The following is a 279,031-nucleotide window of genomic DNA, read 5'->3' as shown; positions in this document are numbered from 1 at the left end:
AAATCGAGGGAGGGTGAGAAAGTCCTCTTGGAATAGTTTTTTCCCCAGATATCAGAACCAAGCAAACAGGTTTGGGGCAAAGTCCGCTAAGTAAATATTTATCCTAAGATTCTGTCATTCTGAAGTCCCACATATTAAAATCAACACGTTTTCGAACTCATATTGCATTTATAAGACAAATCTACCCTTTTTTGTGAGTAGTATACATTTTGAAAAATTACTAGCTATCGAGGGGTTAACAGGTGAATCCAAACCCAGACCTAACCCAGTGTCAAAGTGTCTAACAATAACAATTTGCATTCAGAAGCATCAAACAACGTGAGAATTTGTTTTCGCTGTGGGTTCGCCGGCCGACGGTGATCTAACAGGTTTCCAAAAATCTGCCGTGGATGTTTTGATCGTCGATCGCGATCGTCGCCGCGAAATTGAAGCTTATTCGATGGAGGTAGTTCGAAGTTCGTAGACGGGGAACATTGTTTGCACTCGTCCCATGCACGGGATGATTCGCCCCGGAGAACATCGAATTACGTTTCTAATTAAGCGTGCTCTGAACCTACTCCGGCACCCTCGCGGCGCTCGATTTACATTTCGACGCGATATTCGCGTATCGTGCAGCCGACGATCCCGTTTGAATCGCAGCCCCGTTTATTATACATAATTCTGCTTGGGAAATGTTGCTCGTCCCGCACGCGAACGAGCCCGCGCGGCTTCAGTTTTTAATTACTGCGCGTCACGGGAACCTTCGAACGTCGATTGAAACTGCAACGAGCAAGATGCACGAGAGAAACACGAAATTATGCGAAAGTACGTGTACGAGGTAATTCGTTCGAGGCACACGTTTTTAGAATTCTCGTTTGTTTGTTCCTGGAATAAAGGCTGCGGTTTGATAGAGACTGTTTGAATACAACGGAATGGTAACGTAAAAAAAAGAATATTTTTTTTTTTACACGTACATCGAAATAAAATTTTTGATGTCTCGCGTACGAGTAAAAATATCAATGGCTCCACGGCTCGCACATTGTGTGCCCAGTTTTTGTTACACACGAGCTTTTATACGCCGCAAACAGCTCTTGACTGTTCCTTTATGCTGTATAAATATCATACTTTCATACGCGCATAACTTTGTTATAACGTGTACTTTTGTTTATCGAAGGTCCCTGAATGCGTTATTCTGTCCACGCTAAAAGGACCACACAATATTCCTATAGAAAACTTCTGACCGCATAAATGCATTGTGTCCGATCGCGTGCCGTGCCTTCGTTATTGTATCTGGTTTTTTGTTCTTGGACAAACTTCACGCGAAATGAAATATTTGTCGCGAGGGAGGAGCCATGAAATCTTTAATTTAACTCGCGTATCTCGTTCGTCGCAGCTTTCGATTGGGAAACGTCGAACATTTTCCGGATTCCACTGCGAGTAACCCGCCTCCGTGTTGCAAGGAGAATAAAAAATCAGTTCCCTTGTGTTTCGGATGAAAAGAAAATCGATCTTTTTTTTGCACTTAACGTTTAAGGATTCAAAAGTCTCTGAAATAGTAAGTCGAAATGCAAACACTCGACCGAGATACAAATCGTTGAGTATAAAGTAGCGCCCGAAACCTCATTGCATCTTTTCCTCGTAAACAAAGATCTTCCTTGAATTCCTATAATATTTATGATTTTGAAGGTACGTAGATTTCACTAAACATGTATAAGGGGGAAGATAGATTACGTTGCACAGTAATCTATAATAAATATATTTGTTTAAACAGAGTCCTCCGTAGCTGCGTGGCTTAGACGCTTGTCTTTGACTCTTGAGGTCTCGAGTTTCGATCCCCCGGAGCTTAAAAAAAAAAAATTGTCAACAGTAATGTAAAAATATTTTATATCAGTTTCACCCCCAAAAATCAGTATAAAAATTGCATTCTAGAGTTTAGAGAATATCCTTGATTATATTAAATTACAAATATTTGACACAGAATCGCCAAAGGGTTAAATTAAAAGAGAAGATGTCTGACCCCAACACGAAGGGGGAAACTCCTTTAAAAGGTCGAATCTTCCTTTCTGCGTGCAATATATAGGCGTCGAGCTTAGCCCCCATAAAACGGGGGGAGGAAATCGTTCGTAGAAGCCCCAAAAGTTCAACGATGCAGTTAAAAGTTCCCCCAAGAGGGAAGTAACACGGTCTGAGGGCTCCGTCTCGAGAGGAGCTTTTTCCTTTCTCCGAGCCCTCTGCGTGTCGGTTCTATTTGAATTTCTAAACTGTGCTCGATGAACCCCCGGTCTCGTCGTCGGCGAGGCCTGCCCCCCGCGTGTAACTTCGTGTTCGCCACGTTGTCCAGGAGAGGTCACGGAACGTGTTACGTCTCGTACAGAAAAAAGAAGACGTTGACGTCACGACGCCTTCGCCGCCATCCGTGAACTTTGAAGGTTGTCGTTGATACGCTCGGACCAGAAAGTCGCGAGATCGCCCGGAGCATCGCGAATACATCCTGCATTGCGGCACTTTAACGCGGAGTCTCGCTCGACGGATGCCGGGGTAAAAACTTCCCGACGCGTTTTATCGGTCCCGCGTCGTCGACGCCGCGACGCTCGAATTTCCAGACTCCGAGAAAAATTGTCGAAACGATAATTGAATTCTCTCTCTCGCTTTGAAACGGTTCCCTCGTGCGTCGTACGTGGTCCTCCCACGATTCAAGAAATTTATAACCCGAACTTTGGTCAGGATAACCAGAAAGGTGTTCATCGTGTATCTGGAAATGAATTTTGTTTTCTAGAGTCCATTAGCAAAGACGCGTATTCTAATTCGATCCTCTTGTTCCCTTTGATAGCGATTGTTTTCGCGTGTTCCCAGCATTCGTGAACTTTATGTCCCCCGCATTACAAATTTGACCCGCCAAGCTCCTGCCCCAGCGCGCGTGCGTGTATGCAGATTCTAATTTACGCTACGCAATTAGTTGCCTCGCTGGCGCTGTTAAGAGCAACTGCACAATAGTATCCCGTAACGTTTCAAATTTACGGCCAGTTACCGTTTTACGGAACGGGGGGATGGAATTAATTCGCGAGTACAGGAAGCACCCTCGAGGGAAAGATCTTGAATTCTCGAGCCGCGGATTAAAATTTCTCCTCGCGATCGCCAGGCCCTCGTTCGTTCCTGCTCAACGTAGGTTCTAAAATCAATCATTCCCATGTAAAATTCACTTTCATATTTATGAGCGTTCGATACCGCCAGTCACTTGGCAACACATTGTATGGAAACAGAAAGAGTGGTTTTAAACTGCATAACGCAAGGCTATCGCTGATATCAACAGAAAATTACTAGATATTAATCTGTACATCGGGCAAGATCGATTTTATGTCGATTATATCTGCATTCTTTTTAATTCGTCGATCAATTTTAAGATGCGTAAAAATAAATTGCAAACAGAAAAGGATAATATTCCAGAAAGTTTCTCAACGGAACCTTGTAGCCGCGAAGGCACGCTAAGATCGATACACAGTCACCGTGAGTCCCGGGGACATTATCTTCGCGTGACTTTTCTCATTGTCGCCGGTCCGTAATTTATGCCCAGCATCCGCGATAAACGAAAAATTAACGAAGCGTAACGGGGAGATTTCAGGCGGTGCTCGGGGGCTCGAGACCAACGGCGCAAGCTCGCCCGTGAATCATTCGAGTAATCGCGTGAGACGGAACGATAACAGCGAAACGCGGGACAACCTACTTCCTCGGTCATTTGGCAAATACGCATCGATCGGGGGGGGCCACGTGTCGATATCGCGCGCGAAATCGATTCCCCGGAAGTCGATGTTGCGTGTAAACTCTCGCGCGCAAACACCGTCCAAGGGAAAAGTATCGATCTGTCCTGGCGGCCTTAACCTTTCCCCTCTGTGCAGAAAAATTGCGACGTGGTGGGGGGGGGGCAAATTTCACTCGTCGCGAAAATCTTGGATCCATCCGTGGATCCGTTGGTCGGATTTTTCGAATGAAAGTGGATGATAAATAATCTCAATTTCTAGTCAAAAAACGGAAGGTTTATAGCGATGAAATCTTTTAAAAAATATATTTTTAAATGCAAGTTTGATGAATAAGAAGGATGCTGGACGTTCAATGTCGAAAGAATTATCGGGAAGCTAACGACGCCTCCCACGCGGTCTGGTGGCGTAAGTTTTGCTAACGCGATCGCGAGTAGGTGGGCCCCGGTTGTAACTAAAGCGAAACGTCGACGAAATGGCGCGGAAAGCCCGGCTAGAATGGGATAGGACTTAAACGGTTGGAAACCATTCTGCCGGGCTTGATTACACACTACAGAGAATTGCAAATTAAATCCGATCCGGAGACGGAGATTCGGCCGTGTATCCGTCGCGTCGACGAGATCTCGTGCGAATCGATCGACGATTGGTACAGGATGCACCGAACCACGCGATACGGATTAATTAAACAAAAAATACCTCGTCTAAAAAGCTTGTTTGAGGGCACGAGTTATTATCTCCGATATTGATTTCGTATTTGTTATTCGCAGCAAATTATTTCGATGCGTCTGTTGGGAGAAAACGGGGAAAATTCCAGCGTGCATCGGGGCTTCGTGCAATTGTCGAAGTGGCTGGTAAGCAAAGTAAGTCGTCGATGTCTTGCTATCGATCTGTTTTTGTCTCCGACACGACACTTGTTGATAACTATCCCTAGGTACGACTTGTCAACGTCCAACGATCGTGCAAATTGCCCCGCGAGTCTCGTGTGTATAGCGTGGAAAAAAATGATCGACGTTGTTTCGTGATCTCGAGGATTATGTGAATGTTTAATCGGGGGCTTCGTTGCGAAGTAACGCTAATTCAACGTTATCTTCCCTCGAGCGTGCGACGCGGGGGTAACAATTACGTTCCACCGCGACGCTGGCCCGTTAATCATCGCACAATCGCCAAAACCGGGCGGAATTCGCGATCTTCCGGTTGCATTTCCAACGGCCTGGCCGCGCTTCGAGCTTCCGTGAGATATCTCCCACGCTCGTAACGGCGAATCGAGCGTGAAAAAAGTACCGATCCGCTGAAACCATTCCTCTTCGACGCGTCGTTACCTTCTTTTCGTAATTACCGAACGAAATTAAATGATACACGTTTGGATCGTATTAACAAATTGTGCCCGCATTCGGAGCAATTTTCATCCCGTAATTTTTATCAACGACCTTTGCGACGATCTAGCCAATGCTAAACAGCTGCTTTATGCGAACGGCCTTAAACTATATCTTCGAGTTAACGACGCCGTGCATGTTAATATGCTCCAATCCGATCTCGATAAACTCGCGACATCGTGTGTGCAAACAGTGGTCTCGATCTTAACGTTTTCAAATGCCATGTAACAAGGATTGCTAGCAAGCTTACGTATACTCTTGCACACTCAATGACACACCATTAGAATCCATTAACCCTATCTTCGATCCAGATCTCATAAACCATGATAATAAAATTTCTTTTTCGCTCTACGTGTTAGAAACGACGTTGCGCCATTTTGTAAATCTTTCGGTCGTAACGCTGTGAGCGACGGAGGTAGGAAAACTCATAAATACTTTATACAATCTTTTATGGAAATTGCACCTTGCACCTCAAAATATCAACTTTGATATTGTAATTATTCTGAGAAACGTCACGTAGTAGCCCCGTTTGACTTCCAAAATGGAACCCGTAGGGAGAATAAGGCGATGAGTCGCTGCTCCAGAGGATATCCGAAACACGAGTCTAAAAATGAATCGAAAGCATAAAGGGGCATTGTTAATAGAACGCACTTGTCCCAAAACTTCAGAGACAATTCGTTCGTTTCGCGAGAGTCATCCCGTTGGAGCACGGCGTCCGCCCCGGGGCGGGTGTTCCAACCAAGACTTTAATTAGCCCGAAAACAATCGCTCGTTCTTGCCGGAACGCGTTCACGGTCTCGCGTCTTTTCATCGTCGCCGTGCGGAGCTAATCCCGGAGGGTCCTCGAAAAGATTCTTTTCAACCGGACCTCGTCACCCCGGGGACCTGCTTTCTTGCCCTCTCGCGAAAGAAGACCGCGATGGTTCAACCCATCTTTGATATTTTCACAGCAATTTTATCAGAATCGATAGTCAAAGCGATCTCCATCTGTGTCTACCGATTCTCAATGAAGAAAAATGGGCGGTTTTACTGCAAAAACACCTAGATGTTTCAAGATAGTCTCTGTCCAGAAGATCGACGTGTCTGGTTACGCGAGAAGAGATTTACTCTTTTTGATAAAATTGTGGGCGCGTTGGAAATATTTCGAAAAGTATTTAGCAGGTATTTACGAGATCAAGCGCGAGTGGAGGAGGGTCGAACCGCGGCGGAAGGTTCGGTATGGTGTCGCGTTTGGAAACTGTGTCACGAGGGTTGCTCGTTTGGTACCAGCTCCGGAGCGATCCGCGAAAGGGTTGAAACGTTGGAAATTCCTCGCGCGGTTATATCGCGGGCACGGCAGACACAAAGGCGTGCACGGAAAACGCGGAATCGATCTGTCCCACCTTCGTAATACCGGCAACCCTCTCATGCATAATCATGAGAATGTATGACATACGTATGCCCTGGTTTTCCCTGGCCTCCTGCACCTCCTCCTCGTTCCCCTCCCCTCCTCCTACGCCCCCTCTTAGCACCGAAAGGATCGTTAGCACGAAGTAATGCCAGTGAAGGATATCCGTTCGAAAAGGTCAAGAGTCCACGCGAGGTCGCCGTGCCTCGCGGTTGATTCTTTCATTGTAACCCGCGCCATATTTTTCTTTTTTTTTTTTTCTCTCTCTCTCTTCCTTTTCATCCCTCGCTCGACCTACGAAAAAAAGGGAAAAAACCGGAGAACGGAACCCGAGTGGCCGGGGGGACGAAAGGTCCGAGGGATCTCGCGGGAGCACGTATCCCCGTTTTACCTTTGAAATCTTCATCCCGTCTCCTCGAGGGCTCCGATGCGAATCGCTAATGGAACGCTTATCCCTCCAAGTCCTGTAATGCCCGCTAAAACGCGACGTCATCTCTCTTTTTCGACGAGACACGCTGTGAAATATCGGCCCTGTTCCCACGCTGCTCTTTTCGTTAATTAACCCCCCTTCAGGTACGATTCGAGTCACGATTCGTCAAAGTGTACTGTTTCATTTTTTGAACTCGTTCGAACTCTGTTCATCGAATCAAAACCACTGTAAACAGTCAAGATTTTTAGAGTTTTCCATGAGAAAAGGGAGTAGAATTTTTATCCCGAAGCGTTACAGTCGATGAAGAATGAAGGTTTTGTGTCGTATGCCTCGAACATACACTCTCAGCCATGTCAGAACTTGTTTTCCTTGATTTCTAAATGTGCTCAAACGCATTAGTGTGTTTATTGTGTCCTCCGATAACGTTCGCTGCGTCGGCGGTTCTAAGACGTGGAAATGGGTGTGTTTTCCCAGCGACCGACGAGTGGGAGTCGTTAGGTGTGTCTCGTGTTTGCCCGGAAGAGAAACGTCTCTGGTTTTCCACCTACGCTTTGTCCGGAGATTTTTGAAACCCAATCTGCCTCGAGTTCTTAAATCAAATCAGCCCCCCCATTTTAAAAAACTCTATTTCGAGTAACAGTTAACATCAGACAATATTACTCCAATTACTCGATAGTTTATTAGCACATAATTAATTTAACAGATTGTCGAGACGATGAATAGCGTCGTTTCTAAGACGAGGTACTCCAGATAAGGCTTATCGATGATTACGACAGGGGTTCCCCAAATCGTCGATCAAGTTTGGCAAATATTAACCCTTTGCACACTTATGTCAAATCCTACACGACACTTTTTCAAGTCCAAACCATGGAGATATCGTGCACTTGAAAATTAAAAAATACAACAATAATGTAAATAAAACAGATATTTAATAGAATTTGTTTAAATTTGCCCTGCTTTTTAGCTAACGTAAATTTCAAATAAAACACTTAAAAGCTGCTGGTAACAAAATTCAAATATAATTCGGAGCGCAAAGGGTTAAATACAGAAAACATAAAATATCCTCCTACGACGCCCATGGTCGACGCCACAAGATCATTTGCGTGATTTCTTAGAAACAGTCTATCTCGACGAATGTTGTTTGCGAAGTATAAGGGAAGCCAAACGGAAAACACGGCCGTCAAAGTAATTGGGAGTATCCGGTGCCCGTGGAACGAATCAAATATCGGGAGTAATGGGCAGATATCGTGTTCGGAATCTTGCTGACTGTCGGTAGATTCGATCGAACCGAACACGTTAGCGCCTTTGTTGCTCGCTTCTCTCGATAACCGATGTAATCTCGAGGCCTTCGTGTTATCGGCTCTTCCATCGTTCTCTTGTCGTTCTGGTTGACGTATTCGGGATACCCGGAGATATTCGACTCGACTGTGAGCCGATTACACATGGAGAATCAGGGACAACGCGCAGGAATTATCCGCGAAACGCTGATCTCGATCGTCACAAGATCAGAAGTTAGTTTATCACGAGTTGAAGGAATACAAGATGAAAATGGGTTGAAATCACGGCTGTTCGAAAGTCGAATCTTCCGTTACCTTGCTCCTGGCAGGACCAACAATTTTCCTTCGATTCCTCAATTAGCTGTATTGGAATTGGGTGAAAAAGCAGGAGGCTTTGTTAGTAAAGATGAAACTTTATTCTGTGGTTTGGAAGGACGTCTTTACTCTGTTAAAACTGAACTAAAAGAAAATCTTGCGTCCACTTAAAAAGGAGAGAAACCATTGCCTGCATCATGTTTATTTCCCTGGCCCTCGTATGCAGACAATGGACAGTGTTTCTCACTGTTAGATTCAGTTTTGTAATGATTATTTATTAATAATCCAACAAGCTGCTCCCTCGACAACTAATTCTCACACTTGTGCGAGTCGCAATTTTCCATCAATGTCCACAGTTCCATAAACCACGTTTTCTCAATAATGTTCTCAGCGATTTCCTTCTCACGAAATCTTACATCGACCCTTCGCTTCTGAAACGATTAAAAAGAAATATGTACTCGTGTCCTCGAAGTAGCCGATCCATTCTCTGCAGTTCTCGATTTAGGCCCTCGTAATCGTAAAAGATTAAACTTTTCCACGTCGCGGAATCGAACGGGAGAAAAATTGAAAAAATTCCACACGCGGTTTGTATTTTACCTAGCGCGTCCACGGTATCTGTATCGAGGCTCCGGGCACTGTTATCGGTTTTGGCCACACATTGTTACGGGAACGATTTATGGTACGCAAAATCGTCGAAGTTGATACGCGCGGATTGCATTCCGCGTTTCGCTGCAGCCGAACGTAGAATTCGACGCCACATTCTTCGACGCATTGTTCCTCTCGCCTTCGAAATCGCGATCGTTGAGTTTCATACACGCGAATTCTTAAAACGCAAGGGTTAACACGATTTTAAGGGTGTTTGTAGAATTTTCGTAAGATTTACGGGGCGCGTGTCGATTATGGAGCCCTGGATCGTGCATAGATTTCGTCATTCGCTTTTTATCGCGGGGCAATTGCCACGGTACACGGACCGCCGATAAATTCCGGGAAACGAGATGAGCGTGGAGAACACGGGTACGATAACCCCGAGTGGACTCTTGACCCGCTTTCGTGGGGGGTTAACGTTTAATTCATAGTAACGTATCGTCGTCGTTGATTAGATTGTCGGCCGCGCGTCGTATCGATCCGCGATCGTTTAATTGGCGTCGTTAATCGGCGGCCCGAAAGCAGGCGACACACGTAGAAACGTCGAAAACGGCCATCAATCTCCGGCGGCGGGGAACTGGCCGGATCTGGGTCAACGGGGGCAAAAGTAACACACCGGCTGAATATCGCTATCGTAACTTCCTACCCCCCCCTGGTTCTCTGTAACTTTAACCCGCCTCGATAAGCTTGATCCCTTAAACTTCGCGATACCGAAAGTCCTCGGAAAGTTTCCACTTTCCAGCCAACATGCGCTAAACCGAATTATTGTTCGCGCTTTGAACACCCCCGCGAACCCGGAAACCGGCACTACGTAGCCTCGTTGGATAAAATATCTCCCCTAAAATACCTATTTTGTAGGCTTTCCCTCTGGTAACGTTATCCCAATGCATTACGAACCACTTTCCTAATTGGAATACGCGTAAACGACTTGGATACTTGTTTTCGATACGTCGATCACTTCTGTAACTTCTGTGCAACGACATTACGAATCACGAACAGTGAATTCTCAAATATCTTTAATAAATACACGAGTATTGTGTAATGACAAGCTGTTAGCTCTGTTCTGTCTAACAATAGAAACGAATCCTGTAGGAAGCTTTATTCTTGGACATTTTAAATAGCAGCCTCCCCATTGGCGGAGTCGATAAAAAGACGAAATCGATCGCCCGCGAACAGAGTGACCCCAAAGTGACCTTCACTCTCGAAACATATAGTATTCCTTTCAACTTATGTGCTCGTGGAATGATTGCGATCTGGAGTACTAATATCGTAAGCCACTCGCGTTTATCGTCTATCGTGATTTATTAAAGTCGCCTCAGGGTCACCTTACAGGTTGTTAAATTCGTCTTTTTATCCGCATTACGGAAAGTAGAGGGGGGGCTACGGTTTAAAAAATTCAAGATCACTTTGATATCTCCGAAAATAGAACAGCACGAGGGAAACGCTTTCGCTGGTGAAGTGCTTCGTTCTTCGAGATTCTAATTTTTAAGAGTTTTCCAAACAGTCCAGTGTACGACAGAGATTGGGGGGGGAAAGATATTAAATATAAATAAGAGTTTTACATTTTATCGTTCGAGTAAAATTGCCTCGGTAAATAAAAATAAACGACGGGCATATTGCGGGAGGAACGAGAAAGTTACGAGGACTCCGTCGCGACGCAAATCTGATCGAGCAGGGTGATTCGTGGGCCACGTAAAACGGGTAGGTCTCCGGCTAACGACCAACCGATGGCAATAAAAGATAACACGGAAAGGAACTGTTCGTCGTTACGGAGAACGCGAACGAACAAGGTCGTCTTTTCGGCCCCGCGATTCCTCCGTGACCTCCCCAAGCTCTGTACGACCAATAATTGAAATTAATTACATTTCGTTAGCAGACACAATCCCCCCATTGTTCGTCACGGAAGTGTGATTAATGCTTCTCTCCGCGTTGCTGTAACCTGCCCTTTGTTTCCGTTCGTGCACGGCCGCGTCGACATTTCATAAAACAGCACCTGCACCTTTGTTCCCGATCGTCCCGCAGCGAGACGCGTTCCCCAACGTGACAACAATAATTCATCGATATTATCGAACACCGACCGCGGGTACACGCCTCCCCCTATGAATAATTTCTTCAATATCAACGCTTCGAATCCATAAAATGGGCGGAAGAATCGAAGTCTCGAGAGTCTTTTGGGAATAAAACGAAATATTTTCCAGTTTTGATCCAACATGAAATTTCAACGTGTCTCGCAACGGTTGCGTGGTCCTCGATCATTTATTTTTCTCACGCCCCAGCGTCGTCGTCGCGAAATGTTAATTCACCGTTTAGGAAAAGCTGCACGTATCGCGCGAATATCAATGGCTCCGTTCCTCGTTTCGTACGCGTGTCGAGCCGAAAACGAGGCGCGACCGCTTCCATTGTTCATCCCGCCGCGGTCCGCGTAGGATTTAGTCGGAGAAGGCGCCCCGTGTAATTTCATTTTTTCCGTGGACGAGGGGTTAAATCTGTTGATGTTTCGGCGAAAGACGGACCTCGTGACGAGCGAGCGATGCGACGGTGAACGGAAAATGGTTCGTTGATCGGGTAAAAAGTTGACCGAGCCAGGGACCGATCGTGGGAGGAATTATGCCGGACAAAAATCGAGGATGTCGGGATGGACAACGCGACAAAGATTTCTTTGCCGACGAGATATCGTCCATCGGCATGTCGCTGCGGCCCAGCGGCAGCGCCTCTTCCGGTAAGTAAACGCCACAGCGGACGGGCAATTAGCCTGATGATTAGCGATGTTTACGCACACTCGACTGATCGAACGAGTAATAAATACTTCCGGCGAGTAGCTAGACGAATATCAATCCCTTCCGTACGGACGAAGGAGCTGGCTGTTTCCGTGATTCGCGGCAGGATCGAAAAGACCGGAAGTACTGGCTTTACAACCCACGTTCAAATTGTCAGCTTTGCTAACCACCACCAAACGCATTTATTATTCATTTGCAAAGAGAAAATAATTAAAATAAATAGAGTTCAAGGTAATAACACGTGAGAGGAAATAAAAGACCCCGGGAACAGCTCGTTTACTTTGCGGTCAGACTTTGAATCTCTTGCTTTTCCAATGTTTTCCTACGGTCCCTTTCACGTACTTCCGCGGTATAATTTGTAATTTATGCTAATTACTCTCCTGCATATCCGGATTAATTACACTCCCTTTGCGCTAGACCTTCCAGCGGTTTGGACTTCGTCTTGGTTTCGAAACGGTACGACAAATTGAAATTAGAGGGAATAATTTTAGTTTGCGAATTAAAATATAATCCCCCGTTTCTCTTCTTTCGACTAATTGTGCGTTTAAAGAGGGCTTCGGTGAAAGGGGGTCGAAACACGTCGGCTAAAGAAATTACCGTCGATCGATGTGGACTTACCACGTGTCCATACCACAAGTTTGTATTCGTAGTCATTTTGATTAGCAGCGCCATGACCGCTTTTAACGTTACAACGTTCTGTGTTCTTTTCGATCCTTCCGACGAATCATTTTTATACGATTTTCGAACGAAATGCCGCTTGATAGAAGCTTTGATCTTAGCACCTGCCCAGTTGCAACACTCTTTGCACCCGTTTGTTTCGCAAGGATCAAAACAAGACACACCGTCTACACCATCAACGTTCAAACATATTTATTTTGAAACTCCCAACATCTTGTAGGAACATACACAATTTAGCGCGAGCCGGTAAATTAGAAATTATGTACAAACTCGGTTCTCAGACAACTGACTTGGCGCTACGCAAATATAGCAGGAGTTGTTTGATCATGTTTCCATTGGTGTTCGTCGTGTATTTCCGTGTCTCGTTATCTATGCATCTCGTTAAAAGATTCCTCATGTTCGCGCACTCCGCGGACACGGACAGTGGATAGGATACCGCAGTGCTCAGGCCCGTTCGTAGCTGGCTGAATAGATTCAGGATAACGCATTCTTTCATCAGGACCTCGGATTCGGCAACGACCGGGTCGTCCATGGCGCAGCGCCAAAGCAGCTTGTCCAACCACATCTCCTTCTCGCTGTGCTCGGTCTTGTAGCTCACGCCGTGATCCCGCATCCACAGAGTCAGCTGTAGGCAAATCGATAGGCTTAAACAGGCTCGCGCTGAGATCGATAACTCGATCGCGATACTTTGAACACGTCGAAACGTTCTTACTCGATGGAAAACCACCTCCAGACCTCCATTATCGACCAACGAGCAACGTAGCATTCCATTTAAGAAAAAACAATCATTTTTAGATGATTCTTACCTTTCCACGACACCTGAAAGTCAGGGGATTCCCAAAGAAGTACAGCTTATCGATGCCTCCTGGTAACCCGGTCGGTTCCAAGCATGTCAGACGGTTTTCTCTGACGTCGAGGCGCTTGAGGAGCGGCAGTTTGGCAAAAATCGCTGGCTGGAGCACGGTGATCCGATTGAAGGACAGATCCAGTTGCTCCAGATAGACCAGATCCTTGAACCATTCCACCTTCGTTTCCGTTATGTTGTCGAGGGGCAGGCTGAGCTTCCTCAAGTTGGACAGCTGCTCGAACGCGTCCGAGTTTATGTCACGCATCTCACACTTGTGAATGTTCAACGATTGCAAGCTTCTCGCGTACTTCGCGAACGCTCCCTTGGAGATGTATCGCAGATTCGAGTTGAAGATCATTATCGCCGACACGTCCGTCGACGTTTGATTCAGCACCTCGTTCATGGTGACGTTCGAGCATTGTATACGATCGCTGGGATCTGTGCATTTTTTAAATGTTTGAATTAGGATCAGTCTCGATATCAAAGTAATTGGAATCTACGGGTCTTCTGGCTCTAATGTCAAATTATTAGTTGGAATGGAACACTTCATTTTCTCCTTTGACTCACCGGTCGCACGAACGAACTCGAATAAATGTCACCTCACCTTTCTCGTGTTTGCTCACGGTGCATATCGCGAGCACGACACCGATGTACCTGGAAATACACAGCAGACCAAAAAACGACGCGCAGCGCATTCTGAGTGGCGTGTGTGGCAGCTCTCGACGGTTCGTCACGAATGACGACGCGACGAAAGCGGACGCGAAGAACCAGGATTTATCTGCAATACGCTTCCCGTTTTCTGTCACAGATACGCGTCGCTATCTGCTCGATTCCTATGAGCCAATTAATTAAAAAAAAAAAAAAGAAACGATAATTGCTCGTCTCGGTGGCGCGACGGAATTTCCCTAATAATTGCTTCCTCATAAAATTCTATTTCGATAGAAAATCCGATGTTTCAAAGCACTCTGTTCCCCGAGGTAGTTCGAAAGTTGTTAATTGCGCCACTGACAATCGGCGTTACCTCGCATGGATTCGTTGATTCGTTGTTGCGTTCGGTGATTGCGTGGGGAACGAGGGCAGAGAATCAAAAAACCATTGAAATTTTGCAGGGATTTCAACCCTCGCGAGCTGCGGCGAGGTCGAGGCGTTACCGGAACTGCCGCCGCAGGACGAGGAACGTTTGCAACGCGCCGCACGTTTGCTGCAACAGAGGCTCGTTTTGCGCCAGTGGCTGATAGATCATGACCTGCACAGCTATTACCAAAAGTGAGCAATTTATCCCAAAAATTTCGTTCACCGAACGTTACTCAATTACGTAAACAATGAAAACACCACCCAACAGTCGCTGATATTAAATTAACACATTGACTTTTCACCAAGGAGTTAAAACAATTAAATCTCAAGATGAGATGTCGAAGAAAATAAAGCTAGGTAGATACCTTGAATGTTAACGAGTCTACAAAAAATAAATTCCATGAGAAATTCTTGGTACGCTAGTTTGGAATTGTCTAAAAGCAAAATTTAATTTTAGGGATTTCGTTTGGCAGTCAACGTGTTAAATCGACGAGACCTTTTTTTAACGCTTACATTTTTCTGTCGAATTCTTATTTACCCGGAAATCGCGGTGGACGTGCATTTTTTGGGTAACAATAGGCAGAGCAAACAGCTCGGTTACGTCCGTAGCGTTTGTGTTTATTGACCAGAGCTGGCAGAGAAAAGACCGGGGGGATAGATCTGTTTTTGTTTCGTTAGACTGATGCAGATGGAAGTGATGTCTCTGGAGGACGTGTACTGGGTGGAGGATAATGCGGCACGGGCGGCTCTTGGCAAGGATCTACAGCGATGGATACAGGCCAGACAGACGCTGCCCACATCGAAGGAGGATTTAGAGACCCTCAAGGCCGATTTGTGGAGCGCCGTTGTAAAGAACAGTCAACACCAGGACGCCTGGACATGGGGTAACGTCGACTTCCAATATTCATAAGCCGTTCGTCTGAACGACTCGTTAGAACCGGGGGAAAAAAGAAAACATATTAATGAAACAGCGTTCGCTGTAGGGCTATAGAAGTGATATCTGTTTAATGCTATGCCCCGTCAGGTGGAATGTTAGTTGTTTCTGTGTCGGTGGCGGGGTTAGTGACCCTGGCTGCTATGACACAGCCGGCTCTAGCACCAGAGGCAAAACATTCCCTTCTGCAGTACGTGACTGGAAAGTATTTGCTACCGAGCAACTGTCGAGTTCACTTTGAATGGGACGAGCCGCAGCTCGTGGGAGAAACGATGACGTTCACCGTAAAGGTACTATTTCTTTCCCTCAAAATTTATCCGCGAGAACGAACAAACTACCCTCTTGTTGCTTGCAAGAATACTCTCAAATCCTAAAAAGGATCTTTCTGTTGACCGTGCTTGAGATGCACAGTACTGTCTCTCGAAACTTTTGCCCAACGTTGATTTCACGAGAGCGATTCACCGACAGTTTTACCAACGCAACGGGCAGCCGTATCCGATCTGCGACAAGGACAACTTAATAGTGGAGGTGACGGAAGGTTCGCGAAGGATAGCCACCCTGATAGAGCTTGGTGGCACTGATCCTTTGGCCGCGAACACCGCGGTGGTGAAGTTTACTGTCCGCCATGCTGGACAATATCGGATAGCCGTGCTTATCGGTTCGTGTCACGTTCACGGCAGCCCGTTTCTGAAGAACTTCCTCCCCGGTACGTGTTCGCGATATACAGCTCTATCGTCGAGCATCCTACAGCGTTGTTTGATCCACCAGGTCCTCCGGATCCGAACAAGACCGTCTTCGTGCGACAGAGTTCCACGGTGGTGTGCACCGCCGGGATCCCCCACAGTATGACGATAGAGCCACGGGACGAATATGACAATCTGTGTGTATTCTGGCCGGGGGACAAGCCCACGGAGGGCTACGAAGTGAATATTACTCAGGCAAGGATGGGACTCGAACGAACGATCGGACCTTGCTGCCCCTAATTTCTCAACGATCGTCTCCCTTTTTCTTTATTGCAGATCGGTAGCGTGTCGGACATGTCGGCTGTCACGAACTGTAGCATACAGCTGGACTACGATTATCCTAGTCAGAGGGTTTGTTTGAAAGTCAGCTTCCCCAAAGGTGGCTGCTATCACGCGACAGTCAGCTTGACTGGGCTGCAGCTGCACAACGGCGATTTCGACATCATTGTACTCGAGAGTACGAACCTAATCCCTTGCTAATGTTTGCTTCGAGTAAATTCGAACGATTTTAGTCTGATCTGTGCGTTAGAACGCACCTGGTGAAGGCTAAAAACGTTTTGATTTATTTTTATTCGACTTGAGCGTTTTTATGGGATGTTTTTACGATCGTTGCAAACTGTTGATCGCAGGTGATGTCGCGAGAATGGTGTACAGTAACGTCACTACGAAGGACCCAGATATATGTTACGCGGCGAAATTGTTGGGCATGCAGGGCGAGAAATTCTCGAAGCCGAAGAAAGTAGTCTGCTTCATTTCGCCGAAGCAGCTCACGATCAAAGAGTATTTGCTGAGAATTATACCGAAGAGGCTCGTTACTTTCAGGCTCTGCCCCTCGACCAAAGTGAGTCCGCGAGGCCTTAGGTTCGTCGCGGTGCAATAACTCGAATCGTGTAATTTACAGTTCCATTTCGATTGCTCGAACAACGAGTACAACGGTTACGACTCCTTTTCTATCGACGATGGATGTCAGCCGCCCGTTGAACTGATTTCCCTCTATCGAGACATAATAGCCGCCACGTTTACGTTGTTCCTTTTGAAGAACATAGGCGGTAGCGAAACGTTCGCGGATAAGCAGGATTTCTTTTATCACGAGGTGCGAAAGCATCATCAGAAGCACTATCACGAGAAGCTTTCGATGAAGGTGCAACGGGACAAACTGTTGGAATCGGTAAATCGCGAGAAAATTAAGCAAACCAGTTTCAGCGACGATCTATCTCAATATCTATTATGTTTCTTCTCTTTTTAAGTCCATGAAAACCACCAAAGGATTCTCTGTGAGCGACTGGTGCAGAAACTTCGAGATCACCTTCCAAGGCGAACAAGGTACAAAAGCGTCGCATTTTTGGTAATTTATCCGGGGGAGGCGAACACCGTAGCTTTTCTCGTGTTCTTTTGTTCATCTTTGATTCGCGATTTCAGGTCTCGATTGGGGCGGCGTGCGACGAGAATGGTTCGAATTGATCTGCGCCTCGTTGTTCGATCCGGGAAACGGATTGTTCGCCTGTTTCGGTGAATCGCCGCAGGCACTGGTGCATCCCAACAACAGACGGCCTACGCATCTCAAGCTGAAGCATTACGAGTTCGCGGGTCGCATCGTGGGCAAATGCCTCTACGAGTCCGCGCTGGGCGGTTTCTATCGACAATTAGTCCGCGCGAGGTTCACGAGATCCTTCCTCGCGCAGATCATAGGCCTCAGAGTGCATTACAAGGTAAAACAATTACTATGGAGCGAATCACTAAGAAACAGGAACTAAAAATAGCCACTTGGTCGAAGGATAGAACTTCGAATAACTTTCACGAGACAGAGTTTAGAAAACGCCGTAGTAATTTTCTGTTTCGAATTTCTATTCACCGCAAGCAGTACTTCGAACAGGACGACCCGGACTTGTATCTGAGTAAGATAAAGTACATTCTCGAGAACGACGTGGAGGAAATGGAATTGTATTTCGTCGAGGAGGAGTACGACAAAGACGGTCAATTATTAAAGGTACGTTACGATGTTCTCATCCCGAGAATCTGCTCGACTACGTGTGTTCTCCGTTGCAGGTAGCCGAATTAATTCCTGGCGGTAGCAAGGTTCGCGTTACCAACGACACCAAGTTACGTTATTTGGACGCTCTAGCGCAACACAGGCTCGCCAGTTCCATCAGAAACGAGGTGGAGCATTTTCTACGCGGGTTGAACGAGCTCATTCCCGACAACCTTTTGGGAATATTCGACGAGAACGAACTCGAGGTACGCAGACTGTGAATCGTGACTGTATTTATCAATTTGATGTCTTCGACCATGTGCTTGCATAGGAATTATTCGTTGCAGTTACTGTTGTGCGGTACCGGCGAGTACAGCGTGGCCGATTTACGCGCGCACCACATAGCCAACGGAAGTTCGCCGGAGTTTCTTCGAGTTCTGGATTGGTTCTGGACCGCGGTCAGTAACTTCACGCAGGAGGAGATGGCCCGATTACTGCAATTCACCACGGGCTGCTCGCAATTACCGCCCGGTGGATTTCAACAGCTGAGCCCGAAATTTCAGATCACAGCCGCACCGACTTTTGCTAACTTGCCAACAGCACACACTTGGTACGTCCCTGCATCGATCTAGACGCAAGATGTCTTCGACGATTAACGTTTACATTGACTCTTTGCAGCTTCAATCAACTCTGCTTGCCCGATTACGAGTGTTACGATCACTTCGAACGAGCATTATTGCTGGCGATCAGCGAAGGTACCGAGGGTTTTGGTATGATCTAAAAAGAAAGATTCAACGTCCAATCGTTTCTAGTCCTCAACCGTTATGGTATTGAACCAGTTATTTATTTATCGATTTTCGTTCGTCTTGACGACGTAGTTTTGTTTCGAGACCTCTCCCCATTTCACGGGATCAGAGAGAAAAAAACCAAATACGACACTTGTCGCACATTTTGATACGCGAACAGCCGGGATTTTTGAAAATTGTCCTTTTTTACGTTTACCGCCGAATGACTATCAATGAACAATCCACGATCCTTGAGAACGTAAACGAACTGTATATTGATATTTTTACTGGCTCGCGATAACGTTTTATACGAAACAGTGATACGGAAGAGCAATTTCACACGGAACATCTAAATTGCTCAATTTATCGCGTCGAGGTTCGTTGTAGTTTAAAAAGTAATGTAAATTTTCTTACGCGCGAACGGTGGACTTCGAGTACGCGCTAGTTTCCCCTTTTTGTAGTCGCTGAAGTAGACGGGAATAGCCGTGTTCAGATTCTTTTGATTCGTACGCAGATAAAGGAATATATACTCTTCGATCGTCGCGCTACGAAGGTGAACACCGAGGCAAGGAAAGTAACATGCATACTCGAGGACGTAACTCATTCTCTCATATCGACGCTACGCAATTCTTCGGTTCTCGCTACAAGTTATCCGATAAAGAAACGAAAAAATGAATACTCGTGCAATATATAATGAACCAAAGACGAAGGACGATAGCTTTAGGCTTCTCCGTAGACGTAATATCGTCCGAGAGATTTGTTGATTAGTGCGTATACGTAGTACGAAACCTCATGATACTTCGAATTAATAAACACCGCGTCGTTTTTCTTTTCTTATCTCTGATAGGGACAGCGAGTTTTTCTCAGTCTCGAAAATTAAAGAGCAATACGTTGGTCGCGATTGATAATACGCAATAAATGATACTTTAGGTCGACTAGTGAGAATTACATGCTACACTTAACGCGCTCGTGCACGAAACGATTTTGTGATAAACGAACAAACGAATCTTCCATTGAAAAAAAATTGATTATCTTCGAGCCAGGGGATGCCCGTGCCGCAATGGCGAAGTGTTTTGCGAAAGGCGTCACGCCGCAGGGACGACGACGATGTTGTTACCAAACGAAACGAGAAATCATAATTTTATCTGGTACTTAAGTACACAATAAAGAGAAATGTGATCAGACACGTCGTACTTGTGTCACACGTACGTGGGTTACTTAGGATTTAACCGGTCTATTGTAACGTGTTTTGAAAAAAATAATATACCGTGAGCATTTTTTTTTGTTAAATCCGTATACGTAATCGTTATGTAAAACACGCACTAACCACGATTGTGTGTACATATATACTTATCGATTATGCAAATGTATTTGTTATTCGCTTTGTAACGTATTGGATTATATAACGCCTAGGAATGCTGACGGTACCTTATTTTTGTCACTTTATCATGTTACACGGACAAACAAAGTGTAAAATATAGATTAAAAACGGCATACGATATCGATATTTATTTCGTCCGCAAGGAAATGTTGCACAGTTTCCAATCATTCCCAAGTTTCTCCGTTCCTCTCGATTCAATATATTATATATAATTAGTACAAAGTCTCGCGTAGTGACAGGTATATGAAATAAAAAAAAAAAAAATAAACAAAAATAAAGTATAATTTGAGAAATACAAAATGCCGGCAAATTTGCGAATGTTTCGAAACTGTTGTCCGTTTTTTCTCGACCTTCCTCGTTCCGAGTCTCAATGCAACTCTTCCTCCCTCGACTCGCGTCCAGCATTTCCGTTCCGAACGATCATTGTCATCAACCTCGAAGTTCCACTTCTCAAACAACATTAAAGTTTCATTTCAAAGAAAACTTTAAAACGTGGTGCAGTATTGCCCGAACAGCTGCACCTAATTAACATGCAAAGGTAATGAGAACGGTGTATAGGGGATGTCCAATGAGAACGATAGAATTTGCGATTGTCGCGGCCGCCATATTTGTTACTCGCTCGTTCGAGTCGAGTGGCATTTGTATTCAGTAGTACTTTACAAGTCATCGTGGAGAGGCACACAGTTGCTCAACGCGTTGAAATTATTAAAATTTATTAACAACGTTAGTGTTCAGCTCGAACTACGTTCCCAGCACTTTGATTCGTTTAGTGTACGCAGGATTATCTTGTTCCATTCAAAATTCTATCACTCTCATCGAAAAAACCGCTATAAACGTAGCGCCCTCTGTCGCTAAAGGGTTAGACTATTGCAACTACCTTAAGAAGTCAATGCTGGACTCGTGGTTGACAACAAAGTACGCAAAATAACCCCCGGTACGCGGGCAACGGTGCCAGCAATTTGCAACATTCTGCTACACCACCTGCTATCTTCGGATTGCCGTATCAGACGTTCCCTCAACTCGTTCACTTCCACTCTAAAATCATAGCCTCAAAATAACTATTTACGAGCCGCCATATCGTCTATTAACCACTTTGTTACAAAATAAACGTACTGTTGCGAATTGCATAGTTCCTCCATACGACACAAAGCTGTCTCGCGATCAGACAGTCGCGCCTCTAGGACCACTGCTCGTAAGTTTAAGGATTTTACCGTGTCCTCGCTCATTTTCAAGCGTTTTTCCAATTTTAACTTCTCGTCTTCCTTAGTTTTCACTTCCCTGCGAACGCAACGTTTGCATAAGACCCATATAGCCCAATCGATGATCGATACGATCCTAATATCACAGACGAGGTATACGAGTAGACAATTGGAAAACTTCAGGGAAACATTTCTAGCCTCACATTATATTTTCAGTAATGAATTTTTTTCTTGAAAATGGTTAGGATTACGGGGGTATGTCTATTAACCAAAAATGATTGAAATTGACCCCTGCGACCGAAAATATATTTTCCAGAACGATTTGAAAATTTTTAAATAGTCGAAAAATTTCCCAACTTCTCGAATTTTTTTCTCGAAAGTGTGTAGGATTTCGGGGGTATATATATTCACCAAAAATGATTGTAATTGACCCCTGCGACCGAAAATAATTTTTTCAGAACGATTTGAAAATTTTTTTTTCCTCCGAAAAATTTCACACATTCTCGAATTTTTTTCTCGAAAATGGTTAAGATTTTGGGGGTATGTCTATTCACCAAAAATGATTGCAATTGACCCCCGTACCCGAAAATAATTTTTCCAAAATGATTTGAAATTTTTTAAATTTATCGAAAAATTTCCCAACTTCTCGAATTTTTTTCTCGAAAGTGTGTAGGATTTCGGAGGTATGTCTATTCACCTAAAATAATTGTAATTGACCCCTGCGACCGAAAATATTTTTTTCAGAACGATTTGAAAAATTTTTTTTTCGCGTTTAAAAATGTAATTTTTATTTTTTAATTTCAGGTCGATAAGGCAGTCAGATTGGTCCACGATTGTCCATAAGGTGTAAGGTCTGCTCGTGTACCTCGTCTATGGTAATATTACTTGATGTATCGTTGAATCTGTTGCTGCGAGGACTCGTTGAGGGCGATCTGTTTAGCTAATCTCAATTGCAACTCTTCTATGGCCGAGTTCGCCTTCTCTGCTCTAGCCTCTTGTTCCGTGACCAACGTCTCGCAGATCGTCACCTGAGCGTACCATTAACATTTCAAACTTCTCCACCGAGTATCGCGAGCGCAATAATTATTCAAACACGAGCCACGAGAAAGCGAACGATCGATACTTCATTGGTCTATCAAGATCCATGTCACGAATAGTTCTATAGCGTGAACCTTTCGCGATAACGTTATAACAATTTTCGTGACTATTCCACGACGGTCGAGAGTTAATAGGTCGAGCGGTATCGATCCCCGTTTCTCGGTACGGAAGGAGTATTACACGTTATTGAGTCACCGATGAAGCAGAAAAGGCGTGACTCAACTTTGCACTGCAACCTTCGGTGCGTTGACCTACCTAGCACGAGCAGCAAGTGCATTAATTTCCGATTCGTATCCTTGGTCTATAGTTATTCGCCAAAACTTCGATCCCAAAGTTACAATTGCATTACTCCACGAATTATAATTACAAAATCATTTCGTTGCAATTAGGAATTACCAGATGAGAACTCAAAGTTAAATATTGCAAAGATTGATTTAGAGGATTGGGAAACAGGTCGATCCAAGGGATTAGCATCGTTTCTCTGAACTCGAAGGGCGATAGGGTGAGTCATTGTTTCGTAGAAGGCGATAGAAATTCGCTACGAGGGTTCACCCTCTTTGCAGACTCGTCTCCGGCGAGCACAACAATGACTCATTCTGTGTAATCAATTTTCGCATCGTCACGGAGTGGAAACTTGCGAGCAATGGCACGAGTTACGCTCCGTGGACGCAAACATCGATGACTATCACCTGGTTCGATCGCATTTGCCCGAGCTACGCGCCTGGACTTTCATCCTTAAACGGTTTTTGAGCAAACTCAGCAAAGGCAACAGCGAAAAAAATAAAGGGGCGACCCGGTACCAAAATTTGCAAAATCTTTGAATCGTGTACAAAGAGAACGAATCCTAGCCTTTTCCAGAAGCAATCTTTTGTCCTCTCGTAGCTTCAACAGCTTCTCCCGGTCCCTAGTGATCTGCTCGTCGAACCCACGGATCTGATTTTGCGCGGTTAGCAGCTCGTTTCGCACGTTCTCCGCCGCGACCAGCCTCTCTTCCGAGACAGCGCTCAGACGCGTCATCTCCTCCGCCATTTTCTCCTTTTCCTGCAACCGAACGGTAATCCAATTCGTGAGAATATATACCGCGTAGCGCGGTTCCGTAAACGCACGAAATTATCTAGAACAAGATCCGCCAGTTTTCTCTATTCCGATGCGCCAACGGTTGCCGGCGATACGATACAGTTTCTTCTTTCGTTTCACAATTAGCCACTGGACCAGTGCCAGCTCCGCGCGTGCGTGTACCGCGCACACGCTAATTAATGGCTCGGTACGACGCACTTTCATATATCGAGCGATCGGCGAAAGTTCAGTCCGCCTTGGGAAAATTCGTGTCGCGTTCTGACGAAAATTGCAAAACCGTCGCGTTAACGAAAGGAATTAAAACGATACAAAAAATGATAAAAAGGTTAGAATTTCGCTGAACGATTGCTTTCTGCGCGGGAGAAATACCACGGAATGGTGCCAAAATTATTGGAGGCCCCTGGCTCGATGATCCGAGGAACTCCAAAAATTCCATTCTTTCGGCTACCGAGTTATCGTATGGCCCCAAAACATGTGTCGCGAGCTCTTACGCTAGCGTCATCCCCCCAGATAGATACACGTCATTGAACTCTCGCGTTCACCGGCCAGAAGACGCTATAGGCACGTATAACTGACACTCGTCGTCTGTCCGTCGCACTACCGTTTCGTAACACGAGCAACAGGGGACCTGTTGTTTTTGGCAACATTGTAAATGTACAATGACTTGTAATTACGAATACACGAACGAAAATCAGACCAATAACAAATAAAGAAGCTCCTGAGAAGTACTAACGAACTAAAAAATTATAATGGGAGACTCTAGAGGCCAAAATAAGACGAAAATCAAGAATATCAATTTCTTGATTGAGGCTTCTTTAAAAAGCTATTAAAAAATTAAATTAAAAACTTTCAAATCGTTTTGAAAAAATTATTTTCGGTTGCGGGGGTCGATTACAATCATTTTTTGTCAACACACATACCCTCGATATCATACGCAGTTTCGAGAAAAAAATTCTTTACCGAAACGACTTTTTCAATGGCGTCTCAAAAGCTAGTTACGCGCCATATTGCAAAATTTACCGTCTTCAACGTGTTCTTTTCTTTCGTTGTTTCGTCATGTTGCTCCCTAACGTATTGAACCTCGTGTGTCAGTTTACCGACACGATTGTTCTCCGTGTCGATCAACCGACGCAGCACGAATATCTGCAGATGCAGGTGTTTGATTTCCTGGTCCAGATCGTCGATCGTATCGCGAAGATAGAGCACCTCGCTGCGTCTGCGCCTCCAGGCGTTCAGCACGAGCACGTGGAACACCAAGCTCGCCGCTTTTCTTGGGTTTTTGAAGAGCTGCGAGCCCCCCTCCTCGGACTCCGACGACGCGAAACCGTCCATCCAGGTTTTTATACCCGATCCTATACCACTGTCGTTTCCCGCGTAAATCTTGTGCCCCTCCTCCAGCCTCTCCAACGTTGAACTACTGTCCGACCTGTGACAACGACCACGACAAAATTACACGTTTAACTGTCTCGAAAAGGACGAACGAGAATCTCGGCGTTTATCGTAGATTCGCGTATCCGATGACGTTGGCGATTTTACCTAAGGTCAGCATTCTCTGCCTCCATTACCGACTGCGAGAGATCGATCAAGGATAAGCTCTTTTTGCAGGGGGGCGTACCGATCACGCGAAACATCGAACCGCACGTGGCATTTTCCGGGCAGCTTTTCGCCGTGTTTATCGAGGACGTGCAATTGATCGTCCCGAGGCCGGCCAGTCGGAAGGAGGTCCTCGGCGGACGGTAATACGGGCTAGGTCTCTGACATCTTACGGGAAGCTGGGAGTACGTGTGAAATTTATGTCGTACGCATCGTGGCAGCCTCTTTTCCACAAAAAAGCGGCAACGGTCCTCCCTGTAGCTGGTCGATGCGCCCCGGGAGCATGGACTTTTCGGCGTGATCGCAGTTTCTGGCATCGCTTGCGGCATTCTCGATTAAATGGTCTTTACAAAAGCAATGCACGGTTTGTTTGTCCTCGTCATGGAGACGAAACTGGCTGCCCCGTAGCGCGACAAAAGTGCATCGCCACTCGCCTTTCGTCGCTTTCCGTTCGGAAATGATACGCGACGACGGAAACGATCTTCTCTCGAGTTTCCATCGGGTTCATATTCGAATCTTTAGATTTATTTATTGCATTCAGAGGAACGTATACATTAGAAAAAAGCAAAGACTAAATTGCAATCCTTCGTACCAATTTATCCATGATCATTGTTATGGTTCGATACGCCATCTATGGAAAATGTCAGGTAATTTATCCTCATGAAATCCCGCGTTTAATTTCATCCTAACCACAAAACTGAGATTCTCGAGAACGATAACGCGTGTGAAAATGTTTCATTCCACTTCGTTGGTTTATTTTTTCAAGCATTCGGATTATCCCCCCTAATTAACTAATCCCGCCATAAGTTGAAGGGGGTTAGGTTTTTTCTTCCAGTAGATGGGAATGCAGAATTAATTTATAGGAATATTGGTTCATATTATCAATAAATTTGTAATAGAACATTGTACATCGAAATCAGTGTTAATATTTGTTCATATGCCATAACGTATGTCCGGTTATGCTCGTCGCTGTGAATGTGTTATCGTTCGAACATTTTCGTGTGCCTGTGTACGTTTCTCATCAACAACCTTGCGATGCCCGTTCGATAAGTTCAATTATTTCTAACAAGGCATGCGAACTGTCGCGCGACTACGTGCCCCGAACATACCGTTTCCTGGAATCGTATATATCAAATACACCTACGACACGGAAAACGATTAGAACTTATATAACGTATAGATCTGACTTTGAGTGTACCTTAAACTGTTAACAGTTGACTCGATTCACGCCGCGGAACGTTGGATAAACTTAAACTCGCGCAGAAATGCAATTCTATCAACGACAGACTGAAATATTTCCAAAGGGAACGATCCAAGTTTACCGAGAAACCGTAGCCTTCGATTTGATAGAAATTCTGCAAACTCTATGGACATTTATAATTCCTCATAATGTTTTATTACACACGAATCGAAGTGTTTTCTATATTCACGAGCAAATCTACGATTACCTAATCCCCTATGATTTCGCATGATAAAACAGAATCATGTGACGTGTCGGTATGAGTCATCGCGCGCCAAAGTACCTAGGTACCGAGGAACTTCAATACGTCCCTGAATTTTAATCTATACACAAGTAAATTCAACGAACCTTAGACAAATATTAAAATATTTAGCACGTCCTTGTCAGAGGATACTGAACCAACGATGGGCCGTGAAAATACTCGAATAAAGAAATTTAATACACGTGTAACGCGAGCAAGTTAAAATTGAAAGTTTCCTGGTCCATCGAGCCGAACGCCCAATGGACCTCGACCCAGACTTCGATAGCCCGACACATTGGGCAAAATTCTTATCTAGATCGGAATATCAAATAAGAAATAAAAGATAAAGAACTTGTTATTGGTTAATGGTTGAATATAATTTAAAATTTAAATTATAGACTATCTATATATCGTATCTCGCGTTGTACGAACAAAAACTTATCCGAGCGAACGTGGCAAATAAATCTCTGCGTGTTCGATTTTGTTCGTCGCCTCGGTTGCTTGCAAAATTAGGGAGATAATAAGAACGGGAGGACGCGGTATTTATAAAATTCTGCGGAAGATTCGACTTTCTAGAAATATACCGAAAAAAACCGTGTATGCACGTATTATGTGCTGCACGGTTCGCTTGTTCAAAACCGTTTGGCCGTGAGAACCGTAGATTCGCGTCGAGTTGTGCGCGTACTCGCGCGTATCCACGGAGCATATGTATATCGTTTTGCTCCTACATCGTCGGAAGCGACGAAAGAGCATGCCAGTACCGATGCAAAGTCCGGGCGAAATGTTGTGTCGCGTTAAGTCTCGTTTCTAGTCACGGTCGTGCACGCTTTTGTGTCGCGTGCGAGTCGTGTGGTGCGCAGCGGCGATCGCCTACGCGATCAAACACATTTGAATCGTTGACTCGATATATTTTTACGTGTTTTCTGTTCGTTTTAGCAAGACATCGCGGAAATTCAGCGATCCCCGCTCGACAAGAAAAAAAAAAAAACAATCGCCGTGTTTTTCTTTCGAGTCCGAAGAAAGTGACTTACTATGTCGATCGTGCTGCAGGCAAGTCTTTCTCGTCACATTGTCCTACGATAGTTTAATTATAGCTGCACGGCTTGTACAGACCTAGGCTCTCCCAAAATAATGATTGGATCAGCGTAGCATGCCTCCTCGTCCTCTGCTCTCTCTTTCTCTCTCTCTCTCTCTCTCTCTCTCTCTCTCTCTCTTTCTATCTCGTCGTTTCTCTTCCCTTGGGACACTTGTGTTGCAGTGCCTCTGGAAGTATACCTGTGAACAGCTGTCGTTTCGCTAAGAGTTCACGACACGGGTAACTTCCGTCGATGCTCGTTCAACTTCCACGCTCGATCCTCTCGCGCTGGTGCTAATAAAAGGAAATTACGCCTAACTCGGTTTGCGTTAATCGTCGCCCCGTATTGCGACATAAACACATTTTCCACGAATATGTTTGATACACAGTCTTGAATGCACAGTTTTCATTCGCACCGAATGAATCGATCGAGAAACTGATTCCTCTTCGCGCGATCGTCTCGTCTTCTTCTAGGTATCTATCGCTACCGTTTTGTATCTTTGTTCGTTTTAATAAAACGCGCGCGAAACTTTTTTCTGGCGCGATGCTGCGAGATGGGATTTCTGTGAAGCGAGTGTTCTCGGTTTTCCTGCTTCGATAAGTGTTCGCGATGCGTATTAATAAATAGAACGAACCTCTTCGATTCGTTTCGAGAAAATACAAGAAAAATTATTTTCCAGATGGCTACTGTTCAATGTACAAACCACTAATAGGCATGGAGCAATTCCATGGTTTGAGCGATGGAAATATAAATATAAGCGATGTCAGTAAGTATTGATAGGTTTGTTTGTGGTCTCGTGTTTGTTGCATTTTTTGAATTTTTCTTTTAACAATTTCATTGAACAGTTGAAGTCATCCAAACTACCGATCCTGGATTTGTGGAGTCTAGTGGAAGGGAGGATCAACAGCCAGTGGAGATGAATACCGACAGGCTATTGCCATACGTTGAAATAATCGAACAGCCAGCTAGCAAAGCTTTACGTTTTCGCTATGAGTGTGAAGGCAGATCTGCTGGTAGTATACCTGGTGTAAATAGTACACCGGAAAACAAAACATTTCCTAGCATAAGAGTGAGTACAGAAAGAATAAAAATATCTCTGAAAGATTGATTGTGTATAAAACCAAGTACTGTTCGGTGTAGATAGTGGGGTACAAAGGCCGTGCTGTAGTTGTAGTGTCGTGCGTGACAAAAGATCAACCGCACAGACCTCATCCTCACAACCTTGTTGGGAAGGAAGCTTGTAAACGTGGTGTTTGTACAGTAGAAGTTTCATCAGAAAATATGACAGTCACGTTTGCCAATCTTGGTATCCAATGTGTGAAGAAAAAGGACATTGAGGAGGCACTTAGAATACGAGAAGAAATTCGTGTAGATCCTTTTCGAAGTAGGTTGAAAATATGGTATATGTGATATATTTAACAAAGAGAGACAGTATAACAAGCAACTGTATATGATTCTTCAACAGCTGGCTTCGAACATAAGAGACAGCCCACTAGCATTGATTTAAATGCAGTGAGATTATGTTTTCAAGTTTTTCTACAAGGATCGCAGAAAGCAAAATTCAATGTACCGCTACCGCCAGTCGTGTCCGATCCTATATTTGATAAAAGTAAGGTTCCTTTAACCCCTTCCCGTACCATTTAGCTCGACGAAATCCGGGCCCAAACGGCAGGCGTCAACTAAACTGCTTTGCTGTGATTTGTTTCCGTTTGGGCCCAAATCTTTGTCACGAGTCGGACTCGTTAAAGTACGGGAAGGGGTTAACGATTATCCGTATGCAACTTTTGTTCAATTATCTGTCTGTATATGAAATATTTCAGAGGCAATGTCGGATCTTGTGATATGCAAGCTCAGTCACTGCAGCGCCTCGGTCGCTGGTGGTATGGAAATGATTTTATTGTGCGAGAAAGTTGCGAAGGAAGATATACAAGTACGATTTTTCGAGGAGAAGGACGGCCAAGTGATTTGGGAGGGATTTGGTGATTTTCAGCCTACTCATGTACATAAACAAGTATGTATCGTGTTTGCATTGTAAAATGATTTGTATCGTAACGATACGCTGAACGTAGGATCAATTTGTGTTAATAGACAGCAATCGCGTTCAGAACACCTACCTACCGTATTCAACAAGTAGAGCAGCCGGTACAAGTCTTCATTCAGCTTAGAAGACCATCGGATGGCGTAGCGAGCGAACCGCTACCGTTTGAGATGTTACCACTTGGCGCAGGTAGGCCTGCTTTCTGGTCATTGCGGAGAGCATTTGCCAGGAAAAAAACAGATTACAGCACGTTCGGTAAAATTTTAGCCACCGAATCGGCATTGCTATCGAACATTGCACCAAAATTTCCACGTAATATCGATGAGTTTAACAACAACAATAATAATAATTTTGATATAAAACAGTCTAACAATAAAATTTCCGCATTGCGCGCTTTAAATGACTTATACAACGTGAGAAATACATTAGACTCGTGCAACGGGAGTACCGAAATCAATCGAAATACCGCGCAAAGTGCAGATCACTTAAAGAACACTATAATAGATTACGAGAATAACGAAGTACCGATCCATACGGGAAAATGCACGGAAGACGAACAAATGAATAGAATATACAAAGTCGACGGTAACCCTGTAGACAAAGAAACAGTCAGCATTAATTCAGGAACTTTAACTCACGCTAAATCCGATACTGTCGCTATTAATGCAAACGTATTAAAAAACTCGCAACTTCCTAAAAATAAGTCCGACTGGTTCGATTACTCCGAAGTAGGTAAATGGGTACAAAAAGGTCAGTTGTGTCTCAAAGAGAAAAACAACGAGGCAGACTTTAAAACCGAGACGGAGGATTGCAATAAGTCGTTCAATGAATTGTTGACCCAAGTAGCCGAACTGGATCAGATTTATGCCGATACACACGCAAAGTTAGTGCAGGCGACCTTTGAGCAGAGTCCGACCGATCAGCCAATGGATATCGACGTTTGCGATAATCAGACTTACACTAGTCTGCAAATGGCTATGAAAAATCCTGTAGAGTTTATAGACGTACCGATCGAGAGAAAATACGAAGATGTGTCTATACCGAAAATAGATCTGCATCGTTCTTGTCCTTCGCCACCGGTAACTACCAAGAGAGATGGAACGCAAGAAACGGAGGAGAGATTGCCGCCATTGCCTCCTAAACGTATCCGAAAAATGCCTTCCATGCCTCTTCTACCTCGTCCCATATCCTCCCAGACATCACCCGAGTCGTTTATCGAAGCACCAAACAAAAATTTACCTTCCTTACCCGGTACACTGCCCAAGAGCTCGAAGCAAGGACTATTTTCGAAATTATTCGCTAAGAAAATAAAGAAAGACAAAGACTCTATCTCGAACGCGTCCAAAGACAGCAACACTTTGCTGAACACACCAGGAAATATTTCATATTTAACCAGGAACAATATGCCGGATGCATCGTTGTTGCAAAATCCAAGGACTAGCGCTACAAGTACCACTAGCGTTAAGTCCCTTAGATTAGAAGGTGACGAGACACCACCTTACGGAATGGAGTTAACAGAGGCTGAACATTATGCACTGTACACTGCAATGGCGCCACATGCAACGGCATCCGAATTTGACGAAATGTCTTTCTACTATAGCCCCGTAGAAGGCGGAAAGATATTCTCAGAAAAGAAGGAAACATAATTTGCTTTTCGTATTTAGAACGTTTGATAGAGTACTTCCACTTTAAAGTGCCATCTTTCATTTTTTAAACCAATATCGTAATGGCATGTTGACATATTTTAAAGGTGGTAAATATTTTGTGATCCATCGAATCTGTTACTTTGGTGTTTGCGATTTTCTGCAACTCGAATTCTCGCAGTTTTTGTACACACGCTACTCCGCGGTGTATTTGTGTTATGTATTAAAAATTGTTGATAAGAAACTTTGAGAACACATCATACTTGCCATATAAATGACAAGGTATCGTCGCGCCACCTTGATCAAAACTAACACTATTCTAGTCGAGGTACAAATTGTTATTCTTTTTCCATAGTCTTTCATACGCATCATAAACGATCGCTGATGACACAAACTCAGCCGAAACTTGTTGTTTATTATCGAAGGAGTTAGTGTCCCTTCTAGTCAAATTTTACAGTGTTTACACTTATCTTCTTATACATATATTGCTTTTTACTATTTATAACATGTTGTTAAGTTTGTATGGTGTCTCAAGTTTATACGCATCACTACGTTTTCTAGTCCTAGATTAGGCATTTAATTTATAGTTGGAAGAGAGATCGTTTTATTTGTTTGTAACGAATAGGTATTTTAAGCCAAAGGTGTCATTTGCGCGGGCACGATATTTAAACAGTGAGAACGAGATTCTCAAGATCTGTGAAGCCATTTTGTCTTCAGAACAACTAACGTAACATTTATAAATCGCATGGTTTAATGTGCAATCATTTATAGATGATCCTGATTCGTTAAGGCGAAAGCGACAAAAGTTTAATAACAGTCCAAATACGCTAGTATTGAGGCATGTACAGGCAGAAGCTGAAAAGCGTGAGTATTTTTTCTGAAATTGTCCTCAACTCTACAGCTTTGCCGGGGATGGGGTTTCAATGGCGTCAATGGCCATCGTTGCACTATATAAATTGATCAAAAACTCCATTGTGCTACATTATGTCGAATTGCTGACTCTACTTTTCTCTACCATAACTAATTTTCATGTTGACGTTTTGCTACATACTTTATACAAAAAGAAGAGTGAATAGCAAAGCTGTCTCGGCGATGCCGGCAACGACTACCATTTTGTGCATTTTTTAATAGGAGCCTGTTACGCTCCATTTGTTGTAATGATTGTTCTAACGGATATAGAGAATTTGTTGTAAGTTCCGGAGGTTTGGAATATATCTTGTACATTTGGAAAATGTTTACGGTATTTTTATGAAACGCAAGTTTACATTTGTCAAAATATCAATGTTTCAGCGTTCTTAAATTACATCATGTACTAACCACAGAATTAATCCAATCTCCTTCACGCATTGGGAATTGCTCAGTTTTAATGCTCTCTACATATATTGCTGAATATCTCGTGCGTTGAATCGCATCGAACAGTGCCTAATTGTCTGTACAAACGACACGGAACAATCGTTTGGGGATTCCCACTGTGCAAAGGAAGATATCTTTTTCACGGATTAGAATTTCTCATTATATTAAGAAATACTATATACATATATATTTTCACACACTGACGAGGAATCTTATTTTATACTTTTTTAAGAACGTATTTTGTATAAACATTTGAAATTTGTACTTGAATGTTTGGAGAGCAGTGGCCTTGTACATTTTAAAAAGAAAACTGTATTTTTGTAATTATTATCGGTAATTACGTAGAATCGATGATATTTTTATATCGATTGACACGATAAATTCAGCGTACTATAAAAAATATGGCTGTATAGCGTAAGTTTTAATAGTATACAAGTACTCTGCTCTCGTTACGACAGTGTTGTATTTAAAAACTCAGCAATATACTACTACAGGAACGGAAACAATGTGCAATATTTGTATGGGTAATACAAATTTTTATAAGCTAATTCTTTTAAAGAGGAAAAGCTATATCTATATATTGTATGACTTACATATGCATAATATATCTATCTATATACATGTACAATTACTTGATGATTAAAATATCGTGTTTTTTTATTCCGCTCCCAATCAATTTCAGATTGAAAGAATAATGTATAATGAGACTCGCAGGTACGACATGACAACATTAGTTTAGTTTGCTGATTTTTTCTAATCATGTTGACTGTATTTTTTATTACAATACGAAGTACGATTTTTTTTTTTCTTTTCGAGTGACCTTTGGAGTGAAAATATATAAAATTGCATGCATCATCTTCATAACTAATTCTCTGTTGCTTTGACACGTTGCATTTGTTGGCTAATATTTGTTTCTCTGTGTAATCTTTGTACGTTGTTCCTTTCTAATGTAGCGTGCATGGAAACCTAACATTGTTTTATAGAATATCGTTGTCACATTGTAAAGAAACAATGTCCAAGACTGAACAAGATGTCGAGCTTGTCGATGAGACTATTTATTTGTTTTATCGGATTATAGACGCTGCCATGTTGAATCAACCGATTCAATACGATTTTAACATTATCAAACCGGAACCGATGGAGAGGATAACTCCGTATGGGGGCGCGGTCGCCAGTGGGGGGTCTTATCCATTGTACCCCATAGGAACAACCTCTCCACAGTCCCAGTCTACGATGCAGACTCTGAGGCAATTCAGATCTTTTCTTACAACTTGAAAGTACCGTGCAGAAAAATAATTTACACAAATGCATATATGTGTACAGGCCTCAGGTGTCTCCTGGTCGCACACCATCGCCATTGGAATACAGATACAACGCGCCTCTTGTTCATCCACAATTGTCACCTCAGTATCAACCGACAAACAGCCATCTGATGCAACCGCCGTCAACAGGAACTCAAATTCCACAACAATATTTATATGTACACAATACGTTACACGCACAATCGCAAGAACAATTAATATTAAACAATGTGATATCCAATTATCAAGATGGATTGCAAACGTTAAGCAACACTGGTAATATAAGCAGTTTATGGGGTGTAGCGTCTTACCACCATTTTGAAATTCACGTGTTCTGATGTATTCAGCAGGTGGAATAGAAGCAACAGATGCCACGAGCGTTTTAGATATGGACAGTCAACAGTATAGCTTTGACTCGAGCCTGAATCAACTCGATTCGGCGGAACTCGCCGCTTTTGGTACTGCTCTCTCTGAGAACTTATCCAGCGGATTGTCTATTTCAGATACTAACAAGGTACGGGCAACGTTAACAAATTTATGCTTAATCGTTTCAACAATATACAACGATCGTGAAAATAAACCCTTATTAAATTTAGCCTGGGACTAGTAAAGGAGCAAACACAGAGGTGAGCAATGCCGAAGAAAGCAGTAACATGACGGACAGTTTTACGCGAATTACTAACAGCACCATCCAAGAGCTGTGCACTTTAAATAGCATGTATAAACCGAGACGGCAAATTGACGATTAAAGAGTTGTAAATTTTATTGGTATTAATAACATGGTGAATCGATACGTTGTATAAAACGGGATCCGCTGAACGGGAATGTTTTGTAAGTAATATACTGCAAGAGTAATTAACATTGGTTGTGATAAAATTTCATCGCCTATCGTACATCGTTGTGAAGATTAGCGGTTACCTCCGGCGTAGCCTTACGAACTTTATCTCGAGTTGGTCATTTGTTTTAAACGTTGTGAATACTTTTGTATAATTTCTTTTTTTTTTTTAACATAACGGATTAAAATATTTACTAATATATAAAGTGCTGTGACTGTGATCAAAGTGTACCGAAATCTACACGCTCCGACATGCATGCAGTGTCTCGACAAAAGGACCGTAATTATATGAAATAAAACTCATAGTGAATAAAATACATTATGTATTGTAGAAGACAATCTGCATGCAGTATTCGTACAAATAATTCGTATTTAAGTAAGACACACCCCTGAACAAACATTTTTTCTTTCTTACACGTCTTGTACGCATATACAAATGTTTGTCTTTTATTTTTTACACATTTATATTTGCTACAAATTTGTTTGTAAATATAGTTTTTATATTAGGAGTTATTTCTAAGCACAAGTAATGCTCTACTCTCGAAAACTTCGTGTGTTCCGTCCAGGTACGTTGATTCATCATTAAACAAATTTCTGTCCCGGAACTTAGGACCGATATGTGTATGTAATTTTACGATTACGTGGAAAAAGAAACGTTGAAATGTTACATCTGTACTTTATATTTTTTCCATCGTAGATTCTTATGTACACAAATACTCGCGATTGTAATAATCCCAGTGTCAGTTACCAAACATCACCTTAAAATCACTATAATTACAGGATATTTTATAAACAAAATATCTGATACAAATAAAACTATACGTAGATACATACATTTACTACATATAAAGTTACATCTAAGAGTACATTATAAATTTTACAATTATATGTGTAAATAAACATGAATATTAAACTTTAAAAATATTTAATTCAATGTATCACATATCATTACGTACACGTTTTATTGCAAATTGCTTGTTAGTATTTACACAGCATTACACAGATATAAATTCTTAATTTGTACGTATATACAAGATAAGTAAAAACATCGTTATCCTAAGTATCGTTAAAGGAACAAATTGTTCCAATTATCGTAAATATAATTATTTGTAGGGAAGAAGACTCGTTCCTTCACAAATACGTGAAGAATAAAAAACCATTTGTGTTGTTTTCCAAAATGTATTTACTTAAAAATACAATGAAAGTTCAATTCTGATGGAATGGGCAGAAATATAGTCTGTGGTGTCGGTTACTGTTACGTCGAAAGTGATGATGCGATGGTATCCTGTACAAAAGTAGTTTGAACAAGACTTATGAACACACAAACCAAATTCTTAGCCTAAGATTTCGTTTACGTTTAACCGTGACAGGTGTCGTTTACCAAAATTCATCAAGTTTTTTTTTCCTTTTTTTTTTTTTAATGCTTACCTAACAAACGTAGGGATGTAACGGTATCGGGGCGATTGGCCTGATTGATTTGTAAGACCCGTTAGCACCAGTAAATAATTTTCAGTCACGTTGAGCACCCGAGCAGAGAAGAGTCCCGTGATCTCTGGCTACCAAGTGCAAAACGCGAGTAACTTTTATTCCATTTTGGACATGTTGCAAACGGGGCTCGATATTAATAAAATTAAATGGACCTATACTTATCGTGTATGCATTGTATACTATGAACGCTAAAGTACTTATTTTTGCTCAGGCACCTGTACTTTAAGATAGTTCTTTGTCAACGTGATCGTCAAGGTACTATCTTGAAGTTAACACGTGTAAATACAGCAACGGATTGTGTATAAAACTATAGAATAACAGAGTTACGGAGATGGTATGGCCTGTACGCAATTGATAGACTGCTAATTACGCCTTACGCATTTGACTTACGATTCGGACTTTTATTGTTCCTATTTATCGTAACAAATCGAATAAATTGGTTTTATCGTGTAAACGTTACACGGGTCCATCCCATCTCCTTTGGATTCAGTGTAGCAGGATACAGTCCATAAACAGCAGTTTTCTTTTTCTTAAACACTGCCGTTTCTGTAATTTGTCTTCGGATGTAAAACCCATTACTACTCACGAGAACGAATCATTTTCTCTGATCTAACTGTGTTTTATTTAACTATCTCATTCGAAAATATTTGTACATTAAAACGTGGGACATCGTCTCGCATTCAAATTATCGTTACTTTTATTTATTATGCAGCTATGGTACAATGGTATCGTAACCGCAATGTCTCTTCACCCTTTCTTGTCTACCAGTCTCCCGAAATAAGTGGTGACATGGACAGTCCCCCATTTGCAACGGTCCACCGACTCTGGCGCAAAGAGTATCCTTCTGTCGTGGGTGATCAGTGAATAGCGAAAACTCATTAAAAAATTATGTCACACCGTCTGGTTATTTCCACGGTGATATGGTAATTAATAAGACACTGATCACCGTGTACAGGAGAATTAATTCGTAGTAAAGAATACTGTCACTCGTTCCGCGACAGTCAACGAATCGTTGCTCATAAGCGGTCCATGGCAATAAAGTCAAAATAAAACCACAGTACATACAATACAAATGAATTACGCTCGAATAAGAGCAATCGAATAGGGAGAGCGGTGGATTTTTTAATCGTTCGTCGGTTACTCGGCATTATTTTCAACGATTTTTGAAATGCACTGCGCGACAAGTCTCAATTGTTTGCTACGTGAACACAACTTACATGGAGTATAAATGGAATAGCTTCTTCAAAGAAATAAAATATATTACCCTGCGGTAGTTGCACCTTGTATAATAAAGATTCTCTCCCTATTCTGTGCCCCAAGCCTAAAATGTAACACCACCTCTCTCCACATTACATTACGTTACATAATATTATCGTTAATAATAAAATGTTTCTTATTCCATAACTTTATACATGCTATGTATAATTATTATGCAATGTTAAAGTCACACATTACACATCCACACTACCCGGCGCGAGCGTTGCATTAACCTTAATCCCAGTTTTGTTTCTTTGAATCAAACAGGAGTACGAAGCAGTTTTAAAGACTATTTAAAATCCCTCTCGGTATAGTATACATCGAATATCAAAAGGGTGTCCTCTCGACTTTATGCATTCAATTATAAATTTCCTATTTTTTCTTGTTTTCACGCACCCCTTGATTAATTTCAGTGTTTTTTTTTTTTTTTTTTCTTATTTTCAGGCGCTCGCACTCCCGCAACGCCATCCATTGCAAATATACGTATAGATCGAGAAAAGGAAAATCAATCACGCGCACAAGGTGAGAGACATTCGTCGAACTACAAACGTAAATTTGATTTCAAATGTAAAAAAATCACCCACAAATGTTCATTTTACACTATTTAAATACAATAGAGCTTTTTTTTTATATCTTAAATAAGTTTCCGTTATAAAACTGTCCCGCGAAGAAAGCCAGATGATGGCAAATACCAGATAGTAGGTGGTTTGTATAAAACGATAAATCCGCCTTGGGAACGTTTTGTAAATGTACCCCGGTGGACGCGCACGGCTGCGCGATCAAGTACTTAAGATATTAAACGGAATATCGACGTTCGTTGGTTCCTCACGGCGGATGTATGGTTTTCTATTCAAACTACCTAATAGCATTTTGGTGATGGCTAGACGACCAGAATTGCGAAGAGCCAAGACAAGTAGAATTGCGGTTGCTTCTAATGCGTGTCAGCCCACCGCAACTCCGGTGAGGTGGTAATTTTTATTTGTAGGTCGGGAGGTTCCAGCAATACGGTTTTTCGGGCACGATGGATTATCAACATTGCTACCAACCACTCAATATGAGAGTAAGCATTTTGCTGAGAAGACTGCCGAAGATCGACAACAACGACGACGACGACACCATGTGCCTACCTCCTCCTTTCTTACTTACATACCTCCTTCCCTTTTTTCATTATGCGTCTTCCTCGTCATCCTCCACTTCTTCCACTTCACCTTCTACGTCGTCCTCCTCTTCGTCTGCAAACAGAAAAAGGAAAAGTTACGGGTGAAACGCGTGTTTACCTGAGCGGGGAATATCGATTCGCGGTGCCACGCGAGCCTATATAATCCCGCCGATAACACAGATTCACGAAATTACTGAAAAAATTCGCCTACCTTCGCCCTCTTCTAAATCCTCCTCGCCTTCTGGTATCATGTCGTCATCGTCATCGTCTTCCTCGCCATCGCCGTCTACTTCCTCCTCCTCATCCACCTCCTCCTCTTCTATTTCCTCTTCTTCCACTTCTCCGTCGCCGTTCTCCTCCTTCTTCTGTTTCTTTGTATCATCGTTCTTTTCCTAGAAAACGAAATCGTCGAATTACATTTTCGGTAATTATTTAGCAATATTTAATACACGCTATATGTATACACCGACGGAATATTCACGCGCTTGTACTTTTTCTAACGTAAACAAAAATAGAAATTAACCGCTTCCGTTTGGAATACCCGTTTCCGTATACTCGAAGTTAATCGCTCTAGAAAGAAGTGGGAGAACTTCACGGATAGGGGAAACCCTGACAACGACCGAAAGATAAAGAGGAGGGGAAGCACAAACGGATGAAGAGGATTCCCTTCCCGCCAAGAAACTTAAGGACATGGAAAGAAAAGTAGAGGGGACCTTCCGTTAAAATATGGCGGAACAGGAAAACACAAAGAACGATAGGGGGGAATTATATTCGCTAGAGAACACTGTAGGTACTGAAAGGCTACTATTAAAAGCAGTAAACAAAAAAAAATACACCTCTGCGTGGGCATAATTAAAGTCGAAACAAACACACGATCGCCTGTAAAACTAAAACCTTAATAAATTAATATTTTTTGTTAACGAGGAACCTTATGTTTTCATAAAAATTATATTATTTCACTTTTCTTCGCTAAACGTTTGATTTGTTTCATTAATTTATCAAACTGTTAAACAGAACGTACGCGCGCGTGTTTGTATTCGTAACTTTTTACTTATTCTTAATATAGGAGCTGGTCTCGTTGAGATTCGATCTTATCAAGTTGCGTGGACGAGAAGCGCAAGATAAACATGGAGGCATATATCGAATCGCGGTTGTGATAAATGAAAATGAACGGGACAGTTTTTAAAAAAAAATATACACGGCGACATTGCACGATCCTCGAAATGCCGCTACACCTTAAACTCGTGTTCATACAGCGTTACTCGAGATCGGGGTGGTGGATCGTCGTAAAGGTATACACGCGCGCCGTGTGTATTGGCGGCATGAGGAAAGAGGGCATAGAAAACTCGCAGAACTGCATCGTCCAATCAAAGGGAGGAATCGACTAAGACTGAATGGAGGGGGGAAGCGTAGGGATTGGCAGACGCTACGACACATGTTTGTAGAAGGGATGTGTTCGTGCTGCGTAAAGCGGACGAATGGGGAAGAGTGGGGAAAAGAGAAGCACGAAACAGCGTGCCCGGGTATCGTGCAGAGCCTAAGCAGCTATGGTTTGAAATAAAGTATGAAGTAAAAAAAAAAAAGAAAGAAAAAGAAAGGAAAAAGAATGTGCGATCTATATTTCAAATTGCAAGAGCAAATAAAGCGCGCGTACGCTGAAATAAACGAATTCCGGCACTCTCTCATCGACGGACGTTAAAAGTTTGTATCATCGGGTTCGCGTCGCCTCAAGGTAACCGTCTCGTATTATCAAGCATCTTTATCAAAGAAACGTAATATCTCGCTTTATAAACTAGAAGACTAAGCATAAAGTATCGATATCGTTTGTAGTTGATCGTGCTGGTAAAAGCAACGGGAATACTCGACTTAATAATATTTACAAACTATTACGCGATGGTACACAAACGGGATGTGTATCGGTCACTGGAGTACTACATACGTGGCATATAGTAGAACTGAAAAAAATAGCTTGTAATTCATGTGTCTCTCTGGAAACTCGACGCGCTTTCTTCGAACTAGAATTTGTTGGCAACTACGGCCGCTATACATTCATGGCGTTGTCGGATAGTTCACAACGAACAGTAAGTGACAGTGACGTACAGGCGCCAGTGGTCACGAAATGACGATGCCGCCTGTTATCCCACAGACACGATTACCTATCGTCTTGTTATTAATCACGAGGTCTTAGCAGATAACCTAACGTTCATAACCTATCGTACAGACTCATTTTCGCTCGATTCTCTCGGCCGTTCGGGTAAGCCATGAATAATCGTTATATAATTCTTCTGTAACGCACATTAATTTGACCATGTTAGTTAGAGTCAACAGAAGCGTCGCGTCTCCGTTTCGTCGATGAAAAGCATAGTTGCCCATTCGAGAGGAAAGAACTAGTTGGAAGTCGTTAAACATAGAAGGAACGCGTAATAATAATTCGAGCTGAGAATAAACACGTAATTAACGATCATTGCAACGAACGTCTCTCCTATTAAGTTCACCATCGAATAAGGTTAAATATATTGGAAGTAATAAGACCGATCGAAAAATACCAAAACAGTTACACGTTGCGTAAAATAATGCAATAACGATCCATGAATTGTTCGCGTGATACTTATGGATCATTACTTGTTTCGGCCATTTACGAAGTATCGTAAATCATCTTAATCTCTTATACGAAATTTATTATGTCAAATGTGGTAACTTTATGATTCATGCTGGTGAACTGGTAGGTCTGGCAGAAAATACACGATATCAAACTGGTACGCTTAAATTTGAGCCATTCGTAACTCCCGCCTTTTTCCTCTCCTTCCACGTTCCCATTAATCCATATGCGCTTGCGTCACAGGGTGTCTACGAGTACCAGATAATGTTAACGAATTTACTACGTGACTACGTAACCAGAGTACAACGACGATATACATATATGTATATCAATCGGCACACTGAAAATGAATTTCACGGCTACGAATACGTCGTAACGTTCGTAATACGAAAACGAGTAGCTAAGCGTTATTGCATTCTCGCTTTTCGACCGATGTATAAACAAACATGGATAAATCGAAATAATGATAACGATATGGTACAATCTGTTTAGAAAGAGGTACACGATCGTGATTTCCACGTGACATACTCTTACCGCTACGCGAAGAAGACGCCACACCGCGAACTTTCTACAATACGTGCCGACGAGAGCGTAGCGATACCGGCATTTTCAGCAACGAGTTTCACCTCGCGACTCCCATAATAGAGACGGTCGTACAACGCGTATTATCGACTAAAAATAAGCTGCTCCTATCAGGACACGCTGAACGACGTTCCGATTTAAGATGAAAAATCGCGTCAATGTTTTCTCAAAGGTTTGTAACGCCGCGCGGTATACTACGAAAGAATAGGGAGGCAGGAGAGACACGGGTATATAATACATGGCGTTGCCGCTGGCTGCGCGCGTGGGGTTCTCGAGGGAAAGAGAGATAGTGAGTCGAACACCGGTGGACTCGAGGACAAGAGGGGAGAGAGAGAGAGAGAGAGAGAGAGAGACAGAAGCAAAGCGAGGAAGGAAGCCTTCGGTGCGGTGTTTATGCACGCAGATCGGTAAACAATTTCAGAGCAACACGTCGACTTGAAAGAGATATGTGTTGGTCTATCGATCGTCCGTCGGACACGATTAACCCTCTTACAACGAATTATCGATCAATTACGACACAGAAAGGGAGAGAGAGATAGATATACAGTAACAGAGACGAGAGGATGAAGGAAGGGAGAGAAGATGGAACGAGCGTGAGTGAGATAGCACAATGAACGCGGGCTTGGTTTCGGGCGCCATAATGGAAACCCACGACGGTGGTGGTGGTGGCGACGGCGGTCGGAAAAATGCGCGGGATGCTCGCTTTTCCTACCTATGACTCCGATATTCTAGATTAAAAATGGCGTCCATCTTGTAGATATATTGTCTTAGCATTGTAAATCGTACGCGCGACGGAACCCTTTCGAAACGTCGCGTAACCTAATACGTTACAAAAACGTATAATAACGAAAGCATACGAAACGAGCACATGGCGCTAGTAGCCAAAGATCCCGCCCGAATTTTGCATTCACTTTATTAACACGGTACGAATGATACGGAGTCAATTCCGATATTAGCTGGTACCGTGAAATCCAGATCGGTAATTATAGACGGCATTGTAAAGACAGGGGTGATCAACCGAATGAACCATCGTGTTCGTGGCAGCCACGCGAAATACGATGGCGTCCCTCGACTCGGAATTGGAAAAACATCACGCGTTTCGTATACCATGCATGGGAGTGTTTTGGGGGGGGGGGGAAACGAGGGAAAACAGTTATGTTTCCCAACACCACGAAAATATGGAAAATGCCGGCCGGCGTTCTATATCATTTTCCGCGTCGTCGATCGGTTGAAACGGGCTACTCGTTTGCCCGCCCACCGCCAGTTTGTTCCCGAGAGTACAACGATATCGCTTACAAACTTTCAAGAGCATGTTTCCACGGAATATGAAATGCAACGAGTATCCACGCGTAGGCTCCGTGAGCGGGAAAAGTCAGACGACGGGAACGATCACGATTGGAGAAGTTACGATCGGCTCCGTGCATTACGAATGCGATGATTTTCGTGAAATCGTAGATGATGCCGTGATCGAGCAGCGTGGCGCGGAAGCGTGGTGTAAGCCGGCGTGTAGTACATACGTGCATTTCGTGTGTACGTGTACGGTTACGTACTAATCGTGATAATTGATCATGTAAATGATATTTCGAGAAATCGTGTAGAAAACAGAAAAAAAAAAAACAAGACACTGCTCACCTCGGCCGGCCTCTTGATTCCTTTGATCTCACACTTCGCGTCCCCCGAAGCCTTGTCGTTCTCGGTCACCTTCTCGACAACGACCTCGTTGTTTTCCTTAGTGCTCATGGTGGATACGTGCGCGTTGGGCAAGATGCCTGCGTGTCCGCTTACAAAACGGTGGAAAAAGATAGAGCGGGTGCGTGTGTACACGTAACGAAACTCAGTGTCCTCGCGCGGCGTCGGTTTCCGGCGAAATGCCCGAGAGTGCAGCGTCGTCAGGCGAAAACCCAAGGGGCAAAGGGGGGAGTGAGAGAAAGAGAGAGAGGGGAAAGGAGGGTGAGACAGAGTCGAACCAGTCAGGAGTGGAGAGTGTCGTGTACTGACGACTGTGGCGCGAATAGCGCAAAGCGGACTACTACCCGGTCTCGGTTCGCTCCTAGCACCTCCAACCTGGCTTTGTTCAAAAATGAAGATGGCGCGGGTTTGAAACTCGATAAATGTCTGATTGGTTGAAATCCAAATGCCCTTTCGGGACGTGTCACTGCGCCCAATTAGGAACGTAATAACGCTACGTAATCTTTTATTATTTCTTGTGAACGTTTTTCACGTAATGCGTCCACATGACGTATAAATAAAATTAAATCCTGCGGAGGACGAGGGGTTCGAGAGTTCGTGGCCTTGGTGTGCCGTCTGGTTCGAGGCTAAGTCGCTCGATTCAAATATGCTCCGACGCTGAGAAACATTTATATCCTTTTTTGACGCCGCCTTCGCGAAAAAAATCGATAAATATACCGTGAAAAAGAAAAATTATATACGGGGAAACGGAATTATTTTTACGTGTATCCGAAATTCATGGCTCGGATCGCTTCTTGTCAGAAAGCATACTCCGGACATCGTGGCGGGAATTATCCTATAGGTAAAAGAGTCAGACTTTTTGAATGACGCAGTCGCACAGCTGTCGCCCAAAATTTAATACCAAATGTACTACTTTCTGGATTCCCAAAATTTATATTTATATAGTGCAGTCTTTAATCTCGGAAAATATGTTCGAATAGTTTTGATAATCAGATTGGAATTAATAGATCATGCCCGATACAAAATAATTTAAATAACGATATTACATCATTAATGTGTAACATCATGAAGAAAGCTCAAGCGGAAGAAGTATAGTTATGTTTTAGTAGCATGTGTTTGTATTTTATAAATTTATGTATCGTTCTTTTAATTTTTGTCATTTTGGGTACACAGGAATGGCGTTACGTTGTTAAAATAATTAATTATTTAATAATCGTAAACAAAAGATAACAAAAAAAATATAGCATAATTGGTGTTATTGATTGGACATCTTATATGTTAAACCGATTTTGACGCCGGCTGTTAATGGCGTATATGCAATTGAAATTTTATATTTGAAGGAATTAAATACAGTTGTACTCTTTTTTCTAATGACTTTATATGAAGTGAATTTTACAGATTGGTATCAAGCTAAGCATTAAATTAATATTTATACGTTTAAATGAAAAAAAAACCATTACATCTCTAAATTTTATACAACGTATAATAACATGCGCATGCGCATTATGTGTATACATGCCAGTTTCCGGTTAAAGTACATTTCCCTTTCTTCCTAAACATCCAAGATGGTAGGTAAATCTTCGATCGAAAGTATGCGTATTTCATCTAAAATTATGCATGTAATCCATGAGCAATGTCGCTTCTAAGGTTCAGTCTTGTGATATAGATTTCATTTGCTGAAAAATGAATGAAATATTTTACTTTTCCGTGAAATCGTGTAACTGTTGAATCAGTGTTATTATAACCTCAAAAAGTGACATGAGCTATATAGCATTTACTTTATTTTTCTAAGTTAACGAAAGATAAGTATAACAAACACATTAAAGAATAACATAATTTAAATTATATAGTTTAGTTCTATATTTACGCGAAACCGAACCCAAAAGTTACGCGAAATTATCGTTAATGTAATGTTCATTTTTATAATTTCAGGTGAACGTACCAAAGCAAAGGCGAACCTTTTGCAAAAAGTGTAAAGTACATAAACCCCATAAAGTGACACAGTACAAAAAAAGCAAAGAACGACATGCATCGCAAGGTAGAAGACGTTACGATCGTAAACAACAAGGATTTGGTGGTCAAACCAAACCTATATTCAGAAAGAAGGTTTGTAAAATATTCATCAGTTATTATTCGACGTTACTTCAACTCTAGTTCATTTATATTTACACCTCCTGATGCGAGTGAAAAATATTATTTTATAGTAACGATCCTCCATACTTTTTATAGGCAAAAACCACAAAGAAAATTGTCTTAAGAATGGAATGCACAGAGTGCAAGTACAGGAAACAAATTCCTCTTAAAAGATGCAAGCATTTTGAATTAGGTGGTGATAAGAAAAGGAAGGTAAGTATCTTGTGTTCAATCATCATCAAAAGATTCTTTTAGGATACCGAGCAATTATCATCGATATTCTTTTTAGGGACAAATGATCCAGTTCTAGGGTGAAGTTATGTACATTAACTTTCTATGTGTATTTAATATGAAATAAAATAAATCTTTCGAAATTTGTATAATTGTTTATTATATCAATTTATATTTTATAATGCAAAAATATCTTTCATGCTTAACATATAAACGTAACAAAGTATTTAATCTCCTTCTTCTTGTTTCTTAGAAATTATTTGCTGAGAATTGCTGTTAAAATAAAACAAAACAAAACTATGTAAACATACCAAATACATTGCAGGGTGAAAAGTGACATAGACATTGCATGGAAAGAGAAATTAAAAAGTATCATTTCGTTATAAAATTATATTACAGGTGTCCCTCGAGTTACCTATAATACCCATTATCTTTTTTATTTAAAAACATTATATATTTTCTTTTTAAGTAATATTGCTTCAAAAACTCGAGCATTGCCGCAATTTTTTTCCGCGTAACTCGAGGGACACCTGTATTGTACTTATGTTAATATGTCTATCTGTACTTCCTCTAAAAATGTCATAATACTTAAAAAGTTACATTTACAGCAATTTTTATTGTCACGTCTTGCTACAAGCTTAAATTTCAAAACTTATTTAAAACTTACTCCAATACAGATGGGTCCAATCCCTCTTGTTTCATCTTTAATTTAACTGCTTCTTTCTGTGCACCAAAATGTACCAACTTGAAATATCCCTCGTAACGTGGGTCTTTGCTTAATGGTTGTTGCTCAGTCTGTATGCTTCTAGGCTCATCTTCTGTAACATTATCAGGTTCATCTATCTTGGATACAGTTTCTTCTTTCTCTTTAACGTCCTCATTTTCCACAGGATGTTCAGTCTCCTGATGATCTTGTTCCAAACTAGGAACAGATGACAACTGCAAGAAACACTCAGATTTAAATTGCAAACCTTTTGAATCGTTCAGATTTCAATTCTTACACATGTACATACCCAGGATTCTAAAATTTCTAGCGATGCTTCTATCCTTTGTAACTTATTTTCAAATTCAAATAATCTCTCTTCGCATGACAATGCAAATTTATTGAGGAATGTTACAGTATGCCCAATGAAATGATTTATGAACGATATTGTTCGTTTTTGGTTGATTGGTGGAACCTGAAATTAAAAAAAAATGAAAATATAACTGTCCAAGAGTAATGCAAAAGATCGATTATGCATCGAATAATATTAAAGATATTAAACCAACGTCTGCACCTTCGTGTAATCGATAGTCGGTTCGATTATCGGAATTTTGTAATCATTCATTGTATTTTTTCAAATGTTATTTCTTGTGTTTGTTGACCAACTGTCAAGCGTCATAAACTTCCGACGCATTGCTCCCACAGATCATGTAGAACTCATGGTAGGGTGGTGTAAAACTAGGAACCAAAATTTCTCAGCTATAGCGGGGTACGTACTACGTACAAACACGTATTCGCCTGTGAAACACTCTGCAGATAACGTGAAAACGGCGGGACGTTTAAAAGTGTTTAATATTACAAACAATTTAAGAATTTCCAAGTTCCAAATGCCTAGTGGAAAATATCGCGGCCAAGATAACTATTTTTCGTAATTTAAATTCATTAGTATATCTCGTAATCGCGTCTAGAATTTCATCGAAGTGTAATAAAACGTTAAATCGTAAGAATGAAATCCTTGCTGGTGCACAACAATTCTCCTAGTAAAATTCCGCTTAACAAGGATTCGATAGTTTATGTAACTTTTAATCTAGCTATTTATCCGTAAACGAAATTACATACAGGATAGACAAAAGAAACATTTCCTTACCAGCGGACATCTTCCGCGTTGTACGCGGTTTTAGGTGACTCCGTTCAATCAGAATTTAAGGAGCGAAAATCATTTGTTGTAAGTCGATAAAGCAGAATATGCGCTGACAGCGTGAACGAGAACTTTTTAGTGGCTTTACAGGTTGGACTTATAGGTTGGATGTAGGTCTAGTAAACGCGACTGATCTGTTGTCAGTGGGAATTAACTGTATGGAGATTACAGGGAAAAGGATTATTTTTTAAAGTATGGAGTCACCACCTGACCTGGAAGCTGTTTACCAGGCTGTGTATTCATTGTATAATAATTCGAATCCGTCGGGGCCAGGGAAAACGTCTCAATGGTTGGACGAATTACAAAAATCGGTAAGCTGTTCGTTAGCGGTCTTTCAACCAGCGTTACCATATATTTTCTGATATTATATATTTCCCGTGCTCTTCGCGCTATTGTTACGTTGATCGTGCAATCATTGTTATATATCTATAAAGCGACTGTACAAAATAGCAATTAAAAAATGTTAATGCATGAAACGGTTTCTAACCTTACACTGTGCATTGTTATTCACTAAATTGTAATTATCGACCGATATTGCACGGAATTCAGACGCAAAGATACATATACCAAAGAATTGTAATGTAATTGTTCTGATATTAATATATTATTTCAGGTGTTTGCATGGAAGATAGCGGATGAAATGTTGCAGCAGAAGCGTGATGTTCAGTCTTGTTATTTTGCTGCACAAACAATGCGCACAAAAATACAACTATGCTTCCAAGAATTACCTGCAGAGGCTCACATTTCTTTGAGAGATTCATTAATGAATCACATATCACAAACTAATGAAAATACAAATTCAGCTATTGTTACACAGGTTCCTATGCTACATAATATTTTATTCAGCAGACAATTTACATGTCTATTTTCCTCTAATTCAAGACAATTATTATTGCAGTTATGCCTAGCATTGGCAGATCTAGCACTGCAAATGTCTTCTTGGCAAAAACCGGTTGTGGACTTAATTAATAGATTTGGTGGGTCCACAACTAGTCTGTGGCCACTGCTCGAAGTAATGACTGTATTACCAGAGGAAGTAAATTCACGATCTCTTAGGTACAAAAAGATCATAGACAAAAAATTAAAAAATACCACATTACGAAAATATTTCGATTTTGTTAAATTAATTTTTAATTCAAATTAAATTGTACAGACTAGGAGCCAATCGCAGACAACACATATTACTTGAACTAAATGCAAGTGTAGATACAGTAACAGAATTTTTGGTGGGTAGAGAAAGAAGATATATTTAAATTAAATTCATTCTGTTTCACGACGCGTTTAACGTGTATTTGATTTTCCAGAAACTGTGTTTAAAAAATGGTGGAGATAATGTACAAATTCGCGTTACGATTCTTAGATGTTTTATAAGTTGGATCGCAGTGCATGCTATACCCCTTGTACCTACGAGCGACGTTATTGTGTATACTCTCCAAGTGAGTATCTTAAACGGTTGTATTTAACGCGAACAAGATATACGACGATATACATATTTTTCAGATACTTGGAAACCACATGATTGGATCTCAATTACACGAAGCGGCCGCTGATTGCATATGCGTAATTTTACAAGTACTCGAAGAAGACAGTAATAGCAATCGTGATAATAATAGCGAATCGAATATACAGTTACAACAGTTGCAACTATGGCTTTTCACTAGCGTAATGGCTTTAGAGCAGCCGTACCATTTATCCGTCGCGCACGAAGACATGGACAAGTAAACTTTCAATCTTTTTTTACGTAGTGAGAGGGCACAGGAAAACTGAAGGTTACCTTAAATATTTACTTGGTCATTATAAAAAATACTGTTTAGGTCGATAAATTATTGCCGGATTTTTACGGAATTAGCTGAAACTTTCTTGGAAACGATGATAAGCGGCTGCGTGGGAGGAAAGCAACATTATGCTATCAAAATCCTTGACCTTGCCTTGGTATGTGTTGGACATCATGATTACGAGGTATATATTCATTTTCACGTTTAATACCAATCGCTACTAGCAATTACTGAAACAGTATTATTCGTATCAGGTAGCACAAATAACTTTTAATCTGTGGTACCGTTTATCGGAAATTCTCTACCAAAAAAACAGCGATGACCTTAATGCAGTGTTCCGACCTCACATCGAGAGATTAATCGGGGCGTTATGTAGGCACTGTCAAATGGAACCAGATCATGTTAGTAATCACGTTTAAAATGCTGTAACATTTTTTTTTATACTAACATGAAATATGTAAATTTCTTTCGATAGCTGGGTCTGGTAGAAGAGGGTGCTGGCGGCGAAGAGTTTGCGGATTTCAGAAATCGTGTCTCGGAGTTAATAAAGGATGTCGTGTTTGTTGTCGGAAGTAGTCACTGTTTCCGTCAAATGTTTTCCTCCTTGACGGGTGGTCCAGGCCCACAAGGCCAAGCCAACCATGTGCCCACGTGGGATTCGACCGAAGCCGCGTTGTTTGTAATGCAGGCGGTTGCAAAAAACATTTTACCGTTAGTTTCACCGCGCGGTACAATGCTTACACGGAACGTTCCCTTTAATTCGAAATTTATAATAACGTTTATTTGCAGAAAAGAAAACGACGTAGTTCCAAAAGTGGTAGAAGCTATTTTAAATTTACCTGAAAACACACACATAGCCGTGCGTCACACAAGTATCCTTTTACTAGGGGAACTTTGTGAATGGATAGATAATCATCCTCAGTCTTTGGGTAAAATTTTTAGCGATCACGTTTGGTATTTTGATACATTTTTTGCTCTGTTCGTTAATGAAAAATTATCGTTGTAGAGCCTGTTCTAAACTTTCTCTTGAGTTGCTTGAGCCAAAAAGGTTTAGGAAGCGCGGCTTGCAGCGCGTTACTGAGCATATGCACAGCCTGTCCGTTGCATATGGCGTCGCACTTCCCGGGACTATTGCAAATTGCACGTTCCCTCGACAGTTTTGCTATCAGTAACGACGCAGCCATCGGTTTACTCAAAGGTGAGATAAAGTATTCGTTAAAGTGTTTATTTCTTAAAAAAAAAAAAACATAGTGGGATATCTTTTTTTTTTTATTCTGCGATAGGTGTTGCATTAATCATGTCTAGTTTACCGTGCGAAGAAATTACCCAAGCGATGAAGGAGTTGTGTTGGTTCCAAGCTAGACCGCTGTGTGAAATTATGGAACGTAGAATTCCAATTGAAATAGGAACAAAGACTGATCCTGTGATATGGTTAGATAGATTAGCCGCTATATTTAGGCATACTGAACTTCGAATTAAGTATCCTAATGAACCTCATCCGTGTCAGAGCGCGGTCACAGAAGTAAGTTTCGCAATTATTAACGCGTTTTCGCGCGATAATGAGGGATTTATTATTGAACACAGATGTGGCCGATATTGTCAAACGTATGTACGGCATATCAACATGACGCTAAATTGATGGAAAGATGCTGTCGTTGTTTGAGATTCGCTGTCCGCTGTGTAGGAAAACATTCCGCCCATCTTCTCGAGCCACTCGTAAAACAGGTATTCAATCGCTTAGAAATTAAAGTCTCATACCATTTTATTAACTCTTTACGAATATTTCAGATCGTGCAATTATACGCAGCGCATCAACACAGCTGCTTTTTATACCTTGGTTCGATATTAGTTGACGAATACGCCACCGATTCAGAATGTGTCTCTGGTTTATTAGCAATGCTCGAAGCATTTATTGGGCCTACCTTTAATATCCTTCAGCAACAAGATGGACTAAAGAATCATCCTGATACGGTGGACGATCTTTTTAGATTATGCGCTAGGTACGTAGCCACGACGTTTATGGCATAATTAAACGACGCGTTTATTACTTCAGCGTACAAACACGTTTATTTTTAACAATAGGTTCCTTCAAAGGGCGCCTATTCCCTTATTACACTCGGCTATAATAGGAAGTATAATTGATTGTGCCTTAATGGCCTGTAGTTTAGATCATAGAGACGCAAACGTTTCGGTAATGAAATTCTTTTACGATCTTGTACATTGTGGACGTAATTATGAGGTAATCAAAGAGAAAATATATCTTGTATCTTTATTACTGTATAAATATTGATGTGTTTCCGTTTCTTCCAAGAAGCGATCAGATTATACGACACGACAAGTACTGGTACAACGTATATTAAGAGAAAAAGGACAAACGTTAGTCGTGAGACTGCTCCATGCATCCGTATTCTCACTACCAGCGTACATGTTGTCGGACGTAGCGGACGTTTTTGTTGAACTTTCTTTGACTAATAGAGAAGTACGGAGCACGCGATGCATTTCTAATTAAATTTAACATGCATTTTACATTTAAAACGATGTTCTGTTCTTTAGTTGTTATCGAAATGGTTAGAAGAAGCCATCAAAATGATGCCCTCGCAAAACGCAGGTGGCTCCCCCACGGCGCAACCCGAACAATTATTTGAATTTCATAGTACTGTTACAAGGTACGTGAAAGTATCATTTTTAACGGTTTTTTTTTTTGTTCTCTTTTTTTTTTTTCTAATGCAATTTTTCCATTTTGCAGCGCGGACACGTCAAAACCCGTAACTCATGCCTTACGAAATTTTGCACGCTTGTATCGTTGATGCATTTCGTTGTAAAACTAAGGTTACGAACGTCAAAATTATAAACAGCAAAAGTCTTGCAGGATCCTTCGATTAATCAATACATTTGAAGGTATCAAAGACACAAGATTACTGTAAAATGGTGAGTGTTACGGTGTATAAATGTATTTACAAAAGTTTTCAATACTTTGTATTTGTTTACTATCTACACATTCCTTTGCAAAGTATGTAAAAAAAGGTAACAGTTAGCGTTCCCTTCTTGTAAAATAAATTTATTAATTTTACACAGAAGCAATGCATTTAGCGACACAGTTTTTTTATCGCGAACATTTCCCCCCCCCCGAATAATTACTACGAAACGAAGAACCTCATTTCACGCTACGTGCTTTTAATTATTTTTAGTAATTTTACGCATAGTTTTATCGTATTTGTCCCCATGGAGAGTGATATCCGGATTACCTATTACATTAGGTATATATCTAGTCAATTGTAAAGGTATTCAACATTACGCATACTTTGTAGATAACGTGCAGGTAGTAAACATTAAAAAAAAAAAAGAACAGAATGATTATATATTTTCGTGCTTTCCATTTTATTTACACAGACAACCTTACAATGGAATGCTATTAAATCCACCCCCCTACCCTCTTATAAAAAAAAAACTCTCGAACGTGTGCTATTCGATTTGTCTCTTATGGTAAACTGAATTGTGTTAGGTTACATGATTTTACAATTACATTTTTAATACTCCAACTATCCTGTTACGAGATATCACTTCCAGACGTGAGTTTTCTTATATATAACATGGAGAGCAAGTAATGTAATTTACGGAAACGAATTTTTAGTGATCGTCTAGCTTATAAACTTACAAGACTTTACGTAAATAAGAATTGAATACAACACGGACACAAATCGATCGTGTGTATGTATTTAAACAAACAAAATGAACGATATGTATGAACTTCACCCGATAAAGTGTAAAGCTTATTCACATTTGTGTATCTCTTTCATGTGTCTTGCAAAATATAATTTTATAAATGCCTAGATCACGTTTAAGGTTAATGAGATGTGATATGTTACAATGGCATCGTGAAACGAAACATATGTGTCATATTTCTATTATACGAATAGACATATTTCGAAACGAATTTCTTAATAGATCTGAAACATTGTTAATGTTTAACTTGTTTTGTGCCCCCGGTTGTACAGTTATGAGCATATGTTTTGATTCATACCGATATCACAGTATGTACACATGTGTAGGAAATTGCGCGAGTATGCCGGTGAATCTGATACAAAGGTATAAGAATGAAACCACGATCATTCATTGGAATGCAAAATAAGCAAAAAATACACTCATTTTACACGATAGATAAATCTAACTTGTACAAAATACTTTACATATACGAGACATGTAATTTTTTGCAAAGCGTTAATGTACAGTTAAGGTATTAATGAAAATAAGCATTATTATTGGTAAGAATATCATTTGTAACGTAAGGTTGAAACTGATTAAACTGTACGAATATTTTGATGACTAGTATTAATTTTAGCATTTACGGTAATGTTTCGCTTTATAATAACAAATTTCCGACGTATTTCAAATAAAATGATATTTTTTACTTAAACGACGAATATTTAATCGTAATTAAAATGACAATAAAGAGATTAACAATTACGTAAGGAATGTAACTCATCGTCCTTCATTTTTTTCTACGATTGCAACAAAAATATACATACATACATACGTGAAGAATGCAGAACAACGAAACAACTGCATTCCGCGAACGTACCGATTTGTAATCATTTCGATGAACAGCTGCCAAAGTCATTCGACGAACGTTCGCGATGATTTCATCGAATTAGAGAAATCAAAAGCTTCAAATCTATTTTTATATGATGATTACACCCCGGGGAATAATTTTAATGGGGGATTCTAGAGGCCAAAATATGACGAAAATCAAGAATACCAATTTGTTGATGGAGGCTTCGTTAAAAAGTTATTAACGTTCAAAGTTCCGCCCGTACTGAATTTTTTTCTCGAAAATGCGCATGATTTCGGGGTTATGTCTATTCACCAAAAATGATTGCAATTGACCCCCGCAACCAAAAATAATTTTTCCAAAACGATTTGAAATTTTTTTTTTCTATCGAAAAATTTAGGCACAAAATTTTTTTGGGTCCGGTTTTTTATTTAGTAGGTTATGGCAACTTTGTTTTTTCTATCTAGGAGAGGTCCGATATTGTTCGCTCGATACTTTCGTTTAAAACATTTTTGTTCTCTGGTAATTACGCGAATATAATCCCTGCGCACTTTGCAGGTAAAAAATTGCAAAGAAAGGGCCTAATGATAGCCTTATGGCCACACCGCGATTGTTCTGCGCGATAAAGGGTGTTTCTTACAGGAAACGAAGTACTTACGAAACGAGATCTTCCCGAACAGCTGTGCAATAAATTGTTAAGTGACTGGGACTGTAAGGAACATCCCATGTACAAGGTGAATTCGAAGATATTTGGGTCGTCGAGTAGGCTGCAGGTGCTGCCTTTTTCAGGTTTTAATCATTCTTTCCTGCCGCGTGACCAGGATATTATACCGAATAAATTGTAATATTTTAATATCATTAAATTTTGATTATGAGGAACTTGGTACCCTTCGTCGGAACGTTCTTATACGTCATTTCCATGGTTTTGTGTTACAATTTTGCAATGTGCATCGAGTAGAAAGCGGTGACGGTCGAATACCTTTGTATCGAGTACCGGGAACAGGTATCCAATGGTTCTAGCGATATGCTCATGATTCAGGTTCGATGCCACGTCTTCTCGAGACATTGCTAGCAACCTCTGGGGCTCTGAGTCACTGAACAGTTGTGTTATGAGTCACACACAGTCGAACCTTATTGGCCAAGGAATTGGTTTCTAACAAAGGAATGTTGTTGCAACGCTTAGCCGAGTATGCGAGGGTAGAGATACATTTTCGTTATTTTTTATTCAATTTCGGTTCGCAATGCATTCTATGCATACAGTGAGTCACAAAATTATTGGCACGGATATAATATTTAAAAAAAGAAAAAAGGATTTCGGTCGTAATTAGTAATTATTGGGTGTCCATAAAGTTTAGAGATCGATATTCATTGCGTGTACTATCTATCGATGAATCGTCTTTGTATTGCTCGATCATTGACGAATACTTGACGATATAGTGTGTTGTGTTATCGTAGGTATCATTCACGAAACATACGTTGCATGTACCTTGTCGATGTTCGTTCGAGCAAAGTGATTTCTCACACAAGAATGCAGAAAGGAAAAGAAAGAACACGATTCCAAGAATTTCTTCCTACTCACGGTAGATGGCAGACTTTCGTTGAACACATTTGACGAAACCCTAATCCAACCCCGCTAGAAAGACGCGAACCGTTAGTACCTTTCGTCGACGTTACCTGTAATAACAATGCTTTACCCAAAGCATTGGTATTTTGGCCCCCGGGGCAATAATACCTCTGATTTTCGAGTAATATATCGTTTTGGTTAGTAACCCTTCAGGTACGGCGGAAATTGTAATTTTGACTAAAACGACGGACTTTATAGGTTATAAGCAGGAACGTTGGCGACTTTCACACGTTCACTCTGTCTAATAGGGATTAAATTTCTAAGATTATCTTTTTGTTTTAACTATTTTCATACATTCAAGAACAATTGTTTCCAACCCCCGATTTACTGTAACTATGGTAATAATATTTGATTGGAGATCAGGTTCGACGGGACTCTAGTCACTTCTCGATTAGAGTTAGAAATTGTCGAGTATCGTTCGCCTCTGCCGTTGACGCAGACTTCGAGCGGGCGAATGTTGCATTTATTGCTCGGTGAAAAAGAATAGAAACTTTCGATAAGTGCGAAATCATTCACCGTCCCTTGCCAACGGAGCCCGCATTCTACCTTCTAGCCGACAATGCCATTACCCTCGATTCTTCCGCAGAGTCCCTCGTACTAACATTTGCTCGTGCAGGATGCAGCACGTAACTATCGCTGAATTCACCCTCTCTCATCGACGGCGACGGGCAGCGGCGCGTTGCCGGGCAACCAGACAGTCAGACTGCTGTCTGCCGATCTGCCAGGGGCGCGGAAGACCGCGACGAGACGAGACCAGACCAGACCAGACCAGACGAGGCCAGAAGAGTAGACAAGCGCGGAGGAGAGAAGAATCGAACAGAGACGATACGAGAGTGGTGTGAAGGGGTGGGGGACCGGGTGTAAGGCAGGTGTAGAGGGAGTAAGGTCGTCGTTGGAGGGGTAACGCGACCATTTGACCGTAGGACGGGAGGAACGAAAGCTCGCGAGAGAGACAAGGGTGGACGATGTAGCAGTAGCAAAGTTGCAAACGGTTGTGAGTGGTAGTGGTGTTCGGCGTGGCCGTGGTGGGGGATCAGTGGCACGATGGTGCATCGGAGGGACAGGGGAAAGCTGGCGGGGCGTCAGGGGCGGCCGGGCTAGACGAGTCGAGGTCAGTTATCCGCCACGCCCGACGCCGACGCCGTCGTTCCGGCGCACCGCATTGCATTTTCGGCGCCACTGCTGCCGCTGCGTATCACTGCATTGCCAATGTTCACTTTTTTTTTTTTCCACTCTTTCTTACTTCCCCTTTCCACCCTGCCCCTTTCCGCTTCTGTTCATTTCTCTCTTCTTATCTCCGCGTTTCTTTCTCCTTTCCTCTTCGTGCTTGGCTCCTACGAGCATCGTCGCCTCGTTCCTCCCTTTCGGCTCTTCGTACGCTACCGCAGGTTCATACTGCCTACTTGTTCATCACTGACGTCTAAACTACGGGCCGCCGCATCGCATAGTCGTCGTTTTGTGACGGAACTGGCCGGGCAAAGCGAAAGGTGGATTCGTAGCAGCAGAATTCTCAATTTTTAGGGGAAATCGTATCGTTCCGTGGACGGTGTCCTATTTATAGACACCTCCTCGTAGAAATTGGCACGTTTCTGATCGTCTGCAGTGTCCAGACGACTTAGAATGCACGTCTACCAAGATTGACCGGTCAATGCGCGAGGACGTTCGCCGTTAATTGTTTTGCTTACAGAGATTTATGTTTCTCGATCGTTCCGAGATCTCAGCCGGGTTTAAAAGACTTTGTTAAGAGAGGCTCGGTCGAGTTGGCTGTGCGAGGTTCGGAGGATCGTACTTCGGTAGCGTGAGTCATCAGGATGACGCAGGATTCGCAGAAAAAGTTTTATGGAATATTTGCTCGAGAAGATATTGAGTAGATATTAGGGGAGTAATTCGATTTTAATTATATAGCCTTTAAATAGAGAGTTCTTCGAGACGCCTTATTTTTTCAAGTACATCAATAAATTCTTAGGAATGTTCACGTAACGAAACAATTATTAGAGGTAGGTGATTTTTTAAGTTGTAGATTGATACTTGTATCTATGTCCCTGTGAGTGTCCGATATCACGACACGAAAGATATAAAAGCCGTTAAAGTATTCGCGATACGCTTAAGCTGTCTCGCGCTTGTCTGGCCGCCTAGTCAGACTTTGTCAGGGTCGTTCCAAAGAACGGGCATCGCGACGATCGTTTCATATTACACTCGAGCTTGAAAAAAGCGGTGTTAATAAGATAAGAACATTGCTCCCTATCGTCTTTGGGGTACTTACCCTTTTAACATTTCTTTTTGCAACAGAAAAAAAAATAGAAGCCATTCGATCGTCAGCATATATTTTACAAAATGAAACAAGAGTTGTTAGCGTAATTTTACATATGTAAAATGTGTGTTCGCAAAAAATTTAAAGGTATTTAAGATCGGAGTTTTTCACGAGAAATTGTTTAATGCTCGACGAAGAAATTTCAATGGCCGTTGAAACCACAATGACTGTACAAGTGTCTTTTGAGTTTTACACGAATTATTAGCATCGTTTAAGACCATGAATCGTTAAAAGAATCAACGCTGGTCTTTGTCCCGAGGATTATCGCCTTCAAGTATGTAAACGGCTTTCTCGTAGCCGACGAAAGTATATTTGCTTGTGTCCGCCCCTAATTAAAGAGCATTAAGAGGGAACCGTAGGTGGAAATATGGACGGGGATTCGTGGAAGGTTCTACGCACAAGGATGACGTCCGTGGGCGAGGAATAATAAAAATTATCGGGCCAGACGTCGCAGCGGGGAACTTTAGGCTCTGGAGAGGTTAGCTCGGACCTCGTCGCGCATACTTTCTTCGTTTCCTTTCCTTCCAAACCTATCCCCATAATATCTTTCGCGAAAACATCGATCACGGTTTTAACGATAGCGACGGAGGATTTGTCGGGCTGCGTCGACAATACCGAAAGTCCGTTAAATATTCGAAGACTCAACGGATAACCTCTAACTCGCCACGCATCGTTGGAAATCTTGGATAGGTTCGAGGGTTTACGGTCGGTACGCGCGAAGAAATGCCTCCGACAAAGAAACAATGAATGACTTGCAAAGAATTTCTCTCATTTTTACAGAGTGTAATTATAGACGCTCAAGGCCTCCGGACGCGTTGAAATTAACATGCTGCTCTCTCGACGCTCGTCTTTCCACCGAGTAAACGCATATGTATTTCGTGTTATGGTTCGGGTAAAAACCACTATTAACACGACTGTATTCGTAGACTTATTATGACTTTAATGATATTTTAAGTCTACGTGGTGCAACTTTTACAAAATGAAAAAGGCATGTAACGTCATCGAGTACAGCGAACGTTCTAGTCGCGAGGGAGAGTCCCATTCGGATCGGTCTCATAGGTGGCGACACTGCATTCCTCAACATTTCGAAATCGAAGACCTCAACGAATGTGAAAGAAATTTTTTAATCGTGGATCGAAAAATTAATACAACGCTAATGAAATAGCGTGACGTTCTTCCGACGAAATATCTGCGCGAACGTAATCGCGATATTTACGAACATTGTTGCGATCAAAGTTCAATAATTCCGTGAAAGAAAGTTCAAAGGTATCACGGCTCGGCTGGCAGTAAAATATATCTTGCGCGTATGTTTTCAGCACGGTCAGCTAGCCGCGTTCGCAGAGAACGTGCTGGTGTTGGGCGCATGTATTTAGACAAAGTTGCATACACGGGAACGGCGTACGCGACGCGTGCAGGCGTCGTTTCAAAGGCGAGGCGACGGCGGCGGTACGATCATCGCGCTCAAACGCACGACAAATTAACTCCCGTAGCGAGTCGCGGTGTGCACTTGACTTTGAATTATCCGCTCGAACGACGGAAACGTGTCGATTGGAATTTTTCAACCGAGCTTCGGTCTTATTCGAGTGAAAGTTTTCGCATTATCATCGTACCGAGCAGCTGCCGCGCGACGACGTTGTAACTACCTACAAATTTTTTCCGGCCCATTGGCGCGAAACGATCGACACCGAGATAAACTTTTATAAACGTTCTCGTCGAATTTTCGACGGCCCGCGTTGCGTACGATTACTCGGCAGTTGCAGCGTCGCGTTATCGAGAGAAGAAAACAGGTGAAATCCGTGGCCCGATTTCACGCGTTATTTGTCGTGCGTTGAAACGGCGGGCGCGCGGAGCAACGAGCACGGCCCTGCAGACAGTATAGCATCCCTTTCCCCCACCGCCGTCGGGCCAACCACCAAACCCTCACCGCATCTCCCATCTGCCTTGGTACGTTATTGGCACCGGCTGATGGCCGATGCGAATTTGCTGTGGCTGGAAAGAGAGAGAACGAGAGAGATAGGTGGGGAGGACGGGAGGGCAGAGAAGGAGAGATAAAACACAGAATAAAGAATAATGAACAAAGGGGGTAAGAGAGAGAAGAAGGGAATCGTTTTGCGCGTTTCGTTCGCACGCGGAGTTCCGAAATAGAAAAGGATACGAAAAAGACCACGAGCGATAAGAAAGCACGATTTAAGAACGGCTTGGGCGTTTCAAAATCCGCTTCCCCGGGAGAAAAAACTATCGAAACGACTGTAAAGTTTGATCGCCTGTTAATTATATCAGGGAAATTGATGGATGTAAATCGACAAAAAGTAGTACGTGTGCATGAGTGTATGGATGCTAATGAAATGAAAGAGAGATTGCGGGTACCGCGTACCGCCGTTTGATGCATCTAGTAATAGCCAGTCTCTAGAGCAAATAATTGCCTAATGTACAAATTTCAGCTTTGATTGCCATTAACCAATCAACGAGATTGCCCGGGTGTTCCTTTTGAGCGTATTTACCGGAAAATCGACCTAGAAGCGCGAAGCATCGCTCAAAGAGCAATGGGGGTCATTCGCGTTTCTGCTCGTGCACTAAGGAAGTAGAGTAGACGCCGCCTGCATTCGATCAGCCAACGATATACGGTTTCTGTTCGCCTCGTCGATGTTTCGATTCTTGATACCGTCGCCACTATCGATCGAAGGCGACATTCCGGTCTGCTCTATCAGCGATTTGAAACGGAGCGTGTCTAGTTTTGATGCCGGTGGAGGTTGCTGATTTAATTCGCACGATGGACGCGTGAATCATCGGTCGAACGAAGAAACGGATCGTTTGCATAACGACGGGACGCGTGTGCTTCGTTTTACCAGCTCTCGCGCGATACTTATTCCTCGTGCAGTCGTGACAATTAATGGCCGCCCGGCCGATACTTTCTCGCGGTAGAATTTAAAGGGCCGGTTTGCATCGCGGGGGGATATAATTTCGCAGGAACAAGGTGTATTTTCCTACCTATGGCCGTCGACGTTACGCCTCGACAAAGTATGTCTCGATACGCTGTCGGTGTACGCGGGCGTTTTCGTTATTCACGACGTGACGTGCCCTTGTGCTTTAACGAATGCTGTCCTTAAAAGAGGAGGACCGCGATAGTGCACGCGAGACAAGCTCGGTGACAGTATTGCTCACTCGGGAACCGTTGGTACAGAAACGGTCGGTATCTCTTTCGCGCGACAGCTTTACTCGGCAGATTCTATAGGCGCGTTGTAAGACCTATCGTTTGAACGTGAACGCGTGTACTGACGTGTTTGCGTAAGCCCTTAATCTTCCTTTGAGAGGTCCAATCGTTTCTCGGAATAGAGAACCTGTCTCCCCAGCGATAAACTATTCGTACATCCATCTGCTTGCAACGCGACAAATGGAAAACGTTATCCGACCCCCAGACATTATACGTATAATCGTGACGGAGTATTCGTACGGTGTATACCGGGCATAATGTACCCCTCGAGTAATTACTAAACGAGACACGGGCTGGATAAGCTTCTCTAAAAAGACACCAGGCGTAAGGGGTCACTGCTCGAAACTTTAATCACGAACGTAATGGGTCTGCAGTCGCGCACGGTGTCGAAACCTGGATAACGGCAGTACGGACGTTGCATGTAATGCTTGGTGCATTGTGCCAGATCAGTACGATAATAATCGTACCCGTGGCAGACTGGCAGGCAAGCAAGTCCAGCGGGCGAGCGAAACGCAAGCAACAGCAGCACCAGCGACGAGCTATTCGTTCGGTTCGTTCGTCGGGTGAAGGACCCAGTCAGTCTCTCCCTCTTCTCTCTTACTCTCTCCGCTTCTCTCCCACGTGCCCCTTCCACGGGAAATTATCGTTCTCTTTCTCCGCTCCGCGCTTCTGTCTGTTCTCCTTTCTTTCTTCCTCGTCGTCCGTTCGTGTCCCCTTTCTCGCTTTCTCTCGACGGATTCTCCGTTCGTCCCCCGCCGCAGGCCCACCCCCCCCCAACCCCCTTGTCAACTATCTGCCTCCAGTCATCCTCGTCTCCTCCCCGTCTAGCTCGTATCCACCATCGCCAGCCATCTCTGCGATTCTACTGTCGCAGTCCATACACATCAAACGATATACCACCTGGTTTCTGAAATTGCGACGTCCACCGGATCCAAATGAAATTACCACGCCGCGGCTTCGCCGGCCACCGCGGCACGGTAGCTTTTTTCATTTTCTTCGCCCATCGCGAACCGAACGCGTTAAGCCCGGTCGACGGAGATCTGATTTCAGCGAACGAAAGAAAAGTAAACGGGCACGGGTTTTTTTTCAATTCGGCAGCGACGTTTATCGAGCTGCGCCACGGTATGACCGGAGTGCATAGGCGTTCGGGACAAAATTCATAACCTCCAAACCGATTCATTTTCCCAATATTTTTCTGATTGCAGTTTGTGGCGCTGTTGCATAAACGGCCGATCACTGTACTGTTTACCCCTATGCATTCGTTTAATCATTACCATCGGCCTTTCTATAAGGTCGAAGTAACTTCGCCACGCATTGGCGGAAGCGTAAAAATTCACACGGGGACTACGTCGACGGAACGTCGAAGATTTTTTAAGGAGCTACGTGCTTCCGAAGCCTGATCGAGAGAAAAAAGAAAAAGGATGAATATGTCTAGAGAAGATCGTGCGTCCAATTATCGGGGAGCTTTTAAAGTGGTCCGAGATCGAACGCAAATGGAAATACAAACGATGAGCGAATAATATAAAACTCCTTTAGCACAAAGGAAAGAGGGGGCGGACAGTTTAAAGAGAAGCGAAGGATTGAAACGTTTTCATTGAGTGTCAGTTAATAAACCAGCCAATAAAGTCGACGAGATTTTTTTCGTTTACATCTCGAATTGGTTGCACAAAGGAATTTTTTGTCTCGTTATGCAGGCTGCGACGATCGAGACGTTATGCCGCGATACTAACGATGCGAAAAGACGTTAAGTTTCCTATTTATTCGTGCAACTGAATTCGTTTAGCGACGAGACGTTACGATCACAGGATGGTAGCCTGTGGTCGATAACTTTTGCTCGGCATTGTACGTTTGCAATCCTCTCTGCCAAATTTCGAAACTTTGCTATTTATTTGTTTCTGTTTGGACATCGTGACTGGCCTACGTTCGGAATGGTTCGAACGGGGAAGGGATTTAGCGTTTCGATCGAAATTCGGTCGCGGTGGTCGCTTAAAATTTTCCGGTTGCCCGCTCCCTGGTCCCTGCAACGCCACGAATCGACTGTTTGCCGTGCGGGAACGTGGCCGCGGACACGCAACGCCGTCTTTAAGCCTTTAAAGCGTTCGAAAATTTTCCTCGAGGCGCGCATTGCTACGCGGAAACAAGTAACGGTTAAAATATCGGAATTACGGGTAAAGAGCTAGCAACGTCCACGTTCGACGCCACCATCGCGAACACCGTTAATATTAATTACGATGGTACGATTAACTGGGCTAAGCGACAAGTGAATTTTTCAGGACTTTCCATTCACACCGAATAGAAATTGTAAAAACATATTGGACCGTGAATGTAAAAAATATTTAAGCGTTAATGGGACCGATCGATTCTAGATTGCCTGTTAGTATATTGGTCGACCCGTAGGTTATAATTTCCCGAACGTTGCAATTTCTATGAAGGTGGGAGCCGGTGCCGGGCGCTTCCAATTGCACAAGATCGCGTAATAACGTCTAAGGTTTGTGCGCATACCCTTGTACGTGTACTGCAGCGTTCTCGGAATATCGAAGTGCCGGTGCTCGGGAAACTAAGTCCTCGAGTGTGCGCGTTGCATCGCAACAATTCTCTTGATCGATAGATTCGGGAATAAATAGAAAGATCTCTTTGCAGCACGCTCCCACCTTGTCGCAGAAATAGAATTCCAGTAACGACGACCTCGTCGGTGTCTATTCAACGAGTCCACCTTACGAGGTTACTCCTCGAAACGGAAGAAAAAAAAGAAACGATCGTCTTATGAAAGAATCCTTCCTCCGAAACGATCGAAAATGTTCTTGAACCGAATGTCGGGTGTCGCGATATTCGAGGAAACGGGCGGCGGTAACTTCAGCGTTTCTTGTTCCATCGGCGAGAAGCTGCGTCTCTTATTCTTTGCGCTTTCGTGCCGTTCCATTTAAGGCGCACAAAGTGACCTTGAGACAATCCTGAGAGGCTAAGAAAAACGTTTGTACCGACGATATCGGTTTCCGTGTAAAAATGTACGGCGAAAAATAATCTCAGCGTTTTCTCGCGTTTCCTATCGTTCGGCAACTATTTCGCGCGAAGCTTATCTCCGAGCAATCTCGATGTTAATCTATACTAATAATAAAACCGAGCGGAGAATGTTTATCTACGACTATATTAATTAGAAATTACGACACGGCGTTATGAAATTTACCGAGAATCCTACGGATCTCAAAAAACAGTTTACGTTATCTGCTTTCAACGAATGTTGCAGAAAATCATAAATAAATAAGGGAACGAGATTTCCAAGAGTTTTTGAAACCAACGATACAGGATTTCAGATAATAAAATTGACTCATGTTGCATAGAAATTTTATTGAAATTTTATCAAAGGTATCACACAATATAAAAACATAAAAAAATAGTAATAGTTTAATTAACAACACAAGTGAATACATTCGTAACATATTACCAACTGCTTTACGTGAATAAGAGGAAACATAAACCTATGCGCGTGCAGCTGTCGCAATATTTCGAGGTGGGACTAAAAAAGGTGGGACTCAAAGAGTTGAAACATGATTTCGACGATTTCCTCGATGAAATTTCGATGTCTGGTCGTTTACGGAATCGCGTATTGTCGGTGCTCGTGACCACAGGCGGCGTAGTGCCGTACGAAGCGTGGGTGATTCGGTTGATGATAAAATAAATAAATTTTGGTGGAACGCGGTCAGTGGCCGCGGCGTTAGACGTTCAGACGTTCCTCGCGGAGGCAGTGCCGTGTGGTTGCGCGCACGGATAAAGGATCGACCGTGGCGATTCCGGACAGGAATTCCCGATGAGATGGGCGGAAAGTACAAAGGTTCGATGCGCTTCGGCGGTTCTCGGTACGGGAGGGCTTCCGGTCGAATTCGGCTAGCTCCGATCGGCCTCGTGCACGCTCGTCTAGGATCGGGCCGCCCAGTGGGGTCTACATCGTGCAGGACGGGTAGTAGCGGCGCGCTGCAAGAGACCGGCAGTTTTGCGCCCCGTGCAACGGCCAATCGGCCAGTTCGTCGCCGGCTGTTCGTGAAAGAGGTATTTTCGCACATCGTTCTGCGCTCGCTCTCGAATCGGGGAACCTTCTGCTCTCTCCGACCACCGAGATATCCAGTCTTCGTTATTTTCTCGCTGCCACTCGGTCGCTCCGTATTCCCATCCGCGTCGTTTCTCTGATTTCGCATCCCTATCATCGGGAACGTTGTCTCGCATCGGGTTTTCATTTTCTTTTTTTCGTTTTGTCTTTTTCACGAGAGAGACTCGCCTCGAACCGACCGGTTTCCCCCCCCGCAACGTGTTTCTCGCTAACCGGCGAAGTCGACCATCGTCGAGAGTCCTCAGCCCGTCTTGGAATTCGTAAGTGTGCATCGTATCGGTTCGCTTTTGCCACGTATATCGGCACGCGAGCGAATTGCCGAGTGTTTGGTGACGTGTTAAATACGCGGCCATTTCCACCGGCCACGAACGAGATAGAGAGCGTGTTGGCGAGTGTGCGTGCATGAGAGAGACACACACACACCAGGCACATCTCGTAATAAGTTTTTGCGAGATCCGAAATTTCGCAAGTTAATCGCGACAAGCAATTTTTGCTTTCCGGCGTCCCCTCCCCTCCCTCGAAATTTCTTTCTCCTTGAATCGTTGATCGCGAAGTAGCGGGCGAGAAAGATCGAAGAGCGAAAGATACGTTGAGAGAGGAGGAACGAGAGAGCTAAGTTCGTCGAGGTTTTTCGTGAAAGTTTTGCGAGTCGGCAGATGGTGAAACGTCGCGGCAGTTCGAAGGAGCTAAAGGAAACGAGGGGGAGAGCGAAAAAAAAAGAATTAAAAAAAAAAACGGAGAGCAGCCGGCCTCGTAGTACGCGGGGGTAAAAGTCGCGTCGAAAATAATTTCGAGATGCGACTGTCACGCGTGCACCGGCTTGCGCCGGTTACGCCGCATTCCGGTTCGGCTTACGAAACGAAAGCGACCTTTTTAATTGAAAAAAAAAAAAAACGTCAAGTGATGGCAAGCAGTTTCTTTTTTTTGCGTTTGGTGAGACGTCGACCGAATTATTCGACGGATGAAAACGCGGATCGATCGATGTGACGAAACGAACAGAAACGAGGAAACGTCGCGTAACAGTGCTGCGCCGCCGGCTAACCTCGTTCTTGCACTTCACCGGAAGAGATCAGACAACCACGTGCACGTCAGACAGGTAAATTGTTCCCTTTTTTTTTCATTTGGCACGAACTTGCAATTTCAATGGGCTTCTTTCGTCGATGGTATCAAAGTTGCATTGCTTGGTCGTCGGTAAAAGTTAATTTTAAATTGGTCGATAGCCACCCGAAGCGGAGAACTCGTACAAATCGGTTCGATGGTAAAAGTCATTCGAGAGAGGAATGTACCATATCGTTTTTAGACCAATCGTTTTTATTTTTCCTCGCTTCTGCAAGTACACCGTGAATCGACGTTTATTTTTAGAATTAATGACGTTACGTCGATCCATGTTCGAGACTGTAAGCTACTTCGCCGACTTTCTCAACATCGCGTAAGTCCGGCAAAAATCGTGTTGTATCGATACTCGGTGAGATATAACGCCAAGTCTGTCGTCCAAGTTTTTGACGAAACATAGCAGTTGGATAGAGAAGGGAAAAGTGTTAAATAATTATAAGATAGTTCACGATACACTTAACGATAAAACTTGTGCTTTTTTCGAATCAGTGCTTTGAGTTCCGTCGACTTGAAATTTTTCCATTTGACGTATAAATTCCAACAGAGGCGAAAGGATAAAGTGTGCGTAACTTGGAGGGGATTCGGAACGTAGGGACACCAAATTGCAAAGCTATGGCCTCAGTCATCGAGCTAACGACCAACTCGGTTGGAGAAAATATATAGTCAATGGTGCTTAATGCATTGTGTGCAAAACACGATACTTGTTCTTGAATATCTCCTAAACTATCGAGTGTCTACGCGAGTAAATCAAGCAGATTTAATATGACGCGTACGAAACAGAATGGAAATATTAAAAAAGAGATTGCTCGATCGTATTATACGCGTGGAATTATTTCGATGCACGATTACACACGATACGGCTTAACAGTCGTTTCCTCTTGACGTTATTCCCCTTTACTCTTCGTCGAAAACTTTTATCAGCCGTGTTCTTCGTTCTGACGCGCAGCACGAGTATCGCGCGTACATTTTACGTAACATTTTAAATTTAGCAAAAAACCAAAACGCTCGAGACGAAAATACGAGACGCTGTATGTGCGTGCGTGTGTGTGTGTGTGTGTTTCATTTTATATAGCATAAATTCTTTTGACCTGAGTTCAACATTTGCGCTCGACAATTTTTCTTTGATGCATGTTATCCAAACGGATCTTACAAATGGCAAATTTTATACATCGAAGATCATCCGGTTAATTTCTTATGCGATGGGAAAATGTTTTTTCGTCCCGAACGTTGATAGATGCTTATAAAAATATATAATTTCCAGAATACATTGCAAATTTTTTAATACGCGGGCGCATGCGCTTTCCACCATCATTCTTCGTCGTCGGCTAATTATCAAACGTCGTCGGTATTTCTTCGCGTTGAAAACATTTAAATTCTTTTCAATTTTTCTGCCGGTCCTCGCGGAAACGCGATAAAAGATATTTTCATGGTAGCTCTGTTATTGCAGGTGTCGGCGCTCGCTTATTAGCGTCACTAAAATGACAGTGCACGCTCGAGACGCGTGAAAAACATTTTGCGAAAATATATTTCTTGTTTTTCTTTTCAAAACTCCTTTCCGAATAACAATTTCATTCAACTGTGGTTTCGAGCAACCTTTCGCGGTGACGACATCTTTTAAACATGTCTGTTTTCGAACGGGAAAACAATAAAAGTGAAAAACAGAACAGGATTAGTCATTAGAATTCAATACGAAAGCAGATTTTATCTTTGACATGTGTCATATGTTCGTCACGGTTGGTAATAATGCTTATGCATTTACACGTGAGAACGTACTCTATTCAGTCGTTGCAACAATTACACATGAGATCATTATTTTGATAAGAACATCGTATCGAAATGTCAAATTACTACCGCTATGAATTTTTATTAAACTATGATGACAAATTTTGGCGTTGTCATGTTTATAACAAATATTTGTAATCTTTGACGATCGTTGACTAAACAATCACGTTCGATTATAGTCATTTCGCGTTTAAATCTGGCGTAGAAAGGTGCGAAACTTTATAAGGTTAAATGGGTGAATGCGTCAGACCTTCGTCGAAAGTCACGACGTCCTTAATCGGTTACATTATTCCGTAACTCGACTTTTCGCGTTTCGACACTTGGACGCGAAATCGCACGTATGTGCAAATATTGCGTGGACCCTGAAAAGTCAATATTTTGATGATATTTATAGACATTGGACGTCGTGTTCCTCGCTCGCGTAATTATCAAAATCGGACATTAATTAACTTCGATTATTCGGTGTGTCATGCCTTTATTCATTTCGAACATTCAGCAAAGAGTTCGTTCATTCTATACCAGCAGTTTTCATTTATTTCGAGTTTCGCAAGTTCTGTTAGCCATCGACTTCCATATCCTTTCGCGTTACCACCGGATGTCAAAACCCACATGTACGAGCAGGCACCGCGTGTCCCGCATCTATTCCATCGACAGACTCTGAACAAACGCCGCTCCCTTCTTTCCATCTTATCGCTCGACAGCTGCCAGAATTCTTTCCAGTTTAAAATCATTTAAATCGTAGGAATAGCTGAATTAAACGTAGACCGGGCATTAAGAGAGTGTACAGTACCCCGTTGGAATTGAAAGTTAGAGGAGCCGGGACAGCCGGCGAAATAGTCAGTCATGTGGGCTTGGGGAATTCGCCGGTTCTAACTAACGTGCGTTCGTTCGGTACCGGGACAGCCTCGTGGTACGCACACCGATAGTCGGGCGTGTTGGTGCGTAGACTCGTGCGTGAGTCTCTCACGAGCACTCAAAAAGGCTCTCCTGTACATGTGCGCTGATGTCAACGCCTGGTGGGTCGCCGTGCCCGACGCTGGTTTTATTTAATCACGCTGCTCTGCCCGGCTGCCGGCAGGCCTGTTGCTAGGCACCCTTCTCCCCCCTACCTCCTACCTCCTTCCCTCCAGCGCGGGGCCCTCCGCGACGTGCCCCGCCCCTGTCTGCACCCCCCCTCCACCCGACCGTGTCTCGAACATCGCTATCTCTGTCCCTCTGGTATCCATACACCCGATTTCTTTCTCTCTTGCTCGACGTGCACAACGCACACACGCGCGGGCAGATCGTTTCTCGCTTTGCCTCTTCGCCACGATTCATCCATTACTGGACACCACCGGCGTTGGTCATCGGGAAATCTTCCATTTCGTGCGGTGAAACGTCTCTCTCCTCTCTTTCTCTTTTCCTCTCAGCCCCCTATACTTGCCCTCTCCTATTCGGTCTGGCAGCTGCTCTCGACGTTCGTGGTCCGCCGATTCGTGGTTTCAGGGAGATTGCTGATCCCTGGATTTTCCAATTGGTCTCGTACCGCACAGCCGCGAATTCTTGTTATCCGGGCAAAGTATTTAACCGGGGCATAGACGTGGTCTGTGAAACGTGTTCGTACGGGTCTAGTTTGGCGGTTCAACTCCAGTGGAATTCGAGCAAAAGGTGCGAGGATCTATCATTTTTGCATTAACACTTTAATGAACGAGATTTTTTAACACGATTCGAGTGTACAGTTTTGAGTATTTTGTTCTTGACTGCTGGATGGGCTAGTTTGGACTTCGCGATTGAAAGTTACCAGTATTCAAATACTCTTACAAAGTTATCAATCGGGCGTAGGCTCGTCTCTCAACAGGTTACTCGTTTCAATTATCTCATTTTAGCGTTTCTAATATTTGACACATTCGATCGGACGAGATTCATTCAAATCTGCGTTACGGGGAGCCAATTGATCGCCTATGGGCGTTGAGCTCATCCAGATGCGTAACTTTCCTAAGAATGCAGGACAACTATATACAGCACGACCAGAATAAAACGCGTTTCTTTCCTCGGATTACATTCTCGCGTACACATCGATACCGTGCGTGTACTTGAAACGCTCGCTGCTCGACAGAAGCCGGCCGTAATCGATGCGTTCAGGATACACGTAGATAGAACAAGTATTGAGTGAACATCTAATTGGAATGTTGCCGGTGTTGAATGTGCTCTAGGGTTCGATCAGTTTATACTATCTATCTCTGTTAGCCAAACGCGATGCTCTTGAATGTTTCACTTTTAGTGGACAGTACTCTTTAAAATAGTAACGAGTTAATTTTAAGCTCATGTCACGAGCAAAAAGTTATTACGGGGTGGAGGAGTATAATTTTTCGAAAACCTTCGGTCGTTGTATCCCGAAGCCCCCCCATTCTTCGAAGGTTAAAAGACTTAAAGAACTGAAGAGGCAGAGTTCGGTTGTCCCCAAATATGTTTTTTCTGTAGTCTCGATACGTGCGTAAAGTCCCGTCTGGACAAAGCGAACGGAAATGGCATGCGAATCCCAATGACGTCAACCGTTGCTGTGAAAAAAAGTGTACACGTTCGTGGTGGGGGAAGCCGCCGAATGAGGGGAGCACGGCGGTCAGAAGGGGTGGGGGAGGGGCGGGGAAGAAGGAAAGGAAGGAAGATTCCTAGATCTCTTTTTTCTCGTAGCCGGTTTCGCGTAGACGTCCTTGAAATTCGTAAGATCGAAGAACAATCGGCTATGGGCGTCCATCCGTGCAGGATGGTCCAGTGGCGCCGACTAGTCTCCATCGCGCCCCACCATACTCCGTTCGTTAAGGACCCCACCATATCCAGCAGGTTTTGGTTTAAGGCCTCCTCTGTCGTTTGCTCGGCTCCTGCTGGCCATCGTTGAACCGTTCCGACCGTCAAGGACAGTTCGGTTCAGTGCCGTGTAAAGAGGGTCAGGCACGTAGACGAAAAGTTTCAAGGGCAGACACGAGAGAGAGAAAGAGAGATTCTTCGTTCGTTGCGTAAATTTCAACTTGGATTAGTTCTACGCGCGTGTGCTCCTCGATGGACTTGTGACTTCAGTGACAATGGCCCGGACCGACCGGCCACTTAAAAATTAACGATACGCACAACGGAGAGGCGGCTCGTTCGTGAATTTTTCTCGCCACGGTCGCAGTGTGTAACGGATCGAGCAGTGTTCAGCAGTGTATTAAAACCGTTCTTATCTGTGCGTTAGGGTCATCGACTCAATCTGCCCGAGTAAGTACGAAGACATTTATCGGCGGTATCGTTTAATTCGCCAGTGACGCGCGCGGTCTAAAGCCACGTTCCCACATGTGCTCGGTAACCGGTCACACCGGGGGTTTCTCTGTTCGACGATCGTGAATCGCTAATTTTCCATCGAGCGTAATTCTCAAAGAATGCGGGCGGACGTACGTGGCTCGGAGAGAAAGAGAGGGAGGGCTAACGATAAAACCACTCGAGACTGTCTTTCATTAAATAACTTCTTGCTTCTCGATTTAACGGTTCTGTGTAGCCAACAATCAGTCTTATTCAGCTGTTGAGTTTAAAGCGGTTTCCTGACGAGGGTGTGCAGATTTCGAGGATCTTGCTCTCGAAAGTCGAGAGAGTACGGGCGTTTTGAAAACACGAACCGAATTTCGCTCATGCGATCCTCTCGAGCCGTGCTTGTGTGTGCGATCGCCCCCTGCCATATTTGAGATTCCGTGGGCTGAAAGAAGCGAGAGAGAGCGGCGTCGAACGCGGTAGGGTGAGGAGACAGACGGTACGCGCGAAAAGAGGTATACGGTTATTTTTAACGCGCGCCAGTTATTTTTCTCTCTTTTTCCGCGCGTTCTGGAAATAAATCCGCGCTCGTCCGTTAAAATCGACCGCGCAGTTTCGCGCGAAACGAAGTCGTTCGAAGTCGGCGCGATCGTCGTATCCGTTTTGCATCGTCGAAGGCGAGATCGGATTCCGACGATCGCTCGTATCGCTTTATCGATCGCGACACGCCTATATCGGCGAGCCTACGAGGGAGGCGATAGCTCTTTTTGGTATTCGCGGCGCTCCGGTTTGTTTCCTCGTAGCAGATAAGCTACGCTTTGAACCTCGAGTGGATAATGGGAAGGAGTCCCACCAAAATCTTATCGGAACGTCCCATCTGCTGACTCGTTCTTCGACGTGAAGGCAAATAAAATGCTTCACCGAATCTGGAGTTACGATCGAGTGTTCCTTCCACGTCTCGTACGAGTAAGTTTTAACTAATTTAACACTTCGACTGCCACGTCAACCATATACGAATGACAGGATTCATGATACTAGAAAAATTACTTCTCGAGTTACGACTGCGAGGGAAATAAATTTGGGTAGAATTTGTGAATTTTATAACGGTCCAAAATCAAAATTTTACTTTTGCAGAATGTTATATGGGTTTTGATCCGGCAGTGAACGTGTTAGAATCGTTCGAATGTATTCTTTGGAAGATGTTGTAATGTTCTTGCCACGAGTATGGAATTCTCTTCCTTTTGCAATAGCACATCTGTCCGCTCGGCGCAGAAATATCGTTTCACCACACGAGCGTATAGAACGTGTGGGTGTGCATGTACATTCCGCAACACGCGATCCTACCTTTTATACACGGCACATGTTTCGTGCATCTGTAACGATACAAGAATGTTTCTGCGTCGAGAGAAAAAATTCTATAACGCCAACTATATTAATACTGGCTTTGGTTAAATATTGGTAGCCGGGAATTACGTTTTACACGTTTCGAGCGTAATTTGCGAAAGTTTCGTTCGCACGTGAGAACGCAGCGTTGCGTTTCACAAATTTGCACTGCGGTTATTCGAAAGAAACTAAGGCTGCGCGATGTGGTCGACTTTCTTGGTAATTCTCTCGGGCGTTGTGGGCGCCCGTAAGCCTTCAGGGGAATCCAACGTGTATGGTAAACGCCTATACGAGCATGTTCTGTTTGTAGCAAACGTTCGCTTCAGTATAGAAAGGATACATTCTATTCGCCACTGTCAATTATTATGCTTTTCTACGAACTAGAAAAAAATTTTTCAAATCGTTCTAAAAAAATTATTTTTGGTTGCAAGGGTCGATTACAATCATTTTTGGTCCTTGCACATACCCCCGAAATCCTACCCATTTTCTAGAAAAAAATTCGAGAAGGTGGGAAATTTTTCGACAAATTTAAAAAATTTCAAATCGCTTTGGAAAAATTATTTTCGATTGCGGGTGTTAATTGCAATCATTTTTGGTCCTTGCACATACCCCCGAAATCCTACCCATTTTCTAGAAAAAAATTCGAGAACGTGGGAAATTTTTCGACAAATTTAAAAAATTTCAAATCGCTTTGGAAAAATTATTTTCGGTTGCGGGGGTTGATTGCAATCGTTTTTGGTGATTAGACATACCCCCGAAATCCTGCGCATTTTCGAGAAAAAAATTCAGTTCTCTAGAGTGTTCCGTTAAAATTGTTCCCAGAGGTGGTCGAACACCCTGTATATTCAAAGTTCTCGTTGCGTAACGGTGTCATTCCCCCGTTAAATATCGCGATATATTCCGTGGAGATAAAATCAGTTAGATTCCATAGAAGTGCAGAACAGCGTGCGCGAAAGGAAAGAAGTTTGACACCGGAATCGATGTCGTTAATTTTGCCTTTTGTATCGTTGGAAGTTGTCGGATGCCAAAGAGGGTCGAGTATAAATGTGCTCGCATTGTCTCGAGTTCCGGGTTACACCCGGCGATGCTGCCTGTAATCGTATCGGTTTTGTTTAACAATCCATATATCGGTTCTCGGATAACTAGGTTGATTCACAAGCGACGAACAAACAGTTATCCGGCGAGCATACTTAATGACTCATTACGAAAGGATGTAGATAGCGTAACGACAGACCAGCACGTTGATTTAACGGACAGGAATGTAACTTTAAAATTGAATAATTTACTAACGACGTTTGCTGCCACGATGGTCACTTGTGAACCTGCTGTCAAACAGCAGACGCGCCATTGAAGTATCGAACGTTCCTATGATTCACGCTATAATTTCATTGGCGCGGCAGTCGATGCGTTAACCTATTCCAAGTGTCTAAATTAAGATTAAACGGCTGTTCGGATTTAACGAACACCCTCTTTTTCACAAACGAATTCGTTGGATCAAAGCGTACAGTTTTCTTCGTTCTGTTTCGATTCGCTCGGTTTCCCTTCTAATTGCGAGACATTCTGTCGTTTAAATCTTGATTCGTAAGAGCCTGCGTAACGATCGACGGAGTCGCGAAAATGGTCGTGCGACGCATCGCCGTTAGATGAGTCACGAATTCCTGTTGGAACGTTTCTCTTCGTCGAATGCATCGACTTTCCAGTCAAACGTGTAACGTGGTATCGCGTTACGCGCTAGGTGGCCTTTTTTCCGAGTAATCTTGACTCATCCGCGCCGTATGTACTTACCAACGGAAGTTTCTTAACGGTCGTTACGCGACACAGATTCGCCCCACGCATCCAATGGCTGCTGCCGGCTACGTGGTCTTCGCCACGAACTTCCGGTTACGATCGATGTTCGAAGTCGAGAAAGATCTTTCTTTTTCGATTCTTTTCGTCGAACGCTCGTCGCTCGTGACCGCTACCGTATCGTCGCGGAGGTTATTCTAATTTTAGCATCTGTGCCTCGGAACGGTGGGTTCCAGACGCAGCTGGTAAATACTCGGCAAATAAAAGTGACACAAATATTGATTTTTCTAATAAATACCAGGATTCGACTGCAATTATTGCTAAATATTTCTATCGATATCTCGATCAGTTAATTATCGCGCGAAGCTTGCAGCAGATGTTGCGTACCTTGACCAGAAATTCCATCGGCAAAATAATCAAAGAGATTTCAATGCTGCTTCATAAAGTTTGAGGGATTACGATCGCTTGTATGCTAGATAGGTTATGGTACGAAGTAACGACGTCCTTAGGTAGAAACGTTTCTGGTGTCGTCCATAAAACTGAGACAGGCGCGAATCGGGGATAGCAGAGAAATGCCATTGAATCGGTTAACAATGGATCGATGCATTCCTCGTCGAGTAACGAGGCATGCAAACGACAAAGCGTGATTTTTTTTGCGCGGTTGAAAGGGCATAGGCAGTGCAGTTGCTGACTAGTAAAATGTTTGGTTATTATAACGCGTCGTTTGGAATGAAAATATTTTTAAAATAAAGTTCGTATAGCAATCTGGTCGCGACGAAGGGCTGAAATGTTTTAAAAGTATTGTGGTGTTGTCGACGTTGGGAGTTTGGGACACCCCACGTTGAAATTACCAAATGTCGTCGTGTCCAGGGGGCCATTGTCACATGTTAAAAGTCGAAGCAAAGTTTGAAGCTCTCCCCACAATATCTAGCGGTACAAAGATCCGTAAATGCGTGAACGAACTTCTGTGCGTGTATATTAAAATTATTTATAGCGATGTTATTTACATAACGAGTATAATTTATAGAAAATATTCGAACGTATTTGCATATTCATGTGACAGATTCCTGTTCACGATATTGGGACATTTTCTAGGCGCCACGTTTATCTGAATAAATTAGTGTTCTTGATATTATACAGGGTGTCGGGCCACTCTTGGAAAAAATTTTAATGGGAGAAATTAAAACTTTCAAATCGTTCTGGAAAAATTATTTTCGGTTGCTGGGGTGAATTACAATCATTTTTGGTGAATAGGCATATCCCCGAAATCCTACCCACTTTCGAGAAAAAAATTCGGGTAGGTGCTGAAACTTTTCGGCGAGAAAAAAATTTGTCAAATCGTTCTAAAAAAATTATTTTCGGTTGCAAGGGTTGATTGCAATCATTTTTGGTCATTATACATACCCCTGAAATTTTACTCATTTTCTAGAAAAAAAATGCATTCTGTATAACAATCACGCATATTAGCGCCTCCTACTATTTCTGGGAGTACTAAAAGTTGCTTTATGCTGTCCATCTGTGCTTGGGCCCCCTAGTTAGTGGCTTCGAAGCTTCAGACTTTTACGCCCCACGCTGTGGTTATTCCAAACTGGGAGTCCCACACTCCCAACGTCGAATCGATATACTAATGTGGTCTCTCATGCTTCTAATGCTTTAAAATATCTTGTTCGTCAAGGTTAGTCGATAAAATTTAAAGGCAATCTGATAACGTGTACAAAGCTGGCCGCTGAAAAGGCACAACTTCAAGCCAAGCTACTTTCCGAACTTGTTCGTATCTATCACAAATTATTCTGTACAGATTTTTTAACTTTGGAATACTTTCGCGATCCGCCGTGTTTCATTCTGCAATTATCTCGATTATTTGGGAACCGACATTTAACGTAATGCACTAATTAGTCAGATAACGTGACTACATCGACGATGAAAGGCACGATATCGTTGCAGATGTAATCCAGCAATTTTCGTCGAGTCCCAAAGCTCAAGTTTTTAGAAAGTGTACTTATCTGGGAGAATCACGTTAGAGTGTTGTTATATTCAGTGGCAACGTCGGTATTTAGGCTCGATTAGGACGAGAATTTGCCGATGGAATGCACGAAGAGTCCTTGAACGTTGCACGGACCAGTGACACTTGCATTCCATACGCGTGTCTCCTTCTCGGTTAGTCCAGGAAATAGAGAAACTATGGGAAAGAAGGAACCAACTTCTGTGTGCATTGACGCAAAAAATTGGCAACTTCGATACCAAGAATATAAAGAGTATAAATAACGACGATCGTATCTCGGAAGCAGAAACGTTCTTTTATTTTAGGTATCTACCGAGAAGCTCAGAAACCACTTAATCTAGAACGCGATACGACGGGGAACGAATCCTTTTCTAAATATGATCGACGGCCATTACGTTTGTACGGCTGCTTTTAATTTATCAAGTTGCGAACAGTATCTTCCGCTAGTAATCGTCTGGTTATGCGGTAAAAAGTTTATATAAAGTGCCGGCGTCAACTCGAACGGACTTATTACATAACCTAATAGTTTGTAGCAAACTGGTTTAAAGTTCGATTCACGTCGAGTCGTGTTGGTTATAGGTTATAGCTGCTCCCTTTGCGTGTCTTCAGATATATTCTCTGTATTCTGTGAGCTTAAAACAATCAATTTTTAGGGAAAATTTTAGCTTTATTTTCCTCTTAAGGAAAGTACCGAAAATGATTGACGATTTGCGTATTTCGTTGTGTATGCACGTCCACCAGCGGTTGCCTCTTGGTCGTCTGTTCGCAACCTTGCCCTCTTCCGTCCCCCCTCGCCCCTCTGACTTTCGTCCCCCACCACGTGCCCTACGATCCATTCGATCCTTTCCCCTTATCTCGTTCCGACGCTGTCGCGCTTCTCTTCCCCTCCCTCTGTCTGGCTTCTTCGCTTTGATTCATCGAGGTCTTGCCCCTCGCTCCGCGTTCGTTTCCCGGCCTATTATTGTCGCTCGTCGACGAAGAACGACGAAAGAGGCAGCGCGAGAACGGACCGGGTGGGAGGGGACAGAGACTTTCCTTTACCTCCGCCAACGGGAATGGCAGAAATTTCAATGTCACGATGCGCTGTCCGCCGCGGGTCTCGCTGCTCGCTGGTCGAAGATGGACAAAATTTTATTCGAACAGCGGGTAATCGGTGAGGCAACTTATTCGTGACGTTTATACGATTCCGAACGAAGAAAAATAAAGCAGAGATACCGTTGTTTCGTTCGATCTGTACGCTCGCGTGAACCGTTTGGTGTACAGTTGCGCGACATCTCATTTCAAGCGGTCGAAATATCGACCACCGGGGACGTACGTTTTACCATGACAGGTGACGTCTTGAGTTTCAGTATTAAATGTCCCTGTTACCGAACGACACGGATGGTCAGAATTCTTGTCGAATCGCAACTTTCGAACAGCGAATAAAAATAAAAATTTGTCTATCCTTGCCAGACGATAGTGGCTGCGTGACAAGTTGCAATTTCCATCGAACAAAATGCAACGAACGCAGGTAGCAATTACGTATTGACAGCAGGCAAATCATTCAGAGTTTCTAGAGTTTTATCACGACTTCGACCAGACCTCTGAAAGACTTCGAGGTATCTCCAATGACGTACTGGACACTTCCAATGCTATTGTTTTGATTAAATCTATTTATAGAATCTGACTGGAATAGAATAAGTAATAGAATCGCGTTGCACATACATGCGCGTGTCGATAGGTGTTTCTCAATAATGTCAGCGTGCAACGAGCCATCGCGCGGATAGTTTCCATTGGAGAGGGTATATCGATCGAGTCCTAACCTCTACACGGTTGACAACGATGCACATTGCACATGAATTTCGACTTGTCGATCGATCTCGCGAAGGATGATGCCTCGAACGAGACAAAAGAGAAATTTAATTGAAATCTGATCTCATCTCGGAATTGTTGACCGCATCGATGTAATATCCGTTAAATTGCAAAAGTACGGGATCGTTGTCGGAAATCATTCATCGGTGGTACATAATAATATTCAGATGTCCGTTTCCGCTTCTTTGTTAGGTTACGTCGCCGCTAGATTCAAAGAACAACTCCATCGTTGTTTTACATTGCAAATGTTAAAATAGCACGCCGACGATCCGTGCTATATATTTATTCTCATTCCAACATTATTCAAACGTTTATTATTATTAAGGTTTATTTATTTGTATGAAATGGTTTAGCTCTAGACTCCCGTGTCCATTCCCCCGGTAAACCTGCATGCCACTTTGTAGAAAGTCACTCGGGGCTCTTGGCTTACATACGTAAGTACAGTCAATCTTTGACGGTACTTTGTTGCTTTCCGTGAATGCAAATCAATGTTATCGTTTGCTGAATCGAGGGAATTTTCCAACCCAGCTACGTGCTTACCAGCAACATTTACTACGCTATCGTTTCGATGCATACGATATTCATTAAAAGTTGCAACTACCACAGGAATGTGGCTTGCAAAGAGATTGTTTCGATTAATATTATATGTCGCCACGAATTGAGAAGCCTCAACGTAACAAGCTCGACAGTTTTGGTTTTATTATGGTTACCCATCCTCCCCCCTAGTACTGACCACGGCCAATGAAAGCTTCGTACGGCCGATCAGATGCAAAGCTTCTTTTTCTTCTCGTTATGTTTTGCCTTATATCGCAACGACCGTTATTACATGCTTTTTGCGGGCCGCTATCGCTGGACAAACATCTTTTTGCACGCAATTAATATCTTTAGCCCGAAGCGCAAGACGGTTGTCGTCGCCGTGTGGCGCTGGTGTCGTCGTTCCGCCGTCAAGGATCGTTTCACGGAGGCAACGTGACTACGTGTCGTTCGCAACACGCGTTACTCGGGTACTTCAGGCTGTGCCATCTCAAGTCAGTCAGGTACCTGAAGTAGCGCGCGCTGCGGCGAAATCGGATCATCATTTGTTTTTTATAGCGACGATTCGAGTCGTGGCAGGGGGGCGAAAAAGGAGACGAGAAAACGGGTGGCGAAAAGAACTGTGGAGGCTGCATGTTACTTGTACTTCATCAGGTGCTCTGGTGAACTCGATACCCGGCACCTGTTGGAGCGCAATTCATATGACTGTGCCTTGCTGCCATATTTCGTCGTGACCGAAAGAAACGACACCTTCGGGGATGCATGTGTATGCGAATCACGGAGGCTCGAGTGTTCGCTATCTCGGTTTCAGATCACGGACGACCATCTCCCCGCTCGGTTGCCACCACGTTGATGTTCATATTTTTAAGGTTAACACGATCGAAACGAATTGTAAATTTGCGACTTCCATTTTTTGAGGTTATGCAATTACAAACCATTCAATCTATAAATGTGTGCAGCACGTTGACGTTCATATTTTTGAGGTTAATACGAATGATACGAATTGTAAATTTGCGGCTTCCATTTTTTGAGGTTATGCAATCACAAATTATCCAATCTGTAAATGTGTATGCACATTTTGAATTGGTAACTGCGGCAAAGCAAATGCGAGATATAACTGGTATAAATTAATAATAAAGTCATGAAACTTGATCGATAAGTACGGAGGCATTGAATCTGTCGCAAGGTGTGAAGTCTTCCGATTGGCGGAACGACATTGGTGACTCCCAATTGGTAGAATGTGTCGTTTCCAATATCATTCGACCAATCGTGAACCTAGTACCATATATGTGCCGTGACCTCGTGACGGATTCAGTGCCTTTCAATGTACCTCCGTCTAACACCACAATGGCAAACGAAACGTATTCGCGATCGCACGAACACAGAAACAAAACAGAAATAAACTGATAATAAATTCATGATACGTAATCGACAGATGTCAACGTCTACTATAAAATTAATAAGCTGGGCGTATTTATGTTGCAACTTGGATCAACGAAGATGTCTGATATGCATTAGAATCCCTTGTACCATTGTGACATCCTCAGAATTCAGTTTCTTTTTTAATATTCTATCAAATTTCTTGTTCATATAAATAGTTTGGTCGTTACTCGTTAAATTGTTAAGAATCTATTGCGTATAACATATCGAACCTGCAGAGATTCAGAATTGATGAGGATGCTGTTACAAAACTATTAGAGACTGCGAGTAATGGGAACGTATAAATCAAATCGTTTGATCGTTACGAAGAATTCGATCGATTCACGTAACACGGTTAATGGCTGCTCGGTAAAATGGCGCTATTTAATTTTGAGCGCTCGATACTCGTTTAATCGGCAAATAAAATTAAATCGGCGCCCTGTTGTTAGGTGGCGTGGCCGATACGTTGTTAGTATCGTTTCTCTCTCTACGAGCGAAGAAGAGGAACCGTGTAGCCTCGAAATGTCGCGAACTAATGGGATAATGACGTTACGTGGGGTCGCGTGGCGGCACGAACCGAGACAGAGGAGCTCGAGTAACGCAATTATTCCGCCTCTTTGCTCGGTTCCAATAGAAGCCCCAGAGCGTCGAAAAGTGCCTATTTGCGGGCTGCTTATGTTCTTTTATTTCGGTCAGTAAGCTTCCAATCACGAAATCTGCAGCAGCGCCACCCACGTACCAAAATTACATACGATCGAGAGAACGTTTCGCGTTGCTTCGTCTTAAAGAATGTTAACGGTCCCCTACGTAAACGTATTCACCGCAAGAACTTTGATTTCGGACAACTGTAAACTGCATAACCTATATCTTCCGTCCCTTCGTCTTAGTAATTATTTTTTGTAACCTTACTAAAATTCACGAACCCTATCCAAATTTATTTCCTTTTTAAACTACTATGCTAAGTCAACAAGTATCGCATTGTAAATAGTTTGCATGCGTTGTTACGTTCAATTGCCAATGGTCATCGTCGTGAAGGTTAGGTGTGCAAAAAAGAACATAAGTATAAGAGACACGCTCGGGCGCATGAAAGAAATTAAAGAGGCATTGCGAGTCAATGGGGCATTCACAAAACTGTATTAACGAGCTTTAAATTGTACCGGTTATAAGGCTCCACAATAAGCAGTGTCAATAAAAGTTTTATTTCGTCTGCTATCTCGTCTAACGGCGGTGTATAAAACAGCGTTACGAATACGTAATGATGTCACGGTAATTTATTTTACATCTTGATCGTCTAGTATTTGTACTCGCAATAAAATAGATCGAGGTATTCGGTGAACCGGTTGGGTTAGATCTCGCCTTGTGTCTAACAGCACGGTCGGGCCTGTAAAATCGAGGAGAGAATCGACCCTGGGGAAATTCCTTTGAATCATCGAAACGTTAAATGTACATAAGGCCACGTTCAATTAATCGGAAAGCGGTCCATCGATTCGCTGGAAATAGAAACCCGGTCGAAGGTGCAAAACGAAATCACCTACGAAATTCTCGAAAGATCTGCATCGACGTTTCCCACGAGCGTCACCAGAGGGCCAAGAACTCCACGTTCTATGGTGTTTCAGTCAGTGATGCCAGATTCATCACCGGGTGCACTACTCTCACGCTATGCCAGATCACGCGTACGTGAGCTCGTGGAGTTTCGGAAAATCGACAAAGGCAAACATGCACTCTTTCTCGATTCTCCAAAGCTGCCCCGACGTAATTTCGGACCGTCTCTTGGGAGTCGAGAGAGAAAGGCTCACTTATCAATTTTCCTACAGTGTTCCGCTGGCCTCTGCTGATCGCTGCTGACCACTCCTGATACTTCTGACAATGTATAACGATTACTACAGGCTACCGGCAACGTCTCGCGGCCTCTACTGGTTTCTGCTGGCCTCCGCTGACCACCGCTTATATTTCTGACAACGTATAACGATTACTACTGCATTCTGCCTGCCTCCGCCGGCCTCTGCTGACCGCTGCTGACCATTCCTCATACTTCTGACAAAGTATGACGATTACAACTTGCTATTGGTCGCCCCTGCTGGTCTCTGCTTGCCACTGCTTGCCACTGCTGGCCTCCACTGGCCTCCGCTGACCACTGCTGACCATCCCTGATGCTTCCGACAACGTATAACGATTACTACTTGTTACTGCCTGCCCCTGCTGGTCTCTGCTCGCCCCTGCAGGCCTCTGCTGTCCACTGCTGACCACTCCTGGTACTTCGTGCAACGTGTAACGATTACGACTGGCTACTGCTAGCCTCTCCCAGCCTTTGCTGGCCTCTGCTGACCACCGCTTATATTTCTGACAACGTTCAACGATTACTACTGACTTCTGCCAACCTCTGCTGACCGCTGCTGACCACTTCTGATATTTCTGACAACGTATAACGATTACTACTGACTTCTGCCAACCTCTGCTGACCGCTGCTGACCACTTCTGATACTTCCGACAACGTATGACGATTACAACTTGTTACTGCCTGCCCCTGCTGGTCTCTGCTTGTCTCTGCAGGCCTCTGCTGTCCCCTACTGTCCCCTACTGTCCCCTACTAACCCCTGCTGACCCCCGCTGACCCCTGCTGACCACTGCTGACCCTTGTTAACAACTTCTACCATGATATATATGTATTAAAACATTGTATAATGTAAATTTATGGCAATAAATGTTATAATTTCAAAGAATTCTATCTGTTCTCGTCCTTTTTACCTTTCTTTACCTCTCCAAAGCATTCCCATAGTTATAAGATACGTGCCATCACTTCCGCTATCATGTCCTCCTGATAACGAAGTCTAAAATGAACCTAAAATCGCCACCGCCATACCTATCGTTTAAAAATTAACTTTAAAATTTTTCGTCAAAAAGTCCTGAAACAATTGCAAAGTCCTGAAACAGCTAGAAAGTCCTGAAACAACGAAAGTTTTGAGGCAGCTGGAAAGCCCTGAAACAGTTGGAAAGTCCTGAAACAGCTAGAAAGTCCTGAAACAACGAAAAAGCCCTGAAACAACGAAAGTTTTGAGACAGCTGGAAAGTCCTGAAACAGTTGGAAAGTCCTGAAACAGCTAGAAAGTCCTGAAACAACGAAAAAGCCCTGAAACAACGAAAGTTTTGAGACAGCTGGAAAGTCCTGAAACAGCTAGAAATTCCTGAAACAACGAAAAAGCCCTGAAACAACGAAAGTTTTGAGACAGCTGGAAAGTCCTGAAACAGTTGGAAAGTCCTGAAACAGCTGGAAAGTCCTGGAATTTTCGGAAACCCTGAATTTTTAGCAAAGTTCTGAGTTTCAGGACTTTCCAGCTGTTTCAGGACTTTGCAGCTGTTTCAGGACTTTCCAATTGTTTCAGGACTTTTTGTTAAAGTTAATTTTTGATTTCGGCAGCAAGTACGAGAGCTGGACACTTTGGGAATCCAATTTTAACCGGAAAAACGGTCTCTTAAAACTAAGGCAATGATTTGGAGAGGAAAAGGAAGGTAAAAATGATGAGAAGACATAGAATTCTGTTAAATTATATCATTTATTGCCATAGATTTACATTATACAAGGCTTTAACATATACATCATATCAGAAGTTGTCAGCAAAGATCAGCAGTGGTCAGCACGGGTCAGCAGGGGTCAGCAGAGGCCAGCAGAGGGATGCAGAGGCATGCAGAGACCAGCAGGGGTCAGCAGTAACAAGTAGTAATCGTTATACGTTGTCAGAAGTAACAGGAGTGGTCAGCAGCGGTCAGTGGAGGGCAGCGGAGGCAGGCAGAAGTCAGTAGTAATCATTATACGTTGTCAGAAATATAAGCGGTGGTCAGCAGAGGTCAACAGAGGCTGGGAGATGCTAGCAGTAGCCAGTCGTAATCGTTATACGTTGCACGAAGTACCAGGAGTTGTCAGCAGTGGTCAGCAAGGGTCAGCAGGGGACAGCAGAGGGATGCAGGGGCAAGCAGAGACCGGCAGGGGCAGGCAGTAACAAGTAGTAATCGTTATACGTTGTCGGAAGCATCAGGGATGGTCAGCAGTGGTCAGCGGAGGCCAGTAGAGGCCAGCAGGGGCAACCAATAGCAAGTTGTAATCGTCATACGTTGTCGGAAGTATCAGAAGTGGTCAGCAGCGGTCAGCAGAGGTTGGCAGAAGTCAGTAGTAATCGTTGTACGTTGTCAGAAATGTAAGCGGTGGTCAGCAGAGGTCAACAGAGGCTGGGAGATGCTAGCAGTAGCCAGTCGTAATCGTTATACGTTGCACGAAGTACCAGGAGTTGTCAGCAGTGGTCAGCAAGGGTCAGCAGGGGACAGCAGAGGGATGCAGGGGCAAGCAGAGACCGGCAGGGGCAGGCAGTAACAAGTAGTAATCGTTATACGTTGTCGGAAGCATCAGGGATGGTCAGCAGTGGTCAGCGGAGGCCAGTGGAGGCCAGCAGTAGCAAGCAGTGGCAAGCAGAGACCAGCAGGGGCGACCAATAGCAAGTTGTAATCGTCATACTTTGTCAGAAGTATGAGGAATGGTCAGCAGCGGTCAGCAGAGGCCGGCGGAGGCAGGCAGAATGCAGTAGTAATCGTTATACGTTGTCAGAAATATAAGCGGTGGTCAGCGGAGGCCAGCAGAAACCAGTAGAGACCGCGAGACGTTGCCGGTAGCCTGTAGTAATCGTTATATATTGTCAGAAGTATCGGGAGTGGTCAGCAACGATCAGCAGAGGCCAGCGGAAGACTGTAGGAAAATTGATAAGTGAGCCTTTCTCTCTCGACTACCAAGAGACGGTCCGAAATTACGTCGGGGCAGCTTTGGAGAATCGAGAAAGAGTGCATGTTTGCCTTTGTCGACTTTCCGAAACTCCACGAGCTAACGTACGCGTGATCTGGCACGTGTGAGTCCGTCGATGCTTCTCTGACACCTCTGGTTTAAGTATGCCCTGTGCATAAAGCGACGAACGTCGAATTTAAACGAAAAGAGACTCGAAACTTTCAAGACTGTAAGGTTTCGAACGGCTTTTAATATTATTCGATATCTGCCAGAAGTTCTTGAATGGCTCGACAGGTCGCGAAATTTTAAAGTCTTGAATTTCTGTACTCTTAACCAAAAAATGAAATTCACGTATCAACGAAGCTCGACGGTATATTGTATGTTGCGTGTTTCTATGAATAAAATCGTCTAACATGCTACGATCATGTATTTACTCGCCCTTTACAGTCCCAGTGCGTATTAATTTGCCGCACAGCTTCTAACGGTTGCATGGACTGGCGGACCGAAAACGCGACAAAGGAACGTTCTTAACCTAACAACGAGAATAATTTATAGAACGCTAACGAGGCGTAAAATCAAAGGCGAGTAATTCGACGCTCGGCGTCGATTCCGCGGAAACACAGTATCGCAATTACTCACGGGAAATCAACGTGCTGCGGGCACGAGAGATTCGAGCAACGTTCTATCGTCGTTGTATCGCTTGTTTTTTCATCCAGCCGCGATAAATTCGTCGCGGAAAAATATTTGCACAGTTATTGGATCGGACACGAAAGTCGACGCATATTCGGCGCGCGTGGTACGCGATGGATCATATTTTCCATAACGAGCGTAGTCGATAATAATTGTATTTTTGTAAATATTGTTCCACGCATTTTAGAACGTTAAACGTTTGTATCGATAGAAACTAGAACCTATCTCGTTCATAACCGTTGTAACGCCATCTTGGTTCTTAAAGGGTTTTAGAACCATTGTGTACCAATATCTTTGACGATGCAATAAAAATGAACATCAATTCTTATTTGATTTTTTTATTTAATCCTATTTGTGTATAAAAAGATTGGGAATTACTGTACTAAAAACAATTCCTATCAACGGGGGGGGGATTACACGTGTACGAATTATATTACAATCGCAAAGGGCTAAGCGCCGGAAATTCTTTTCATCAGTCTGTGTAACATTCGATACCCGTCTCTTTACAAGATCTCCTCGCTACGTTAAACGTCCGCTGTCTGCCACGTGGATATCAGGACGGTTTGACTCAGGAGTCCGCCGAATACAGTACTGTCTCGCTTCCCGAAAACCAATCCGGGACCGCCATGTTTTTTCTTGGAACTGGTCGAGCTCGAACGGGCCGCTCGAAAAGGGGTTTTTAATTACACGGCTACCGGCCGTCCGAGCCGACGACACATAAACAAGGGCTAGGGGGGGCGATTCCGTCGCGAGCAAGCGAGGGAGTACTGTACGCAACAAATATCGCCCGTAACATTTATCTAAAAGCATTTTTAAAACTAAGAAACGTAGCTATATTACAAGGGACTATGTTGCATAGTGTTTTACAAAGAAGATAGAATATTTGTCGCTATAAAAATCTTTTTCTTTACGGACAGTCTAGTGCAGTGTTTTTCAAAGTGAGGAGGGGGACGAAAGAAAATTTGCCACGTAGAGAAATGTGGATAACTTGAACGCTTCTTTCTAACAATATATTAGTCGTCGAAACTTGTCTCGAACATAGAAATTTTCTTTCTTGTAGAGGGGACGTAGATTAAAAAGTTTGGAAAACACTGGTCTAGTGGTCGAGTCTCGCGTTAAGCCACAATCCCACACATCTAACCTATAATATACTGCACATTTGAGGGGGCAATTCTTTCAACGAATTGTCCGTGGATTTCGAATACAAAAATGAAATGAATGAAAGTCAGTAAGAGTTCTCGTTTAAAATCGATTAAAATTCCCCATCGACGATTTATGGTCGATTCGCGTTATGGGTAATTATGGGTCAGCGTCGAGTCGGTCGGCACATTAAAGTCGCGACAAATATTCTTCTGTACTATTTACAGAACCACTTTGACGTGCCGGCTGGTTTTACGCTGACGTTACCCACGATGCGAAACTGGTCTAAACGCGTTAAGAGGTTATGCCACTACGACGTCGAAAGAGAGGTTACGTTTTACGAATTTTTCGTGACTAAACTATTGGCTCGATCGAAGCCTATATATTAAAAACTATTTCTTATGTTCGCATTAGATGCTGGGAAACAAAATGGCGATGCCCATAACCTGTACCTGGTTTTACATCAGAGCAATTGTAAAAATTCAGAAAACTTAGACATTTAGAAGAGAATAGGTTATTTTTAAGTCACCCAGGCTCTCTTTTATATTATTTTGTGGGGTTCAAGACTTTCGTTTTATTCGAAAAATATTATTTTTTCGTCGACGTGCGGGTAGCATAACCCATTAAACGGTCAAGTGGTTTCAGCGCCACGCGCCGCAGACATGAGGACGGGGCTTAACGCACGCATCGACGAACGCTCGCGAAACCGAGCGGTCGTTCGCAGAAGTCCGTGAACAATTTCGCAGTCGACGGTTTAAAAACGTTTTCGAACGGTCGCCGATCGGGGCTTGTATCGCGAGCGTTTTAAATTGATCCTGTTCAACCTTGACTCCCGATAGCTCTCGAGTTATTTTCACGTCGTTCGAACGGCTCGACCGAGGACGCCGAGGCCTGCACCTACCGTCGAGGCTAAATTTCTCCGTTTCGAGGCGAACCGTGCACCTCACCTAGCCTGGCCTAGCGTGATCAATAACGTATCTCTTGCTCGTCGCGTGCCCCGTGCAACGCGACATATTGCAACGAGTCCTCCCTGGCCGTTCCGAAATTGCTTCAAAGCGACTCTAACGGATCGAAACTCGGTCAAACTCCCCGGGAGACCCAAAGTCGAATGTTTCCCATGGGACGCGATCGATATTCCGTGAGAAATCGCAGGAAAACGAGCATGAGTATTACAACTATAGATCCCCGTTCACACAAGACATTGTGTATTCTGCTCCTCGTTTACAGAAGAGTTTCATAGAGGTTACGTTTGGGTCAGCCTGCCCCGTGGTCTCTCTTTCCGTCGTTGTTCCCTCTCCGACTACTGGGACTCGACTGTTGCACCGGACAGTCGCGCGACGCATCTTTTTGCAACGCGAGGAAGTTCGTTTCCACGAAACTATCGGGCGTAGCGCTGCCAGTCGTTCCTGGCGGTCGAGTCCGTTCGTCGATCGACCTTAAAATCGTTACGTCCTACGAACACGGGAGTTCCTAAAGGGCGGTCCGGAGGAATTCCTCGAAGGCTTTTCGCGGATTTTGCACGATCGTTACGGGCGTGAAATCCACGCGGCGTGGCTTCCTCTCCGGGGCCCCCGGTGTCTCGCGAAAGGCAAAAGAGGAACGGTCGAGCGAGAGACCGTCGCGAGGAGCAGCAGGGGGCGGAGGGGAACAGGGAGTAGGTGCACGAGGTGGGGTGGGTGGGGGAGAAAAGGCGAAGTCGACGACGACGAAGAAGAAAGAGATCGACCACCGCCCTCGGTCGACAATCAACGGAGAAGGGGAAGGCCGACGTCGGCGTCACTCTAGGCTCCTGCTTGCAGCGAACCTTAGTTCGAGGTGGAGGGCGTCTTGGGAGGCTGGAAGGGGTTCCATTTCAGACACTCCGGATCGATCTCTTTGTAGACGGGCCCCCGTCTCTTCACCCTCTCCTTGTAGTCGTCGATCACGTCCTGAAATTATTTCAACGGTTCTCCACCGGTACGTTTTCCCCCTTTTTCCTTTACCTTTCTTTCTCGCTTTTACACCGACGGGGCCGGTCGACCTTCTGCGAGAATTTTCCGTTTCGCGGGCCACCCGGACCGGGATCGCGGCGATAAAACGGCACCGCGACGCTCTTGAACGCTGCTCGTCGACGTCTTTTGGAATCATTGTACACGGTTTGTCCCAAAAATACCTGAACTTTTTTCATTTTCACAGCGGCGTGTAACAACGAAGCCTAACCTAACCCGTCGTACAAAATAATTTCTTTTGGACGTTCGTCCCACCGTACGAGGAATTTAACCGTGATAAATATGAAACGATCCGCCCATACTTTCTGTACGTTTGCCTCGCCGGATACAAAATAATCGTAAACGAGAATTTGATCGCGTTTTGAAGAAACAATTTCGAACAGTTCCGCCTTATGGTTTAGTAATATATAAAAATAATTATAAACGAGAAATCGAGCCGCAGAGGTGGGTCGGTATTTCGGAACAAATTTCAAATAATTTCGAACATTTCTGCGGTCCCGTGTGCTGTGCACCCGTTCCACGCCCCTGGTCATCGATGCGTGCTACTTTTTGGCTTCCAAAGGTGTTGTAGCGCTCAGTCACCCGTGGTATTCGCTTGATTTGGCACTCTGCGACTATTTTTTATTTCCTAAATTACAAGAAAAGCAGTTCAACGCGACATCGAGCACTCGGTGCGGCTTTCGATCGCCTTCTTTCACGCCGTGTCTCGAAGCAGGCGTGTGTCGTGGATGTATCGACAGCTTCTATGGACGTCGCGAAACGTGTATCTTATATTTTTTTGCAGAAAAGGAATACTCGATGATCGACAGCAGAAGTTATCGTTTCACGAGAGAGAAAGAGAGAGAGCGATTTTCATTCAAGTTCGGAAACTTTTAGGATAGACCGTGTACCAGCAGCTTTTCCTTTTAACTTTCGCGAACTTTTCCGACGCTACGGTCGCGTTTCGAGTTCCCGAAGGCAAATACAACTTAACCCTTTCACGACAGGCGGCAGCCTACGTTAAATGGCGAACAGAGTCTGCGTAAAATTAGCGCGGAACTCGACTATATCGCGGAAATTATTGATTCGGATGAAAGTCGGTTGAATCGAAAATGGAAAGATTTTGTACCACACCCTTTGATGCCCAACCCTTATTTTTTCTATCAAAACCTTTGGGAAGCAAGATGCTTTTTAAACAAAAATTCTAAATTGGCAAACCACCCCTCAGAGCTCACAGTATATCAGGCAAAATCGATGCAGTGGTCTCGGTTCATACACGGGGTGTTCAACCCTTCGCACTCCGAGGACTCTATTTAACGCGAACGACTAGGAACTCTAGGGCAATTTTGTTTCCCTACGAAAATTTATATTCATAGTTGATCTATTTCATATTAATAGACTGTGGATCTTTATGCAAATTCATATTTTTATTAATACAATTAATGAAATCGGAGCTTTGTAGAGGGTTGTCTCAACCCCTAAATATTAGGTCGTCCCATATGTTCGTGCCGAGTTTTCTACTGCAACTTGAAGTAATATTTTAAACATATGATGGAATTTTATGAAAAATAGTAAACCTCTTTTCATTCAACAACTCCTTCCTCTTCTTTTGGCAAAGCCATTGTATCGTCGCTCCAAAACTTGCTGGATATTTTATTCAAATTTAGTTTAACGCTTTTCATTAAAACGTTGACATTTTCAAATTGTTTATCCACTAATAAGACAGGAGATTGTTATATTTTATATCTTATAAGATTCGGTTTTATTATATGCTAACAGAAATATTTGTTCCATAAGCTAGTGTGGATTCCAAACTTCGAACTTTGACACAATATCTATTTCTTTCAAATTTCTATGAATTGTTGATGTTACTATGTTTGAAATTTCAGAAATCACCTCAACTGACAAATTTTCTTTGTTTTCTATTAGATTACAAATTTTATCCTCATCAATTACAGAATATTGAACGGCACGAACTTATGGGACGACCTAATATAATAATTCTTATATTTTTGTGTAACAAGTGAATTCTGTAGTTTTTTGGGAATGAAAATTTCTCATAAATGCACAGACATCCGCAGTCTATATATTAGTTTTGTTTTATTGGAAGCTTCGTGGTATCGCGAGATGATTTTTAAATAAATTCGTAGGCGTGTGCACTGTAGCGGCCATAAGTCGCGAAAGGGTTAATGCTCGCGTGAAATTCTGCAGGTCACCTTACCAGTGGCGTCACTAGGATTGATTTTTCCCCATGGACCCCTTCTACCAGACCACACAGAATCCTCACTAATGTTCTTTTGTATTAATAACATTAATCAATCGTAATTCCAGTATATCGCTTACAAAGGGTTAAAACCACCCCCGTAACGACAACAACGGCGACACGAATTTTCCAATTTTAATTCTAATCGTTTCTAAATTTCCATGCATTCGAAACGAAGGGTTTGGTTAGGAGACAACGGAAATAAATAATAAACGTTTAACCCTTTCATTCCCAAATAATCGACAACTCACAGGAGAAGGTATTTGTATTTCCGTCCATATAAAATCACAAAAGATCGATTTACGAAAACGTTCGAGCACAGTTTATCGTTTCTCTTTTTATTGCAAGTACGTAAGATAATTTGCATTGCAAAGCTGTATTACACGACGTGAACCCTTTCTCTTGCCTTTGGTCCGTAAATCCACCTGAAATATTTCAAGGATGTTATACTTTTCCAAATTTATATTCGCATTTATAGTAACATTTATCGTCGTGCTAAAAGGGCGTCCACGCGATCGATGGGAATACACTGTACTTTATCGCGAGCATTTTTTATCATCACCGTTTATGCAAAATTCAAACGAACCAATATATTCACAAATTTGAAAATCGAAAACGATCGAACGGTTCGAAATGCGTTTGCCATGGTGCCGGCAGTGGGAACGAAAGGGTTAACAAACTATTGATATAGTGATGAATTTGTTTCGATATTAACCCTCGCAAAGTAAGACCAAATAAAATCGTTCCGGGCAAAGTATTCCAAAATCGAGCCAAAAAAAAGAAATATCGTTCAACCCCCGCACAGTGGTCTGATCCCCAGAGACTGTGATTGCGTGTTTAATTATGAAAACGGGGGTACAGAAAAATTAGCACACCCCTGATCGAGCAGCCATTGTTCGATGGGGCCCCATACACCCTCTGCGCCCACCTAGTGAAGCCACTGTACCTTACCCAAGATCGCACGCCGTGCAACAAAGCCTCCTTCGGTGGCTTTCGCGACGGAAGCCGCTCGCATCCCCCTGCAATTTATGCGCGCGTAACTTCGAAAGGGCGCGGGACATTCGGGCTCGTAATTTCGTTACGAGTTGTCCGTCGTCGACGAGCTTTTCTCGAGCGAACCGCCTTGCGTAAATCACGCGACACACGATGACACGAGATCGTTCGTGGAGGAGAACTTCGAGGGGTGTGTGTACGTGTAGGGGTTTAAAAACGAGCGTTATCCGGCGAGGAGACGCGAGCGTAGCGAACCCCTCGTGTATCCTCGAGACAAATTAGAATCACAAAGGGGTGGAGAAACTTACCTGTTTCTTCAGAATGATATGCTTGCCCTTCCAGTACTTCATCATACCGAGGGCCTGCAGGGTGCTGACTATGTCGTACGAGTCGATGGCCATCTCCTTGCTGATGTCTGAAAAGACGACACGCGAACGGAACGATAGCGAGAAACGAGCAACGAAACAGGACCGGGAGGGGGGGTGTGGTGGGTCTCGTATTGCGTCGGGACGTCCTCGACGTCCTCGACGCCGGGGCGCTCGAAATAATACATTACCTTTAACGGAGAGTTCCTTGCCCCCGAAGTTGCAGAGGTACTGCAGCAAAACGTCCTTCCAGTAGCTGCGATACGAGATCAAGCCCAGATCCGATAAAGGCTTCTCGGGCGAGCCAATCTTTTTCTCGACCCTGGTCAATAAGTAACCTGCGCAAAAGAACGTCCGGTTTGGTCATCTCGGCCCGTCGACGGGAAAGCCGGGGGGCCGGCTGTATTTTCGCGTCAATTGCGACCGCACGATCGTGCAACGGGGGGAAAGAGATCGCAATCGGGGCACCGTCGTGCTGCCATTTTCTACTCCCGTAACCCGTTCTAATGTCTTTATCGCGCGCCGGAAGCCTGGCGAACCTATTTTTCACAATCTCGTGCCGCAGCGACGATTTATTCAAAAATATCGAACGATTTGGTTTACGTTTAAGCGTTAAAAACATAAAATTCACGACTATGGGAAGAATAGTAGCCTTGGATCAAAATCGACCCACCGGGAGGCAACGCGTTACGGTGTAATATACGCGATTTGGTTTACGTTTGAGAGTTAAAGACATAAAATTCACGACTATGGGAAGAATACTAGCTTTGGGTCAAAATTGATCCACCAGTAGGGAACGCGTTACGGTGTAATATAATTACGTCACGATCTATGGTAAATGGGAGATTGTACTCGTTACGGTTCTCGAGACAAGAATTGAATTCTTCTCCGATGATTGGTGGTGGAGCGTTGCGTAACCTAACAGTGACTTATGCTGTCGGATACCTAGCATAACCGTCTTCAGAAAATGTAATCTTAAGTGGACAGTTGGAACTTTCACTGGGCTGTTGAGGCTCCGGCGAGTACCAGGTTTATGACTCGAACGGTTATTTTCGATCGGCTGCATCGGTCTAGCAAATGCATTTAAATAGGTACGAAGTGTCGTAAACCTGGGGGCTGGGAAGCTTACAAGGTAATAGATACGGGCCTCTTTTCGTGAAACCTTTGCACGAACGTTCGTCGGACCTAAGAATCGAACCGTAATTTGTTTTTGCCACGATTTTACTTCAGAGAGGACTTTTTTTTTATCCGGGCTCCTCCATTTAAGTACCCCCGTAAATCATAATCGAAAAAAGCACCATCTAATTTTTTGTCCTCTCGTTCGAGGCTAGAAGAACCCCATTCTATTCTTTATTCCATAAACGAGAGACAATTATCGTGCTCACTACTCGCCAGCAGAGGGCTACGCTCGACACCTTTCTCGCAAGCACTCGATCATCTTTTCCATTTCTATATTATAAGCTCCTCGATCGATTATTAAGTGACTCAGCGTCTAAGGCAGAACCTGTTAGGATCTTTCTATATAAAATTTATATCGAAACGATTCCACTTGATACTACATGTCGCAAGAGTGTTTCGAGGTTAGGTAGAGGCGATCAGAGAATAGTCTCCTCCGAGTTAATAACGAAAATGAAGCGTTTAATGCTTTTAGGGTACCAAAAAGGAGAGCTTGTTTTAATCGGTGATTCCCCGTGCGTCGTTTATCGATCAGTTAGTCGAACGAAAAGCGGCCAATGGTGGAACGAGGGGGAGGAACACGAGCTCGCGTGCCGTAAGTGTTGCGTAATCGCGAAATTCGGAGTCACGATGTACGATATCGCGCAAGTAGGAAGACGTATGTCCGCGAGCCCCGTCGTATACTGAAGAGGGAGGGGACTTATACACGGGTCCTTCTCCGCACGGACTATTAAACGGACCATGAAATTCCGATTACGCGAGACACACCGATGGCCGTCGAAGCCGCATAGGTACAGGAGGCGGTGCGCCCGCATACGTGCACACGCACGGACACACGTAACCGCCGGTGAATCGACGCCACCGCTATAAGCCATTTCTGGTGTCAGTGACCGGCGAAGGATGAAGCGCCGCGGCGCAGTGCCGTATCGAAAAGTAATTTCGACAACCTGGACCACCCGTTCCCGTCGAAAACAAAAACTACGTCCCTTTGAACCACTCGAAGAACTCGAGTCGAGCAAAATTTGATTCGTTTAGGAATTTTTACTTGCGTAATTTTCATGCAATTGAGAATATTCATAATGTCGTAATTTCGATCGTTGCGAATGGTAACGGGAGAAAAAATTTTTAAGTATAAAGTATCGTTTCTGAGAGGAACTCCCCGACGATACGGCACTGCCGATGTCCGGCTGGCTCCTGAAGTCCGGTTGAACGTCCGTTCCGCCTCGATTGTTTGAAGTATCCTGCATCGAAGAAAAATGGCCGACCGTAGGATCATCCGAGAACTCGTGAATGAACTTCGAATCGGGGCAGCTTCGCGCGATCCTCTTCACGAGGCGCGATTCTAATTCTTGCATCATAAGATTATGAAAAATAAGCAAAAGTTTTAGTCAGACGAAGAATCCCTTTCTCAAATTAATTTTCAAGATGGTCCAGTTTTGCAAACTAACGATTCAATTACGTCAATGAGGAACGAGAAATGCAATCAGCTTGGACGCCAGCTGGTTCGATTCGCGTCTAAGGTTTCCCGTATCACGACCGTGCTAACTAATCGACTAATTAAATAAATCGAATCGGTCATCGATGCCACGAGAACTAAACCAATTTCTCCGGGTTTATATGGGTCGTCCGTTACATTCCCGAGAAGCAGGCGCGAGTCTGTATTGATTCTGCATTGGTACGCTGGTGCACTTAAAAAGGCACGCGAGCCCATCGATCCGAGGATATTTCGGCTCCGTCGAGCGCCTGGCTTTCCCGCGGATCGTGCAACCAAACGATCAAACCGAACGTACGCCTAACTGCAGCAATGTCTTTCGGTTTGTTGCAAATTCCACCCCTACGGGTTGCTACAAAGTTATCCCCACCACGTTCCCAAGCACGACGATGATAAGTCACCGGTGACCGTACTATGGACTTTACGCGTTTATAGCGTATGCAGATATGGAAAACACGCGTTAAACGCACAGGGAACGTATACACTTATGCAAAATGAAATACACAATCGTCGAACACCGCGAAAACATTTTCATACAAGCGCAAACGAAATTCGTTCATTTATTTATAAACGATTTGTAAATTCATGAATTTATACAGGGTCTCCGTTAATTTCTGTATTGAAAGATGTAGGCAATTCACTATAAAAGTGCCTGGGGGTTTTAATAAGCAACGAATCCGGTCAATAGGGAATTTATAAATTTATGAACTCCGTATGAATAAATGACAGACCTACATTCGGTCGCTGATGGAAATAACCTTACATAGGTGTGAACGTTTGTACTTGAATTATAGAGCTGCTCGGATAGGCGCGTACGCTCGAACTTATCAAAATTTAAATCGACAGGCCTATATTCAGTCACGGTCGAAAGCAGCTCCGGATAGGCGCGAGCGTTCGAACACATTAAAAGTTAAATGGACAGACCTATACTCAGCGATACGTGTAACCTGTACACGTGTAAAACAACAGGTACACCGTCGTCGAACTTTTTCTATTTTTCACGCGTGGCAAAAACAGGCGTGGCAGTCGACTGGCTGTCTCTCGGAATTTTTTCCTCGAAAATGCATACGATTTCCGGGATATGTCTATTCACCAAAAATGATTGCAATTGACCCCTGCGGACGACAATAATTTTTTTAGAACAATTTGAAAATTTTATTTTTCGCCGAAATATTTAGGCACATACTCGAATTTTTTTCTAGAAAATGGGTAGGATTTCGGGGGTATGTGTAATGACCAAAAATGATTGCAATCGACCCCTGCAGTCGAAAATAATTTTTTTAGAAGAATTTGAAAATTTTATTTTTCGCCGAAAGTTTAGGCACTTACAGAATTTTTTTCTCGAAAGTGTGTACGATTTCGGGGGTATGTCTATTCACCAAATATGATTGGAATTTACCCCTGCAGTCGAAAATAATTTTTTTAGAAGAATTTGAAAATTTTTTTTTTCGCCGAAGGTTTTGGCACTTTCAGAATTTTTTTCTCGAAAGTGCGTAGGATTTCGGAGGTATGTCTATTTACCAAAAGTGATTGCAATTGACCCCTGCAGACGAAAATAATTTTTTGTGAAACGACAAAGTCCGTCGATAACGAGGTTCACAGCCGTTCGCGCGGAGACTTTCCGCGTCAGGAGGTTCGCGAGGTTCGACGACCGTTGGTCCCGGGGTATCCTCGCGGAAGCATCCGGCGGTGCAATGCTCCCGAAATAACCGCGGAATTCTCATTACGTGAATAATCGAGATCGAGACGATAGCGGGGCGTTTCGCGTCCCCAGAAAACGAAATGAAAGAGATCGCCGGTAGTCCCAGGTGTCGGGAAAAGGGGGGGTGGGTGAGGACAAAAACGACGGTGGAAGACTTTTGTAGAGTAAACCGAGAGGTAGCCCGCGAGAGGACCGGTCCTGCGTCGAGCTTATTCCAGGACATCCCGGAGCCCGAGGGGTTCAACGACCATCCTCCGCCTCCGCCTCCTCTTTCTTCTCCAGCTTTCTGGACCAGGAGAGGACACGGTCTACCTTCTATCTCTGCACCAGCCGCCGCCACCCTCTCCCGATTCTTTCACCGCCACACCTCCTCTTTCTACGACGTGGCGCGGCTCGGTTCTACGCGACCATGATTCCTCCTTGTCTCTGTTCCGACGCCGGCGATAGCTACGGGAATAGGCAGAGCGCATTCATTACGCGTTCAGTTTGCAGACTTTCGGGATCTCGTCGGTGGTTCCGAGGCGGTGGTGGTGGAGGAATCGAGGAAGAGGAGAGCGCGTTGACTAGAAGGACGAGAGAACAACGGCGACGAGGGTTGAAGAGGAAGCGGCACCGACAGGGGCGGGAAGGGAGGGAGGGGGAGGGGGTGGATGGATCGGCGTGACAGCAGCCCGGTCGGGGAAGGTTCATGGACTCTCTCGTCTCCCTCCGCCTCCTCCTCTTTCGCGGTGTGGCTACCCTACGCGGAGGAAAAAGGCGTCGGTGGCCCTGCCAATCCTACGCCCTACGAGGCACTCGTGGGGCGAGGTCACGAGAGGTCATGCGATTGCGAGCCCTACGCCGGTTCGAATCGAACCAGGTGGAAACCGCTATAGGACCGACCTGTGCTAGCCCACTGGCTCGATCAAGGGCCGGAAAGGGTGTACAGGGTGTGTCTGACGCGGTACCTTTCTTAAGTAAAGGGGTCTAGTTGGAATAATGAACAATTTTCTGGATCGAAAGATTGGACCAAACTATAGTTAAACCCGACTTGGTTTGACTTTCGTAGAATTTATGGCTTTCTCGTTACACCGGGACCCTTGACATTGGACACATGTGTAAATGTCCGAGGATTAGGTGGCAGCTATCGAGTGTCGGAGATCGTTCGAGGAAGCAGTAAACGCGAGAAGATGACGGGCAGCGTTGTAAAGCAACTAGGAATTGGAATACCGTTCCCAAAGGGTACGGGCACGAAGTGGGTTAAGACTAGAGTGCCTTCGTTCGATAGCACTGATGTAACAACCTTTCGAATCGAAGATAACGTCGAGGATCGGGATAGCCAGCGACGCAAGTGTTCCGAGTGCAAAGGGGTTAACAATCTCTTTAGTCCGCAGAGTTGCTACTGCTCGAGGCCTCCGAGTGTAAAAGTGCGTCCAGACACTCCAACGCTGGCGAAAAACATTTCCAAAAGGACACGGCTTGCACTCGAAAGCCTCGAAGCAATACCCAAAACCTCGAACGACCCTTTGGTGACCTGTGAAACTGGGTACTTTTAACTTCATAGTATCGTAGGCGACGTCGAGAAGAATTCAACTGTCGGATGACACTGAAGGAAAAATAGGGCTGAAAAATGGTGGGGACTAGTTCTCGTGCCTCACCCTGTACCCATAAAATATTATCCAAGATAGCAAAGACAGTTCCCAGAACCGTGTGCACCGTCGTTTCCTGTTGTTCATAATGAATCCGTCTCTCGTTTCCAGTGGAAAAAGAAGCAATTGCTTGCTGGCCTAACGTGTCCATGATTTTGCGAGGACACGCGTACCGCGACCACGTGGTCCGTGGAGTCCGACGAGCAGACACCGCGAGCCACGCAGCGAAAGGTCAACGGTCCTCGCCGTCGAGTTTTCCCGAACAGCCCTAGATTCCGGCATCGGCGTCTCGCTAGGAATTCCTCGATGGAACAAGGTGCATCGGACACACCCCGTGCGCGAGAGACGTATCCCGGTCCGCGTCTGTGTGCACGCGCGTGTAAGCCAACGGGCAGGTAGAGAGAGAGCGGCGGCTGGCGACTCCGCGGCGTTCCGTGGGGGTCGATCGATGCGGCGAGACGCCGGGCGTCGCACTTTCCGCAAACCATTCCACTCCAGCCTACACACACTGCTATCCCCGTCACCACTACCACCGCGATCCGATCCCGCCGCGCGGCCACACCGCCCGACACCAACGCCGGGACAAACCGAGTATAGCGTCTCTCGCGCCGCGGCAGCCCCTGCGGAAAACCCGCCAGGGCTACGCCACCCCCCACCCCCCACCATCGCTCCAAACCGTCCTCCACCACCTCCCCCTACCACCGCCGCCCCCCGACTACGATTCTCGACGATTCCGTCCGCATAGTACGTCGACCCACAACCCCAGCCACCTAGCCCCGTGCACCCTTCTCCCTTGATCGCCGTGCTACCCCTACGCGCGCGACCCACACTCCCGCCCGACTCGTCGGCATCAATGAAAATGACGTCACGGCAAAAAGCTCGCGTTTAATTATCAACGTTCTACGCTCTTCGCGGTGTAGTAGCAAGAGAAGGGGGGCACCAGGGGGCGAGAAGGGTGGAAACTAGGGACGAGAGGGTGGGGGGGCAGACGTTTTCGTGCGAGCATTTCTACGTCGCGGAGACGATCGTAACTCCCGGGGACGAGTATCACACTACTCCACCGCGTCCCCCGCGCCGCTCTCAACCCCGTTTTCTTTCTTCCGCGACGTTTCCAGCAGACGCGTAAACAGGGGACAACGAGGGGAGAACGGACCTTTCTTCCACGTCTGCTTGGATCGGCGGATCGAGGCCGCGGGGAACCACCCGGCGCATCTCGATCTCTCGAATCCTCCGCCTTTCATCTTTTGGTACCGGAGAGCCAACGATTCCGGGTTTCGCCCCCGTGATAACGATCGAAGAATGGAAACGAGAAACGAGTCGAATGAGAATGTTGGATTTACAAAAATCATCTCCAGTGACGATTGTATATGTCTCGAGTTTTAGCCATGGGTTCTACGAACTCAATGGTGTTTATTATAGAAAGATAAGAGTTCTTAGACATATCATTTAATAAAAAGTACATTCTATCAGTAATTATTGTCGTTTCATTCGAATCACACGTCCCATAGTCCTACCTTTTCCAACAGAGAATAATGATAAAAATGATAAAACTTTTGTTTTATCAGGCGTTCAAAAATGCTGGGACGCTGGCGTCGGTACGTTCCTGTATAACGTACGACCGAATGACATTTTTGTGGCAGATCGATAATACATGTTATGCGTATTTAACTCTCAGAATACCTTGTGGCTGTCCGTAAAGCCCATTCACAAAAATATGATTTTTAAAACCGATACCACGAACGTTCTGGATAAAACTCGACGTAATATTATGAGGGTGATATTCATTCATGGTTTTTTAATACACGTAACACGGATGTTACTTCTATTTTTCCATTGTTCCGATTAAAACTCGTTTCTCTTTTCTGTATGTTGAAACGTTTATAAATGTTCAATTATTCGGCACGGTGCTTTTCATGTGACGAGAGATTATTAGAGTGAAATCCTCTTAAACGTGATATTAATGATACAGAATGCTTGGTATCCGTAGCTGGTCAGTTATCGGTTCATTTTTATCCGAATAAATCTAGGTTCACGTTGATCGTGATCGAGGAATTCTTTGCGGCGCGTGCCAAATGATGGCTTTCAATCGTAGCGACCGCAACGTCGACGAAACCGAGCCACGAAAACCGCGGAGGCGGTTCCTCCTATAAACTCTGGCTCCTAATTCGGTTATCCTTTCGATTTCGTACGAGAGGATGTCGTCATCCTGTCCCCTTGGACGCGTCAAGGTCGGGCGAACGTGCGTGCGTGAAAAAGGAAGGAAGAAGAGAATAATCTGCACTCACTGAAATCGATGAGTAGCCGGCCGTAACCCTGGCGCTGATAAGGCGGTAACGTCAGAATGCAGGATACGTTGTAATTGAGGAAAGAGTTCTTTTCCTGAAACAGAACCAGAATGATTCAGAATTATCCATCGTCGCTAGCAATAAATTTCTATCGTAAACCGTGCGTTCGATGCTTAAATTTACTTTAAACATGACAACGCAGACATAACCTTTAAAACTGCGAACGAAAGTGCATATAATCGAACGAAAAGTTCAAGGGAACCATTTATGTATACCATAATTTAATCGTAATGTTTATTCTGATATACCGTTTTGTAATAGAACCAAAAAATCGACAGAATTACTAGAGACACCTCGTTTCAATTTCTCGTACTATGCCAGATCACGACGTACGCGAGCTCTGAGAATTTCACGAAACTTTTTTGTTCATTATGGTATACTTTGCTTATGCGAGCCTGCATAGGTCGGAAAGTAAAAAATGCGTGGGCGGTCGAGATTCCAAATCGTGTGCCGTTGACGCGAGGGTCGGATTTCAGTTCGAGAACGAGAAGGGAAATGTGAACCTTCCTCTCTCGCCTCCCACGAGACGGTTCGAAGTCACTTCGGGCAGCTTCGGAGGATCGAAAAAGAGAGCATGTGTCAGTATGCCTTTGTCGGCCCTCCGAAACATGGTGTGAGAAAGTGGAATGAGGTGTCTGGCATCTCTAACGCGAAGACCGATCTAGTATACTGGAAATAAAATCCCCTAGACGAAAAGTATAACAAGAACGTTGAGTTTGTCTGCTAGGAATGAACGTATAGGTTATGTCTTGCAAGGAAAGTGAAAAGATATACCAAAGAGAAACAAATATTATTTCTATGGAGTTTCTATGGAGGTTATAAAGGCACTAATGTTACAAGCATTGGTATTTAGCTTCCATGGAAGTCCCTGGTTAAAGGACGTCGACTTTTTCGTCCGCGTACATATGTTCAACGTTTGGAACACGGACGTGTTTACGCGGAAACGCAGAATAATATTTTTGTCCGCCCAGACAGGTTGCGTGTGCGGCAGACACAATATTGGGAGCGTTATGACGTTGCAGCGACACGAAAATGCGTCGCGACCTTCGTCACATGAAAACACAATGGGCTAACGATATTTTCGAACCGACCACGGTCGGCGTTCAAGAAGCCCATAATATGTTTTATTAAACGCGTTACCCCGCGACAGAGGAGCGTGAAACGTTCCAAATATTATTTTAACCCCTTGCCTGACTAGCCCAATGTGTTCATATACAGCATGTCCCATCTAACTTGATCTTTGAAGACATTCTAATTTCAATATTGTGGGCGATGGTATCGAAAGTATATTATTAAAATTTGGGGAAAATTGAATCATAGAATAGGAGAGAAATAACACAAAACTTTTCTCGATGATTTTTTTTACGTTCCAGTTAATAGAATCATCCTGTATGCGATACGTAAGCATCGACTAGCCCCGTGACATTCACGAGCCGCACGGTAACTTGCCGTTGAAACGTTGAAACGGTTCTTATCTGGCGTTAATCGGATACGGTAGTTTAAACACATGGGCGTCTATATAACCAAGGTCGGATATGGCTATATTTAGTGGCTCCTTTGTTATATACGATTTTAAGTGATGCTCCTCTGTCACAAATGATTTTAAATGGTTACAGAAATAAAAATCCAGCAGTTTTAAATTCGGGGAAGACGTACGGTCAGGCGTCAGGTCTTACATAACCTATCCACTTCGTGGAAGAATTATCTGGCTACACGGAAAAACCTTCCTTTAAGGAAAACGAGCAGAATAGTTTAGTAGAATCAGTTTATACTAGTTCAGTTTCTGATCAAGAGTCAGATCACACGAGTGGCTATATTACAGATGATGCAATAGGGCGGATGCTTATGTGAACTTTTATTATTGCTTTGATACAGAATGATTTTACTATTCGTAACTTTAAATGGAGGATATATTTAAGTGGTACACCATGTATAGCGTCGCGTCAAGTTTTCGACAACGTATTTTTTACCGTGACACCCAAGTGGGCGTATACCTATAAAAGCGACGTGCGTATCGCCTGGCCAGAGATTAGATAAATTTCGTGTGAAATTACATTTGGACGATGCTCGATGAATTTTTGAAATTCGCAGAACTTGTTCCGTTCTTTTTAAAATTGGATAGGAACAAAGCCAGGAATCCGATTCGAGAAAATCGACGTTAATATTTGGTTCCCCGCTGTAAACATAAAACAGTTCCGTTAGAACGTGCATCGTTGCATTGGCTTTTCGTGTTGTATCGAATGTGTGCGTGTACAGTCTCGCGTGACCGACTGTAGCTGCGGCGTACATCGAATCTGGGTTTCGAAACGAATTTAATTTCTGCATAGCAATGGTACGGACGTGATTACTTGTATTTCGAGCTGCACCGTTCGGCCGTTACGGGGCGAATTATGTCCGTCCTTCGAATCGCGTGATATGTTATCGTTTTATTACAATCCGATTATACGAGAATATTATTCAGTTCGAAGGTCTCGTTTTAATCGCGACGGTATTTATTTCGGAAAACGCGCGAAACAAAAGGGGAAGTGCTCGTCGAGCTTGCACGCGCGTCGACCGCCATTTAAAATGGCCACTATTGCCAAATCCGATCGGTAATCGTAGAAAATGGCGCCCGTTCAATTTCTCTTGTCCTTCGTAAGCGAGCAGAAGGTTTATCTCCAAGTTGGTGGAATAGTTCTTCGACCGCTGTTGGTACATCTTGCTGGGTCGAGCAATTTCTTCCCTTACTGTGGGAATACCGGTTTCTTTGACGATTTAACGATTCGGAACGTACCGACTTGCGTTCGATATGGTTCTTAGTTTCTTGCTTCGCAATTTCTCTATGATTTTTACGTCAGCGTCAGATGTCTGCTGTTAATTTCGAAGCAGAGTACAAACCTAACCTAACCCTGTCCAACGAAGTTCTAAATTCTATCGATGATGTGCGATCCGATGCTGAAGGTCGTTCGGAAATGATCTGCAATTCAGGACAGCTCGCTAACACTGCGATTCGCAGTCGTCTCATTATGGACTAGAGCCTTCGATTTTCTACGTGTCTTAAAATACACGTGAGACACGGACGCGTGAAAATAATTGCAATGAACAGGGTTTATACAACTAGACGGGCTCGTGTCCTTCGTGTAAATAAATGATTCGATTACCGTTAGGGTGCAAGTTCTACAAGAATGTTCTTGGTCCCAGAGAAGTCTCGTTCGATCGTACGAGAACCGATCGATTACGTACGATTCAAGCTTTTAGAGGTTAGGACGCTGGCGGAGATTCGTCGAGCCGTGGTCGAGGCCAACTCGCGCGTAGAATTCGTCGTTAATCATTCCACGCCCCACGGTCCCATTTCGACGGCGAAGAACGATCCCGGTACAACTCGAACACCCGGTATTTCCGGCCGTCGCAACCGTGCTGTTGCTAACTGCCGAGTGGGGCAGCAACGGTTCGAAGGACACACGACTCGGGAGAAGACTCGGCCATGGTGTGCGTGCGTGTTCGACGCTGGAGGGAAAAGGACGGGCAGAGGGACAAAGAGAGGAGCGAGAGCCGTGGATGGAAGAAGAAAAAGGTTTTCGGGGCCCTACGAGCGGGCCCCGTCGGCTGACCGTCGAATAGGCGAATCTCGTCGCGGAGAACTGCTAAAAGCCAGAGACAAAATATGGGATGAGCAGCACCGTTGAACTTTATACCGGCGACGAAGAAGCGTCTCGCGGCGAGCAGAGAGGGACAGGCGCGGAAGGAAAAGGGGGGGAGCAGCTAGACGGCGGATAGAAGGAGAGGAGAATACGAGAATCTGGGCCCCGCGACGTCCTTGGGCCAGTAGTCTCAGCTCCGTTCAGGGACGTCGAGACGTCCCCACCTTGGACGCGCGGACGCAACCGGAGGGCCCCTCGCGCGCTCTGCTTTTCCTCCCCGGTTGCTCTTTTATCCGTCTTTTTCTCGTTCGTTCGCGGGAGGTTCCGTCGCGGCGACAGAAACTTATCCCGACGAGGATCGATCGACGGGTGTCGGGTTGAGTCACGTTTCAGCGAAACGAACCGTGTCCCGGTTTTCCGTTTAAGGAAAGGAAAACCGCGAATGCCGCGCGATTAATAGCCGAGTCCATCCCCGGCTTTCGGATTTCAGATTTCCTTCGGCCAGGAATTCCGAACACGCCGGGACCTTCCGGACGGGCGTCGAGGAACGAGCCACTTATCGCGAACAGACGTATCGGGTTCTGAGGAAAGTTCGCGGCGCGTTTCTAACGGGCGACATTAACGGAGCGACGATTGTCGTTTCTCGTTAACACGGACACCGGCGAAATTTGCTTCGAATACTCGAACGATCTTAGTCGATTAACCTCTTGCACTGCACTGAAATTCGGGAGAAATCTGTACCTAACCTAATATCGGAACTTGAAACTCGATATGTCGATCGACGGAATATCGATAGTGCAAGGGGTTAATAGCGAATTAAAATGCTTGGAATAAATTTAATATTTCATTTATGAACCTTCAGCGCCTAACTTTGGAATAACCGAAACAAAATATTCCACAGAGTTTCGTCGTCCGATCCGTGGATTCACCCCTCCGAATATCATCGCAATCTCCGGTGGAACAACTGTCAGATTCCCTCGTTAGATTGTTGTAATTGTCTACTTCCTCGTTACAGTTGCTTAAATAAATTAGGCAGGCTATGCATAATTCCGCGATAATGCAATATAATTTGCGATAACGTAATTTCACGATCGCGTATGCCTAGTCATTCGTACGCTTTCCAGTATGATTTTGCAAAAACCGTTTTTCATCGACGCGAATAAATAATACTGTAATTCATCTATAAAATAAATCTTCGCGCCCTTTCGCGACGAAGAATCCTCTTCCTTTCCTCGTCCCGTTGACCGTTCCACGGCGTTCGGTTCCCGATCGCCGCGACACCGAGCAACACGAACAAAGCGATACGCGTCGCGGCGGAGTCGCCGAATGATAAGCTTTCCGCGTAACTTCGTCTCTTCCAGGGAACGATCGGTGCGCGCGCGTTATCGATCGTAGCCACTGAAAGGAGTCACCAACGGCGAGTGGCGTCGATCGTAAAAGGTCTCCCAATCGGTCAGTATCCTTTTCTGCGTATCGTCGTGCCATAAAGTGCAAAACGCCAAGAGCGAGCGAGCACACGCGCGACGACAGAGGCATCGGAACGCGTACGACCGACCGACCAAGCATCCTCCATCTACAGGGGCCGTTCCTCGCAACGGTCGTCGCGATTTTTACGCGCGTAAACGTGTCAACGAAGATAATTTTCCTTAGAAAGTTAACCTTCGTATCTGGTTACCGCAGATGTCTATCGCTAACCGACAGTTTTTTTTACGACACGAGCGCCACAGGCTCGCATTCGGATTAACTTGGAAACAGGGTCGAACGGATCGCAGGTTCATACAGACTTTGGTTAAGTTTTTACCATTTTAACGCGCAGCTGTCGGAATTAATGCTATTAACCCAGACTTTTTTTCCAACGTTGCCACGCGTTGTGGAACACCTTGTATCTGTCTCGTTCCTCGCGTGTTCATAAACACATTGCACACGGCCGGCGTACGTGTGGAAAGAATTGTGCGTAGGTGAACGAACGTCTGCACGGTTGCGCGACTAAGGCGAATAAAATAATTGTCTCCGTCTCTTTCTCTCGTCGAGCTTGAAACTCTGCAATTTTCGGTAGTGAAAAAGAACGCCCAATCGATCGTCGCGAGAAAAAGATTCGTACTTTGGCTCGCTTGGAGCGATTATTTTATATTATTGACTTTTCGACGGCGGACAAGCGTTAACACTTTGACGGCCGCTGTCACGTGTGCGTGATCTATTGTATCAGTCATCAATTCATCCTACATTCGACTTATTACGTTTGTTGTGGTTACATTTATGATTCCTTATGATAATATGGATAACATATAAAATTATTTCCAGGCCACTTTGTCAACGAAGTATCAAGCATTTTATTCGTACGACGGTTTCGGGCCTCGTGCTCGGAACCCTCTTCAGGTATGTATTTGCATATCAAACTTAACTAAGAACGGGGGAAAAATAATACAAACACGTGTGCGCTATCCGTACGTGTAAACTGGTCAAACTTGTTTTAGGACAAATAAAACAGCTACAAAGTAAATTAAACGAAATATAATAAGACAATCGTTCCATAAGGTTGATTCTCAGGGTGAACACGTGCCGGGGCAGAAAAACGACACGTTGATACGTGAGAACCGAGCGTCCATTTTTATTCGGCGGGAGAATTTTCAATTGCATACTGTCTTTGAACAGCACTGGCGCAGATCCGTTACGAGTCCGATTAATCGTCGCTCGGTTCGGACACTGGTCGCTTCGCGAATTCTTCGATCGCGCTCGAGACACGGTGTGAGCGTCGCTTAAAGGTTATACAGCTCCTCGCGACGGTCACTTCTATATTTAGATGCACCGAGTTTCCTCCTCCACTTTCTTTATACCGAACAAAGCGTTCCTCTTAACATACGGGGTGTACGCGAAGTTTCGTATGGTCTTCTTAGGCGTCAGCGTAGAAAATTCCTTCGAAATTCGCTTGGAAATCTTTCTAGAGTTCAACGGACAATCACGGTGCTCGCTAAGTTTTTAAGACACCGTTTACAAGGGGGGTAATTAAAAATGCAGCAGAAAATCTCTGAGGCATCCTAATGCAACGTATTTGCACGAATCAGAATCAATACCAGACTGCGGATGAGCTCGAGTGAGGCAACACTAAATGGATCGCGAGGATTATTGTCGAACACCGCTTTGGTGAATTTTCATTTATCGTAATTAGTAATCGTATTTATCTAATTTTTGTAAGTGAAGGTAGTTTTATTATTCGTCGAAGGACCAATATAATAAAGCTAGGGAAATGAATATCTCTGAAGGTAATAAACTTTATTGGGGATGGTTGGACGTTGGGCGAGAAAGATCGAGGAAAATCACGGATTCCGTCTTGGACGCCAGGCGAGAACCGTTAGCGGACCTTTCGAACAATAGGTTTTACAAGACGTTAGTCGTTATTAAAGATACAATGAAGTTGAAATCTAAAAAACGAACCGTGACTTTCCACTTAAACGATGGGGCCGTTTAGAAGACAAGAACGCCTCTAAAAAAACGCCGACGGTGTCCTTGTTCCAGAAGAGTTCGACGAATGAAAAACCGCGGCATCATGTTTGCTCGGTGGACGTTGAGTCATGGTCGCTCTCGCCAGCGGGCGAAAGCAGAAGAGTCTAAGGGAACTCTACCTTTTCCAGCGATCGAAAAATCAGTATTAAACGGGAATATCTTTTTAATAACAGATTTTATGGCCCCGCTGTCTCGTAGTCCCGGTCATACAAAAACGCAGTTTGTTAGCCGGCTAAATACTAGAATTAGTAGACTGTCTGTTAAAGGAAAAAAGTAATGATGGCGCGGTAGAACCGGATTATCTGACCGGAATTCTTCCATCTTTCAAGGGGAAGCCACATACTGTGGTCCCGAGTTCTTCATTCATCTTTTCTTTCCCCAGATGCAGAGGACACTCGGAACAATCTTAGAAAGTAACAAGGAACAACTTCTGTTTTCGTGGAACGGATTCTTTGAAATGCAGAAATGCCAGTGAAACTATTTTCTCTGTAACTTCGTCCAGGTTCGTACTGTCATGGCGTAGGCCCCCATAGGTAGTCATAACCGATACACTAAGTAGATTACTTGTTGACTCTTTTATAGGTAAAAACAAATGGCGTCATATGCCTAGACCTGACCTGGCTGTACCTAAACCAAAAATTATCTGGGCTCATTTTCACGTCTGATTTTGCAAGAAGATGACTTCTGATATCTTTGTCAGAGTGCTTGAACCCTTCCCAATAAAAATCATCCTAATATTGTGACGACTATTTGGACGAGTCCTGCAGCTTACAGCATAACAGTACGATCGACGACAAATTGTTCCAATTATTTCAAGACACCAGAAGAAAATAAATGTTGTGTTAAAATCTCTGTACACGTCTGCATTGATGAGAATAAAAATCATAGCAGAAGCAACAAGGACTAATTTCTTGAGCCAACAAACGTCCAGAAGCAAAGTTACGGGATCGGTGGATGGTCGTGAGGTCCTGTTATCCCACCGTCCAAGGGTTGATACGCGTTGCGGTTGTTTGGAGAAGAAATACAGAAAACAATAAGCGTGGTCGAGTAGCCTGTCCCTTCGGGTTTCTTGGCTCCGTGTGGCCAGACGAGGGCCGCGTCCCGAGGGACGTTGTAAATTTATCAATGGCAGATAGTACGAAAAGTGGAGGGTCGAACGAGCCCCGCGGATTATCCTCGACGCACCAAAGAGAAATCGTCACGGTTATATCCTCCTCCGCCTCATCCTCGATAGGTCTTCGTTCAGGCTGTTCCCTGGCCGAAAATTTCTGCGCAGACTTATTAATTGACGTCGCCCCCCCTTCCACTCTTCTTTCTCGAACCTTTCCTTTTGGCCGGAGCCCAAGCGTTCCCCGTTGGTTCCGGGGACCCCTTGTAGATTTCTGTTCGACCAATCAATCCGACGGGACCTCCGTTCCGCGAAAGAAGAATGGAGAAACGCGTAACGTCTAACCCGACTACGAAGAACTTTGTCTTTCTTGTCGTTCTTTAAAATTATCTTATTTAACACTGGATTGCCCAAGGAAGTCATTGTAACTTATTATCAATTAGAAAAACAATTATGTATATAATGACACAATTTCTTAGAATTTTGTGACTTTTTGTACAACATATAAATGCGTTTATTAATAATTGTAGTTACCTCACCATATATATGTATTATACCTATATTGCCCAGAAGCAGTAATTTTGACTGCTTGGGAAATTTTAAATGATCAAATGACTCTTATTATTGAATCGAGTAAATTTCTTATATTATCGGCTCTGTATTGAAATAACAGTTTTCATTTTTTTTTCGATTACCGACACATGATAACACACAAGTACATCATAAATTGTCGAATTGGGCGTATACTTGATAAGTTGCAGTTTCTCAATGAGCTAAAGTAGTACTTGTTGGTCGAATCATTATGCAGTGATACTTGTTCTAACAAGTTGTTTATTTTATTTCTTTTGCGCCCTAAATTCATAATATTAAAAATTAATTTTAAACAAATTTCTTTACACATTAGTTATTCTTTCACAATAGTCATTTTGACAAGCTAACTAACTAACTGACAAACTAACTAACTGACAAACTAACTAACTGACTACAAACTAACTAACTAACTGACAAACTATCAAACTAACTGCAAACTAACTAGGTATATACTAAGTTTCAGTCTTTCTAGTGTTAAAAAGAAAACAAACGTACCAGGTTGGAAAATAATCTGTTCGAATCGAATGTAAAATGGAGGCAGTTGTTTGGAGGTTGTCGAATTTTCTTCGTTTTGTTTTTTTAGTATTATAAGCTTGCTACAAGTGTTTGTGAATGAAATTTTGTACGAAGGATGCGAAAATTGCGAGGGAAGCCGCGTAGTCGACGTCCCACGTGCCCGTCGAACGTAGACAGACTCCTACTCGGAAATTTTCGATATCCTGCTCGAACAATGGCCTCTCGTGCAATCACGCCGCACTGCGGAAGGGAAAGCCCCGCGATCGATATGTCCGATCGATGACTGTTAACGAGGACGTTGGATAATTCGGAAGAGGGAACGTCGGGGCGATCTAAGCGCGTTTTAATACCGTTTAGAAGCAATGGGATACCGGGCAGGGTGGGTAGCTTAGGTAGACACTAGGAGCACGGGTTTTCCCCATCGGTGATGTATTTTCGTCGACGGAGTCGATGCTCGACGAAACGGTGTCGATCATCTCGAGCCAAGGACGAAGATCAAGTTTTACGATCGACGCTGTTTAATTCCCTTAGAATAGCTGTTCGATCTCATCGAAGATTGAAATTAAGCAAAAACCCTATTTTTACTATTCCCTATCGCGACGTTGCTCCGCGAAAAGAGGCTTTTCTGTTCGTACGGCGACAAGTTTTATTACATCTCTCGCGTGCAAAAGCGACCTCAGACGCGCACTCGAACGTATCAAAATTAAAATTGACAGACCTGTATTCAGTCACGGTTAGAAAAACACCCGGACAGGTGCAAACGTTTCAACGTATCAGCGTGTAAATTGACAGACCTGTATTCAGTCACGATACACGTGAACCATACGTGACGGGTCGCATGAGTCGCTGTGGGACCCGACGATGCCGCGAATAGAGTCTTCGCGGGTTTTACGTAGCGAAGGGGCGGTGCCACGACCATCATTATGTTAATTTCCTATTTAGTGGTCGTATAATTGCGGGTGTTCCGCGTGTAACGCGGCTTCGCGCTAACGCAGAGATACCTCGTGCGAGGATAACTACACACGACACGCGATGGGAATTTTGAAACAGTTCTGGCAGTTTCGTTTTTACGAACATTGGGACTGAATCTTTCTAAAATTACTCCGCTAAATAAGAGCTCGCTTTTGGGAATTTTTCATTGTAAACTAAGCTGGTTATTATTTACCATACTAGTGGTACAATTGCACACTTTACTGATAGCCTATTACTCGGTTGTCACAAAAATAAACTATATATTCTATTGGGTATGTAAAGTGTTAAGAAATATCCGCCATTTTAATCCCACAATTTCTAATAAATAAAACTTTGAAACTTCCCAGGGTAGCTTATTTAAGACCGCCGTTCGGTCGTTGCTTATTTACTATATCGACTAGACTACACGGTTATAAAATAATTCCAAGTCCGGAAATTGGCTCTCTTGCCAAAACGAGTTTAACGTCCCCGGTTCGCGCGACGGGAAATATTCACCAATATCGAGAACCTTTCCGTGCAATTCTGATGGTCTAAGGGAGTTAGGAGGATCCCTAATTTTGACTATTTCACGTTGTAAAAATTTACGACAAAAGTTGCATAGTTTCTTTACAAAAAAAAAAGGTACCAAATAGAGCATAAAAAGATGCGTTCTACGGTAGAAGAGCCCCTCAATTTGTATTCCTTCTACCCCGGCGGGAGCGTCACCCCGAGCCGGAACCGTCGGTTCGTGGAAACCGAGGGGTTAAACCGGGTAGCTCGTCTCCGTCCTCGAGAACAAAGGTCAAGGTCCGCGAGAGGCAAAGGACGAGCAACGTCCGAGAAGAATCTCCACGGCGGGCACCGGGGGCGACGTACTCTCGGCGTCGACGGCGTGCGCGCCGGCACCGAGCAGGAAGCTACCAGCCACGTGGATTTTTCCTGGTCCGCGCGACAGGGCGAGGGAACGAGGGGCCCGCCCGCGAAGGTGGCACGGGAAACTGGAAACCGCCACGGTACACTTGCGGCTCTCCGTCACGAGACACGACGCGGATAATGACATCGTGGTCGAGTACGCGCGAAAAGAGGGCGGGGGGCAGGGGTGGAGGGAGAGAGAGACGACGACGTAGGATGAGAAGCTCGAGTAAAACTCGCAACGACGACGACGACGGGAAGGATAAGGAGGTGGGGTTAAGGTTAGAGTCGAGGCTGGAGCCGGAGTTAGGAGCTAGGCGCTACCCTACCCCAACTTCTAGGAACGATGTGTATTCGGCGGGATTTGGTCGTGTGAACAGGACTGTCTAGCATCGATCGAGCCCAGCCGCGGGGTGGAGGCTCTGCAGGGAGGAGTGGAGGAGAGGCGGAGGGGAAGTTCGACCGAGGTGGATACGGAGGAGGAGGGTTGGGCGAGCCTACCCCAACCTCTTCTCCAAGAGGCCGCCGCGTATCGTATCGACGACCTCCGCTACTACTCGTCCTCGTACTCCCGGTGTTACCCTACGTCATCCCTTTCCTGTTCCGCCACCCTGCGGACCCTTTCGCGCCACCTTCGGCTTCTCCGCCTCCTTTCCGTCTCGCGTCGCGTCTGCGGGATATTTTTAAGGAAAATTGACCGACACCCCCCAACTGCCTTTCCCTTTGTCCGGCTCGCGCCCCCGATCCCGGGGTCCTGTCCCTTCGCGATTTGTCTTTCATCACCGTCGATTCGTCCGGCGCCTTTGTTCGCGCCGAGTCCGCGTAGCGCGATAGTTGGCTTTTTCCACGCGCCCCTCACCCCCCCCCCTCACCCCTCTGTTTCCCTTTTCCCTGGGTCCCGGGGCTCGATTGGATTCACGACTTTCCTTTGAGAAATTTGATAGTAAATAAATTTATCCACGAAATCAGATTTCTCTCCGCTCAAAGGGATCCTCTGCCGTTTATGCTCAGCGCCTCGCCCCGACCATCCGCGCGCGTTTTCCTCGCCACTTCAGGTACCCCTCTGTCTGATCCTTTCCTTCTTTACATAGCGTTCGGATATAAACGCCAAGGAGTCCAACTATTTACGCGTTATGTACACCCCGGAGCTCTTCACGGTCCTCTCGTTCCTCGAAAGGGTACAGGCAGCCACTTCGCCTCGCTAAATTTGCCTCCTTTGGTTTCCAATTACCGCGTTAACGGCCGAACCGCAACAAAAATCGTTTTCGTTCGTACCCGGGACGCCCCACTCGAGGACACGCTCGTCGAAATCGTCGCGAGAGGGAGCCCCGCTCGCTGCTCGAACCGTGGAACAAAAAAACACGACAATTTTCAGAACTACATCCATTCGTTGAATTCCTGCGTTGATCCTCGCCGACGCGGTTCGTTACCTCTTTCATCCCGTCATCCCCTCGCTATCTCTCTCTCTCTCTCTCTCTCTCTCTCTCTCTCTCTCTCTCTCTCTCTCTCTCTCTCTCTCTCTCTCTCTCTCTCTCTCTCTCTCTCTCGTTCGTTCGTCGCGTCCTTTTCTTGCTTTCATTCGTCTTCGTACACGCTTTGCCAGATCCTCTTCTCTTTCAGAGATATAAACGTTCCGTCGAGTCCTGTCTATTTATTGCGTTACACACATCGGACCGGATCGTTCTCGGATCCTCGTTACCCTTAATCCTTTTTCTCGCTACGTCTCTTTTACATATTCGTCCTTTCTTTTTTCATATCTCTCTCCATTCCCCTCGGTCGTTCCTCGTTCCTAGAAGGTACGCCGCTCCGTTCCATTTCTGTATGCATTATTCAGGACCATATACAGTGGAACGGTTCGTGACGGGCTAACTGGCGCACCACCGGAAGTTAGTCAAACGAGCAGGCCTGAGTGGCTGCGGATCGTCGCGTCTTCGCGGATACACCGTCTACTGATTTTCACCGGTTTTCCCGCAGCCATCGATCTTCGCAGCCGCTTCCTCTTCTTACGGCGAATTTATCGTCGTCGTCTGGTTCTTTTTTTCATCGAGTCTCGTTTATAGAGCGTACGTCGTACCCGCCGTGCCGCGGCTCGGGATTCATTTCGCAAACCGGAAACTAATTTTAGACCCAAACACTCCCCGTTATCTACCGCGTTCAAAATCCCAGGCAACGAACAATATTCCGACGGAATACGCTTACTTTCATGATTTTCAGCATGTTTAAATATCTTAATAAAATTATTATCCAAATTACAATTAATTTATTTATATGTTATGAGATAAGGAACGATTTAATTAATTGAAGCAGAGTAGAACGAAATACGAGTACAAATGATCCAACGAAGGACTCTGTCCTTCTTCCTGTAGCACAAGATAAAAGAACGCTATATAAAAGATAGTCCCCCCCACTCCCCCATAGCGAGACTAAACGTTTCTCTGTATTCGATTCGTGGTACCTTCGTCGCGAAGAGAGATACAGCTGGTTCGAGTTCCCAGAATCACTCTGTACGACATAAAATCACTTTGACTTTCAGCCACGACACCAAAATTGGGAGTGGAAACGGATCATCGGTCCGTGGGCCGTGGAACGCGACAGTCACTTTTCCAGCCTGCAGCTTCGACTGTGGATACACACCCGTGCACGTGGAGGTTTATGGGGGGATTCGACGGGAACGTGATTGGAATACGTCGATTTCGCCTGGCAGATTTATTCTCGCTTTTAAGAGGCTCGTCTCATTCTTAAAGGATACTCTTTCATCCGTATCATGGGTCTGCGAAAGGACAAGGGTATTGTGGTGTAGGTGCCGGTGTGTTCGACATGCGTGTCGTGTTCCTCGGTTCTGCCGTTCGTTTTTTTCTCCGACTCTCCCCCTTGTGCCCCCCCCCCCATCCGCCCCCTCTGAATCCCACCTCTTTCGCGCGGGATCCTGTCTGGAATACCTACGTAAGAGGATATGCTGTCGTCTCGTTTGCTCGGGACACGCCGCGTATTCGCAGCTCGCGTATATTCGCGTCTTGCCGCCGGTTTGAGTCGCTCGTCCGAGCTCCCGGGGGGATATATTGGAAGCAGATACATCTTCATCGACGCGTTAATTGCCGGGGTTTTGTTTCCAAACGGTGTTGAGTTCCTCTTGTTTCCAGACCCTCTTAACTTTCGCGTCGACACGTCGCTGGGCTCTGCAACGTATATCATGAATACGACAACCCCCATGGAGCAGAGGCGACACCTACCGTGAGACTCACGAACCATCGACTAGGAATCGGACATCAATCGAGGACGTTTTCGTAATTTTTTAACGAAACAACGAACCTAAGAATGTTTTTTCCAGCCAAGTTTTTGCATATCGATACGAAACCATAATCCTTTACAGGAAGTCATCGTGGCCCTCGAGTATCGCCGCTAACGGGAAACAAGTTTGCCTATCTATATCGTAATTCCTGTCTTTCTGCGTGCGTAGCGATACACGAGTACGCGAAAACTGAACATTTCTACGATTCCCACGACACAACGGTCTTTGAAATCTACTATACGTGTCCACGAGTGTATTTGATAAAATATCGGGAGATAATAGATTCTACGTCTCACCGATTCTAACCTCCAAAATTATCTCATCCCTTCGACGAATTCTGTTTCGAAAAATAAAACGAACGGGCCCCGTGTCTACCGTCTTTATCCCCGGATGGAATTTGTTCGCGAAGAGATGATGCAACTCGTTTCGTTAGAAGATCGTTGCAGCGTTACGATACATGGTTCCCGAGGAGCATTCGCGCGTACAAGGAGGGATCCTCTCGATTACACGCATCGCCTGTATAATCCGATACGCAGACGATGATCGGAGAATCAAAAACGAAGGCTATCGAAATTCTGGTTTCGCTAGAACAGGCCGGCTGATCCTTCGGACAGCAGAAGGCGCAAGGATTTCAGGACCAGGACAGGGCTACGTTGCGCGTATCTTGGACCCGATGGCCCCGAAAACCGGTTCCGTCTGGATTTCACGTGACAAGCGTTTCTCCTTTTTCTCTCGGGGATCCAAAGGAATACGACTTCTCGTATGTAAGCCGTGTTGCATTATGATTACCGGCCGTTATCGTCCATGTCGTAAACAGCAATTATAAGTGTCCCGCAGAAACGTATTTAATCCCGAGATTGTTTGGCAAGCCTCAGCCAAGGCTGGCCACGCCACCATGAGAACGGAATCGGAACAAGAGGGCTTTTAAAACTAGTTTACGACTGCACCGCGACTCGTAGACTAAATAAATACAGTTCGAATGCTTTTTTTTACGAAAGTTGGCAAAATCTGATTGAAATGTAACGTTAAATAAAATTAATCAGTAACGATCGATTTTTTCGACCGAAGAAAAATTATCCCCACGATTCCGTTGGACTTTTTACAAATTTTTCCGGCCGTTCAACGCGTTTGAATACCTCTGCGTTCCCTCTGCTCTACGCTTCTGAAGAACGTCCGACCCTCTGTCGAGCCTCTTGTCGGCTCGTTTATAAATTTGCAACTTCGATCCTGGCTCGAGAGAACGAGGACCGTCTGAAATACAACACGCCGCGATGGAGCAACTGTCGCCACTGTAGCGAGCGCTAAACGCAGCGTTAAGCGTAAAATCTAATTTTGGAGGTTAAAAGAATCGAGTTCTCTTTTTCGTACAATTCTGAAGCCCCTCCCGTTGTGTGGAGATTCTTTAATCGTACATGTAATAAAATTCATTGAAAGTCGCTGAATATGATACGAGCACGTGTATTAAATTTCAACAAATTTTCGTTTGCTTCGATCGTAATAAGTCGCGCGTCGTCTCTGCACCGAGTCTCTCACGGACTGCCACTGTCTCTCTACTTCACAATATGTGGAACACATTGTCTGGGAAGAACAATACCAGTGCGTCGACACACGCACAGTGAGACGGTTGAGAGGTACACAAAAGCTCGTGGCATCAGGTGTTATGCATTTACTAGTTATAATGCAATATTTGTCGTCTGGAGTCTGATCAGACTCCAATGGAGTAATTTCTTTCAAAGCTTCCTCGGAACTGTTTTCCCTGCGTTTCGCAGTAACCGTTCCTCGACGTTTCCTGCAGTTTGTTTTGAACCATTATCGCGCCGAGAGATAAATCTTTCCACGGGAACACAATTTTATCGCGCCGCTGTGCAAATTATTTATTTACTAGACGCTATTGACAATGATTCATAAAATACAGAAAAGTTGCTAGCGACGTGGTAAATAACTGACGTATTTCCGGGCATATTTTTCAAAGCTAGTCGTTTAAAAAGTTAAGAAATCTTATATTTATCGGTGCCACCGTTTTGTCGCGAGACGTGGAACGTTCTTTCTTTCATCGTGTCCGTGATTTTTCTCTCAAAGTGTCGTGAAGTTATCCCCGCCGCTTCCTGAAACTCACTGGCTCGAACCGAGCCCCGGTATTATCTCCGACACGCTACCGGCGGTGTCTCGGATTACTAATGAGTTACAGAAGCAGGATAGCGAGCTGTCTGTATCTCTGATTTAATCGTTACGCCCACGCAAAGGACATTTCTTGACCCTTCACGGTCCCAGACTCGATGTAGAATTTTTAAAAACTGATCCAAACGAATAAAATCCAAAAACGATCCAGCCTCGACCGTTGCAACGGTTTGGACGGTTTCGAACGAACCGCTGGCCGTTGCTCGAGCGAGCGTTGGGCGGGGCAGCCGAAAGGAAGCGTAACGCGTCCAAGGTTTTCGAAAATTCGTCGCGGTCGCTTCCCGTTCGGCGTCTACGGCCGGCAGGCCGGAAGCTGTAAACGTTCACGCGTCGATCCGACCCTCTCACGATTTCTGCTCGGCTGGCTCGGAATTGATAAAAATTCAACGTCGCGCGCAGGACGAACGAGGGCCCGGCGTTAATACGGCAAAGGGAGGCGTGGCGGCGCGGCGTTAATAACGAAATTTATAAATTCACCAGAAGAGAGAGCAGGCTTCCCCCCTAGGTCTTTTTTCCCCCCTCTTTCTCCCCCTCGAAAACTCGAGCGGTTTCGCTCGCGCCGCGCGATCATTCAAGGTCGGCGGTAACAATCGCTCAAGGTCGCCGTCTAGATCCCGCCGTTAACGTACCCCCTCGACGCCGCGGGGTCGACGTACGGATTACTCAAGGTCAACGGCCGCGTCGCTCCGGGTCAACGGCCCGAACGCCCCGCGCCGACGTTCGGGATTATTCGAGGTCGGCCAGAGGAGACCGCAAGACGCGAGTCGGCATCCACGCCGCTGGATGCGTCGATCGATTTCGCGAACGCGTCGACGGTGTCCTTTCGATGGTGTTTTCTCTACACCCCCCGCGCGGCGCCCCGCCCCGCGACGACGGGAAAGGCGAACACGCCCGACGGTGGAACGATCGTGAAAACGTATCGAAATCCCGACGCCGCGAGACGTCGAAGGTCGAATCCGTTAAAACCGGGGCGTAAAATCGTTTTCAAAGCGGCGCGCGACCTTCCGCGGCCGACCATAGAAAACGCCGCCAGACGAGACAGAGACGTCGAACGCCCGATAACAATTGGAAACCGGGATGAAAGAACGCGGCGAAAGGGGTCCGGGGGGGAGGGTTAGGTGACACGTTCGTCGAGAAACGGAGGAAGTTCCAGACATCGGGAAGAAGCGAGGTTAAGAAGAGATCGGTGAACGAAGAAACGACGCCGCGGAGAAAAAGACACGCGGAGGACGGGAAGACGTAACAGAGAGGAGGAGAAGGAGGAAATAATAACGACCCCGACGTCGCAGTGCCGCAGAAAGGTTGACGACCCGATGCCAGGCGACGCCCTCTCCTCCCCTTACCGCCCTGCCATCCCTTCTCCGGCGTCCTCTGCAACCACCATCCCCCGTTTTCCAGCTACCACCACCGCCATCGGCGTACCCCCAGCCATTCCCGCTCGCCCGAGCCACCCACCTGGCACTGCACGTCGTAAGCGCATAGCGTACGTACGCCAGAGCCACCCCCCGCCCACCCCCGTCATCCCTCTCTCTACGTCGCCGCCACCACCGTCACCCCACGACCGTCTGGCCAGGGTCGGGGTCATTGAACGTCTATAAAGATTTTGACTCCGCGTTACTGCTGCTGCTGCTGCTGCTGCTGCTGTGCCGCCGACGCCGACGCCGCCGCTGCGGATGCAGGAAGCGACGACCTCCGCGCGGGGTACGCCCTTTTGTAAGGTGTGCAATGCAATTCGCTGCCCGGTAAGAACACGCCAGGCCCTTTGTCGTAATTTCACCGACGGGTGATCGATATCGAAATTATCGCCGCCGACCCTCGGTGGCACTGCACGATTCGCAGTACCAATTTTAATTTTCATTTTTTTACCAACGAAATCTTTATACCGGACCCTCTAGATATGTTCCGTTTGATAGAAAAACAATCTCTGCAAAGGGTAAAGTCAATCGAACGATCAAAAAAGGGTTAGGTTGGTAATGTTAGTCCAGTGCCATCTGTGACTCTATTTTGAAAGTTTTATTGAAGAAGTTATCTATCTAATAAAAATGTTATTTAGTAACAATGTTTATCTATCAGATTCGATCATTTATGTTTGTGCATGGAAGACTTTTTTACGTGCATAGATCTGCCAAACAAATTTTTTTACTCTGAAGAAATATAGGTTATGTACCTTTCCTTGTCGTGAAAATAAGAATCTAATTCAGAATAATATAAAATTATTATTTAATCTTACATCTATTGCTGAAAATATGGGAACGATCCTCGCTTCAAAAGTGTAATATAAATCGACCTAACCTTAAAACCTTGACTTAATCATATTACATTATAAGACAACAGGAATCAGAAAATAGTCGAGTCCAGCTCGACAAAGGACCGCAAAGGGTTAAGGTAAAGGACCTCTAACGCGGAGTGTGGCCGCGTCGAGGAGAGGAGAGGGGTCGGAGACTAATTAAATTTTACAAAATACCGGCAACGTCCGAGCGCCGTGCGTGACCGCGGTAAAGGGAGTTCGACCAAAAGCTTTGGAAACGCGCCACGTCGAACGAGTCTGTAGCGACGAACGACTATCGAACCGGCTGGGTTCGCGTACGTACACACCCCTGGTAAGGATAAGAACATTTTCTCGAAGACGTCACGTCGGCACGGGGAAGACAAAGGAAACCGGCGGGGTAAACGTTTGCTCGACTCCGAAGGAAATTTTCGTCGCCCTCCCCCGCAGCGAGGCGGGCGCGAGGGAGGGGAGGGCGAGGATTGGCGCGTCTTGCCAGGGTCAGAGGTCGTTGAACGTCGGTAAAGATTTCGACTCCGGCGATGCTGTTCCGCAGTAAATAGGCGTGCGTAGCGCTCATGCTCTCTCCCACCGACCTCCTGGGCGACCAGACCGGGAGTGCACGGGCGAACAGAGGCCAGAGATACGAGACACCCTCTTGCCGATACACACCCTTGCCCGCGTGATCCCTGCGCCGTTACCGGTCGCGGTAAACCGCGAAACAGAAGCAAAAGTAACGAGATTCGCTCGGCTATACACTTACGGACAAAAGTTTAGAAAACAACGTAGCCGTTTGGAAATTACTGTACATTCTTCGTCTTTCGAGATGCACGCGGCGACTGCCAAAAGTTTCTGGCTGAACTGCAACGATGCTCGGGTTGGCTACGAGTCGTTTTTCATTGGTCAAGTGGAACGGTCATCCACGCTACTGAGCAGGGACTCCCCTTGACCCGCGTAGTGTAATCTGATACGAGCTCGAATATCGACGAAGCCTGTTTACTTTTGTTTTGCTTCTGCCAATGTATATCTAAGACTTTTTCCGATTAAAGTGACTTTAACGAGATGTAATATGAATAATATGTACCTATTAGTATCAATTGTCTATGTCCCACTGATAAAACAAAAAAATAAATGTTTTACATTGCGTTATTATTATCTATTCGTCAAGATACAAAGCCAAACCTTGTAGCTCGATTTGTGCCTTCCCCCGAAATTTAAAATTAACCTTACTTTTGTAACTACGAGACTTCGATCTCTGATTTTTTTCACGAGACACTACATATCAGTTTACGATAGTACATATAATAGATATTAAACAAAAGAAATCATACGAAATAATTCCAACGTTTCGGAAAGCTATTTTCCACCAATGCATAGAACTAGAGTTTAAGGTTATGTAAGAACATTTTTAAAAAAACCGAAGACAAGATGGAGGTTATGTTATTGAACGATTTAAACGACTTTGACGATATCTAAGAGTGTCGAACGAGAAATGCCTCCTGCGTAAACGTGGGCCCCGTTTACGCAAGTGGTGACACAAGTACATCGGACGTAGTCGTTCGCACACAGTCTCGCACGTACAGGCACGTGCTTCGCATTAATATGTATGTTAGAAGCTGGTGGCAACGAGGTCCGTGCCACTAAGAAACGCCTCAAGAAGCTTTCTTTTTTACGTTGCTTGATTTTATTCTCAAACGACGTCGGGAATGGGCGACGAGTATATCGTTTACCGCGAAAGAATTAGCTCTCGAATGTTCTAGAAACTCGATAATTTCCCTTCTACACGCTCACTTTATATTATACGTCTGCACCGATAAACAATATATAACAATATGCCCCTAACGAACAGTTTTGCAATAAGAAGATAGAGCTACGCTGTACGTTATTTTGTCACTTAATGTGCCACATTGCGCAAGCTGATGATTAAAATTCACACGGAAAAAGTTATCGTTTGTTAGCCCCGCCCCGTTGCATCGATGTGAATAAAAATATACAGTTCTAGTAACTTCTTTGAAATGTACAATTATCGACCTCGTAAATCAATCATCGCTCCGTGATCAGTCCAAGAAGCATCTTTCTCAGGGACACGTTATATGCACCGATCGCATCCATTGTTGTTCTCATGCAGTTAGAAAAGAGAAGCTAAGACTCACCTTGCTGAAGTAGCCGACCGTGTGACAACCTTCCGCGTCGCCAATCGTCATCACGTAGAAGAGGAAAGGCTCCACGTCGTAGTACAACGTTTTGTGGTCCAGAAAAAACTTGGCTAGCAAACAAAGATTCTGACAGTACTGCTTGTAACGCTTCCCGTCGACTTCCCACACGCCTATCTTGTCTTTCCTGCGCCACAAACATGAGCAAAATTTATATTAAATTAGCCTTTTTGCCTGGGAACATGGACAAGAATTTTGCATCTATTTACCGACCTGTATACTTCGTGACCAGGTGGATGCCTCCACAAGCATTTCTCTCGATGCCTCCTGAGCACCTGACGACTCTTCGCGTATCGCAAACAGTACTCGCATAAATACAGTTTCGGGGCCCGACTAAATTCCTCGGGATACGGGCTCTGATACCACACCTCCATCTCCCATTTCCCCATTTCGATGACCCGCGTGCCGCCGCCGTTTCTGCTCTCGCCATCGTAATCCAATTCCTTCAATTCTTTCTCCTACAACGAACCGTATAAATGTTTTTAAGCGTGCAAAATAAGAAGATACAATGTCCAAGCTTCAACTTACAATCTTCTCGCTGGCGATAGCTTGCGCTTCCATAAATAATTTCAGGTCGTAATCCGGCGTGAGATTCGTCAACCTCGGTTGACGATCCTTCTCGTTCCCTTGAAGCTCGCTACCGCTGTCGCTTTCATTCCCATCTCCAGTACTTCCTTTCCATTTACTCCTCGAGTCTCTCACTTTCAGCTGATAGTTGCGCTGATCCGACGTCTGGTGCACACCCTTTGGAGACTTCTTGGCCAGGCAGCCTACAGCTTTCTTCCGCTCCTCCTCGCGTTTCTTCCTCTCCTTGCAAAACTCTCTGCAAAGAACCCATAGCTAACCCATTCGCTCAAGTATACCCAGTGCTTAATGCAAAAGCATGCAGGTAGATCCTCTCGTTGCACAACCTTGGGGATAGATAGATAGATGTTAACTTACATGCAAGCTTGCGGCGTCGTGTTATGATACAAGGGGCAAGCCTCCAGGGTGAAGTGTGACTCGAGTTTCCCGGACAGGTGACCCCGAGAGTCGCACGTTGGCGCCAGAGGGCATTCTCTTTCCTTGGTGACGCGTGCTCGACTGTAATTTCCTTGGCCGGATCTTCCGCCGCTGGCGTTCGTGGTGCCGCTGTTTTGCGGTACACGGTTGGCACCGGAAGCGTGTCTGGCGGCTGTGCTAGGTCCGGCGCGTTTAACAGGCGATTTGCTCGTGCTCCTCTTGCTCTCGGCTACTCTCGATAAATCACACCGGATCAGCGGAATTTGCAGGATACGCTTACACGCTACCGTTTTCGTACCTGAGAACCATACTGCCGCCGTAAGCAAAAAGACTGTATCTGCATCTTAGGACACCTTGGACACATGCTTTTTTCTATACGAAATTGTTTGTCCCATCGACCACTGGATTCCTACGAGCCACATATATAAATATATACATGTCCAATCCATCCATCCAGAACCGCAAATACTGCTTTTTTGTGTTAAGGAGGCAGCATAGAGTCCTAAATCCACCGCCTGCAGATAATTCTCTAACCGCCTCTTTTCAAAACTCTATTCAACGCTACTTCCGAATCGTATCTTTATTTTTGCTTTATTCCCGATCGATAAGAACGTGTCTAGAGACATTTACTACGAGAGAACGGCGGTACTACGAATAAACTATTCTCCTATAGCGTAAACACTTGATAGGTGTTGTGTTGCAGCGAAAGGTCGACAGGAGGGACTGAACTTATTGGAAGTGAAGTATGAAAAACAACTGATTAGTGCTATCTAACTTTTAAAACAACGTCGTTCAAACTTACGAAAAGAATAAAACCAATGAAAGTAAGAAATTCACACCAAGGACATGACCAAACGATGCAAATCAAACAGAATATAAACGTGTTACTGGTAATTGTACAGGATGACGGAATGGGTAAAGAGCAAAAGTTAAAAAGAAATATTCAAACAACATACTTTGAACAAAAACTCAACACACAAGGAGATGGACAAGGTGTAGCAGATTAATTAGTAATGGGATTCGCACGCTGTGATGTCTCGTTTGCTTACCTGTGTCCGACTCCGAGTCACTGCCTGCCTTCGTTTGAAGCTGAAGCAACTTGCTCCCTTTTCGCGTTTGCAGCTTTCGTTTGCCTTTGGTCGTTGCTTTCGAAACACCCGTTGTCTCCCCGTGTTCGTCCATTTCTTTCTCGCTCGCGGACGCGTCGGCTTCGTCCTCCGTTTTTACCGTGTCTAAATAACGAAACGAAATTTCACATAGAATATTCGAAAATTCCATGAAGTACAATTATACGTTGTAATTTTTATGTTTTTACTTTGTCGTTTTGTGCATTTCTGTGGCTTCACAGGCGCAACAGTCGCAGACGGCCGCTTAGGCGGAATATTCGCGATAGCGTTTACCGCCGTACTTTGTGGAGCATCTTTCTTCTTCGTCCGAGGCTGAGGACTCGCCACACTTTCCGACGACTCGGAATCGCTGCTGCTATTCGAGGAGCCAGAAGAGCCTGATCCTATCGAGCAACTCTTCGAACTCGCAGAACTGTCCGATTTTTGTGGCTGTGCAGACTTTGCTAATAAACCTAATAAAACAAGGCTATTATTTTAACATACCTTAACAATATCTGGAACGCGAGAAAAAGAATCTTCTGCTACTTACTAGACCTGATCGGAGTAACAGTCTTCGGTTTCGCGTCGTTTGACTTCACCTTAGGTTGCTGACTCTTCGTAAATTTAGCAGGATTGTTCGCTGGCTTCGGTACACTAGTCTTAGCTGGGATGCTGCTGTCGCTTTCGCTGCTGTTCTCTGGGCTGAATATACTTTTCTTCTTGAATTTTTTCTGTACAGGCTCGGATGTTGTTTTTGCAGATTTATCTTGTCCTTTTCCATTGGTACTCGTGGACGCTGTTGAACAGAAAATACGGATCAGCAACGAAGAGACACGATTGCAAGAAGCTTTGTAAAATTAGGTTTACCGGTAGATTTGTTTGACTTGTTACCGGCGGGTTTAGAATTTGGTGGGTTCTTTTGCTGTCCAGTGGCAGTCGCCGACTTCGCTGACGGTCTTTGCTGTTTAATGACCGGGGCGACCGTGGCTGTAGCTTTGGGTTTGGCCGGCGGTTTTCTTTTCGCTGATTTCACTTTGTTGGGCGAGCCTTCCGATTCTGACGAATATTCCGCAGATCTAGACTTGGGCGGTATTTTCTCTTTGTTTTTATTCTCAGAGGGGGGGACAATAACTGCATCAGTTTTAGTCTTGCCATGGTGGCCGGCAGGAAATGGCGGTTTCTTTTTTGTTCTTTCTGTGTCCGATGCTTTTTGACTATTGACAGAGCTACTAGAGCTCTCTGAATCGGATGAGCTGGATTCGCTGCCCGAGCTCGAAGAATTGCTGGACGATGAACCACAGCTAGTTGTCGAAGTAGATTCTGAGCTGGTGGTCTGTTGATCATCAATTATATTTATTAGTTCACCAAATTTATCTAATGCTCAAACTGATTAAAAATGTGGACAAAGGTGGTATAGGCATAGCATGCAATTCAAACACTTATATCTACTGGAATAAATTTAGCAGTAGTTCCTTTTCCTTTTCTGCCTATGTTTCTTGTTTTTTGAAAATTCACTGCATAGTGTTGACCAAAGTGACTACCAAGATGATCTTTGATAATCCTTGTAGGTAAACTACATGTTTACACATTTTTATTTATCACATATTATGTAGTTTGATTACATAGCTCTGTTGTGGTATATAAACAAGTAAGACGTTATAAATAAACGTACACGCAACAAACATTTATATAAACAATCGGTTCGGTAGTTATTTATAAGTGTTTGTATGTAAAATTGCACGATGTGCCTATACCTCTATCCACCACTGTACTATTGCATGGATATTGTCCTTTGCTAGCATTTTCTATTTACGCTTATCATTATCGAGCTTGCTGATAAGCCAAAATATAAACGACATTCTTACGATTCTATAACCTGTACAAAATGCACGTACCTTCCGTTTCGGAGTCATTTCTACGGTGCTATCTCTTAAGCGAAGAAAAAATATCGTTTAGTATCATTTCTGCGATAATTCCTGTGTTCCTCCAAGGCATGTATGTTGAGGGTATCATTTACAACGTTCTATTTTTTTTAAAGCAACAAACGTCCCATCTTAAACTCGTCTCTGACTTACAACTACAAAACAATACACTAATTCATGTTACGAAACATCGTGGCATATTGTAGCATACTGCGCACGAGTGACATGACTTTAAGGCAATGTTACCAGACGCCAGTGCCCAGAGAAAACTACCCCCCTGCTTGGAATGCTTTAAGGCTAGTTTGGAAACAGCATAAAATAATTCTTTGCTTCGGAAGAAACCTTATCATATTTCATTAATAATTATCAAAATATTTGTTATTTAATATCGACTGATATGTAACTGAAATGTACATGTAACATTAGATCAATGTATAAGAATGAGAAAATAAAAGACAACACACCCTACAAAGAGAACTTTCGAAAATTTCCAAAGCAATTTGCAGAGCATTCTCTTCATTCGTACAATCTTCAAAGACTTTTTTAATTTTAATTCTACTACAATATAATAGTAACTATCACTCGTTACTATACTAAATTACTGTACATATTTGAACCAGCCTTTGCTATAACTCATTGTTACTGACTTATGCTCACTAATGTACGTATTTATTGACGGAGGAAAGCCGGTGAATTTGTAGGTTTTATCCATTAAGAAAAGACGTGAATTCGAAACGTAATAATGACAGCATTCGAGGGTAAATATTATTAATTATATAAAAGAAAAAAGAGTGTAATTAAAAATATATTTTTTTTGGTGCAATGACAGGGGTATCAAAACATTTTTCTTACCACTAATGTTTTCTTTTAGAAATGGGTGTTTTGCCCGAAATCGGAAAGGCGGTCGATGAAATGGAATGGATGTAAATAGAGCATAATTATTTTATAGACTGCTGACAGATCATTTTAAATTAACAATTCTATACACTGTCTTATATTTTAAACTACAGGTTACCAACAGATGTGCAAGCCGAAGCCATTCCTTTAATTTTAGGTGGTGGTGATGTATTAATGGCTGCTGAAACTGGCAGTGGAAAGACCGGTGCATTTTGTTTACCGGTTTTGCAAATTGTATGGGAAACCTTAAAGGACTTTGAATCTGGCAAAACTAAGAGTTCAACTGGACATGTTCAAGCTTGTATGTTTCTTTCAAATTTAATAACAACATGTTCTCCTCACAAAATTATTACCGTAATTGTTTGCAGCTACTCATTGGCTGCTCAGTTTATTTGATAGAGGTAAAGCTCTAGCAGTAACTCCAGATGGCTTGAGATGCCAAAGTAGAGAGCCTAAAGAGTGGCATGGTTGTAGAGCAAATAGAGGCATCAGTGGCAATGAAAAGTTTTTCTATGAAGCTACTGTAACCGATGAAGGATTATGCCGTGTTGGCTGGTCTATGTCTCAAGTAAATTGCCTTGATTCCCTATCAATGGTTTGTACTCGATAATTAAGAAATTGTAACCACCATATGTTTGCAAAATAGGCCTCACTGGATTTAGGAACGGACAAATTTGGCTTTGGTTTTGGTGGAACTGGTAAAAAATCAAATGCAAAACAATTTGATAGTTATGGAGAGGCATTTGGGATGCACAATGTAATTGGATGTTACTTGGATTTATCAAGGGGTGAAATCAGCTTTTCAAAGGATGGTGTACACTTGGGTGTGGCATTCACTCTAAACGCGCAACAAAAGTCTCAAACATTTTATCCAGCTGTTGTATTGAAAAACGCGGAAATGTCTTTTAATTTCGGAGCACAGCCATTTAAACATCCGCCTCCAAACGATTACAAAGGTCTCGCTTCGGTTCCTAAAGAATTGGTAAAAGAAAATCCAATAAATAGCAGTCAGACTCAAAGTAAAGAAGATGGTAAACCAAAATGCAATGCTCCTCAAGCTATAATCATAGAACCCTCTCGAGAGCTTGCTGAACAAACCTTTAATCAAATCCAAAAAGTAAGCTTGCAATAGTTACTATTCATATCGAAATAATTAGTCTTGCTTTAAAGGTATACATTAAATATTTCTATTTAGTTTAAAAAAGATTTGAAAGATCCAGTCATTAAGGAATTATTAGTTATTGGCGGTGTGAGCGTGAAAGAACAAATTTCTGTACTAAATTCTGGCGTGGATATTGTGGTTGGAACACCAGGACGTTTAGAGGATTTAATACAAGGCGGATATTTGGCATTAACGCATTGCAGGTACATAATTTTTACTTTACATACTGTGTACTGATTTTGTCGCGGTCAATCATCGTATAACGCATTTTCAGATTTTTCATTTTGGATGAAGCAGATGGTCTATTGAAACAAGGTTACACGGAATTAATTGATCGTTTGCACAGACAAATACCTAAAATTACATCAGACGGGAAACGATTACAGATGATAGTATGTTCGGCCACGTTGCATGCGTTTGAAGTGAAAAAAATGGCTGTAAGTATTTATAATTATAGTTTACATGTGTCTTATATAGAAAGATTTATAAAAAAAACTTGCATGCTGTATAGGAACGGTTGATGCACTTTCCAACATGGGTAGATTTGAAAGGGGAGGATGCAGTACCTGAAACAGTACATCATGTTGTTGTGATAGTGGATCCACAGAAAGATACTACTTGGACTAATATGAGAAAATATATACAAACCGATGGCGTACACAGCAGAGACGATATAAGACCTGGAAGCAACAATCCCGGTGTGTTATAAGATATATAATATCTTTGTACATAGTTTCATTGCTCGTATAACTAAAATTTATTTTCTAGAGACACTTTCGGAAGCTGTGAAGATATTAAAGGGTGAATACTGTGTTCGTGCTATCAAAGAGCACAATATGGACAGAGCTCTTATTTTCTGCAGAACCAAAATGGACTGCGATAATTTGGAACGGTATTTGAAACAGACCGGTGGTAATCAATTCTCGTGCGTGTGTTTGCACGGTGATCGAAAGCCCCCGGAACGTAAATCGAACTTGGAAAAATTCAAGAAGCAAGAAGTGAAGTTCTTAATTTGCACCGACGTTGCAGCCAGAGGATTGGATATCTCAGGATTACCTTTCAGTATGTGAATTTAATTTAAATTTAACACATGTATGCATAACTTTTCCATACAACTGATCGTGCAACTTCCTTTCTAGTGATCAATATAACTCTACCCGATGAAAAATCGAACTACGTGCATCGCATTGGTAGAGTCGGTAGGGCCGAAAGAATGGGTCTGGCTATTTCTTTGGTCAGCAAGGTGCCAGAAAAAGTATGGTATCACGGTGAATGGTGTCCTATGCGCGGGAGGAATTGTCAGAATACTAATCTTACTAATCAGGGTGGTTGCTGTGTCTGGTACAATGAACCAAACGTAAGTTTCAATGGAATGCAAGTTCCATGGTCGATATCTTTATGAATTTGTTCTTTCTTAGTATTTAGCCGAGATCGAGGATCATCTGAACGTCACGATTCAGCAAGTTGGGACAGACATAAAAGTTCCACTAAATGATTTCGATGGGAAAGTCACTTATGGACAAAAGAAAAGGAGCATGGGTACGTATTTTCTGCATTTTTATACAGCGATCGGTATATTAATATTTGTGAATTTATAGGCTCCGATTATCAGAATCATGTTCAACAAATGGCACCCTACGTATCCCAATTATCTTCGTTAGAATCGAAAACGCAACTCATGTACTTGAAAAGACATATGGCTGCTGGAGCAAACTAAAATACTACGTCGTACGAAATACCAGACCTGCCGAAGCTTTTCGCAAATTAACCGTTTAATATGTTATTTTAGTTCCTGATAATCTCTCAATATTTATAAACAGCGTGTACTTTCAACTATGAATTTGTTACAAATAATATAAACTGAATCAACTTGTAAGAAAAATTACTCGAATTTCTTCTATAGAAAAGAACGTGTATGATTTATGTAAATAGTATTTGCTTGTGTGTATATAAGACATACGGCAAGTGTTTATTGTATCATTATAATCTTCATAATTGTACCATCGCTATTCCAGTTACACAAATGTATAATACAGTGGCCTTGCAGTGTTTGGTTTTGTAATTTTCGCAATCTTTTCTTACTCATTTTTTTTTCCTCTGTTTTGTTGTATATGTGCATGTGCACGCACACGCGCACATTATGATCAGAATTTTGTATAATATACCATACTCTTAGAATTTACTAAATGACTTTTGTTTAATTACACATAATAATTTATACACATTTCTTGAAATCAATGGTAAACGGCTAAGTTATACAGTGTACAAATCATACCGTTTCTTCCCTGCACTCGGATATATCAGTGTACGTTTACGCGTTATCTCTCTTTTCTTAAACAGTGTGTACGGATTCGCGTGTCCAAAGGGTCTCGTCTTCTTCACGCGATCAGTACAACTTGTCGAGCGTGTTCAATTATCCGCCGATCGAATCGATTCGATCAGCACGGATCCGCGAAAACGTTTTCTTTCGTTTTTCCCCATCATATTCAGACAATCATCACAGAACGAGAATGAAATATTTTTCCTTTTTTTTATCTTTTGTAGTCTAAAAACACATCGACAGTCGTACGTAGTCATTCTCTCTCCGCGACACACGTTCGGCTCACATATACGCGTAGTCATTCAATCGCATTAACTCGGTGAATTATATTTATATATAATATATATAATATATATAACATATATATAATATATATATTTATTTATGTATTTATATGTATATCAGTTTATCATGTACACTACACGTCCACCCCACGATTCTCGCTTAAATAGCCTCGGCAACTGAAACGATCTCGGGCGATCAATATCCCCTCGCCTATTTATTCGTATGGTAACCGTATCATTTCATTTGATTGCATCGTACGCAACGTGTTCGACTTTGTATCTTTTATTGTGCAGTTTTGTTCATGAATATTCGTTAGTCTAGATCTTAGAACACAAGAGAAATCGTCACGCCGTTAACGACGGGAGATCATGGGGTGGACAACATTAATTTCATTTCCTAACGAATTTCTCGTGTAATCATTTTTTCATTTACATCACGCGTGTATAGTTTCCCGTTTCTCTTTTGTTCGACGTGTTTAATTCGTATAATCAGCGCTTATCGAATGCGTTTTACTGTTCAACGGTTACTCCTTACTTTCTGCATTTTGATGATTATTCATCCTTTAAGTTTTCGCCTAAACATATTTCCTAAGAGACACGCAACAACGAATTCATTAAGAATTATTAGGAGAGAAAACACGGGTTTTCGGGAAATGGGGTTAGGGGGCAGGAGGGAGGACGTAATTATCGACGAGTTTGGTAACTCTTCCACCTTAGTTTCTTTTCTCTCGTCCATTATTACGTGAAAGTACACCTAACGCACGAACAGTTTTAATGAATGTGATCCTGTCGTTCTTTTCATTATCTAGGATTTACGATAAATTCATTCCTCCTTTCGATCGATTTCCAGTGTCCGTTCAAATATCTTTTTCTACCTATAAAGTGTTCGCCAGTCTCCAATTCGAATTGGATTATATCCCCCGTTAAGTAAACCTTCTATTTATATCTAACGAGATGAGGTTACTACCTGAATGAGCACTTCTCAGATGGAAACGGATTAAAAATATGGGAGCTAACGAGCATACGTAAACTCGAGAATATTAAGCCACTAATGGCCGGCCATTCGTGTTTGCAAAAATCGATTTGTGAATGATACGATTATCTAAGATACCCTAGAATGTGTTTATACATATCGAGTCCTACATTTTAAGTTCGGTTCCACTCGGGATATGCTGATCTAGATGGCGAGCTCCCTCCCTAACATCGATTTGGATCCCAGCAAACAGTATACGAAGAAGACTAGAAAAAAGTTTCGATTTCGAATAGTACCTATGATCGATCACCGTGCACGCATAGATAGTTTCTCATAAAAATTACTACGACAGATTAACGTGACACGAGTCGATTTCGCGTGGTTCCACTTTTTCCCTCTATTCGCCGCTCGAGGCACAAGCAGCTTCCTCCTCTTGTTTAACCTAAAAAGACAACCGCGGTCTTTACGTTGGGAATATTGTCCATGACCCAGCTATAGAATTAAAGGTCACGCCGTGCCTCGTTCTAATCAATGACAAATCGACCGGTACGCAACGTAAGATCCGCTCTCGCGTTTCTAAATTTCCTAATAAAGCAAACATTCTCGAGTACCAACGAAGTACGAAGAACCAACAAAACGGTCGAGAGAAAACTGTACAGAACAGCACGATCCACAATCGTGAAACGTCCATAACCACGATAACACAAACGATCGCGAATGTTACAGATTGAAAATACTAATCGTGTATGTTTTTTATTGCCTGTTCGCGACTCGAGAGTGACAAGGACACGATGCTAAGGGCTAGTCTTTAAGAAAATTGCTTTCTCTCTTTTGGCGTTGCATTTCGCGATACTTGGGCACAATTGTCGCCAAAGGAAATATTCTGAACAATTATGACCGTTTTAAGGCAACGAAAACGATGAAATTCACAATTTCTGATCGATCGATACGAATCCGTAGCTCGTGCTCGAGTCGTCCGAAAGAGATAAGAATTGCGCGGGAAGTGCATTGATATTTATTAAAGCGAACTGGTTGACTCTTTGTACGTCCGCGCGTGCGTCATTGATTTAACGATTCTATTGGTTCTCGGGCCAATGTAATAAGATATACTTTGTTCGTAAATAACGTTAAAAAATTCTTCCCTCGCAAATTATTGCATCAACTACACGCCATCGCGCGTGACCACGATCCGGGCTCTGACGAACTCGCACCGTAGAAACGAAAAACCTTTCATTTTTTTCGTTCGTTAACGCAGAAAATAGACGTTTCATATATTTTTTTTTGTTTTCAACATAAATGACTACGTTTACGAAAGACGAACACTTTTCTATTATTTAAAAGACAACCACAGTTGAAATACAAATGTTACAATGTTCACGTTGGTTCACATCTGCACTGATCGTGGTCGTTTAAATAAATACATGTATATATATGGATATGTGTATGTACATACGCATAAATACACACACACATATATATAAACATATAGTATATATGTGGCTAGATCATAATATTATTAGATGTATCTAATTTTCCCCGAACGTAGCTTTTTAACAATGATTGCAGCAGTAATCGCTAATCACAATGACAATGATGATATTAATAATAACGACAATAATGACGATGACGATGAGGCGATGATGATGATGATGATGATGATGATGATGATGATGATGATGATGATGATGATGATGATGATGATGATAATGACGATGACGATGACAATGACGATGACAATGACGATGACGACGATGATAATAATAATATAACTACATCATCCGCTTCAATAAAATCTGACTGTGTAAAGACAATTTTTTATCGAATAACAGTGTAACGATAAGACGATCACAATAAATGACTCTGTATTCTTAACATAAACGCGAACATAGCGCAAAACGCGTATTTGTTTATCTACTTCGCAGACGTTCTCTGGCTTCGTCAGAAAAACGCGTAACGAATCGAAATTTATAAAATTCCCGAAATGTGTACGATTCACTTATTCCGTAGGCTAGATAATCGTCGCTCAGCGATTTATAAATTTGTTTTTCTTTACTCTTATCCGCGAACCAACCGAGCAGGTTCGATGTAAATTAATTCTCGTTCAATTTGGACGTTGCTTAGTTTGCAAATCTTCATCGACAATTATCGCCAGCGACGTTTGCGTCAACGCACGGGATCTCGCGTTATTGTTGTTTCGTTACGCCGATTCCAACCACACCCAGTCGTCTACTTTGACTTTCGCTTATATTTTTTTTATCTTTTTTCTTTCCTTTTTTTTTGGTTACTTTTAATCATTTTTTTCTTAAGGCAATGCTCTCAGCAACGTGGTCCACAAAGAGTATCGCGAAACGCGACGGAACGGCGAGCTTCGTGGACGACGATGCTGCACCGTGCTCTCATCGACGATTTTTCTTTTTCCATTCGTGCAACGAGATCGTAATCGCAGAGAACGGAAAGTAAAAAGAGAACGATATATCTATCATCTAAAATTACGACTGGGCCCGCTCGAATCTCTCGCAAGCGTCGAGGAGAACGAAAATTTTCATTTATAATTTCAACGTGGCTACGGCCGAGACAACTTTCGAGAGGTTATATTAAATGCAAAACTTGCTTCGGCGTCGTGTGTTCGCGCGATCGATTAAAAACCGACGCGATGAAAAAATATTAAGAATACTGATCGGGCTTGTACGTTTCAAATTGCTATGTGAATCGATCAACACCATGAGCACAGCGACGTTTAAGCATTCTGCTAGAGTGTTTTTTTTTTTTAATAAAATTTCTCTCTGTTCTTTCGTAGAACAGAAAGCTTGAAATTTCAACAAACAAAATGGCGGAGAATTCAGATCGATATCGAGACTAATATTCGTACGATATACTCGTGACACTAATACGAATGGTATCGTAACTGTGCTCAAAGTATTAATATTCTTTATACAAATAGGTGTCCGATCGTACGGCGTACATACGATTTTATTCGATCGCGAGACGCACGCGTAATTTTGTAATCAGCTTCGTCAAAGTATCGATACGTCATTGCTTTGTGTCCATACGAACCTGCCGTTATTGTATTTACAAATAATAATAATAATAATAATAGTAATAATAATAATAATTACTTGCACCGCTTAGTTTTTACATGTACATATTCACATGCCTGGTACATTGTACGTACAATAAAAGAAAAAAAAAACTTGTGCGATCCGGCGTATGTATACAATATGTATATGTATATCGGTAATAATCGTGGCCACGTAAATTGTTTATTAATTCGGTATCCGTTTTGTTTCGCTTGCGTACGCGCACACAACAGTCGATTAATAATTACATTTACGAATTTCGTTCACATTCAACAAGTAAAATACCAAGTACCGTTTTCATTCGTGTGTTTCTGTTCGTATGTGTATGTGTGTTATTGCATTGCGGCTGGTCGAAAAACGGACAATCGAGTTTTACGTGACTTTGACCATTTTACGCGCAGCTTTTTTTTTTTTTTCAACGGGTTAAATCCAACCGTATATTTTTTTTTTCTTGTTTTTTCCTTTCGGTTGTCCGACGCCGCTGGATAAAGCAGTCGAAATTAGGACGAACGCGTTTGTCTATATATATGTATATATATTTATAAAAGGGAGAGAAACGAAAGAAAGTATATGAATACTCGCGACAATACTAATTACACAATTATTCGTTCGTACTCGCTAGCATACATGAAACGATGATACGCATTCATTCGTCCTTTGTGCCGGGTGAACGATTAAAGTTTCACGGAAGTTTCGACAGTTAATACTCGCTCAAAGACAGGCTCTCTCTCTCTCGCTTCCTTTCTCTCCCTCGCATCCTTACACTCTCTCGCATCTGTCGTTACAGATTTACAGTAAAAATAACACTTCGTAAAGTTATAAATACCGTTTTACAAACTATGGCTTGTCAGTTATGTAATTAGTACGATAGGTATACATATATACGTATGCACACGGACCCATATACATTGATATTACACGAGAGTACATTTACGAGGAAGTGGGCTTGTGTCAGTATGTACGGAGTAACCGTTATGCAATTTCCGGAATTTCTATCCTCATTGTTTCGACGGCCGAATCCCGCGAAACACGATCGGACAAAGTTATCGTTGAGCGAACTAAAAAACTGTATTATACTCAGGCTTACTGGATAAAACGAAGAACACAATTGACGACGCAAACGAGCGAAAAGGAGAACTTAAAAGAGGAGACGAGATGGCGTTAGTTTTTTTTTCACGAAACGTTTTGCGAGTACGCTTCTCCCCCACTCTGCAGAAACCAAATAAATAATAGTTTGAAAGTGAACGAATTTATTAAAAAATGTCCGGAACATTCGCGATAATAAGGATAGCAATACCAGCTGCCCCAATGTAGTACGGTCGCGTTATATGAACCTTTGGGAACGCGGCTTACTCGTATATTCTTATTTTACTCGGTTTAATTTGACGTTAAACTCTCGTTTACCTATTATAAAAGTAGACGTTACATAGATCGGTAATCCGCGGTTGATCCAGCAACACGAGAGTGCATGTACGTGGATGAACGCGCTGCGAGGAAGAAGAGCGTTGCGTTACAGATGAATTATTTCTTTTTTTTCCCTTTTCTTGTTAACATGTATTAATTCATTAATTTATATACGTATAATAGCGTGTATATACACACACCCATACACACACATCTGTACTTTTGAAGCAGTTCGCACACGCGTACAAGCACTTTGTCCTCTGGATACGGTGTGTCGAATGATAAAAGGAAACAAAACGGTTAAGATTAAAACGAAAACGATAGGAGATTTTTTTTTACCATATACAGGGTGTCCAGATAGCGTCGTCGAATAGAATTTAATTGCAAAGACACGTGAGATAAGAAATATTCGCACATCGCACTTTGGTTCAGAACCATTTACATCCTAACGAGTTCCGATGGCAAAACTGATTACCGGATGCTCGGATCAAAATTTGTACACGCGATCGTATATAATATATATCCTCAGGACATGAAGCATCGTTCGGAAATGAGACGCGGGAGCTTGACATTACGTAGTCGAATAAATAAGCAACATATTATATCTCTGTATGTTTATAACGTTTACATTGACATACTTTGATTGTAAAGTTTTGAGCCTAACGCTAGTCAAAAACGTGTACGTGTAAAACGAATTTTTCCAACGTGGCACATCTCTTGCACAGTTCAGGATTTACATACGTAGACGACACTCTAGCTACAACGACAGTGTGTGCCTAAGTACACGAATTAAAAGTATCTCGAATGGAACGAAAAGAATCGGTAAAAAACGATATCGGTGAGGAATCTCGATCCATTAGGAAACGCACATAAAAACATGAATCCGTGGACGGTCACCCTGTACATATTTGATACATAGTTATACAATTAAAACGCTCTTCGAAATACTGTAAAATCTCACAAAATACTCTTCTTGTAAAAAGGTGCGGCTGAGACTTCTACGGGTCGGGCCGATGTGATTTAAAAATCGAGATTCGGAAGTCGAAGAAAACAATTAATTTTCAACAAAAAAAAAAAAAAGAAAAAAAAAATAGAGAAATAAAATAAAACACGGAGATCGTAATTAAATTGTCGGGGCAAGGAAAAACAGAGATTCAAAAAAAATGAGTAAAAGAAAACGTTCAACAGCAAGAACATTATCGGAGAAATCACCTAAGTCTTAGGAAAACGTTCTTAACGCTAAATCCGATAATGATTAATTTTAAACCTGCGACGAGTGTGCCGGACGAGAACAGCCGTTACTTCATAACATCGCGGCCCGAGACGTTAAAACATTCGTTCGCTCTCTTATCAACGAATTGATGCGTAATAAGAATAAAATTAACGAGGTAATCGGTAAAATTGCACGTGTTTCTCAGCAACGAACATTCATCATTTTTTCTCCGTCTCTCCCGAAAAAGTCGCCGTTCGGCACACCCTCGTCGAACCTAAATGGGAGTAGTCGAGTAACGATCGGAAAATGCCCGGGTGATTATTTTTTTCCGTCGAAAACGATTGTTGCGAGAGTAGAATGCGCGGGGGGCGTAATCAATCTGCTTGTACACCAAACGAGACATTAGTAAGCGATTCTGTGCAAAAAGAGACGTCTGGATTCTCAGTTGCGAGACAGATTTATTTCCGGTTAAACCCCCCCTAGAGACACCCGACTGCTGGCGCGACGATATTTATCCTCGAGCCCACCGCCGAGGAAGAACAAGATCGGCGCGCAGTCGTCGATATATCTAGCGCGCGCGTTTCCTTTGCGCGCGGATTCCGTCGACGCGTTTCGATTTCTGAACGGATCGTCGGTTTTCAGAGACGCGACGAGGACCACCGCGCGCCGTCGCCGTACATCGCGATACATTTATTCAGATCGGCCGCTGTACGACTCGCCTCGCGCCCTCGATCGGATCGAGGCGGAGCGTGATCGTGATTCTGATGCGAACGGATGACAGGACACGTCGGCAGGAACGAAGTCACAAGAGCTCGTATTGGCGCAAGTGCATCCGCTGAATAATGTCCCGGCAATCGTTGAACACTCGTTTGATGTTCTCCGTGTCGACGGCGCATGTGAAGTGCGGATAACAATAGTGCTTGCCGTCGCCGCTCGCTGTGCTTATACGCTGCAAAGGGAAATTTCGAACGGAACGTTAACGCGTCCCCCGTTGAACGGGCGAGAACGTCTAATCACGAGTACGACTCCACTTACGAGAAATTCATCCCTAATGAAGTACTTGGCCCTTATAACGTCAGGTGGTTCCGAGGGATCCACAACCACGCCGGGTTCGGACGGCGTCTGGTATCGCGCAAACTCTGGAAAATAGTCCTCTAATTTGTGCTTCGCTGCTTTTATTTTTTCCGCCAATAGATCCTGTTTGTTTAAAAATAAAATTACGGAAATTGTGCGGAGCCACCTACAAAGGAAACACACCAGTGATGTACCGCCCAACTTTCTCGCTTTGTTCTCGCGTGTTCCACGCCGAGATGAAAAAATGAAAAAAAAAAAAAGAAAAAAAAAAAAAAAAGACATTAGCGTTCGTACCGATTGTTCCAAATGCTTTTGAAGAGATCGAGACTCTCTCTGAGTCTGAGCTTCGTCGGATCCTCCCTGAGTACCATGTTATAACTACTGCACGCCGTTACAAATATGATTGCCGTTACGTCGTTAAAGCACTGTATCCATTTTCTCCTCTCGTCCCGCTGACCGCCGACGTCGAACATACTGTAAAAGTAATCGAAAGTTGCTTTACAATGTTCGTGTACGGAATGATAGATCGATACGATACGTTTTACGTAACATTAGACCGACGAACGATTGAAATTCTCTGATCGTACCGCGGGGAACGGGAATATCTTTTTTAATGTTTCTCGACGGTTGAATTTTGGTAACTACTGTTGCAATACGATTTTAAAAAATATAGAGGCTTCGACGTGTAATTTTTATTTTCCTCTCGTCGTTATTGTGGAATCGCAGTTTCGATCCGCAATTTATTCGCACTGGATGAAATTCCAACGGGGACCAATAAATACCGTCCCGTAAAAGACAATGTGGAGCAGAGGATCGGAGGTCCGTAGAGCGGATGCAAAAAGGGGGGAAATATAATAAAGTTGCGGAGGCGTTAACGCGGCTAACGGATTTCGCTGCGCGTGCAACGTAAGTCGGTGTTCTGTAATACACGCCGGGATGAGATGCGCGTCGCTGCTTCGCGTTATATTTACCGTCGGCCGATGTTACTGTAATACGTCGACTATATATAGTTAGACGACACTGGAGCAAAGCGATGTGGTATCGGTCGGGACTTACTGAAAGTTTACTTTGTCGACTTGAAACCGCGTTTCGAAGATACCGGACGTGAGGACTCGACACCTGAGGATGTCCTGTAACAGGTTGAAAAGAATCCCGTCAGTGAACGGCGACCAAACTCGTTATATTCAACACTATATTGTGCAATAAGTCCGTTCGCGTTTGTTTCCAAGAATATTACAAGAATATTAACACTATGATGAAGTGGTGAAAGTTTGTGATGAATAGACTGCGGATGTTTATGCATTTAATATGCAAAAATATAAGAAATACTTAAAGTAAGATACGAATTATTGTATTTAGGGGTTGAGACAGCCCTCTGCGAAGCTTCCGTTTCATTAATTCTATTAATAAAAATGTGAATTTGCATAAAGATCCGCAGTCTAGTGACGAGGTATCCACCATCGACGAGAAAGGACTTATCGCGCTAGCAGTTGGAAATAACTTAGACGATTACCTGTTCCGTGGGGGTGTAATCCGGTTGCTTAACAATGGCTACCTTATCTAGAAAACTGAAACAGAGAAAAGAACGGACGGAATAAGTACCGCGTAAAGGGAATCTATCAAGATGATTCGAGACTTTCAAGAGTTAAAACGGGTATTCCTGCTTCTTCCTCGATCCAGGAACGATATCGCGACAAGCTTGTTATGACTACTATTGGTTCGATCGTAATAGGTTATCTGTGTGTCGTCGAATTCTCGGTCCAAAACGAAAGCTGTAGAATATCTAAAGACGAGAAGCAGTGCCATCGAAAGCGTCGCGATAACACGTACGATGGAGAGCGGAAGTGGTTGGTGGAAAAGGGTGGGCCGTCGAGGGCAATGAAGGGAGAGAACTCTCCGTTCCTGGCTCCCTTGCACCCTCCGTTCTCTCTTTCTCTCTTTCTCTCATCCAAGACCCTCCCCGCCTGGTGTCTAGGGTGGATAGAGCGCACGAAGAGGGAAAATCGATCCTCGTCGGTGTCCTATCCTAACCCCAACTCCTCGCCCTCTCGGCCTCGCCGGGTATGCCTCCTCTTTGGCACCCAGTTTCCAATCCGGGTCATGGGTCACTGCCACCGCTCTGCTCGCCATCAATCGTACGTGCGGACTTGGCCTGCCCGTGTGTGTAACGGAGGCTCGTACAGGTGTGTACGTGCGAGGGCCTGCAGGGGTGGGTCTTTTCGCTTTGACAACGGCATGCAACCTTCCACAGTCGGTTGACGGCGATCGTACAGGGTGCCCCGATAGAAACAGGCCAACTTGAATATCCGCACTATTTTAAGAGGACCGAGCCCCGCGCGCTGGCTAACCAAAATTAATATTTGTTAACAGCGGCTGAAGTTTTGAGCCGAGACTGTTGAGCGAAGCGAGAGGCGGCCACGATTCGTAGGTCGCGCGGGTCTCAAGAGCAATTAGGCTCCGTTCGTTGCCCCCTCTCCAGACGAGCGGGCGCAAGTAACCCTTAAATTGGCTCCTCGAATAAATTTGAGAAACCACAAATCGACGGAATTGATTTTCGGGGCAAAGTGCTTCACACGCAACACACACACGTACGGGGCAAACAGGACACGTGTACGTGTGTGTGTGTGTGTGTGTGTGTAGGCTTGCGAGAAGGTAGGTCATGAAATTGGCGCGCTCAGACAGAAATGAGGTTATCGACCTCCGGAGAATTGAAAGAGGAAGGAGGTCGTGACCCACTGGCTACAGCAGAACGATTTTCTCGTTATCGCGGCATGTAACTCCGCCCGACCTTGGGGTCAACTGTGACAATGTTATTTCTAACGATACGAGTACGCACCACGGGAATGACGCAGGTGTCGCGTTCTCCAAAACCATCGTAACCCGCCAGGTATCCCGACAATTTCATCCAAACGATCATCTAACAGGCGTACAACAACAGCGACGGAACTTTGAACCGAAATTATATTCTAACTACAAAACATAATCTGGTGGTTGTTTTACTCATCTTTTGAATATCACGATGTTTGCTTTGACACCTAACACGGTCTCGAAAGAAAAACTGTCATGGCGTCGCCTGTATCATAAATACAGCTTACCAATTTGGAATAAAACAGCAAATCTGTTTCTAGAAACGCCCAGCTATGTATCGTAGAGCAGAAAAGAGATTTTAATTCGTTGGACAGTGATCGTCGGTCGTACGTGAAAAGTTTCGTCGAGTAAAAAGTTGAAGACATTCAGAGACGTGTCAAAGACTTCGGCGAACGACACCATTGATTTTTCACGCGTTATATTTAGACCGCCGTCGAAAGTTACTGACGACGATAAAAAAAAAAAAAAAGAAGAAAAAAATTAGCTCGTTTTTATCCGACGTTACCACGCCACGGGAAGAATATTGTTATCGACCTAAACATTCATGAACTACGTGTGCCAGCATCACTGATCCCGGCATCTATATATAGCGACACGTGTTTCCTTTTTTAAGGTGTGTCGAGGTAGTCCATCGTGTAATTGGCGCGTTACACGGCTCTAACAGCGTGCAATCCTCGTTTTTTTCTTTTCCATTTTCGTCCGAAAACGATTCGATTTCGTAACGGAGATCGACTTTCGCGGTACCCGAAATATCGATACCTTTACAATAACAGTATTATTTCGGTATCCCGATTATGCAAGCTGTCAGTTTGACGAGTCTTTCGCGCTTTGGTCACCGAATTGGACAACCGATCTTCGTTTATTTCTATTCCACTTCCTCTTCGTTACCAAGCCTATCCCGTTTTAGAATATATCGTCGAAATTATTTTCATTTCGGCGCGAGACACTGACAATATAATAGACTCGCTTAAAAATGATCTTAATGATAGCGTCTCGAGACACTGACAATATAATAGACTCGCTTAAAAATGATCTTAATGATAGCGTCTCGAGACTGTTCGCCTGAACATTATCGCACGAAATACAACCATTGTTTCGTCCAGGAAATGACTATGACCGAACCAACGATCAATGATCGCCGTTGTATCGCGATCTCTCGTTCTCGCCAAACAAATATTTATCCACCGCGCACACAATGACTCAAATTCGAGATATTTCGGGGAGCACCGTCGGGCCGCCATGTTTGTTTTATCGCGCGATACAAGAACGCTACTCGACGACTAAAACAATTGTGATTTCATTCAATATCGATCATCGATACGATAAAATTATATAAAATAAAGTGAAACGAAGATTCCATATACTGTAATTTTTATTATTACGAAACGAGTAACCAAACAGCAGGCATCATCGTTGTTTTTGGTAAAATGATGGAGGTACAGAGATGCACGAAAATTATAGCGAAAATAGAGCCACGTGACGACGATACAAGTCACGACATGGTTATACAACCAAATTGGAGCAAACGGTATCGAAAATAGCTGTAAAAATTTGTGAGCGTTAATAGATAACCTGTTGATGGCGTTATATTTAACCTAATAGCGTCCGATCGTGTTCTATAGAAAATAATAGGGTGTGTCTCGGGTTTCCGACGGATTTGTATAGAAATAATAATCCTAAATACAGAATCGAGGCCAGTTTACAGGGAACAAATTACAATGGAGACAATTTACGAATATCTGTTTCAATTCCTGGAAACGCTTAGAGGCTCGTTCGTTCTTCCTGATCCTGGTGGCGAGTATTTTCTGGCCCGGATCGCGTTAAAATCGCGTTTAACGAACGCGACTGGACGAGATTACAACCGATCTCGCGTCTCTCTGGTCAGCGCGCGAATGACACCGTTATATACGAAGCGGTGCTTCCCAAAAATACGGCGCGCTATTTTTATCGAAAGGTTCCTCTCGCTGCACATGGGGACGAGAAAGAATCGAAGGGAAAAAAAGTGAACTTTAAAAAATTCACACAAACACCGACGAGATGCAGTAACCCGGAACGTGACCGGGTTATTCTCGAATATTCTTCCAACGGCGAAAATTATTGTCGGGAGTTCGGGTCGCGATGCTCGTATGAAAACACGAAATTATTTGATCGACGAATACCAAATGTCGGATTTCCCGTGCTTTTATACACAGCGGCCCGGATGTGCGAATATAATTACATTCTCATTGCTTTTGTCACGTTGTATAACATTTTTTTTCATTTGGTTCCCATTATTGGGAGGTCCTCGTGAAAATTACCGAAAGTGCTTAAACGTATACCGAATATATTGACCAATATGAATTTAATATTCACTCGATAGTTTCTCCGGAAAAAATAGACAAAAGTAAAGTGTAGCTACGTCATACACTTGGCATCCACGACTCGAATTTATATAAATTGATTCAATTCGTCGATTTCTAACAGTCTAGACATCAATCGAACGTAATTTATTTCTGTTTCCTTTAGATTCTCTTGTCTTATTCGTTTCGACGGTTCTCGTGGAAAGCAGTCTCCAATCGTGTTGCCATCAATTCTCTTCTATCAATAAATCTGTTTGGAAACCTTGAAGAGCAGTAAAAAGTCCCTCGACAGATTATTCGACAACTCGATTTAAAAAAAATACAATAAAATCAAGATAATCGAAATAATTTGTAAATTTGTGTGTTTAAATTAAGAAGCGAGATGGTGGGTTTTCTAAAAGTAGCCGCGTGTTAAATGTTTCATGTTGAATAAAGTAATCGAAATCTCGGTAAAGGTGATAATCTATTGGTGAAATATTTGAGCGAGGAAATGCCTCCAAACTGTAAATTCAAAATTGTTTACAACATAGCTTTTTGCGTCTTTTTGCAACAATAAAGATCCTTTCCCGTTCACGAGAGCAGGAAGCTTTTGTTTAAGTTTCTTTTCGAACTCGTCAATGGATTACACTACACTTATTTATATTCTGTTTAAGTTACATATTTCAGGTCTCTATCGTTACTTCTCGATCGAGTTTACGTTTGTAAAACGAAGCGAAGCAAATTTTCACATATTTTTTATGAACACAAAAAAAGTATTAAACAACTTTTCTGTAGAGCGTTAAACAAAATAACTAAAAAACTTAGAAAACGAATTTCTGAGAAAAGTCGACAGGCAGTAAAAAGTGTCTAAATTTTTAGAAACTATCCACTAAATTAGTATTGATGGGCATATAGAAAGGTATTAAACATTTTCGTAGAGAATCAGACAAAAAAATCAAAATCGAATTTTTGAGAAAAATCGACAGGGGGTAGGTGCCTAATTTTTCGCAAAAAAAAAAAAATTTCAAATCGTCCTAAAAAAATTATTTTCTGTCACAGGGATCAATATCAATAATTTTTGGTGAAGACATGCCCCCGAAATCTCACACATTTTCGAGAAAAAAATTCGAGAAAAAAATTCGAGAAGGTGTGAAATTTTTCGGCGAAAAAAAAAATTTCAAATCGTTCTAAAAAAATTATTTTCGGTTGCGGGGGTCAATTGCAATCATTTTTGGTGAATAGAGATACCCCCGAAATCTCACGCATTTTCGAGAAAAAAATTCGAGAAGGTGCGAAATTTTTCGGCGAAAAAAAAAATTTCAAATCGTTCTAAAAAAATTATTTTCGGTTGCGGGGGTCAATTGCAATCATTTTTGGTGAATAGAGATACCCCCGAAATCTCACGCATTTTCGAGAAAAAAATTCGAGAAGGTGCGAAATTTTTCGGCGAAAAAAAAAATTTCAAATCGTTCTAAAAAAATTATTTTCAGTTGCAGGGGTCAGTAACAATCATTTTTGGTGAATGGACATATCCCCGAAATCCTACGCATTTTCGAGAAAAAAATTCGAGAAGGTGTGAAATTTTTCGCTGAAAAAAAAAATTTCCAATCGTTTTAAAAAAATTATTTTCGGTTGCGGGGGTCAATTGCAATCATTTTTGGTGAATAGAGATACCCCCGAAATCTCACGCATTTTCGAGAAAAAAATTCGAGAAGGTGTGAAATTTTTCACCAAAAAAAAAAATTTCAAATCGTTTTAAAAAAATTATTTTCGGTTGCAGGGGTCAATTGCAATCATTTTTGGTGAATGGACATACCCCCGAAATCCTACGTGCTTTCGAGAAAAAAATTCATTGCCGAAATTATAATAACTAAACTGAATAAAAAAATCTTCGATAAATCTACCTATTTGCACACTGATTCTAAGATCTTAGAATAATGTGATTAAATTATTTTTAGTTCGTTTCATCTCTCAATTAATTATGCCTTATTTGTTATTTTTACCGAGAGTTTGAAATATAAAGGTTTAATGGTTCACGATATGATGGAGTTTTATTATTTCCCCATCCTCTGCTGTAATTTGTTATGCATCTTGAACGAGCTGGTATTCGAAATATGCTGCACTTCCTCTAATATAATTTTAAACCGTACCTCATATTAAGGTTATACGGAAATATCATCGGATGGTTGCGACGAGATGATCTCATTTTATATATTCAAGCTCATCGTATTACCGTTTCACCGATCGTTGAATTCAATGGGAACAGAAATAATTGATAGCGATTGTTCGTCGAATTAAACGGAGTTTTCGTTTGTCCGCCACGTACGGAGTAATGACATCATGGCTGTTACGCTCGAAGATCGCCGGCAACGTTACCGGTGTGGCGAAATATAAAAGCCGGTTTTTCTCTAATTAAAGTGTTTGACGAATTGATAGACGGTAAACGAAGTCACATGTTCCGGTTTGTTGGCTTAGCGGATAAGTTTCGTGTTTACACTCGAGATTTACGCCCCTTTGCCCACGATCCAGTGCAACAACCTGTGCCTCGCCTATGTAATTTTCAAAGGGACACGTTTAAAGTGACCTGCTGGACCGGGGACGATCCGCGTCGGCCAGTTTTTTCTGCTGATTTATATAAATTTATCGGGTCCGTTGGCCGTTATAAAGTTACGTGTTTGAAAGGGGGAACACACCGGCGGCGAAAATATCGAACGGAATCTCGATTTTCGGGACACAGGCAGCCTCGATTCCGGTACCGCCGAATCGACGCCATTAGAAACAGCCCCGATAAATACCAACGACCCACGAAAACCTGTCTCTGAAAGATAATATCGAAACACTGGAAAAGAAAGTAAAACGAGCTCGAATACGAACGTTTGTTCATAATCGTACCGAGCTATTACGAAACACAAATTTACACGGTGCTATACACGCGAATATTACGGTTCCGAAAACAGCACGACGTTTATTCTATCGCGAAGCTTTTAACCCTCTCCCAGCGGGCTCGAGGGGTCCATTTTGATCCATGTTTATTCCAGAGTCGTGAAAGTTCTGGTTTACGTTACCGAAAATATAACACCGCCGCAGCCGTTGACTTGCTCTCTTCCGCGAGATTACTATTTTCTGTACGCGCGAAATTTAAGGAACCATCGCGGTGAAACTCGCCAAGACATTCGAGACGTACCAAGCCTCGAAACATGTTCGAATCGATTCGAACGATTCGCGTATCGCGGTGAAACTCGCTGGTCCCTGCCATTATCGTCGCGTAAACGCTATCGTTCGTGCTTCTTATCGTGATCGCGATATCAACCCCAACGGGGCAGATTAGAATAGCCATAGCTCGCGCCCGAGCACAGGAGCATCTAACGCGACCGAGCCAGGTAATAACTTTACCCTCTTATTTTTATCAAAGACCCGCGTCAACGGCTGCCCTGCTACTTTGTATCGCGTGTATTCTTGGTTACACTTAACGTTATAATAATTTCTAAGTTGTCCTCGTGCAGGATGCATCGTTATTACCGTAACGGGCATGATTTCAAGGGTGAATTCAACACGGTGAAACGAGGGAAAAAAGTTCGCATAAATACGGGACCGGTTCGACCTCGTTTCCGAGTTAGAACTGGAACGAATGGCACCGGAGCACGGCAACACGCGAATATTAAAAACGAAATTTCGAATTTCGATCAACAATTTTTGAATCTTTGCTATGCAATTGTACAACAATTTTTTACTTTAACTTTGAAACGGTAATTTTACCGTCGAGCTCGATGCAAAGGAAAACACGCGTTTGCACGTTGGCTCCTCGTCAAGGAAGCGACTTTTCCGACGCAAATACTTATTGGCGGCGGTGGTACGAAAAAATGTCACTTACTATTTGGCGCAGTCGATTAGTTGGTACTCGTTACTCCTCTCGAAACTCTGCTGAACGCCCCGGTCCTTCCAAAGGGTTTCAACGATTTCGTAGAACTCCTGGAAGCAAACGATCGCGAGTACCTGTTAGTAAATCGTTCGAACACCGCGGCAGAAGGTTTCGAGAATATCGGGACGCGCGATACTCGAATGGGAAATAAATCATCGTTTCGAGAGTCTCGTGGGTGGATGACTCGCAAGATAAGCGTACGATTTGGCGCGCACCACTGTCGCGGCTCGTTAATTATCAAAAAAAAAAACGCAAATATTTGGCTCGAACTTTGCTTCCGTGACGACGGAAATATCGAAAGGAAATTAACTTTTTTTTTTCTATGGAAAACAGCACAATTTTCTGTGTTTAATAACGATTGATTAGTCGTGAGAGAATTATAAACGAGCGGACTTTGTCGCAATTCGATTCCTACGGACGTCGATGGACAACTGGTAACGGAAATTAATTAATATCGTTGTTGCTGGCATCAAAGCGCGCCCGATCGGGTGTCCTTTGGAAACTTCCTGGAAACTATGGATTTTTGTTCGTCGAAAGGACCAGTTTCCGAGCGTTCTCGATTTCAAAGCAAATTGGACGAACTTTACGAACTTGGACGTCCCCGGTTCTTCGATCTCTCCGTTACGAGGCACGAGTTAAATGTGCGACGTGCGATCGTAAACAATAGCAAAACGTAAACACAAGGAAAATTTCATCGTTAGATTTATTTTATTCGTAATTGTTAAAGTTATATCAATAAACGTGGTTTGATAGTAATAAATGAAGATGAGCCCGTACAGCTACAGAGAAACTCACTCTACGCGTTTTTCTTTTATTACTTCAATTTGCAATAATAGAGATTCGATGAATTTCATTTGGAAAAGTTGTTCCCGATGATGGAAGATGGATTATCGTGAACAGAGTCCCAACCTTCGCACGTCCAACCGTGCAAGCTCGTCTCGCGACGGGGCTGTGGTCGAATTCGGTTCAGAATTCGCTCGAAATAAACTTCCGTATCGTCGACAAGCGGCGCCCAGATATGCAGCAAAAAGCCGAACGACCGTGACAAATTGGACACAGACTGTCGAACGACGCGAACGAAACGAGCAAAAAGGTACGTACGACCCGCCATTGTGCAGCATCCCTCTATCTGACCGCGAAGACGCGTGAAAAATCGCGCTCACCTTGTCAAAATTTAAAGGTAATTACTCTTAAAAAATAGTAACAAGTCTCCAGATATTAAGTTTTAAATAAAATTAGAAAGACAAAACGATTTCAAGGTAGATACGGCTTTAAATTCACTATGAATTGGGAAAGTGGCCGGAAAGGAGAAATATTTCAGAGTAGCCAATGGTCCGTCGAGTCCACGGGCGGTTAGTGTAGCGCTTAGAACGATGTACAAGCGATTCGATTTAATTAATTCGGATGCATCGTTCCGGACGGTTCGCGGTGCAGAGCGACGCGCAACAAACAAGGGGCAACGATAATTCGCGCACGCGGGGGCCAGGCACAAAGATACATATACGTACCCACGTAAGTACGTATGCACGCACGCACGAACGTATCGCCAACTGCCAGTGAATGACGCAAAACACACGGATTATTTTGTCGCGACGACTTTATTTCGAGACGCGGCGTATCGCTACTTCGAAACCGCTCGTTTCGCTTTCAAGCTCGCGCGAAATCTCGGATGTTCCTTTTTGGCACGCGAGAAATCCTTGCTCCACCGACGCGACCAAACTTTCTGTAATTGCCTTGACTCCTCAACGCCTTATAAATCTAATTTTTCAACGGTCAAAATATTTGCTCGTCGCTGACAACGTGTAACGAATAAATAATCATCGATCCTGTGGGGGCCGGACATTGTGCACCACTGTACCAGATAATTCATTACGACTACGGTCGGTAAACTGAGAACAGTTGTAGATAATTGGATATAGATTCCTTTGAACGAACGACGCTCGCCGATAAAGACGAACGACTGCTGGAAATTTGTCTGGCGACGCGCAACGCGAATAAAAAGACGCCGATATCGATCCATCATTCTCCCCCGTACTTTTATTTTAAAATTCGAAACACCTTCGCGCGCAGAAGTTAACACGCTCGTAAACGATCGAACATCTGGATCAACATAATCCCTGGGTCTCTGGTTCTCGAAAGAGAGAAGATCGATTATACAATAGCGGGCAAAAGTTTAACGCGATGAATTTTAATTTGAGCTTCTTGATCTGTCAAGTATAAACATTGAACTTTTGACCATCTGGATGTTACGTATATTTTTTATAATATAGAAAATTGTATTGTGCTTTTCATATTAAACGAATCGTTTCCTTTTTATTTCTATTTGATCTTGAAAAATTAATCGGTTACGGATGCTATAGCGAAGACCTCGCTCATTTCGCGCGCCACCGGGCGTCCATGTTTGCTTTCTTCATTTTGGAAAGATAAAACTCCGTCGTGTCATTGCTCCAAGTTATATAAGCGAATGTCGACGGGCTCGAGAAAGCGTCACTAATACACGACAAATCGGGAGATCTTTAAGGGATAAATCGTGCTGCCGAGTTCAGCGCACGTTTCAAAGAGGCGCGGCAGAATTGTTGCCCTGAATACAAAATGACTAAACGAGTCAAATAACGCGAGCTTTCGACCGACCGCTCGTGTCGTAATATTTTAATGGTACATACTACCTCCCCCCACTCCCGTTTCTCCTGACTAGTTTCTCCGTACGATTCATCGTACCGTGTTATGAAATTATACGATCCATACCGAAACGTTTCCATCATACGAAAGAACTTAATTTCATAAATATAAAATCTACGTTTTAATTCGTTCGAACCGGTAAATCCGACCCATTGTTCGACGGGCTGAAAATGACCACGGGATCGGTATCCTCGCAGCTATCGGCGAATGTCGCGAGTTTGGAAAAATAAAATCAATGGGAACGGTGTGTGTCGAATCTCGTGCGATTCGATGTGGAACGGCTCTAACCACACGAACAGTTTCTACTGAACCAGTTTCTCTCTTTGTGCACAACAATACAGCGAACCGTACGCGTGCATGTGCACACCGCGAGGAATGGCGCAGCACATCATAGTCAGGACCACTATATAGCGTACCAACATGTGCGATGGCTGTGTAAACATTGTAAACACTGATCGTGCCGTACAGTGACTCTCACACGAAGAAATTCTCGTTTTGCACGTTGTCATCGTAAAGTTCAGGGGAATCTCTCCGTATCGACCGCGCGACTACGATGTGCTACAGAAATACAGGTATCCCCCGTATAACACGGTAGTTAAATCCCGAAAAAGTTCCGTGTTAAACGAAACAAAGGACTTGTACGTAACGTACACCTGAAAAATATACTTTCTTTAATTCTGCCACTTTCCTATGCTTTATGTTACTTTGATTAATTGTACCTCTAATAACAAGACTAGTGTCAAATTTCTTCTTTTATAGATCCTTCTTTGTTAATTAACGTCAGATGAAACGGCCTGCATCGAACGCTGAAACACATCGAACAATTTATACCGGGTCCAGTGCATAGTGCAAACTCGTATCCACGAGAATGTTAACGCTCGCTGTAATAAGATACAGTTTTTCGGAGGATTGTTATTTTCCTCGTGGCGTTATCTGCATGACACGATGCGTATTCATTAATTATCCGTCCATGAGTCATTTCGCGCATGTACGCTTTGTGTTCGTAAACTTGTATCATCTGCTAATATTTTTCCTTCGCTCTTCGCTGTAATTATTTCCTGCTCGTATCAAAGGTTGCCCCATCCGTGAAAAATAAAAATAAGGCGAACGTACGGTTTACAGCATTGCCTGTTACGTTCAAGAGAAATGGTTATTTTCTTCGATTTAATATAACCGTGACGAAATATCACCGAGTATTTTTATATTAGTCAAGAGCTAGTTGCAATTTGATATTTCGAGAGAATTTCGTATTACTGATCCCCATATTGTACGGATTGTGGAGGTTTAAGTTAGGTTAGGAGGTTATAGGTTAGGAAGAAGCGCGCGGTTGGCGAAACGTTAAGAAGGCAGAACAGCGCGCGGAAGAAACTGGTTGGCTGACTCACCGGGGGATAATCGAAGTCCGGGGAGGACGAGACATCCAGGACATAGTCGACTTTGCTCTGGTTCCCCGAATCCTCCAAAGAGACGGGCGGCGTTAGCGTGCCCATCGCGCTGGTTATCGTCTGAAAATAATTACACAACGATCAAAGCTTTCCAAAAATATATCCCGCGGATTCTCGCGGCGAGACGCGTTTCACCGACTCGCGTAATTATTGCCCGAAACTTGTTCCCCCGTCGTCTGCGCCGCGCGTAGATAATGTCGCATTCGTAATCCACGAATGTCACGGACGGGGAAAAAATTGTCCATCATATTCACCTGACACGCGGAAGCGATCGCAAGGTTACGCACGATACGCGTATCTAAACGCGGCCTCGAACGACAAATTACCGACGATACTCGTCTCCCGGTGTAACGTCGCGAATTTACGGACGTTTACGATCGTTAAGACGGACATTTGCATGCCTCTCACGGTTAGCGATGGGATCGAGTGTACGCGCGAGCTAGTTACTCGCTCAATGTGTAATTTTTAGACTGGCTATGGTAGCGAATAAAGGTTTAAGACTACGTTCTTACTATATAATAGATCAGGGATCACGAATAACATCAAGTTTTTACACTCTCTTACCGTAACGACGCTCTCACCTAACCTCAATCTTAACGGTTCCCGCGGTAAGCTACGTATAAGGCGCCAACATTTGAATTAGTGGTAGAATGTCTTTATATTAATAATAATAATCGTAAAATTGAAAGCGAATTAAAAGAAGAAACAACATGACTAAATAATATCTACTTGGAAACCTTTTGGTTATACAATAATTATTATTTATGAGCGAAACAAGTTTTCGGTCGCTCGCAATCGTTATCGTGAACGGAAATAATTCTTCGATTACATTCGAACAACCAAACCTATTTTGGTATTATAGTTCATTTATTATAAATGTTTGGAAGAAGTTGGTAAGCTTGAAGCGCCGGTCACCAGTGACCACCGTGCCAGTCAACGTGTCAAACGCTATGTACAGACATTTTCAACAATATTTGAAATATATCTTAAAAAGAATTAAATTTGACATGAAAAAAGTAAAATAAATTTGTTCCGTATCTTCTCTAATAATAATAAAAGATGAAATCTTAGAGATTAATGTCTCGAGCATACATAACCTCGAATGCAATTTCGTCACTCTTTATTTTCGTCTTATTTTTGCCAGCGGAATCACTACCTAAAATATTTACCACCGGTAGGTAAACACGCTAAATAGAAAAGACTATATAGAATATAATTGCATACAAACAGATCTTTTGGAAAGTTAGCGAGAAGAATAGAATTCTTGCCGGACGCAATTATTCTTCGTTGAAGTTCGAAATTCCCCATCGTTAAAATCGATTGGAAATTGGACGACGCTAACTTTTTAACAAAGTTTCGCGTGCTCCGCCCTTAAAAATGTCTCCTCGTCGAGGTAAACGATGCCAAGCGTTGAAATTCATCCAAGTAAATACGTTCGCGGCGATTCAACGCCACGATTGCATTTCTAAAATCTCTGGGGACTGACCTGGGAGGGAAAATTGAATTTGCGGTGACGCACGATGAAAGACGGGGTGCCTGGCCACCCAAGAACTTTACATAAAGTGAAACGTTTGTTTTCACGAGAGCTACTCGATTCCAATGAAACGGACCGTGGGTATTGAATCGATCGATATATTCGTGAGTACGTATCGTACACGTTCACCGGCGCAGCCCGCGATGCAACACGAACCGGCGCGAAATCGACGAAGCAAAGCGGGATTTTTATCTCCTGACCGGCGAGAAGTTAAGAAGAATTTGTACCATCGCCAACCAAGTTCGAAAGAGTTTCGAGTTCACGTAGGGAGGCGCGCGTATTGATTCAGCGATAAATGGTCTCGTTCCGAGAATATCCAGCTCACGCCGATAGGCTCGCGTGTGAATTATTCAATGCGTTTCGTTGATATCGCTTCGTAGCGATATTTTCGGCGAACGATGAACGCGATTCCATAGATTATGAGTCCCCGTCGCGTTTTAACGATGCTGACCGCCGCGACAGCGACCAACGTCTCCACCAGACGCGAGAAACACGAACTAATAGGGTTTTCCGAAAAGACCGATGGGAACTTTCAATTGTCACAGCGGCCATATTTGCTTTTCACTCGTTCGAGTCACGCGACGTTCACAAATCATCGTAAAGAGATACAAAGTTGCTCAACGCGTTGAAACAATTAGAATTTATTATCAAAATTATTCGTTTCGACAAAAAAAAGATGAAGCCCGCTAACTGGCGGAAGCAATTCGATGTTATTTTCCACGATAAATTTCGTAACAATCTCGAACCTATATTTGGGGATCATTGTCTCGCTGCAAGACGTATTGTCTGGTATATTAATATCGCGGTGGTCCCATAAATGTCCGATGGGGTTTAAATCTCTAAAATAACTCGTGGAGCTAATGCTATTTTCTGAAACGATCTCGCTACCCTGCTTTGTTACATTCAATAATTAGGTTATGCTCCTTAACCTCTTCAGGGACGATTTTTTTTTTATAATCTAGTGAAAATTTTGGTCTATTTATTATTGACAGTAACTATAATTATGAAAAACTATACGTCCACATATGTGGCCAAGGGCGTGAAGAGGTTAATAAGTCTCCCTCGAATGCGATATTTTTCAAATCCACCCCTGTTGGTTCGTCGATCGTGAGTAACGGAAAACACAAACAACGACGCGCGGAAAAATCGTCGGCCCGCGAATTTTAAAAAGACGGGACGAATCGCGCGAATAAATATCCGTGAATGATTCTTACCAGTATCGCGTCTCTGATGTTTTTCTTGATGTCCTCGATCTTTTGCCGCTTTTCCCTGCGCAACAGAGAGAAAAAAAGTGTGAGAAAGGAACCGGGTGCCGGGTTTGTTCGTCGTTCGAGCGAATCGTTTATCCACGGCCACCGGAAACGCTTAATACGGGATGCGAGAAAACGGAAGATTCGATCGCGTTTAATTAACTGTCGCAGACGACAGGCCCGCGCGATCTATATGCGCGCATTGTCGTTATTAGCGGTTCTCGAGTCATTCGGGTAATTTTAGAACTTACGGCATCACGCCAGTTTTAGGTATACCGATTTCGTCGGGTTTGGAGACACTGGAAGTTTCGCAAATAATCGCGATCGATGCTGCTCTCGTACGTGCTCGCACAGGGCACGAACGGTGGAAACGGCGAGTTTGCGTTCGCGAGCGCCCGTGGCGTCTCGTGTTTTATGGTGATACCCGTGCCAGACTTCTGTCGTCGTTCGAAAAGACGTTGGGTTAGGTTACTTTGTGCCGCGTCGCGTACAGACGTATCGTAGATTATAAAACGACGACAGACCCGGCCTAACACCAGGTTCGCCCATTTTTATCGCCTACGTTATTCCAGTCAGGTTTTTTCGCAGACAAAACGATGCCGTGCACTATTTATTCGCTGTAACGCGCACGCGGCACTTGGAAATTCATCGTCCCGTTCCCTAACCCAACCGTGTCTCTCCTACTTTCGGTTTCGACTGTTCGTCATCGTTTTATCGCCAACGCTTTGTTTTTAATTTGGAAAACGAATAAATCCATTGCCTCGAATTTGTATTCAATTATATTACACGGACAATTATCGATTAATCGGTTATAGCAATGGGAGCGAGGCAATGGTAAAAGGGGTTTAAACGGTCCGATTGAATTAATAATTTCCACGGTCCACGGTCCGTAATGCGTTAAAGAATCGCGAGCAGCGACGCGCGGCCGATCAAATATGCTGTTCGGAATAATTGCAGGATCATCTGCGCGAATAGAATCGTCAACATGCTGTACGAGTTAGACGTTCGATAAAAATAGGACTGCGTTAATTTCGAAGACCAATAAACACAAGCCAACTTAGTATCTTCGCTGTTTCGAACGTCGCGTTAAACCTGATAGAGATACAGTAAAACCTCGATACTTGCACGCGAGCCTCGTTCGTTGCATTCTGCCGGCCAGTGGAAGGGTTAGTCGCTTAGCAACAAGTGTCGTATCTTACGTTTGAGGTAAATACAAATCTCTAGCAAGAGTTCGACTATTACAGGATAGGTCAAGCATGAGATATACACGGTGGGAATATAAGTAGTAAAATGTCGAGATTCTACTGTATTTGGTTTCGACGAGACGCATTGCAAGGAGAAACAAAGACCAGTCACGGATTAAAGAAATGTAATCAGAGTTCAGCTAATTGTATTTCAATATGCAATTTCATTACGCCGCCATTGAATTATATAATTCAATCTTTTCATCTAATTAAATTGCTGATTATTCTAACGATCATTGTAATTGAAATAAAGTGTAATTAAAATATAAGGTAATTCAATTATAGCCGTCAGATACGCTTTAATATTTTTACTGGTTCTCAACCTGTGCGTTGCGAAGGTTACTTCTAGTTGCAATTATTTTTACAGAAAATTTCGCAGAGACTTTCAACGCTTATTTATTTTGCTACGCGAAAGGAGGGAGTATTTAAAAAATATTAAAAGCCCTTCCGTGTTCGTTATTTTAATTGTTTGCCACGATGATTCTTTAATATTATTTTGTTGAATTTTTGTATGAACTTTATAGCAATAAATATTCTACTATCTATTCTAAATTTTGTATCGATCTTATAGTGGCATTCTTTAATTTTTATGAGCGACAAAATATACTTTATCGAACAGAGGTAACTCGGTACAAATGCAGCTCCACGTTAAATGCTCGCAGCTCGTTGCGTCACCATGTTTGGCGGTATTGCGTGGCGTAAACAGAAAGATAAACTTAGTTAGCTCGGAGCTTGATTTATTTCCACCTAAATGTAACATAAATAATACCGTGTCGAAAATCGTGGAATCTTTAAACCGTCGTTTCTATAAAACCACTAAGAATGGGTATAAAATACGAGTACTACTATTCAAAACAGCGAAGATATTAAAGCGGTCTGTATCTAAACCGCGCTGTATAGTTAATTGTTCACCTTTCGATTTACCTGGTCGAAATTATCGAAAATCGAAGTTGTTTCGCGGGACAAGCCACGATTGCCACTGTCCCGATCAAATATACATTAACCGCGATACGTATACGAAGATTACAAATGGATCGTGAAAAAGACACGAGACAACGTGAGTTATTCTCGGTGGCCGCCTTGTTTATATTTTACGCGCGACCGGGGTAGAATGGCAATCGAAAATCAAACGAAACGGATACGGTTACCGCCGGCCGTGCAAAATGCAAAAGCGTTACGAAGTTAGAGGGCAGGGGGGAGGGGGAGGGGAGGAGGAGGATCTAAAAATACCGAGATCCTACCGGTATGTTTCCATAGTAAACAAGCGAAATCTGAATCGAGCCCGTCGGACACGTAATGCTTCTTAGAATCGAGCGGCCAAGAAGAACGATCGGGTTCAAGCTCGACGATACAAACAATTCGCCGTGCATCTTTGCCGGGGAAATAAAAAAAAATTCCACCGATACGCGCGATGATCTTGACGGAGCGAGATGGAATGAAAAAAAAAAAAACAAGGTACTGTAAAGGAAAAAGAAATCACCGCAAAACGTAGTAACGAGGCGTGTTTTAGGCCCGTTATCAGCACCGGTGGCAGACAGAATTTACGACACACGCGAAGCGGGCCGAGCCGTCTGTTTGCACGTCGTTTCCGTCCTATCTGCTTGTTCCTGATTTTCCACGTATAGGTGTACCGAATATCCTTACGCGATAACGACGCCGCGTCTCGCGTCTTCCGCGGATCTTTTTCGCGCTCGCGCGTACTCGAAAAATTACGAACGAACGCGATCGAACGTTTCGGTTACCTTGGAGCCATTTATCCTCGCCGCGCGAAGACGCGTTCGGTTCGAATTCCCGCGGGTGTCGGGACACCGCTAAATCAATTTATCCATTCGGAGGTGTCTCGTAAAACCTCGTACTCGTGGTTATGTTTTATCGACTATTTGGAATCGTACGTGTGCAACGTTACAATTAACCAGCGCAATACTCGAAACGGTGAAGTACGAAACAGCGATCCAAGAGCGCTAAGATTTCTGATCTTATAGATCTATTCAGATCTTTAAGAAAATGAAAATAATTATACGAAAGGTTTAAAATTGTTACGACTTTGTAACTTCAACGTGATATTGATATTTAGGTCGACCATATTAAATCCGCCATTTTGAATATTGAAATTCTCTGATGCATCATAGGCGACCTGATAAACCAGCTTCAAGTTTTCTCGCCTAAATTCTCCTCGACTCCGCCGAGTTATGAAACGATTCGATACGATTTTAGAATAAAAAAATTAGCATGTAATTAAAAATGTTTAAAATGTGTATCGAGATGTTTCGGGGGAATATATTCGCGCGGAGGTTTAATTCCGGAACAAAACATGTTTTTCGTCTAATTTGACTCCGCTGCAAGGCCGCGAGCTTTATTTACAGTTGCGGAGACAGTACTATACTGTTCGCAAGAAAAGAAACTGTACTTGATTTGTCACGGGAATACTTCGTGACTCGGCGTTTGGCTATATTCAGGGACATCGAGTTGTTGCACCGACGTTCGCACCTCGTCGGATCGAATTGCGAGACTAGCGAGTCAGATACGGACGCAATTCCCTGAAATATATTTAAACGTTACATTTAAAACGACGAAACTCACGCTTCGCTGAAGCCATTAACGTGCAGTATCCTCATCTGTTTGACGATCGTGCTTTTCCCGGATTCTCCCGCTCCTGAAACACAAAGAACGATATTTTATTTTTTTTTTTTTTAAAGGAAAACGTGTTACGCAATCGTGCTCGTTTAATGGGTTTGAAACGAAGGACTACGGGAGCCCGGATCAACAAGTTAAACGACAGTCGTTTACTTCAAAGGATTCATCGGTTCGTTAAGAATCGTTTCGACGTATACTATCGACGCGCGACGGGCACATCAAGAGTTTGTCCGTTCCGTCCGAGGGAAATCGAACGAAAATAGTTATCCGTGGGCGCGGAGCGAACGGTTCCAATATTTTTTATTTTTTTTTACACGCGATCCCTCCTCGATCGGATCCGGAAGGTTCCTCGACGAACGCGCCGCGAGCAGAGTATTTTCGTTTTTGTTTCCGTTCCTCAAAAGGGATCGTAATTGCACACGACGGGGAAACAATACAGGCAACAGCTGTTGCTTCGTTGGCTGTAGGCTACGAGTCGGATACGCAATACACACAACGCGCGCGTCCACGGTCGAATTAGAACGACGACCTACATAAACGGAAGAATAGGAAGGTAATGGCTAGGTGTTGGGTTAAGTATCGCGATAAGTGGACGGTGTGCGTGCCCGTGTGTGCGAGACGAGGGCGCACGCGCGCACCACGTCGGTCGCCGCCGACGCCGCCGCCGCCGCTCTGTGAAAAAGACCGACTGTTGGGAGAAGGAGAAGAAGGAGACGAGGAGAGTGCACGAAAAGGGTACAACACGACGAGAGCGACCGCTCTCGCTGGATATTCGTGGGTGCCGCTGGCTCATACGATAATCGATAAAATTGAATTACGCGCTGCTGAGCATCGCGATAATGTTCGTGTGGCCTGTCCTCGCCAAAATTCCAGATCGAAGTTGACTCTGTCACCCGGTGTTCGTTGTTGGATATCCCCCCCCCCTCGGCACGTGCATACATATTTACGATTTAAAAAGTGTTGTCAGAGGACAGCACAGGTCGGCGAATTTAACCGGTTCGCGACACGCTCGAGGTTTACCGAACGGTTTGCAAACTTTGTGCAGTCGCCTTTATTGCCAAAAAATCAGCAACAAACACGATCGACCGAATCTGTAGGTAAACCTCCACGTGTATGGTTCATTGTCTAACCTAGCCTACGCGATCTACGAAACGAATCAAAGCACAATTCGAAAAAAGATAATTCCTATTAAAAATCTGCTTTTTTTTTGGAAAATAATTTGCAAGCTGGGATGTAGCAAAATGTACCAAATTATAGGGGAAGCAAGGTTCGCGCAAGAAAATTCAGTTTCAAATTTCCAATTTGCCTTTTCGACATATCCTGTATACGATTCTGGTATTAATGTTGGGTAACGCGTACTGGAAACAAAATAGTGATCGAAATCCGAACGTTTACATTGCAAATAATAATATTAACTATATCGACGAAACTATAATGAGAATTAATTCAAACGCCGATGCATGGGCAATACCCTTTTCGTACAGTGGCTTTGCTCAAAGATGAGGCGATATCGTTCGCTCTTCAAAGCGAGTGTGTTCACAGTATATGTATATCGTTCGATCTCAAAGAGCTCCTTTTTTTAATCAAGCATCGCATAAAATGAAGCGATATTAAATTCATCCCAATACCGCGTTATCGTTACCTGGCATTCTTCCCGTACACGAACGTCACAAGATAAAATGTTCACTCTCTTTTAGAAGAAACAGAATGGCCCGAATCGATGTACACAATGCACATTGTATATCGATTCATAAAGCTAACCGTAATTTACTTTGATGAATAATTACAGCTTTTCTGCATCACATTATACATAAGCGACTGTCAAAACGCATTCGACAGCGTGCGATACGATAGTGTTCAAGGTCGTACGAGGTCAAAAATTCATACACGAAACGAATATCTTATGGAAATCGAAAGCGCGGTTAACCAACAAACTAATATCCCAGAGCTCCGTTCAAACCTTGTTTAATCAGAATTAACGATCACCTTTATTAATTAAAAATCCCCCCGTAAAGAACACACGTTGTTCGAAAGTTCGTTTCCTTCTATCTCGTTCATACGCTGTTCATTTACGAGACAAACGCCGGGCGATAATAATGCGAACCCCCCGCAGGGGTCAGTACATGTTGCATCGTGGAACGGAGAGATTATCGACGGGGGGGGAAAAAATGTAAAGCGCTTTCGCAATCACTTACCGAGCAAAAGGAGCCTGTGAGTGGCCCGGTAAACTTGCTTGTCCTTTTGCAATTGCCTGGTAATGGCATCCGAGCGCCTCTTCTGGTTCTTGCTGTCATCCTGGCTGGCCTTGCTGCTCTGGCTGCCGAAACACCCCATGACACACCACGAGAGAGACACGCGCGGCTCGCCCTCTTCGCTCTTCCCTTCCACTTCTGTTGGTTCTCTGTTGTTCTTGCTTCAAAGAAATATCACCACTGATACTCCTCCCCCGAGCCCGAACAGCTCGCGGTTACGAGCACTACCGGCGCGCGTTGTTTATCTCGCGTGCGAATGCGACGTTCGATATAAGTAACACCCTCTCTCTCCCGCGGTTCGCGGAGATTCACTCCGTTTCCACGTTTACCTGCTTCGAGGTTCGTTCCTTCGTTCCGGCCGGCTGTCTGTCACTCGATACTTAATCTATCACCGTCGCGCTTACACTCGAGCTTCGTCCTTCTATCGACGTCTCCCTCTCTCTTTCCCTCTCCCTCTCTCTTTCTCACTTTTCCACCCGCCGCCTATCGTTACGGTGATCGGTCTCGTCTCGCGACCTTATAGTCTTTAGTTTTCTTCGTTTCTCCTTTGTTCTGCCGTCTTTCTCCTATCTCCCGTTTTCATACACCAACTACGTACACGTATATCTTGGACTCTGGTTTCGCACCTCACACGTTCACTTCACGGCTTCTTTCACTGCCCGCGAAACCATAGCTACATACACACTGTGTGTCGCGACGGTGCTGCTGGTCCAACGTTGACTTCGTGTTGTACCGTGTTGAAGTACGAGGTACAGAGATACGAGTAAGATGTTATTTCTTTCAGCGTAGACGTACAGCGTCTAATTTTCTAGTACTGACGTTTTACGTTTGCACAATGACACCTGGAGCACCGATCGACGAATTGATCCGCTCGTAGGAAGAACACGGGCCAGTTACGTATCGGACGTAAGCACGACTAGACGGCCGATACACGATGAGAAAATACCAGCGATATATCGGGGCAACGAAACCACTTCCGAATCTTCCGTTTAACACTGGGCGAGAACCGGCCGCGACACACTCGCGGCAGATTGCGATAGAGGGAGTACACACGAGGTACGACGAGCGACTCGAGAGAGTGGGAGCAAGACCGGGACTGGGATAATAGGTTGACGTGCACTGTCGTCCGATGCGCCTCCTGTGATGGCCCGTGAACACGAGACACACGCGAAATCGTTTCAGGAGGAAGGGACTCGCGACGCGTGTACGCGACAGCTCTGCCTCGCCTTGCCTCCCAGCCCCCTACCTTTCGAACAGAACAACGAGAAGTTAAAATAGATTGGCTCCGGTGCGTTGCTTGGCTCGTTGTTGTTCGAATGAAACGAAAAGGCTCGCAGAATCGACAGCACCTCGTAAATAGGGAAAATGATAGTGCGTGGCTGACCAGTTTGCTCGCTTTTCTATAGCTCTCGCGATTTCTGCCGATACTATTCCGGTGATCTTGTTCGTGCAACTTGGAACCGCGAGGAGAATCCTCCACGATCCGTTCCTAGTTTTTCTTCTTTCTCTGATTTTCGTTCCTCGACTCGATTTTTCGAGGGCTCGTCCGGGTTCCCCCTCCCCGCTGCTCGCTAGTCTCTCTACCCCTCTCCGCGAGCTTCTCGTCGACGACCACGGCACAACCACCACTCGGGGAACCCAACCGTGTGCCCTCTCTTCGCACACACCCTCGAGTGGTCTTGTTTTTTCACTCTCCACACCTCGCTTTCACCGAATTCGCTCGCTCTCCTCACTCAACAATCCCCGAGAAAATTCGCGGCCGAAACATCCGAGACGAGGTACTCCCTGCAGCCAACATGTCGTCTGCTAGGCCCATCAGCGCGGCGGACCACCGCGCTTCGGATGGATCAGGTTCGTAACTTGTGTTTCGGGCACCCTGTCCTTCACTCGCCGTTCTTCTCGCACTTCTGTCGAGAAAAAAATCGACTCGCGTGCACGACTATGTCCCGTGTTCGATTCTTCGTCCGTAATTTTTCGACAGTTTTGTATCAGGGACAACAATCTGTCGCGTTGAATGTTAATGCATCGACTGTTGCGCTGTCACGATAGTCGATAGAACTAAACCATTCTATGTGTACGTACGCGTTATGTAGCTTGCACACACGAGCAAATTTCGGATTACTCTGTTAGTTTTACCGGTACGACAGATCGCGCTGTAATCAGTCCATATATATATATATATATATATATATGTACAACACGCCGGTGTTTAAAATGTTGCCAACGCTTCAAAGATAATTTACTAACAACTTTCTCAATTCTAAAAGCCCTACAAAATTGAAAAAACGACACGTATAATTTTGTTCGATCGTAAGACTTGATAAAATATAAATAAGTATAAACCTAAAATTCTGATGTTATAATACAGATTATTATTAAAATAGTTAAATTGTTATATACTGTAATGTCATGTTCTGAAATTGAATTTAATTTAAAATAAATCACAGAAATACCATATAATTACGTTGTAATTATTGCTATAGTTATTTTCCCTATTGCTACAATATCAGTACTGTAAATCAAAATGATATCGCTTAAAAAGTAAAACTTAGATACATATTTCTATAGTGCACAGAAATTGATTTATCGAGGAGAATCGGGTTTAAGATAATAATTTCGTTTAATCTAGACCGCATAACAAATTTAAGATACTATCGCATAATTGATATTTATGTTATTTATGATATACTGATTTACAGTTGGAAATATTATTTTATGCAAAAGTTATGTAAAAGCTTGTAATTATGTAATAAGTTTTTCCCCACAGAGTTATACTCTGCAAGACATATTAAAACATTTACTATAATATGATTTACAATGCAAAAAGTGGTCTATGACCAAGAAGGCCACTGCATTCGCCCGAAAATAACATGTATATATAACGAAACTTAGACAAAAGGCTGTTCTGAACGTAGATGTACAATGAATATGCCATTAAGCAGCCTGTATGGTTAAATAACGTACTTCTAATACATAAAAATAGAACGAACAGCATGATTTCCTCAATACCAAAGGAACTTGGTGACAATGTAATGTCATGCATGGAGCTATGCACAAGTACAGATATTTTTGTCTTCAATGAATAGCTATGAGGCCTGACTCCAACAGTTTTTGCAACTTTGCCGCTATGTCCGGATTCTTTAAGTGACTGTAAATAGAAAAATTTACATTTTAGTAAAAGAATGATGTTTTCCATATCATACAATAATTAGAATTCCTTACTCTTGTAAAGCTCTAGGATCACTCTGCATTTGCTCTAAGATAAGTCTCATAGCAGGATCGCGTAGTATACTTTGAACTTCTGGATCTTCCATTGCTCTTTTTCTTACTTCCTCGGGATTCGAACTGACGGAAACGGCACACGATCGATATCCCTCTAATGCTTCGCTATTCGAGGGATCTAATTCCAATGCTTTCTGATAAACAGTGAGCGCTTTTCCTTGCTGTTGCATACCTTGCAATATCTTTCCTTTCCTTATCCAACCTTTGATGAACTTTGGATCAATTTCAACGCACTTCTCGCAATCTTTCAATCCAAGGTCAAATGCTGCTAATTTGGTGTAACAAGCAGCTCTGTTGCTATAGTATTTCGGATCGTCGGGATTTCTCTTAATGGCTTCTGTATAATGCTTTATCGCTGCTGGATAATCTCCGTCTTTATACTTTTGATTCCCAATCTCCTTTTCTTCTTCCGCTTTTACCGGATCGATATACGCTTTTCTCTCCCCCTCCTTAATGATTTTATCAATATCAGAGAGAAGAGTTTTTATTTCTGGCGTTCTATGCTCGGACATAGACTTTTCATAATACACCTTCGCTTGTTTCCAATCCTCCATCTTTTTATACGCATGACCAATTCTAGTAAATGCTTTTGCTATTAATTTAAAATCAGCTCGATTCTCTCTTCCAACTTCAATGGCTTTTTCACACTGAGCAATACATTTTTCGTACTCTTTTTGTTCAAAATTTACTGCTGCTATATTTAATAAGTAAATAATTTCTGTAGGATCTAATTCTACTGCCTTGTTATAATGTCTAAGTGCTTCCGCAAAGTTCTTCTTTTTGTAGTTATCATTGCCCAATTGTTTTTCGTTTAGTGCCTCTTTCTTTTCGGGTGGAAGATTATCCTCTTCTTTTTTCTGAGGTTTAGGTGGTTCTTGTTTAGGTTTTGGAGGTTCTGGTGGTTGAGGCGAATCTGTGTCCATCGATTCATACATGTCCATGCCCACACCTAGTAATACGCTAAGAGTTGTCATTACTCTGTTATCGTTAAAGTTCATAGGGAGCAGATGTGGCTTCTGCCGTAGCTCCTGCAATAGTTTCAAATACTCTGGATCCTGTAGGTAACCCTTGGTTCTAGGGTCATTAGCAAGTTTGACAAAGAGATCCGGTCTACTGAAAGGATTCATAGCTGCTGCTTGTTTCTGAGCCTTGACTTCAGCCAGGCCACTTTTAAGCTGAGCATTGTCGGGATCGAACTGTAGACCAGTTTCGTATGCTTTTAGAGATGCATCTAATCTACCCAAGTAAGCAAGCGCGCTTCCTTTGCGCGAATAACCTTTTCCCCAATCTTGTTTCAATTTTACAGTCATCTCTGCATCTTCTAATGCCTGTGCATAGTTTCCTGCATTGGCATATGCCGCTGATCTGTTACTATAAAGGACATGATTGTTTCCATCTAATGCAATTGCCTCCGTATAATATTTGATAGCCTCGTCAAATCTTCCTCCTTGTAAAGCAGAATTACCTTTTTCTTTTAACTCTAATACCTGTAAACGAATTTTCCGAATTATTCAGCTTGAAACTAACAAGCAAAATAATTTCAAGACATTTGGATCGTTTCTTTCTAGAAGAACGCATAACGTTAACGATAAATTTAAACGGAAGGTTGCGTACGAAAAGAAAGATGATGGTAAGAATTTTCAAGTTTACGCACGAACAATGGAAATCTTAAAACGCAAACCTCCAATTTAAAATACAGGAGTTGGCCGTGTCCGCGAAACGACCCAACGGAACGTACGAGAAAAATATCGCAGATTAGGGAGCAGGGAAGAGCACAACAATTTTTTTGTCGACGAAAGCGTGTTCAATTAACGAAATCGTGGACAGATACAGTGCTTACTAAAACTACAATTCCTCGAGCCTAAGAGATCCTTTACTACGATCGACTTTGTTAGAATGTTTACCTGATCCATAACGCTTGATCTGTGAGCAGTGATATTTCCGTCCTATTTTCTGTGACTCGTTCTTTTATGCTTGCAAATATACGCGATGACTCGTGCGAATGTTCCGTCGTTGAGCCGGCGCAGATTTTCAGAAAGCTCCAGAAATGGACAACTAGCGCCTCTCCTCGATTATTCCGAAACTAGTAGATATGCAATGTGCCTTCCCGCGATTATGACCCACAGTTTTCTAGCACCTTCGAGAACGCACCCTTTTTCTGTCTTTCTACGCAGGATGCAAATAATTGCAGCCTAGCTTCACGCTCGATCTAACCAACTCTGCATTTGACCAGTTAACTACTTCGTTTCGTAATTACATCGTTACCCGTTCACTACGTGTCGATTGTTGGTACATCGCGTGTTATAATTACGACCTACATATTGTGTTTTTTCTCTATACGTATGCATTTATGTAACCATATATCTTATAATTGATTTAATGGAATTAAATGTACATTTTAATCTTACAAATATATAACACTTAAATTCTGACTGATAAAATTTTTTCTCTCTGCTGATACGCTGCAACCAACGTTACTTTGTAAATTTCTGATTAACAAGCGTTCTAATTGGTGCGTTTAAATCGTACAGAGAGCTGTAAGGTTATGAACATTCTATGTACAAGTCGATAAATTGCAGAAGTTAAAATCTACCGGGTGGAAAAATGGCAATATAAATAAAATTCGCCAACGTAGGCGCATTTCGAATATGAATGGCTTTTTGGCGACTGACTTTGCTGCGCCCAAGGTTGCTCGATCTGGCAGCACTTTCGTTGCCACGAATCCTGGTATTTCCATCGGCGAACTGGAGTGACTGGGGAATCCCAGTTGTTCGTCGTGTCGCATATTTTTCTTCGTCCTCGAGCAGTTCGATAACCGCTATATTATCTCTAGAATCGTACGTTTTCCAGTTTCATTTACATATATATGTCTGGAAGGACATGCAATCTGTATCGAGTAAAAAAAATTTCACATCCAAATAAAAATCCCAAATCTTTTCCTTTCAACATTCCGCGACAATATATCATGGAAATATAACGTTTCGCAATAAATAAATAACGTCGATTCTTTGTTAAATACGATAAATTCCCGCGGGGCCATAAACGAACACATCTACTTGAACGCGAAACTATATTAAACCATCGGTACACCATCCCCTCTTTGCTAAGATCCAAATATATTCCGGAACCTGTACGCTTCGCAGACCAAACTCCCCCGAAAAGGAATAAGTCTGCGGGCTTCTTGGAATACCTAGACCATTACACGTCGCTGAACTCGAAATAACCAACGGCCGGTCCTTGCTCCACATTTTTACGTCGGCTCTCGCAAAATTAGCCACGCAAGATGTTTCGGTTCTCCTTCGTCGTCTCCCTCGCGAATTTCTCGCGTTCGTTATTCGATAATCGCAATTAAAGCGCAAACGTTCGTTCATCCGCGCGCTGTAAAAGGTCGTCGAATCGTTTAAATTCATTCACCGACAACAGAAACTCCGTGATTCATGGTCAATTATCCAAGGCCTTTTTATTACTAAAAAAATAATCGTAGACACGTTACGTAACAACGTTAATATTATCGTTCTATTATTATTAATATTGTTATTAATGTCGCGCAAACGACACATTTATTACACTAAGAAACGATGACTATTTACAAAAGGGCGGGGCGTGTGGGAGTTTATAAACGTTCACATGTGGAAACAGTACTGAAGTACTATTCGTAAGTAGTACCCGAGCAAACAGTTTTTAACGCTCCTCGATAAATAATCCTATGAAGAAGTGTTGTTCCGGTCTCTTAAATTCGACTAACATAAATATACGTATGTACAGCTTAAAACGAACGATCAAATAACGAATGTTCGATTACAATATATATATACTTCTTTTTTTTCCCTCATCTTTTCAACATATATACTCTTTCAATCTTAAGACGCTTCGAAGCGTACGGGCGTCACACAGCATTCTCACACAACGCGGAACGAAAATCGGTATACTTCGCGTATTATTTACATAACGAGATCCTCCGGTCTCCTTAAGCGTAAATTCTTCTTTTTTTCTTTTTTTTGCAGTCGTAATATAACGTTACAACATTCGTACTCGTTTCGCTCGTTATCGAAGTACTTGTTCCTCACAGAGGCACGTGTTCACGTTTCCGAGACTCTCGACTGCTCTTTTGATTTTGTTTCCATGTACAAACGTCAACATTGTCCTCTGTTCTCTTTCGTTTCTAAATGCGCTCGACGACGACATTTATGCACATATACATATTCATGTATATATATGTATCGAGAAATCGACCGTTCAGTTTCAAGAGAGTAACATGCTCGATACGGACACGCTAAATACTTGTACTCGAACGGAGTTCGAATCTCTCTGTTCTCTATCTATACGCGAAACGCGATTCGTACATCGCGCGTATTGTTTTCAACGTGATCATCGACGGTGCGCAGATCTGTTACGTAATCCGCATGCACGTCGATCGACCAAAAAAAAAAAAGAAGAGATGAAAACATGATTGATAAGCGTGTGCTCTGAGATCGATCGATGCTCCTATACCCGGACACCGACCACGTTTTGCCTGAGTCTCGCGATCGCGGGCAAGAAGTTCTCCGCCGCGCTGTCGTCCTCGTCGCTGCTGTCGGAGTCCGAGTCGGGTATCGGTTCCGGCGTCGCACCGAGTCTAACCAACTCCCTCGCGAGCTGACCGTCCAGGCACAGAGCTATCTGATAGGCGGTGATGCCCGCGTACGTCTGCGTGTCGAGGCAAGGCCTGCATTCTTGCAGCAGAAACGCGACCACCGATCGGCAGCCGCGTTCCACCGCGAGGTGAAGGGCCGTCTTTCCCGCCAAAGCCTCTCTGGCCTCGAGATCCGCTCCGAGACGCAACAGAAGTCGCACCAGCTCCACCTGACCCGAGGAGGCCGCTATGTGAAGGCACATCTCCCCTGAAACAAAAACAACACGCATCGTTAGGACAATTTTGGTCTTTAACTTAGAAAATTTTCAGTCTCTTCGTTTCATAATCACGGACACGCGATGTGTGATGTAACTTTTTAGCGGATAACGATTGCTAAAATTCAAGGTCGACGAAGATCGGGCTTAGATCCAAATAACCAAATATACCGAATTTTTTAGATCGAAATAAATAAAATAGATTGTATCGAATGCTTCTATCGGTCCATGCAATTTGTCTATTCATTAATGGTTTACATCGTTCGAGAAATTAGAAAGAAAGGTCGCACCGTAACGTGCTCGGATTTAGACTCGATTTCTATTTCTCGATCAAACAAATTTAACAGGGATGCAAACGTCGGGTTCAGAATGATGCGACCGAGTCACATGCTTCTAGGTGATATAGATAGAACTAGGAAGACGCGGTGAATCATTGTCGTCGGAGGCTTGGCTGGCGTCCCGCGGTCCAAACTAGGTTCGTACCGATCAAAGTAACAGCTAAAATTAACGCTGCCTCGTTACCGACAGCAGCATGTACATTGGCGGAATTTAATTACCGATCTCGTAGCGCTAGGGCCCTCTCAGAGACGCGGTTCCGACCGATCTAACGCGAACTGAAACATTTATGTTTCTATTCCCGTCTACCGAGACGCGTAAAACGCGACGCGTCGGAACCGCGAAGAAAAACCATTACGTTTCTTGGAATTTTCCGCGCGATCCAACCGGATACACCGACAATATGCAATTGCAACGAGGTTGACGACATTGTTCCTAACGATTTCCATTTGCAAATTTGTCTTTGTCAAATACCAAACATCCGACGAGCATTTCGTTGGTGTAAGATTTTTTTAAATTACGAACGATGATGAAATACGAAGACGGGAAAGGGTTAAGAAACGTTCGAAGAGTTTGAAAGCGGTCGCGCGCCCACCGGTCTCCGCGCCATTGTGGGGTTTCCCGAGTCGAATCGAGTCGAGAATATAGCGACACGCAAATAGTCCGGCAGGTATTTTTAAATATCAAAAACATCTGCTCCGTGGCTTCTGTCTCATCGCGCGCCGCGTGATGTAACGCGCGCGTGCACGCACGCACGCACAGACGACGCGCCAAAATTCCGTCGTCGCGCGTATTCCGAGACCCGACCGGAGTATTTTGCTTCTCGTTTTATTCTCCCCCCCCATCCGGCCTCTCGCGAAATTCTCTAGCGACGGTTTCACCGACGCGCCCGCCCGTCTTGCACCTTTGATCCATTCCCAACACCCCTCGACGCGCAGATATTTTTCATATTTGCGAAAATCTTACGTTTGACGCAATCTCGATACGGTGACCACATCCACGTTTATATGGTTTTCCGTTTGTTTTGATCTCGTCCACGAAACACTGATTCGAGCACCTTTCTAACTTCGGGACACCGAGTGCATCCGATAAAATTACACGCGAGTGTTTACGTTTTCCCGCCAATCGATACGCGGACCGTATACGTCACGGGTATGTACGTACGCGACACGTGTAATCGGTACATCGGGCACGCAAGCTTTCTAGTAATAGAGTTATACGAACGCGTAGTTTGACCCCCACAGAAAGTCGCGTCGAAAACGTTCTTTCATCGCGGAGTTGCTTACTACGTTATTTTGCCTCGTGATATTTTTATCTATACCCAACCGTTTTAAAAATACAATTCTTCCCTGACCATTTGTATTCGTTTAATACGGTTTTCACAATCGCATGCGCGCTTCGGTGTTGAGAGAAAGTTCACGGTTCGAACGTCGACGAGAGGATTTCCGAGCGACTCTGCCGTCAAAAAGACGGTGTTTCTTGCGAAAGAACTTAATGTTCCGTCATGGTCCAAAAGCGGCCGTTACGCCAGCTGCACGGCCTCCATGCTGTAAGCTCAGAATGGAGTACGAGGATGACGTTACGGGGGAATCCCAGAACTTCAAAAAGTAGTTAACGTTCGCCGGCTGAACTTTTCCCGCTTCGTTGTTTACCAGACTCTGAACGCAGACGGGACGGGATCGACGCGGAAAGACCACGAGGATCGAACAGAACGGAGAAAGAAAGATCGACGAATTACGATCGAGCGACTAAACCTTTCCTCGAGGAGTTCAACAGCTCGAATTTTTGGGTTTCGAACAAAAATTTTAAGAACGATAACGCTTTGAGGAAAAAAATTAAACTTCTTTGCAAATAGGGGGAAAAATGATACGAGATATCGTGTTGATTATAGTTTCGGCGATAAAGACTTGTTTACATTGTACGTGTACCAAATCTCGCGGAGATAGGTTCATTAATATCGGGGTTTTTACGGATACCAACTCGGAAAACAGTATTAAAGCGACGATTCCATCCGAGCAGGTAATCGCCTTTACTGCAATTAAGTTTATTATTCAAATTGAACGATTAGATTAATCACGTCGCGTCTTTCGTCAACTACAATTAACGCGTTGCGTTCTTTGATCATTACTTTCGAATTTCGATACGATGCTACAGGAATATGTTCGAAGATACAAAAAGGTGTTGCAGAGAAAAAACGTATTTGAGTCACGAGACAATCCGTAGAATGTGCTATTACTTAACAATCAGTAATTTACCTCAGAGATAAGATACAGTATATAAACTACCGAAGTACTTAGCCAAGTTAAAAAGTTATAAAAAGATTCTAGTAACTGGTTAAGTGGTTTAATCTAGAACCACAGTTTGCATACTTTGCATGGGAAAAAACCTTTTTCGACTGTTTGGCCCATCTAACATATATTTTCCTCGACATCTAAGCTTAGGAATTTGTTTGTTTAGTAACTCGATGGAAAGTTCTGTCGCGAATGTATCCGTGTGACGTGGCAGTCGACGTATTGAACGTGGTCCAAACGGAAACAGACGCTTATGACTCTTCTGAAAAAAACGACCACGTTCGTCGAACAATCGACGTCTATCGGTTGCAACGAATTGGCAATACCGTGCTTCGGCTCGCGGAATTTCCAACCGTACGAATGTATTGCGACGAATAACTCTCGGTCCACGATGAAATCATGGGAAAACCGCGCGTAATCGCGGGTTGCAGGATTGTTCTGTGCGAACGAACGCGCCTGCGATGCCCAATGACTGTTGCTTTGTTGCGGTAAAAGCTGTTAGGATTTCCCGACGTTTCGCTGTCCTCCGCGAACGATGCTGCAGGCGCGTCACGCGCGCTTCCTTCCCTCTTTTACGAAACCATCTAGGATTCTCTTTATTGTCCCCGCCGATGGGATTGTTCGATTCTAAGTATTCCGTTCCTCTTCATTGTTCGCCGATGGCGCTACTCATCTCCAAGTATTATCGTGTTTCGCTCCACAATGCCGCGCCGCAAGGTTCAATTTACGACGCTAAAAACTTTGGTAAATGCTCAACAAATGGTTCAGCTTGTCGACGTGTTTTAGCACACCAATTATCTCGTAAATGGTTCAAGTTACAACAAAGTTCAATGGGAAAACGGGGCGTATTTCGAAGATTATAATTGTATCAACGCGTTCACTGTCCGGTTTCTCAGCGGCGTATCCAACAGCACAGCGGTATGACCCATATACGAGGCATGGACAGCGAACGTGTTAACACTATTTCTACCAAAGGTGAAAAACACCTTTTTTTAAATTATGCAGCAGATCGTTCCTTTTTAAACAAACTTATACTGTCTGGTGATCTTTCTTTCACTCCCTCTGTAATTATTGTTTACTCGTGACAAACGGTGATCAGGTAGGAATAAATCACTGTTACAATGAATCCATAAATTAAATTGCTCACCGTCGTAATTTCGTTGCTCGAGATTCTGCGGCAGCGCAGGTATTTTCTTTCCAGGCAGAAGGTAGTTCCTTTCGAGCGGCGTCAAGGGATCGGTAAGGGCCTTCGCGCAGGCAATATCGCCAGTCGCGCACGCAAGGTGCAGGGCCGTGTTTCCACGAAAGTTCCTCAACGCTGGATTTGCACCTGCCAGGACCAGCCGTCTGACTATCCTCGGCTGTCGCGTCAATACGGCTAAATGCAGAGGGGACTGACCGTCGTCATTCAGGATGTTCAGAAGGCACAAATGCGGTGCCATTCTTATTAAACTGAACGCAGCCTCCAGGAAACCTTGCACTATCGCTATGTGCAGCTGCCTGAAAAAATACCGAAAAGGAAACAGTGAAACAACCGTTCCAGCACAGCCAATACCAACGTACTCTTTCATACTTCCTAACGAATTCTTCCATCTATTTTTTTTTTTAACAATATTATAAAAATAAAAAAGCAAAACGTGCACGGGTTAAATATACCAACATGATCGTTACTATTTACCGCATAATTTTCGCGTCTGGCAAAGATCTTCCCCGACTAACCGGGGACTAACCGACTAACAGTTCAATGTCACTTTTACGCTGATATAATTATTTTCCTTGTTTCGTGTGCGATCTATTTTTTTTTTTTCCCCCTCCGCGGTGCAAAGGTCAACGTTTCGTCAGCGACGAACGGACGCGCTTTTCGATAAATCTCCGATCACGCTGGCGTCGCGAGTTGCTACGGTTCTTCGCCGTGGAAAAAGCCGCGCGCGCTTCCGCGCCGGAAGCGATTCCGCCGGGAGTCATGGATCGTCCCGATCCGTGTCTCATCCTCACGTGTCGCGATCGAATGGATCCCGAGCCCGTGATAAATCTCGCGTTGCAACAGTTCAATCGGTCAACGCGCTTAGCAATGTAAAACACGTACGTTACCGCGCGATTCGCATGCACACGATGACGCGCGACTATATTCGCTCCGATCAACATGTTTTCTATGCGCTCATAAAAAACATCAATTGTACGCGATAATGGTATTTATCTTGAAACATTGTCCCGTATTATCGTTTCACGCGACGACGATACGATCGCGAGCCATTGCCCTAGATCTCAAGATTTCAAGTTTCGAACGAGATTCGCAAGTGTTTTTCACGCGGACTTGAATCTCTTTATAAAAACGTACAACGTAACAGTTTCCTCTTCCAATCCGTTAGCTATTGGGAAATTGTCCCGCGTAAGTATTCTTTACGTTAATACAAACGTCAAAACAAGGAAACTTTCTTCGTAAATAAGGAAGAAATTATTATTCGCGCAATACGTAAGTTTGACGTACACCCGGTGTACATTCACGACGATAGCAAATTTTCTACGTATTTAACGATTCGTGGAAGGCGGTTATATTTGTTTTGACGTAAATCATGAAGTAATTATTTCGTGGTCAGAAAGAATTACGTCCCTTCGTAGGTTTGCTATTATTATCCTAGTTTCGATCGATACGCTTCGAAACGTTAATGTCGCTTCAAAGCATCGCGGGCTACAGGTTGCAACGGTATCGCGCATGCGTCGGTCACGTTGAATTACATCTATCAAGTGAATCCCTCAATTCGTTTTCCCGTAAACAACCTTAGTCATACGCGAGATTTTGCGAAAAATGACGACAGATCTACGCGTGCATCGTAATAAATGCGGAAGCTATGCCTATGATAAATAGAGCGACCTGTACGAGAAAATTAACGCTTTAACGGACGGTTGTTTCAACCAACGTCAATTCCAAGAACATTTTTCTCAACTTTCGACGTAGTTTGGCGTCAACGGTCACTAATTGTGGAAATCAAAAGACGTAGTATACGCTACGTCATTCGCCGTCAAAGCGTTAAACAGATACTGCATATTATCGATAGATCGGCCAAACACGTCAAACTATTTTTTATTCCGAATATCGGTAAACATTATAACGGTAACCGCGAATCTTTTTAATACTGCAAGTATACTTTTCGATTTAACGACCGAGTTTACGATTTTACGAATCGCGTGATCATCGAGTATACATCGCACACTAATCTAGACCAGCAGGCGTTAAACGTAAACATTCGAATACGTTTGATTATAATCGAAGTACAATACCATTCTATAATGAGAACATTCGTGTTGAATTATCGATTAATCGATTAATTGTATCATTATCTCGGACAAGTTATTGTATTATTCTCATAAAACGTTCCTCGTGACATTCTTTCGTAACTGACAATAAGCTCGCTATCAAGCGCTCTCGCGTGAAAACGGAACCTAACCGTCCGTAACTGTCGAATTTTTTTCAGTATTCGCGAAACAGTTTGAAAAATTCACATGGTCGTACGAAAGTGCATCAATTTTCTACTTACGTGTCGCCGTCGTCGTCCTGTGTGTAGTACAGCTGCCAAGGTTCCTCATTGAGCGGTTTTTCGGTCGATCGTTGAGATTCGCAGTGTCGCAACGTCGACGTTTCGTGTTGACGTTCGAGTTTTACGGAGCTGACGGGAGTCAACTCGACGGTGGGTTCGACCTGAACCTTGCCGCTCGCAAGAGCGTTCAAAGTAACTTGCTTCAACGTAAGTTGGCTCAGGCTTTCGCTGAGCCCGAGATCCACGCCGCTGTCCGCCCTCATTGGTTCCGGTGCCACGGGCGCGGTTGTCCCAGCATTCGATAATTCGGAATCGCACAATTCGGAGCTGACTTGAAGATTCCCGCTGGACAGGAAACCGGAATCTGCGTGGCCCGTGTCGCGTCGCTCCTGACACTTTTCCTCCTCGCTACTCTCTGCAACATTTCTCTCCGTCGGTGTCATTCTCGACGGATGCCACATTTTCGATGTCGATTTCGATCGATCGGAATGGATCGGCTAGCCCTGCTCCGCGTAGGAGAATTACTAGCCGCGATTACAACACACGCGCTGACAACGAACTGTTACTCTTTTATATGAATCCCACCGCGACGCTTTCGCGTAGATTATCGATAAAACTTTACGATATATTCGTTCGCGTCGATCCTCCAATCGAAGGTACACGTTCGACTGAACTCTCTTTCGTTCGTTCGCGAGCGACGCCACTGCTACGGTTTACTCGAACTCGAATCGGTTCGATCGTTGTTCCACGTCCGACACAGCTGTGGCTTGCTTCTTCTATGTATGTTCGTTTCTTCGTTGTCGTCGTCGCATTCTCGTTTCGACTGGTTCGCAGGTTAGTCGGGACGATTCACTCCGTTCAACGAGATCTCGCGTTCAACGGGGAACCGTTTCTGCGTCGCGTTAGGTTGGAAGCCCGAACGTTTACGGAAGCAAGACCCGTTTGTGGTTTTCGACAACGGGGGGGAAAAAAAAACAGATGTGGACTCGTATCGTCGAATACACCACCCAACGCGCTGTCTAAAAACGAACTGACTGGGTGGCGTTCGGCGACGCGCGGAATAACCTTCCACGATGATCACAGTGCACAGCAGTGCCTCTGGCGGCAATCGAACGCACGCGCGTGCTCCGAAAGGGGCAGAGTAGGGGTGGGAAAACCCATCGTCCTCTGGCAGGGCCAGCTGCTGCACGTATACACTGTGTACTCGATTTTAACTTGGTATTCTTTAGATAACAAGTTTAGAAAAAAGAAAGCCGGATCGGAAAGCCCGCAAAAATTTCCCATAACTGCTCGCAGTGGGTCACGAACAAACATCCGAATAATTATTATCGCGAACTTTAACGAACAATACGGTCAAAACAAAGTAAAGATTTCGAAATATCGTCTCGACCAGGAAACGTATTTCCTCGAGGCTCGTTATCGAGAAAATTTGAAGAAAATCTGCTAGTTTTAGTAACGATTACGAAACATTCGCTAGAAACAGAAGAGGCACATCGAAGGTCGCACAAATGTTATGAGAAATTACCGCCAAAAGTAGCCCTACTAGATATCAATGTCTAAGAATATAATAATCTCCGTTTAAATTATACATACCGCAAGATTATCATAAAATTCTTCCGATACAATTCTGATAATTTTTTGATCGTAAATGTGCGTTGTTTGAAATTAACTATCGATTTATTTAAAATAATTATCCAGTATAAATAAATAAACGACCGTGCTATTAAATGAAGTCATCAACGTCTATTTCTTAAATTGTTTCCAACGAATCAAAAAATTACGTTGCGGAAGTACGGAATTTCAAGAATGTTCGTTGAGCCATTGCAAATCTAAACATTTAACCGAACGAATTTTTTCGTACACGAAACATCTCCTACCCAAGAGCTTCGTCGTATTCGCATCGTTGGATTTCCCTCGCAGGTATTTGTACCTGTTCGCATTTTACCTACCTGTCGTTTCCTCTTTGTTCCTTTTTCTTCTAAAGAAATTTAAATCTGAACGGCGGAGAATATTCGTCGCGCGACGGAGGAAAGTGTCGGTTTCTCGCGGACGATTGTTCAAAAACACGTAGTCCCTGCGCGAAGATGTGGATTTCACTGTTCCACTTTCTTTTCGAGCGGGCTAATCTTCACGGCGCGAAACTCACTGGAAATTCCGTCGGCATTTCCGATCTGGAAGCTAAGCCGATATTTTGCGGTAATATCCATCGGTCATTGCCACGTTACGATACCGGGAAGGTCCACAAGGGACGTTCCAAATACCCTAAACAGATTTTTCGATCTAATCATCGGTCGTTTGAACACGGGTTTTCCCAAAAAGATAGTTACCGACACTCGTTCTCAAACGAGGAACCTATACCTGTATTATCGTTCGTTACACAAACAAACCGAACGCTCTGATAATAACGGCCCATTGACAAAATCTATGCTCTCTCCTAATCCGACCGTCAGCTGTGTCGGTTCAAAAATAATGACCTATCGAAATCGGGGCCGCATAAATTGGGGGCGATTAGTCGTAAAAGTCGCTCTCCGCCGACGAAAAATAAAGTCTGTTGTAAAAGCATTTGTAAACGATAGTCTTAATCCTGCGCCCCTCGACGCAACTGAATTATATAATTTTACGTAATCGTTCGTCAACGATGAACGTTTCAACGGATGTCGTCACTTTTTTATCCGCGTTTGCCTACGTCGCGATGGCACGATCGCCTGAAATGCATCAACGAAACTCGTATCGTCGTGAACCGTGCGATTCGTTGTTAGTTGTCTCGAACAGCCAACAGAAGGAGAGACTGTTTCCCGCGGCGATAAATTATTGTTCACCGTAACAATATTATCGGTGATTTCTATCGTAAAATTACGAACGATCTTTGTCCATTAGAATAAAAACTTTTTTCCGTTAGAATGGGCGAGAGGGGCGCCAATGTACCCAAGCTATCTGGGAAAAACCTGACTGCGATAAGCTCAGGGTATTGTATTATCTCTGCATCGTTTACAAGAACCAATTTACAGATATACCTCACCATTATCAGCAAGTTAGTCGCTGCACCTTGGAGTTGCGCACTTTCTGACCATTGAACCTGCATTTCGAAGAATTAAGAGCTTAGAAGCAACAGATACATTTAGGGGATCCGCTAATTCTAACGTGGTACCTTTTCGAGGTTAGCTCGAACGAAATCACAACAATGGGAGTGATTTACAACGAAATCACGAACCTATCAACAAAGAATTTTCCCTCCTATTTAACAACTTGCTTTATTTTTGTAAAGTTCGACACATTGACTATACTTTGACTGCACAAGATCTGGGAAAGTACCATGACTCAATGGCGATGCAGAAATGTATTATTCGATGTATTTCCTCGCGATAGTTTTGATAGGTTCCTTTATTGTTCTGTTGAATGGAACAAATATAGTAATCTCGAAGAAACTGCAGGGTGCCAAGACGATATCAACCTTGACTGCAGAATGCCAACAATTCACAACCGGTTTAGAGCAGTCGTTTTTAGACACTGGAATACTGGATCCAAAAAGACGACCATGAAGATATTAAAAAACATAAATATCCTACTATATGCCCTCTGGAGTTACGTCGTTATTTAAAACAAAATTTATTATTACAAATGTGAAAGTCGAAACGAACCTAACCAAAATCCAATTAGTACGGCCCTGTAACCAACAAACTGCTACCCCACTGGGAAAAACCCATTCAGCGGCTCCGCACCCAACAAGGGTATCGTTTTACAGACCTCTTGAAATTGACTTTAAATCACTATACGTATTTGTTCCAACGACCATAACCGTAAGATCTGTTTCAGGCAAAATTGTGTTTACGTTGAAATTCGAAATTGCTTTAATTTACGATGCATGTTGTCCCGCGTGAATAGGCGTGCGCGATATTGTCCAGAGAAGTCTAACAATGAAATGCACGCTATTAGAAATATCACGTTCCTTTCCTTACACGATAAACTTCATTATTAGCATAACTGTCCGGATAGAGAGTAAACCCGATAGGGGAAAACAGTACAAGAGAATCACACGTATCGATTAAGTACTTTTTAATAACACACGATAAATCAAAAAATAAAATCTGATTTTATTCGAACAATTACTCTTCATAAATAACGTTTAGACGTACTACTTGATACCTCTATTAATCTTTCTAACAAATCTATAAATGGTAAGGTTTAAGAACCGTTGATAAAACTATGAATAATTTTGCAGAGAAAACCTGTTCGAATCAAACGATCATGCATATGATCGGTAAATTAAGATGATTTAACCCCTTCGGTGCTAGAAATTGATGACTCGGCATTCATAGACACGCGGAAGTTCCATAAACGCGTTTATTAAATTTATACGTCGTACACACATAAACGTTCATCGTGCGTAGTATATGTCCTGAACGCTTATAAACAAATAAAATAACGATCCATGTATACACCTTAGATCTTATATCGATCGCCATCAAGTAGAGCGAAATATTTTTAACTATAATCGATACTAATATCTGACCGAACGATAAACAATTTAATCGAACACGCGTAAAAATACAGGAAATATTGATAAAGAAGACAATTGTTATGCAAAATTTAATCAATCACTTTTTGAGCGAACGCTTACCTGTCAATAAGGGACACCTTCGGGAACGTGAAGAACAACGAACAACGTACTGATTTTATCGATGGGAAACAAAGTTGTTTGTGTCGTTTTCTGTTATAAGGAAAAACCTTTACGCGATGGTTATTTTGTGTACGAGATTATATATCGAACATGCAATAACACAAACAAGCAAGTAATTCGCGTTAACGCCGAGTGAAACGTAGCGCAGCAGTACGTAGCCGAGCTCCGAACTATTTGTAATCGACTACACGCTGCTGGCGCACGGAATTTATGTTTCTTTGGGAAATACCTAATGAAATCAAGTACGCACATGCGGGTTGACAAATTTTTAAACACCATTACGGGTAGGACTATGTCAGGACATTTCTCTAGCGTGAAATTAAAATGTAAAGGTCGATATAACATCATGCGACGATTTTCACGAATAACGGTCACGGATTTTCATGTCGCGCGGATAAATACGGCGTTTCGGAGAAGTTTTCTCTTGCCTCCAATGTGGAGAAGAAAAACAAAAATAAATTCAAATTTTATTTTAACAAAATATAACAGGAACACATTATGCACTGTTATGTTCGAGTATTCCTTGCCTTATAAGCGGTTCACATACAGCTCGTGGCAATAGATGATATGTATTCTTCTTTAATAAAATAACTTGACCATCTTCGAGCTCCAACTTTCCAAAATCCATCACACACTTCACCTACAATCAGAAGTATTTTAAAAAAATACCAAACAAATAGCATGATTGTGCTACTTGGCATACAAGTGGTTTGACCAGAACAAAGATGGATAATTGTTACTTTCTGTACCTCTACATAAGGAGTCTTTGGAGGCAACATATTTGCAGTTAAATTAAATCCTTGATCTTCTCCCAAAGATCTCATATATGTAGCCAATGATTTGTTATATGTATGAAACCACTGAACTTCTGCATTTAACAAGTTTGAATTTATTTCTGGGGGTAAAATGCTTCCTAATTCCCAACGTAGGTCTCTCAGTTTTTGCATTCTGTTATATATATATGCTAGAATGCATCTTTTGTTTCTGGTCAATGCTATGTGCCTAAGCTGAACCGATGGCAATAATGCCATATTGTCAGCATTTCGAATGGCATTACTGAAATAAATGTTTTCTATTTGCCAAGCAGAAAATTATATAAATAGCTGTAACTGTGTACAAACCTATCCAGCATATTTGCATCATAAAGAGAGTGCATCTCCTGTAGAACTTCCTTAACTACTACTTCCTAGGATTTAAATATATACATTTGGTTACTGGCTAATTCTAAATAATGTAACATAATATTATGCAACCTACATTAAATGGCTGTACATCCGTACATAAATCTAATTCTGTTATAAGCTTAAAGGCTTTCCTTCCGTACATTTTTTAGAGTAATTTTCTACCCTTGTTACAGCGGTTTATAAACATTTGAAGTCGCACGTTTATGTTGTGTTACGAAATATATTTTGTCGTGGACATAATGAGAAGTGCATAATAATATTCTTTTGCTATTCGAATTCCGTAGAATGAAAAATAAGAAGCAACGAGTATAACGGTGAGAAATATTTTGAAATCATTTGTTGCAACACGGTATAAACAAACTGTTAACGATACAAAGTAGAGACATCTATAAAATGGTTCTTGAGAATACCTTCTAGCGACATCTTACATGATATGTGTAAGTACTGGGGTTAAAAAAACATAGGCTTCTGCCAGGGCCGTTCCTGACGAAGGCTATTTAAAACAAAAATTAAATTTTCTTTGCACGATAATTGTTTAAAACTATGCGTGTATTGATGTCAAAATAAACATTGCATATCAAATTCTTAATCGAATAATGTTAAACTAATAAAGGCGGGAATATTGTTTTGCACCTGGGCGGGAAAGAACATAGGGACAGCCCTACTTTTATCCAAAGTACTGTGGAAACGAATCGTGTTTAGGTTATCGTTTTAATAATGTGTACCGCGTGAATGCACAACAAACAATAATATTGTTTATTAAAATGTCGACTATACTCAGAAATATTGCCACGAAGTTGCAAACATATTCACATCAAGCGGTAAAATTCTGCACAGCAGTTGTAAATGAGAAAACCAGTCAAGAAGTTACTCCGATCATCCTCAAGAACAACTACAGGGATGATAATTTCCTTTATCAAAAACAACGGCAAGTTTGGCTGGAGAATTTAGATACAGTCGAAAGGAAGAAATTAGGACTAGTGTATCTGCATCCTGAGATTTACGGAGCATCGCCGCGAATAGATATTATTCATCAGAACGTTAGATGGCAAAGAATGTATCGCTTCGTGGTAATTAAAAAGTTTTATTAAATTGGTTTAAGCATTGTTAGTAAAGGTGGCATGCTCGAAATCCATCGAAACTTAAAATATTCCGAGGTTCGAGAATTTGAAACTTTTCGTTAAATTTTATGATTTGACATGACTTTGGAATTCACCGATTATTGTATGTGTATTTGAAGGATTTAATTTGGACTTGTTTGACAAATGTTTGAAAGCAAAGGCTTTACAAACAACTTGTGATAAATTGAATTTTAAACTTTATTGTTTAATACAGGAGTCATCAAGGTGGAATTCATAACTCTGTATGCTTTCTAGTTTTATGAAACAGAAGGATATTTTTGATAGGATTACCTATGTAGCTAGCCCATGCAAAGTTACTATATCAGAAATTATTCTGTTAGTAAACAGTATTTCCTTTATTTTTATTATTCTCTAGAAGTATTTGCAACCATTATTTTCTAATTTTCTACCTTAGCCTTTTCTTAGATCTATACTCCAAAATCCCATACTTTTGTACATTTCGTTTTATTTAATAATGTTCGATAAATGGATTGATTTTCTATAAAAAAAAAATTTGTTATAGTTTGAACCATACTCTTGATTTAGATGTACGAAAGTTTCGAGTTTCGAGACTTCACAAAGTTCGGGATTCGGGTTTTACGAAACTAAAAATTAAGGTTTTAATTCACAGCTAATTGTTAGCTATGAGATAAAGATTATTAGCCTCTAAAATTGTAAAACACAATTATTGATATTTGATTTCAGTCGTACGCGCATACAAAAACTCGCGCGGAAGTAAAAGGCGGTGGTAGAAAACCTTGGCCTCAAAAGGGACTGGGTCGTGCACGTCATGGAAGTATACGTTCGCCATTATGGAAAGGCGGTGGCAAAGCGCACGGTCCCCGAGGTCCTACCCCTCATTTTTACATGCTTCCCTTCTTTTCCCGTGTCGCGGGACTTACATCTACATTGTCCGTAAAACTTGCTCAGGACGACCTATATATTGTTCCTAATTTGGAAATTCCAACGAAAGAACCCAGTTTTATAGAAGAGTTAATTGAAAATAGAAATTGGGGTCCTTCGGTACTTTTCGTCGATACCAACGATATTATGCCCACTAACATAACAGCAGCTACCGATTCTATCAATCACGTTAACTTGATGCCTGCGTACGGTAAGCTGATTGTTAAAAAAAACTTTAATGTCGCTGTATTTATATTATATTCGCTTCTTGTTTGTTTTTTTAGGGTTAAATGTGTATAGTATGCTGAAACACAATACTTTGGTTCTTACCGAAAGAGCTGCACGTTTACTCGAAGACAAACTATTATACCAAATGAATAGAATAGATTGTATAAAGCTGACAAAACCATTCAAAATTGGTCAACAATAAAAAAAAAAAAAAACAACAAAAACGAATTCAATAAATGTTTAGTATTTGCCAATGTATATTTAGTTTTATTACCAGTAAATAGTTCTCTATCCTTGTAAGAATTAAGCGAAAATTGTGACTATAAAATTTCTGTCCCTTACATCCATCCAATCCTAATATGAAATTTTCGAGTCCTAATTTAACAGAGGTCAGTTTTTTTTTAATGTTGGCATACTTGCAGATTTTTTGGGAACAGGCTGAAAGATAAGATGAGTACGATAGGCGTTTGATCACGATTGTACAAAATTCTTACCATGGGATGAGGATCCCCACCTAACATTTTTTCGCGAATTGCCCATCTCAGACCCGCGTGTTTAGCTTCCCCAGGAAAAGACATCTGTTTCCATTCTTGCTGATACTTCTGATAAAGCGTAACCGGGTCAGATTTCTTAACATTTAAACTCTTTTGGGCTTCAGGTTGTAATCTCCATGGTCTAATGACTACAACAATGAAAAGAAAAATTGTTTATCTGTACATCTTGAAGTTATTAAGGACTTACATGACTTTGCTCCAGACTGAGAGGTTTTTGTAGACAATATACTTTTTGTTCTACCACTTCCAATACGTTCGTGTTCATACTCCAATATATTTGGAGCACTCATTGGACGAACAGGTTGTGAAGTTGTTGGTTCATCCTGTTGCATTATTTTATCATCCTCTGTTTTTACTTTACATTTCTTTTTTGTATAAGAATCCTGTCTTATGCAATGGAGACATTTTTTTCCATTCTTCAAGCAACTATTACTACTTTCATCATCATAGGATGCACTAGTAGATTTAACATTGGTATGGTCAGATGTTTTCTTGGACGTTGTCTTTATAATATCTATTTTTTTTCTTGTACCTATACGACTATCTCCAGAATTTGTAGATTCCTTGTTTTCTTTGTCCTTTGATAAACACTTTACTTTCACCCTCACAAGAGGCTCATCGCCAAAAGAATTAGAAGTATCTGTAGATATTGTATTCACTGCTGAATGAAACTCCCTTCTCTGTTCTCTAAGAATTTCCTTGATATCGCTTTGCTGTTTACTCAGTATTTTCTGTTTGATCTGTTCTTTCCTCTGCTGTCTCTCGCGTTCTTTTATTTTCCTATACAACTTCAAATCTTACAACACCAAAAATAATACAAATTAGCACAGACGTTTAAAATATTTAAATCACAACAATTATGAACGAAGAAATAAAGTATTGCTGTTACCTTTCATAAAACCTTTCAGTTGTTCAGCAGTGATTCCAACGAACCCCAAAGAATTCAGAAGAGCGAGAACCTCTCTTGGATCTTCGTTCATTGTTAATAGAATAATATTAATTTACAACAATATAAAATGACAATGAAAATTATCACCGTTTGTTTTCGTACTATTTGAATGACAGAAACGTTGAAGTCAGTTATATATCTACGATCATAAACTAAATGCAATTGTACAGATGATTGTCCAAGTCGTATTTTATGTTGAAATATAAATTTTGAAACGAGTTCTCATTCTATGAGATGCATGTATTCAACGATACATCAAAATAAACGCTACGAGCCGCTGTAATTCAGCAGCGGCGCCATCTACCGGCGGAGACGTGAACTAGGAAGAGCGCCTGTTCGAATTTGAATCGGTGAAAGGTATTTTTTGTGATCGATTATGATACTGAAAAAGACTTCTGTTCAATGTAATTTTGTACAAATTGCAATCCGCTTTTGATAAACTTAAATGCCCGTCGGTAAATATCCTCCAAGTACAAATCGTTTCTCTCGTTAAAGAACATTCGTTATAAACGTGCACTCGGTGAACACTATAATCCCGTGGCTGCGCAGAATCTTTCGCCTGCGCTTGATTTAAGTTTAACGAAGCATGGTTAATTGTGCATCAGTCCGAAAAGAGACCTTCATTGAAAATGTTGTCTGTAACGCACACGGTTTTTCTAATGGTCGCTGCAACAATATCGAATCCATTCCCAGGTAAATCTATGCACCTTATTTCCCGAATTTCGCGTGTCGTTTTTAACAATTTCCTGCGCGCGTCTATGGCTCTCACGACGCGATTGAATTATTCTAAATATACACACTAAACGGGAGCGATACGGAGGGTGAAACACGTAATTTTTACGCCTCGATTACTTTCGTAATATCCGAGTTAATTGTCTATCTTCTTCGACATTTGTCTAGTCGTACAAAATCGACTGAGAACCGGAATATTTTTCTAGACACACAAGCATCGAGGATAGACGAGTTGGACATCCCGCTCGTAGTGCGTAATAATACCGGACCGATCGATCTATCTTGCGTTTATTACGTCGGATCGGACGAGAACGGCCTCGTGATAAAGTGGTACCACAACATGGACCAAATTTACCAATGGATACCGCCAAGTAATTTTGCATTAAGTTGTATAACAAGTCCGTTAGCGTTTCTTTATATTAAATACTAAAAACTTCAGCAATTTTAATATTTTCGTAATATAGTTGACTTATTAAAGTGACATCGTTGAACGGACTTATTACACAGTAAAGACTAGCGTTTATTTTAAAATTACTTTCTCTAATTGTGCGTATAGTGCCGCCTCAGGACGCGGGAGTTATAAACGGATTGGCCGAGTATCCCGATGAGAATCTGAGGCATCCCAATTTGAGATCAGTCATCCGTTTGAAAACTATCACCGCGCAGATGAGCGGGGAATACACGTGCACGATCAGTACCTTTCAAGAAACCAACTCAAAGAGATCGCGAATGATCGTTTACGGTAATTCTGTGGGTTGCGTCGAAGTCTCGATATAATTCTGTCGCTTAAATTGGATTAAGGGGAACATCGATACTCGAGACTCTGTTCCGCCAAAGACGATGCTCGATACCGTTTCGAATTACGATTATTATATTACAGTGCCGGAAACGGACGCAACAATCTACGTTTCGTCCTACAACGACACCCATATGAATCTCACGTGCGTGGCGAACGGAGCACAACCGCGACCGATTCTGAAATTTTACATCGAAGGATTAGAGGCTGTTGATTATTACGACAGAACAGAGGAAACAAAATGGTACAGAAAAGATCTATCCGTGAAACGCACGGCGTTAATTAGGAACACTTTCGATCCGATTTTACTGGACTGCGAGATTTCTATACCGCGCACGAATTACAAACGGAGGGAAAGGATCGTCTATTACCCCGGTTCGAGTAATTCTAATATTTAGTTGAACAGTGTTCGGATAACTGAAGTCTTATTAATAAAATGCAGAGTGTTCGGTCAACTCTGGGAAATATTTTAATGGGAGATTCTAGAGGCCAAAATAAGACGAAAATCAAGAATATCAATTTCTTGACTGAAGCCCCGTTAAAAAGTTATTAACAATTAAATTAAAAAATTTCAAATCGTTCTGGAAAAATTATTTTCTGTTGCGGGGGTCAATTACAATCATTTTTGGTCATTACACATACCCCAGAAATCCTACCCACTTTCTAGAAAAAAATTCGAAAAGGTGTGAAACTTTTCGACGAAATTGAAATATTTAAAATCATACTAAAAAAATTATATTTAGTTACAGGGGTCAATTACAATCATTTTTGGTCATTACACAAACCCCCGAAATCCTACCCACTTTCGAGAAAAAAATTCGAGAAGGTGTAAAATTTTTCGACGGAAAAAAGTTTTTCAAATCGTTCTAAAAAAATTATTCTCGGTTGCGGGGGTCAATTGCAATCATTTTTGGTGAATAGACATACCCTCGAAATCTTACGCATTTTCGAGAAAAAAATTCAATACGGGCGGAACTTTAAACGTTAATAACTTTTTAACGAAGCCTCCACCAATAAATTGGTATTCTTGATTTTCGTTTTATTTTGGCCTCTAGAATCCTCCATTAAAATTTTTCCCAGGGATGGCCGAACACGTGTAAAAAGGAGCAAATTAATTCGACCACTGTATCCAACAGAACACTTAAACTTTGTCTAATAACAAAGTTCGATATCGATAGTATTTATTATCGTGTAATATTTCTTTTTCAGTTGAATCTTTATTGCAAACGAGCACCGCGACAAGACATCAAATAATATCTTCCAACACCCACGCCGGCATCGTCGTCTTATGCATATTATTATTGTTATTGCCTTACTAACATTTGATGTTAATATTTTAATAACGCATAATCTCGTTCCCCCCTTCGTACTTCTTTTTTACTTAAATAGGTTCTTTAGATCCCTTACCGATTTTTTCAACAAAGTTGGTTCAAACTGACTGACGGACTCGTCTAATAGTAATGGTATTTCGACTTGGAAATTTCACTGAATATTATATCAAGGCAGAAAATGCGATTGCGTATGCGTTAAGGATGAAGGAGGCGACAGTGGCTGGTGGGGGTCTATATCTTGGGGTAGCGGTCCTCCGCTGGATTACCACTTGGTCTCTGACGCTCATCCGTGAAGGATTGGTAAGTTGACATATTCAAAATCATTATTGTACATCCAAGCACCAACGCTCTGTTGCAAAATTCTCTTTACAAATATTCTACAATGTACCCAAATTTGATTGTACACATCTTGAATATAACGCGTTATCCAATCGCTTCTTTACCCATTTTTATTAGAGTGCGTCGATTTCAATATCAAACACTGTGAAGAGCAATCTAACAATGCAATAGACTCTGTATAAAACAGAAAATATTGCACGAACAAAATTGATCTATTTTAGTAGAAGATAATAGAAAATTATGTTCAGAATTTACGTTTCGATACTCGTCAAAATTATTATTATCTCGGATAGCTACAATAATGCAAAATTTCTAACGAACGCAAAATGAAAATAATTTTATATTTCTGTTCAAGCACCTACTTATTGTACGTACACACTTGTTGCACCCAATAGTGGATTACCAATCATGAAGATGAATTGTACTTGCGTGATGCTGTTTCTTGCAAGTAAGCGTTATCACTTTTGTTAAAGTAAATTTAAGGCATTGTTTGACATATTCATTTAAAAGACGTCACTACATTTTCGAAAAAAATATTATTCTTTTTATAGAAATCTATATTTTGATATCAATCTGTATGCGGAAATATTAATTAGCAATTAATTTGTAATTCATGGGCGGGATAAATATATCTTTAATATCAGTAAAAACAGTAATATTCTGATAATTATGGAACGGTAGGTGCGTCAAAGGATTTTGAAACAGACGAGATCGTCAATCACACTATAATCTCTTCTTTAAGAAGATAATCCCATCAAACAGTGCATTACCTAAAGCAGACGCAGCGGTACTGTTCCATTTATCAGTGATTTTCCTTATTATATAACATAGAATCTCGCTGCCATAAATAACGATTAATTTTACAGAATTTTCTTTTTAATTACGAACCTTGAAAGAAAGAACGATCGGCGATCCTAGATTCTCTCTTCGTCGATAAATTCCATTAAAGTAGATTCGTGCGTCCAGAGAGCCGCATCTTGGATTGAAAATTCTGAAAGTTTACAAAAGTCTGATCGAGTTACGCGTTACTTTGCGCGCCATATAAATGCAATAACTTGTAATTACTTACTTAGCATTCATTACAAAGTGTTGGAATTCTGTTACGGTGCCCGTAAATGCGTTCCTTTGAGCCAAGCAAATTGCAAGAAAATGTGAGTGTAATCCGTGTGTTATAGTATGCGCGTTATGGACCTTTGGAGAAACATTGTCGTGCGACCAGTGTGGCCGAGAGTGTGCCGACATATGCGGTACTCGACAGTTTCGAGCTTGCTGTTTCAACAACATGAAGAAAAGGCAGTACAATATCGGATTAAAATTATGGATGAGGCCACGCCGAAATAGGACGCACTTGTACCCGGTTTACGATATGCAATAATCATTTATGGAAAACGGCGTAACATATATGCAACAATTTTATAAAACTGCACAGAATTCTTTTTACTTCTGTGTCGATGTGCTTCACTGAATTTAACGATGTTATAAAAAACTATATATACTCAGGGATAATTTTGATTTTATAATGTGAATTTAAAGTGTCGAACGTACTATAATTTCGCTTGCAGTTACACCATGTAACTTATTAAATATATAGAATATTTTCCTGCTGAATATCGTTGATTAATAAAAACCATTTTAATCGTGCATTATTTATGAATTTATGTTTACACCGTTAACATAAAATACTTTTCATAACATATACAACATTTATTTTTAGTCTTTCTTTATTCGATTTTTACAAATAGTCAATATTGTAAGACGTTTGCTGTAAAAGTATAGTAAATTCAATTATACTATATTTAGGCTATCGAACGTTGTATACGTTTAATCACTTTTTTAAATAAAATCGACTGATTTGTTTCGTCAGAACATGCATCCAATTTGTTCAGTAGTTTTTTGCTTTTATTCCTAATCATATTCCATTGTAATTTATCCAAACCTGGGTAGGACTCTTTGTTTAAAAGTATTGTCAAATCTGCCTTACATTTAACATTTTCTAATGTTAATAATTTCTGTGAGTCTCTCTTTTTGTTCAATTTCTCCGGTTTTGTGCCTTCTGCTGTTTCAATTTTTTTACTATTATCCTGAGTACAGATTACCTTATGTTTCTTTTTTTTGGTAATTACAGATAAATTTGTATGGTTGTTATTAGTGAATTCGTCCTGCTGTGCAGTATGTATTAAACTGAAAGTATGTCGATCTATAACTTCTGCAAAATAAAGGCTATGGTTAATTATATGTTTATTATAAAACCTAATATTCAGCGTTCAATTTTTATACCTCCCGCATCGTCGTTAGCAAGTTCGTTTTTGTTTTCATCCTTTGGTACAATATTAGGAATAACATTTTTCTCCTGTGCATATGTTGATATATTTTTAACTTTTATTTCTTCGTCTTCGTCCGACTCGTCATCGCGTGGAATGATTAATTTAAACATTGTAGTTGTTAATCCAGAACTATCAGGAACACTGTACATAATACAAATTTATTAATTATGAAAATTTTGTTACATAAAATCTATTGTTATACATTTTATATTCACCTTGGTGTAGGTTCATTTATCCATGGCAATGCTAGCCATGTTTCTAAATTGTTTGCAATTTCATAGTCTCTGGGAAGCCAGTCCATTCCTGAGGCTTTAAACGTTTTTAAATATTGATATAAACCATTATACCATGTACAAGACTTTTTAATTAAATGCCTTGATAAAATCCTATAGAAAAATATACCCATTGGATTATAAATGATTGATGAATTTTTATTAAATAATTAGAGAATAACACACCATATTCTACTGATAACAGCATATGCAATAATGGAAACAGACCAAGCATGACCCAAAGCTATTCTACATTTCAGGAAATGAGCTGCATGTTTTGAGACTTCTTCTACGCGTACCATAAGCTTTGCAAAGCCTTGAGTTCTGACCAAAACAAATTCTAACATCTGTTTACTAGGTAATTTAACATATTCATCGTCTGCTTCAATATAGCTTTTTAAATTTTCATATTCTTTTTCAAGGGACAAAGAAAGATAATTGAGCAAAGCTCTGTTTACTTTGGACATTGCTTTAACACCTTTGTCATTTCTAAATTTACTCTTCATACGATAAATTAATCTACTTAAAATTGCTGCTTCCTTGTGCAACAATTCTTGAGAACTCAAATCCTTTATAACCATTTCTAGGATCATTTGAAATCCTGTTACATCTGAAAGTAGTAACAAATAAGCAGATATTATATTACAATCTTTATTTCTAGAAAATAGGTTCTTCTAAATTTTACCAAATTTTTCACGTTCGATACGAAAACTTGCATTTGGTGGATGTTCCAACTGTTTGCGATTCCACATAACTTCCATGCTGATTATTTATTTTAGATATGTTCAATTTCCAATGTTAAATATACGTCGATCAAAACTAAACATAACCTTACTTTTCCCACGTGAATATATTCTAATCATACATGACCGTACAAAATAAAATTCGTTTTTCTGCATGTCCAAGAATACTTTTACAAATTTTATTTTACAATAATATCATACATTTTATTTGTTAAATCTTGAATAAACATGGATGTATTTAACATGGGAATCTGAAATCGAAATTACTTCTTTATCAGTAACATTGTTTTTGTCATACTGAATTCTTTAAGTATGATACAAAAATCTAATATTTAATATACATGGTATATATGTAAAGAACATGGGATACTTCGCATAACTGGATAATTTTGGCAAAGATATAAACCACATACAAGTTCTATATCCATTATTTTTTAGGTTCTATTAATATATGTCGTGAATATCTTAACATCTGTTCTAATTGTTAAGGACAGCAAATATTTATATTATATAAATTCGAAATCTAGTTTGCTCATAATGCGCGGGCAGTCGAGATTCAAAATTGTATGCCATTGAGGCAAGGATAGACAGATGGACTTCAGCTGTTCAAAAGCAAGAAGGAAAGGCTTCCATTCGTGTTCTTTATCGATTTCCCGAAGTTGCGTCAAGTGCTGACCCGCGTAACATATGGTTCGTATGGTAGGATATGTCTGCTTTCCCCACCACTTCGTTAAATGCTAAGGAAATTCATCGTTACTAGTGTCACCATCGATGCACTGAACTATGCCAAATCTGGCCACACTGGTCATGATAAACATAAATTTGGCAACAGTGAGAGAGTCCAGTTACGATGTACACATAACCCACTCAGTAATAACTTTTCAGTTTTTATTAAGTTTTTGTTTGTGCGATAAGTGAGAATAAACTGTGGATTAGGTATAGTGCAGTGCAATAAAATGTTTAATACAACGTAGATTTGTTCCTTGATATATTAATCACGTTGATTTTTTTTTTTTATATTTGTGTGCAGCACAGTTGCTTAGAATCTGAGGTCTAAACTGGTCTGAACTATCGTAACTGCCGATTAATTATTTTGTATTCTTTGTTGTAGTTTTATATGAAGAATTCTATAAAGTAACGATGCCACGGCGTTGCTGTGTTCCCGGTTGTAAGGGAAATTATAGTAGCACATTAAAATCGGATAATTACATTTCGGTTTTTTTATTTCCGAAGGACGAGGAATTGCGAAAAAAATGGATAGCTGCTATCCCTAGGAAACATTGGACACCTACAAAATATTCTGCTGTTTGTAGTCTTCATTTTGGTGAAGATGATATTCAAAGATGTAAGAGAGTTGTGACTTCTAATGGTGTACATAGAAATGCCTTAGTAAGGTGTCCAAAGCTTGTACCAGATGCGGTGCCCTCTATATTTTGCAAATCGGATTATTTTGAAAAGCTTGCACTGCTACATAAAAACAATTATGAAAAACGTAGACAACTCATTGTAGATTTTATTGATGTAGATTTCATTGTAAACTTTGTAGAATTAATAACTAAGTATCAAGAAAAACTTGAAATGCTTGAATGTTGGCACACTAAGTTAACAAATTCTAAAATTTATTTTTATAAACTTGATCATGATAATGATCTTTTAGCAATAAACACACAAATTGTAATTGATGACCAAATGAAAATATACATTTTTCATGAAGGTAAAGAAATTTCTATTACTAATTCAAAGAGAGTGCCACTTGTTAACAAGAAATTGTGTAGGTGGTCACAACTTCAAAATTTATTAACAAGATATAAATCTGAATTTGATGTACCTGCTAATGATGAAATAGATCTTATTGAAAAACATGTTAAGAAATCTTTAGAAGAACTCAATAAGGCATACACTATTGCAGACTCCATTGAACTTTCTAATGTTACATCTTGAAATAACAATAGATTAAATAAAACAAATTAAGTTTACAATATTGTTAACAATCAAATGATGCCATTTACATGTAAAGTTGTTGATTTTGTTTAAACATGGTTTTAAGGTATGCATTGTTTGTTTTATTTAGTTATTACTCTGTTTCAAGATCTAATATTTAAGTGCATAGTCATTAGTCATATCTTTTAAATACAATAAAAATAGTTACACCGTGACTTATGCAAATCTCCTAGAATTCGGGAGTTCAGAGTTGGTTAGTAGGACTCTCAATATTAGCAAGTCTTATTACAATTGGCAGCACTGTATAATTAGTAAGAACACGCCTTAAGGAAATTTAACAGCGAGCGTATGAATGTGTGTGTGTGTGTATGACCTACTATATATGTACATGCCCGCTTCCGGTATTGTAATTTTGTAATTCTATTCCCCAGATATATCCTCGTTTATGTTAATTTATCTGTATAATAATGTTTTATAAATACTGTTAAATATAATATATGCAAACTATGTAATTGTGTGTACAATTATTTTAGTCCCAATTCAACAGGCTATGGGCCCAGATACGAAAGTTTTAAAACTTAGTCATGGGGTTAAATGCCCACAGAAACCGTGAAAAAGGCACCACTTACTTATCTACTATCGCAGTATGATATTATTCCAGGAGAGTCGATCGGTCTGATAGGGACAGGTCGACACAATACAGGACAATTTGGCGGGGGACCAAGAGGAACTAATTTATGCACTCCGAAATATTTGAAACCACCTTGTACTACAGGACGATACATTAAATTTGTCCATGGAGTGAGACCCCGCGGCGAATTCGCTGGTTGTATAAATCTATAATAAAGAACTTAATTATTTTGACAAACGAATGAGTAATAAAATTAGCTTATAAATTCTCACCTCACTGCCTTTATTCGTTTAATGGGAGGATAATACTCTTGGCACGATTTGTGTCGTTCTGTGTTTAGTAAAGGCCAATTACATGTCGTTATCGTGCAGCTAGACCTATTTACATGGCCCCGTGGACAGAGATCGCAGGATTCCTTTTCCATTAGAATTTGCGAGATGTTCACTTACAAATTTTAAACTTAATGTACACCCGAGATCGCACAGACGTCTCCGAAATGAATAAAATGAAGTCAACCTAAAAGAAAGATTCGTTATGGTTTGAAAAAATTGAACGTTGCAGATTTACACCGTATTGTCTATGTAAACACGTATACAAACGTTCATCCAAACACACGCATATTCATTGTACTTGTACAAACTTTGTTTTTATGAACTAAATAAAACAATATAATTAAAGGAACTGTAGACATTTCGCTTAATTTATGTATAAGATTTGATACTTTTTTAATAAGTGTTCCAATAAAGACAAATTTAACCATTAATTTCGTTGACTGAATCTACATAAAAATTCTTGGATTTTCACAGTGTAGTATACTATCGAGAAGTTTTACGACAGAGTATACTAAGTACATTCTTTCGATTTCGCAGTAGATGCCAAAGTGATAGAACCATGACCAGGAAGAGACCAGATAAAGGATCAGCTAGGGACAGCAAACAGATGGTGCGCAAGGTGTACAAGGTGTACAAGGTGTATACTTTATGGTCCCGGTATAGAAAAGCCCGCCGGTGGTGACACGCGTTCTTACGACAGGTCCAAATTCGGGAGGGGCGGGTACCGACTTAGGTATGGGTGCGCAGGTAACGCACGGATAACAACAACAGGGGGGGCACGTAAAAGGCCGCGGGGGGCAGGGTAATGAAGGAGGACAGCAGACAGCAGGTGTGGGCGGTGGGCAATTTTGTTGGCTACATGGACTGGGGCACGGGGAACAACATATTATAGGTTCTGGGGGACATGACGGGGGGCACGGTGGACATTGTGGTTCCATCGGAGGACAACAACCGCAACTGAAACAAACAGCTGGTCAAGTAACCGTTATATGTACAGTTTGGGACACCAAACATTATCACGAAAAGAACAACGCTTGATCGTGCTATTGTGCCATTGAATTCTATTTGAAAATTAGAACTAGCCAAATTTTTTGGGTGATAATATTCAATGTCTTGTATAGACAATAGTATTTTCACACCTTTCGATCATTCTTTTTAGATCTCTTTTACCGTAAGGGCGATCGCACCTTACTATCACCGACATGCTTGATTTGTTACTAAAATTTTATGATTGCAAATTTTGTTGAAATTTCCACATGAAGAAGCAGTTTGAAGTGAAAGCATGGTCGGTGGTTAAAACAATAGAATGATCTTTTGATGAACGATAAATTCTATCGAATACAGACAAATTCAATTGGCATGCGAAAGTTGAATTTCACGTAGTTAATATATTTTATTTATATAATCGTTGTATAAATTGATTAAGGATGTCGGGGTTCGAGGAGTAATTATTGCAAGTGCTACTTTAAAATGCTCCTTGGTAATTATGGCTGCATTTAAGTCTTCTTCGAGTGCCTTCATGGCGGCTTCGTGACATATAGCCTGAATTTCCGCTCCAGAATATCCCTCCGTAAGCTCGACTAGATCTTGAATATTTACGTCCTCGGCGATCGGCATATGTCTTAGCTTTATATCGAAAATCTCTTTCCTAGTTTCGTCGTCCGGTAATGGCACATATATTATGCGATCTAAACGTCCAGGACGGAGGAGCGCCTAAGGAAAGACTAATGTTATGATCCGCTAATATTCATCGAACGTTAGGATTACACAAGAATTCGACTAACTCTATCGATTTTATCTGGCCGATTAGTGGCTGCCACTAATGTAACGTTTCCTAATACCGTGACTCCATCAAGTTCTGTTAACAACTGTGCTAAAACTCGTTCTTGTACGTTACTTCCTCCACTAGAGGATGAACTTCTTTCACTTCCCAGAGCGTCGATTTCATCGATAAACACTATAGAAGGCGAAACTTGTCTGGCTTTGCGGAATACTTCTCTTACAGCTTTTTCCGATTCACCGACCCATTTCGAGAATAACTCTGGGCCCTGTAAATAACTTCAGACGATAAAAGTGACTTTACTGGAAGATGTAGATGTACATTTTGACGTGTTACCTTTATGTTTAAAAAATTGACTTTACTTTCTGTTGCAAGAGCTTTCGCGATCATCGTTTTCGAACAACCAGGTGGTCCAAACATCAGAACACCCCTAGGAGGAGTAATGCCCATTCTTTTAAATGCTTCAGGATGACGCAGCGGCCACTCTACCGCTTGCTTTAATTTTAATTTTAAATCTCTTTGTCCCCCGATGTCCGACCACCGGACGTTTGGTACTTCTATTAAAACTTCTTTCATTGCCGATGGTTTCGTTACATTCAAAGCGTGATTGAAATCAGGTAGCGTTACTTTCAACGGTTCAGAAGCGGATTTTGTTTTTTGTTGTCGCTTTACGGCATTTAGAACTGCTTGGGTGCATAGGCCGTACAAGTCTGCGCTAACAAACCCGTGAGTAACGAACGCGATGTTTGCTATATCTTCCGGGGATAAAGTGTTCGATATCTTTGACACCAGTTTTTCAAGTATTTCAGTTCGCATGGTCGGAGTAGGCACATAAATTTCAAATTCTCTGTCTATTCTACCAGGTCTTCTAAGAGAACTATCGACCAAGTCAAGTTTTGATGTTGTAGCTAATATCACGATATTATTGTTCGTATTTTGTATATCGTCAAAAAGTGCTATTAATTGAGCGAGAACTCGTCTTTCTTGATCCGTGGTCGAAGTGCTCCGTTTAGGACATAAGCTATCAATTTCTTCTATTAAGATAATACTTGGAGCAGTGGCTTTAGCTTCCATGAAAATATCTTTTAATTTTTTTTCTGTTTCGCCAAGGGACTTACTGTATATATCTGAGCTACAGATAGTAAAGGAATTGATATTATATTCAGATATTAAGGCATTGGCAATGAGAGATTTGCCAACACCAACAGTTCCATATAATAATATTCCTTTGCTAATGTAAAAATCGCAGATACTTTTGCATCTACCAAGACCAATGTCAAGAACATCTTTAATGTCTTCTAATATATGATCGTATCCGCCGATATTCTCTATCTTATATTTATGTCTTTCATGTACATTTTCTTTGTTTTCTTGTTCTCTGTTTGAAATAGTCCACTTTGTCTTGTAAAGTGCTTTATAAAACTTTATATTACATATTTCGTTCTGTGTTAAATTTAATTGTTTAAATTCTTCAATTAAACTGTTATCTGTACATTCATCTGATATAACTTCAGTAATCTTATAAGTTAATTGTTTCCCATAAAAAGGTATGCTAAGTTTATTACCTACAGAAAATATTTTTCGTTCATTATGGTTTTTTAATACTATGTCAATTTCTGCAGCTACATCTGCATGAATGTGTTCCATGAATAATGAATGTTTCCCAACACTGGAGATTATAAATTCTTTAGCAATACTAACAGGGCAGTTCAATTTTGCGATCTTAACCGGACCTTTAAGATTATTTAATTCTATGGCTGGAAGAAACATGTGGTTAGAGAAGTTTATTCTTATACATATTATCTGAAAGGGTACTATATAAACTTTACCCTGTTGTATCAATGAAACGCTTGTTGAAGTTTTGTCTTTAGTCGACCATACTGTTTTAACAATAGCACATCCATTGGCTGAAACTATAACAGGCTCTGCTAATCTAATCTCACAGAGTTGTAAAGCAGAAAGAGATATAAGAACCATGTTGTCTAACTCTCTTTGAGTAATATTTTTTGGCGATTCTATACAAGAAATATACAAATTCCAACCATTAATTAGTCTGTTAATTCAAGATTTTATTGTACGTGCATCAACACAATGGCGACTATACCTTGTGGTGTACATGGTTCTATGGTACTATACAATGTACCATTGCAAATGAAATTATGATTCCACTTTTCTAGATTAGGTGGACAGTTAGTAGCATGCTCGGCTACATCTTTTTGCGTTAAAGTAATTTTACACTTTTCACACGTCATCCAAGGAGAAAGACTCTTTCTACCACTTTCTTTCGATTTCGAACTCATTCTAAACAAAATTGTAATATTACTTCTAATTTGCTACCTCGTCGTCACCAGATTTTGCAACAATCGTGTACAAAATATTTAAACGAAACACTTTACTACGACAATATAACCTATAAGGCACTCATGAGTGTTTCATGCTAAGTACCGTGAAAAATGAAAACGTACATTCTTATAAAATACGTAGAAATGCGGACAGTCTATGTGTTACGATTCTTATTGCGACACTACGTACAAGCTACACGATTATAAAGTTACACAGTATGCCATGTGAATCACAAGCTGTGAGTGCTGTGACCGCCATTCCGCACTCGCGTATGTGCAGAGTTTGAAGCGTCAGTAAAGTATCTAATCTGTTCATTAAACTGTAGCCCTCAATCTCTCCAAAGAAAAGTAGAATTAAATGGAAATTAGGCACTCTGATATCTAATAGTATAACATGTTTCATACAAATATCTATAATGGAATGACGAGAGCCTGGAGTCCAAGACTCCGTACTCCATGTCGTATGCCGGTTGATGTTAGTCAGATTCAGTTACGAGAGTAAAAAGGAAAGACTTACATTCGCCTTCTTCCTCGAATTCACGAAGCTGTCCGAAATGCAGGAACTCACATACACGTGGTGGTACATTAGTGTGTGAAGCGGAGGGGTAGTTTCCTTCAGGCACCGGTCGGCGACCTGGTAACACTGGAGGGGGGTCGTGTTAAAAGTTGAAGCAGTGATTGCAACGCCTCCTACAATTTCTGGGAGTACTAAAGTTTGTGTCGGTACTGTTCAATCTGCTTATCCCATCTGGGTAACATATTATACGAAGCCTGATTTTGATCTAGAGATTACTAGAGATCATAGCCTCCAGAGTATTCCATGATTAAGTATATTAAAACATTGTTTTGAATATTTGATAATTCGAAGATTCAGTTTTAGGTTCACAGGAAATGAGCACGATACTGTAATTGTCAAGAATCCAGTTAGAATAGAGCAGTAGCTATTTTATGCTTGTATGGAGGATTATTGATTTAATTCTATTGGTAGGAGGTATCCACTTACTCGAGTACTTATGAGACTGTAAAATTAAAAATTATCCAGGTAATGTGGTATCCAAAGATGTCTAAATGAACTTAATTTATCCCTGAAAATTAATGAATCACTAAATCATATATTATACTCTGATATTTCGAATATTTCGAGTATTTATCGACAGCATTAATAACGATCAAGAGATGCCTTCGTAAATTTTTCGATACAATTACAAGGACCGTCAAAGAACGTTACAAGTACGCTCACGATCTTTTGGGACTTCAGAGGCCCAATATATCACGATTTTTTGAAGCATCAACGTACCATCAACCAGTCACTATTAGGCTATCCGCCGTATAGCTTAAATTTCTTCCTATTGGATTTCTTTTTATTCGATCCTTTGGAAGACGTGCGTGGAAAGAAGTTTCGAAGTAATATCATTTCTTGAAATTCATTTTGTCATACTATCAATAATGAAACTTATGACAGCAATTTTTAATTCTTCTTAGATCAACTACAAGCGAGGCCAGCAATATTTGATCGTAATCTGTGATACGCGTTTACAATAAATATATTGTAAGAAGGTGAAGGTATTTTAGAATTATTTTCTAATTCCATTTAAGTGATCTTAGGATCTATTCCTCGTTACGTGCGATCATATTATATCGAATGTTTCAGTTCGACGCGTATATTTCGTTTACGATTTGCCGTCCACTGTAATTAGCGAATGGAAATCAGTATCGGCGACGTCCGATTTACGAGCCGGGTAACGTTATTAGGTGATACAATCGAGGGGGAGAAAAATGAGACACAAGGAAGGGCGACGAAGGGGGAGGAAAATTGGACGGGCTGGAATGTTGACGTTTGCATGGAGGCGAGATGAATCAGGTTCGGCGGAGCATAAAATCAGCATGATCGGTCGGCGCATCGGCGATCGCGGGGCAGGCAAGAGGCAAAAGACCCGATGGATGGACGGACGGGCCAGCCGTCACGGAGCGGGCCGACGTTCCCGTACCAAACGAGATTAATAGAGATCCGCCTGTCAGCCGGACGCCTCTCCGTCTGAGCGAGATCCAGCGGCTTCCAGACGGCCAGTCTTCTCGCAGATCGCAACCTGCGTGGGCAACAACCGATCGTGATCGATCGCACGGTGCGTCTGTGCCTTTGGACTACCGCTTTTGCATGCGTCGAGTACGTGCCAGTCCAAGAGTATTGCGCGCACCACGTATCATCTAGTCATCCGGGCGACACTAGCAACAAATGAGAATAACGACCGCTGTGACGAATTAGCACGATTAGTCCACGCGTCGACGCGACAACTTTCTCCACCGTTGCCACCGTTGACAGATATCGGCCGAGTAAAATAACGCCACCCGGTTTTCTTCACACCGACCGTCGTGCGTCTCGATTTGTACATAATAGTTGCGTTCGCCGAATTTCACCGTCCCGAACACGGTCAAGTCGCGTTCGAACCGATACGTACGCCGCTATTCGTACCGATGCGAATAAGAATCACGAGGGCTCGGTGGGCCGTATTCGGTGGCTTCACCCTAGTTTGCCTCGTCAAGTTTCCATTAGGTAGGCACTCGTCGCTCTTTTTTTCTGTCCTTCCTTATATCTGTCCACCCACGTTTTGTTTTTCTTGCCCTTCAAGTACCTCACGGTGATCGTGTTCATCGATCGCATTTCTTTTCTATTTTTTCTTTTTTTTGAAATCTCAGGAATTTCAAAACTGACCCTCGTTACGAAAGTGCGCTGTATCGCTGTTTGACCCACCCCCCCGCACGAGACGACGTCCTCATTCACCGTCGCCAAACGGGGCGTGTTTCTGTTTCAGCTTGCTGTGATAAGAATTCGGGCGACGAAGGGAGGGTGCGCAGAGAAGAGGTACGGCAACATGTGTGCTGCGCGAGACACGAAAGGATGATCGACGTTGGATACGGTAAGCGAATCAGCAAATATTAACGATGAGATTTCGTGAGGCAGGGCGCAAGAGACACGCGGGGACGTCGTGAAAATTTCGCCGCGCGGGTTGCGTAATTTTAACGACCGACCAAGTGCGAATCACGGTTCCCTCCGTTTACTCGTTTCGCCGCCCCACGTTCATGAGCGGTAAAACGGCCGGTGGCCTTGTCGCTGGATCCGATCCGGTGAATTAATATCGTGGTGTTCAATCAATTGACGCCGATTGAGAGGATGGAGCATCCGGTGGTGGACGTCGAGTTCCTACGTTCTAAAAGATCGGGTAGCCGCGACGCGGGGACCGTCGGAATCCGTGCACCGATGCCGGGATCAATTTCGTTGTGGTTCGATTTGTCGGGCTCGTAAAGATCAATTAGCGCCGCGACGGCACTGGGATTCGCTGAATCCTCGTCCTCCCGCGAGCCAAGAGTTAACGTTTCGCCGAACCACCGTTCCGCGAAACGCCCGAAGGAACAACCGCCCTTCGAGTCGGAATCAATTGTCAATTAAGCGACCTCGTTGATCGCCGTGACCCGCTGTCCGCCGATACCACCCAGAAACATTCCGTACGCGTACTTTTGATCTTCCGGAGAGACCGACTCTTTCGACTGGAAAGAATAGTCTTGGAAGAAATGTTTGGCTCTTCGACAAAACTCGTAGCCAAATTTGGATAATATTCGTATACAGAGACTTTTCGACGACGGCAAATAAAAGATCGCGATTTAAAATCGACTTAGCGTACGACAAAGGGTGTACTTTCAGTATCGGCGGTTTCTTCGATCGTCGACGGCCGCGGGATCGTGTGACTCAGCCAGTGTACAGGGAATATTCGCGTTTCTAGTAGATCTCGCGATAACGCCATTTATAGGAAGAAACGCGGAAAGGTGCGAGGGTGTACGCGAAAGCCCGGGGTAACGTGAATCACCGTGGAATCCTCGCATTCCGCGTGTCCCACGCGTTCGCGCCAAAAATAGCACGGTCACACTATAGACGGTTCTACCCTCTTCTTATATCTTGTCAACGTTGAACGCGGTACAACTCATAAATTTCGTAGGGAGTTCGCGCGAGCATTACCGGCGGCGCCATCGGATTTACACCGCGTCTCATTTCTCGCCCGGGAGCGCCGCGGCGCTCAATCAACAACACGTCGCGACGCGGTCGAAATTTCATTGAACCGCGTTGGCCACGCGTCGCGAATACTCCCAACATTGTTGCTCGTGCATGAATTTTTAGCAACAAATAACAATTCGACTGACGATAGTATTTTTTTAGCATCTTTCCCTTTGTTTCTCTTTTTCAGGAATATCGGGAGAGATTATCCAAATCGATGCCGGCCATTGTCGCAAATTGTGTCCGCGACACGTTTTGGACGATCCTGGGGACGCGAGCCAACCCGCGGTGCAGGTAAACAGCTTCTTTCTAAAGAGTTGATAAGTCGATTATATATTGTTTGCCATTTAACCATCGATCGTTACGTAGCGAAGAATTTTTTACCTCGAAGGCCCCATTGTACATTCTTCTCTGCTTCTTCGTTGCTTCGAAACTTCTTTCGCGTACCCCGAAGGGCCGAACAAAAATTGTCGACGCTCGAAAAAAATCGCAAAACATCGGGCCTTTGAAATTCAAAAAGAAACGCCCCGATGAAGATTTATTCGAATTTATTCCAAGTCTGTAATCAGTGACTCATACCTGGCGGGATGCACCTGGTGCAAAAACTTCGTGGGTCGATCCTCTCCCGCCTTTGCGAATCGGCCGTACGGGACAAAAAAGCCCGTCGTCGGCGAGAAGTTCGACGAACCGGTCGCCGAGGATCGATTCTTCGACTCGAAATATTCGACGCGTACGCGGATCGTTTTGTCGATCGAGGGGAGGGGAAAAAATCTCTCGAAAAACGAGCTCTCTATGCGGAATCCGTTGAAAAATCGGCCCTCGATCGCGATCCATGTAGCGAACAAACGCAGAAGAAACTCTCTGGACGTGGCGCGTCGAAGAATTTCTGGACGAGCAAAAAGTGAGAAGGCGAGAGGGGACTCCGAATTCGCAAAATAAAAAAAGATACCGCGATACACGTTGCCGCGGCAGGTTACGTGTGCCAAGGGCTATGCGAAGGGCGAAAAAAGGCAGGAACGTCATGTAGATTTATGACGCACGGGATCGACCAATCCGCCGGCTGGAATGCGGCCACGCCAGGCATCGCGCGATCGTACGATCTTTCGCGACTTTTACGGCGAGTGCACCCCGTACACCGTATCGAGACGCCCCGTATCTTCGCCGATGATCACGCGCGTTTTACACGCGTTTTAGGGCCTTTTCGGACGAGACGCCTCCCTGGCTGGGGGGCTAGCGATGGGAGTTGAACCACTTCGAATCGGTACCAATTTATGCAAAGAAAAATAGTAGTTAAACCACAGTTTTTAATCAAATAAGGGCCAATGACCGAATCAGTCAAAAAATCACAACGCAAAGTAACCTTTCGTGAGTACGAGGGTGCAAGATGAGCTTCGTTTTTTTGACAAAATCAAGATCAAAGCCTAATCAGAAAACTCACGATGCATACGATGGTCAGCAGGCTTTGGATCCCTGTATGCCCAATTCTCGAGAACGTCGTGGAATTTTAAAATGGTACTCTTATTTGTTACGATGCTCCTGGTGGTATGTATCCTAAAAACATGTGAAACATAAGTAATACAGTACATGCACATTAAAAGAAATTTATTTCCCGCGTGTTAATTTTGTAGAACACCTTCGCCGTCACAGCTGTTGCGATTGTTTGAAGAAACTACAGACCCAGTGCCTTTCCTTGCAAGTAAAATTCTTCTCTCCGGTGCACCCTTAGCGCGGTGACCTTGGAATGGAGTACGTGACTTGCGGGGGTGCGTCGAGGCTGAGGAACGTTCGAGAACAGCGCACCGTTTCCATCGTTGGCCATTCCCAGGTTTATGGCGGGGCTCTATTATGAATTGTACGCCACCCGAGTGCTGGAAATAACCGAAATATTGGTATTTAACTTTCGAAAACCAACGACGACTCTCAGCCTTGTCGTAAACCTCGCCTAACGGTGACTCAGAGCCAAATGACGCGACTCTGAACATTTCTTTTTATTTACTGGCATCATCGAGCCTTAATTGATTTTACCACTACATAATAACTATAACAAGTCGTACCGCGAGCAACGTTGTCTACAAAAATGCGTTCGAAATACGAAGGAACGAGCGAACCAGAAATCGAATAGCAAATTAATCGATTACTCCGGGGAAATCGAAGTTTCGCCGTAAGTTTTGCTGCGGTACACATGGGAGTTCTCTGGTCCGTTTGGAGTTGTTCGCAAATAATTCGGGAACGGCCCTCCGCGTACGTTCGTTCCCCGTTCCCGTGGACAGAGCTATTTTCGTCACGTGATGCAACCCGATCACTGGTTTACGATCTTGCAGCACCCACGCCGCGGGAGAGAAACAAGCTCCGAGAAGGAGAAACGTTTGCACGCGATATGCAGAACGGGAGGATATGTGTTTTGCGTCCTTGGAAGGTCGTATCGTGCCGGGTCACCGATCCGGCGCCGGCTTGGCCAACTACTAAATCCCGAATCGTGTTCCTGGGACCGCGAGGATGGATGTACCTGAGAACGGAATTTATTAGAAATTATTCTTAGCCAGAAATATCATCCCAAGGGGGTGGAGGGGGGGGATTAAAGGGACACGGGGAAGGGAGAGGCACGACTGGCCGCAAAGATAACGGTCGGTTATCACGCAGCGTGGATTATTAAATGGCACGCGTGTCGCGAAAGAAATCGAGTACCGAAGAGAACCGTCCGAACACGGGATAACGAACCGCGCGAATATTATAAATTCCATCTGAGACAGCATCGATAATGCCGCGACTCGCGTAACGTACGACCGCGATAAAGTGGCAATATTGTGAAGCTGCCAGCTACCTTTTCGGACAAGAGTCCCTTGACTATTCGCAGAGGATCAGCGTTCCCCCTAATTACACAATTTTACTTATCGAGCTTCGTTTTTTAAATAATTCTAACGCGTCGAGCGACCGTGTATCTCTAACAAATATGGCGGCCATGAGAGTTACAGGTTCTATCAGATTATTTCATCAATTTTTTGGCGGTGACAGGGTGCAAAACCCTGTTGCGGAGGGGTCACAGAGAAGTCAGGCCTGGAGACGATTTCTAGCGCCGTGGGTTTATGATACGGCAATCGTTGTTCGGGAAAAGGTGTACCGCGATAATTACGTACGCGTTTGAAAGTAATAAACGTTAACAATAAATCTTCCGTATCATAAACCTCGACTTACAAAAGACCTGGGAGGTATCCCCCCACCGGTGGACGTCAATTTTCTTTTTTATTACGCTATTGAACCCCCTAGGAAGTTTAGACTCGATACAAACTAGAGATCCAAAGGTCCAGCGATCCTTTTGAATACATTTAAAGAGAAAACAATTTGTTTGTTGCCCCAGAGATGCTTTCCGGAATCGCATTGTCGTCCAAAGGCCACGAAATTAGAGAGGGTCTCGACGATCCAAGGCGTTCGCGTGATCGAAGTGACAGAAGCTTGCGAGTGCACGAAAGATTCATCATGTAAACGAGAATCCTTGACGCATCTAGTACATTCCGGAACGCCTCATCAAGCCGTGATGGATGTCGGAGTGTGTATGGGCCATTGTGCTAAAGGTATCTTACTTTCCATTCTCCGCGTTGCGACGCGCTTTTGAACTTTATCAATAACAAGTGATTTTTGGAAGATCTCGGATGTAAAGCAACGAGGAACAGCACGTCTAGCATCAAGGGCCCGAATGGTACGTAGAAGACTCGTATCGTACAGAGCGTCGAAAGAAATCCAAACCGAGGAGAAGAGATTCGTAATATGTTTTATAATATTTAAAAATGTTCAGCGTCTCGATAGAATTTAAATCCGGACTTTGTCGCTCGAAAGAAAATTATTTTGCCTCGCGTCTCGGATCATTGTCAGCCTGATAGATCCAATCTGTTATGTCCGTCACTGTGTTTGCGTATCTCGTGTCCTCGAAGCTTGACCCCAATTTCTTTCAATGCTCTGTAACAACCGGAAGCGGCTCGACGGATGCGACGTACGCGTTAATTTTGTAGGGGACGAAGTGTACCAGGTGATCGAGAAGTGTGGCTGCGCCGGGGCGTGCCACAAAATGGACCACATGGAGACCGTTCTGGACTTCAGCGAAGTCGAAATTATGGACGGAACGAACACGACGGACGTCAGGCCGATCGTTCGTGTAAGTTTGTTTTATCTTTTTTTGGCGCAACGGCTTTGTAATCCACGTTACGGTTACTTCGTCAACAGCATATCAACGTCGGACAGTGCGTCGGGACGTGTCCGGGGAACGAGACTGAAATGTGCATTCTGCGGGACAAAAAGGAGCCATCGAGATGCGTCGCCGGTTTGTACTCGAATCAACACACCTGCACACCGGCCAAATTCGAAGTACACGAGTACAGGTACGCGACATCGCTTATCACAAATAATGGGCAAATTTTTATTCGCGAGCGATAGAATTTTTTAAGCAAATAATTTTCACGCGTTGTATCGTTACAGGACTCGTCGAGGTTCGAAGAGAGAGATCATACAAATCACTCAGTGTGCCTGCGTTTAAATTGGGCAGAGAGAATCAAAGGAGCCTCCTCGACCCAACGGACCAGCGGAACATAACGATTTAAACTATTTTACGCGTCGCGTAATCGCACAGTACCGTTTCAATGTTCCTACATGCACCGTGTATTGCTATGATTAATAAACATACGATGACTTTGTAGAAAAAAGATAACAACGGTTACCTACGATTGGTCCATGCTCGCCGTATTCTGGTCGCTTAAGGGAGCACTCTAAAAAATACTTGTAAACTGTACTGAAATGAAAAAAATCGATTTGAATGCTCCCTTAAACGGCCATAGAATCTTTCGGAGGAACGAACAACGAACGGAACCGCGGATCACGATTAGTTCCAGCGTGGTCGCTGGTCTCTTGAGACGCCAGACGACGAGTTTCGGTTCCACGGGAACTAAACCAGGATTAGACTTGGCATACGAATTCGCCCTATCGTTAAAACGCGACGAGACAATAAGGCGAGCGCATTCCGCGAATTCGACGCGCATTTCTGCAGAAGGCAGGCCAATTGGCACCGGGCAATTTCGCGGTAACAGCCATTGGCTCCGGCTCGTTGGTCTCATTCCGCGTTGCTCGTACGAAATAAATGCAACAAAAAGAACGAGGTCGAAGTCGCGCTCGATCTTCGAACGCGTGGGCGAAAATACACGGTGATATCCTCGCCGCGATCCGTCATCGTCCGCGCGTAGGAAAACGGCCGATTATTCGCGACATCTAAATATCGCCGCCGAGCCACATAACTCCCCACTTACGAATCCACGGAATTTAGGAAGCGTGAGCTTTTTTTAATAGCCCCGCGGTGTCATCATCTCGTTCCCCGTCCGTTTCGTTCGCCTTCGAAAGATATCGTATAATCGTTCCTACGCTCGCGCGGTCTCTCACGTCGCCATTCAGCACGCTCGTCTCATATTTATTTAAAGTCTTTTCCGTATTTCGAATATTCATTACCATGTTTACGCGCATATTTTCTTACAGCGATATCTCTCGAAGCGAAAACCGAAATTTACGCTAAAAATGAAACTATACGGAAACACGTGTTTCCAGCGACGAATAGAAATTTTTATATTTTTAAGCGGTCTAAGGTACTCGAAGAATATTTTTGTTTACCGTTTCGTATCGCGATATAAAAGCGCGTCGAGGGTTCCTTGGACGTTAGGAAAAATCTAGTTAATAATTACTCTCGGTGTATGAATTCGAGCCGATTCCAAAGCGCTTGGAATTCCATCGGTACACGTGGAGATGAATCCGTACGAGGGAGGCGAATCGTCAACGCGCGACGATGTCGGGCCGCGTTGAATCGTGTCGCGTAGCGTCGCGTCGGTGTCCCGTGAGAGAAGCCGATGTCGCTGCGGGGAGCAACGCGGGGGAGGTAACTCCCGGCATAGCATAAAGGTGACTCCTCGCAGCCAAGACCTCCCATATGCTACTTAGCGTCCCGTTCGGTTCGGCAAACCTCCTGTCCGCCAGCAGAGAAGAAGGTGTCCGCTCCTTCCTCCACGGAACCCGCAGTTTTCTTCGTCCCGTCGCCGCGCGACGGAGTCGTTTCTCGCCGGAGCTGAACCGATCGTCGAATTCCGGGGTATTCGCCGCGACCGGATCCGAGGATCGCCGCGTTCGGAGGATTCCGAAACATCCGACGAGCGCGATGACGGGAATCGTACCGTTCCTACTACTGGCGTTACTGTTCCTGTCGAGGCACCTCGACGCGGACGCCCATCCCGCCGACGTCTCCGAGGACCACGATGCCGACGGACGGGAACTCGAGGACAGCTGGTCCCTGGCCGACCTGAACGAGGGCAACGATCACGACGCCCGCCGGGACGAGGCTCTAGAGAAGCTGCAACAGGTCCGTGCTCCTACGCGAGACGCTCTGTTATTTGTACACGTAAACGTTTGCGAAACAATGGACATATTAGCAGTGCTACCTACGGTTAACCATTGCAGGTACTCGGTATTCGGAGTCACGGCGAGAAGACGGGACGTCGCAAGGTGCCGCCGCAATTCATGTTGGAACTGTACAACAACGTCGCCGATCCGAGCGGCGTCACGCGGGGTAGAAATCCGTACAACGCCAAGGTTGTCCGCAGCTTCATCGAAAGAGGTAATCGCGCCTCCCTCCGCGTAAACCGCCTCCGGTCTCGTAGCCGGTCCAAGTTTGCTCAAAGTCACACGCTCTCCCCGGCAGACACGTCCATGTCGCGGTTCTACTTCTTCAACATCACGGGGCTGGAAGTGAACGAGTCCGTGTTGGAGGCGGAGCTTCATCTCTATCGGAAGAGGACCGCCTTGCGAACCATGCACCCGTCCACCGTTACTACTCCTTACTACTTGGTGAGTAAGGCGAATCCACGGATCCATTCTTGGATCTTCCTCTAACGTAGACCTCCTTCAGATAAGGGTGTACCAAGTCATGGACGAGAAAAGCTTGGACGTCCCGGATCTCCACAGGCTTCTGAACGTCAGATACGTCGGGGCTCACGCGTCCGGTTGGCAGGTAAGCTTCGTGGTCGATGCTCGAGTCGGCGGATGTTCCGGGTGCACCGAACGATCGTTTGTTTCCAGATATTCAATGTGAAACAGGCGGTCCTCGCCTGGTTGAACGGCGAACCGAACCTGGGGTTGCTGGTGACGGCCACCACGCTGTTCGAGGACCAGGTGAACGTGGAGTTCTCACGGCGGAACGAGTACCATCACAGCAAGCAACCGATCCTGGTACTGTTCGACGACGACGGGAAAGGCCAGCTAGGAAACAAAAAGGTCGTTCCTCGTTACTACGCGTACGGCAACGACAACGAGGTGGAGGCGGAGGTGTCCTACGACGAGGACGACGAGAAGATCGATCTGAAGGACGAGTACAACGACAAGAGACACGACGGTCGGCACGGTCAGACGGAGGAGGCTCGATGGGAAAGCGGAAACGCGTCGGAGTATTTCCAAAGACAGAAGAGGACGCACAAGGAGGATACCGTGACGGAGGTGGCCGGAGGTAGCGAGGACGCGGCGGAAACCACCGGGCGTCGTCGCAGAGAAGTGATGCCCTCGACGAGGAACATTTTCAGGACGATAAACGTGTATAGAAGAGCGAGGCGACGGGAGAAGGCGAAGAAGAGCGTCCGTCGAAGGCTGACGTCTCGCACGAGCGTTCGCCAGAAGCGATCAACCAAGAGCCACGCGTCCGTCCAACAGAACGTCACCGAGTGCTCGAGGCACGAGCTTTACGTAGACTTCAAAGAGATCGGTCTCTCCTCATCGATCATCGCTCCGCTCGGCTATTCCGCCTATTATTGCAAAGGTATCTGCGAGTCGCCGTTGAGCCAGGACCAGCAGCCGACAAACCACGCGACCATCCAAGGGATCGTTCATAAAATGGGGCTGGTCAAGGGCGTGGAGAGACCTTGTTGCGTGCCCACGAAACTCCTGGGCACCACCATTCTGTTCTTCGACGACAACGAGAACGTCGTGCTCAAGGTCTACCAAGACATGATCGCGAATCGATGCGGGTGTCGTTAAAGGTATCGTCTGAGATCGTCGCGACGGGTCACCTGTTCTTCTCGCGGATGAAGAGGTGACAGACGCGCGTTACGCTTTCAGCGTTCAGCGGAGGAAGCAATGGTATACGGAAGATATCGACAGATAGAGAGAATGAGCGAACGTATGCACAAAGAGAGTGAATGCACGCGTGACGTAAAGAAACGATTTCATTGCGCGTTAGTTACGAGAGTCATTCCCACAGATTCGCTTCGTGATCGCCCGTTCAATCAATCGTCCCCCGACTTTTGTACATAAGAACATTCCTAAATTCGCGTCACGATCGTACGTATCAACGATCGGCACGCGTCCGTATCGTATCCTGTATTCGTCGTTAAATTATTATTATAATCACACACGCACACACGTAGGGAGTTAGTCGAATTGTGAACTGTATATAAATGCTGTATCTGATACGTTAGAGTTATTTATATTTTAATTACGATTGAATAAAACGAATATTTAAGCGAGACGACCGTCTTTTCTTACACCCATTCTCACGCGTCTATGCGGTGTTTATTAAGATTTAGCGGATTCTATATTCGGCGGGGTATCGTACCCGGTCGCGAATACGTTTATTTACATACAGGATCTCGCGCGGAATTATTTTCGTTGATAAGGTGTCGAATAAACCGAAGCCAGGTGAACGAAACGGGACGGGGGCGAGCGGCGGCGTGGCGATTTTTTCTTTTTTTTTTTTCTTGTCGACGGAGACGATTTCGAGCGGCGAGATCGAGGCGTAAATTTTACGAGCGAGCCAATAAAATAAGCGTGACGGTAACGGTGCCCGGAGACGATGACTTTGGCGCCGCTGGATGCAGAGAGGCAGTCGCGGAATGTCACTGCTACCGGTGTTAAATACTGTTTCTTTTAACTCGTTTTTTCCCACCGTCGACGATCTACGAGTAAATAAACGAAGCCGAATCGGAACCGAGAGACCAGGACCATAAACAGTTCCGTGCTAATGGTACGCGCCGCGAAGCTCCAAATCTCGTCCCACCGACACCCTTTGGCGTCTTCCTCCCTCCCCTCTCGCGTTTTACTTTTTTTTTCATTTCGTGACCCGATGACGTGTCGCGATTCTCGTTTTATCGCATCGCTGGAATATTTGGATCGTGGAACGTAAACAGATTAGTTTAACGACCCCTGGTCTTCGTTCCGCGCCCCGTGAATCGACGCGAGATTTGACGGACATCCTCGACTCGCTAATTTATCTATTTTACGGTAAAATAGAAGCTGATAATTCGAAAGGTATACTGTACTATAGGTGCGCAAAAGAAGGTCGAATAAGGATGTAACAAGGAACATCTGCGATATCAGATAGTACTTCTATAGTTAAAAATGAACTCGCAATTCGTCGTTCTGGACCACTACGTACTGGCATAATCGACGGGACAACGAGCGCGAAGAATCAAGGGAAATTACAGACGATTAGGCGGTATCTCTCGATCGTCCAACCACAGCGTCTTCCTGTTTTCTCGTTACCACTCCCCTTTGGAATCGTTGCACGGGCATAAATCTCCACCCACGATTCTTACAGAGCCGGGCCAATTTGTCCGAAGAATAATTTAAAGTATTTGATCCTCGTTCTTTCTAACTGTCCTTGCGTTTGTCACGGCGCTGAACGGAAAGGAGACGTAAATTGATTCACTGGCCCGGATCAGCAGCCGCGAAGGATCCAAAATAATAACTATGAGCGTCGTTCGAACAGCACAAACGTTCTCCTTTAAAATGTAATCGATATCTATTCTTTAGTTGCACCTATTTTCGACCAGCTTTTCGTTAAAAGTTTAGAAAAATAATTCCAAGTTTTATTTGAGACTTTACGAAAACGGAGTATCGAGAGTCTCTTGTTCCTAGTCAGCGGCGCCAAGAAAATGGAGAGAACGTGAGAGAGAGAGAGAGAGAGAGAGAGAGAGAGAGAGAGAGAGAGAGAGAGAGAGAGAGAGATTTAAACGAAAATACGCGGACAGTAAATAAGGCGCTCCGCGATGAAAGGGAGCAACCGTGGCGCTTTCGATATGGGGATTTGCATATTTGCAGGCGACCCGATCGTTCGCGTGCCATCGTACTGCATTCCGCGCGCGTGCATCTCCAGTTATATTTAATCCGCGGTGGGTGTATTTTCGAATCCACCCGGTTAAAAATAGACGGAACGCGTTCCATTGCATTCCACCGCTGTATTTAGATCCCTTGGTATCGTAACACGCGTTGTTCGGCCTATGACAAGTTCTTACGAGCTCACCAACGTATTCTCTCGTTTACATAATTATCGTACGCGACGGGCGGATTCCTCGAGGACGCTCGCGGGGGCAAGAACCACCACGATACACCAACATACAAGGAGAACGCAACACCTTCGGGGTCTCCGGTTTCTGTCCACTCGTAGATATCGTACTCCTGTGTACAAAAATATACAGTTGAATCACAAAATTATTTATATATACATTTCGTAGTACTAAATATAATTTTTTGGAAATACCGTATTCTTGTTTTCTCCCGTTTCGTTGATCCCTGTTTCATTTTTACCCGCTGCGGTCGAGAACTTTCGCCCAGATTCCAATTTAAGATCCTATGGTGGAAAAGCGAACATGTGAGAATGGAGTTCTCCGAACGTATAACAAAAATTGGGAATGGCTTTAGGGTGTTTCGTTGTTGTAATTATCAGGTCGGGTTCGTGCGAAACACGCGAGCGGCTAATGAACAACGATCGGAGAAACGGAGAAGAAACGAGGGAGAAACGATTAAAACGCGCCACGCGAGCCCGTACGCTGCTGGAAGGGTTAAGGATGTTGAACGTTGGAAGGACGTCGGCTGGAAGGAGGGAGGCTAGACCGACGTAGAGCAAAGGGAGAGCAGAGAGACGGAGCGGAGCAAAACGGATCGACGTAAAAAGAAAAGAGAAGACCTATAGGCTCCGGAGCTGCTGCTAAGTAAGAAACCCCGAGCCGTGAACTGTACGGCCTGTACAATGACGTAGTGTTCTGTCATCCGGCGCGCTACCTCTCCAGCAACCTCTCCGCTACCGCCACTTGGTCATTATAGTGGGACAGAACACTTCACCGGTTTACAACTATACATATAGTGGTAGGCCTTTGAACGGTACGCGCCTCGTGTCTCATGTACGCCGCGTTTCTTCTTCCTTCCCTCTTGTCGCGCGTTTTTTAATCGCGGGGTCCCTTTGCGTGCGTTGTCTCTCTTCCGCGCGACGCGTACACGGTATCGACAGTCGCGTTGACACCGACGGCCGTTCGCGACGCGTAACATTCGTGTAAACAAAGAGGCCGACGACACGGGAGCAACGTCTATCGCGATCGCGCATGCACGAGCAAGGAACCATCGTGGAGTAATCGTAGGGATGGACCATAGATCGCGTGTATCGATCGTATGGAAATCAGTGCCGCTAAAAAGGAACCATCGTTGCGTCTAACCATCCGGGATACCACGCGTTCGAACGCCCGCGAAGGAAGCATTATGACAAACGCGCGGCCCCATTGTCGGTGACAAACATGAAAGCGTCGGTCTTAATTTGCTGGATGCTAGTCTTCAGATCGATATTGGCTGCTTCTTTCGTGCACGCGGACGATCAACAAGTAAGTATATCGAAGTTGGGTCGCTTTGACATAATAAAACGTTAGTTTGTAACTTCGATTTCGATAAAGCGAAAGCAGAGTCGGGCAAATTGAACTTCCATCGATGGGTTATAATGTATAAATTAATCTAAAGTGAAATATTCGAGCAATGGCCCAACTCTGTTTAATAGCATCGCCGCGTAAACAGAAAATTTCGCCTGCTCGGCGGCAGGCTGCTACGCCATTGAATGGGAAACGATCTCGCAATGCACGCTTCCCAGAAGTAGAAACGTTCCGTCTCTCGGATCGCCGAGCGTATCCCATTCCGCTCCGTTCCATTCCAGCGTGTACCGCTGCGTCCCTTTTCCCTGCTCGATCCCCCGTATCTCATCCACGAGCCAAACACGGCCTCTTTTGATGTTGCGCCGACCGTTCACGCAAACGACCGCCGCTACCTTTCAGCCTGCAACCTCGGCTCTGTCCTCTGCGCCGGTCGATCGACCGATTCACGAACCCCTCTTTCTTTTTGGCAAATAATTAACCAGTCCGTTCGTCCGCTCGGGAAGCCGGGCGACGATGAAGCGAGCCGAAACTTGGAAGGAATCGTGGTCGAACGGTCTACCGCGAGATCCTTTCTTCCCCCGTTCGGAGACAGGCCGAACGACGACGACAAGGACGAGACGTTCCCGACGAGACACGCGAAACACCGGAAACGACGTCGTTGCAAAAACCGATCGAGCTGTTCCCGAGGGTCCCTCGGGGCAAGATTGTCACCGCCGCGGCGCAACGACACGAAGGACGATCGAGACGTCGCGAACGCGGTGTCGGAAGTCGAGGAAGAGCCGCGGGAACGACCGATCCATGGAACGAGCGATCGCGCGCAGGTGATTATCGGTAACGTTGACATTGACGCTTGGTAGACACCAATCTCGAGGGGTAACCGGGGCAAATATTGGCGTGTGTTTTCCTCGGTATATAGGGGTTGTACAATGAGACCAAGGGGGAGGAAGATTACGATGTTAAGGACAACGAAGAGAAGGATGAGACCGAGGTCGAAGACGCGAACACGCCCTCCTGGATGGACGTTCGATCGAGGAAGCAAGAGTTCGACGAGAACGACGATTACGCGGACATGGCGCGCCCCTCGGCCATTTACACGGCTATCGACGACCAAGTGACGTTCCACGAGAGCCTGGGCGTTCTGTTGAGCAAGCTGTTTCAAAGCCTGCGGAACGCTTCCGTCGCGAACGGCCGGGACATTCTCAAGGAGCTGAATTTCGTGAACGCGACGAACGAGGACCCCTGCCAGAAGTGGCTGAACAGCAAGGACAAGCTCGAGAAGGTTTTCTTAGGTAGGTATAACCGCGCCATTATTCGGGGGATCTATTGTCGCGACCGCCTTTTCCACGAACCGGACGATTCCGTTGCAGGTGGCCTGGCTTCGTTGCCCGCCTGTCCGTGCCAATACCCGAGCAACATCTTTTACGACGACAAAATTTGGGACGAGAGGCAGAAGCGGTATTTCAGGTGGCGCGACGTGAGCGGCGATTCACAAAGGCTCGACGTCTACAAACCGGGAGCCGCTTACTGCGTGCGCTCGTTGCTGATGCAAGGAAGCGGAAGCGTGGCCGCGCAGCACTGCTGCTATGACCGCAGGAGGAAACTCGTGACCCGCGGTTCCGGTGCAGGGACACCGAACTTCGTCAGCCCGGAGATATCGGCCATATTGCACGAGAGGATCGACGTGCTACCGTGGAGACTGTGCAAGGGAGACTTTTCCAGGTTCTTGAATCGAATATCCTCGCCACTCCTGCAATCGACCAGGGAGATTAGTGTACCATACGTCAATAACCGGGGTATCTAACAAAAATGACCGGAACTCTTTCATCCGCAGGTACAACGGAGTGAGACCGCCAAACAATGATAACGGCTGCGAGGCGAATCCCGACAACGAGGAGTACCAGCGGCAGATAGACGATACCAAGCACTATTAGCTGTTTCTCTTTTCGATTATTGTTCACGAAACGGGATACCTGTAGGGCATGCTTGCAGCGACTCTGTATTCAACGAGTTATATTTGAGCATTTAGAAGCGTTTCGTATGGCGTAATGTAGAGAAGAAAATATAGTACTGTTAATTTTATTACCTGCGTTACGTTTGTGCGTACTCCGATTTCGATACGACCCGTGTTAACGTAAGTTTTAAAAAGACGCGCCGTTGTCGAAAAGCGTTGAAAATCCGAAACCGGTTACGTGCATGCCGCGCGTATGTACGAGATTTCCAGTCACGTTTCTTGCGCTTCTCGCCGAGCGAAAGTGGGGGGAAGGCGAACCCATAGGACGAACGGCGAAGTCGATTCAACGGCGCATGGCGAAGCGGTCAGTTGTTATGGTTACCGTTCGCAGACACACAGGTTACGTCGACTATTGTATTCCTTCGTAAACTGAAAATTCGATGGACGAACATGGACTGGGCTTCGGATTTGGAAATCACCTCGAAGAAGGTAAATCCTGAAATTTCTATCCTTACGTCTTTTTTCTTTTCGTTTCATGAGGGAGACTTACAGTGTCTGACATTGCTTTCCGGGCATTTGATTCCTCAGCTTTTACCACGTCTCGGCAGACGTTCGACGCAGAACGTTACGCAGGAGGATTCCAAGTCGGACGATGACCTCCTCGAGAGTCCTATATCGGTGCCCTCTGGGAAATTGTCGCAACCACCTGTGGTACCTCCGCGCACCAGGAAAACGGGGTGGGGAGACGAACTAAAAAGCGGGAAGTAAGACGTTTTGTAATATCCGTTGTTTCCGGAAAGAAGGAATTTCAGCAGTAATAGTTATTTTCTTGCACTTCGATTCTAGATCACGAGGGGCCACTAACATCATCGAACAGTGAGTATAGTGAACGGAATTAACGAATCAGATGTCCATAGTCACTGATAGTCTGTTTCTTAGGGAACGTTCCCGAGGGACGGAGAAGGACGATCCGATAAGCGGTGAGTAAAAGAATCTTTCTGAACAAGGAATACTTAACTTCCTGTTGATCATAATGTTTTTAAAGCTCAAGACATCTTCAAGCTAATTTTTTTTTCGTTATTTGTAGATATTCCTGTTATACCGGATTTCGATGAAATACAAGAAGACAGTGTATTATCCGACATCAATGCAGCCACGTATGTATTGCCATGTGGTCTCGTTTTTGATATTTTCTATATTTTCCGTTTAATTATTTTACATTAATAATTACCTCGTAGGATCAATGTGAACAGGGTTGCTGCATACAAAGAACTCGACACAGATTTGGTAAAAAATGCTGCATTCACGTCTCTAAACGGTGTTAGTCTTTCTCTTCTCGCGGAGAAATTGTACACTGAGAATCTGACGAAAGAACCGGATGAAGTGTGGAATTGGAATCTTCTTTTCACTCAAGTTTCCTCTGAAATCAATAGCGAGGCACAGAAGAAAATTCATACGTAATGTTTATGTGCTAATGTTAAATTTAAGTTAAATGTACTAATTTGGTAATATAAGAATGAACCGAAAATCATTGGCTTACTGCTTTCTTTACCTTGCATTATGTATTCGTAATTTTATATAAAAATTATAAAAATTGATGGCATATTATAAGAACGTAGTGTAGGAATAGTAAAAAAACATTGATTGACAATTTATGTGGAAATTTTTTATAAAAAACATGGCATACTGCTTATCTGCAGTGCCTGTATATGGAAGCGACAAATTAACCTCGTCTGACCTATTCGATTTGCCCCCCAATTTGGAAATCGCGGTAGTTCGAGGAGCGACGTGAAGACTCGACCGTGCAGGCGTGCAAATTCGAGGTTACTCGAACCACGAACTTGAACGCGCAATCGGGAGCCGAACACAAGCTACTTGAAGCGACCACGTGACAACACCCACTGAGCAGATCTGCCACCAATTTCTACGTTAGCGATCAATGTTCAGTTGTGCCATCACTAGCACACACTTCCGAGAGACTCGCTTCGGTCCTCCTATATAAAGGAACATCAGGCCGTTCGAGCACTTGCGAGAAACACGCCCCGTTGACTGCATAGCACAGGAAATCATTTGCTCGTGACAGTTATTTTTTCTTCTTATCTGTATAACATTGAAACATTTTAAAAGATTATTTAAACGATCAAAACCTCTATAAAGTAGTTATTTAACGCAAATATAAATAAAATACTGTAAGGTTTATCGCGCAGGACATCTGTTGGATGAACGTGAAAACTGTAGTACTGTCGTACTACGGGGGGCGCGACGATCGAGTCATCGAGACTCGAGTACGCCGGCGCTACGTGTTTGAAATTGGCAGACGCGTGAAACTATAACCCGCTCGCGTTAAAATCAAACATTATCCGCATGTTCGCGCAAAATACAAAATTAACAAGCGCCGAGAAAAAGTTCACCGACAGCAGTTTTAAATGTTCTAATGTGTCGCGATGGGTATGGCCCACGCGTCGGCGAAGAAAACGGAGGAGCCAAGCGTAATATCAAACGAGGAAGAATGCGTACCGTGCGTGGAACCGCAGGACAGAGGGCCAGGGAATCCAGGAAGTTTCGAGGACCTTCACATAAAGGTGAAGGATCTATATCCTCAGAATTTCGAAGGAGCACGGCTGACAATCAACAAAATACTCAGCCAGCACTTCAACGTAACTCATTCGATCATACTGAGCTCCGTGACTCCGTCCGGTTACAAATTCGGCGCGAAATACGTTGGCACGAAAATGGTGGGCCTGAAAGAGAAATACCCTCTAGCTGTAGGCGAAATTTCACCGAATGGGAACCTGACCGCCTCGCTCGTAAACACTGTAGGTTGTAGATTCAGATACAAACTGTCAGCGCAATTCGACAAACAGAAATGCGAAGCATCGAGCTTCAGTGCGGAGTATCGCGCGAATGATTTCACGGTGGCGATGACCGTGGCTAATCCACAAATACTTAAGAAGCAAGGAACGGTGGTGATACATTTTTTGCAATCGATCACGTCGAGGATTGCGTTAGGAGCGGAGATTGCGTGTCTTCGTGGTTGGAAGATACTTGGGATCCAGCAAACTATCATGTGCATGGCATTTAGGTACAGCACGGGACCCACCACGTTTTCTGGTACCGTGGGCGAAGCAGGCTTGCATTTGTGTTATCATCGTAGAGCTAGCTCGCAACTGGAGCTCGGCGTCGAGCTAGACACAAATTTGCGTACTCATCATTCGATCGCCACTATTGTTTATCAGGTGAACGTTCCGTACGCGGATCTCGTATTTCGCGGGATCTTTAATTCGGAGACCACCGTCGGCGGTGTTTTCGAGAAGAGATTATATCCGATACCAGAATCCTCACTGCTTATTAGCGGCCTCTTAAATCACAAGAAGCAACAATTTCGTGTGGGTGTCGGCCTTAACATCGGACAATGATAACATTTATTGTCACTCACGGGAATTCGATGTATGTAATATTAACGTTGTTGTCTCACATACAATATCGTCGTCTGAAAATACGATAGAAACGAATAGTGATGATGAAATGAAATTAACGTAAGAAGGTTTTATTATTTTTCCAAAAGACTACAGAGTGAAAAAACCTTTTATATATTGCTACAACAGCCGTCGTACAACAATTTGTGGCAATATGCGTAGAGCGCGGTTGGTCTGAAGAATTCCAATGGTTGCATGAGAAACATATTGTAAAGAGCACCCTGTATGCACGAGAACTTTTATGTATTTATGCCTGTATACTGATAAAAGTAGAATTCTACATGAATGAAATTTTAATCTAATCAGATTGAAGCTAAATGCAAGTGTCTGGCACTTTGATACTACTACATTTACCATCAAAACGTTTTTTTTTTTTTTTTTTATAAACCGTTAATCAAATATATTATTCTAGTCGTCTCCGTTTGCTATTCTCTCGTCCAAATCGTCGTATTCGTGGAAAGCGGTGGTCTTCAACTTATCGAAATTAACTTCAAATTTTTCGTTAAGAAGTCCATTTTCATCGGCGTATTCTAAAATATCACAGATCAACGGCGATTCGACTCCCAGAATGTATTCGCACGTTTTCGGTTCAAGCAGAAACAGAGAAACACTCGATGGACTGGCCGCGTGCTCGATGCACTTCAATTTCACCTAAAAATTAAATGCGCGTTTATTACGTTAAATTTTTTACTTATTCTTGTTTTATGCGACATACCTCCGTTTGTCTTGGATTACCCGTTTTGTCGCAGATATTTCCGTCGCTATAAAAGTGGGAAAGTTGTTTCCGTAGCTCTGGTGACTTTAGCTTTTTATGTGGATGAGCCGCGATCCAATCTAAATGCTTCTGCTTATCGAATTTACCGAGATTTACGATTGTTTTTGTACTATCACGCTCTACGTGATACTGGACTACCGAACGTCCATAGCAGAATTCATACTTCCACCATCCATTGCCCTATTTATACACATTATATGTTATTCCCTTAAATATAAGTAGAATACGGTATAAAAAACAAAATACTTACACCATGTAAACAATTTTTTCCGCTTAAGAAATTTTTCACGGGACTAACTTCGGCCGGACTGATACCTTGGTCTGCTAATGAATTTATAGCATCATCGATATTATTATGCTTGTCTATAACGTCGACTGGATGTATTTCAACTCTAATACGCGCCTCACCATCCTGAAATGGATATAAATGCTGATTAAATTACTATTTGCTGAATACTCTAAACGAATATCCTTGCGACAATTGCAATCAATGTTAATATCAATTTGATGAGATTATTAGATACATGAGCGCTATATTATTATTTCTTTTTAATAATGAGAGCGAAAAAAATGAAATTTTACATTATATTATATAACGATTATATAAACTGATTTCAAATATCAAAACATGTTTAATTTATTTTTAAAATACATGCATCATTTGGCATCGAATGTTAAAAAATTGTTGGTACTATCCAATAGCTGCTTGAAGCAATGTGAAAAGCAACAATAAAAAATGTAGAATATACTATAAGTTTGGTTGCAATGAAGTAAAGCATGAGGACATTGATACAAAAGATATAATAGCAAGTAGCAGTCATAATATTACTGTATCATTGCTTTGAAAGATACGTAATTTCAAAAGAAACAAATATATGTAGAAAAGGAAGGGACAGAATGAGATATACGTTAATGATAACAAATGACAAGAACCATCAAGCGCTTGAACCTGTCCCCAAAATTACGAAATATTCTGACCTGGCCCTCCTTATCTACATGCAAGGTCGCATAGATTTTCTGCAGCTTGTCATCCTGTGCAACAAAAATAAATTGAGTATATAGATAATAAACGAACAAAAACTGAATTATTTAATATTAAGATAAAACAAGCCATAACGCGGCTTAATTGCAGTATGCCAGACGAATAACGCGTGAACAAACTTAAAATTTATAAAAAACAAACAAGTGTTTTATATTAAAAAAGTGCAGTGCACAATATTTGAGAGTATATAGAATCTTCCTTGAAAACATATTGCATGTGTTTTGCAAAAACCATTAACAAAATTTATTACTACCATGTACAGGAAATAAATAACAAAACATATTTTATTTCAAACAATAATATTATATACATACGACACAAGCATAGTCAAAAATAAATGATTGAAAATAAAGTATCCCCAAGAGGTGATTTTACCGTCACTTTTTGATGCCGCAATGTTAAACTTTCCATCTCCATTGCCATAAGAACTCTTGGTTTTGTTGGTGCTGTATCAACCGGTAGACAATTAATTTCGTTCTCTCTTATATCTTGTGGTTTGTAGTCAGGATGAGCACATAATAAAGGAGAAAGGACAATGATCTCATATTCACAGCTAACAGTTTCCTTCACCGAAAATAGTTCATGTTTATCATGTTGATAACAGACATAGAGAACTTTAACCTTTCGTGGTTTATTATTTATATTGCAAACTGTGCCATCGGTCATCTCTATTTCCACGTAAGGCATATTGATACCATCAACTTTCTTAATTGGTATATCTCTTTTCCTATTAGGATTTTCTTGCTGCTTTGCATATTCTGCTATAAGCTTCAGTTCTTGTAACTTATCATAAGATCCCAAATAATATTCTTGCGTTTTCACCTTTTTCCCATCTCTATCATCATGATATTGGCGTACAAATTGTCCATGACATAATTCGTATGTCCAATAAGATTCAACCTACATAAATCATATTAGTTTTACTTAAAGCAAAATGCTTTGCAAGTTTTGATGAAAATAAGTTTTTTGATACATACCCTGTAGGAACAAGTATCATGTTTAAATAAAAATGATAAAATTTCCATTGGATTCAGTCCATGGTATGGTTCGTTATAATCTTGCTCTTGATTTGTAGTATCAGGAATCAAACACTTGTATCGTTCATTCTGTGCAGTTGTTATAAAATATGGTTCTACATTTGTCCGAGATTCCTATGAGAAATGTACATTTAATCACTTTACGAAGGTAACATAATATTTAAAAGCATTTTAACTTCTGTTTTATACTCATACTCACTAATAAATCGGACTTGGCTTTTCCTGGCCAATTAATTTTAAAGAGGTCCGTGTCATCAAAACTTCTAAAATCGTGCCCATTTACAATAGCGATTATGATAAAGAACACATTGCAAATACCACAGCGTTTCCACATTTTTATAAAATTGTAATTAAATCACATATTTTTAGTCAACGTATACATGTAAGGTATCTATGAGTATGTGACAATGGTAATTTCAATGTTAATAGTTTACGGACACGGCGTAGTTCGGAAAAAGTACTTCTAACGTGTTAAAAGGAGGCACTGTAACGTATGTCCGCCATCAAAGTAATTTAAATTTCATTCTTCATGGAAGAGAATCATTTCGTACGGTCTTCTTCTATGAACAATTTTCACGTGCGATTGACATTACATGTACGAAATTTTCAACGTTTGCCTAACCTCAGTTACGTTCAAATACCAATAACTTTGTTCCACGTGAACAGTATACGTGGTCAGTCTTCTGCGTAATACCGTTCAATGTGTACAATACAATGAAGAACAATTAAAGATAAAAACATGTAATCATTTGTCAGGTTTTCAATTTCCATTCACGCAATACTTCGTTCGGAAACAGTACGATAGAGCAATTTCATCCGTAGAAATGATTAGGGATTCTAAAAGTAGGTATACGGCCCTGATTTAGAGAACACCGTAAGTCCGTAACCCACGTAAGTATAATGAACGTACGTAATGCAAACAGTGGATTAAAAGACTCGCAGGTGGCGTTTACAACGCGTAAAAATTCGAATTTCCGCGGCAATCAATTATATCGTATTGTATGAACTCTGTTTAATATCCTCAAGTAATTCCTCTTTGAATAATGTTTATTAATTCACGAGGAGGTGGCGTTGTTCAAGTCTATTAGACGAAACCACTTTGATCGAGTATCGTAATCGGTATATACAGTACGCTCCAGGAGGTCGGACCAGCCTGGTGTTCGAAAGTTCATAGAACCGCCATTGCTAACGAGTATCAATCTGACAGCGCGATCCGACGAAATCGTTTCTACCAGAAAAGTTTCACGAAACCTGGTGTGCCTTCTCGATAGTATGATAGTCTAGTCCGTGATTCGTGACCGAGAATCGTGATCGAGGACTCGTCCAAGTAGAAACAGGCACAAAGTCACAAACTAGTTCGACCTTAAAAGTCATCCGCCGTTGGTTGTTCTGTTCGCGTTCTTGCGAAAAGAAACCCAAGATAATTCGGGAACGTGCAGGAACGTCCGCCTTCCGGTCGAATTAACATGTCGGACACGAGACGTCGTCGAAAATCTAATCAGTCGTGCGGTTCCGACGACCTCTCGGACTCTTGCGAGGAGTTGAACACAACGAAGGAGATCCAGGTTAGTCGATAGAAAAATGTTTTCTTGACTAAATATTTCGGAAACTTTCGGAGGAACAGTTTTCATTTGTTTCTTTATTTAGTTTTTATAATCTTTCGAGCTCTTGTCGTTTATTGAAATTATGTTTTTTGCGTTTAACTGGATCAAAACTTCGGCCGAAGGCCTGATTAAGCGGATTAAATAGACTGTTGTAATACTTCTGTATGTAATCGCGAACTAGGGAAACTTTTCTTTGTGCTCGATTTACCGGCAAACTGGTCTCGCGGACTGTCATAATTTTAATCTGCACATTCAATTTGTATTTCAACGCCTTATTAAAAAATTCTAACAATTACTCTACTTTGTAATGTAAATATATTCATGTACACTCCAACGATTTTTTACTCTTTTATAAATTACATCGATACAAGCAAAGATAACATGCATATACCCTTGTACTCCTTTTGTATATTTTTTCTACAGAGCAGTGAACAAACTGATGGACACCAAGATTCAGAATGTGATATTTACCCATCAGATTCTGATGTTGAATCTCAAGATGGTGCACTAAGAGAAAGTGGAGATGGCCAAGAAGAAGAGAAACCTCAAAAAAAATTAGATGATGATGAAGACAGACGCAATCCACAATATATTCCTAAAAGAGGAACTTTTTATGAGCATGATGATAGAACAGCAGATGAAGTGACAGATAATAATGCAGAGCCACAAAATGAGAGAGAAACCAAAGAGAAGAAAGTATGGAAAGACAAAGAAGATAGATGGGATCATGATAGATACAATGATGAAGAACAGGCACCAAAGAGCCATGAAGAATTGATAGCAGTTTATGGGTATGATATAAGGAATGAAGAAGGTCCACCCAGAGCTAGAAGAAGAAGAAGATATGGGTCAGTATATCTTTACCAGTGTCACAATTTTTTGTAATGGTTTTTTTTACATATTTTATTTGTTGCAGACGTGGCCCTAATAAATATACGCGTAATTGGGAAGATGAAGATGCATATGGGAAACCAGGAACTAATGTTGCCGTTAGAAATAAACGGTTTAGTAGAAGTGGTGAAGATTTCCCTGCTTTAGGAACTAATAAAAATTCTTCCCCACAAGTAGAAGAACCGGTAATCTCATCTGCTTGGTACAGTAGTAAAAATAAATCACAGAATAAAGTACAGAACTTTCCACCTCTACAAACTCAGGGTGATAGCCCAAAAACGAAATCTAGCAGCACGTCTAATGTTCACACGTGCGTAACGTTTTTATAAAAGAATTCGTGTTATTCTCCTAATTGAATTGAAAATGTTAATTAAATGTTTTAACTTACAGAAACGAAAATAAGGCTCCCAATGAACCCACAAACCCAGCCTGGAAAAAGGACACGAAGCATACATCCCATACTCAAAGTAGCAACGGAAATAGCGGCGCTGGTGGTGATGCAGATAAGTTGGTCAATGCAAAAACATCTCCAAGAGATAATAACAAGAGGAACGTCCAAGAGTCTGTAAGCTTGGCAGCAAGTAGAACTCGCGGGCGAGGAATGAGGATAAACGTTAATAACAATATGGTCACTAATAGAATGGTTGAGAGTAAACCAAAGGGACACGGAGCGGGTCCGATCACCACCGAGAATAAGAGAAATAGTACTATACAGAACGACGATGAACAACAAATTACAAATGACATGAAACGCGTTAGTGTTAGCGATGGTACACAGTATCATCAAAGTGGAAGACACAATAGTAAGTGTTTAATGAATATATGTATTTATTATGTGATGCTATATTTCGTATTAACCTTTTTCAGAGAACTTCTATGGACAGTCGTCCAATCAACAGAGATCTAACGCAGTACCTCCGAGAATGCAACAGCAGTCTCATACGCAACAACCACAACAATCGCAACAGCAACAATCGATTCAGCAGCAAGATGGTTCAGCTAATAGACCGAGACGATATTCCAGTTTGCGGCAACGTCCTACTGTGTCCGATACTCCGGGACAACAGACTTATCCACCGCAACATGGACAACACGGACAACATGGTCAACATGGATATTTTCCTCCTCAAGGTAAACATTGAGCATTCTGTGAAGTAATCAACTGGATTAGAAACATCTATTCAACGACATTACTCATAAAATTTATTTTTTGGGTTATCGTTTGTAATTTACATTTGATATTAATATGTGACTTTATGTACATGTACCTAGCTGGAAATTCAAGAGCTGTTTTAGAGTCACAAGGTAAGACAGAGTACAGTATTTTGATCGATTGTGTGAACAGTTTTCTTGCATTTATGTAATTGTTTTATTTTTTAGAACTAATTTTCGTATGTGGATACGTACATTGTGTGACATGTCTGCGTGAAAATGCGTTTGTGTGTGTAAATATATGTCGCTTAATATATAATGGCATATACTTTATTTTGATAGGATATCCACCAGGTCATTTTGAGCAGACTACCCCTGTTGCTACCGCAGCAACACCTATGGCTGGACAACCTGTTATTCCTTTGCCACCCAATGGCCAACCTGCTAGTTATGCTCCACCGCCATTTTTGGTACCGCCGCCGCAGTTTATTTCCCCGCAAACTGCTCCGCCTAGTATAATTAATTATGTTTCCGGCCCGAATGGACCAGCATTTCAACCAAATTATCAAGGTTATCAAGGATATAGCCCGCCGGTGCAGGTATAATAGTAATGACAGAGAGACTTCGGTGTTTTATTATACCCAGGTTTTCATGGATGTTTGTAATTTGTTAGCCTCAGCGTCCCCCACCGCCGCAAGAATTATTCCAACCGCAAGGTTGTACTTACTATAGTCCAGCGCAGCAGCAACAACAGCAACAACAATCGGCGCCAATGAGACGGCCGAAAGCAGCTATTCCAATTCTCCCACCACCGGACAATCAACATCAGGGCAGTAGAGGGAGAGGAAGAAGTACACAGCAACAACAAACGAGTCAACCCGGTAATATGCAACAGATTGAACTAGAGGTCAAGGACAATTTGTTTGAAGATGAACAGAATATTGTACCAGAGCCGTTTGATAGTACGCCAATCGAGGAGACTGTGCAGATTCAGGAAATGCAGAAAAATGAAGATTTAAGTGCAATAACGGATACTGTGGTTGAGGATGAAGGAAAGAATGTTAAAGACATTGATATTGATACAGCGGTGGACTCGCAAATTATTACGTCGGACCCCATAAATGAAATAAGTGCTGACGATTCGATAAAGGTCACTATAGATGATCATAATATCATTCCTCTGAAATCTCTGGAGACAGTCGTGGAAAAGACTGAGAATGATTTGAGCGTAATTGAAAACACTACATCCGAAAGCACAGTAATCGAAGAAGCAGCAGCTTAAAGGGACATCGCACAGGCTTTAATGTTTTTCCCGAGAGGACATAATTGTGAATCTTCGTGAGTACGAGTACGCATTATATTATAATGATACCGTGTAATATTAATGAAATTACTATACAGTACGTGTAGTGCATTGGTTTTCACAGGTTGCTTGTGAAACATCGTAGGAATTGGATGTGTGTGTCTAATACATATTTCGAATGATTTTATCTAATTCCAGCATATTGTTGTATATTTCGTAGTTCACATTTGTAATAATGTTTCGCTACGAATTCCATCGATCTGCTGCCACTATTAAAATCACATTCTTCAATATTGTTAAATTACTTTCATGTACGAAGTCTACTAATGATCGATTATTAGTGGAGGGGACTAGTGTTAAATGTACTACCGCATATCGAATATTAACGCATGCAGCATCGATTGGTAGAATGATTAATAAATCGATATATCTTTTTAATACAACGGCTATTGTAAATAGACTATAGTCAGGTCAGTAACGTCAGTATGTAATTATGTCTTGTGTGTACAAACACGTTTGTACTGCGATTTGTTGAGTAAACTGTGGATGAATGACGTACGTTTATTTAATAAATAATCACTACTTAACCTTACTTCTGTTACGACAGTGAAGGAAAATATTTGATTTTCATGTACCACAAAGAAGATGGTCATTATTATGGTTTAGCTTATCTACAAAGTGTATTTATGGCTAACATAATACTAACTACTAATTTTGTCATTGATTACATCTATCGAACTTTTTCGTAATAAGTACGAAAAGTTTAAACCACGACAACTCTTTTTCTTTTTTGTTTACTACGCTTACGACAATATGCTTTGTTATTGGCAAGATGGAATGGAATGATAAGATATTGATAAGAAGTTTTTTCATACGTGACTAAATTTATTTTTCCTCTTTTTTTTTTCGATTTGTCGAGGTTTACGGAAATCTGACGCAAAACTTTTATCGATCGAATTAAAAATCTTCCGTTTAAGAGGATAGGGCAATGAGCGATCGTACAAACATTGGAATTGATTCTTGCGTTAAGTGATCTAAGCACGTGATAGAAATGTAACATTTAGTGAATTAAAGATAAGTTCTATCGAGATTACGTAAAATTTTAGGAATATTATACACAGTACGAGATTTACATCGCATTATATTTATAACATAGTAGTAGTAATTATATATATCTTATTAAACTTTTTATATAAGGTTCGTCGGCGCCTACGGTAAATAGGTGGAAAATTATATAGATACAATAACGATCATGAATGTGATTCGATTATAAAGAATTACATGCAAATGTGCATGCGTGCCTATCATTTTGGTTCACGTTTTACGTTTTTTTTTTTCCCCCCCAATAATGTTCATTATCGTAACAAACATATTTGAAATAATTCGATGTTTTGTTACATCGAGTAAAATACCATATTGGAATAGATTTCCAGTGTTTACCAATTTTTATGAAAGTAGGAACAAAATACAATCAATTTTCCAAGTTTCATCTGTTATTTAAATACTATCCGACGGGACGCAGCGTTTTTTCTTGTAATTATCAAGTATCGTATATCTTAACATTACAGCTCGAATGACATGTAAATAAATTATACTTATGAATCATACTACGCGTTTAACAGTCACAATTCACCGAGATCTACTTACGACGAGTCGTGTTTCTCGTTTTGTTGAACGCTCGTTATAGCACTGAGAGGTATAATTTCGGTGTTTCGTTGAACGTTATTATTATTTTTTAACGTTGTTCGTATCGTGGTCCGGGACTTCGTTTTAGGATTAGATGAGCTCGCGAGATATCCACGTTGAATACGAGAACCATTTTCTTGGAAGCAACGGAAAGCACGTCTAAACTCCTTCCGAAATTTTCCTGTAACGTGAAAAGTTTCGTTGTGTCGTTGAACGGTTCTTATAGAGTATATTGCTGTTCCGCAGTAATATATTATAATGAAAGCAGAATAGTCCGGGTTATTAAACGAAAGACGAAAACCGTTATAAAATTCGAAAGTAGGACGCACGCGATTAATATTGGCGCCACTGTCGACCGACTGCAACTGACGTAATGGTAAACGGAAAGGGCAAGCCATATAATATTTCGTTATCGACCTTTGTTTTGAATTCTTAACGCAATGAATATTAAATCGAAATTAATTAGTTTCTTACATAGCTCGATATTAGTGTCCAGAAGCGAAATAATCAAGCTCATTTGCAAATTACTACTGTAGTTCCGTTTTTTACCGTTGGTATCGAGCGATCGATCTAAAGAATATTTCGATTCTCGAAAGCGTCCGTTAATCCTGCCAGTTGCGCGCGCGAAATGGCTAAAAGGTCGCCTCATAGCAGCCAATAACTGTGATATAATATAGCTCACACTGAGCGTGATCGAGTCCGAGGAGTGCAATATTCAAGACTACATTGTTCCTGCGGAGAATCATTTCCGCCATGAGGTCCCTCCGCGACGAAATTAGGAGCTTTTTTCACCCAAGAGACTCGCATCTCTGCGCGTCATAATTGCTCACGACGACCTTGAGGAGCAGACCGGCATCCGTTTGCCGTGTTAGCGTAGCTGAGCTGCTGATTTGGTCTGTGATCGTTCGGGGGTGTGCATTCCCGGACCATATGACGAAACTCCTGCCGGAACTTACCTGCAAACCACACGCTGAATGTCTCCGTTTGATTTTCTCCGTTACCACCGTTCCTATTCTCCCTCTTTCAGCCTTCGTTCAAACGAACACCCCGGTACGTATAACGTCTTTTCTCGTCTCGCAAAATGAAAATCTTTGTCGAGACAAATTTTCGACATATATTTATACGGTAACGTTTAAATCGAATATTAAAACATTAACTTACGAGGAGTCATCCCCGTTAACTTTTACTTGCGTTGGATTGCAAACGCGGCCATCTTGTCAATTATTTCCCCACGAATGAAACACGATCCCACGCTTTAATAAGGGTGTTCTGTCGTGTTTATATATAATAGAAAGCTCTTCGACAGCGAATGTCGATAAAATTTCGAACAAAGTCAGCCCATTGTTCATCAACTCTATCGCGAGATCGGATAATCTTTCGCTTCAAAGAATTGCGTCCGAATTTATCGGAAGAAAGACGCGTCTGGTCGATGTCATTGGTCCGCGGTACAGATTGTGAAATACAGTCGCGAAAATGATAAAAGCAGAGATCGTTTACCGCTCATGAAGTTGTAGATCAAAGGATTAACCGCGCTATTGAAGTAACAGAGGCCGTGGGATATTAAGGCCCATACTTTTGTCAAGGTGCTTTCCGTTAATCCACTGGTGTACCTGTAACAGTAAATGACACGTACATCGATTTTTCCCGCGTAATAATAGTTGTCATTTTCTATGCAACTCTGTACACATTTCCATTCGCGTCGAAACTGTTTAAACTGCCTGTTGCATTTTTAGGAGTCGTGTATAGTATCGACGTGTACCTTATAACAGAGAGTAAATGGACCGGAAAGTAGCAGATGGCAAAAATGATGACCACCGTGATTAACATTTTAGCCGCCTTGCGCCGGTATCGCAGCTGCCCATCGAGATTCCCAACGTTGGCCGGAGAAGTCTGGCTCATCTGGGAGGCCTGTGCTGGCACTGCAAATCCGTGCAATAATTAATCATCCCACGGACTTAATGCCCGATCTTAGCATCGTTTCGAGGTAGAGTTTGCAGATCGGATCAAATTAGTCGTTTTACCGTAGCAGTATAAACGTTTTAATCGCCCACGATATCGCGGGGGTTAAATGTCGCGTTAAACACGACTGTTACGATAAGGTGTCGGCAAGTAGAAACAATCAACAGTATCAAATTAGGAATAATAAACCGTCTGTTTCCTTACAGTTGTGTCCTGGAATGTTGTTCTTCCAGAGGACCTTGACGATCTGCCAGTAAGCAACGCTCATGAAAAGCAGGGGCCCGGCGTAAAGGAAAATAAACTTCGCGATGACGAACGTTAGTTGACTGTTCTTGCTCCAGGATACGTCGCAGTCGATACCCAGGATCGCGTCTGGATTGCCCTCCGGTACGATAACGTGCAGCACGACCAGGTCCGGAATATCTGCGCAAAACGGTGAGTGTTTTTTCATGGTTTTTTTCTTCTCAAATACTGCGAAAAGTTCGGGACCGGAGTTTTCCACGTATTCGGGATTGGGACGTGAATTCATTCGAGGAATCGACCTTTTTTATCTCGAGCTGAGACCCAGTCACGCGAAAATTGTCCGACGAACAGAGCGAGATATATCAGGAATGGGCGCAACAGCGAGGCGCGTTTCAGATTACAGGCGCTAGCTCGTCGAGTTAAAATTCTGTGCTACGCTCGTATCGAGCTATAGGCATTAATGGGAACTGAACATTTCTACGCTTTTTATTTAATCCTCGCAAACGCATTATCAATGGGTTGGTGAAATTTTACCGTGAAAGACAAGTTAAAACACGACTCTATCCGGACTGGTTTTATATGTACATGATTGAGAGTTTTTCAGAAACGATTCGACGAATGTGCAACGAACAATATTCCCTCCAAACTACAAACGAATACATGGATCGATCTGATATTTGTACAAGGTGCGTTCAAAAAGTTCTGTGACTTCATTTCTCTAAATCATTGTAATCGTAATGCTTATTCGTAAGCCAATTGTGGAATTCTCTTCTCCCTGCTGATTTCGCTATTATATTTTGTTCTCTAATTGGAAATCGATGACTTCTTTGCAGACAGGATTCAATTTCTTTACGTTGGTAGTGGAAGGACATCACCGAAGGCACATTGCAACAAAAGTCTCTCCGACAAAGTTTATAAAACCAACGATTGTTATGAAACTTGGCGCGCATATTGTTAAATAATTACTATGTTCTCAAAGACCGGGAACTCTTTGAACGCTCTTTGTATTTCGCTGGAATGCAAGAGGATAATGTTACCAAATAGGAGCGCTATCACCCAGATTATGAGGATAGCGGGTTTCACTCGTCCTGCGGTCGTCTTGAAAGCGAGGGGGAAGCATATCGCGTACCATCGGTCTACAGATATGCATGCTAGGGTCAGTATGCTCACGGTCACCGACACTGTCTGAAACAAACACAACACTTTGAATTACGACTTTCGTTCGTCGCGGTCGTTGACTGAAAACGTAGGGAAATTAGAGCTCAACGTGCATTAAACAGGAGTCAAAGAACCCTTATGCCGTTTCGATCACTACCGCGGAATGTCTAAGAAAAATATTAATCGCTCTTATTTGCAATTCAAATCCCTTTGTTCCTGACATTTCCATAATTTCCGTTGCGCGTAGAATTTCCATGTTGCCTCGGAGATCGGAAATAGACGATACAGCGAGGATATATAATAGAGCTTTTAATAGTTTACATCAGTGGTTCTTAACCATTGGTATTTCTGTTCAACATAGATTCTATTAGGGGTGCAGGACTTCTAACGTTGGTTCAACTAATATTTAAAAACGTTATTCCACAACATGGCTGTCTATCGATTTCCTCATATTTCAATACGCATCCAATAGCAAATTTCTTCGATACGACGCCCTTTAAAACATAAACGGGGTTGTATCTCGAAGATGAGGTCGTAGAAATTTATTTTTCATGGTTTTTGGTATCCGATCCATGCTAGATTCCCCACTTATTAAGTACCGCGCTGGTACATGTACGGAGGGGATGTACCAGGCACATAACTGGACGTTTACGCACGCTTATGTGGCACGTGGGCACACATATTCTACCTTTTGACTTCCCATCCCGATAACTTACTCACGGTTAGCTAGGCAAAGAGACGCATCATGAATATAAAACGAACGCCTAGAAAATATGGGCAAATGTTTCTGTCCCGTTTCTTGGTAAAACTGATAAAACCGTTGGCCTCGCCTCGACACATTTTTCTTCTGTCCCGTTTCATTTTTATCCTTTTTTTTCGTCGACAGAAAATTTACTACCGCGTGTTTTCGGGTTCGAGTCGGAGGACTCGTTGGAATTTATAAAACCGATCCGCTCGCGACCAGGGCTCGACCTACATTTCTTATTGTACTTGTTCGTAAAACGACGTCGGACAAGCCGGCTGAAAGATTCATCGGGCAATTACCGGCTTATCCGGATCTCGAATCGATCATTAAGTAAATTGCATTTACATAAATGCGTCGAGCCCGCGTCCGTGCGGGTTTTTGCGTCTCGTTCACAGACGTAACGTGAATTTACGCGATTTAATGCCACCGGACGTTTGCGTGACGCCTTTTCGCGTGGGCCACGCGTTTAAGAGGCCGCCAGTTGACGCTGTCGATTGAATTTCGAAATTGTCGTCAAAGGGCTTGTTACGAAGTTTCTCCCGTGCACGTCGGCGTATTCGAATTGATCGACGGTGGCTGGCCAAGTCGCAAGTGCAACATAGACGTTCTCAACCTTGTCACCATGGGACACATTAGCCGTCCCTCTGACTAAGCGTTCTCCACAGACCCTGCCTTCGACCAGTTCCAATCGAAACCGGACTTTCGATCTGTTACGCGATAATCTGTGATTCACGATCCACCAGGCACCCTACCGCAAGCAGCGCTAATTCGAATTTATGTACGAACCTCCGACCGAACGATATCTGACCGCTTGTGTTTGTAAAACTGTTTTAGGAACTCGATTCTAATCGCTCCGCCGACCGTCGACGTTTCAAACTGATGGATGCAATGGATAGGTATACCACCGAGGATATCTTAAGGCCACAAACTTCATTTTGTAACCCTCGGACACGAAACTATAAAATTAATGCGTAAGTGAAGTAGACTATAATTTACTCCGAAGTTTTGGACATGCATTGACCATTGAATCGAGTCATTTAGCAAAGACCAAGATGGACTGAAAGTCCGTTGGACGAGGGTAATTAATTTGTGGACATTTTCTGCCGACTGTTCGCGTCGAGTGAATTGTAACGAACGGTTTGCTCGTTAAGCTTAAAAGAATCCACGTGGGAATTCGCGCGAAGATCCGATATACGCGGCCAGTCGTTCGTTCTCCTAACGGGGGGGGCGTTTTATGTAAATGGGAAACAGGAGTCGTTTCTTTTCGTTGTGTAATCTAGACGCTCTGTTGGAAATTAGTCGAAGAACTAAGAATCGTTTATTCCAAGGTAGATAGCAGCGTAGTATACCCCCCAAGCCCCGGGGACACTTCAATTCCAACAGCAAAAGGAAAAGGTTTGAAGCAGCTAGCGAACTCTTTGTACAATGGTTATCACGAGTTGGTAGCGCGATGCTGATACAACGGGATTACGACGACGTAGCTTTCTCACGGCGAACAATTTATCATTTTCCACCCCCGAGTTTCGCAAAAATAAAAGCTACGAGTAGATGATCTAATTCTCGTGGCGCGTCGGACAACGTTCCCCGGGATTATTTATCAACCGTTTTCTTCACTCTCGATATTAGTTTACCTGCTTCGCACAATTTTACAGCGTAGGTACCTTCGTCGTCAGGAATACAATATTCATCCTCCGTGTGCAACTAATTTTTCTCCATTTAAGGGCAACCAAGTCGTTTGGATAATTTGCTAAGTAACTAACTCTTCTAAAATCCTCTGCAACGAAATTTGTGAGCAATATGGCGATTATGACGATCGAAAGTTCTATTGGAAAACCCTATATCATAGACAATGCTTCAGAACCTAATTAAACTGATCCTCCGTGTGCAATCTTTAACTGCGACGTCTCCGTGTACTTTGAATTTCGCCGACATAACGACGAATAAATTAGGACGTATGTATCTCATTCTCAGCGTTGAATCTCTGGCTTAATTGCGCGGAAACCATCCCCGGATACAATAACGACCAGCGAAAGCGCGCTTTGGAACAATTTGCCCTGGCGCATTTAACCAACGGTCTCAGTTAGAGGTACCACGGTATTCCAGCGATCGATTTACATTACACCGTGAATATCTTCTCATCGAGCGATCCTTGACCGACTGTAATTATTACGACCGCGGCTGGTAACGATCGATCTTTCGCCTCGCACGAACGTCGGTGTAAAAATTTTCGCGAACGGCCTTTGGACCGATTTGCAACGCAACAATGAAAGGGCAGGAACAGGGACTAGTACGAAAAAATTATTTAACTTTTGTTCGGTTTCACCACGAATTATAATGTTTCCTACTCCTGTATAATTAAACAAAAGGGACTTCGTAACGATTTCAATGGCGTGAAAAAATAATTGTCCCCCCATTCTTCGTTGTCAAGATACAATTGTTACAAATTATGTATTGTTTTGTAAATAGATTATGGCCAGCTTGCACCGTTTTTCGCTCCGAGGTGGGAGAATTGATCGCGCCAATCAACGGATACGTCACACTGCCGGGTTTTCTTAATAATTGCAACGTTCCCGCCCACTCTGCAGCATGATGTCCAGATAGATTGCGCGGGGGTGAGACGAGAACGAACACGGTCACCGGATCCTTGGGGAAAAGTGGCTAACGGTTCACCGCTCCGTTAATCATCTTCGCGACTGTGCGTCAGACGTGGGCTTCAAAGTCGGGAAGAGACTTCAAGGTTCCCTCGTTCTAATTGGAATTTAAAACTTTTCCTGTTCACGATTGACCATGAATCAGAAAATTCCACCACCTCTGTATGACGAGCCCAGGATTCTGCAGGATCTCTTTCGAATCCTCTCGAGTGGCATAGGGTCGCGGAGGTGTCAATGGAAAAGAAACACGATTCGGATCGAGTAATTCCGCTTGGTACCCGTGGCATAACGGATGGCTTCAGCTCGTCAGCCGAACAAAACGCATTGCTTTTTTCACACCGTCCTATCTGACGCGAAACGATCTCACGATTGTTTGCCGGGCTAGACGGCCCGGAGCACGTTTTAATTAAATCTCGGCTATCTACTGGTCGCACTCGTAACTGCGTCCGTCACGCCAGCACGCGCCTAACTTGTCGGCGATAGCGACAATGCCACTTGCCGCTTTGCGTCTCGTTCACCAGCGATCACACCCGCTATCATTAAATTAACGAGCGGTAGGTTAGTCGCGATAACGGATTGATCCCCAAAATCGCTTTCCGAACGCTTCGGTTCGCCGCCTCCGTAACATTCAAGGTTAAACGATTCACTCATTTCGCCATTTACGGTGCCATTGTTTCCATCATTAGGCTCTGTTAAAATTTATGGGGTCGTACTTCTATCACGGTCACGTTTCACTTGTATTTGTTTACCAAAGTTTAGAAGTGATACGAACTACAAATTTTAGCACTCTCTTTTCAATAATCGCTGGTAGTTGAGTTTTGTCGCAGTGTCCTCCCCTGATCGGAACGATTATCGTTTGCTGAAAAGAGAGGGGGAGAGAACATTAGGACGTCCTTCTGAAAAATTCATGCGATCGACGTAGTCACGAGAAAGAGTTGTTCCAGGTGAAATATCACCTAGGTAGAGTAGCTCGCTGAGTACAACCGACCATTTTACCGTCGCGATAGAGTTCACGACACGCAAAGCTTTATATCATTAGCTGTCTCGTGTCTTTTGGGTCATGTCCCGACATTGCGGATCCACGGATCGCAAGGTCCGTCTCCTTCAGGTCGAACATTAACTCTTTGGACGAAAGAATAATTATCAAGTACAAATTATAACTTTCTTTACAAGAGAATATAGAATTCTTTTCGTTCGGGGCTTCTTTCTACAAGGACACGGTGGTCTCCGTTTGTATTCAATCCTTAGATCCGTACCTTCTATCGGGCGCAATCACGAACCGCCCATCGCGTGTACGTTCAACGATTCGCTTGATCTCCAAAAAGAAACGAACAGTTTCGGCGGGGTTGGCGGGGGAGTTGAGTAACGAACGCCGTTCTACTTTTCTTCCCCAAATGCTTGAGATTCCGAGCGAGTTCCGTGGGAAAAAGCCCCGGGGCGCTCGAAATATTACCATCCAAACCAACGACACGGAATACGTTTACAAGCGGAGGAAACGAAACCTCTAGTCGTCGCGTTACACGGTTCGCGAATCATGCAATCTGCGTAACTCGGCCATTAGGGTTCCCCATTTCGCGTGTAACGCGCGGACAATCTAACGCAATGTTATTTGTTACGCGTTTATACACGTGTTTAACACATTGTTAACCGATCAGGGAAATCTCCATCTTTGCGCCGCAGCAAAGTAAAATCGGAGATGACGTAGCAGAGACTAGATAATCTGACTTAGTTTTTATAATTAACTTAGATAATTTTACTATTTGCAGTAACTTGGAATGACTAAACGTAACCAAGCAAGATAGCAAGGTCGCTTCAGAAAATTGTATCTGTACCTCAATTTGCATCTTCCAACTAGACTGTATCTGTTTAAGACACTTCGAGGACTGACGGTATTTCCATACGTTTCCGGAAGTTGAGGGAATCGAATAGAACTCTGGATCCGGCACAGGGGTCCCCTGATTGGTAACGAGGCTGCGCGAGTTCGTGATTGGATTAAAAGTCGATGAACGAACGACTTTCCGTTCCTTATCCGCCGCGAAAAGTCGCATATCTGGACTGGCAGCGAATTTCCCGCGGGTTCCGACTATTCGACGCGATCGTCGATATATTTATCGCTGATCTATCCCGGGAGACGTTTAGAAATATGTAAATATGCTCTCCACTTCGTAGAATCAATTACTCGATTGGCTTGTAGGGGAGACCCGCCCAAATTCTGTGCCATAAAACAGCTGAACAGAACACTTATCTTTTCCACTATGCACCGTAGAAGAGTTTTAAAAATAATTAAATAACTATCTAAAAATACTGGTACGTTATCTGTATTTGTAATATTGATTCAGTCTCTGGGACAGAGATGAGAAAATAACTGTCGAGGTCGATTGGTTGGTGTATAATCTCGTATAAACCCAGAAAGGTGGATTCATAGGAAGGAGATTATACCATACGTAATCAAACGCGACAGCCAAGTTTCTCATCTCTGCTCAGTGTTTGAAATTCGCAGTTTTGGGTAATAATTTTACATTTTATGTTGCACCACTTTGCTGATATCCGCAGGAATAAATCACTTCAAGAATGTCTAACATTTGTCGCGAACAAAGTGTACCGAAGTAGCGAACTAATGGCGTAGTCAACTTGGTTTCACGTTCGTGCATTTCTTTGGAAAAATGGCTACTTTCTTTAAGCGGTAGACTCACTTGGATCTCCCCTAAATAACGCGCTTTCTTCAAAACAGAGATAGGTAAATCATTCTTATTTACGTCGTAAACAGTTTAAGAACACCAACAAAACAGATTGCAATAAATATTTCGAGTCTTTTAATAAATGAAACGTGTTTCATATTTTTTGCAGCCTGTTGCTCGTGTCCTGCTATTTGCTCCTCGATCGAAATCTTATGTATCTTGTTTCTAACGATCAATAAGATCTGATTACACGAATAACTACACTGCTTCTCTTGCAGACGATCGTCTTTGATACTTGATGCGTGGATCGAAGTAATTGAAAGGCACTCTTATCGATTCGTCCAGGCGTCTCTATTACAGAGAACGTGTATCCAGTAAAAGATCAACTACAATTAATAATTGGTTTCTAAGAAGCTCGACTATTGTAACAATTTGCAAAGTGCAAGGATTCGGAACACGGAGTTAGAAACGGATGGGAACCGCTGGCTGTATGCAATCAGTATTTTCGGTACGCGAAAGACCACTTATTTCGTTCCTGTTAATTCAATCGCCTACAATAATTTTGTTTTCCCGAATCAATTAACTCTGTACACGGTCGATAAAGCAATCGCGATCCCTCGACGTGGATTATTAACTTGAATAGATATTAACCACTCGCGATGTTTCGAACGTGCATTTATTTGTTGTCACACCATAGTAGTTGATCATAAATTACACGCGATGCTGCGAAGACGTTAGGTACGAGCAACTCCGTTTCAATTAGATCGATGCCCTAATCAGATTTCTGAATTTCCACTCGGGTCAAGGTATCTAGTCTACGATGTTTGTTCGCAAAGTTAGTGTCTCGAAGATCCACAATTTTTCGATCAACATTCTGTGATCCTTTAATTTTACCGAATGCCTTCGTTGTTCGAAAATATTTTTTTTTCTAAATTGCACTGCCCCGCGAGTGTGTATGAAAGCCATCGAAATCGATGAAAAAGTCCTTCTCGTGCAGTTTTTATTCACCGAGGCTATGGCTGCAAATGATATTCTAATTACCATAAAAATTAAAAATTATACATTCCGTTCCGCGCTCTTGTCGCGCCCACGATCAACACGATATAGCGTGCTCGGTGACACCTTACTGATCGATTACGATAACCCGCGTTGAATAATTGAAACACTATCGATGCCATAGTTAGATCTTTCTTTCTCAAGAAATAACAGAAAAGGTCTAAAAATTACGTGACCAGATAGGGTGTTGCTGTTGGCGCGAACCCTTTCTGGACCGTATAAACAGGATGTAACCACATTAATGCTTCGTACGTTATGATAACAAAGCCAATTTACAAATTAAGCAAATTAAGCTATGTTTATTGACCGTACTTGCTACAATAGCACTAAGCAGGGATCAAAATGTGTCGCACGCGGGCAGCTACGTCGTTTGTAAGCTACTCATGCGAGAATCGACGGTGGGCGTTGCAGCTCCTGAACCGTAGCAGATACCAGCTTTAAATTTCCCTGGTAGTTTTGCGTTACGCGTGACTATCGTGCAAACTTCCCTTAACTTCGGCAACGCGTGCAATTTTCAAAGATTATTAATTTTCTTCGAGCAGTGCATCGGGGGTGTACGGCAATTAATTAAAGAAAACCCGAAAGAGAATATTGAAACGCGATGAAAAGTATAAAGCTTGGCCCAGTTTCTGGAATCACTGTGTTTATCGTTGCAGAGCCCAATTAATTTTCTTTGGAAACAGGACTTTAATCCCCGCCCGCTGAACAAGTAGTTTAAATTTTTAGCGTCTTGAGGGGTTTTGTCTGCTCGCGCGACGGCGTGGAGGCTTTTAGAACATCCGAAACAACGCGTGCTTAAGTTCCAAGGAATATTTTAAGAACAAAAACGTTCGTCGACGGTTCGTTAAGGGATGGAATCCGCGTTTCCGATTCACGGTCGAGGAAAATTACGGAAACGCACAAACAGCGCGAGGGTAAAATTGTATTCGCCCAGGCAGCCGCGGGTTCTCTCGTTATGCTCGGTCTCTTTGACTTCCGCGTAGTTTCCGGGAACGTTATTCACCTACACGCGGCTTTTGCACGCTCGCCCGCCCGCGTGTTGGCTCATCTACTTTTTTGCCCTTGGTATTCACAAGGTATCTCTTCTTTCTTCGCGCGAGAATTTCACCGCCGAGCCGCTTTACGCGCGACGGCCTCGCGCGGTAATTTTCCCGCTAAAAACAACATTAACCCCAGCGCCGTACGGATTTCTACGAGTCGATACGAACGACGACGGTTCTCGTTAACGTCCACTCGTCAATGGAAGTTCATTCAGGGGGAATACGATTAACCACATAAAAACATTTGTACGATGATTCTTTTCTGTATAGTTTACCCAAAATTCCCATTTAAAAATCTAAGATTTTTCCCAGATTTTAACTCGTAACGCTGTTTTTTTTTTTTAAATGATTGATTAGGAACCTATTGTCTGATTTGTTTCAATTAATCGTACCATCGATTTTTAGTTGGATTTCGTCCAAAAAGTCCCGTTGGCACCTTTACCTGGAGGGGCCAGAAATGTTCCGCGACGAGTTGAGAACCCGGAGCTATATTATCGGGCAGAAACGGTGTGCAACAACACGTTGTAAGATAATGCGATTTGGTCGCCGGCTGAGAGCTACCTTCGTCGTGCAAACCGTGTAGCTGCATCGGCGACCGGGCACGGGCAAGCGCAGAATGTCAGTTTGCACACCGGCGTTGGTACACGCGTACATATGCAGGGAACCATGATAAACGAGCCGAACGATATTTCCCCCCGCAACAGTGCGCCAGCGTACGAGTGTAATGCAGCCGATCGCGTTTTAAGTAGATGTACGGAACGCACGTGCTCCCCTAGTGCATCGGTTGATCGTTTGCAGTTCATGCGACCCGTAAATCGAACGGTGTTCTTGTCACTTATGTTCGCATGGAATCGCAGTTTACCAAGCAGAGTGACTCAGACTATTTGATCAAATGTTTCGTAACAAATACAGTCAGAACAGGCATAGTTTCGCAACTTCCATAAACTCTATCTCGGGATTAGAGGGTTAAGAAACATTGGATTATCATGCAGATATTTGTTAATGAAATGAAAACTAGGAAGTCGCTTTCGTGATTCAATATATATTGTAAATTCTTTGCCATTTTCTTGCGCCAACCTGTACAGAAAATCTGTACAGACTCGACAGTGAGGTCGTAAGCGTTCCATACTCTTTATTTAACTCAGTATTTCTTCACCCACTATTCGCGAACAGCTGGGGGTCTGTGAATGTGCTGGTAAGGGACCACTAGTAGTCGGAAGAGAAAAAAGAAACATATTGCATAGAGAAATTGAAAAACTTCTCGTATATTATTCTTATTAAAAACACCTGTTACGAGGTTTTCCTTTCGTCGGTAGTAAGACCGTCAAAAAAGAAACTAGAAACAATTCAAATATTCCAATTTCGAGTATCGTATAGTGATCGTTAAATGTGTAACACAGAACTGTGGAACGATCGATCACCTCGATTAAAGGACACGCGCAATTGAAAAGTTCGAAATACCTCGTAAAACATTCATTTTTTTGATTGTCTATACGTTTTATATGCAGAATAGCCTCGAGAATTCATTTATTTCGATAATTAACGGATTGAAAACCAATTTTGTACACAACTTAATAACAAAATATAGTGATGGAAATATATGTGAAGAATTCCACAGAACCAAAGAATCCACGAACATCGCGTGTAATATTGGAGCATAGTCATGGTTTAAATAGGACATACTATCATGTATTTTATACGATGGAAATCTTAGGAATTTACGTTGGACTCTATCCAACATTACTTCATACTTTGAATCCACAGAAAACCAAATAACGTTTTGTATACTATAGTACAACAGTATGGATATTCTTAAAAATCAAATAAAGAATGTTTTACGAATCCCAGTGTTCCCCAAAGCGGGATTTGCAATGTTAAAAGTGTTGAAAAAAGTCGAATGCGAGAGCGAGACAAACTCCAAGGTCTGTAATTTCTTCGATCCTTGATAATTCTAAATTATTATGTTCATACTGATGCACAGTTAGGAAAATACTGCGAGGCAACTTCGTAACGTGGCATTTAGAGAGATTTAATCTGATTTCATTCTCAATGCAGCTCTGATTGAATGTTGTAAAATCGGATTGCAATTTACGAGAAACGTCGAGATTTAATATATCGGTACATACAGGGTGCTTCGACAAACGAATTTTACGAATTGTTTCGAACTTTCTCGACTATAATCCTACGCCATAAATTAAAAACTATACAAACATATGACTGGTACGGGAAGTAAACGACCGCCATTGCGAATCCTTGGCCAAACAGAGGCATCGAATTTAATTAAACGTTTCGACTCTATTTTCGGGGTCACGCGATTGGTTTCGGTCGCGCAGTTAACGCAGTTCGAGAATGAAATTCGTATTTTCTCGTGGCGGATGAAAAACTACGCCGAGTCGATCCCGTATCGTGATTTCGTTTCGCGTCGCGTGACACCGGAAGCTGATTGATGAGTTTCTAAACGCGGCTAAAAGTTTACGCGCGAGGGAGCACGGCGCAAGTAACGTTACGTTAAGCAAGCAATAGAACCAATCGGGCTTCCAATCGAATATATCCGTTATCAGGGCAACGTCGTGGCACCGGGGTCGAGGAGTAACTTTTCCTTACCAGCGGCTCCGTTTTAACGAGAACGAATCATATTCGTTCTCGTTAACGACGGTTGCAACGGATTGCGAAACCGACGATGATTACGAGCGGCTATAGATTCTCATGTGCATTTTACCACGTGTCTTCGTACGGCCAACGCCAAAGCCCTGAAACAATACCCTAACAATAGGCTATAAAGCAAGACCGTGTAACGTTGCGTTGTATTCCGATACAAGACACGGTCTTTGTATCTCATCTCTTTATATCGTAACGTATTACATTCTCTGTACCCCCCTCTCCTCTTAGTTGCTCGCGTAATGTTATTAAATTTCATCGTGCGATAAATTCGATTATATAGTACGCCGCGAGTTACTACGTATTCGAATCCTTTGAGACGCGGAGATTCATTTTCTAATTTGATTTGACGCTGCAGTCGATAATATTAATATCAGGCTATTCCACGTGAATGGTGTACCCGATTCCATCTTGTTTTCAAGAATGAAAATCCTTAGTAGAAGCCCTTGTTAACGTGATTACTTCGAATTCTAAAGAAACGATATCGTAATATCGTGTGCGGTGGTGTGTAAAACCACAATGCAGACCTGTTGGTCCACTTATCTACACACTGAATCTGCAATTCCAACCACCCCGAAAGCCCTTTGAAAGTTTGTGAATAGCAAAAGAACTTGCTATGCTTTACCCGGTAACGTGTTCCATAATGGTGCTCAACTTGATAATCTGCTAGATATTGCGGACTCTTTTGTAACTTACTTTGAATCTAGTTTATCGCCAGGCGCGATTATTCATTGCTATTTTAACTCATCGACGAACATGAATATCTTACCTCGTACAATAAATTTCGTATAATTCTTTAACAAGTCTTTAGCAAGGCAATTTTCGCAAAGTTCGATTGTGATCGATTTATTATGCTATCAATATTAAAGGCTACCAAATGGGTGCAATACACACCGACTTCTATATAAGACTTTCGATGTCATCAATCATAATATTCTTAACTAGTGGGAAGTTAAGTGCTTCAGAGTTCGAAGGTAACACCATTGTTTGGCTGTCTGGTTATCTTTGTAACAAATCACACTTTGCAAAATGCAATAGCCATTTCACTTGGTCCCAGTCTTATTCGATCTCTTCATTAACGATATTTCTGATGTTTGTTGCAATGCAAATTGGTAACATACGCTGACGCCATTTCTAAATTCCATGTCATTCGCTTTTATTGAAAAAAAAAGCATCATTAAATTTTCCTACTCCATTAAAGGCACTGAACTGGATGTGCAAGAGGAAGTACTCAATCTAGGAGTCACTTTTACCTCCGTTCTTTCCTTTGTAACACATTTTTCAGCACATAAAAGGTGCCACCTCCGGAGCCCTAGACTTTGTTATACGACACTCCGCTGGCTTCAAATGTCCTCAAATCTTCTTCAAATCTTTGTACAGTCTCGTTGCTTCGTTCGTATCTCGAACGCGTGCCTCAAATTTGGAATTTTTTTACGCGAAACTGAATCGAGAATGTAATGCCCGGTTAATGGGCAAACGATTACGCGAAACAAATGCAACGAAATGTGAAAGGTCAGAGACGAAGGATAACGAGAACAATAATAATACAGAGCTGATAGCCGAATGTTATTTTCCAATATCGAAAATCCATCAAATTCGCTGTATAGAATTTACATTGTGACCCGTCGAGCGGAATAACGCCGAATTATGACGTTCGTTTGTTCCGCCAACGCGGCCACCTTCGCGATGTTTATTCCGCTCGGATGCGCGACACCGCGCGACAATCCTGGCTCGAGGAAAATCCTGGCTCTCGACCTAACTCCCGGGGAGCCTGATTTTCGAGCACGAACACCATCCGCTTATGTTACATTTCCACCCTTTCGAAATGCGCGACACGGTCATTCGCGTCTACGAATCTGGCTCGTAAAGCCACATTCCCCACGCGTTCCGTAGAACATAACGACTCGACAAATTTAACAAGATCTTTCTAGTTGTTTAAGCAACGGTTCTATCGAACGGAAGGTCTTAACTGATCGTGACAAACGGAGGATTATAAAAGCAATGAGCGTAAATCGTAAAGCTAGTGTCCCGGAAGTTGTGTCAAAGTTAGGGAAAAAGTCAGTAATGAAAGAGTTTCTTGTGTTTTAAGGGAATTGGATATAATGGAAAGTAGCCAAGAAGACCCCATATATCAGTGAAGCAAGAAGATGAAAATGTTCACAATTTGCGAACGCAAATTGTACTAGAAGGTGGCAGAGGGGGCGTGCACCCCCGGCGACGGGAACTGGTTGGAAAGTTGAAATAATAAATTTACGGAAACCAGAAGAAAACTTCGTCGGATTAACAAAAAGTGTACTATGTGCACATTTGAATCTGTTCAACAGCAAGTGCTACAGACCGTCATCAAGAATGTTTTATAAATGGTATTTATTGGTAAAATCCAGATTTAGTGTTTAATATTTGATAATATTCCTGAAAGTTATCTCAGTCTGTAACCCCTGACTCTGTCGCAACTTTTTTGCAGATTTGGTAAGATGTGTAAGGATGATCGAACGACTGAAAACGGGAATAGCTACAGCGATTATGCGTCGCCGTAGAATAATGCATTTCACGAAACACGTTTCCCGCTGGCGCATACGAAATATCTCGGTTTCCTCTGCATCTTCTGCAATATATTTAAAGAAAAAGATTGTTTTCCTCGAGTAGTTTTATACGAGAGCTTTCCTTAGTTCCATCCGATTAAATAAATCTGAAGAATAGCGTTGGTCGTTGGTCGCCGCAAATTGCAAAAAGCTTTCTTTTTTTCCACGTAAATTCCACGGCTCGAGCATTTTTATCAGCATTGTATTTCAACCGCGGTAATTTACCAAATACGAGCTTAATTAAATTTATTGCGACTCCCGCACGTGTGAAGGACGCTGGCAACATTAAATTATCTTTCAACGATATACTGGGGCTAAATTGCCTACGTCAACTCCGTTCGCGATATTTTTCTCAATTAACGTATAAATCCATACTTTAATTGCGTCATTTGTACAAGCTTCCGATAATTGGCTATTTTACTTCTAAATATATTCCTTGTTACATGTGTTTTTTAATTTCTAGATTAAATTAACTGGAGGCGTCGGTGCAAAAATGGCAGCCAACAGCCTCGCGTTTACAAAAATTATGTACTGGGTATGTCTTGATAGCCATACCCCGCCAGCATGTTATTGAAAACGTACTGACGCGCTATTAAAGTAGCGAGCACCCTTTTTAAACGAGTCTGTACTCTCGGAGGGTTTAAGTAACGTTTGCATCGCGATATCGAATGCGAGAATCATCGTTCTCGTTGAGCCATCTCCCGCAATATCGATGAACTAAAGCATTAGGATTACTCCAACAGCAGGGAATGGCGCTATATCTTGATCGATTTAAAAGGAACGATCTCACGGTAAAGAAAAAACGTACGATTACGATTTCATTACACGGAAGAACGATTTCGTAGAGCGTAATATCGTTCGGTCGACAAATTATTAGATGGCCTATCCTCGGTCACGGTCGGTAAGAAATTTTAATTACAAAATTTCAATACCGACCACGTTATTGATAATTTGATTCACGGTCAGTTCTCGCCAATCGCGCCATTGAACTGAGAACATTTCGAAGCGAATAGGATTATCGAGGTTTTAGAGGTTCGAGGGGAGAAAGCAGGCGTCGTTAGTTATTAATAGAGTTTTAAAACTGTTATGGTATCGGTTCCGGTTCTTGAAACAGTTATGGGAACAGAGATGGTGTGATAGCTATAACGCGTGAAAAAGGTTCTAGCATATATCGATTTTGTACTATAGCGTGTATTATAGGAAATAAAGATTCCGCCAAACCATTTCGATGAGAATCGATACATTAGTTTAAAACTATTTGTGAATCTTTTCCATCACTGGTTATTAGCTATACGAAGGACTATTGTAATCGAGTTAATTAAAACTTGAATAAAGACATTCGTGTCTGCGAAAGAGCTCTGTTATTCGAGACTGATACGAAGTCTTCGACGGACTTACACAAGCAATGATACGAACGACTCGATGATTGAAAAGGAAATTAATCTTCGCGGGGGAATTAAAACGATCGCGTTATTTTCGCATCTCCCTGTTCCATCGAATCGCCGGTGTTCGTACACACACGGTGAAATAATGCACGAAACGGACATGGGAGAAGCTGGAACACCAAATTAGGAATAACGCGGCCGACTTATGAATTTAGTATTGGTCGCGGCCACAACTCGAACAATCCGCCGGGTAAATCTTCGCCGTAAAGTAAATTTACTCGAAATGATACTCGATTGCACGCAAAACTGACAAAAACCATACAATCGATGAACAATTTTAAGGAATATTGCCTCATCCAATGTATCATGTTATTAAGCTTATCGAAAGATAATAGAATTTTCTGGCCATCGTTGGGATCCTTAATCCGTTTCGAAATAAGCTGCTTCATAACGTGATTAATTTTTAATACTTTGTCAGTTCCCTTATACAGCAGAGTACCGATTACCCAGCATCCAGTTACTGCATTATCTATAGTTGTGTTTATTAAATATGAAAAACAAATTTTTAAGAAAAATCGACAGGGGGTAGGTGGAGAAATTTTTCGACGAAATTGAAACATTTCAAATCATTATAAAAAAATTATTTTCTGTTGCAGGGGTCAATTACAATCATTTTTGGTGAATACACATACACCCGAAATCCTAACCATTTTCGAGAAAAAAATTCTTTTCTCTCCGAAATTTCACGCGTATGTTTGAAACAACATAACTTCTGAATTGTTTGGAAGATTTTAATGTTTTAAAATGCAAACGAGGCGTAAGAGGCATTGCCCCAGTCTCGGGTATGCCGGATAATCGGAATTTTACTTTACTACACTCCTTACTCTTACGTTCAAATCACCCATTAATCGAATAAAATGGACGTGTCTCGTACATCTGAGATAAATGTTACGATCGTAACCGAAGGTCTTAGAGAAATTACGATCGAGAATACTGCAAAATATCATTTTGGCTGCCTCGTAAACCGATGCTCCGTAATTATTTCGGAATGTCAACTTCCTGCCAAAGAGCGGCCTGCCAAGTCCTCGCTAAAATTCAGGCGGCGGAGAAAACTGAAGAATAATCGTGTTGTAACTACTGGGAGGAGCGTGACGACGTTGTCAGCCATTGAATCGCAAATTTTTACGGGACTTTACCGAATGTCGACTGAATATACTTAATATACTCAAAGTTCCATGTATTCTAAAATCTCATAACAATTTACAGAGTACGATTATCTACAAGATCTCACCGCGAGGATGTAGCTACGAGCGGAGACCCGAAGAGAGACCGATGAAATTCAAGTTCCAACGTTTACGGGACAACAGCAGGATATAAAGGTACACGGAGGAACATTAGCATCTTGTGCACGTTGCGTTTTTGCAATTACGATCGCGTGGGAGGAGCAAGTTAATCAAAAGAGGAGTTACGCGCGATCAGATTGCCTTACCTGAAGATACGGCACGGTCTTGCAGAGAGTTAGACCCAGGAACCAGGTCTCCGTGACGTCCCATATCACGGTGAAGGGTTGACAAAGTATCAAAACCAGGAAGTCCGCCACCGCAAGGTTCGCGATGAAGTAATTGGTGATGGTTCTCATCGTGTGGTTCCTGTATATGGCGATACAGACGAGCGCGTTCCCGACCAGGCCAACGACGAAGATGATGCTGTGGGACACGATCAGCACCCAGACCGAGAACTTCGGGTATATGTCCGCGCTAGTCACGTTCCGGCAGTGGCTGCAGTTGCCCGCGTTTCTTTCCATACGCGATAGGTCTATGTAATTTATCGTCCAGTCGTAGTAGTCATAGTCGGTGGCGTCGACCAACGTGGGCACCACCAATGCCAACCAACCGACGATCATCGACCTAACGCGATGCATTTTTCTTCTCTTTCGAGATTCGTTTTCCCGTTAAAAAAATTCTCCGATCGACTCTGTTCCACGGGTTCGTTCAGCTCTCGGCTGGCGTTCCTCGCATCCTCGCGGCTTCGACGCCTTTTGAAAACAAAACTTGTCGCCGTGAATGCCCCGCAGGGCTGAACGTTCAACGGTCGTGCAAGGACGAAATAATATTCCGGCAAGAAAGTTGCCCGCTCGATCCTCCGTCGCTTCTTCTCTCGCCACTTCACCGGTGACGTTCACTTCGCCCCAATTTCCATGGCATTAAAGGTAATTCCCGTCGTCTTTTCCATGTCCCTTCGCCATTGGCGTCACTCGATAAACCAACGAGTGTTCGGGGATCATCGGGAGCAGCGTCCTTTATCCGATTAGCGTCGCGAGTCTCCAGCGATATTTTTAACCCCCTGGTCACTCGACCGCAGCACGCGCGTCAAACTCAAGTGCCGGAAACTTCGTCACGTAGACGGGGGAGGAGAAAAGTTAACGCGGGCAACGTTTTGGGCCCGGCCGTGTTGTGATTTCCCAAGCGTCGACGCGGCTAACGAATTTCCCTTCTGATAAATGGTCCAAACTCCTGACGGCCTAATAAGAAATTATTCTCGATTCAGACCACGGCGCTCCTCCCTTTTTCTATTCTTCAGTCCCTCTCGCGAATGGCCTGCGGGCTGGACGATAAATTCGCCATCGGGTCGATACGCCCCCAACTTTCTTTCGTTTCTCTTTTTTTCCTATCGAGAGAGACAGATAGTAACAGCCCCTTCGCACGACACGGTCGTTTTATCGAAACCAGCGTGACATATCTTCGCCCGAAATATAATATTTCAAGCGTATACAGGCGTACTTTTCATTGAAATTGCGATAAAACTGGAATTAAGAATTAATTAAGATTGTCGGATAAAATGATCGAATCGAACGTTACTCGCCGCGATACGTCTTGTCTTGTACAGATTTCCTTCGGGCCTGTCTTTACCTTCGTTTTCGAACTCGAGGTTTGGAATAGAATTCGATTACCTGGCAAGGGGCTATAAAATCGTTTGGGGATCGGTAAAGCGAATTTCGTCGCGGAAGTTAATATTAGAAACGAACGACGAACCGCACCGAGTTTATTTTCGAACGTCACGGAAAGTCGCAGCGAACATTAAGAAGTGTTAAACGCGAGTTCGCGGATTTCCGTTGCCCGCGAGGAACGATAAATATTCGCTCCAGCGCGGTGGTTCAGATTTCGACGGCCGCTCGAACGGATTTAATAAAATATGAACACGGAACGTACGAAGTGTATATTTTCTAAATTAATATTAAATCGTGAAACGATCTAGCCGAGCAAGATAATTAAAAATGGTCTCGATTAAAGTCTGCAAAGGTGGTCTTCAATTTTGCCAAGTCTTCTCGCGTTTATTAAATCGTTGATCGAGGCTATTCAAGCTAACGATACCGTGCACGGTATCTCTCGGGTTTACAGGTGTAATTGCGATTCTAGGTGTACACGTTCAGAAATTTATATAGCGTCACGATGCGATGGGACGTAGTTTACAGACTGGACTCCGGTAATGCAATTGCACGTAGTCTATTAATTGACCGTATCGCCATTCCGTTGATCGAAAAATCGTTAACCGACGTTAATAAACTTTGCGTGCACGGGCCCGTGACACGGCCTACGCGTGGCCGAGGGTATCGTTCGCTTCTTTCGCACGAAAATCCCCCGATAACATCCTGCAATCTTTGCTTCCGCGGTCAGTTTAATTGGAAAAAAACCACAATTGTCCTATCAATCTTACGCGTACGCGGTGGCACGGACAACCGAGCAATTAATCAGAAACTTGTCACAACCCGTTTCTGTACCTTCCGCGATGCGTTTTACGGCTTCCAACTGTCCCCGTATGTTTGCGATGCGGAATGTATGCGAACCGCGTAGACGATCGTACTAAATCGACCGAGTCTTTCGGATCTTCCTTTACCTTCGTGTACAAGATTGCACGGCGACCGGTGATCTATCGTATCGATTCGTTATCATAAGTATTTCTATTCGTTATGAGGTATGCACGGAAAGCTCATCCGACAGTAGTGGATGATCCGAAATATTTCTGACGCGATGTTTTCGATGTTCGTTCAGGTACCGTAGCGTCTCGTGCACGAAGTATCGTAAATCTGTCTGTTTCTCGTCAACGACTTAGCTACGACTGCCAGAGAAAACGGTTAAATTCAATCTATCCGAGGGGAAAACCGTGGAGTGTTCGTTCTCCGACTCTCTTTCCTGTGCATCATTTCCGGACGACGGGTAGCGGAGCCGCGGAATTTCGTGGAAAGGTCGCGCGCGAGATATTGCAAAAAATTCACCGTCGTGGAAATATCGCGGAAAAGCGAGCCTGGGAATCCGTAAAGTGACGAGTTTAAGGGACGCCGGTACGCGTAGTAATGAATATGAAACAATCTGCGGACGAAGTATTTCCAAATTGAAATTCTAATCCGGATGAACGTTATAACGAACCCGGAGGCGGGAGATAGAAAACTGAATTCGGTATTTCGGAAACGAGGGGAGTCCCGGTTAAAAGGGGCGACTTAAACCGTGTTTGGTGAATTAATTCCTACGGGAGCCTGATTCGTAAATTATACGCTACAGACGACGCGAACTATCGCTAACAATGACGGAGTATCTCTTGAATTATAGAGGGAGTTGGTCGTGTCCCTCCGCGATATCAGCAAACAGATCATCGACACAGAGAATCGTTCTATTGCGGAGCGAAAAGCAACGCGGAATATGCTCCGGTCTTTACGTTATTATGTTTAACGTCGCAAACTGTTACTCCGATACGGCATATTCGCCCTCAACTCGTTTGATGTCCTCGGATTGTTTCCTCCGGGGAGCAGCGAAGTCTCAGCTTCGTAAAGATAAGTCTGAAACAATTGAAGACTTGGGAATTGCGTGTCCAATTAGATCGCTCCAATTTCACGAGAACCTTTCCTGAAAGCGTTTGGGAACAAAGTCGTACGTCTTAAGTGACCGGCACAAACAATAGAAAATATTTCCGACGGCTACTTAAATAAGATGAGCCAGATTCGATCGAAATTCTAACTTCGCAAATCTCGAAATGTTTGTTAATAATTGTTTCAAATCGTTGTGGAAAATTTCTGGTCGAAACCATTAGGAACAAGTTCGTACACAGTCGCGTATCGAAGGTATTCGTGATTAAAGCCATTTCTCTATGTCCTCTATTAAGATTGATTCAAACGCGTCTAGTAATTTAGTCCAACGGCGCGTAATTTAGTAACTTGATGTGCACGGATGCTAAAATTTAGTCGAGTAATTTAGCGATACGATTTAGCAGTGGATCCATTTCGTCGTATTTTTCAACGATAAATTAAAAGAATATTCCAATAATACGATTTTCTGATTTTAGCTCTTTCTGAAGACCACCTGAGGCTTCCAACGAATGTCTTCTATTCATGCACGCATTGTTTCGTCTCTGGTAAGATTTCAACAATATTTTTCATGACATTCCTCCAACTACGACTGTACTAATCCAAACACTTTTCTATGCACTATTTGGCAGTATCTACTCGTCGCTCGACTAAATTACTGGACGCATCCGAGCTAGGATATTCTTCATGGTGGTCGAGGGATCGGTACAGAAAAATGCCTAAAAGGACGACGAGAATTTCACTAGGAACGAAGAGCAGGTGTTATTCACTTTATACCCTAATGTTAGCCAATGACTTCCATGCGAAAGGACGGTTTTCCAAATGTTTTCTTTTCGACTCCCGTGAGGTTCGCCTCGAACGACAGCACTTTTTGTTCGTTATTTGAAGTCAGGGTGAGTTGCTCGTGGCCGATTATTCTCAGAGCCACGCCGCTGGTCGCGTTTTCGCGCCAGATACGCTCATCGGATTATCGTTTCTAACGAAGAGGCATCTCGTAGCGCGGTCGAATATCCCTCGTCGAAGGAGACACCGCGTACGGGACGATCGTTTTTCTCGATGTCGCAACCGTTCTCGGATTCGCGTCTTATATTCTGGTCCGTTCGCGTGCTCGAAGACGATTTCCAACGTCTCGCGGTGCGTCCGTCGCGTCGACGGGCGAACGAAGGATCCTGGGTTCGGGGAAGGGATGTGAACGCGGCGACGGACTCTGCGAAACTGAGGTATGTACGTCGTTTTAACGAGCGCGTAGGTGCCGCGGCCCGCCGAAGCTGGGGCCGAGGCACGTTTCATTTTAAAGTTTTCCGATTCCCTCGACCCTGGCGAACCCCACGCGAGCTGTTTCGTCCTTTCCTGGGCTTCGTTATTATCGGGAGGACCGAAAATTTGTAAGAAAACCGAGGCAGCTGTACCAGTAACCGAGTAGACCGAATAATGCCCTCAAGAACGAGCAGAGGCAGCTCATTTGACAAATTACTCCGCTCTACAAACAGCGTTATCCAAACGTAAAGAAGAGCACGTCGAGTTAAAATCTTAATTAAAAAGCGAGCTCGAATCACTGGGTTCTTTCGAAATCTCGCGGTGTTTCCGAACCGATGGTCAGGGTTTGTTATCGTTTCGGGGAACGCAGAGATCGTACGAACGTCAACGGTACTCGACGTACCTTCGATATCGATTTATTCCGTGAAACCTCACTGTACATTCTCGATATATTTTTTCATGTAAATTCACCGCTTTTCGGATTGAAAACATTCTGTTGAGGTAGAACCAATACACGGATGCGCAATATTTAACGCTGCTAATTATTCACCGTAAAGAATAAAACTCTCGAGTGGACAGTAGATGCGAAGCCACCCTAACGACGTAATTAGTAAAACACTGTACAGAATTCAGACGCTTTTTGGAAAGTGGACGGCGAGCAGGTTTACCAGACACTAATTTGTTCCGCGTCCCGCATTATGAATTATACTTGTACGTTCCGGAACGAGGCTAATGCTTTTCAAAACATCTCTGATATTGCCATTAATTCGTATTTAAATTTTCCCCTGCGGGGCCTGCGTCAAGTCATCTTGCACTTTTATGTGAGAGACTGCGAGATTAAATCTAAAATACCGTATTGCATCGAGCACGACCGTGATCGAACAAAAAGTGATTCTGATCAAGCGCTGTTTCGGTACACGTTCCATCGCGTTCGTTCGCCGTTGTCGATTACGGGATCCTTTAATTTCGCCGTTGTCTTCTTTTCAAGATGTAACCCTTGAGAATTCAGTTTCCGGTGGGTACGAACTCTGGCCAACTAGAATTAAATTCCAATCGCACCTTTACGAGCTGTCGCCAGTTTACGAGACGATTCCGAGCGGAGCACAGTCGCCGAAAGATTCCACCATTGCTCGCCCGGGAGCATAAGTTCTATCAATTGAAAGTCAATGAAATGGGATCAGATATTTTCATCGTACGACGAGTGGCCTTTGTTCGCGACGGATACGCGATAAAGGCAAACGTTAACGGGATTTTGTTTTCGATCGATAGAAAATTCTGAGCTTGACCCCCGGGGCGGCTGACGTGACCGTTCCGTCTACGGAAATCCTTCGAAAATAAAAGATTTCCCAGGGAAGAGTATTAAATTCCGGCAGGAAATTCCTTTCGCCAATCCTGGTTAACGTGCACGTATTTCAGCGAGGATGTACATTCACGGGCTTAAGGAGCTATCCTCATCCGCAAAGGGAACACAAAGGTGTTCGTTATAAATAGTATCCATTAAAGGAAAACTACAAGATCCTTCTTTTTTAATTTATCAGATTTCTCTCTACTATATAGATTTCTTACGACAGATAACATCATAACAAAGTCACGTAAATTGTTTGCTCGTATCTCCCATCGATGCTGAAACAATTAGTGTGTTATTCGAACAGCTAGTACTCGAACTATTATACAGTGAACTCTATCAGCTTTGTGTGTTTGGATCATAACAACGTAGAACCTTTGTTGTGATTCTAGCAACGCTGTTCGCTGGTGTCTGTTTTTCTGCTCTGGCCAAGGATAAAAGGACTGTCCCCACTATACCTACTCTACAAAGTTGGGACGAAGACTCCGCTGGGCACCGAACCAGTACGGAACCCAATGGTGGGAGAATCGGTTGTCTGGTAGCAGGGACTTCCGTGACACTCGACGAAGAAGAAGGAACGTCTGATGGTGGGAGAAGTTCGTCATCCCTGAGGTACAACACCGCGGTGAGCTGAATCAGACAGTAAAATCTGATGTAAGTCCTATTGAATCGAGAATTGAGACCGTATTTGTCGTCGGGGTATTAGCGCCATCACGCAATCGCACAAGTACGGATTAATATAATTTGTGACTTGGTAAAATACGAGCTCCGCGCGTTATCGGGCGACGCGACTCCCTGTGGATTTTACGTGTCACACATATCCTGGTGACATCGCAGTCGACGCGTTAAGGAGGGTGCAGGGACAGGGATTTCATCCCCGTACGTCTGCCACGCGCTGTTCATTTATCATTCCAGCATCCGATAAACCTATTCAGAGTCAATCCTTTCGTCTTACAAATACAACATTATCGTCTCGTCGCCGGGCAGCCTATAGAAAATCTATTACTTATTTTTTGCTCCTTTTGCCCTGCACGCGCGAATACGACGTTTACGACTGTAATTAATTTTGTTTCTTGCGCCAACGCGAAACGCCGGTCGTGTTCGCGTCGCGCTTACGCAACAGATTCTACCGAGAAAACGAGAAATTCTTAACGAAAGGAACGGTACACGGCAGCGGGACGAACTTTACGAATGTCAAACTTTAAAATTACAAGAGCGTTCACGGTGCCATAAGTTGCTGCGGAAGTTTCGATGAGCGAACCGCGTCGCGAATTCTTCTTTGTTGAATCCCCCGCTATGGGCAAGGCCAAAGATTCTAAGTTTCGAGAATGTATGGCACAGCGGAGTACCACTTTACTTTTTACTATTTGCGCAATAGCCCATTTTCTCTGAATTTATCGAATCTAATATTTCACGATTTAAACCGTGATTATATGTATATTCGCGAGCGAAATAACGCGAACGAAGCTTACGATCGATCGTCGCTTCTTTGCAGAAGTGGTTGACAATGTTCGGATCGTTCTAAGCGCGCGACCTACGGAAAAGTCGCACGTGCCATGATTAATGAGCTCAATGTAAACTGTTGCCGTTTAATGTGTGTCCTCGTTTTGTGTGAATACACGACGAGCCGCGAGCGTGCAACAAATTGATATCGTTCTTTCAAGCCGTTCGATATTTTCCTTTGGCTCGTTCGCTGCCGATTCAACGCGGTTTTTGCGCTTAATTCCTCGCACGCGCTCGAAAAACATGCGTTTACGTTCTCACGCATTTAAAAGAATAATATGACCTATTTGAGCGGTGGATAGGAACATGCATGTTCTCGCAAGATCTTTTTAATTTTACACTCTACTAATAACATTGTACCGCTATCGATTTTAAACATCGAAAATATTCTGCCGCTTTTAATCGGTTGTTTTGACTCGCGGAACAAGCACTTTAACGACTTTAACGTCGCGGGAAGTGCCGGTACAGGTACTGAACGCTAATGTAGGTCAGAGCACAATTGGAGCGGTTGTTTCTTTAAAGACTGGTGAATTAATTTTTTACGAGAATGAGGAACGTTAAATTTTTTACGGGGCTTTGACGGTCAGCACGTTTCTACGAGTACATTTCATCCATTACTATTCTTTCTTCCGTTATCAATCGAAAAGAAACCAGTATTGAACTCGAACCTTTTTTCTTTTTTTTTATGCCAAAAATGGCCGAAAAAATATAACTGTCTTTTGTGTTAAAACTAAATGGTAACGACATCTGTAGTATAAAAATATAATTTGTTGTTTCACGTTAAAATCACATGGATCATTATACGGAAACTTATGCGTACTGTGAATCGGTTGTAGGTACTTTTTAAAAAACAGTAATTCATTCTTAACAGTGATATTATATAAAATTAATGTCCTTTTATTGCTAATGAATCTTATTATATTTACAATAGAAGAAATTTCTAGTTATCACAGCTGTAATGATATTATAAGTATTAATACATCTGACTACTCGATTAACATGATTTTGTGTTGGGAGTCTAATTAACGTGATCTTAATTATCGTCACGGATTTTTGATACTTCGCAGGCACGCACGCCTGGATTATCGCACGCAATTCGATTTGCTAAAAAAATAGTTTTAAAGAGATTGAAAATAAGTTTCTATGCTTTGTTTACAACAACCCTGTGTCGATGATAAATTGTCATGTGTATACATGATATCCTTAAAATACGCGAGGCCATTTTTATTTTTAATCATTTCTGGCGGCCGCTTCTATTATGATGATGAGGCACTTGATTGCGATTTAAATCATAGAAATACTTTTAAAGCACATTCACAAACAATTCAAACGAACGTGTTCATTTTATAATATCTTCTTCTTTATCTTAATAACTTCGAACCTAGAAATATAACCGATCATCCATCGTTATTAGTAAATTCGGCCGTACTACTTCTCGACAATAAAACTTCATTGTCTTCTCCTTTCCAGTTACTTCGTATGAGCACGAAAACACCGATGCAAATGATTAAAATACCAATACCAGCGATACCGAAAAATGTTACGCTACCCAAAGATTGTAAAATTATGACAAATTTCACTTTACTAGCATAACTAGGAGTCAAATAAGCTTCCTGCGTGAACCACAACATCGGTACAAATGTTTTCTCGAGGTGCTTGAACATACTGAAAATAGAATTATGCAGATTGATTTTAATTTAGAATTCATTCAAGCAAGATTTACATCCTTTTTTCATAAAAGAAAAAGTACTTACGACATATATTTGTCAGGTTGGATCAACAGATTTAATTGTAACTGCGCACTTACTTTCAATGGAACACCCGTATTCTAAAAAAATTCAAAATGGTCATAGTATAACGCGTCGAGTTTATCGATCGTTGCATTTATCGATTGTCACACATTGTCTCGAAATAATTACCGGTTCTATGGATATCGAGAGTTGGTGTTTCTCTTTACTAGGATTCATTCCATCGATGTTGTTTCTATAACTCGGATCTGCTAAATAAAAATGTGGTAAACTAATGAATGCCGGCGCACCCCACTTACACAACGAAATATTTAACGCTCCAGACGGTATGCATTCTCCTTCACAGTAACATTGCCGCCATGGTACTTTTGTACCATTATCGAAAATTGTATCATCACTGGTGTATGTAACACCTGTTAATCCTTCGTGTATCGTTGTATTTGCATACACCACCGTCATACTCCTATTAGTTAAGTAACAAAACGGGAAGAATTAAATGCACGTTGAATATCGAAAGAATTTTTCATGCCGTTTGATTCGCGTTGAACGTCCATCGGACGTTCTGGATTATCCTCAATATTTATTCAAATTATATCGAAATTAGAAACATTTAATTTTTCAATGACGTAATTATTATTTTATAGTATATTTTACAGAAGTTTAATAGTATTAGGGTAAATGTTCTAAACAGGCAATGCAAGTCACAGTGTTGGCTACTGGTAATTAAAAGTTAAATTAGTTTGTCTCGATTGCAATACATCCTTTCTTATAGGTCGGTGAAAGAGGTTAGGAACTATTGATAACGAAAATTGTACTTACGTGCAAATATCAGATATAAAGAAAGAAATGGTTTTATTATCTGGTAATGGTGGCCACAAATCACCATTTGTTCCTTTTACTATCCCACATTCTCCGCGATAGTAATCAACCTTATCTTTGTAATTCCAACCCTTGAGCATTCCTAATTCAAGCATATTAGACACGCCAGTGAGCATGTTGAATGTTCCATCGTACGTTGCAGAATTATTTCTCTGAGGAAGTTAGGATACTATTAAACAAATTCATTAAAAGAAACTTTTATGTTTAGGACGGTTCCTCTTTAGTAATCGTGTAGAAATAAATCTCACATTATAAAACCAACCAAATTTATCCATTGGAATCTTTGTAATTTTTAGTTTTCTAGCAATTGTTAACATAGTATCGTTGTAGCCCTCGAAGAGTAACTGATTAACAGTCTTGGTAATTACTAATTTTTGTTTTATCGCATGCATAATTCTATCTGTTATGTCACGAAGTAATGGTTTTTTGTGTCTCAACGTGTATGCTACACTCTGGAAAAAATAAATAAAGGAAGTACATATTAATACATATGTACAATTATATGTTTATAATAAAGCAATAGAAAGAAATACATACAGCAGTTACAGGATTTATATTAGTCACATTATCTGACAATTTCCCTGCTGACAAAGACTCATCAAAATGCCATACCCTCTTCCTTTGATATGTTATAGTATTATTTTCATTCCATGTTTGTTGCAGCTTATAATCAACTTCTCTGTAACATAGAAATCTTACTTGTAGCGATGTTAATAGAAATCAGAATGTTCATCATAAGTGTGGTACCTAAATACATAAGGACCCATTTCTGCAAAATGTGGCTTTGTTCCATTAGGGGAATTAAATGCTTCTGGATTAGTCAAATTAAACATGTACAGTTTCAAATACATGGGAATCGGAGTCTCTTTCCAAAGTTCATAGTTTGCAGATGTTGGTGTCAAAGGCAGTTGCTGTGATAAAATAATAATATTAATTATGTAAGAATCAGAAATTATGGAAAATATCAGATTCATGCTTACCGATCCTAAGATGGATGTATAAATTGCAGACCATAGTATTCCTAATGTCAGTCCAAAAATTGTTACTATCAAACCTATTATAAATATAATAACAACCTTCTTCCAACCTTTCAACATTGTACTTGATAATTTTGACCTGAAAAGGATAAATATCACAGTTTTAAGTGCCCTTGTCCCCATTATACATGCGCATAATAAACGTAACGACGTACTTATTATTTTTCAGATAATGTTATTCAGAGAATACGGTAATATTGAAAACTTCATAAAGTCAGCAATTTTTCTGTAAATAATATTACGAACTTCAATCGAAATTTTTGTTATCAATGTCACGTGTTTCGAAATTTATCGTTTATCTTCTTCTAACAATGCCTTCCAACACTGTCCTCTTAGTAAAACGTCTTATGAACAACGAAACATAATATTTAGCATTAACAAACATGGTATTGTGTTAGTACCTGTCAAATTTGTATGTGTGATACAGTTAAGTGTCATCGTTCGTACGTGTCGCTGTCAAATCAGGATCAAAATTTTATCTTACGATGTAACGGAAGATGTATCCAAAATCAACAACGTCGAAGCGATAAAAAACATTGTGAATTATTTAAAATATTGTACGCATCTACTCGGAATTCCAATATGGTAAAAACTAAAAGAAGAAAGGTCTGTCTAAACGGGGGTAAAAATTGACTGTAAAAATTTGTACGATTGACAGATTACTGTCACAGTTCGGCGCATGTCGCGTTGGCACACAAGCGCGAATCTTTAAAATCTCGTCGTAAAGTATAATAAATATAGCAAAAATTGGCTAGGTTAAAACACCAGAACACTATACTATAAACATAATGCATAAAATTGATATTATTCTAAACCTTTTGCATATAATAAGTAGACTGCATTATGTTTTATTAAGCCAAGCATTTTCACATTACATGGTATTACAGCTGGAATTAAAATATCTTTTCAATTTGTTTCATCACATCTACCGTTACCTAATTTAATAAACAACTTGATTAGCAATCTTAATTTTAATTAATCTCCGAGCAGAGTTCAACGTGAAATGTATGCCAACAATCTCAAAAAGATTGATTATTGTTTTGTTGATTGCATACTTAAAACGTTTCGATATGAATATTGTTTTATATGATGTCCATCTGCTTGATAAAAATCTACTCGTCGCCAAAAAATATATTATGCCTCCTAAGAAAATAAATTTCATAAAAGTTTTAATAATAAGGAGAGGGCTGTGCTTCTAAACGCGCGCGTCTACCCATATTTTCAAAATTAATTTTGTCGAAAATGAAGATTCTTATAAAAAAACAAATTGTATGTTTTTTTCATTTATTTTCTTCGGAGGCGTTGTCTTTTTCTGCTTAAGATTTTATATCCTAAATCGTTGCTTGCCTTGTATGTTTCAGAGTGACGCCAACTTGCGGCGGATTAATTTGCCATGAAAGTGAAAGCGAAACGATGGTTTTCTAAACGATTATCTAAAAGAGAAGTTCAGTGCAATGTCCTTGAGAATTAAATTTAAACTCTGCTTAAATGTTAATTCTTATATACAACGTTGAATCCTTGAGAATACTATCTACGGCTTGTTAGTTATTGTGTGTGAACATCAGGATCAATAAGGGGGCTGTTTACTTCTGGAATTAGCTTTGATGGCTTCGCGATTATGCGTACAAGAATCTGCGAGAAGGATAAATCGGATTAAAATACAATGAAAGGTGTACGCGGTTTTACAAGGTAAAAATATTTTTGTTAACATTCAATTTTTATTCATACTTGTGTCTTATACTTTGAATAATTATATTGGCCCGAGTTCGATATATTTTTGTTGTAAAAGACAGGCCCTATCATAGATAAAGTGTACTTGGTTCTTTTGATCGATAACAAATCACATTATCAGTTTAATACCAAATATCAAGGAGATTTCGCTCGATCGTCATAATCGGAGGTTAATAAGTTCTTTATTTCAGTAATATCTTTAATTCTCTATCAAATCGTACCCGTATAAATGCATCGATCCTTTTTATCTGCAAATTATTATTATACAAGTAAACTCTAATTAGATAATTTCGCGATATCGTATTCAGTGATCAGCAGACCGCTCGATATCGATCTCCGACAAGAATATCGGATAAATTCGAATCGAAGAAGCAAAGTAGTGAGAAAAGAGATGCATAGACCGAAAAAAAACTCATATTATCGCATGATGAACAAAGTTCAACATCTCGGTGAATTCAAGATTAATTAATCATGAAACGAAGATAAAAATACATACGTGACGTTTAAAAATTAGCATTTTTTCGCTACGCCCGATTGTTTGCGAAAACGTTACACGTGAACTTAAAAGATACCACTTCTTTCGTATCAACATAAATTTAAGAAAGTATACAACACGTATCGCCGGTGAAAAATATATTTTTCAACGTGCATGGTCTCTTTAATTCTATAAATATAAGAATTTTAGAGTGGCCAGCTTGGCCAACCAATTTAAATATAACTGAAAATGTTTGGGCCGAGCTTTCCAAACAAGTATATAACTGTAGAAGACAGTTCAAAACAGTACATGAATTTGCGCGAGATAAAATTAAAAAATCGTATTACAAAATTATATAAAGGTATACATCGGTGAAGAGGTATCGTTAAATATTAATATCTCTTCTTGATATTTTTTTTTTAAATTGTCGATGGACTAGAATATTAACGAGCGATATTAATAAAATGCGTTCTCGGTTTAGTATTTCGCACAGACGAACAAAAATCAAGAAACCGATGATTCAATCGCTTCTGTATGCATCTTATGGTTATTAATCATGTACGCAGAACACATTACGAAGTCGAATGTGTCATCCGTTTATCATAGTCGTGTATAACTCCTTCCGATAAATTTCATTCCGAGGATGCTAGTTTACATTTTATACCGCAGTTCTTTGTCGAGAATTTTGAATAATTTGATACAACTTTCTTGGAAATGATGGTGGCTTCCCATCGAGGTACATGTAGAACCATCGGTGAAAGTCGAGAGAAAGATCGGTATGTGCCATAAACGTGCAAGCGCAGGAATTTTTCGGGCTGGAAAGGAAACGCATCGTATCCGAGAGATAGAAATCAATGACTCTAGAATTGCACTTCACTTTCGTGTGCACATGCGGTTAAATTACGTTTCGATGCGTAGAACGTGTTATTCCTTTCTCTATTTTTTTTATTTCTTTGCTAGGCAAGCACGTCGTTATTCGATTAATTACATTGCAACTCGGGGTAACATGAACTGTGTATTTAAATTGTAATCTACACACACGACTGGCGCGAGTCGAAATATGATAATATCGCACGAATCGCCGTAATATGAGCAGTATTAATTTAAATGAATTTTATTATTATTTATTTACTATTTTTTTTTCTTTCGATAAAATTTATTTAAATTCATTACTCAATTCAATACTTAAAATCATTATACTCGACACAGTTTCGTTTTTACTAGAACCGAATAACTTATAAATATCGCACAAGCATTGTTTACAAACACGATAGACATTATGCATCGGTCAATGAATTATATCCTAGACGTAATTGTATGCCGATATATTGCTTCAAATTCCCTTATTAACACTTTGACAGCAATTGTCACGCGCACGTGATTTTAATATCATCATCCGATCAACTCACTGTGTTTCGTACACAGGTCTTGTATTGTATGTTCATTGCGATGTCTCCACAGTTATAATTCCTTGATTATTAGTATCATATCAAATTTCATTTCGTAGGAATTCATAATTCGAAAATAGCTTGCATGAATTTCGGGTCTAAAAGCAGCTGGAAAGGTTTCATCGAATTCCCATAAAAATCGCCGGCTGTAGGCAATAATCTTCGCGTGAAACACGCGACCATCACAGTGAGAAGAAAACTTAAAAACGCGCGTGTGGGTATCAATGTAAGCGGAAACCCGGCCGATCGAAGATGCCGCTCGTACAAATCGGGTCGTATCGTTTTAATTACAAACCTCGTTGCTGACTAATTAGATGATTCTCTTTGGGGGACTCGTCGTGTTCCGTCGCCTACGTAGTCATGTTACTACTGGTCATAGATCGACGCTAAGTATAATAATTGAAATACACACGAACAAAATTATCACGGCCAATGGTAACGTGAACACGAAAGATTACACTACGACTGGCCTGCGCGAACATTCACGGCCCGCTAAAGCAAGGCAGGCCGAGATATTGCACGGAGAGGAGGGATCGGTGGTGGGTGGTGGAGCAACGCATTCGTTAATGCGTGTGAACACAAGCTTCCCCCGTTGTCAATTATACCGAGAATCTGTAAAACGATCGAGTTTACAATGAATTTTTATGTACATCTGCTGTAGCATTCGCGTTAATTCACAAATAGAAAAATTTCATATTTTAAATACAGCTTAGAAACGGTGGAGTTCATAGCGATCGACGCGATGCTACGTAAGTGATATCGTAAACTTGATGGATCAACGGAATCTTGAGTCAGATTTTCTGAATCATAATTACGATGCATTGTTCTTGCATCGCATTTGCGTGACCTTTTTGTGCCTGTTAGATTTGCCCACTTAGAATCATGCTCCTACGAGATACTAAACACGATTGAAAAATTTAACGAGCAACAGCTTTTGTATTTACGAGTGGCATCGTTGATTTGTCCTGAGTATTTTAAATTAATTGCTACGGATGTTAGAAACGCGAGCGCAACGTTGGATATTTTATTTTCATGATAGCGGGAACTCTGATTAATGCCACTGTTGTACATCAGTTGTTTATATTTTCATTTATTACAAGAGTAAAAAAAATCCTGAAAAATAAAAGAAACGTCTTACTTGTTGCAACATTTTATTTATCACAATTCCATTGTGAAAAATATACGACCGAATGATCAGTTTTTGCAAGTAAAACTTGCACCCGTGCATACAAACATTGTAATGACGATGCAAGAGACAAATGTTACATTGGACCCTTGTTAACAATGATCGATAATTATAGTACATACAAACAGTGCATAAAACGTACGTGCAGGTAGTAAAAAAGAAATACTGATGATACGTCTCAATAGAGATAAATTTCGTGTTTGATGATATCAATCGTTTGATTCTACGGCAGGGACGATAATAAAATTCTCAAGTTATCGCGATGCTGTTTGTGTTATTCATATCTTCTTGTAACTGCGTACGATCTCGTATCCTCGCACACATTAAACTGTATTCTAATACACCGATTCGAACGTTCATTTCAGAGATTTCATTTTTCATTTTGGTAATCGTCTTTTTTATATTTATGAGTGGAGCTACAAACAAAATAATTATAATTAATGTGTTTACATACTATATTATTTACGTGTTACAAGACATTTCACAATACTTACTTCCGTCCGTCATGCTTGAACCTCTTTCGTCCATTTCTTTTTTTATATGCTCCAATTCCTCTGACAGTTTATTAAAAATTCTTGTTCTTTCCGTAACACCACCGCTAACGTCTCGATATTGTTCTTTAATTTTCGAATGTTCATCTTGGAGCGTTTGGTACTCTTTCAAGATAGGTTCAAGTTGTCTATTTAAATACGATTCTCTTGTTTTTAGTTTATCTAAAGTGTTCGATATATCAATGTGTAATTTGTCTAATTGACTTTTGGTTCCAGTTAGATTTGTCGTTATATTTGTCCGGAATTGCTTCATTTGATCTATGTGTGATCTCCAGTCTCTTGAATCTAGAATCAATTTTTACGTTTTCTAGTTTTTGTTGTTAACTTACCTTTATAAACTTTTACCAAATAATCTGTACCTGTTTTAATAGTTACTTTTAGTTGAGGTAACACTCTTTCCAGTTCCAACTGCCATTCTTCTCTGTTTGTTCTGGACTCCAAAATATCATCAGGTTTTTGTGTTTCAATCTAGAAAGAATTGTTGTGCATTTATTTGTATTCTTCCATGCATGATTTCTATAATTTGTAAACTTGTTTGTAGAAGTTTTATTTACAAAATTTTGTCCATAAAGTTTTGTAATATCATCCACGTGTAAAATATCTTCGTCCTCGTCGTCGTATTCGGCCATCATTTCTTCTTCCACTTTTTCTAAAATTAATTCTGCATCATCATCCTCTATATCAGGTTCATTACTTGGTTCATCAGGTGGTATTTCTACTCTAAAAACATTAATGTATTTGAGATGTTACAATATTCTGTTTCATCCTAACATTTGTTAAATGTAATAACAAATTTACTTTTTCCACTGAAATTTTTGTATCTTCAGTGCCTCATCGGCTAAGTTATCCAAAACATAAATAGCATGCTCTCCACTGCCTTGCTTAAGTTTATTAGGTGGAAATTCTACAGGTACATTAATGTCCCTCAAATGATCCAATATTATAGCTATTGTAGAATTAGGATCATCTGATTCTTGTGGAGGCTCGAAATTTTTGCCAATTTTTCTGACCAACCATGCAGCCAACGATGTAAAAGTATAAAATTGTTCTCCTGGATTTGTTTGCATTACAAAATAAGCCCTACATTTCAAAGAAACAAATTATTAGTATAGATTTGTGAAACAGAAATTTTCAAGTTCCATGTATGATCATTGTATCTACCTATGTATAGCTTTTATTTTAAATTCTGGTAAAAATTCTGTATCATAATTTAACAACTTCAACTTTTCTAGTAAATCCTCCATTCTAATGTATATAACATAGGGAGCAGATGGAGCAGATCCATCTTCTATAACAATCTTAGGTGTGTCTCGAAACATGTCTGTAAAATAGTATTGCATGGTTATACGTGCTGGTGCAAATCACAAATATAAGCAAACTGTATATTCTTTGTTGATGGAGTTGCATATATTTTACCTCTTATTTTTTACTATCTCTGGAAAGGTTTATATATACATGTGTGATTTATTTATATCTGCAACTATAACACAAAACTTAGCGTATTGAGTGAAACATCTTGTAAATGTTCGTTTTAATTGTATAAAATTCATGCTTCAACGCAACATCGGTCTTTTCGATCGTGCAACATATATACACAGCATAACAGAATGTTTTTCGGTTTAAATGTCATTGATAACTAGGGATATTCGTATTCAGTTTGTAATGTTGCGCGTCCGGCGGCGTATTTCCGACTCTCCGTAGGGAATTCGGCGGGGAACGCTGCCCGTGGAGTGCTAAGGCACTCTGCTCCTTGGACGCGGGAGTTTCAAACGAAGATCGCTAGATAAGGAAAATAATAAATGGATACAAGGATTTGAACACACGTAAATAGTACTTTAATTAACTCAATAAAAGAATATAAAACAAAACAACCAAGATTTCGCAGGAATCTTGTAACCCTTTCGTACACTTCCGCTCTCTTAATTCAAGATGCTTCTCTCGTTGCCGATTCAACTCTATTAACTAACTCGAAATAATACAAGTACGATCTCGCTTAAGTTACAATGATACGTCCGTTCACTTTCGATCTCCGGATTCAAGTGAAGTCGCTCTGCCGTTCGGTCGAGGCCCAGCCCACACGTAGGCCCCTCCAGTCGTCCTTTCTTTCATTCGGGCCGGGCGCAAAACTCTCGCACGCGCGTTCCTCGGCACACTCCCCCATCCCTCGAGAACGGTCCTATGCGGCACGTGGTCGTTATCGGCTTTTCCACGCAGCCCGTTTCCGGCTATCGATAGCGCACGGCCCAAGTTCCAGGAATTACACACTTAGGAGAAGGGATCAAAGGGGAGCTCACGACGATCCAAACATCCGTCTCCAATAAATTATTGGCTAATCTATTTCCCGAAGTGAAATCATTAACCTCTTTTAATCCGTAGAATTGGCGCGGGCTCCACTTTGTCTCCCTTTCCTATTACATTCGTGTAATCTATTCAAACCTCGCGCCCCCCAGAGCTTCTGCTACACGGCGCCAGGCGGCGACCACAACAGTAAAAAGATTTTACGTCGCTACGACATAACTTTGTGAGCAGTCTGAATAGTTGGTAGCACCGTGAGTCGTTCATTTTGTTGATTTTGACAATCGGTTACTTTCAGTTTTTTGTTACGTTTATTGAAATTTGTACGTGTAAAGCATTTTTAGTGTATCGATCAACAAGAAAAATATATTGATAGATTATTAGAATGTGTCTAATATCAGAGCCACTGTTATTCGTACTAGCTTTAATCAACACCGGTTCACTACTTTTTCTTTTGATGTATTTCGTATCCTTTTTATGTTCCATAGTTAAATTGGAATTTATGCAATTGCTTTTGTCTCATTTACTTAACTTTGTTACTTAACTATCCTACATATTCGTTATTAAAAACCGCATCTAGGGATTTTATCAATGTAACGTTTGTTTTTATGCTGTTATGTAGTAGTGGCGGCACATTTAATTTCTCGACGTAGTTGTTTTTCACATAATTACTAATAATAAACACTTGCAATTACTTTCCTTATCACCATTATATAGCTTATAACTTTAACAGATTTAGAATGTGACTATTTAAATGCACAACAATGTTGTTCAAACTTAAACTTGGTAATTCCGTTGTATTTTTATTATTACAATATAGTAATAAATCAATTCAAATGACTATTTAATAGTTAATTTCATAATTTATATACAGGTTTTGCACCCCAAATTCAACCTTTTGCAAATCAAACTCACTGTTTTCCTTTTGTGGAAGAATATGATGATAGAAAATGGAAGAGTATGCATTGCCTGATCAACAAGATCGTGTACTTTAAAACAAAACAATGAGTTTGATTTGCAGAAGTTGAATTTTAGTGCAGAATCTCTATATATGATGATTATATAACAATTGATAAACTTTAAATAATATTTTTTCAGTGGGTGGTACCAAAGCTTATGGCACATATATTCGTAGAATTCTTATTATTATCACATGGGCAATTGGTATTGGGCTTGATAAATTTACCAATGACACTGTGGTTACTCTTTGAATATTTTGGAGTACCTCGTGGTAATATGGGGGTTTATGATCCTACAGAAATTCACAATCGTGGGCAATTGAAAAGGCATGCAAGAGCTTGTATGATTTATCTTGGATATTATCTTATATTCCTTGTCATTTATCTTTATTGGTGAGTATATTTTATGTGGTTGAGTCAAAATTAAAGATGAATGGGGTTTGTTATCCCTTTTCACTTTTCAGCATGATCATTGCATTGTTAAAAGGAGATCCAATCTACAGAGATGACACAGATTTCATGGATCTATAAATACGACATAATAATAACAATAATATTTCAACTTTGATACGCTTTTGTTTTTTAATTTAGTCAGTCGTTTTTAACAATTTATTTATTTTTATGTTAACAAATACCAAATGAAACTTAAGATCTATACATCACAGAAATTACACTGTACAATCTCATTTACTTTAACTTGTATCATATCTTTCTAAGAGATTCATTGGCTGTAAGACTTCCAAAAGATTGCAGAGCTTTCTATGTCAATTTAAGTATAATTACGTAAGTATTCATATTATAGGTGATAAGTGAGCGATATGAACATCAATTTTGTAGTTACAAATATACAGGTAACAGAGAAATTGTAAAAAAAAATAATAACATGATAATAATTTAATATTATTACAATACCCTTATTGCATATATATCTTATAAAAAAAAAGATTATATTTTTTAACATCATTTTCTAAATAATAAATGTCTTAAAACCTTAAATATATCGCGGTTTCATCGAGGTATAGTAAAGTACTCAATGGCTCGTTTATTCACCGAGCGTTAAATCAAATTGACTCGAGCTTAATGGTTGCGGGACAATATTGGATCGATTTAATGAACTCGGTGCAGTTGATTAGTTTTTTCTGCGTGGAGGGTGTAGGTTTATTTTTAGCCAAGACCAAAATTAGAAAGAATAAAGTATTGCGACCAGATTTACAAATCGCTAATGTGGCGCGGTCCAAAACGTAACCCTTTCGTCTTCGCGCCAAGAAGAGTGTGAGAAATCGTTTATGTATTTTTTAACGGATTTACACTATGAAATCAGATCGTTCCAGCAAGTTACAGATTCTAATTAAATCAAATTTCAAATTACTTTCTCAAAAGCAATTATCTCCTTTCGGGTTATACCGTGTATTTCGAAACACCCTGTGTGTACTTCTTAACTCTTCCTGGTTCGAAACTGGCTTTTTTTTCTCATTTTTCGGTTCAGTTCTTCCCATAGATGCTTAATCGGATGGAGTCTGGGGACTGTGTAGCAATTGCATGGGGAACATTGTAGATCAGTTGAACCATATTCAATTTATGCTTGGGGTCGTTGCCTTGATAAAAGTTGTAGTCGCTTCAAAGCATAAAAACTCTACTTTAATTGCATGTAAATACTAATGAAATTGAGTTGAGCAAATTAGATTCTCGTACATTAACACTTTTGTGGCTCATTGTACGTACGTGGCGGATACGTACAATGTGGAACCGAAATCTTTGAATAATTTAGGTCCAAGCCCGTGTTACAAGCACAACAATCGAAAGAAAAAACAGGTGGTCGGCGTTCTCAATATTATTTCGATCGATCGAACGAAACTAGAAAAACGAAAAGAATATTCGCGACGAAGTACAAGATCAGAATAGAAGATCGTTAAACAGTGGATATTCATTGAATATCAGGGTTCTCTGTGTTGAAATCAATTTAAGCGCGACAAGGCGCACGTGTAGTGCGTTCTGGCATAATCCGCTGGCGGCTTTGAACACACAGTGTGAGCGCCTCCTGGCGACCAGGGTAACGGGTGACGGATGATGGGTGACGGGTGGTCGTGCTCGGATCTGCTCGGATTGTCTTCGGTAGGGCGCGCGGAAGGATGCTTTTCTGGACCAAGAAGTGAGTGCGCGAGTGCTCGCGAGTACGAAAATTTTCGCGGTGCATATTAATTGCGAGATTGTTCCTTGTCGTTTGTCCGACCTAAACGTGTTGTCGAACCGTTCTTTTATCCTCGTCTCTCTCTTCGTTCGAGATACGTTGACAGTGGCTCGGGAGTCTCGTGACTATTGTTTTCTTTTCGAAACTGTTCGATCAACCGGGACTGCTATTGACGTCGTCGATGTGCACCGAAAACACGACATACCTATTGTCATTGCTTGCAACACGTTACCTGGCAGAATTTCGCAATGACGGCGACGAGGACGACGTCGTCGTCGATACACAGCCGCCTCTTTTGTCACGGATGATCGAACAACAGCACCTGTCGAGGTAAGGCGGTTCACGAGGTGCACCTAATGTTTAAGAGGTTCTCGATGAGGCTTACGTCGACGTCGCCGTCGTCGCCGCTGTCGTCGTCGTCGTCACCGTTGTTTTCGCCGTCATCGTTGCCACTGTACCTACCATCGTCACCGCCGCTATTGTTGTCGTTGCTGGTGCCGTCGCCGCTGCCGTTGACGCCGTCGTTATCGTTCCATTCGCCGTTGCCGTTGTCACCGACGTCGTTTTCATTACAGCCGCTGTCACCTTCATTCCGGTTATCTACGTCTTCGTGCTTGTTATTGTCAACATTGACATAAATAGCCTGCATCGCTTGCCATTGCCTCTACGTAAATCTGCTCGCAATATCGTTCAGGCAGGATGGCGGTTAACAAGATGACAGGCAGTGTCTTGCAATTTAGACCGATCGAGGTCTCCCAGCAGTTGCAGGATGGGGAAAAGTTTGTCAAGTGGGACGAGGTACGTGTTATAACCGAAGTATCATGAGATGGTTATAGCATAATTGAATTCCAGTTAGAAAAATCCAGTGTTATGTTGTGCATTATGTTATTATACAGGACTCTGGTATAGCAACTCCGGTAACATTGCGGGTGGATAAGTTGGGATTTTACCTGCATTGGGTAGATCAGCACAATGAAATGGAAATGTTGGATATCGCTACAATAAGAGACACTAGAACTGGAAAACATGCTAAGCTACCAAAGGTATCGAATTATGTTTTTCATACGTATAATGATGATACTTTGTAATTTTTTTTTCTTATCAAATATGGATAAGTCGATCTTTTGTGTAAAGCTATGGGAGAAGCTAGTCGAATGTAATGTTTTGTTGGTTCAGTGTATCATTGCGTATCGGATGTAAATGTTAGAACCAAAGGTGTCTTGGCTTTCTATAATTATATCATGCTTTTGCGTGGATGCTAATGACGCACTGCACCATCGCATGATAAGTATTGATAAATCTATTAATAGAATATTACCTAGTTTATGTCCTCAATGTAGTTCATTTTTTCTCAGTCACACCTATCTTTGTACACAATGGAAATAATCGTTGCGCAGAAAGGAGAGCAAATTCTTATCTGTCCATTTTCCTATAAATCAATATGCTGCTTATAAAGTGGCTTTGTGCATAGTTTCGCTTTGCATCAATAGCTTATTGTAACACAAGCTATTGTTAATATAATGTACATAATATAATTTTATGTATATAAACTTTACCGAGGTCATTGATTCAAAACTTGAAAGTTTGTTTCGAACGGGCTTATTTGAACAAAGGAATGGTTTTCAGGATCCTAAATTGAAATCTCTGGTAACGATGGGCTCTCAAGACTCTTTAGAGGAAAAGACAGTAACGATTTGTTACGGATCTGATTTTGTCAACATGAATTTTATCAACTTTTGTACAACACGTGCGGAAATTGCACAACATTGGACAGAGCAAATTTTTCAGCTTGCATATAATTTAACTCTGCTCAATACCAGCACAACTATGTTCTTGCAGAAAGCACATACCAAACTTACACTTACAGCAGATAAATCTGAAAAGATTCCTGCGAAGAAGTGAGCACAATTTGTATATATGTGTGTATTAAAATTAATATGCATATATACAGAAATGTGTATACTTTATATATTGTCGTTTCAGCATAATAAAAATGTTTGCGCAAAATAAAGAGGATCGTAAGCGTGTCGAGAAAGCGCTCGATATTTCAGGTTTTCCATCCGGAAAAGTGAGTGTGTTTTTTTTCGAAAATATCAGATGCAAATATGATTTTTCGTGCACTTGACAATTTCATTACTCTCGTTTTCAGAACGACGTAATATCGTTGCAAAAATTTCAATTCGAAGACTTCTTCAACTTTTATAAATCACTTACTCAGCGGTCGGACGTTGAGAAAGTTTTCGAAAGCATTGTAGGCAATAACAAACGTAGATTAATGTCCATTACACAGTTCGTTGACTTTTTGAACAAAACGCAAAGGGATCCACGTCTGAACGAAATATTGTACCCTTATGCGAACGAAGCGAGGGCAAAAGATATTATAAGTCAATACGAACCAAATAAATATAATGCGAATCCGGACCATCTGAGTTTCGATGGTTTTCTGAGGTACTTGATGAGCGAGGATAATCCGATCGTTGCTGTAACAAAACTCGAATTGTCGGATGATATGGACCAACCGCTTGCGCATTACTTCATAAATTCTAGTCACAATACATACTTAACAGGTCCGTAGGCTTTGCCAATCTCGTCTTATCGCGCAGACAAATCAAACCGTGTCCAACGTTTTCCTAATATATTTCTAGGACATCAAATTACCGGAAAGAGTTCCGTAGAAATATATCGTCAGTGTCTGCTTGCCGGTTGTCGATGCGTGGAATTGGACTTCTGGAATGGAAAATTTGACGAACCTGTTATTGTTCATGGGTACCGGCTTTACGAAAAAATTCTATTTTAATATATGTAAATTTTTATCATTGCTACCTTACGTAGAAACAAATATATCTTTCAGATATACATTTGTACCTGAAATTTACGCGCGAGACGTGATCGAGGCGATTGCTGAAAGCGCGTTCAAAACGTCAGAGTATCCTGTCATCCTTAGTTTTGAAAATCATTGTAACCCAAGGCAACAAGCTAAGATAGCACAGTATTGCAGGGAATTTTTTGGTGAAATGTTACTTGATGCACCACTCGAATCTCATAAGGTATTTTACAACATGGTCATAGCCGATATCGTTCGTGACATTGAAGTTCGCGGATTAAAATGTGTTGATTGTTCAGCTGGAGCCTGGTCAAGAGTTACCACCTCCGAATTTACTCAAACGTAAGATCATAATTAAAAACAAGAAGAAGCATCATCATCATCACAAGAAGCATAAAAAGAAGCAGCAAACGCCGGCGGCGGAGTCTGAAGAGGGAGTCCAAGAAAGCGAAGACAACGGAGTGATAAATCAGGCCGTTGAAGAAGAAAACGGTTCAGCACCGGACGTTCCTAACGCCGAAGATGATAATAACGATCAGCAAATTGGGAATGGAGATATTTCGCATCCCCCGATGCTGCAACAAAGACAGGGTAGCAAAGACAGTGCTCAAGACGACGATGGTTAGTATTCGGGAAGTAAACGGGCGCGAACGAGAACGAAGAGTTCTATCCAAAATATTTACGATTTTAGAAGACGAAGAGGAATCGAGTACGGAAGAGGACGAATCGAACGTCGAGGATATTAAATTAAGAATGGGCGATAAAGTGCCTGCACCCGATAAAGCAGCCAGTGCTAAAGAAACGGAAGCGGGAGCGGAAATTTCAGCATTAGTCAATTATGTGCAACCCGTTCATTTTTACAGTTTTGAATCGGCCGAAAGTACGTTTGTTTACGACACCAATTATTACATATTTTTTTTTTTCATTTATTTATGTTACACTGTACCATAATTTTATCGATATCCGCAGAAAAAAATCGTATGTACGAGATGTCGTCGTTCGACGAAAAACAAGCTACGACTCTTTTAAAGGAAAGGCCGTTAGAATTCGTAAATTATAACAAGCATCAGCTATCGAGAGTATATCCAGCGGGTACACGTTTTGACTCTAGTAATTTTATGCCTCAAGTATTTTGGAATGCGGGTTGTCAGCTGGTCGCATTAAATTATCAAACTCTTGGTACGCTGACATTTCCATCGATTCTATTAATTATTCCTGCGTTGTGCGGGAGGTAATCTCTTTGACTTTGTTTTTTTTTGTTAGACCTCGCGATGCAATTGAACTTGGGTACTTTCGAGTATAATCAACGTTGCGGGTATCTTTTGAAGCCGGAATTTATGAGGCGAAGAGACCGGCGATTGGACCCTTTTGCAGAGTCGACGGTAGATGGTATCATAGCCGGAACGGTTCACATACACGTGATATCAGCTCAGTTTTTAACAGACAAAAGAGTGGGTACTTATGTCGAGGTAGACATGTACGGTTTACCGGCGGACACCGTGAGAAAGAAATTCCGCACGAGAATTGTTCCGAACAATGGTATCAATCCCGTATTCGACGAGGAACCTTTTATATTTAAAAAGGTGAAGTTCGACGTCGATTTCCGTCAACAAACAGAACACCCTGTTTATGTAATAAAATGTTTATCTGTTTATCAGGTCGTATTACCAGAACTCGCAGCAATTAGAATCGCCGCGTACGAGGAATCGGGGCGTTTAATCGGCCACAGGGTGTTACCAGTAGTTGGACTGTGTCCAGGGTATCGACACGTTGCTCTCAGAACAGAGTGCGGCCAACCGTTGCCGTTGGCCAGTTTGTTTTTACACGTTATCGTGAAGGATTATGTTCCGGACGGGCTGAGCGAACTCGCCGAAGCCCTGTCGAATCCGATCAAATATCAGAGCGAAGTTGACAAAAGGGAGAAGCAGTTGTCCGTTCTTACGGATTGTTTGGAAGACCCGTCGGAAGAAGTCGATGTAAGGTTTGAAACGTTGAGAGATTATTGTTTACTAACTGTGTGACACACTAACAGGCGCGTACTAACATTTTCTAGGATAAGCCGAAAGTTAGCGAAGCTGCAAGTTCCTCTAAGCCACCTGTAAGTTCGTCGGTTGAAGGCCGCCGATCGACCCGAGCAAATTTATACTTACGTGTCCACGAATATTTTGTTTCAGGAGGAAACCATTAAAACGAAGAGGTTGCAATCCGTGGGCGAGTTGCCGATGCTCGTTCCAACTTCTACCAACGTGCACGGCAGACCATCGATCGCTGGCGTGAACACTTCCGATGCTCAGGACGCTGAAGAGGGAACGCCAGCTCCTGCGGTTCCAGCCGTCGATTCCTCCGCGAATAAAAGCCCGGTGAACGCCAGCAGCGGTAAGTGTATTACAGTCGATTGCATCGCGAGCGAACGTTAGCGTCTATTCCGTATTTATAGCGAGCGATGAAATAGTGGCGGAGTCTTTAGAAAAGTTAATGGAGAACAAGCTTGTCAGGGAGAAAAAGGTAGAGCTAGAAAAGAAGCTCGAATCGTTGCGGAAAAAGCACGAGAAAGAGAAATTGAGGATGCAATCGCAGAAGGGCTCGATCGACGGTGAGAAACACAGGTCGAAGTTTTACGTGAGCAACAAGTTGGTGAAACGACTGTCGAGTAGAAATATGTAAGTTATAAACCCTTGTTGAAACGGCTTCCCGCATACACGTTCCTCGCGTATAAATTTGTGGTTATCGTGCAGCTTCTCCAGCGAGGTGGGTTTGAGCTCGATAGCCGCAGAGCCATCCGATTGCCCGGATTTGGAGAACCGCGATGGGAACGGTGGAGCACCAAAAGGACTGCCTAGAAGCCAGAGCGAACGTTTACTGGCCGTGTGCAAAGCTCACGTTCAACAGGAACGCGATCTTCAAGAGAAGTATTACGAGAACCTGTTCGTGACGGTCGAGAAGGTGATGAAAACCTCACAGTCTAACCAAATAAAGTCATTGAGAGTGCTCTTGGAGCGTGAGACTGCAGATGTTATGAGGAAACTTCAGGCTACGAGGCACGGAGAGGTGTGTTTTCTCCTACTAATATTAGGCGTTCCAAGAAGCAGCTTTCATTTGCAAACCGCTAGTGTTTGGTATTCCGCTCGTTATAGCGTTAAGTTTGTTCGCGTTTGATTGTAGGTGAAACAGTTGGCGAAGGTACACAAAGACAAAGCAGAGTTTGATCGCATGAAGAGAGAGGTCGCAAAGTCAACTGTAGAGAAGGGCGTGAACGAGTGCACTCGACTGGCTAAAATTTACGAGAAGAAGCGCACGGAGCTTGAACGGCAGCACGAGGAGGTCAGGCAAAGGCTCGAAGAGGAAAGAACCAAGGTTCGGGAATCCATCGCCTCGCACACGCGTTCTAAATTTGTCCCCAATTACTCGGGCTCTCCTATCGTTTGTGTTTCAGGTGAAAGAGTCCCTGATGGCGGAGTACAGCAGTCGATGCAGCAAGTACGAGAGCGGAGAGTTGTCTCTGTCGCCATCCGGCGGTACCAGTATGCCGGAATCGCTCAGCGGGAATACGTATTGACTCAATCGATCGTCGACTTAGCATTGCAAGTCTCGAAGTGACATAGTTATCACGGATTCGCAGATCCACGGCGGTAAATGATTTTTTACCGGGGTGCGTGTCCGGTTCGTGAAGATGATAAAATAGCGGAATTGCGCGTTACTTCTCCGGAAAAGAGGAGCCGTGTAACGACAACGGTAGGGAATTGGTGAAGTCTACGCTGTTACCTGTGTTTTGCTAACGTAATTTTATCCACTTCCGTGAAAGTCTTTTTTGCAAATGTGTACAGCAGCATTTACGAGGGTGGTATCTGCGAGGATTCCAGACGAGCAGAACTCGTCTGCCCGCGAAGCATTTGACAAACGTCTAGCGCGCGCAAGGAATTACATTTTTGGAATGACATATATCGATACGACGACGAGCAGCGTTGCAACTATCTACTGTAGGTACGTACGTGCGAATCTGTGGATATTATCGTGTATTAACTGTTTCGAAGGGTTACGAACTCGCGTAACGCGTTTTAAGACGATTCTCCTATTTACTCGGAAGATCTTAACTTCTTGGAAAATCGATGATACCGTGGGTCGGTCGATTACTTCGATCGATCGTTTTGATCTCAACACGAACGATATGGCGCGCGTTGCGTTCGAAAGAAAGTTAAATGGGGCAGAAAGCGAACAAGTTCGCTCGAGTTTGTTTCTTTTCGATTATCGATATTACTTTTTACGCACAGTATTAAACGCACCTGTTTTTCTCATTACGCTCAAAACGTCACCGCCAGTGTCGAGATTTCCGTTACGTTCTCGGAGTTTTTTTTTCCTTTTTTTTTTTTTTTATTAACGAAAACTTCGGAAAGGCGCGAATGTGAACGATCACGCGGAAGAGGTACACGATTCTAAATAAGAAAATAATCTTTCTAAGTGCTACTATTTAATCTTGTTATTATATGTATAAGGCGTTATTTAATTAGCGAAACGATGAACTGAGTCGCGCGTTCCAAAAAAAAGAAAATAAACAAAAAAAGATATTATACTCGTAACGTTGCAGGAATCGATCGATCGCTACATAATAATCGGACCTCAGGAAACACGAAACGTGAGAGAGGGAGAGTGTGAGAGAGTGTGAGAGAAATGCAGTACGCCGAGGTGAGGATGAAATCTCTTTTTTTGGCCTAGTGGATAAGTGACGCGTTGAGGTCTGGTCTGGGTTGGGCGCGTGCGTGATCTGATATATTTTCTGACTGAAAGTACTCCGTATAAAGACATTTTTTCGATACGTTAGCCTGTATCTATAACGCTAAAGAGTTCGTATTGTATAAAGAAAGCAAACCAAAAAAACAAAAAAACGAGGAAATATTAACGGGAACGTTTCCAGCGTTTTTGTACCGGGGTTTTCGGGCCGCGGCCGTGTTCGCGGCCGAAGCGATTACTGATTTGGAGCGAGCCTCTTTCTAGGAAGACAATCAAAAAAAAATGTTACGTCGGTAACATTGTCCTTGTTGTTTCTAATCGTACGATATTTTAAGCAACTCGATATTACACACACATATATATACATATATATATATAAAATCTAAAAAAAATAAAATACGTACATACATGTTCGTAAGCATGTATGTACGCATTCTTATTAGTTATTACAAGTTTAGGATTAAAAGTTATCTGCGCATTGTAAATCTCTCTCGTGTGGTCCATCCCATTATTTATTTCGTAAACAAGTCCCGCCGAGGCGGGCGGGAGGTATCCGAGGATCGCGAGCTTTTTGCAAAGTACGACAGATTTTAGCGACTCGGGCTCACCGACGAGACTACACACGTATATATGCGTATACGCACACAGGCACACGTCATACATGCACACAC

At 42.6% G+C, this 279,031-nt stretch overlaps 32 protein-coding genes and 1 non-coding gene across 62 annotated transcripts in view; 16 read left to right on the top strand and 17 right to left on the bottom strand.

The window, feature by feature from the left end:
- The window catches only part of LOC122395067 (apoptosis-resistant E3 ubiquitin protein ligase 1), a 26,291-nt gene extending 5,854 nt beyond the window's left edge, over positions 1-20,437 (top strand). Inside the window, exons 2-17 of one of the 8 annotated variants that reach the window (XM_043392420.1) lie at positions 11,585-11,877; positions 14,570-14,726; positions 15,213-15,418; positions 15,559-15,758; positions 15,937-16,174; positions 16,237-16,406; positions 16,488-16,668; positions 16,841-17,052; positions 17,113-17,379; positions 17,459-17,534; positions 17,631-17,920; positions 18,070-18,198; positions 18,258-18,446; positions 18,528-18,790; positions 18,859-18,935; positions 19,480-20,437. In XM_043392420.1, coding sequence (XP_043248355.1) covers positions 11,766-11,877; positions 14,570-14,726; positions 15,213-15,418; positions 15,559-15,758; positions 15,937-16,174; positions 16,237-16,406; positions 16,488-16,668; positions 16,841-17,052; positions 17,113-17,379; positions 17,459-17,534; positions 17,631-17,920; positions 18,070-18,198; positions 18,258-18,446; positions 18,528-18,790; positions 18,859-18,935; positions 19,480-19,640 — 2,928 coding nt within the window. In that variant the 5' untranslated portion in view covers positions 11,585-11,765 and the 3' untranslated portion in view covers positions 19,641-20,437. Of the gene's footprint in view, positions 1-10,754; positions 11,878-14,569; positions 14,727-15,212; positions 15,419-15,558; positions 15,759-15,936; positions 16,175-16,236; positions 16,407-16,487; positions 16,669-16,840; positions 17,053-17,112; positions 17,380-17,458; positions 17,535-17,630; positions 17,921-18,069; positions 18,199-18,257; positions 18,447-18,527; positions 18,791-18,858 lie in introns of those variants that run through there. The other 7 variants (XM_043392411.1, XM_043392402.1, XM_043392393.1 and 4 more) reach the window with 7 other exon arrangements.
- LOC122395158 (leucine-rich repeat-containing protein 26-like) lies at positions 12,823-14,196 on the bottom strand. The gene is made up of 3 exons (XM_043392536.1): positions 14,065-14,196; positions 13,420-13,898; positions 12,823-13,238 (listed from the first exon to the last, which is right to left on the bottom strand). The coding sequence occupies exons 1-3, from the start codon at positions 14,153-14,155 to the stop codon at positions 12,891-12,893; spliced, it is 918 nt and encodes a 305-aa protein (XP_043248471.1). The 5' UTR covers positions 14,156-14,196; the 3' UTR covers positions 12,823-12,890.
- On the bottom strand, positions 19,803-25,750 carry LOC122395150 (rootletin). Its single transcript, XM_043392524.1, has 7 exons — positions 25,257-25,750; positions 24,741-25,146; positions 23,493-23,684; positions 22,431-22,573; positions 21,460-21,624; positions 21,224-21,381; positions 19,803-20,867 (listed from the first exon to the last, which is right to left on the bottom strand). The coding sequence occupies exons 1-6, from the start codon at positions 25,640-25,642 to the stop codon at positions 21,225-21,227; spliced, it is 1,449 nt and encodes a 482-aa protein (XP_043248459.1). The 5' UTR covers positions 25,643-25,750; the 3' UTR covers positions 19,803-20,867; position 21,224.
- LOC122395119 (embryonic polarity protein dorsal-like) lies at positions 25,141-35,880 on the top strand. 5 transcript variants are annotated; one of them, XM_043392512.1, is made up of 12 exons: positions 27,418-27,844; positions 28,550-28,636; positions 28,716-28,939; positions 29,011-29,254; positions 29,336-29,479; positions 29,691-29,881; positions 29,959-30,097; positions 32,323-32,415; positions 33,983-34,151; positions 34,228-34,481; positions 34,556-34,719; positions 34,802-35,880. In XM_043392512.1, the coding sequence occupies exons 2-12, from the start codon at positions 28,564-28,566 to the stop codon at positions 34,952-34,954; spliced, it is 1,848 nt and encodes a 615-aa protein (XP_043248447.1). In that variant the 5' UTR covers positions 27,418-27,844; positions 28,550-28,563; the 3' UTR covers positions 34,955-35,880. The 5 variants fall into 5 exon arrangements, with proteins under 5 accessions (XP_043248430.1, XP_043248413.1, XP_043248447.1 ...); XM_043392504.1 differs by having other exon boundaries at positions 27,426-27,844; positions 34,553-34,719; positions 34,802-35,879; XM_043392495.1 differs by lacking the exons at positions 33,983-34,151; positions 34,228-34,481; positions 34,556-34,719; positions 34,802-35,880 and adding an exon at positions 25,141-25,470 and having other exon boundaries at positions 27,731-27,844; positions 29,959-33,960.
- A 256-nt stretch (positions 35,881-36,136) lies between these two features.
- LOC122395185 (prothymosin alpha-A) lies at positions 36,137-44,172 on the bottom strand. Its single transcript, XM_043392577.1, has 3 exons — positions 43,758-44,172; positions 39,156-39,336; positions 36,137-39,017 (listed from the first exon to the last, which is right to left on the bottom strand). Exons 1-3 carry the CDS (start codon positions 43,863-43,865, stop codon positions 38,953-38,955), a joined length of 354 nt encoding a protein of 117 aa, XP_043248512.1. The 5' UTR covers positions 43,866-44,172; the 3' UTR covers positions 36,137-38,952.
- Positions 44,173-45,304: 1,132 nt separating this feature from the next.
- LOC122395193 (60S ribosomal protein L44) lies at positions 45,305-46,327 on the top strand. The gene is made up of 4 exons (XM_043392590.1): positions 45,305-45,382; positions 45,747-45,920; positions 46,044-46,160; positions 46,237-46,327. Exons 1-4 carry the CDS (start codon positions 45,380-45,382, stop codon positions 46,255-46,257), a joined length of 315 nt encoding a protein of 104 aa, XP_043248525.1. The 5' UTR covers positions 45,305-45,379; the 3' UTR covers positions 46,258-46,327.
- On the bottom strand, positions 45,400-48,165 carry LOC122395166 (WASH complex subunit 3). 3 transcript variants are annotated; one of them, XM_043392565.1, is made up of 5 exons: positions 48,029-48,121; positions 47,456-47,772; positions 47,192-47,356; positions 46,846-47,117; positions 45,400-45,490 (listed from the first exon to the last, which is right to left on the bottom strand). In XM_043392565.1, the coding sequence occupies exons 2-5, from the start codon at positions 47,504-47,506 to the stop codon at positions 45,484-45,486; spliced, it is 495 nt and encodes a 164-aa protein (XP_043248500.1). In that variant the 5' UTR covers positions 47,507-47,772; positions 48,029-48,121; the 3' UTR covers positions 45,400-45,483. The 3 variants fall into 3 exon arrangements, with proteins under 3 accessions (XP_043248500.1, XP_043248492.1, XP_043248484.1); XM_043392557.1 differs by lacking the exon at positions 45,400-45,490 and adding an exon at positions 46,321-46,451 and having other exon boundaries at positions 47,456-47,619; positions 48,029-48,165; XM_043392549.1 differs by lacking the exon at positions 45,400-45,490 and adding an exon at positions 46,321-46,451.
- LOC122395112 (transportin-3) lies at positions 48,078-53,584 on the top strand. Of its 3 annotated transcripts, none has more exons than XM_043392449.1 (19): positions 48,078-48,106; positions 48,170-48,390; positions 48,693-48,896; positions 48,978-49,135; positions 49,233-49,305; positions 49,384-49,515; positions 49,580-49,797; positions 49,894-50,038; positions 50,109-50,255; positions 50,330-50,565; positions 50,644-50,783; positions 50,861-51,052; positions 51,138-51,376; positions 51,439-51,579; positions 51,643-51,854; positions 51,937-52,093; positions 52,166-52,333; positions 52,408-52,520; positions 52,601-53,584. In XM_043392449.1, exons 2-19 carry the CDS (start codon positions 48,274-48,276, stop codon positions 52,659-52,661), a joined length of 2,853 nt encoding a protein of 950 aa, XP_043248384.1. In that variant the 5' UTR covers positions 48,078-48,106; positions 48,170-48,273; the 3' UTR covers positions 52,662-53,584. The 3 variants fall into 3 exon arrangements, 2 of the variants coding, with proteins under 2 accessions (XP_043248384.1, XP_043248399.1); XR_006258957.1 differs by lacking the exon at positions 48,078-48,106 and having other exon boundaries at positions 48,274-48,390; positions 52,601-52,782; positions 53,245-53,584; XM_043392464.1 differs by lacking the exon at positions 48,078-48,106 and having other exon boundaries at positions 48,274-48,390; positions 52,169-52,333.
- Positions 53,585-86,605: 33,021 nt separating this feature from the next.
- Positions 86,606-126,711, bottom strand: LOC122395701 (histone acetyltransferase KAT7). 4 transcript variants are annotated; one of them, XM_043393524.1, is made up of 13 exons: positions 126,453-126,711; positions 125,425-125,890; positions 125,108-125,353; positions 124,767-125,030; positions 124,501-124,683; positions 123,392-123,680; positions 122,978-123,272; positions 122,663-122,907; positions 122,390-122,576; positions 101,245-101,338; positions 93,153-93,299; positions 92,905-93,011; positions 86,606-89,989 (listed from the first exon to the last, which is right to left on the bottom strand). In XM_043393524.1, exons 1-13 carry the CDS (start codon positions 126,468-126,470, stop codon positions 89,936-89,938), a joined length of 2,595 nt encoding a protein of 864 aa, XP_043249459.1. In that variant the 5' UTR covers positions 126,471-126,711; the 3' UTR covers positions 86,606-89,935. The 4 variants fall into 4 exon arrangements, with proteins under 4 accessions (XP_043249459.1, XP_043249441.1, XP_043249434.1 ...); XM_043393506.1 differs by having other exon boundaries at positions 86,609-89,301; positions 125,449-125,890; XM_043393499.1 differs by having other exon boundaries at positions 86,611-89,301.
- A 401-nt stretch (positions 126,712-127,112) lies between these two features.
- On the top strand, positions 127,113-135,739 carry LOC122395720 (ATP-dependent RNA helicase Ddx1). The gene is made up of 12 exons (XM_043393539.1): positions 127,113-127,237; positions 127,351-127,402; positions 127,490-127,677; positions 127,745-127,944; positions 128,023-128,493; positions 128,572-128,741; positions 128,813-128,975; positions 129,050-129,236; positions 129,307-129,600; positions 129,678-129,895; positions 129,957-130,077; positions 130,137-135,739. The coding sequence occupies exons 1-12, from the start codon at positions 127,222-127,224 to the stop codon at positions 130,253-130,255; spliced, it is 2,199 nt and encodes a 732-aa protein (XP_043249474.1). The 5' UTR covers positions 127,113-127,221; the 3' UTR covers positions 130,256-135,739.
- A 1,996-nt stretch (positions 135,740-137,735) lies between these two features.
- On the bottom strand, positions 137,736-163,035 carry LOC122395728 (guanine nucleotide-binding protein G(s) subunit alpha). 3 transcript variants are annotated; one of them, XM_043393553.1, is made up of 10 exons: positions 160,970-163,035; positions 158,721-158,793; positions 154,861-154,915; positions 152,053-152,172; positions 147,941-148,038; positions 140,397-140,451; positions 139,940-140,013; positions 139,178-139,357; positions 138,845-139,049; positions 137,736-138,758 (listed from the first exon to the last, which is right to left on the bottom strand). In XM_043393553.1, the coding sequence occupies exons 1-10, from the start codon at positions 161,106-161,108 to the stop codon at positions 138,612-138,614; spliced, it is 1,146 nt and encodes a 381-aa protein (XP_043249488.1). In that variant the 5' UTR covers positions 161,109-163,035; the 3' UTR covers positions 137,736-138,611. The 3 variants fall into 3 exon arrangements, with proteins under 3 accessions (XP_043249488.1, XP_043249495.1, XP_043249505.1); XM_043393560.1 differs by lacking the exon at positions 160,970-163,035 and adding an exon at positions 159,308-159,570; XM_043393570.1 differs by lacking the exon at positions 137,736-138,758 and having other exon boundaries at positions 138,852-139,006.
- A 518-nt stretch (positions 163,036-163,553) lies between these two features.
- On the bottom strand, positions 163,554-166,527 carry LOC122397851 (stress-induced-phosphoprotein 1). 2 transcript variants are annotated; one of them, XM_043397308.1, is made up of 4 exons: positions 166,213-166,527; positions 165,423-165,795; positions 164,249-165,257; positions 163,554-164,174 (listed from the first exon to the last, which is right to left on the bottom strand). In XM_043397308.1, exons 1-4 carry the CDS (start codon positions 166,219-166,221, stop codon positions 164,102-164,104), a joined length of 1,464 nt encoding a protein of 487 aa, XP_043253243.1. In that variant the 5' UTR covers positions 166,222-166,527; the 3' UTR covers positions 163,554-164,101. The 2 variants fall into 2 exon arrangements, with proteins under 2 accessions (XP_043253243.1, XP_043253235.1); XM_043397300.1 differs by having other exon boundaries at positions 163,564-164,174; positions 164,249-165,795; positions 166,213-166,523.
- A 267-nt stretch (positions 166,528-166,794) lies between these two features.
- Positions 166,795-176,434, bottom strand: LOC122397864 (NF-kappa-B inhibitor cactus). Its single transcript, XM_043397321.1, has 3 exons — positions 175,359-176,434; positions 172,970-173,322; positions 166,795-169,188 (listed from the first exon to the last, which is right to left on the bottom strand). Exons 1-3 carry the CDS (start codon positions 175,817-175,819, stop codon positions 168,794-168,796), a joined length of 1,209 nt encoding a protein of 402 aa, XP_043253256.1. The 5' UTR covers positions 175,820-176,434; the 3' UTR covers positions 166,795-168,793.
- A 3,771-nt stretch (positions 176,435-180,205) lies between these two features.
- On the bottom strand, positions 180,206-181,449 carry LOC122398413 (DNA replication complex GINS protein PSF1-like). 2 transcript variants are annotated; one of them, XM_043398354.1, is made up of 4 exons: positions 181,361-181,449; positions 181,158-181,222; positions 180,786-181,092; positions 180,206-180,676 (listed from the first exon to the last, which is right to left on the bottom strand). In XM_043398354.1, the coding sequence occupies exons 2-4, from the start codon at positions 181,190-181,192 to the stop codon at positions 180,533-180,535; spliced, it is 486 nt and encodes a 161-aa protein (XP_043254289.1). In that variant the 5' UTR covers positions 181,193-181,222; positions 181,361-181,449; the 3' UTR covers positions 180,206-180,532. The 2 variants fall into 2 exon arrangements, with proteins under 2 accessions (XP_043254289.1, XP_043254203.1); XM_043398268.1 differs by having other exon boundaries at positions 181,294-181,419.
- A 382-nt stretch (positions 181,450-181,831) lies between these two features.
- Positions 181,832-183,786, top strand: LOC122398339 (39S ribosomal protein L4, mitochondrial). The gene is made up of 3 exons (XM_043398136.1): positions 181,832-182,290; positions 183,047-183,455; positions 183,529-183,786. The coding sequence occupies exons 1-3, from the start codon at positions 181,985-181,987 to the stop codon at positions 183,672-183,674; spliced, it is 861 nt and encodes a 286-aa protein (XP_043254071.1). The 5' UTR covers positions 181,832-181,984; the 3' UTR covers positions 183,675-183,786.
- On the bottom strand, positions 183,740-185,081 carry LOC122398259. Its single transcript, XM_043398009.1, has 4 exons — positions 184,916-185,081; positions 184,214-184,822; positions 183,967-184,154; positions 183,740-183,910 (listed from the first exon to the last, which is right to left on the bottom strand). The coding sequence occupies exons 1-4, from the start codon at positions 185,004-185,006 to the stop codon at positions 183,863-183,865; spliced, it is 936 nt and encodes a 311-aa protein (XP_043253944.1). The 5' UTR covers positions 185,007-185,081; the 3' UTR covers positions 183,740-183,862.
- A 489-nt stretch (positions 185,082-185,570) lies between these two features.
- LOC122405416 lies at positions 185,571-188,076 on the top strand. Its single transcript, XM_043410138.1, has 5 exons — positions 185,571-185,668; positions 185,914-186,078; positions 186,264-186,449; positions 186,588-186,878; positions 187,713-188,076. Exons 1-5 carry the CDS (start codon positions 185,605-185,607, stop codon positions 187,820-187,822), a joined length of 816 nt encoding a protein of 271 aa, XP_043266073.1. The 5' UTR covers positions 185,571-185,604; the 3' UTR covers positions 187,823-188,076.
- Positions 188,077-189,586: 1,510 nt separating this feature from the next.
- Positions 189,587-191,885, bottom strand: LOC122405411. Its single transcript, XM_043410123.1, has 5 exons — positions 191,455-191,885; positions 190,956-191,379; positions 190,713-190,883; positions 190,451-190,638; positions 189,587-190,379 (listed from the first exon to the last, which is right to left on the bottom strand). Exons 1-5 carry the CDS (start codon positions 191,528-191,530, stop codon positions 189,970-189,972), a joined length of 1,269 nt encoding a protein of 422 aa, XP_043266058.1. The 5' UTR covers positions 191,531-191,885; the 3' UTR covers positions 189,587-189,969.
- A 252-nt stretch (positions 191,886-192,137) lies between these two features.
- On the top strand, positions 192,138-193,453 carry LOC122396851. Its single transcript, XM_043395569.1, has one exon. It carries the CDS (start codon positions 192,653-192,655, stop codon positions 193,451-193,453), a length of 801 nt encoding a protein of 266 aa, XP_043251504.1. The 5' UTR covers positions 192,138-192,652.
- Positions 193,454-194,505: 1,052 nt separating this feature from the next.
- Positions 194,506-199,167, bottom strand: LOC122405389 (ATPase family protein 2 homolog). 4 transcript variants are annotated; one of them, XM_043410095.1, is made up of 6 exons: positions 199,056-199,167; positions 198,301-198,497; positions 198,026-198,211; positions 196,533-197,953; positions 196,201-196,464; positions 194,506-196,129 (listed from the first exon to the last, which is right to left on the bottom strand). In XM_043410095.1, the coding sequence occupies exons 2-6, from the start codon at positions 198,494-198,496 to the stop codon at positions 195,800-195,802; spliced, it is 2,397 nt and encodes a 798-aa protein (XP_043266030.1). In that variant the 5' UTR covers position 198,497; positions 199,056-199,167; the 3' UTR covers positions 194,506-195,799. The 4 variants fall into 4 exon arrangements, with proteins under 4 accessions (XP_043266030.1, XP_043266022.1, XP_043266039.1 ...); XM_043410087.1 differs by lacking the exon at positions 199,056-199,167 and adding an exon at positions 198,662-198,800; XM_043410104.1 differs by lacking the exon at positions 199,056-199,167 and adding an exon at positions 198,662-198,800 and having other exon boundaries at positions 196,533-197,947.
- A 1,223-nt stretch (positions 199,168-200,390) lies between these two features.
- On the top strand, positions 200,391-207,225 carry LOC122396847. Its single transcript, XM_043395556.1, has 9 exons — positions 200,391-200,399; positions 200,457-200,661; positions 201,349-201,453; positions 202,774-202,877; positions 205,939-206,152; positions 206,224-206,277; positions 206,588-206,730; positions 206,799-206,953; positions 207,051-207,225. Exons 1-9 carry the CDS (start codon positions 200,391-200,393, stop codon positions 207,106-207,108), a joined length of 1,047 nt encoding a protein of 348 aa, XP_043251491.1. The 3' UTR covers positions 207,109-207,225.
- A 1,367-nt stretch (positions 207,226-208,592) lies between these two features.
- On the top strand, positions 208,593-211,000 carry LOC122394893 (bone morphogenetic protein 2-like). The gene is made up of 5 exons (XM_043392094.1): positions 208,593-208,965; positions 209,064-209,220; positions 209,305-209,450; positions 209,512-209,613; positions 209,682-211,000. The coding sequence occupies exons 1-5, from the start codon at positions 208,765-208,767 to the stop codon at positions 210,627-210,629; spliced, it is 1,554 nt and encodes a 517-aa protein (XP_043248029.1). The 5' UTR covers positions 208,593-208,764; the 3' UTR covers positions 210,630-211,000.
- A 3,156-nt stretch (positions 211,001-214,156) lies between these two features.
- On the top strand, positions 214,157-216,213 carry LOC122396837. Its single transcript, XM_043395544.1, has 5 exons — positions 214,157-214,240; positions 214,786-215,103; positions 215,199-215,571; positions 215,650-216,001; positions 216,114-216,213. The coding sequence occupies exons 1-5, from the start codon at positions 214,157-214,159 to the stop codon at positions 216,211-216,213; spliced, it is 1,227 nt and encodes a 408-aa protein (XP_043251479.1).
- A 408-nt stretch (positions 216,214-216,621) lies between these two features.
- Positions 216,622-217,694, top strand: LOC122395217 (intraflagellar transport protein 43 homolog). Its single transcript, XM_043392637.1, has 6 exons — positions 216,622-216,722; positions 216,822-216,997; positions 217,080-217,109; positions 217,161-217,213; positions 217,321-217,390; positions 217,472-217,694. The coding sequence occupies exons 1-6, from the start codon at positions 216,684-216,686 to the stop codon at positions 217,692-217,694; spliced, it is 591 nt and encodes a 196-aa protein (XP_043248572.1). The 5' UTR covers positions 216,622-216,683.
- Positions 217,695-218,677: 983 nt separating this feature from the next.
- LOC122395642 (mitochondrial import receptor subunit TOM40 homolog 1-like) lies at positions 218,678-219,649 on the top strand. Its single transcript, XM_043393396.1, has one exon. The coding sequence runs from the start codon at positions 218,678-218,680 to the stop codon at positions 219,647-219,649; it is 972 nt and encodes a 323-aa protein (XP_043249331.1).
- Positions 219,650-219,821: 172 nt separating this feature from the next.
- Positions 219,822-223,439, bottom strand: LOC122402580 (endoplasmic reticulum lectin 1). The gene is made up of 7 exons (XM_043405913.1): positions 222,763-223,439; positions 222,504-222,677; positions 221,902-222,426; positions 221,463-221,516; positions 220,735-220,896; positions 220,425-220,664; positions 219,822-220,360 (listed from the first exon to the last, which is right to left on the bottom strand). Exons 1-7 carry the CDS (start codon positions 222,895-222,897, stop codon positions 220,118-220,120), a joined length of 1,533 nt encoding a protein of 510 aa, XP_043261848.1. The 5' UTR covers positions 222,898-223,439; the 3' UTR covers positions 219,822-220,117.
- Positions 223,440-223,659: 220 nt separating this feature from the next.
- On the top strand, positions 223,660-227,492 carry LOC122400170 (protein CASC3-like). 2 transcript variants are annotated; one of them, XM_043401893.1, is made up of 8 exons: positions 223,662-224,128; positions 224,591-225,015; positions 225,084-225,368; positions 225,449-225,861; positions 225,926-226,189; positions 226,331-226,363; positions 226,553-226,809; positions 226,884-227,492. In XM_043401893.1, the coding sequence occupies exons 1-8, from the start codon at positions 224,030-224,032 to the stop codon at positions 227,490-227,492; spliced, it is 2,385 nt and encodes a 794-aa protein (XP_043257828.1). In that variant the 5' UTR covers positions 223,662-224,029. The 2 variants fall into 2 exon arrangements, with proteins under 2 accessions (XP_043258571.1, XP_043257828.1); XM_043402636.1 differs by lacking the exon at positions 226,331-226,363 and having other exon boundaries at positions 223,660-224,128.
- A 1,656-nt stretch (positions 227,493-229,148) lies between these two features.
- On the bottom strand, positions 229,149-253,400 carry LOC122401353 (orexin receptor type 2-like). 2 transcript variants are annotated; one of them, XM_043404655.1, is made up of 7 exons: positions 248,844-253,400; positions 232,439-232,586; positions 231,363-231,581; positions 230,959-231,118; positions 230,697-230,809; positions 229,882-230,155; positions 229,270-229,380 (listed from the first exon to the last, which is right to left on the bottom strand). In XM_043404655.1, exons 1-6 carry the CDS (start codon positions 249,273-249,275, stop codon positions 230,016-230,018), a joined length of 1,212 nt encoding a protein of 403 aa, XP_043260590.1. In that variant the 5' UTR covers positions 249,276-253,400; the 3' UTR covers positions 229,270-229,380; positions 229,882-230,015. The 2 variants fall into 2 exon arrangements, with proteins under 2 accessions (XP_043259780.1, XP_043260590.1); XM_043403845.1 differs by lacking the exon at positions 229,882-230,155 and having other exon boundaries at positions 229,149-229,380.
- LOC122398155 lies at positions 246,445-246,584 on the bottom strand. Its single transcript, XR_006259173.1, has one exon. It is a non-coding gene; the product is annotated as a U11 spliceosomal RNA (small nuclear RNA).
- A 3,927-nt stretch (positions 253,401-257,327) lies between the features above and the next one.
- Positions 257,328-264,097, bottom strand: LOC122397959 (protein croquemort-like). Of its 3 annotated transcripts, none has more exons than XM_043397527.1 (10): positions 263,928-264,097; positions 260,134-260,204; positions 259,922-260,057; positions 259,689-259,852; positions 259,479-259,620; positions 259,190-259,393; positions 258,882-259,093; positions 258,234-258,525; positions 258,069-258,142; positions 257,328-257,979 (listed from the first exon to the last, which is right to left on the bottom strand). In XM_043397527.1, exons 3-10 carry the CDS (start codon positions 260,036-260,038, stop codon positions 257,712-257,714), a joined length of 1,473 nt encoding a protein of 490 aa, XP_043253462.1. In that variant the 5' UTR covers positions 260,039-260,057; positions 260,134-260,204; positions 263,928-264,097; the 3' UTR covers positions 257,328-257,711. The 3 variants fall into 3 exon arrangements, with proteins under 3 accessions (XP_043253462.1, XP_043253618.1, XP_043253549.1); XM_043397683.1 differs by lacking the exon at positions 263,928-264,097 and adding an exon at positions 260,380-260,897; XM_043397614.1 differs by lacking the exon at positions 260,134-260,204.
- A 685-nt stretch (positions 264,098-264,782) lies between these two features.
- On the bottom strand, positions 264,783-267,025 carry LOC122397109 (intraflagellar transport protein 57 homolog). Its single transcript, XM_043395995.1, has 7 exons — positions 266,786-267,025; positions 266,531-266,690; positions 266,168-266,449; positions 265,924-266,089; positions 265,729-265,837; positions 265,313-265,654; positions 264,783-265,234 (listed from the first exon to the last, which is right to left on the bottom strand). Exons 2-7 carry the CDS (start codon positions 266,686-266,688, stop codon positions 265,068-265,070), a joined length of 1,224 nt encoding a protein of 407 aa, XP_043251930.1. The 5' UTR covers positions 266,689-266,690; positions 266,786-267,025; the 3' UTR covers positions 264,783-265,067.
- Positions 267,026-267,909: 884 nt separating this feature from the next.
- On the top strand, positions 267,910-269,358 carry LOC122397114 (protein cornichon homolog 4). The gene is made up of 4 exons (XM_043396009.1): positions 267,910-268,130; positions 268,382-268,450; positions 268,763-269,016; positions 269,088-269,358. The coding sequence occupies exons 1-4, from the start codon at positions 268,050-268,052 to the stop codon at positions 269,152-269,154; spliced, it is 471 nt and encodes a 156-aa protein (XP_043251944.1). The 5' UTR covers positions 267,910-268,049; the 3' UTR covers positions 269,155-269,358.
- Positions 269,359-271,483: 2,125 nt separating this feature from the next.
- LOC122397103 (1-phosphatidylinositol 4,5-bisphosphate phosphodiesterase classes I and II) overlaps positions 271,484-279,031 on the top strand; it is a 14,171-nt gene continuing 6,623 nt past the window's right edge. The window contains exons 1-18 of the mRNA XM_043395981.1: positions 271,484-271,609; positions 271,708-271,854; positions 272,438-272,709; positions 272,795-272,879; positions 272,961-273,378; positions 273,457-273,577; positions 273,663-273,858; positions 273,935-274,256; positions 274,327-274,515; positions 274,605-274,814; positions 274,899-275,218; positions 275,294-275,611; positions 275,689-275,733; positions 275,810-276,011; positions 276,073-276,295; positions 276,371-276,683; positions 276,798-276,989; positions 277,069-279,031. The exon at positions 277,069-279,031 is cut by the window's right edge and continues 6,623 nt beyond it. Of these exons, the coding sequence (XP_043251916.1) occupies positions 271,511-271,609; positions 271,708-271,854; positions 272,438-272,709; positions 272,795-272,879; positions 272,961-273,378; positions 273,457-273,577; positions 273,663-273,858; positions 273,935-274,256; positions 274,327-274,515; positions 274,605-274,814; positions 274,899-275,218; positions 275,294-275,611; positions 275,689-275,733; positions 275,810-276,011; positions 276,073-276,295; positions 276,371-276,683; positions 276,798-276,989; positions 277,069-277,191 (3,795 nt within the window). The 5' untranslated portion in view covers positions 271,484-271,510 and the 3' untranslated portion in view covers positions 277,192-279,031. The remainder of the gene's footprint in view (positions 271,610-271,707; positions 271,855-272,437; positions 272,710-272,794; positions 272,880-272,960; positions 273,379-273,456; positions 273,578-273,662; positions 273,859-273,934; positions 274,257-274,326; positions 274,516-274,604; positions 274,815-274,898; positions 275,219-275,293; positions 275,612-275,688; positions 275,734-275,809; positions 276,012-276,072; positions 276,296-276,370; positions 276,684-276,797; positions 276,990-277,068) is intronic.

This window comes from Colletes gigas, unplaced genomic scaffold (genome assembly GCF_013123115.1).
Source record: "Colletes gigas isolate AHSC1104 unplaced genomic scaffold, ASM1312311v1 Colletes_gigas_Sc00001, whole genome shotgun sequence".
Classification (NCBI taxonomy): domain Eukaryota; kingdom Metazoa; phylum Arthropoda; class Insecta; order Hymenoptera; family Colletidae; genus Colletes; species Colletes gigas.
This window is presented reverse-complemented; position numbering and strand designations above follow the sequence as displayed.

Coding starts and splice junctions, on each gene's coding strand:
- LOC122395158 (XM_043392536.1), bottom strand. CDS start 14,155: ATGCGCTGCGCGTCGTTTTTTGGTCTGCTGTGTATTTCCAGGTACATC. Junction 13,899..14,064: donor CGTGAGCAAACACGAGAAAG/GTGAGGTGACAT, acceptor AAAAATGCACAG/ATCCCAGCGATCGTATACAA. Junction 13,239..13,419: donor CTTTCAGGTGTCGTGGAAAG/GTAAGAATCATC, acceptor ATTTGCCTACAG/CTGACTCTGTGGATGCGGGA.
- LOC122395150 (XM_043392524.1), bottom strand. CDS start 25,642: ATGCCGCAAGCGATGCCAGAAACTGCGATCACGCCGAAAAGTCCATGC. Junction 23,685..24,740: donor AAAAGAACACGTTGAAGACG/GTAAATTTTGCA, acceptor GTTCGGTTGCAG/GAAAAGGAGAAAATGGCGGA. Junction 21,625..22,430: donor CAGATTCAACGATACATCAA/GTAATATTACCA, acceptor TTGCGTTCGCAG/GGAAGTGAAAACTAAGGAAG.
- LOC122395119 (XM_043392495.1), top strand. CDS start 28,564: ATGTACAAACCACTAATAGGCATGGAGCAATTCCATGGTTTGAGCGAT. Junction 28,637..28,715: donor TATAAATATAAGCGATGTCA/GTAAGTATTGAT, acceptor TTCATTGAACAG/TTGAAGTCATCCAAACTACC. Junction 29,882..29,958: donor CTACTCATGTACATAAACAA/GTATGTATCGTG, acceptor TTGTGTTAATAG/ACAGCAATCGCGTTCAGAAC.
- LOC122395185 (XM_043392577.1), bottom strand. CDS start 43,865: ATGAGCACTAAGGAAAACAACGAGGTCGTTGTCGAGAAGGTGACCGAG. Junction 39,337..43,757: donor GAATCAAGAGGCCGGCCGAG/GTGAGCAGTGTC, acceptor TTCGTTTTCTAG/GAAAAGAACGATGATACAAA. Junction 39,018..39,155: donor GGATTTAGAAGAGGGCGAAG/GTAGGCGAATTT, acceptor TTCTGTTTGCAG/ACGAAGAGGAGGACGACGTA.
- LOC122395193 (XM_043392590.1), top strand. Junction 45,921..46,043: donor AACCTATATTCAGAAAGAAG/GTTTGTAAAATA, acceptor TACTTTTTATAG/GCAAAAACCACAAAGAAAAT. Junction 46,161..46,236: donor GTGGTGATAAGAAAAGGAAG/GTAAGTATCTTG, acceptor TATTCTTTTTAG/GGACAAATGATCCAGTTCTA.
- LOC122395166 (XM_043392557.1), bottom strand. CDS start 47,506: ATGAATGATTACAAAATTCCGATAATCGAACCGACTATCGATTACACG. Junction 47,118..47,191: donor TAGAAATTTTAGAATCCTGG/GTATGTACATGT, acceptor TGTTTCTTGCAG/TTGTCATCTGTTCCTAGTTT. Junction 46,452..46,845: donor TTGGACCCATCTGTATTGGA/GTAAGTTTTAAA, acceptor TTATTTTAACAG/CAATTCTCAGCAAATAATTT.
- LOC122395112 (XM_043392449.1), top strand. CDS start 48,274: ATGGAGTCACCACCTGACCTGGAAGCTGTTTACCAGGCTGTGTATTCA. Junction 50,784..50,860: donor TAATCATCCTCAGTCTTTGG/GTAAAATTTTTA, acceptor TTATCGTTGTAG/AGCCTGTTCTAAACTTTCTC. Junction 52,334..52,407: donor TTTCTTTGACTAATAGAGAA/GTACGGAGCACG, acceptor TCTGTTCTTTAG/TTGTTATCGAAATGGTTAGA.
- LOC122395701 (XM_043393499.1), bottom strand. Junction 123,273..123,391: donor ACGACGCCGCAAGCTTGCAT/GTAAGTTAACAT, acceptor GGTTCTTTGCAG/AGAGTTTTGCAAGGAGAGGA. Junction 89,302..92,904: donor ATATCATTCTGAAGAAACAG/GTAAGTTTCTCC, acceptor AAATAATTTCAG/GACGTGATCGACGACTACAA.
- LOC122395720 (XM_043393539.1), top strand. Junction 129,601..129,677: donor TATCTCAGGATTACCTTTCA/GTATGTGAATTT, acceptor CTTCCTTTCTAG/TGATCAATATAACTCTACCC. Junction 129,896..129,956: donor TCTGGTACAATGAACCAAAC/GTAAGTTTCAAT, acceptor GTTCTTTCTTAG/TATTTAGCCGAGATCGAGGA.
- LOC122395728 (XM_043393553.1), bottom strand. CDS start 161,108: ATGGGGTGTTTCGGCAGCCAGAGCAGCAAGGCCAGCCAGGATGACAGC. Junction 148,039..152,052: donor CGGACTTCGATTATCCCCCG/GTGAGTCAGCCA, acceptor GTTTGCTTCCAG/GAGTTCTACGAAATCGTTGA. Junction 140,014..140,396: donor ATTACACCCCCACGGAACAG/GTAATCGTCTAA, acceptor AACCTGTTACAG/GACATCCTCAGGTGTCGAGT.
- LOC122397851 (XM_043397300.1), bottom strand. Junction 164,175..164,248: donor GATCCTAGAGCTTTACAAGA/GTAAGGAATTCT, acceptor TTCTATTTACAG/TCACTTAAAGAATCCGGACA.
- LOC122397864 (XM_043397321.1), bottom strand. CDS start 175,819: ATGTGGCATCCGTCGAGAATGACACCGACGGAGAGAAATGTTGCAGAG. Junction 173,323..175,358: donor CAGGACGACGACGGCGACAC/GTAAGTAGAAAA, acceptor GTATTTTTTCAG/GCAGCTGCACATAGCGATAG. Junction 169,189..172,969: donor CGAGCAACGAAATTACGACG/GTGAGCAATTTA, acceptor TTTTTGTTTCAG/GGGAGATGTGCCTTCACATA.
- LOC122398413 (XM_043398268.1), bottom strand. CDS start 181,362: ATGTACGGAAGGAAAGCCTTTAAGCTTATAACAGAATTAGATTTATGT. Junction 181,223..181,293: donor CGGATGTACAGCCATTTAAT/GTAGGTTGCATA, acceptor TTTAAATCCTAG/GAAGTAGTAGTTAAGGAAGT. Junction 181,093..181,157: donor GATGCAAATATGCTGGATAG/GTTTGTACACAG, acceptor CATTTATTTCAG/TAATGCCATTCGAAATGCTG.
- LOC122398339 (XM_043398136.1), top strand. CDS start 181,985: ATGTCGACTATACTCAGAAATATTGCCACGAAGTTGCAAACATATTCA. Junction 182,291..183,046: donor AAAGAATGTATCGCTTCGTG/GTAATTAAAAAG, acceptor ATTTGATTTCAG/TCGTACGCGCATACAAAAAC. Junction 183,456..183,528: donor TAACTTGATGCCTGCGTACG/GTAAGCTGATTG, acceptor TTGTTTTTTTAG/GGTTAAATGTGTATAGTATG.
- LOC122398259 (XM_043398009.1), bottom strand. CDS start 185,006: ATGAACGAAGATCCAAGAGAGGTTCTCGCTCTTCTGAATTCTTTGGGG. Junction 184,823..184,915: donor ACTGAAAGGTTTTATGAAAG/GTAACAGCAATA, acceptor TGGTGTTGTAAG/ATTTGAAGTTGTATAGGAAA. Junction 183,911..183,966: donor GTGGGGATCCTCATCCCATG/GTAAGAATTTTG, acceptor CTTATCTTTCAG/CCTGTTCCCAAAAAATCTGC.
- LOC122405416 (XM_043410138.1), top strand. CDS start 185,605: ATGTTGTCTGTAACGCACACGGTTTTTCTAATGGTCGCTGCAACAATA. Junction 185,669..185,913: donor AATATCGAATCCATTCCCAG/GTAAATCTATGC, acceptor ATATTTTTCTAG/ACACACAAGCATCGAGGATA. Junction 186,079..186,263: donor TTACCAATGGATACCGCCAA/GTAATTTTGCAT, acceptor TTGTGCGTATAG/TGCCGCCTCAGGACGCGGGA.
- LOC122405411 (XM_043410123.1), bottom strand. CDS start 191,530: ATGGAAGTTATGTGGAATCGCAAACAGTTGGAACATCCACCAAATGCA. Junction 191,380..191,454: donor TATCGAACGTGAAAAATTTG/GTAAAATTTAGA, acceptor TACTACTTTCAG/ATGTAACAGGATTTCAAATG. Junction 190,380..190,450: donor TGCTAACGACGATGCGGGAG/GTATAAAAATTG, acceptor TTTATTTTGCAG/AAGTTATAGATCGACATACT.
- LOC122396851 (XM_043395569.1), top strand. CDS start 192,653: ATGCCACGGCGTTGCTGTGTTCCCGGTTGTAAGGGAAATTATAGTAGC.
- LOC122405389 (XM_043410095.1), bottom strand. CDS start 198,496: ATGAGTTCGAAATCGAAAGAAAGTGGTAGAAAGAGTCTTTCTCCTTGG. Junction 198,212..198,300: donor AGAACCATGTACACCACAAG/GTATAGTCGCCA, acceptor TTTCTTGTATAG/AATCGCCAAAAAATATTACT. Junction 196,130..196,200: donor GGCCAGATAAAATCGATAGA/GTTAGTCGAATT, acceptor GTCTTTCCTTAG/GCGCTCCTCCGTCCTGGACG.
- LOC122396847 (XM_043395556.1), top strand. Junction 206,278..206,587: donor TAGCATCAAGGGCCCGAATG/GTACGTAGAAGA, acceptor TTAATTTTGTAG/GGGACGAAGTGTACCAGGTG. Junction 206,954..207,050: donor TTCGAAGTACACGAGTACAG/GTACGCGACATC, acceptor GTATCGTTACAG/GACTCGTCGAGGTTCGAAGA.
- LOC122394893 (XM_043392094.1), top strand. CDS start 208,765: ATGACGGGAATCGTACCGTTCCTACTACTGGCGTTACTGTTCCTGTCG. Junction 208,966..209,063: donor CTCTAGAGAAGCTGCAACAG/GTCCGTGCTCCT, acceptor TAACCATTGCAG/GTACTCGGTATTCGGAGTCA. Junction 209,221..209,304: donor CCGCAGCTTCATCGAAAGAG/GTAATCGCGCCT, acceptor TCTCCCCGGCAG/ACACGTCCATGTCGCGGTTC.
- LOC122396837 (XM_043395544.1), top strand. CDS start 214,157: ATGAAAGCGTCGGTCTTAATTTGCTGGATGCTAGTCTTCAGATCGATA. Junction 215,104..215,198: donor GAACGAGCGATCGCGCGCAG/GTGATTATCGGT, acceptor CTCGGTATATAG/GGGTTGTACAATGAGACCAA. Junction 216,002..216,113: donor TGCAAGGGAGACTTTTCCAG/GTTCTTGAATCG, acceptor TTTCATCCGCAG/GTACAACGGAGTGAGACCGC.
- LOC122395217 (XM_043392637.1), top strand. CDS start 216,684: ATGGACTGGGCTTCGGATTTGGAAATCACCTCGAAGAAG. Junction 216,998..217,079: donor GACGAACTAAAAAGCGGGAA/GTAAGACGTTTT, acceptor CTTCGATTCTAG/ATCACGAGGGGCCACTAACA. Junction 217,110..217,160: donor GCCACTAACATCATCGAACA/GTGAGTATAGTG, acceptor AGTCACTGATAG/TCTGTTTCTTAGGGAACGTT.
- LOC122395642 (XM_043393396.1), top strand. CDS start 218,678: ATGGGTATGGCCCACGCGTCGGCGAAGAAAACGGAGGAGCCAAGCGTA.
- LOC122402580 (XM_043405913.1), bottom strand. CDS start 222,897: ATGTGGAAACGCTGTGGTATTTGCAATGTGTTCTTTATCATAATCGCT. Junction 222,427..222,503: donor ATGATACTTGTTCCTACAGG/GTATGTATCAAA, acceptor TGATTTATGTAG/GTTGAATCTTATTGGACATA. Junction 220,665..220,734: donor GAAAAAATTGTTTACATGGT/GTAAGTATTTTG, acceptor GTGTATAAATAG/GGCAATGGATGGTGGAAGTA.
- LOC122400170 (XM_043401893.1), top strand. CDS start 224,030: ATGTCGGACACGAGACGTCGTCGAAAATCTAATCAGTCGTGCGGTTCC. Junction 225,369..225,448: donor AGCACGTCTAATGTTCACAC/GTGCGTAACGTT, acceptor TTTAACTTACAG/AAACGAAAATAAGGCTCCCA. Junction 226,190..226,330: donor TGGATATTTTCCTCCTCAAG/GTAAACATTGAG, acceptor ACATGTACCTAG/CTGGAAATTCAAGAGCTGTT.
- LOC122401353 (XM_043403845.1), bottom strand. CDS start 249,275: ATGCATCGCGTTAGGTCGATGATCGTCGGTTGGTTGGCATTGGTGGTG. Junction 231,582..232,438: donor GGTGATAGCGCTCCTATTTG/GTAACATTATCC, acceptor CGTTTTGCGCAG/ATATTCCGGACCTGGTCGTG. Junction 230,810..230,958: donor CATTTACTCTCTGTTATAAG/GTACACGTCGAT, acceptor TTACTGTTACAG/GTACACCAGTGGATTAACGG.
- LOC122397959 (XM_043397527.1), bottom strand. CDS start 260,038: ATGTTGAAAGGTTGGAAGAAGGTTGTTATTATATTTATAATAGGTTTG. Junction 259,394..259,478: donor ATATAAATCCTGTAACTGCT/GTATGTATTTCT, acceptor TATTTTTTCCAG/AGTGTAGCATACACGTTGAG. Junction 259,094..259,189: donor AATTTGGTTGGTTTTATAAT/GTGAGATTTATT, acceptor TAACTTCCTCAG/AGAAATAATTCTGCAACGTA.
- LOC122397109 (XM_043395995.1), bottom strand. CDS start 266,688: ATGTTTCGAGACACACCTAAGATTGTTATAGAAGATGGATCTGCTCCA. Junction 266,450..266,530: donor AAAATAAAAGCTATACATAG/GTAGATACAATG, acceptor TTTGAAATGTAG/GGCTTATTTTGTAATGCAAA. Junction 265,235..265,312: donor TTCAAGCATGACGGACGGAA/GTAAGTATTGTG, acceptor TTTTGTTTGTAG/CTCCACTCATAAATATAAAA.
- LOC122397114 (XM_043396009.1), top strand. CDS start 268,050: ATGTGTCTAATATCAGAGCCACTGTTATTCGTACTAGCTTTAATCAAC. Junction 268,131..268,381: donor TTTTTCTTTTGATGTATTTC/GTATCCTTTTTA, acceptor ACCATTATATAG/CTTATAACTTTAACAGATTT. Junction 269,017..269,087: donor CTTGTCATTTATCTTTATTG/GTGAGTATATTT, acceptor TTCACTTTTCAG/CATGATCATTGCATTGTTAA.